This window comes from Enhydra lutris, unplaced genomic scaffold, assembly GCF_002288905.1.
Source record: "Enhydra lutris kenyoni isolate GAN:26980312 unplaced genomic scaffold, ASM228890v2 scaffoldscaffold17, whole genome shotgun sequence".
NCBI classification, from domain to species: domain Eukaryota; kingdom Metazoa; phylum Chordata; class Mammalia; order Carnivora; family Mustelidae; genus Enhydra; species Enhydra lutris.
The window spans coordinates 30,195,126-30,483,483 of NW_019154101.1; the positions used below are offsets into that span (position 1 = coordinate 30,195,126).

The following is a 288,358-nucleotide window of genomic DNA, read 5'->3' on the forward strand; positions in this document are numbered from 1 at the left end:
GTACTGTGGCATACATAACCACAGGGTGCTAATAGCAGAATAATTCACAATTACTTTTTTTAATTTCAACATGCCTTGGGCTAAAAACATGATATTAAATTGGAATGTCAGGCTCCAGTTGTTAAATAGAGTAATTCTTTGGGATCATTTATGGGGCCGCTCCCAGGATCTCTGAATCCACAAAGTAAAGCTATTCCTCCATGTTCACAGAAAGCTTTCAAAAAGGATTCCAGTCCTCTGCTGATGGGGGAATGGCAAGAAAGAATTCTTAAAAGTCCACCATAAGGTCCCATACACATAGTATCATGTGAAAAATGAGTTATCCTGTGTTCTCTCCAACACTGACAAGCCAGTCCGTGACGAATGACTCCTGGAGAAAAATCAGGACAAAGGAAACCTGGGCTGCCAGTAGCTTGCCAGGTGTCTTATTTAGGAAGATTAGGCAATTAATTTTTCCTTGTTGGACTGTGTCAGCCCCGTGCTCAGTTACATAGCTTGATGAGCAGGAAACAGAGTGCAGGCTGGCTCTCAGTCCCGTTTGAACCTGAGGCTGCACATTCCAATGCAGACAATAATCCATACGACCATCAGTCACAAGCAGAGGCCCTGCTGGAAGTTTCTTCACAGAACAGCACCTCTCTCCCTACTACCCTCCCCTTCTGAACACCTGTCACTTTCTTCTTCCCCCTCAGCAACCTGGGGTTCCTAGCACCATATCTATTCTCCCTAGTTAGCCAACAGGATTATGTAGGAATTATATTCAGCTGCATAACATTGAATATTCATTCTTTAGTCAACAGATATTTATTGATAGTTGTTCCTTGGCTGAAATAATGAAGTATACACTTACAATAAATATATGATAGGAAATGAATGGTCTCATTGAACACAAGTAACCTCACATCCAGAAACTTCTAGAAGCTATATTTAATTAAAACATCACTCTTCATTATTGTATCAGAAAAAATAAGGGAGTGAGTGGTTATCGCAGTTCTATTTAAAGAAACATTTAATTTTTAAGAGCTCTTCCTCAAAAGGATCTGACTGACGCTTAGGAAGATTTTGCTTCTGTGATGGGTAATCCATACCCTCAGTTTAAAGCCGTGGTTCTCAAGCCTGATGCCCACACACTGGTGAGGCACATTTAGTTCTTGAATGCAACTTTTTTAAAGTTTCCAAGGTCATCATAGGAACTGAGATACTCCCTCCACCTCCTCTACCAAAGAAGGGGGTCATCATTCATCCCGGGTGATTCTAATAGAGCAAATGGTCCTGGGACCACAAGCAGCAGCCTCACTGTATCTTAGAAATGCAAATTCTCAAGTTTCCACCCCAGAATTACTGAATCAGAAACTCTGGGATGAGGCCCAGCAAGCCACGGCTCAACAAGCCCTCCAGGGGATTGTAATGTATGCTTGACTTTGAGAACCACTGTGGTAGACCAAGGCCCACTTAATCAAATGGCCCTTGTCTTGTGAATAAGCTTGGAAAAGAATCAAATGCTCCTGAACACACTAGGTTGCACTATTCTTTCACAGGATAGAATAAAATTCATGTTAATAGGAGGAATAGAATGAGTCCAGACAATGGCGGAAGCAGAGGCTCTTGTATGCACCCCTAAGTAACTTGAGGCGGGGAGGGAGGATTGCCTGCAGCCCTCACTGGTGTAAAGATTGAACTGAAATCTGAGCACATGCCAGCAACATCTGCCTCCTGCAACAGCTGCATGGGACCACAGCTCTCCCCTCTTTCCTTCAGAGCCAGAGAAACATTGAAAGACGGAAGCCACTCTCAGCGTCCATGAAGGGTATGGTCGATGGCATAAGAAGAAATCTATTCTAGAAAGTTCTCCAGTAAGGACAGGGGGTGGGTGTGAGCACACCAGAGAGCAGAGCTTGAGAAGGAGTTAGAGCAAGGGCGGGGCAAGAATGGGAACAGGGGTTGGCAGTGAAAGTTTTCTGAAGCAAATCAGGAATCCCTTGAACAGCTGAGGGATTTTTATCTGTAGAGTTTAAGTCACAGATTCCAGTTCTTCTAATTCAATCGCTTTAGGAATGATTTTACAGTAGAAACAAACTGCTTAGAGCACCACTATAGTTCATTGTGAGAAGACAGGCGAGATGGGACTCCATCCGGGAAGACAGCTCTGCTCTCTGATCATAGGAAGGGCTTTCTCACTCTCACACCCCAAGCTGAAAATTCAGCAGCTCATAACCCAGAGGGCCAGTAGACTGTTGCCCCTGACTGACCATTGTGACCAGCAATGTCTCGTCGTTTTCTGTGAAGGAAATGGAATAAATGGCACTACCCCAAATGACCTTGTCCTGCTGAATACTCACGAGTCCTGCTGTCTCAGGGCTCAGCCTCTCCCTCCACAGAGAGCAGCGTATTCTAGAAGCCAGTGACAGTCCAGCATGGGCCTGGGTACCCTGGAAAGGGGGTATGTTATTCTTGTCAGATCAAGCTTACTTAGGACTAGAATAAAGTGAAAGATAACGGCAATTCCGGAAAAGAGAATATTCACAGAGAAGGCTAATTCTAGGCTAGATGTTGTCTTAAACCAGGGGCGGACAAGCTGAAGCTCATGGGCGAAATCAAGCCCTCATCCTACAACAGCAGAGTTGAGTAGTTGCAATAAAGAACGTATGGCCCACATTAGGTCTAAACTATTTACTCTCTAGCCCTTTCCAGAAAGAACTTGCTGGTTCTGCCTTAGACTCAACTCTGACTCTTGAGTCTTGGAAGGCACCAAATCTCTCCACTCTCAGGGCTACTTTGTCAATGCAAGAAACCTTTTTGTTTTTACTGCTGTTATCCGCTAGTTGATCCCTACATTTTTACCAAAATAAATAGCTTCTCTCCTTGCCTATTTTGCTCTTTTCTTCGCTTCTCTTCAAACTTCCATCTGATGTTCCTTGCCAAAAGAATGGTTTGTTCTCCTTCTTTGCCTCTTTCCAACAGTGGCTTTGCCCTCTGTTTGGCAGCTTTTTCCCCATCAATTGATGGTCTCTTACTAGTCATACTAAGGGCTCATCTTGGGGATCATCGCTGGGAAACTTACTCATTTTCCTCATCCCCAGCCACTGACAATCAAAATATTTTTAAAAGCAGCAGCCTATGGCACTAGCTAGCCACAAGTCAGATCTGGACGTCCTCTAGTTCTTGATTCTGAAATCAAGGCTGTGGATCAGCCTACCTGACATGCCCACAAGCATGACTGCAAACGTGTGTGCCAAAGACACATTTACATGTGGTCTGCTTTATTTCTCTTCGAGACCAAGCTTTTTCGGTCAATAGAAAGTCTGCCTTATCACTCCACATATTTTAGGACTTAAGTTCCTCCTAGCTGGAAAATGCTAGAAGCTCTAAAAACTTGTTCTGAAAATACAGTATCATAACCATTTATTTCCTCTATTATGGACATGCAAACTGGTAGGGTAAGTAAATAACTTGCTTCATACCTCCTATGTGTTTTTCATGTACCTTTTTGATGTTCAAACTGTATATCAGATATTCAAAATATTTGATTATTTTTAAATACAGAATACAGATAATTGAAATATAAAATACAGATAATTGAAATACAAAATACAAATAATTTTTAAGAGTGCACGTCTTTTTAGAATGACCCTTCGCAACATAGTATGATGATGTTGTAGAAAATTCCAGATCATTGCTTTCCTAGAGGATTTCAGATCCAGGAGAACTATTTCTATACTATCTTTAGCTTATGCAATAGGCTTCTAGCTCTCCACCAAATATGTGAAAATATTTTATACTTTGCTAAAATGTAGTGTTATAGAGATTCTTCAGAAGCCATTTTTGCCTCTAGTCAAATTCTTGCTAAGTCAAGTCATTATGAAATGGCAGATTCATTCATCCTTTTTCAATCAAGATCTGTAGTACAAAAGAAAACCTGTATCATATTGGTGATATATGAAAATGTCCTTCTGCTTAGGAAATGCATTCTAAAAGATTCAGGGATAAGAAAGTAGGACATCTGTTATGCACTCTTATACGGATAGAATAGCAGCACTGTCCAAAGAAATATAATTTCATCATGTAACTAATATTTTAAAATTATCAATGAAAGAGTTTATATTCTTTTTTTCACACTAGGTCTTTGAAATCCATTATATATTTTACACTTACAGCACATCTCAATTTGGGAGCTAAATTTTTGCTGGAAATACTCAGTCTGTATTTAGATGTCATAAAATTAACATCTCAAAAAAGTAGATTCTCATAACCAAGTTGTTCCTAACATACTTAAAATTTTCTCCAATAACTGAATCAATTAGCACTCTTAACATTTACATTTAAATTAAATCAAATTAAAAATTCAGTTCCTCTGTGACACTAGCCATATTTTAAGTGCTCAGTAGTCTGAAGCAACTAGTACAAAACAAGAAAGAGAGAAAATGATCAACTCAATGTAACAGTTGTAAAATGTTAAGAGTTCTTGAATCTGGAAGATCCAAAAGTCCTTTCTACAATCCTTTTAACTTTAGTGTTACTTAGGACTTATTAGAAAACTTAAAAAAAAATAAAATACAAAACTATATCCACTATACAAAGGATGGATTTTGCCCCCAAAACAAAACAAATACATTAAATCAAGATGTTTGAAAGTAAATTGTATGGGCTATTTTACAAATAGAGTTTTAGAAGCACTCCTTTTCTTTCTGGTCCAAATTATAAAGTAATTCTTAAGCACCTCAAGTCCTAGGCACCCTGCAAAAGGTTTTATGCAGACTTTATTTATTTATCAGGACACCTTTAACTGCAGGTAACAGAAAAACAAAACTAGCCTCAAGAGAAAGGTAATTTGTTGGATCAGATATCTGAGGATCCTTGTTTATGTCCTAGGACTGAAGAGAAATCTCCAAGAACACATACTCAGTATCACAGGATTGATTTTTATCTGTCTGTGCATTTCCCATTTCTCTATGTTGTCACTCTGCAGATAGGTGTTTCCTCTGAGATGTGGGGAAAATGACTATTGACAACCCCAGATTCATAAGTTGGCAGCTTAGCAAAGCAGCTGCTGATTCTTCCCAAGTTTATATATAAATCCCAGGGAAAGATTCTGAATGGCCCAAATGAAGTCACATGCTTACTCCATGCACAAATTAATGTGGCATCTCTGACTGACCAGGCTGAAGTCACATGCCCACCTCTATGGTCAGGGTGTCTAGTTAAGGGAGATAGTATATTTAGCTAAACTGAAACTGAGATTGCTCACAGAGTTATCTTCAGTAGCTCCTGGGATCTCTTTCAGGAGCATGCCTCCATATTCTCCCCATTACTGTGTCCTTAGCTTAATGGTGTTTGTCTCAGCAAAGAAAGAAAATATAGCATAATAGTATGTGGTGTTAATTCTACAGCCAGGGTACTGAGGTTCCAAGTCATGCTCTATCCCTTAATAACAGCATGATCTTGAGCAAGTGACTTAAACTTTTGAAGCTTCAGTGTCCTCATCTGTAAAATGGAGAACATAATACTGCTCTAAAGAGCTAGAAGTACATGAACTCATCAGTTAACACAATGAAGAAAAAGAAGAGAGAATTTAAGTAGCCAATTCAAACTAATGTCATTGCTAGGGAAATTCTGACTGTCTAGCTGTGGTGACATGCCTACTCCCTGGGAAGGGGACCCTAGGACATCTTGAATGACACCTCAGCCAGGTCCATGTGGAGTGAGAGAGAAAGTCTACCAAATTAAGAGTGGTGATGGGAAAGGATGCTGGGGAGACAAAAGCCAGACTCCTATTCTCTAAAACACTGCCAACAACTGAGAGAAAAATACTAAGAAGGGGGTTCTACTTTTATCAGTCAATTGTGGGCCAACAAGTTTAGATTAACCATCTCACTAATGACAACTAAAATATTGGACAAATACTTTTTTTCCCTTTTTTGCTTAAAGGCATTGAAGAAGTAAAAAGATAGAGAAGGACTAGTAGGCCAAGATCTGGAGAAGATGATGGGCAAGGAAATTAGCCAGGCATTGATACCTGAATAATTTTACCTGTGGGCATTTGTGGATTCTGAAGGAGGTAGCTAAGATGCTGAGAAGTGCTTTTGACAGCCTCTCAGGGAAAGTGATTAGAGTCAAGAGTTCTCCTGGAAGGATGGGCCTTACTTGGGGTTGAGTACCCAGAGGGCTTCACCAAGGACTAAGCATGAATCAGAAGTAGGTTGGCCCTGGGACTGCCCCTCAGCTAAGACATCCTGTTCTTTTACTGAATGAAGGAACAAAGCTAGCTGTCCAAATATCCCAGGATCTGGTCCCCCAAGACTTTTGACAGAAGCAAACATAAATCTTCTGGCAAGGAAGATGGCCTCCTAAGTCTCAAACTGGTTTTGGCAACAATTTTACAAATACAGTGTCTGACATTCAATTTCAAATAGGCACATGAGAAACAAAACAGCATAAGAAAGCCAGCAAAAAGAGAAAGAGAGAGAAAGAGAGTGAGCTCTAAGTGTTCTGGATACTGAAGTTATTGTGCACATATTTTATATTTAACGTATCAAGGTGATAAAAGTCAAAATCGAAAGTTTTGGCAGAGAATTGGAATCAATTGTAAGAAATGGAAATTTGAGAACAGGAAACACAATCTATTGCTCCCACCATATAAACTACAGAATTAGTGTTCTTAAAGCCCACCAGAAAGAGAAGGTCATAAGAAAACCTAATGAATTCAAACCCCAAAAGTAGAATCCCCTCCGAGAAGAGGGACAGGGCAGTGGTGAGCAGGACAGCTCAGGGGAGGAGGAAGCTTCCACAGAGGCAGGTAAGGAGAAAACAGCTGAACTTACAATGAGAATTTGAAGACTGCCTATGGGCTGACTTGGTCATTTACAATCCATGGGATTGTCCCTGGGCTTTCACACAGTGCTCATGGAAAAGACTGAGGCCCAAATAGGAGAGCTGAGAGATACCCGTGCTGGGGCACAGGTCCGTGGATGGGGTCTGCTGAAATCTGATGGCAAGATGAGAGAATAATGTGAGTCACAGGAACTCTGGCCCTTGTATTGCACATCAGGCGTCATTGACAGCTAGGGGGAAGAGTAGGAACTATGAGAGAGAGACCTCCTCCCCCTGAGGTACAAATGTGGGGTCTGTTGAAGAGCAGAGATGAACTCCTCTGGCAAACAGATCCCAAATATACTAAAGAAACTGTTTTGGGGCACCTGGGTGGCTCAGTCAGTTAAACATCTGCCTTTGGCTCAGGTCCTGATCTCAAGGTTCTTGGATCGAGCCCCATGTCAGACTCCAGGCTCAACGGGGAGCCTGCTTCTCCCTCTCCCTCCTCCACTCCCTCTGCTTATGTTCTATCTCTCTCTCTTTCTCTCTCAAATAAATAGATAAAACCTTAAAAAAAAATAAAATGTTTGAATTCAACCCTTGAATAATTTGAAGCTTGTGGTGAATTGACTCTATCTAAAATAACAACAAAGCCCAGGCCCCACTCAACTACAGACCAGATTGACTCATCCTCCTATACTAACATTCTGACAGAGAAGGAGATGTGCCCTCTTCTGAATATAAAGTTTATTTATTTTGGTCTCTTCAATCTTTATATATGCTCCATCCTGCATTTAATCAAAAATTATGAGACACGCAAGAAAGTGGAATGGCCAAGGGATGGCCATACATGAAAGATACGGCCAAGATGTTGGAATTATCAGATAGGGACTATCTGTGGCACACATGTTAATGGATCTAGTGATCCAGGTGGACAATATGACTAAACAGGTGGAACATTTTAGCAACACATGGAAACTATAACAAAGAGTCAAAGGAAAATACTAGAAATGAAAAATATAGGATAGAAATGAAGAATGCTTTGGTGGGCTTATCAGCAGACTGAACACAACTGAGGAAGGAGTCGGTTAAGATTGAAGACAAGTCGATAGAAATTACAATAAAACACACACACACAAATGAAAGAGCCAGAAAAAGAATAGAGCACCAAGTTTAATTTTTTTAAGGAACCCCCATACTGTTTTCTACAGCAGCGGCACCAGTTTGTGTTCCCATCAATGGTGCGCAAGTGTTCCTTTTTCTCTGCATCTTTGTCAACACTTGTTTTTTCTTGGGTTTTTGATTTTCGCCATTCTGACAGGTGTGAGGTGGTATCTCACTGCAGTTTTGATTTGCATTTCCCTGATGATGAGTGATATTGAGCATCTTTTCATATGTCTCTTGGCCATTCCTTTTTGTAGAAATATCTGTTCATGTCCTCTACCAATTTTTAATTGGACTTTTTGTTCTTTTGCCATTAAGCTGTATAAGTCCTGTATAGACTTTGGATTCAAACGCTTTATTGGATATGTCATTTGCAAGTATCTTCTCCTATTTAGTAGGTTGTCTTTTAGTTTTGTTGATTGTTTCCTTTGCTGTGTAGAAGCTGTGTATTGGTTTCGATGTAGTACCAATAGTTTGTTTTTGCTTTTGTGTTTCTTGCCTCAAGAGACATATCTAGAAAGATGTTGCTACAGCCAATGTCAGAGAAATTACTGCCTGTGCTCTTTTCTAGGATTTTTTGTGGTTTCAGGTCTCACATTTAGATTCTTTTTTTTTTTTAAGATTTTATTTATTTATTCGACAGAGAAAGAGATCACAAGTAGGCAGAGAGTCAGGCAGAGGGAGAGGGGGAAGCAGGCTTCCCTGCTGAGCAGAGAGCCCAAGGACCCTGAGATCATGAGCTGAGCCAAAGGCAGAGGCTTAACCCACTGAGCCACCCAGGTGCCCCTTGCATTTAGATTCTTAATCCATTTTGAGTTTATTTTTGTGTGTAGTGTAAGAAAGTAGTCCTGTTTTATTATTTTGCATGTAGCTGTCCAGTGTTCCCAACACAATTTAGTGAAGAGACTTTTTCCCATTGCATATTCTGACCTCCTTTGTCAGAGATCAATTGAGCATAAAAGCATGGGTTTAGGGGCGCCTGGGTGGCTCAGTGGTTAAAGCCTCTGCCTTCGGCTCGGGTCATGGTCCCAGGATCCTGGGATCGAGCCTCACGTCGGGCTCTCTGCTCAGCAGGGAGCCTGCCTCCTCCTCCTCTCTCTCTCTGCCTGCCTCTCTGCCTACTTGTGATCTGTCTGTCAAATAAATAAAAATCTTAAAAAAAAAAAAAGCATGGGTTTATTTCTGGGCTTTCTATTCTGTTCTATTGAGCTATGTGTCTATTTTTGTGCCAGTACCATACTGTTTTGATTATTACAGCTTTGTAGTGTATCTTGGGGATTTTGACATCTCCAGTTTTGTTTTTCAACATTACTTTGGCTATTCAGGGTTTTTTGTGTTCCATGCAAATTTTAGGATTATTTGTCCTAGTTCTCAGAAAAATACTGTTGGTATTTTGATAGGGATTGCATTAAACCTGTAGATTGCTTTTGGATAGTATGGACATTTTAAAAGTATTTGTTCTTCCAATCACTGAGCATGGAATATCTTTCCATTTGTTTGTGTCATTTCAATTCTTTCATCAGTGTTTTCTAGTTTTAAGATTACAGGTCTTTCACCTCCTGGTTAAGTTTATTTCTAGGTGTTTTATTATTTTTGGTGCAATTGTAAATGGGATTGTTTTCTTAATTTCTCTTTCTGCTACTTCATTATTAGGACATAAAAATGCAACAGCTTTCTATATATTGATCTTTGTATCTTGTAACTTCACTGAATTCATTTATCAGTTCTAGTAGTTTTCTGGTGGAGTCTTTAGGGTTTTATATGTATAGTATCACATCATCTACAAATAGTGAAGGTTTTACTTCTTCCTTACCAATCTGGATGCCTTCTATTCCTTTTTCTTATCTGATTGTTGTATCTAGGACTTCCAGTACTATGTTGAATAAAAATGGTAAGGATGGAATCTTTGTTCCTAATCTTAAGGGAAAACTTGCAGTTTTTCCACCATGGAATATGATGTTAGCTGTGGGATTTATTTTTATATATGCTAGTCTGTTCAAATTTTCTATTTATTCCTGATTCATTTTTGGGAGATTATATGTTCCTAAGAATCTTTCCATTTCCTCTAGGTTGTCTAATTTGTTGAAATATAATTTTTTATAATATTCTCTCATAATCCTTTGTATTTATATGGAGTTGGTTTTATTTTTCCTCTTTGATTTCTGATTTTGTTCATTTGGGTCCTCGCTCTTTTTCTTTTCTTTTTTAAAAAAGATTTTATTTTTAAAGATTAGTTATTTATTTGTTTGTTTGAGAGGGAGAGAGAGACAACACCATCTGGGGGAGTGGCAGAGGTAAAAGCAGGCTCCCTGCTGAGCAAGGAGCCTGAGGCAGGTCTCTATCCTAGGACCCTGGGATCATGACCTGAGCTGACAGCAGACACTTAACCAAGCCACCCAGGCATCTCTAAAGATTTTATTTTTTAAGTAATCTCTACACCCAACTTGGGATTCAAACTTGCAACCCTGAGATCAAGAGTCCTATGCTCTACTGACTGAGCTAGCCAGGAAGCACGCCCTCCTTTCTTTTTTTTTTTTTTTTTTTTGATAAGTCTGGCTAAGGTTTATCAATTTTGTTGATCTTTTCAAGGAAACAGCCCCTATTTTTATTGAACTGTTCTATTGTTTTTATAGTTTCTATTTCATTTATTTTTGTTATAATCTTTTTATTTATTTATTTATTTATTTGACAGATAGAGATCACAAGTAGGCAGAGAGAGAGAGACAGGAGGAAGCAGGCTCCCCGCTGAGCAGAGAGCCCCATGCGGGGCTCGATCCCAGGACCCCGGGATCATGACCCGAGCCGAAGGCAGAGGCTTGAACCCACTGAGCCACCCAGGCGCCCCTATTTCTGTTATAATCTTTATTATTGCCTTCCTTCTACTGATTTGGGGTCTTTGTTCTTCTCTTTCTAGCTCCTCTAGTGTAAGATTAAGTTGTTTATTAGAGATTTTTCTTGCTCTTTGGCCTAGTTAAGGATCACTATTTTATCTCTTCGTATGGATTTTTTTATCCTAATATCTTTCATCCAAGTCTTTTCCTCCTCACTTAAAAAATTTTTATATTAAGCATATTGGACCTTTAATTATGATACGTATTGCAAATATTTTGTCCCAGTCACCAGCCTGACTTTGACTTTGATTATGGCATTTTTGTCATGAAAATGGTTTTGATTTTTATATTATCAAATGTGTCAGTTTTTCTTTTGCTGCAATCTGGACTTTCAGTCATAGTTAGAAAGTCTTTCTTCTCACCCAAGACAAAGATAATTTCACTCAAGTTTTCCTCCAGTACTTGTATGCTTTCATTTTTCACATTTAGATCACTGATCCGTTTGGAGTTTATTCCTATATATGGCGTGAAGTAAAAATCTAATTTTATTTTTTTCCAAATGGCCAACCAGTTGTCCTAGCACCATTTATTAAAATTCCATCTTGGTCCCAGTAACTTGAAATCCCACCTGTATTATATACTAAGGTTTCATATGAACTTGGATCTATTTCTAGACTTTTTCTACTTCTACTATTTCTATTCTATTCTATATATAGGTATACCTGCCTATTCATATACTAGTACTACAGTTTTAATTCTAGTGTCTTTATAATATGTTTTTAATATGACAGGCAAGGGGACTACTGCCCTCTCATAAATATTTTTATTTTAGTGTTTCTCTGATGGTTCTTAAATGGTTTTCAATGTGAAGTTAAGTATCAGCTTGCCTAACTTCATGAAAATGCTAGAACTTATTGGTAGGAGGACTGAGTTAAATTTATAAATAAGTTTAGGGAGAACTGGCATCTTTATAATGGTGAGTTTTCCTATCCAAATATGAGAAATGTCCTTTAATCAAAATTAGTTTTGTCTCTTTTAGGGACGCCTGGGTGGCTCAGTTGGTTAAGCGGCTGCCTTCGGCTCAGGTCATGATCCCAGCGTCCTGGGATCGAGTCCCACATCGGACTCCTTGCTTGGCAGGGAGCCTGCTTCTCCCTCCGCCTCTGCTGCCACTCGGCCTGCCTGTGCTCGCTCGTGCTCTCTCTCTCTCTCTGGCAAATAAATAAATAAAATCTTTTTAAAAAATTAGTTTTGTCTCTTTTAGGAGAGTTTTAAAGTTTTTCTCATATAGATTTGTACATCAATGATTCACTGTATGCCTATTATTTTAGCTTTGTTATTGTAATTAGGATTTTTCTCTGTCATTATATCTCCAGTTGGTTACTGTTTGTATATATGAATGCTATTGATTTCCACATGTTAACTTTACATCCTACTCTACTTAATTGTTTGAGTTAATTTTATTATTTATCTCTAGGATTTTCCAGATATATCATTGTATCATCCACAAGTAGCTAACAAACATTCTTGTGGAAATTGTCAGGTTAATTACAAAATTTATGTGAAAACATACTAGACTTAGAAAAGCCAGAACCAAAAGGGAAACAAATGTGGTGGGCTTGTACTACCTGATTGCAGGCGTCACTGCAAACCACAGTAATTATGATATTGCGGCCTCAGTGTAAGGATAGACAAAGAGATGAAACAAAATAGACTGCCTAAAAATGGATCCAAACACATATGGTCAATTGATTTTCAACAAAGTTACCAATATAACTAAATGAAGAAAAGAAATTCTTTTTGAATAAATACTGCTAAACAAGTGGACACACATTTAGGGAAAAACTTACCTTGATCATGATTACTTCCTGACCTTTACTGAACTTTGGTAGTCTTAGTTTTATCATCTGAGGAAAAAAAAAAAAAAAAAAAAACAAGCTGTCAGTCCACAACTCCTTTATCTGTGGTTCCAAAATCCAAAATTGAAAACCACACGTTTCTTTCCAAAACTTTTGGTGTCAAAATCCAACCAAACAAATTTAAGTGGCCACAAAACTAATCTGAAGTGACTTGAGCCTCCCTATGTAGCCTCCATGTAATTTACTATATTCATAGACTAAGCTGCAGGTGTGTAAATTTATTTGATTACAAGTTTACCCCGCCCCTGCTGATTGTGTGCCATACTATACAGGACATACAATACATTACTTTACCCAAATCCAAAATGTTCTGAATTCATACATACCTAGAATGAGATAATACCTATAAAGCTCTTACCATCTGGTTTGGCCCAGAGTAAGTCCTCAATGTCTGTTCCCTCCTCCTCCCCCTCCTCCTGCTGCCTCACCACCACTATTACTGGTATCGCTGTTATGAATGGTAGGAGTAGTTGAAAAGGGGATTCAACACAAAAAGAAGTCATTGAAATAACTAATAACAACAACAGAGTTTCAAAGGAGTGGTTCAATGTCTGCAAGTGAGTCCAGTTTCTCTGGCATCCCCAGGGCAGTGGCACTGGTGTGTGAAATGATGCCAAGTGCCCCTGAGGAAACACCCCTCCACCTCCCAGCTGAAGAGTCTCCCTGCACTGCTCATTTTTATGTTATGTTATGTTATGCTATGTTATGTTACGTTACGTTACGTCACGTAATGTTATTTATTATGTATATGATATATATATATCATATATATATCATATATATATATATATATATGCGCCTGGGTGGCTCAGTGGGTTAAGCTTCTGCCTTCAGCTCAGGTCATGATCTCAGGGTCCTGGGATAGAGCCGCGCATCGAGCATCAAGCATTGGGCATCGGGCTCTCTGCTCAGCAGGGAGCCTGCTTCCCCGCTCTCTCTCTGCCTGCTTCTCTGACTACTTGTGATCTCTATCAAATAAATAAATAAAATCTTTAAAAAAAAAAGCATTTGCTTTTCAGGGAAAGAGGAAAAAGGAGAAAGAAATAAACACAAGGTAAATAAATACAAGAGAAACAATAGGGAAGGGGAAGAGAAAAGAGAGTGCCCAAAAGAACAGCTCTTTTCCAGAAACTGCTTCTTTTACTTGAGCCAAGGCTAAGAGTGAGTCATGACCCATGATTATAATTACGGGAACTTTAAGGTCCAATGAAAAACTTTAAGAGAAAATAAACTGTAACAAAAACTGTTAAAGCTACTGTTGCAGAACAATAACAAAAGTAGGTGGCTTCTATTTTGCAGAGTTTAGTGAACTAAATAAACCCAGTTAACCATAGTGTGATTACAAGTCTATTTTAAAGGGATGTCTGAGAGTAGGTAGGAGGGAGATAAAATCTCTTTGTTCTGGGTAATTAAGGACCCTGATAAAGGAACCCTCCAGGCTCAGGACAGATGGCATAAGACAGAAATAGGCTGAGACACACAGTGGAGATCAGAGAAGAAAAGATCCAGACCACCAGGAATGTGTCGATTGTCTTCTTTAGGGCTCAGAGCTTTCAGCAGCTCCTTCTTCCGAGACCCACTGTTCACCCTTTGCACTTATTCATTAGGGACTAAACGTTTGTGTCTTCCCTCTCCCACCAGATTCACATGCTGAAGCTCAAACCCTCAGTCTGATGGTGTTTGGAGGTGCCTTTGGGAGATAATTCGGGTTAGATGAGGTCATGAGAATGAGGCCTATGATGCAATTAGTTAGGAAGAGAGCACTCCCCAGGAACCAAAACCTTGGACGTCTCAGCCTCCAAAGCAGTGGGAAGATAAATTTGCAGTGGTTTACGCCAGCCACCCTAAGGGCATCTTGTTACCGCAGCCTGAGCAGACTGAGACAGCCTGTAGCAATACACTTACCTCTGTTTATTCATTCCAGGACATGGGCTCAGTCATTGCAAATGAATTTTATTGTCATTAGTCCAAAACTAAAGACCCCTCCTGGATTGAGTGACCCCTGAGTATTCTAGCCCAGTGAGGTCAAACCAGGGAAGCAGCCCTCCTTACGTGATGCTGCTTTAATAAGGATTATTTCTGCCTGGGAGTGCTACAAATTAAATGAGCAAATAAGGATAAAATAGCTACAGATAGGCCAACTTCTCTACAATTCAAATTACTAATAGGTGTTGAAAGGCAGGAAACAGACGAAGCTGAAATCTTCTTAGTGGCTCGCTGCCTCCACCTTCTGGAAATTTGGAGACATAACAGGGCTGTTGGTTAGGCATTTTTTTCTTTAATAATTCCTTATCACCTCTCTTACACTGAAAATTAATATTGGGATAAAAACAACCAAAACCTTACCATGTCAAGATCCTGTTGCTTGAAGACTTAAAAAAAAGTCCACATTCTTTTTAAGTCATTTTTTTTTATATATCTAAGAAAACAGATAATTGGCTATATAGAATCTCTTCTGCTCACACAGCTTGTCCGGTTTAGAATTTTTTTTTTTAATTAAGTGAGATTTATGCCCAACGGGGGTTTGAATTCATGACCCTGAGATCAAGAGTCACATGTTGTACCGACTGAGCTAGCCAGGCACCCGTAGTATAGATATTTTATAATCAATAGTCCATTCCATTTTTAGCTAAAGATCAAGTCAAAAAACACCTTCTATCCCACACTTACACAGGACTTCTGCCATCATAAATATTTATGATATTTTCTCTTCCAGATATTTTAAAATATTTTTATTTGAAAATAATTCTAATATTTTAAATTATTTTAAAATAATTTATTTTAAAATAATTTTTAATTTATTTTAATTATTTAAATTATTAAAAATTATTTTAAATACCTAATTTAAATTACCTAAAATAAGGTATTTTAAAATATCTTCCAGATATTTTTAAGAATAATGTACTATCCAATCATGATAAAACTTTTAGAAGATAATAGGAGAGAACTACCTCTATGTGATAAAGTTTATTTATAAAAACCCTACAGCAAACACCATGCTTAAGTGTGACATGTTGAAAGTTTTTGCTTTGAGTCCAGGACCAAGCAGAGACTGTCTCCTACCACTAATCGTACTCCACCTTGTACTGGAGGTCTTAGCCAATGCATATTGACAAATACAAATGACAAAAAGTCATATGTATTGGGGAGGAATAAATAAAAGGTATTCTTCACAGATTATCTGATTGTACACATAAGAAAAAAATTAAGTTACAGATAAATTATTACACTAGTAAGAGACTTTACCAAGAGTCCTAATAGGAGATAAATTTTTAAAAATCAGTTATATGTCTATTTATCAGCAACTAATGGTTGGAAAGTGAAATCTTAAAAAGAAACCATTTATAGTACTATCAGAAGATGAGATAGTATAAATGGGTCGGTTCTCTCCAAAGATGCAATGCAAACTCAAACAAAAATCCTACAGATGTTTGAAATGAAATTGGTTCTGCAGGGCACCTGGGTGGCTCAGCCATTAAGCAGCTGCCTTCGGCTGAGGTCATGATCTTGGGGTCCCAGGATCCCCCCAAGTCATGCTCCCTGCTCAGCAGAGAGTCTGCTTCTCTCTCTGCCTCTCACACTGCTCCTGTGTTCTCTCTCTGAAATAAATAGAATCTTTTTTTTTAAGATTTTTTTTTTTTTAATTTACCTGAGCGAGAGTGAGAACACAGAGGCAGAGGGGGAAGCAGGCTTCCCACTGAGCAAGAAGCCAGATGCGGCGAGGCTCCATCCCAGGACCCTGGGATCATGACCTGAGCTGAAGGCAGACGCTTAACCGACTGAGTCACCCAGGCATCCCATAAATAAAATCTTAAAAAAATAAAAATAAATAAAAAAGAAATGAAATTCGTTCTAAAGTTTCTATGGAAATGCAAAAGTCAGAGACCCGCTTGATGAAGGTTAAAGGAGGACTAACTTCACCTGCATATTGTTATATCAGGTGGTTTTGGCTTAAGGATAGACACACCAACTATGGGATACAATAGAGAAACAGACATATCAAGAGATAAAATGGACATTTGGTTTATGACAAAAGTGGGTATTGTAGGGGAGCTGCTAGAGGGCAGCTTATCCACAAATAGTGCTGGGGCAGTTGGTTATCTAAAAGAGAAAATGTTAAAATAGATGGCTAGCAAAAACAAATTCCCAGTGTAAGACTGTTATGGACTGAATGTGTGTGTCCCGCTCCAAAATTCTATGTAGAAGCCCTTAATCCCCAATGTGATGGTGTTTGGAGGTGGGGTTTGGGGGAAGTAATTAGGTATAGATGAAGTCATGAGGGTAGGGTCCCCATGATGGAATTAGTGTGTCCAGAGCTCTTACACTCTCTCTGCCATGTGAGGACACGGCAACAAGATGGCCATTTGCAAGCCAGGAAGAGGGCTCCCACCAGGAATCGAGTGCCAGCACCTTGATCTTGGACTTCCCAGCCCTTGGAATTGTGAGAAATCAATATCTGTTGTTTAAGCCACCCCAGTCTAGGTATCTTATTATAACAGCCTGAGCTGACTAAGATGAAGAACTTCTTGAGAAAGATAAAGAAAATAAAGATTTTTAAAGTCAGTGTTGGATATCTTCATCAGTGTTCGACATTAGTCTTGGGGAAGTTTTTAAATAGGACACACAACAGGAAAACCATAAAAAAAAAACAGATTTGTAACTCTTTTTTTAAATAATTTTTTATTTTTTATAAACATGTAATGTATTAGCCCCAGGAGTACAGGTCTGTGAATTGCCAGGTTTATACACTTCACAGCACTCATCATAGCACATACCCTCCCCAATGTCCATAACCCCACCACCCTCTCCCTACCTGCCCCAGCAACCCTCAGTTTGTTTTGTGAGATTAAGAGTCTCTTATGGTTTGTTTCCCTCCTGATCCCATCTTGTTTCATTTATTCTTTTCCTACCTCCCAATCCCCCCACCTTGCATCTCCACTTCCTCATATCAGGGAGATCATATGATAGTTGTCTTTCTCTGATTGACTTATTTCGCTCAGCATGATACCCTCTAGTTCCATCCACGTCATCGCAAAGGGCAAGATTTCACTTCTTTTGATGACTGCATAGTATTCCATTGTATATATATGCAACATCTTCTTTATCCAATCATCTGTTGCTGGACATCTAGGTTCTTTCCATAGTTTGGCTATTGTGGACATTGCTGCTATAAACATTCGGGTGCACATGCCCCTTTGGATCACTACGTTTGTATCTTTAGGTAAATACTCAGTAGTGCAATTGCTGGGTGGTAGGGTAGCTCTATTTTCAACTTTCTGAGGAAACTCCATGCTGTTTTCCAGAGTGGTTGCACCAGCTTGCATTCCCACAGATTGGTAACTCTTAATTGAAATTAAGAACTTAATATTATTCATCAAAAGAGCCCATTAAGAGGGTAAAAATGCAAGTCTAAATTGGGAGAAGGCATTTGCACAAGTGGTAACAAATTGCATGCAGACTGTATTAAGAACTCCTACTAATCAATAAGAAAAAGATGAAACCCAGAAGAAAAATGAGCAAGAGACATGCATCTCTAAATGGCCAATAAAAATTGAAGAAGTGCTCAGTCTCATTAGTCATCCATGAAATGCAATGGGCTACCACTGGAATGGATAACTTTGGAAAGTCTAACAAGACCAGTTTGGAGTGGGAAAGTGGAGTAACCAAAACTCTCATCACCGTTGGTTAGAGTGCCAACTGGTATGTTTATCTCAGAAAACAACTTGGCATCATCCACTAAATTTGAACATTGGCATTCCTGTCACCAAGCCATGCCATTCCAGATATACAAAATGAGCACCCCAAAACGCGTGTTCAGGAGTGTGTGTAATAGCAATGTTTTTAAAAATCCAAACTAGAAGCAACACTAATATTCCTCGAGAGCAGAAACTATATTTATAGATTGTGGCATCTTCGTATGGCAGAAGAAATAAAAGAAATAAAATGTGGAATCTTTAAAAATGTAATGTTGGTCAAAGGAAACCAGACATAAAAGAATACACACTGTATTATTCCATTTATATTTGCTGTGAAAAGACTGCAAAACCACAGTGTGTTTTGGTGTACTTAGGTTCAAAGCAAAAAGAGAGCAAAACAAGTGATATTCAAATAAGAATAGCAGTTACTTTTGAGCAGGAAGGAATTCGTGTTTTGGAAAAGGCATGCAGAGGTTTTGGGGGGTTCTCAAGTTTTTCTCTGACCTGGGAGATATACATGGGCATTAGGTTTCAAATAATTTTTTTGCTGTAATTAATATTTTACCTGTGTTTCTGCATGTGCATTTTATGTCACAATACAAAAATCCTAGGCAAGACCATCAGACATGTACACTTTGCTCATGCTAATGATCTTTGCAAAACACTCCCCCAAATTTAGACACCATATTTTCAGGCCTGGCACAACAGCTTCGGTCTTCCACTTGTTGCCCTGATACAGTAATACTGGGGGCAATAATCACAGCAGCTAATATTTATGCCAGCTGATATTTATTGTTTGCTCTCCAAGTCTTATTTCATTTAGACCTTATTCACCCTTGGAGGCAGGTACCCCTATCGTGCCCATTTCGCGGATGAGAATACAGGAACAGAGAAGTTAGCAGGCAGTTTATGAGGGACACAGTCAGAATCCAAATGCAAAGATCAGACCTCCAGATGCTGCACTGCTAATTACGACGATAGGATTAGCCCTTCTGTCGCCCCAACATCCCACGGGATGCTTATCCTTGCTAGTGTGATGTTAGGTCTGGAGATCTTTTAGATTGACAGCATTAAGGACAGAGATGGCTCTGAGGTCATGCTGCTGAGCGGCTTTGGCCCCATTTGGATCTGAGTTGCTGGTCCAGATGGAGTGATATCCACTAGTGAGAATGAAAAGCAAGAGGTCTTTTGGTCCGGTCCTAATAATGTTCCTTGGCCGGCATCCGAACAAACCATTTAGAGTTTGCAAGCCTCACATTTAAGTCCTTAGTGAACAAAAACTTGGATTTTCTTTTGAGGCGAAATGTATTCTTATCACTCCATAATGAGGCTCACTCTCTTTGTGGATTTTTAAAAATTGCTTATTCTTGAATTCTGCAGGTGTTTACAGTTGGGCTAGATGTCATGCCATTCTCTCTCTCTGAAATAAGATTTAACATTTGCATTAATTAAAAATGCTGTTTTTAGTTAGAAAGACCTAACCAGATAGTCATTTATGTGACTGGTTATCTAGTTATCTGGTTACTATCTGACTTTATGAAAAAATATTTAAGTGGAAGGGTAAATAGTAGGTCAATGGTACAATGCTGCAAACTTAAAATCGATAAATACTAACTACATGGTATAAAGAAGTTTAATAAAATTTGAGGCAGAAGAGGAAGATGAATGAGGAAAAGAAGGAGGAGCAAGGAGCAGGGAGAGGAGGAGAAAAAAAGATGATCTGCTTGTAGGGATAAAGGAAGAATACAGATTTCTCATTTGAAATAAGCCTGAGAAAACAGCATGTATTTCAAGGGACAAGCCCGCTCACAGAATTGCTGAGAAATACTGGCCTGGCCTTTGGTACTGTGGAATCCTATTAATGACTAGAATGAAACTGTGCTTATTTAAAAGTCTTATGAGTCCCCTGAGTGGTACAGACCTGGTCTTTGAAAACACGCATTTACATAGCACATAATTGCAAACCAGGGGTATTTACCTGATGTAATTGTGGAAGCTGTTTCATTCATTCAAACTTCATTCATTAAAGCTTGAATAACACATTCAGCCAATTCCTATTCTTTCTTTCTCATTCTGCCCTTTGTTACACATTTCCTGAGAGGATAAATCCCAGTGTAGAAACTACCAAGATGACAAGGGCATACGGTACTTAATTAAGACTATAGGTCGTGTTCGGAAAATGTCCAGTGTTGAAGGGAAGGTTAGAAAGGATTTCTTTGCCGGCTGCATTTTCTTTAATCCCATTTTCTGTGGCCTTGAATAGGTAATCCCTGGGCTTGGAGGGAGGCATAGAAGGAGGTATTGGCTACAGGAGATGCAGGGCGGTGAACTGGTGAGCACCGTATTTTCCAGAATTGTTCTGTCAGCCTGCCATGAGGAGACTTTCAAGCTTGTGGAGCCACAATGTTAAAATATTGTTAAGTCAGTGGGACTTTCTAGTACAAGTTAGGTTCCTTCCCCTGAGGGAAGGGGAGTGAAGTTTTGCTTCACTCCTATTGTGTGTCAGGCACTTTATGGTATTAGAAGAAAGTCTTTTCACTCTATTCCCTTTAAACATACCTGATTTTAGGGTTTAGAAGAAACATTTTCACTCCTTACTCACCATGTTTCTTACACTCTGGATGCCTAAGGTGAACAGTTGAGTGACATCATGGAGCGGTACAGAAAGAATAATGTTTCAAAGGAGACACACTTAGGTTCCAGCCCTGCCTCTGGGTTTGCCAAATGTGAGACTTCAATAGGTTCCTTAATTTTTTTTCAAGATTTATTTTTATTTATTTGAGAGAGAGAAAAAGAGAGAGAGCGCAAGTCGGGGGAGGGAGAGAGAAAATCCTCAAGCAGACTCCCTGCTGTGCATGGACACCCCCCACCCCCTGCCAAGACCGTGACCCAAACTGAAATCAAGAGCTGGACCCTTAACTGACTGAGCCACCCAGGTGCCCCAATAGGTTCTTCCATTTTGTAGAGTCCAGTTACCGTGCCGGTGAGATGGTAAATGGCTCTGCTGTTGCTCGTCTTGCAGGAGTGGTGCGAGGATCCAGGGAGAACAGCAAATGCACAGCTCAAGAGTCTGGCCTGTGGTCACAGCATTTAACATGTAGAAGCTGTGAGTATTTTTCATTTTCCTGTTTAATATATTTATACAGGACGTGAGGACTAACCTTTGATTCTCACTTCCTTCCCAGTGTTAAGGTAATTTATCTCATTAGCAAGGCAAAGGAGGGTAGGAAGGAACTTCAGCCAAAGGTTCCTTCCAGTCTTCTTTGGCGGCATGTGGGTGGCTCAGTCAGTTGGGCATCCAACTCTTGATTTCGGTTCAGGTCATGATCTCAGGGTTGTGAGTTTGAGTCCTGGCTTGGGTACAGTGCTGAGTGTGGAGCCTGCTTGAGGTTCTGTTTCTCTCTCCTTCCCTCTGCTCCTCGCCCCCCACTGCCCACCCTTGCTCATGTGTGTGCATGTGCACATGCCTGCTCTCTCTCTGTCTCAGAAAAAGTCTTCTTTGCTGACCTGGAAGGACGAGTGGGAAAAAAAAAAAAAAAGAAGAAGAAGAAAAGAGAGGAACCGACAAGCAAAATGAAGACAAACATGAGTTCTCCTTAATTTTTTCTTCTTCTTTTTCTTTTTTTCAAGATAATTCCATATAACTTTTATTTAACACTTTCATTAGGTTTTGCCTTTGAATACTAATGTTCTTAGCTGTTTTCTCACTCAATAATTTTCCATACGTTGAATATTAATCCTTTGAAGGACAACGATTTTTTTTTAAGTGAAGTGAAGGTTTATTAAGTGAGGGTGAGAACACAAAGGAAATAAAAAGCTCTCTAGAGTGAGAGGGGTCCCCAGTGGGTTGCCACTGAGGGCTTTTATGGTCTGTGTTTTATAGGAAACTGGCCAGGGAACTTGGTAAATTTCTACAATTTATTTTTTGACCTAAATTTCTCCCCCCACCCCAACACCTGTCTTAAGAAACAAGGGAAAAACTAGTGCCAGGACGGTCAAATGAGGAGCCCCACATTTGAAAGAAAACATAAGACAGCATTTGGTGGCATATTCAATCACAACATTTTATCTGAGGGTAATTTCTGTTTTCAAGAATCCCTGTTGTTTGCGGGAATGGGATGTATCTCAGTGCTAAAATGGCAGGATAAGTGTTTTAATTAAGCAAGCACCCAGACTGGGCGTGGGATGTCTAATTAGACCCCCTGGGTATCAGTGATGTCTACCATTTGAGGGATGGTTCCCAGCCCTGAGAGATAAGCTTTGCTGGGACCAGTGGTGCCTGCTGCTCGCCCACAAACCATCGGTCGTCATAGATGTTTCTTTTTCTCCCTGGGAATGTTTGCCAACAGAGAAGTATTTTACTGAGTCTGCATCTCCTTACAAAATCCATCTCACCGTGAGTTCCTAGTGAAAAATGAGAAAGGGTGAGAGAATGGGAAGGAAATGGAGTGAGTCTGCAGGCAGGACTGGCTTCTCATCGGTCCCTCCAAGCCTCCTTGGTCATATGCCCTGAACACGTGGGATTCCAGATCAATCGAGGGGTTGTGTCTCCATGGCAACAGCTTGAAGAGAACAAAATGGGGAATAAAGTTCATATTTATAGCTCAGAGCCGTTGATTGTATGTGCTGCCTTTATTCATTAAGTTATCTCAGGGCTGCAGTGAGTACCAGAGTTTGTGTCCCGCAGCTACTTTAGTTCCCAAATCCTTTCTCTCCTTTCCCTTCCCAACCCATCCCTAAGATGTCAACACAAATAGAGTTATTAGCTGTAGAGTTTATTTGTACAACCCTCCCTGGGCTGTGTTTGGTGGATGGAACACAGGCTTCAGAGCCAAGGGGACAAGGATTCAAATCCCGACCCTGGCACCGACCTCAATTTCTTCATCTCTAAAATGGGAATAATGGTACTTCTACCAGCTGTTGGGGTGACTGAAAATGAAGCAGCCCTTCCCGAACCATCACTGTTATTTATATTATGGCTGACCTTCTGCTGACACAAATGGTTCTTGTCACATTTTGATTAACAGAGAAAGTAGGGATAAGGAACAGAAGGAAAAAGAACACTCTGCAGCAGAGATCGATGTTATCAGCAGAGCCTGTATCTGGAATCAGAAGAAAATGTTTTATAATAAAACATCTGGATTCTTCGTGCATAAGAAGCATAATTAAATGGTCCTGTTTTCCAGGGATTACTGCCTCCATATTGCGTTTAAAAACATCTTATGTTGCCTGTGTTTCTCTATTTTACTGTTCTATCCAGCTGTCAGACGGGCGGATTTCATCAGCCACCTCACCCCCCGCCGCAGCCCCCGCACCTCCCCCAAGCCAAAGACACAGAAGAGACACACACTCACATACAAAAGCCTCTGCCAGCAAAGCCTATTTGTTTTGTCATGGCAACACTTGTCTCCTCCAGCTGGAGAGTGAATGATGATGTCATTCTGGAGAGAGGACTGGAGAGCAGGCTGGGACCCCGCCTGAGCTATAGGATTACAGAGAATTAGGTTTCGGAGTCAACAGATCATGACACGGAGAGAAGCCATCAGCACAAGGTGCTCGGGCTTTATGTAAACAAACATACGGCCTCTTTGACAAGGAAAGAATTGAGTTTTGAAAATTTGTCATTAGGAGCAAAATCCCTGCGTCTGTGATTTTTAAGAGAGAGTGCACGAAGCTCCTTCAGTTCGCCAGCCGGCCTGTATGGGTGTTTCATGAGACTCTAAGTGGCTTTAAGTCTTGGGGATCGAACACGACATGGTCTGGTTGGAGATCTGCTGGCTAGAGATGGGGATGAAGTGGGGGCGGCCTCGTGGACAGATGGCCCAGGAGAGGCCCTGACAGCCAGAATCAGGAGGGAGAGCTCTAGCAGCTGATCAAAGAATCCGTGTCCTGAGCTCCTTGGAAGAGCAAAAGGGGGTGATGGCAGGACATACCCCAGTACAGCAGGCATACACGGGGATGATGTTTGGTCCCTGCATGTAAATCAAGGATGCCGGGCACCTGGGAGGCTCAGCCTGTTAAGTGTGTGCCTTTGGCTCAGGTCATGGTCCCAGGGTCTGGGGATTGAGCCCCACATTGGGAATCCCTGCTCTGCAGGAAGCCTGCTTCTCCCTCTCGCACTCTCCCTGCTTGTGATCCCTCTCTTGCTGTGTCTCCGTAAAAAAAAAAAAAAAAAAAAAAAAAAGTGTCCCTGAAGTCAGTGGTTCCAGGGACAGCTTCCTGATTTCTCATGTCTCTGATGTGGGAAAGGCAGCTTCTCTCCCAGTGGGTGATATCTGCTGTGACCTGAGAGTCATTCCTGGAGGTTCAGTCTACAGCATGCTCTTCCAGTCCTCCCATCGATTTAAAAAGTATGTAAATCCCCCTCAGCTGAAAATACTGCGGTGCTTCCTCTTTTCTGAAACTGAACTCTGACTGATACAAAATCCAATGGATAAAGAATATTCCAGATGAAGGGGCAAATCGGAATCACTATATTGTACACCTGAAGCTAATATAACACTACGCTTGCTATACTGGAATTAGAAGTTTTGTTTTTTTTTTTAAAGAATAGAGGGCTAATCAATAATTTAAAAGCTGCCAAAAAGTTATGAAGATTTCATTCATCCATCTAACCATCCATCCATTTCAATTCATTAGTTATCACTGAGTCCACAATGTGTACCAGGTACCATGCTGGACATTTGGGAATACTGTAAAAAGATGAATAAAACAGTCTTTCAAGTGTTTGGTCTAGAAGGGGAGACTTGAATCATGAACATCAATGGAATAAATTGTGGCAAGCACACCGACAGAGAGATTCAGGGAGCCAGCATGAGAAAGAGGAAAGGGTACTGAACTTGGAATGAGACTCTAGAAAGCAAGTATACCTTTTTTTTTTTTAAGGTTGCAAAATGGGCATTTTTATTTAAATTTAATTAGTCAGCATATAGTACACCATTAGTTTTTGATGTAGTGTTAAATGGTGCATTAGTTCCGTATAACACCAGTGCTCACCACTACACATGCCCTCCTTAATAACCATCACCTGGTTACCCCACACCCCTCCCTTCTGTAACCCTCAGTTTGTTTCCCAGAGTCAAGATTCTCTCATGGTTTGTCTCCCTCTCTGATTTCTTCCCATCCAGTTTTCCCTCCCTTCCCCTGCTGTCCTCTACGCTACTTCTTATATTTCACACGTGATTGAAACCATATGATAATTGTCTTTGTTTGACTTACTTATCATAATCCCCTCCAGTTCTATCCACATGGATGCAAATGGTAGGTATTCGTCCAGAAAGTAGGCTTCTTGAAGGAAGTGGAATATTCCACGAGTGGAATATTGAAGGATGAGCCTGTTATTTAGCCAATAAATACCGAATGTTTATTGGGGGTTGAGCGTAATGTTAAGATCTTACATTCTAGATTGTGTGTAATCCTCTAAACATTATTTGAAGTACAGGGTATTATCAGCATTTTACAAACGAGGACACTGAAGTTAAGATCTGACTCCAGGTTATCTGAAGGGTATTCCTTCAGGTCATTCCATGCAGAGGGAACAGGTGAGAAACACACGGTTGGTTCTAGCTAACAGCTGAAAGTAGGGCCCATCCCCCAGCTCCTGTGGCGGGGTATGAATCCAACTTCAGTAAAGGCCAGTTAATAAACTCAGATGGGTTTCACATGGAACAACATCGCCCTTTCAGCTTTTCATTTTTCACTTCCCTAACTCTGAGCCCCTGCTTAGCCCTCCTCGCTATCCCCTCATTCTCCTTCTTTTCTTCCTTTCTTTCCTTCCTCTTTTCTTTCTTTCTTTCTTTCTTTCTTTCTTTCTTTCTTTCTTTCTTTCTTTCTTTCTTTCTTTCTTTCTTTTTCTTTCTTTCTTTCTTTTCTTTCTTTCTTTCTTTTCTTTCTTTCTTTCTTTCTTTCCTCTCTTTCTTTCTTTCCTTCTTTCTTTCCTTTCTTTCTTAGAAAGCCAGACTACTATTCTGCTACATGCAGAATTTTGTTTGCATTTGTCTGGAGACTTGGAAGCTTGACTACCCCATGTTGTCCTACAAATGGACCTTGGAGGTTCCAGCAGGGGAGTGAAGCTCCTTGTATACCCTTGTCCTCCTTTACGGGGAAGGTTTTGTCTTCTTACACTTAGTACACAGCTTTGGGAGGGACACACATGGAGCAGTGAAGGAGGAAAAAGACACTCATCTCTAGCCAGCCAGATTGGTCAAATCAACCCCAGAGATCGATGCGGTGACAGATGTCACAACGAGATTGCCCCCTTATTCTCCTTTTAAAATGCCCAGTCACCTCTGCACAAATTTGGAAGTACTTTACCTGGATTCCCCTCCTCCTCATTACAACAGTATATTATTGAGTAAAATCGGTCCTTACTACTTTAGTGTCTGGCTTTATCTTTGACATAAGTTCTTGCAGACACCTCTGGATGGAGTGGCCTCTTTGTCTCAGGGTGACTTTTGTAGTTTCTGTAAGGGTAGGGATTTTGAGTCCCATTATTGTTGAGAACTTGCACCAAGTATCCAAGCATCCAGTTGTCACATGGCAGACGGTGTCACCACAGAGCAGAAGCCACCAAGTGCAGAGATCCACAGGCAGCAGCAACGTAGACAGGCAGCAGGAACATTCAGGACAGCCCCTTACTGGACAGCTGGCTTCCTTCTATAGTTGGGGCTGAGTCAAGAACAAGTGGCTTGGCTACGAGAAACGGGCTTTCTAGGTTGAGTGAAGCGCAAACGTAGCTGGATGTGCTTCTAGCCTAGAAGAGAGATCTGAAGGAAATGTGAACTTTTTCTGGACTGATTCAAATGGTAAGAAGAGGGTGATATCATTCATGATTTGCAGGAAACTTAGAAGTTACATAGCGACCGTGAGGCCTTTTAGGATAGAATACCATTTCATCTCTAGTATATTTCTAGTTTTTAAAATATGCTAGGTTTCCATTTCATTCTTTCTGTTGAGAACACGGCCAATAGATTATTTTCCTACCAGTAAAGGTTTTGGCCTTGTATTTCCTCTATCTCCATTCCTAATATATCACCTTAATATCCAATAGAAGACTTACATTTGGAGTACTTCATGTACAGACAACAGACAGACAATTGGTAGGTCATTATGTTTATAATAGTGCCCAAATTATTCTAAAAAACTTGTTGGCTAAAAAAGTATGATTTTGAAATGATCTGCCATGCTCTTTTGTAACTAAAATTTCTTTATAAGAGTAAAATAAGCATTTTGATATAAAAATTGCAAATGTAGAGACCAACTGAACGCATTTCATGAGCCTTATGTGCACGTTTATGTAACATCTCGATAGCTTTCACGTTTCTGTAAAAGCACACACTTACTGGATTACCTTTCATATTTCCTTCCCACTTCCACTTGGTTTCCTATAAAAGTCTCTGAAAGAAAATCCCTCCCTGACGAGCAATTTGTATAAGTAGTAGCAGCAATTTAATTTTTAAAAGTACTTGATAATATTGAGTTTAGCACATTGTTAGAAAAGCTATCAGATTTTTTAAAAGATTCTTTCAGTAAATGCTACACATTCAGTACTTCCGACTCCTCCAGAACTTGGTAGTCATAGCACAGATCGTGCTGTGGGGGTGAGGAGAGGGTTCGAGGACTGTGGAGGACAGTGGGAGTTCGAAACATGTTGAGACCTCACTGAAAAGAATATGGGACATAAGTGAGAAGGTGAGGAAACAGAATCCAACAGCTGGGAACCACCTGTCTGAACATAAACAGTTGGGACAATGATGGAGTGTTTGGGTGATCACGGATGACCACAGGCCTGGATCCACCCAGAAACTGAAGCACGTTTACTGCTCATTTACATATGGTTAGAACTGAATTATGCTAACCCTAACCCTAATATGTTTCACTGACTGGTGTGACAAAATTATGTTTATGCACTTATTTATGAATGAAAACTGTTTTTTTTTTAAATTTTCTGGGAAATAAAACTCTGTTTTATAACATCATGCTAATAGACCTCAGCATAATCTTCATTTTGGTTTCCTGGAAAGCACACCCTATGGCACGGATGGAGCAGAAGTAGTTTATCTGGTTGGTAAAGGGAACTCCTCCAAGGGAATGGAGGAAGGAGACAAGGAAGGAAAGACAACCAAAAAATGGAGTGTTATCAAGAGAAGTACCATGGTAACAGCCTAATCCAGTGAGGAAAAGATACATATCTTTTCCCAGAGTTTCCTCAGATGTGTGGCCTGACGACATGGGCCACTGACAGTGGCCTTCAGAGTGGTTTTATTTGTACTCTTCTTACCCTAGCAAAATTGATGACGCTAGTCACCGATGTCAGTTCCCCTCTTACCTTTCCTAATGCTCTCCCAATTAAATCCAAATATCCGAAAGCCTGGGAGACTGACATTCAGCTGGAGAGCCTGTCAGTTGGCAACATCAGTCACAGTGCAGGGCAGGAGAAGCTCTGCGTGAAGAGGCAAATTCCTGCCACCGCCCCCCCCCTCCACTGGAGAAGGAAGGATGATTCCAGAACAATCAATAGAACACACCAAGATTCGTGACCTTCAAATCTGACATGGGCCTCCAAATTCTTACCTTCCTAATCCATCTCTTCTCTGACATTTTTTGGTTAGGCAGCTCTACTTGGGGAGGAAAAGGAGTCGTTAGCTAAGGTCTGAAGATGACTTGCTTTGCTCTCCAGGTCTCCGCACAGCTCTGCAAACTTCCTGCTGCTCCAGTTCCCGCAAGCACCTCCCGAAGGTTGTCCACTGTTGACGGCAGCTTCCAGAGGAACATTTAATCAACCCTGGCTTTGCAGCCAACAAGACCAGTCTAATTGTGTCCGAGGATGTCAAGGAGTGCCTCCATGCGTATAAGACTATGAAGTAATAATATAATTCTTGTTGGAAATAAACCATTGTGGGAGGGGCAGAGAAGGGGGAAATTATGACATTAAATAGTAATTTGTAACAACTCAAAAATGATCAGAAACTCCAAAGTTGTTATCCTGTTCTAGACAAATGAATCCTTATCTGTTTAGCTTGTGTGGTATAATACTTAGAACAGGCAACATATTTAAAAAATATATATATAGTGGCACTCAAGGCTACTGTTGGAAAGAGTGAAGTTTCCCACCTTCCAGGACAGGGTCCTGCCTACCACAGGGATCTCAGACTAAAGACTAAAAAAAATCACTTAACATCTATTGGATAATTACTAAGTGTCAGAAACCTACATCTACTCTCAATCCAATCTTGATAACTACTAAGACAACCCAATGAGATGGGCATTGTCTCCCACATCCGGATGAAGAAATCTAGACCCGGAGCACATGGAGAACTTACCAAGCCTCATGACGCCCATCAGCGCAGACCTGGAAATCAGATGTATTGTAACACTATGCGCTGGCTCTTCCCCATTGTCCCATCTCCTAACCTTCTCCTTTCGGTCTTCTATAAGGTGTTAAAGAGCCAATAATTCAAAGGTGGTTGTCAGTACTACTTTTTTCATGTATATTTTTAAACAGGAATCAAAATGTTTTTCTCTTTTGAATGTCACCAATCTTGGCACTAACTACTAAAAGTAATTTTGACTTCTAGAATTGTACTCAACATAAAAATCCAAGTGATAGTCAACAAGGAAAAAGTTACTAACAAATTGTTTTATTTGTAACAATTGGAAATTGTATCTTCAGTTCACATGCTGATCCTTTCCTCTGTCATCTTGCAAAGTCTTTGGAGCTTCTCCCCCAAACTAAAGAAGTGCTGAAGGATGTGAAAAAGTGACAATCTTGGGTACTTCTGAGCGGGTTTAGGTGTCTGCAGAGTAAAAAAAGGAGTTGGACGGGGACTTGAAATTTCTTCGAAGGGCATCTTTAAAAATGTTTTAGTTGCGGACACCTGGGTGGCTCAGTTGTTAGGCCACTGCCTTCGGCTCAGGTCATGATCCCAGGGTCCTGGTATCGAGTCCCACATCAGGCTCCTTGCTCAGTAGGGAGCCTGCTTCTCTCTCTGCCTTACCTGCCACTCTGCCTGCTTGTGCTGTCTCTCTCTCTCTCTGACAAATAAATAAAATCCTTAAAAAAATGTTTTAGATGCTTTTTGTAACTTGATCCAATAGCCGTTCCATCATGCCTTTTCATGTTCTATGTACCATCGGATGTAGGCCAATAGTGAAATAATTTCCAACCATCTGGAAAATGCAAAAGGCATCTGGGTGGCTCAGGCCACGAAGCGGCGGACTCTGGCTCAGGTCGTGATGTCAGGGGCCTAGGATCCTGCCACGTGTCTGACTCTGTGCTTAGCAGGGAGTCTGCTTGTCCTTCTGCCCCTCCCCCCAGCTTGTATGCACTCTCTTGCTCTCAAATAAATAAAACCTTTCAAAAAATGCAAAAGATGGGAGAATTTATTGGTGCCTGTTATATTTTAATATGCAATAATTTACTCCAAAATGGTTTAGTATCAACTTTGTGATGTCCATGTCACTTTAGTCTTACCCTGGGGGCTAGGTCAGATAGCATTTGAAGGACTCCAATCTGGTGGCTGGGTGCTATTGTCATCTAGATCTATACCAGTGTTAGTCAGCATAAGGGAGGTTAGTAATTTTTCATTAGCAAATGGAACTTGAAAGGTAAGTGGTTGCCTAGAAAGATATTGAGGCAAAATACACAAAACGAGGTGTAAGAATATGGCAGACCATACAAGTTCAAGACTTTTGATTAGTGCTTCAGACCTAGAGCTGTTTGCTCCTGTGCCATCTTTCCCCCGACCCCACACATTTAAGACTGCACTGGCTGTTTCAGTTAGGTTACTTCCGCCTTCAGAATATCACTGTTTTGGGGATGCCTAGGTGGCTCAGCCATTAAGCGTCTGCCTTCGGCTCAGGTCATGATCCCAGGGTCCTGGGATCGAGCCCCACATTGGGCTCCCTGCTCAGCAGGAAGCCTGCTTCTTCCTCTTCCACTCCCCCTGCTTGTGTTCCCTCTCTCGCTGTGTCTCTACCAAACAAATAAATAAAATCTTCAAAAAAAAAAAAAAGAGTATCACTGCTTCAGTGTTACTGTGACTCTTTTGATCGAGGCATTTGTGGGATTACGCAGAGAGAAGAAATTTATCCAAGCTTGGCAAAGGCACTGCTTGATAATATACGTTTGTTCACGTGCGAGAACTCTGTTTTACATTTGCTTTTATGGTAATGTTCCACCAGGGAATGAGGTTAGGCAAGAGGAGACATATGGCCTTACCCCTTCCAGGAGAGGTGGGCCACTCTCTACCAAAGGAACTTGGGATTGGTGACTACTTTGGCCTAGACAGTCCACAATGGTGTGTAAAAGAAACTAAAAGTCATCCACCCTCATTTCATGCTGAGGATCATATCTGATCCCTGAGTACTGCCCTTGATATAGTACCTACTAAAGATTTCTTTATGACTAGCGGGTATCGACTATTTAAGGGCTGGAGAAAAAGCAATCAAGACATTGTAAAGGTCCAGGTCATCCTCTGGTACTATTGTTTTTAAAATATAGTTGATTTGGGGTACCTGGGTGGCTCAGTGGGTTAAGCCTCTGCCTTCAGCTCAGGTCATGATCTCAGGGTCCTGGGATCGAGCCCCGCATGGGGCTCTCTGCTCAGCAGGGAGCCTGCTTCCCCCCTCTCTCTCTGCCTGCCTCTCTGCCTACTTGTGATCTCTCTCTCTCTCTCTGTCAAATAAATAAAATATTTAAAAATAAAATAAAATAAAATATAGTTGATTTTACAGGCACCTGTGTGGCTCAGTTGGTTAAGCATCTGCCTTTGGCTCAGGTCATGATCCCAGGGTCCTGGGGAGCCTGCTTCTCCCTCTCCTTCTGCCCCTCTTCCTGCTCATGTTCTTTCTAGCTCTCTCAAATAAATAAAATCTTAAAAAAATAGTTAATTTTATGTCACTTTTAATTAAAACTTGATTACTTAGAAGGCTTTGTTAATGATGGCTCAAATTTAAAAATATAAACAAAACCAGGAAAACCTAGCCAAAATAGAACTATTGTTCTAAATTTTAAATAAACCTTTCTGTATTCCCATTCAAAGGAAGCTGGGGAAATGTCACTGCGATTGAATGAAGGGCAATTTGAAAACTCAAGACTCAATCCAAGTAAAGTTGTAACATATGAGAAACCTAAAAGTAAAACTATGTCAAACACATTTTATTTGGTGTTTTGTGCTAGGTCAACTTAAACAAATAAAACAACTTTGTTGAACAGATTTTTTTTTTTAATAGGACTACACATACGTACATGGACAACTGAGAATAGGGAAAACCCCCAAATTAATGTTTTCACAAATTACAGCTGTTACTATAGCCTGGATTTTAATAAATGAATAGTTTCTCATTCAATATAGATTACCCAATCCCTCTTTTAATAAAGCCAACATATTACACTGCTAGACATTTACCTTTCCAAACACTCCACACATACACACACACACACACACAAAAGCGTTCCTTCCGAGTCCCCTCTCCTCAACATTTAGTTAGTAGTAGCTTCTAAAATGGTAAAATAAAACTGAATTATGCTAGTAGATGAAAGTGCGAGCTTGCACGGCTAAGCTCAGCAGCAAAAGTGAAGAGTGAAAAGTCAGAGCTGATGGGAGCCACGCAGGAGGAGGACGTTTGTGAAGGTAACCTGCACAGTGCTCTGTGTGCCAAACATAGTCAACATCCCATCAGGTTTTCTTTGCTCTTAAACGAGCAAAACCAAATTCTTTTTTTATTTAAAGAAATAGTAAATCTTTACTCCCCTTCCAGCCCCCCGCCCCATAATTTGTGATCAGGTAAGGCAAAGGTAAGTCCCACCATCACTGGGGACAGCAGCAATGTACAGACATCAGAAATAGCCCTGAATCATCACGAACATTCTCTCATGGTAACATAAGGAATGCATCTAATAAATCAAAGTTTGCAATGTTGTCACGTTGTTCTAATTTATTTGATTAGTTTATCTGGAAAAACTTTATAAATACATTAAGAGGACAGTCTATATTCTTGCTCTGAAAAAATAATTTCTTTTTCACATTTTAAAACTGTTTAGTATGCTTTTGCAAAAAGAGATGCAAGAACGTGACAGCTGGGTTTGCAGAATGTCCATGTACAAATTGCATTTACAAGAACCTGGTAACCTGCCTATAGTTTGCTTCTACAAATAGAACTCTCTGCAGTAATATTTAAACAGGCTTAAACACCTCTCCTGTTCACTCTACTTGTAGAGCAAAGAGGTACTTACTTTTCAAGTATTATATTGTAAAAGGTAAATTTTTTGTGCCAATTTCATGTTAGCTTTTAAAGACCAAAATATTTATGTGAAAAATCATGCCTGTTCAGCCCGATTTTTTTTTTAATAGCCAAATGCTCTCATCTTTTAGAGAATGCAGAAAAATATGATTTGCTAAGAAGGAGCACACTGGAAAAGCCGTTTTAAAGTACTGAAGAATAAGGAACATTTTTTCCCTCTATTGGCGAAAATTATTAGAAAAGCTATCCAGTCTGTTGTCTTTAGCTGGTTTAATAAAGTCTTTTCAAAATGATGGTCAAGAAATCTTTAGAAAACTGGAGGAGGGGTTGCTCCTTTATAGCATGGAAGGAATTCCTTTAATTGTAGAAATTCTTTTTAAATTTCTGCTTTGGTTCTTCCGAAGAGATGCTCATATAACTTCTATATTAGGAGACACAAAAAAGAACAGATTACTATTTACCTAAAATTTTATGACAAGAATACTATGGTAATATTTTACATTTCTAAAACTGTACCATGCTTTTTTATACATTGTCTTATATAAGAACTCATGAGAATCTTATATAAGATCTCATCAGAATCTTGTATTTTAGTGAATTCTACCACTGGCAGGAAAACATGTGTTCTTTTCTTTACCTTCAGCTTAGGCTGTATCATTCACTTTTCTAAAGGACATACATCACTTGCACTCTCCTTTGATGTTGGAGACTGATGTTCATTGGTCTTTTACCCTCAGCACCTGATGCTTTAGGCTCCAAACATATGGCTGAATCAACGTTTATCGAAAAACAATCACGACCCCAAAAGAACCCTTACAGCACTTAAGATCACAGACACTTGATTCTGTTCCTACAGAAGTTACAGAAGGGCAGAAACAGTGAGAATGGGATGACAGATAAATCAAAAGGTGAGGTAAGGCCTAGTACGTGACGCCAAAGGTCATCTGGGTGTTGCTCTCCTCTCTGTGAATCTGCGACACGACAAGGAGGGAGTGTTTCCACTAACATACATGCCAGCAGATTATTCCTGGAGTCTTAAGAATGAGGATGGCAGACCTGGGCCAGGATGTATAACTTCCTTTTACAGTCTAGAGAAGGGCACTGTAAAGTGACGTTAGACTCCCAAGGTCAGTCTATTAGAGAAGGAAAAAAGGCTAGCTTCATTTGGACAGGTGCTCCAACACTGGCTTTTTCAGCCAGTTAAAGTGGGGAAGAGGACTAACAAGTTCACAGACAGAAATCTGAAACACAAAACAACTTGACCACCGATAATTCTGCACTGACTCCATTAAACATGCTGAATTTGGCCAGCTCTGTCCATAATACTATAAAGGGATGCTGCTTGATACATGAAAGTGATCTGCTGAGAAGAGAAACTTGATAGAACTCAAAGAGGTTTGAGAAGAGCCAGAGCTGACATTTTTCCACTCATGTCGGAGACTGATGAGATTGTGCTGTTGAGCTGCTAGTGACCCTTGAGTTGGTAACTTTCGATGTTGCTCCTTATTTCTCTGGGTCACACAAAGCTATTGTTCTTTTTGCACAAAGACTTCAGGTCAAGGATGAGTCCCAGAGAGTCGCTGGTCGTTTCAACAACAGCAACAGTCACTCCACGGAGGACAGACCACCACTGGGTTCATATGCTCGTAGTTCTGAATATGGGTCCCATGATCTAATTCCAACTTATTACGTTTAAAAAGAACAATGGCGTATCATCTAAGCTGCTAAAAAACCAGGACAAGAGAAAAATGGGAGAATGTGATGGCAGTCTTCATACATCTGAAGAGCTGGAAAGATGGAACAAACACCAGGGGGCAGAACTGGGCCTGAGGTCCCTGCATTATGGTGAGGCATTAAGTGCTTGTGTTTATAGGAAGCCTGTTCTGACAGTGAGTGTTTCTGAGCAGTGAGGACTGCTCTGTGAGGAGAAGGTGATGGACACCCAGCGGGTGATGCCGACTGGATTTGTACACCCAGTTGGGGGAACAGGACGGGCCTCAGAATTTGCCCAATGCAATTCAAAATTCAAATTCTATGATCCTTACACAATCTTTTCCATGTGGTCCCTAGAAGAACAAAGCTGCCCTAGTCACACTGCTCAAGGTTTGTTCCCTCAGGTGGTGTCACATATTTGTGAAGGCTACTGAAGGGAGCTCGAGGCACGCTTACCTGCTGTCTGTTGTGTTTGAACACCGTCTACCTGAGGCAGGGGCCCAAGTGTCCCTTCATCATCAAAGGCCAGAATTGGATTCAAAGGAATTTCTGGGCTCTCACTGTTGGTGACATCTAATCTGGATGGTTTAGATCCAATGGGTAAGTTTATAATTTCCTCAAAATTTTCATTCTGAACAGATACTCCATTTTCACTTGGCTGTTTTTCCAAATTGGGAGTACTAGGGAAATTGAAAAGTCAAAATTGAAAGGAGTTAGAATTAAAGCTGGAAAAAAACATTTTTAAAACAACTGGAAACTGTTTTGTAATAAATCATTTTAGAATTTTAGAATCAAATGTTAACACTGATGGATCACATCATTCACAAAAATGGTGAATTTTGACATATTTGCAATTTTACTCTATTTTTAAAAATCCGTTTTTGTTGTAAAAAATTTACCAGATGGAACCATTTATCAGAATAGATCATCGTTGTCAACACACACATAACAATCTGTACCACAGACATTTTCACACACCTTTTGTTTGATAACCAGTAGCCCATATCAGGTCCTTTACTTCAAAGATGAGGGGATTGAAATTCGGGGGAATGGGGGATAATCTGTAGAGTCATAGAGTGACTGACACATATAGTTCAAACTGAATGTATGATCTTCCGAGCTCTGGTCCTGTGTTCCGCTCATTATGCCATTTTGTACATACCTGGCTATTCGGATGCTAGCCCTTCCTGGGTACCTCTGGATTCTTAAATTACGTGCAAATTTTTTACAGGTATAAGACCAACCTTATCTTTACCCCTTAAATCTGCCTCTGACCCCACCTTACTTCTTCATTAATTCATGCTCAATATCTTGGATTTATTTTTGAGGTACATTTAATTGGCCACCAAATCCTTAATTTTCTATCTACAGTTCCTCTTAGGTTTTTTCCTCTCTTTAGAAGCTCCATAACCAAATTGAAAGCCTTATATATGTTCATTATTCTGCTTTACAAGGCAGCAGAAACAATGCCTGTACAAATGGATGCTAGATTGTTCACTTTATCGGAATGCTGCAATAAGCATATATTTACAAGCTTCATATTTTGTTCAGTGCTCAGCTCATGTATCAAAAAAAAAAAACCACCCTATTTGACAAAATTTCTAGAGTTAAATTTTCCAAATGGAAAAGACTAACCATATGAAACAAAAATTGTGAAGGTCTTAACTTCTAATACATACTCATGTTTTTTTTTTTTTTTTTAAAGATTTTATTTATTTATTTGACAGACAGAGATCACAAGTAGGCAGAGAGGCAGGCTGAGAGAGAGGAGGAAGCAGGCTCCCTGCTGAGCAAAGAGCCTGATGTGGGGCTCGATCCCAGTATCCTGAGATCATGACCTGAGCTGAAGGCAGAGGCTTAACCCACTGAGCCACCCAGGTGCCCCCCCGCATTTTTTTTTTTTAAAGATTTTATTTCATACTCATGTTTAACTATAGGAATGTTTAACTATAGGAAGGTCTATGGAAAGAGGCTAGAGATAGAAAATCAGGTCTGTAGTACAATGCCAACTGCTTGAACTTTAGCAACTCAATTCATCTTTTTCTGTCTCCTTCCCACATGGTAACATAAAGCTAATATGCATCCAGGTTTTCCATTGCTTTTTGTTTATTTTGAGGAATCTGCTTTTTTACCCTGTTGAGGAAATAGTTTACCTAATTAGCAAGAAATAATGATTTTCGGAACACATTCTAAAGCACTTCTGATTTAGATATTTTGGTATATTTTTGTTAATTAAAACTTTTCGGGGTGCCTGGGTGGCTCAGTGGATTAAGCCTCTGCCTTTGGCTCAGGTCATGGTCTCAGAGTCCTGGGATTGAGCCCCCTGCGTCAGGCTCTCTGCTCAGTGGGAAGCCTGGTTCCCTCTTTCTGCCTGCCTCTCTGCCTACTTGTGATCTCTCTGTCAAATAAATAAATAAAATCTTAAAAACAACAATAAACAACAACAACAACAACAACAAAGCCAAAAACTTTTCTTGGGTGCCTGGGTGGCTCGGTTGGTTAAGCGTCTGCCTTCAGCTTAGGTCATGATCCCAGGGTCCTGGGATCAAACCCCACTTCGGGCTTTCTGCTCAGTGGGGAGCCTGCTTCTCCTCTCCCTCCTCCTGCTGCTCTGCCTGCTTGTGCTCTCTCTCTCCCTCTCATTCTCTGTCAAATAAATACATAAAATTATAGACCTTTTCTTCTAGGGACAAAAAATATCTGTCCTAAATGCTTCACAAGGTACTGCAGGGTACATTGAAAGTATTATTTGTAAAAGTCTGTGAAAAATAACATAAAAACAGTATACAAACTCAGAGCATGATGGCGGTTTTCTGCTATTTCACCAAGAAGGCTTGGCATCACAGTAGTGATTCAGAAGGCGTGCGTGTGCACGCCCGACACCCACGGCTTGCCCAACACCCACCCGCTGCTCTAGGTGCTTGGACCAGTCACCAAACCCATCCTCTTGGGTCTTTTTTTTTTTTCCTTTAAAGATTTATTTATTTGAGAAAGAGAGAGAGCATGAGAGAGAGAGATCACGAGCAGGGGGCAGGGGTAGAGGCAGCAGCAGACTTCCCGCTGAGCAGGGAGCCCAATGAGGGGCTGGATCCCCAAAATCCTGGGATCATGACCTGAGCCAAAGACAGATGCTTAACCGACTGAGCCACCCAGGTGCCCCCCACCCTCCTCCTGGTTCTTTCCAAACATTGATGGGCTTTCTGTAACCAGGGAAATGGTTTTGATTCTCATCCTAAAGTGATTTTCAGGAGAAGTTTCGGCAAAAGGTAAAGAAGAGGAATGCATTTCCAAGTCCCGTTTTTTGGCCACCTCAACTGCCCTCACCTTCCAGGCTTGCATGTGCTAACAAGTTTTAATGGCTATGCCAACCCAGACTTGAGTCAACAGCTGACTTCATTTTCCCCTCCCACTCCTACCTGACCTCTCCACCCATTCTTTCTTGCTAGCAATTAGAGGAGTAATTGTGCTATACCTTTGGATGGCCAATTATTAGATGTTCAGAAGACACTGTGACCGGCAGAAACTATAAAACTGAAACTGAAGTCACTGGGATTAGGGAATATCATCTGTGTGTCCTCTTAGGGTAAGAACACCAGCTTTTGAAGTCCTTTTCTTTGGCTATACTCTGGCAGCTGAAGCTGGATGCAAGCATCTTCAAAACTGTGCCTTTTGCTTGCTAAAATCTACCTAGGGTTGCACTGGCTGACTCAGTGGGAGGAGCATGCAATTCTTGAACTCAGGATCATCAGTTCAAGCCCCACATTGGGTGTAGAGATTACTTAAAAAACAAAATGAAAAATAAAATCTACCTGGGGAAGGAGCTGGGATCATGGTGGGAATCTGACAGTCCATATGTCTTGCTATAGCCAGGACCTAATTCCTTCTTGATATTTATTATCATGGTATAGCAAGTACCTTTATTGTTATTTAAAATTTTTTAAAATTATTTATTTTACAAGTAACTTTAAAATTAAAAGTGATACCTCTCTGTTTGAATGGTAGGGGCTTGGGAATGTTATTTTCCTTCAGGACAAACTAAAAACAATAATAAATTCCTATAGTTTGAAGGAAAACCACAAGGTCAAAAACCAAAATTACGGGGTGCCTGGGTGGCTCAGTGGGTTTGGCCTCTGCCTTCAGCTCAGGTCATGATCTCAGGGTCCTGGGATCAAGCCCCGCATCGGGATCTCTGCTCAGCAGGGAGCCTGCTTCCCCCGCACCCCGCCCCCCCCGCCTGTCTCTCTGCATACTTATGATCTCTCTCTCTCTGTGTCAAATAAATAAATAAAATATTAAAAAAAAATACCCCCAAATTACTACATATCCCTTAAGAGTGAAGGATTATTCTCTTAAGAGTGAAGGATCTGGGCGCCTGGGTGGCTCAGTGGGTTAAGGCCTCTGCCTTCAGCTCAGGTCATGATCCCTGGTCCTGGGATCGAGCCCCACATCGAGCTCTCTGCTCAGCAGGGAGCCTGCTTCCTCCCCTCTCTCTCTCTGCCTGCCTCTCTGCCTACTTGTGATCTCTGTCAAATAAATGGAATCTTTAAAAAAAAAAAAAAAAAGAGTGAAGGATCTTAGCCTGGGGCAAAGAACAGGCATGAAATGTCTTCTGGGTATTAGCAGGGTAGGACAATAGCCCATGAGAAGTTTTCAGTTTCTAGAACAGATTTTCTGCTGGGGGTGGGAGACTGTATCAGAATGACCTGAGAAACTTAAAATAATGTCTTCCTTCCTCCACACCCCCCACACACTTGTACTCACACATTCATCTGTGTTCTCTGTTTCTTGTTTCAAAGCAAGTTTCTTATCCACAAATAAACACTCTCCTCCATTCTATGGGCTCCTCCCTCTACAAATACTCATTCTCAAGAACCCAAAATGGTTCCGGAGTAAGAAATCATCTTGGCGAAGCTCATATATTTCTTTGCACCTATAAAAGCTGGCCAGACTTTTGGTAACTCCAACCCTCTTCAGTCTATCTACTGTCAGCGGGGCAAGACGACTTGCTTTCAGGCTTTAAAAGGCATTGCACACAGAAGACTGAGAACACTAGAAACCACAGGGGCCAGCCACGTCATTCAGGCCCCTGGGGCCTGAAGTCAGGTTCAGGGTGGTACTGGTGTAGGGTTTCTCTACACCAGGAACTGCTGCTCCTCCTGCTGCTAGAAAATACTAGGAGGACGCTCTGACATCGCCCCAGGGGTGGGTGGGGGGAGAGTATCTCCGAGTTCACGAGTTCACGGCACTCATTTATTTTTCCTGAAGGCAAGGCAAACCAGTATAGTACATAGCTGAGGCATTAGGGAAAGTTCACTTCTCCAATTCTGAACTAAAAGTATTCATTCTTTGGAATGGTGTTTTCCAGTGAAAACACCCTGCCGCGTGCAGACAGCATTTGCCATGGTGGATTTCCACAGGGGACCACCCATCTCACGGTCTTCAGAAGGGACCCTGGGGACCTCCAATCCGTGACTCAACTCCCAGTAAGCAGGCTGGAGGGATCTATGCCTCTACTTTGGGGGCGTGGTAGGGTATTTAATAAACATGTGAACTGATGACGAGGATTATGGAATGTTTCACTAGCCATAACACACTGAGGTAAAAAACGACTTGGTAAGTGGTACCAAGATCGGCTTGAAACGGGGGGTAAAGGGAACATCCGTGGATGCCATTTATTTGTCACTTGAAAAATCTTTCACAGGCTTCCAGAAGTAAAACTGTGAGTCCCCGTTGAAGCAAAGGGAATGTGAACAGGAAACCATCTTAGGGAAGGGTATGAAAGGTTAGTAGTGGTCCTTCTCCCGGTGGAAAGAGTATGAGTGGCAGATAGCCTCAGGGGTCTGGGCTAACAGCAGGTTATAATAATCTGGAAGACAAGCAGGAGGAAAAATTTAAGTATCCAGATAATGATTATTCTGGGAAACACAAGTCCTTGAGGATAATGGGCAAAAGTCATCAAAATGTCAGGGATGGAAAGGCAGTGGGTTTAGAGAACCACTGTAAGTGGAACCATCCTCAGAAGATGAAGAGCTCTCAGGGACAACAGACGTGAGAGATCTGCCAGTCACCGGAAAACGGATCCAGGTAACAGTGATTCCTCATGTTTTTATGGTTAAAGAAGAAGGCAATAAAATGCAGGGCAGGAGAAGATGGGACATCAGATACAATGTAAAAGCACTTTCCTATAATACCACACTGCAGCTACACCAGCATGCTACGTCTTCTGGACACTGCACCTTAGAAGGACAAAGAGGAATAACATCTAACATTTGCAGAGTACAACACAGTTTTCAGAGCTCCTTCACGGACAATATCTCACTGGACCGTTTGGTACCCTGGGGAAAGACCTCTTCAGGTCCAGACAACAAAACTAAATCTTACTTAAGTAGGTTAATCCCAGAGTCACTGAATTTCTCGAAGTAATACTAGGAATCCAGCCTGGGACTTTTGGTTCTAAAGCTCTTCTTCCTCAACCTCATGCTCGTGCTAAAGAATCTTCAGAAAATACAACTAAAATGACAAAGAGCTGGAGAAGGAGCCTTTTTAAAGGTAAGGTGAGCCTGTCAGGTTTGGGTTTTTCTTTACTTTTCTTTCCTTTTTCTTTTTTTTTTTTTTGGCCTCTCAGCTCCAAATTCAACCTTCAGTCTTGCTCTGAAACTGGAATAAATTAAATAATCGTCCTTTGCCAGCTGGCACAATCTTTGAGGTTTGTCCTTTAAGGCTGCTGGAGAGACATGGTGTGAGGAAAATTCTGCTTCCTGTTGTGGTGGCTGTGCTTGCTCAGCGGGCCCCTGCAGCACACCCTTGTGGCATTCCCAGTGTCCGGCTCTTGGTGCACGTGAGGCTGGCACAGCGCCAGCCCCTGCAGCAGAAGCAGCTGCCCCAGCACCTTGCCAGGGCCAACCTGTGGCAGAACTGAGACACCTCCTCGTGAACAGTTCTCCTAAGCATTCTAGAGGGTAGATATCTGGCAAGTTCCACCACCAAGTTTCTTTCATAAAAGAACTTGTCCACCATCCAGTGGGTCACAGCCATACCCTCGCCAACAGGGTCTGGATGGAAGCCTGGGGAAGGGCACTCTTGCTTGGGTATGGCTCAGGGATGTGGCCATGCCTTAGACCGTATTCTGGAGTTCTCTTCACTTCTTACTAGCAATCTGTTGTTACTTTCATCCCAAGTAATAGTTAATTATTCTTGAAGTTAAACTTCCCTGTTCAAATTAATTTGCCTGGTTTCTCTCTCCTGATTGGACCCTGACTGACAGACTAAGCATAGGAGGACTACTCGCTTTATCAGATGAAAGCACAAAGAGAACAGAAATAAAATCTATAAAGTTACAAAAGGTATGGAAATTGTGAGAAAGGACTTATCCCCTAAAACCTAGTTTCTTACAACCACGGGTTTTAATTTTGAAATTGCAAATAAGTAGGCATAAGAAAAATAAAAAAACACTTCTTTTTGTTACTAAAGAGATGATGCTAAATGGAGGTATACGCTGTTTTAAGATTGGTGTGGATAAATTCAAGGAAGATAAATTTAGAAATAATTGAGGGAAGCAGGGGTTCTTGGGCTACATAATCACAAACCATGTATCGTGCCATGGGGAACAAACAGAACACCGCATTAAACAATCCCTAGAGGCCAGGATCATTCAGAAATGCATTGTGTTTCTCAAAATGGGATCCAATTCCCTAGATGAACTTCACAAATTTATGTTTTCATTCTGATAAAAATTGAAAAAAAAAAACAAAACAAAACCAAAAAACCAAACTCCAATAGAACAGTCTCATCACCTACACGGCAGTTTACCATAAAGCTGAGTTTCACGACATGATTTAGTGCTTCATTTTACATTCATATTTCAGAGCTTACGTGGCAAGGGCTGATGACAAATGAACTAGGTTGAACTGGGTACACAAATACTGTGTCAGTGCCAAGTAAAAGCCAAGTGATCTCATGGTACACTTTATGAAAAGGGATTTGAGGTCTGAAGGCGGGTTAAACAGAGAAAAGCAATGGGTGAAATCAATGATCAGAAATAGAACTTTACCATCTCATTTCACAGAGTAAAATTATGTTTCAGACAATGATTAACTACTTGATGATTTTACCACTGAAAAAAGTCAGCTAATGTAAACTAATGTTATTGATCAGATAAAATTATCAGCGGTTTAATAAACCTGGTCCTTATAGTAATGGGGTTCTCTCTGTGATACTTTTTATTCTTTCATAAAAGTCTCTTTTTTTTTGAAGTCAGTGAATTTAAGATCATAAATTATAGCAGTTGGGGATGAATATTTTATTTGAAAATCAAACTAACTAAAAGCGTAAAATATCACTTAATATATATCTCAGTTAATGAAGATAATAAATTTATTCAACATGGTTGAAAGCTTATTAATAAGCTCTCTCTCAGGAAAATGCTTTTCTTTGGTATTACAGTGGGAAAAATAAAAGATTTTACTGTCCTAGAAAGATATCAATGGATGTCTTATGACTTATGGACGTCTTAGAAGGACTTATCTTTGCATCGCGGCCAATATTGTAAAACACTGTGCAGTGTGTGTTTTTAGACTAAGAAAAAAGTTAATTTGAGGACCTTTAATTCTCTGATGTTAGCAAACACCTGGCATTAGAAACAGGAAAACATAAAAGAATTAAGTAAATTGGAAAAAAAGTCATAGCTGAATTTTTTTTTAACAGTATTACAAATATTTCTTAAAGATCTTTATGCCTGGATTTTTAGGCACAGGCTAGGATTAATCTGATTTTTTTATTTTTGAGAGTGTTCTTAGGATGTTGTCAATATAAACCCCAAAGAAGAGAAAGGCAATGCAATCTTTTTTCAGCCCACACTTCTTTCTTGACTGTCGTTAGCAACTGTTTGTTTCTTCAATAAGAAGCCTTACTACCAATATAAGAAATACTGGCATCCAAATTATTTTACTGTAGTGCAAACTTGTGACAGACGAGAATATTATGTATGGTGAAAATATGCTATTAAAGGGTGTGAATATGGTCTAGATCATGTTAAATATATACAAATAAAATGCTTCCCTGTAATTTTCTTTAATAGGCATACAAAAACCTAACTATCATATTTAAAGACTCAAGAAAAAAAAACATTTTCCCTTTCTTTGACTACAGAATTACTAGTTCTACCAAACATTAATGGACACAAAGGAAAATAAATCTTGATGTTAAAACTCTGAAATTCTGTCAGGCTTAAGAAGTTCTGATGGGGTTAGCACTTTGCTCTCATGTATATCAGGAAAAAGGGCCCAGTTGTTTAACTCACCTCTCCATAGTCACTGTCATCGATTGGTGTGAGGTAACCACATGTGGGCTGGCCACTGGTTCTCCATTTCCTGGAGAGTTTGTCATACACGGAAGTGCAGATACCACTGGACACAGCAAAGAAGATGGGACAAGGGGTTACTACGGCTCTAGTATCAACCCTAAACCTCAGGACCCAGAATGCCTAGATTTATGACCTGGCTCTGCTGCTTACCGGCTGTGTGACCTTGGGCAGGCCACAAACTCTCTGTGCCTCAGTTTCCTCATGAATAAGAATACCTACCTCATAAGCCACGGGGAGAATTAAATGTATTAACATATGCAAAGTATTTAGAACCGTGTAAGGCTGGAAATCAGTGTTGTTACTATTTTTGTTTGTGCTAAATTGACTGTGGACAAAAAGTATGTAATGTTGAAACCAAAGCAACTGATGAAGACAGCAGTAAGCTGACCTGATTAGGCTGATGGTGAGTATCTTCTGAAGAATTTAGAGCAAATCACCATGACCTACCTTAAGTGATAAAAAATAATTTTTAAACTCAGTTTACTTCTAGTCGCACTTAGAATGAAAGGGATTTCATGAATGGAAGGCCAGTGAATTGTACTTTACCAAGCCACTTTGTCGTTCAATGCTCAGTGATGTAGTCCAGCTTACGCCAACAATATTGACGACAGACTCCAAAATCTAAGCCAGGGTTACTTAAAGTCCTGTAAACCTTCATACTGATTAGAGTTTCAGGGAAATCTGTGGCAGTTTATGGTTTCAGCTCGACATGAAGAAATAGCTGAAACATAATTCCAAGGAAGTGTTATTTCACAGCCTGGCACAAATGCACTAAAGCTGCCAGAGGTCCAGAGAGTCTGATAACTGAAGTGATTAATAACTTTATTAAAGGAGCCAAAATTCACAATTTTGTGATTACACAAATTTGGTAATAGGCAGCTTTGGAGATTTCTGATAGGTCTGTGAGCTCGGCTGTCTGTCTGCCCCAGAATTCTCTTTGGAGCACTAGTAAAACCATTTAGCCCTCAACCACACATGCGACAGGGAAAAGAGGAATATTTGTTAGATAATCCCTCAGGCCTCCTTTTAGCAGTATTAACTCAAACTAGATTTATTATGAGTGTTGATAAACACAGATATGATGACTGAAAAGTTGCACCTTCCCTTTTGGTTTTGTTGGTTCTCAGGCTGAGGTAGAAAGAATATTGGAAGAATTGATGGGGGAAAGATGGAAAAACAAACAAATAAACAAGGAACCCGGCCCTGTGCTAACTACACTCAAAAAACCCCCGTACTGGTGCAATTTACACCCTAAAATGCTCATTCTGACTCATGGAGGGTCGTGCCTGCGTAAAGTCTCCATGAATTATGACATTTGTGGAGACAACCTATTAAAAATGCAATGGGGTTAACAGGCAACCATTAGGGTTATTCTCTGAGCAAATATAATTAGGGCATCTTGAAAAAAGCATGGAAAGCTCACTAAGAAGGGATCACGACATTGAGAAACTCGGATAGCCTCTGCTGAAATAAAACCAAATCCCAAGACACCAACATATTAACTTTTGAAAGCCTCTAGAGTTTACAGAAAATTTTTTTTTCACATAGATCATTTCATTTGATCCTTAGTCTTACAGGAAAAAAACAGTCAAGGGAAGTGAGGTATCTTTGGTTCTTCCTTGTCACATTAATACTGTAAGTGAGGAAAGAAGAAGTGTGTGATGAGCTGCGTACCAACCACCTGTACGTACGATCGTGAAGACCATGGGGGATCGTAGAACAATCATAAGGTTGGATTCCAGCTGTATGAGCTGGGCCTGCCACTTGAATGAATTATTCCTCGGGGGGAAGGGACCTAGCCTGGCCTGTTCACACTGAATCCCAGCGCCTGCAACAAGGCCTGGCACTGGCAGGTCTCCGAAAATGCTTGCTGACTTCAAGATAAACCACTTCTACCCCACAGGCTGCAGCGGAAATTAAAGAAGAAAATGTATGCAGGCGGTACCTGACACAGAGAGACCATTTAATGAACATTAATTGAATTTGGGTACTAATGCACTAAGGTAAATTTTATTTCAAGCAAATTTGGTTTAAAATCACCAAGATATTAATTATCTCTGTCCAAAGCCTAGAGGTATCAACAACTTTCCACCGAAATTTCAACTAATTTCTAATTTAAACTCTACTCTGAAGTCAAAAGTTAAAAAGGTATAAATTCTTTTGTGAGAAATGCCATACATACGAGTTGTCAAATGTTCAAGTTTAGAGTCCTTAAGAGCAAATATAAATACATGCTACTTTAGCAGACAATAAATGATAAATGAAATTTAATTTTATAACACAAAGAAAATTCTTCTAATCATGTGTGTATAAATATTTATATGTGTCTATTATCTCTCTATATAGGCATGTATCTATATACACACCGATATATACAAACATATATCCACACATGTGGATATTTGTAATATAACATGATTTAAAATATTAAGCACACTATTAGAGTATAAACAAATGTCAAAAAACATCTTCGAGAAGTGTGAGAGTTTTACATAAGGGGAAAATCTACGGACATATACCTAAGCTTCTGTAAGTCAATGAGTACTTTTTTCCCCCCAATCAATGAACATCTTCATCTCCAGACAGTTAATCCAAAAATTCTACAATTGAATTTGTTTGAATTCACTGAAGTAAATACCTGTTCCTCCAGTGAGAACTCCCTTGGTTATATCTCCATTTCTCTGATCAACAGTTTTCTACCAAAAAAAAAAAAAAAAGAAGAGGAAAAAAAGATTCTTAATGTTAAAGTTGCAAGTGAAAGTAAAGAAAAAAAAAATAACAGAACATTAAGAATAGTTTAAAAATGGCCTCCTCAGTACCTTATCTGTAGCTTCTGTTCGCCTTGTTCTTTTCATAATCTCCTCAAGTCGCTACGAGAAAGGGAGAATTTTTTTTAAAGATTTTATTTATTTATTTGACAGAGAGATACAGCGAGAGAGGGGACACAAGCAGGGAGAGTGGGAGAGGGAGAAGCAGGCTTCCTGCTGAGCAGGGAGCTCAATGCGGGGCTGGATCCCAGAACCCTGGGATCATGACCTGAGCAGAAGGCAGATACCCAAAGGCTGAGCCACCCAGACACCCCAGAAAGAGAATTGAGCAAAGGGGTCAAATAGGCAAAGAAGGCAAGCCTGGCACATTTCACTAAGCAGATGGGTCATCCGAACACCTCTGTTACTTTGGACAATTATAATGCCCACTGCTCCCTTTTAATGGGCATTATTCACATCAAGGCTGGAATTGACTTAAGCCACATGAACCGGAAGGAACGGTTTTTGGTGCGGTCCGCACTATGCGGACAGATTTCTTTGGAGATGATGATTAAACCCGGAGCGACTTCAGTTTCTCTGGAATGCGCAGAGCGCGTTTGCTTTCTGAGAGCGGTGAGCTAGTCTCCTGGTTTTGGGGCTTCAAGGCTGGGGAAGAATGGGGACAATGAGCACCCCAGGTTTCTGTTCTAGACACAATCACCTTTTTTCTTTCCAGGCGCTCCTGCTCTTCTCTCTGGAAATGCTTCTCTCGCTCCTGCCGAACCCTCTCTGCTTCCTCACGAAGGCGAGCTTCATCTTCCTTCTGGAAACAGGAAGTGGGCCTGTGCTTCAGGCGGGAAGGGCTGCCGGGAGGCGGAGGCACCGGGGCCCCAGAGCAGGTGCGGGACACACACACACACACCCTCTGCTGCGGGACACACACACACACACACACCCACCCTCTGCTGCGGGACACACACACACACACACACCCACCCTCTGCTGCGGGACACACACACACACACACACACACACACACACACACACACACACCCCACACCCACACCCCCCCGCCTCTGCTTGCAGGGACTCGTCCCGTCCCGCAGGCCCGGCGCTCTCCTCTGCTCCTCTGCGCGGACCCAGGCCCACGCCGGGCGGGGGGAGGGGGTTCCCCTACCTGCTTCTGGGCGCGCTCCTGGTCCTCGCGCTCGCGCCTCTCGCGCTCCTCCGCCTGCCGCCGCAGCTGCTCTTCCCGCTGCTCTTCCCTCTCCCGGGCCTGCTCGGCCTCCAGCCGGCGGGACTCCTCCTCGCGCCGCGCCCGCTCCTCCGCCACCTTCTGCACCAGCTCCTCTCTCTTTTGTCTGGAAAAAGACACACACAAAAGCAGAGATATACGGGGGGGGGGGGGGGGGCGCTCCCTGAAGAAAGGCTGGAGTTGGTGGTTGGGGCCTGAGGGCTGGAGGGAAAACCTCCCCGATGCGCTCACAGCATGGCTCGGGGTCCAAGAGGAGGAGCGACCCTCTATTCTTCCTCCCCCATTTCCCCAGCCTCGCGCTGCCTCGTGGTAAACAGAAGGAACGTGCAACCACTAATGCTTTGAGGAGAGCCTGTCTTGGGAAAGGATGTGCAACCGAACTACCCTTAAAGGCTCAGACTAGTTTTATCCAATAATGGGGCAGTTTAGTAACGAGTTTAAACATTCGTCCCCCCCACCCCCACCCCCCCAACCCCCGGGAGTCTTTGTAAATTAATAAAGGTTACAATGTTCCGTTAACAGGGCAGGACAAGACAGACCACGTAAGCTCCCTGCTGTGATCAAGTGTGTCCAGAGTTGCTGCCTGGCACTGGGGCTGCGGTCCTCCCCCAAGATGTAGCTCTGCTTGTCTGGAGAACAATGTCTTTGGCATTGGTCGTATTAGCTGGAGAAGGAGGCCGACTAAGCCAAGGGTCCCTCCCATCCGGCCCAGCAGGCAGTCATGGGGCACTGAACTATCTCACCCAGCTATTCCCTGAGAGTTCTCTTAGGAGGAAAACACAAGCTTCTAGTTTGTGGCTTTAAAAGGATTATTAGAAAGATAATGAGGATATATGGAGATTAGAAATATTTACAGTAAAAAAAAAAATCAGACTGTACAATTGTACGTCTACTGTCGTGATACTGTGGCTATAATTATGTAAATAGGTGTGTGTGTGTGTGTGTGTGTGTGTGTACATATTTATGTATGTCTATAAACCCCTACTGTGTTCAGAGACTAGAAAGGATGACCCAAAATCCACTCTGCCAATGACTGAAAACTGGTAAGACTATGGATAGATTTTTTTCTTTCTATAAACCTTTCTCCATCAATGTTGTTATACTGTCATCAGAGCAAGAAAACGCAATTTAAAAAAAAAATCACTTAGTGATCAGAGGCATGACTCTGAAGCAACTAGTCTGTTCACCTTCATCACTACTACCAGCTCCTGTCTCTCAGACTAAAGACTTAATCCAAGGTATCCCTAGGATGTCCCTGCTCATTGAACAATGTCACTGCTTTACCTTTCCAGCTCTTCCCTCTCCCTCTTCTCCCTTTCCTCCTTCTCTCTCTGCTCTCGGGCCAGCCGTCTCTTCTCAGCTAGCAGCCTCGTGGCCTCTTCTGGGTCAGTGGTGCCTGCGGAGGTCTTGGGGGAAGTGGCGGCAGTCACAGTGGATGGCGAGGCTGGGGCTGGGCCTGGGGTCGGCGCTGGAGTGGGGGCCAATGCTGGAGCCGAGGCTGGGGCTGAAGCAGCTGTACAAACAGGTACAAGGAGAAAACCAGTTGGAAACAAAACCCAAAGAACCAAACAAAAACTAGCATTCCCCACACCCCAGGCCTAGAATTCATCATTATAAGAGAAAAGAGAATGTTTATTACTGGGTGTTCTCACGGTTTCACTGTATTCTGCTTGTAACCAGGCAACAGATACAAAAAGGTGCATGTGTAAGGGAGACATCCAACAAAGCTGACACTCTGTCACCAGCTCCTATTTTTATACAAGTTAATCAGTTAACAACATATATCAAATGTATACTCAGTACGGAGCCTCACTTTAGGTTCTGTGGGAAGTTATACTCTGAACAAAAAGAAGATGAAATCTTCCATTTGCCTTTCATTACAATTAAAAAATTCCTTCTCTTTAGTGACTATTTGTTATTAGCGGACCAAAGCCTTTCTACGACCATTCTCAGGGGTCCCGGCCACGAGCCCAGATTCAGGCTGGGAAGGTGACACCCGATGAAGATGAAGAAGTCCCTTTTGTCTACCCAGAGCTGTCTCGAGGTCTGAGACGGGATGACCCTAGGTCCTCTTCAGGAGCCAGCGCTCGTATTCCTTACCCTTTTGGGCCTCCCCTGTCCGTCTTGAGCCAAGATGCAAGATGGCAGTACAAGTTCTCTGACCTGATCCACACTGAGGAAATGGCCCAGAGAGCCACGCTAGAAGGCCAGGAGTCCCACAGAGATGCTCCACTGGGAGGTGTGATCTCTGGTATTCTAGACCCTCCCTTCAAGATTAACGCATTCTACTCTGCCCCCGGGACACTTTTCAGCCTTTCTCTTCTCTCTCTTTCCATGCAAACAAATATTGGACCCTTCCACTGTCAAACAACATTGCCACTTGTCTGAGTTATCTATTACCTCTTTGTCCCTACCCCCATCTTCAAATTAGGCCGTAAGGAGAAAACTTTTGAATGAAGACAACTTTCAATAAAAAATATTGAATTCCTGGTTTCAGGTGATTCTAAGCTTCTGGCTAAACATCTGGTTTAGTCTGGCAGAGATGAGATCCACTGGGTCTTTTGAAATGAGTTCTGACCTCCGTCAAGCACCAGAGGCTAGTCAGTGGTCCTTGGGCTCCACTACACACAGGGTATAACTGGCCATTCTGTATTTTATCTGACATTCCTGCACAGGACTTGACTGATGAGCTTGTCGTCTTTCAGGGTCCCCGGGTCTACCACATACTTGGATTCAGTAGATCTAAGACAGAGCCAGGGCTCTGTCCTTTGAAACATTACAGAAATGATGAATTAAAACTATTTCCATAAACCCTTTGAAGATCTTCACTGTAAAAGGGCAAGACTAATCCCCTTCATTTGAGTATGAGTTGAATGTAGTCACTTGCTTCTGATGAATTGACTATGAAGAAATTGTAACTTCTGAGTGTATGACTTCTGAGACCAGGCATAAAAGGTGTGGAATGCTCGTGAGGCTCTCTCGCAGATCACGCTTTCTGGGGAAATCCAGTAAGCGAGTCCAGCAGAGAGACTGTGAGGACATAAAGCAGCCCCACAGAGAGGTTCGTGTGCTAGGAAATGGAGCTCCGCCATATGTGTGCGCCATCGTCCAACCACCCAGCTAACCTGCTTCCAAACTCCTGACCCAAGAATCTGTGTGATATAATAACTGTTTTTATGAGCTTCAAAGTTTTAGGCTGATTTGTTACACAGCAGTAGAGATAACTAATACAAGCAATCCTGATGTGGGGGCTCTGAACACCACGTTTTGTGAAAATCTGGACTCAGTCAATAGAAGGTCTCATAAATCATACCCGTGCCTCCAATGACAGGCTTTTGATCAGATGTTCCTTTCTTTATACATAAGAAAATCGCACATGGGAAAAGCTCCTGAAGTTAACCTTTGAGGAAATGTCTAAGTCCCCCAGGAAGAGCAGGCAACACACGCTGCATCATAAGGCAGATGAACCTTACCAGGAGCAGCTTCCAGCTCAGCAGGTGTCCCCTCTTCAACTGTGGCTTCTTCCACCTTCACTAAAGGTGTTCTGCCCTTAAGTGATGGCTCTTTGGCAGCATTCTGGGATTCCTTCTCAGGGTCTTTCCTCTCGGGTTCCACTCTGACTTCTCTCTTGACAGGGCGGATGTTGCCAGGGGATGGGGGCCGGGCCTGAGCAGAGGCCGCTTTGACTGATCCGGGAGGCAAGGATGAGGTTGGTCTGGGTGTGCCAGGCAGATGAGGGAAGGATTTGGATGGCAACCTGGGCAACACATTGGGGAAAGAGAATGGGAGCCATCAGAACCAGCCTGCCAGACCCTTCCTTTCCCCACTCCTCTACAATGTGATAGTCCTAGCATGCCAGCACCAGGAAGGAAAAGAAATGAAGATACCAAGCTGATGTGTTTGTTTTTTTATGTAGCAAACAGAGAAATATTCACTTTAGAGACTCACTCCTATTTCCTTTTTCCTTTCCTACAAGGAAAAATGTTATTCCCTAAGTCAATGCCAAACAGTGGGGAGAGAATAAATAGTTTGCTTTCAGAGAACAGAAGCTACAGATGCTTCAACATGCGGCAACCCAGCCAACCTCTTAAATTTCACTTACCAAAGTCGGGAGGGAGCTGGTGATCTTGCTTTGGAATGAGATGGAGACAGTGCCCTCCGAACGCCAGATGTGGAGTGGAATGGTAGGTTTTCTCTCTCCTTCTCTCTTTTATAGCCCTAAGTTTGGAGAAACACAATAATCAGATTTTGCTATGAGTGGAACAGTCCCATTCACAGTATCAATAGTGGAGCTGCAACCCACTAAGTGACTTTTTGGAAAATTTCCAGCCTTTGTCATTTATATCCATTACACTGCCACAAAAAGCCTTTGTTACCTCAAACCTGAACCATATAACTGAATTAACACCATCTGACACTGATAATAAAATTGTGGATGTCTGAGGTGGAGTTACATTTGTTAAAAAAAATACACTAATACTCTTAGAAAGCACCTATACTTACTTTGTGCCTACAATAACCTGGGGGAAATTCTCTCATTATCTTTTTTAACCCAGACAAGTATCAAAATAAAAGTGGCTTCCATTTCTCCCTGCCCACCCCCCATTTTAATTCTTCAGCATTTTTTTCCCTATGTTGGAACATAACATATTCAAGACTTACTTTTTAAAAAAATTTATGTGTCTGCTACATCAGAGGTTAATTCCTTTTTTCCCTTTATACTGATACTATATAAGTAATTCCTTTCTCATCTAATGGCCTTTGAAGGAAAAGTCAGGTTCAAGGTGAAGAATTTTAGTTATTTTTTATCTTCTTTGAGGATAAAATGGAAAAGGGAGAGTGGGTCAAAACATCATTCCTCTTCTAATGGTGCACTAGAAATTCAGCCAAGGAGGTGATACCTTTTCTAAGTCAAAATGAACAAAAGGAAACCCAGAACTGTTTGGTAATCTATAGCCAACTGTGACAAAAAAAGACAACAACAACAACAACAACAAACCGCACAGAGCAAGAAAGACTCATTCTAAGTATCTAAAACACTCCAACAAGGTCCTGGGATGGGACCGGATGCTCGCCAGAGGCATGTGTGTGAGCACCTATCAGTACCCCACTCCATGCGACCCTTGCAGGAAAGCAGACTGTGGGAGTCGAAGGCAAGGGACAGAACTTCATTTATTTTATCTAGCTGTAGGGCCAAGAAGCTGGTAGTGTCCCCTTTTTCTCTCCTTCCTGCATGGGACAAGCATTAATTCCCTTCTTCCTTTCTTTGTTTCCTCCTTCTTACTCCCCTTCAGCGTCCCTTCTAATTGCTTCTCTCCACTTTCCTTAGTAGCATCCTAGTTGATGGATTGGGCTAGAGGTGGGGGGAAAACATGAGTATCAAATAATACTCAGTGTATTCCCAGAATTTCTAAATAAAACTAATGAACGAACACCGGGGCAGGGAAGAACTTTACAAGATGCGTGTTAGTTCTGTATCACTTGTGGCTGCCTGACCAGCCTTTGCCCTGATTTCTGGTCCCAGAAGGTGGGAGGTGAGGCCTCAGAAGTCAGTTGTTGTCCTTGGGTGGCAGATGTGGCAGTCAGCACCAGGGAACCTTCCGGCCGCTATACTGGGTGGCAATCATGTCTGTAGCATATCAGTGCCAGAGTGGAAGGCCTGGGGCTCTTCCCAAGGGAAGCTGGCATTAAGCACCTCAAGTAACTTTTCTTTTCCTTTTTTTCAAAACATTTTACTTTGGCTGAAGTCAAATTAAGGAGCGATCTGAATGGGAAAATAATTCAGGGTAATTTGTGATGCAGAGGAAACAGGGATGAATTTCATCATCTGTGTCTTGATAAGATAGGCATCAAGGGAAGGAACCTACCAAGAACTGTATAATCCTTCTTTTTGGATAAAAAAAAAAAAATGTTAGAGTGCCACTGAACCAATTCTTTCTAAAACTGCCCTCCCTTTATTCACCTTAAAGAGGTAGGGAAAAAGGCAAAGAGAGGTTGAGAAAAATGTTGAATACTTGAGATGACATCCTCAGGCAGGTAGATGGTTTTACCCTCTTAGAGCTTTTAGATGTCTTTTCACTGGTCTTGTCACCCAATCACCTGTCTGGGTACCACACATGTAAAGGCATTCCTCATCCTCCCCCGATCTGAGCTAATAGCCAGTGGTCTGTACAATAATCTTTCCTATTAACATTCTCCACAAGGTCAATGTAGAACACACACAGCAAGGTGCTCATGTCAGTGGACACCAGACCAGCAGGACAAAGACTTTGACTTTACCATTAGAGTTAGGGTTAGAATACAAATAATGCTCAAAAGAGACAATATAGACCCATACTCCAAGACCCTGCTTGTCCAATAGAACATTCTGTGATAACAGAAATGTCCTACATCTGTGCTGTCCAATAAGCTAACCACTACCCATATTTGGTCATTTGAGTTTAGATCTAAATGAATTAAAATCAGATAAAATTGAAAAAAGTTATGGAAACATTTCTATGTATAATAGCATCAGAAAGAATTAAATCCTTAGGAATAAACTTTACCAAGAAGGCAGAAGATGTGTACACTGAAAACTAAAAGACATTGCTAAAAGAAATGAAAAGAACACAAATGGGAAGACATTCTGTGTTCACAGACTAGAAGACTTATTGTTAAAATGTCAATACTACCCACAAGGACCTACAGATTCTAAGCAAGCCCTATCAGAATCCAATGTCATGTTTTGCATAAATAGAAGTATCTATTCTAAATTCATATGGAACTTCAAGGGACCCTGAATAGACAAAACAATCTTGAAAAGGAAGAACAAAGTCAGAACAAAGTCGCTTCCTGATTTCAAAACATACTACAAAGCTACAGTAATCAAAACAGTGTGGTACTGACATGAAGAGAGACATGGAGACCAATGGAGTCAAGAGCCCAGAAATAAATCCTTACGTTCAGTCAAAGGATCCTCAATAAGGGTGCCAAGACCACTCGATGGGGAAAAAGACAGTCTCTTCAACAAATGGTGCTGGGAAAACTGGATATCCACATGCCAAAGAACATAGCTGGACCCTTACCTTACACTGTAGACAGAAATTAACTCTAAATGGATTAGAGACCTAAATGTAGTGCTTAAAACTATAAAATTCCTGCCAAAAAACAGGAAGCTTGATGACACTGGATTTGATAATGAAGGATTTCTTGGATATGACACCAAAAGCACAGGCAACAAAAGCAGAAATAGACAAATGGAACTGCATCAAACTTAAACACTCCTGTGCATCAAAGGATACAATCAAAAGAATAAGGAAATAAACTACAGAATAAGAGAAATACTTGCAAATCATATATCTGATAAGAGATTAGTATCCAGAATACATAATATCCAGAATATGTACATATGCTACAACTCAAAAATTAAAATTAAGATGAAACAAATTAAAAAACAAGATTAAAAAATGAGCAAAGGACTTGAATAGATTTTCCTCTAAAAGAGATATGGGAATGGTCAACAAACATATAAAAAGATGTTCAACATCACTGATCATTAGAGAAACGCAAATCAAAATCACAATCAGACAGAGCCTCACGCTATTAGGATGGCCACTATAGAACAAACAAAACCCCAGAAAATAACAAGTGTCGGTGAGGATGTGGAAGAAGTGGAACCCCTCTATACTGTTGGTGGGAATATGAGTAATATGGTTCATTTGCTATGGAAAACAGTATGGCATGGCAGTTCGCCAAAATACTAGAAATAGAATTACCACAAAACCCAGCAATCCCACTTCTGGGTATATATCCCAAAAGACTGAAGGCAAGACCTTGAAGAGATAATTTGCTACCCACATATATAGCAGGGCTAATCATAGTGTTATTCAGATTCAAGAGGCAGAAGCAGTTCAAATGTCCACTAGCAGATGAATGGATTAACAAAATCTGGTATATGTGTACACGTGTGTTCATGTGTATGTGCATGCATGCATACACAAAATGGGATATTATTGGCCTTAAAAAGGACAGAAATCCTGTGACATGCTACAACATGGGCGGACAGACCTTAAGGACATTATACAAAGTGACACGAGCCAGTCACGAAAGGACAAATGATTCTATTTATATGGCATGTCTAAATGTAGTCAAATTCAAAGAAACAGAAAGTAAAATGGTGGGTTGCCAGGGGTTGGGAGAGGAGGACATGGGGAGTTGTTGTTCAGTGGGGATAGTTTCAGTTTTGTAAGATTTAATTAGTTCTGGGGATAGGCTGCACAACAATGTGAATAGACATAACATTACTGAAATGGATGCTTAAAAATAGTTAAGATGGTAAATTTTGTTACCATTTTTTTTTTTACTATAGTTAAACATTTTTTTAAAAAAGGAAATGGAATTTAAAGTTCTTTTTGGTGTTCTCACTAGTGACTTTTTCTTTTTTTTCCCCCACTAGCCACTTCTCAAGTATTCCATAACCACTGGTGGCTGGTGGTTCAGCTGAACTCCAAGGGGCAGCTCTGGGGTATAAGGGAATTGTGAGTCACTTCCGGAAACAGGTATTTGCCTTAATATTTGGTAAGGAGGTGAAAAGATGACCAATAAATCAAATACAGAAGAGGAAGGCATAAAAAAAAAATTAAAATGGGTGAGAAAGCGGAGCTTCTGAATCGTGTGATGACAAATCCCTCTCCTTTAATCTGTTGGCCAAGGGTCTGCTCTGATCCTTCCCTCCTGGCATGTTAGGTTGCGTTTTTATCCATAACAAGATGCTTTTCCTTTGCTAAGGGCTTCTCCCCCTCCAGGAAGTCCCCAACCTCTGGGGACAAAGCTGTTCTAACTATGGCTTTTTATCCACAGCTAGGCTTTCTGAGGCTAACATGCTAATGATGAACAACTACCCAGACATCCAAGGTAGTTTCACCTCAAGCTTCATTCGCAAGACCTCCTTGCAGCGCTGGAGGTCTGGAGGTCTGACTCAATCAGGAATTAAACGCGGATTCCTGAAAACCTGGGGCTTGGAAGAAAACTGCCTATAGGAAAAGCCGTCAAGCTCTCACAACCCTCAATCTGAACTGCTCTGCGAAGTTAAGATTAAAAAAAAAAATTGTTCGGCCTTTTATTAAACAGGTCACGGTATTCCCATGGGAATGAGATCTTCTGGTCCTTTAGGAGTAAGTACAATGACTGAAGACCACACAACAGTATCTACTTCTTTCAGCAAATACCAAATAACACACAGTGTGAAGAAGAAAGGTGCTTAGAGACACAAAAGTTACCTCACTGCATTTATGGCATGAAATTCATTATCAGTGAAAACCTGCGTTGGCTCAGCCACCTTGCCGGTAATCACAAGTACAAGTTAAATTCTTCACTTGCAAAATCCGAGTCTCTGACACAGCCCAACTGCCTTTCAAGAATTTGTTACCTAGCAAATCACTAGTGTTTTCAAAATACTTGCTTACTATATTGTAAGATTTGGGCCTTGACAGAGAGAAGCTAGACAGACAAAAATGCTTTGTTTTGCTTTTTTTGGTGAACCATATTCAGAGTTCAGCAAGCTTCTGGATATGGTGTAAGAAAAGGCAGAGGCAGCCGTCCAGGCCCACATGCCCTTCCAGGGCTTTCTGACTGGCAAACATGAAAAAGTTTGCTGGTGTGACCTTTATTCGTACACAGGCCCCCGGGCACACACACACTTGAACAGAGAATAGTTTTCATTCTCAAATTCACATTTCTAGGGGGAGCCCAACTCACATTTTTAGAGGGAGCGTGGGGACGCCACCGCCCAGGTGCGGGCACCTCCCGCTATGACACCCACAGGGCACCTGGGGCTGGTGTCCATTCTGCACAGAAACAGCACAGACTCGCCAGGCTGCTCCCACCGGCTACTCACCGCGGTGCCGGGAACCGTCCTCCTTCTCGCGGAGCCCTCCGGTGGCGTTACCGAGAATTTGGGTCGCTCTGTCAGATTTCTAGAGTGTGCAGCTCTGTAGGGCATGATGTTGATGGGGCTGCAAGATGCTGAACGAGGACAAATGGGGATAACTAGGGTGTAGGTGATTGTTTTACACACAAGAGCGCCAGAGGAGCAGTTGAAGGAAAGCCAAAAGCGGGTTCAGGAAAAGGAGCAAAGCAGAGACAGAGAGAAAAGTAGGGAGAAGAAGTTATTACCTAACAGTGTCCAGAACCATCACAGCCAACTCTCCTCTCACAGTCCTATCGGTTTACAGTGTGTCCAAAAAGAAGCCATGTCCAAGTGAAAAATCTAGACTACGTAAGTTGTTGGGCTATTGAAATAGTGATTAAAGATTCAGATGTAGTCTAATAATTAAGGAAAGCAATGGGCTTATATGCCTATGAACTGATGGTTCTGGTAAAACACGGCAGTAGTGACAGATCATTTTATATAAGGGCTGTTTATAGACAGATTTTTCCTAATTAGCTTTAAGATGGAACGAAAGGTGGAGACAGGAAGTAAGCAAGCAGGCAAGCAAGGTGGACTCCAGCCATTTCAGGAGTAAAGCGCAACAGCCAGTGGAAAACGCAACAGAAGTTTTACAATGTTAAACAACCAAGTCGTACTAGGTGTTCAGGCTTGTTACAAGGATAACTGATAATTTCCAGAAACAAATTCTGTAAATGTTTTGTCTCTTTAAAGCCAGATCAGATGCGTGACTTCTGGGTTTTCCCAAAAGCCAAAGCATTTGACAGTTTATAACAAGCAGTAGAAGGTATGGGGATACGGAATGTAATCATTTCAAATGGTGAACAAAACATATACATGTTAGAACGGCCAAAAATAAAGTTGATTTGTGGATAGCTTTTACTGTTTTACTCAGGTTTGGGTTTTTATTTTTTATTTATTTTTTTTTAAATCACAGTTTCTGAATATTTACCTTCACAGAAACACAATCGTTAATCAAGTCATTCTGGGCAAAAAAAAAAGGTTTAAGGAAGTTCATATAACATGACATAAGTATCAAAAGTGTGGATTCTAAGGTTCCAAGGTTCATTTTTCAGATCTCACCCAGAAATCTTTTTCTCCAGCAAAAGATAAGACAATTAAACATGACTCCTTGCAGAGAATACTATGTGCTTGGATAATGTTATAAAATGACTTTACCCAGCTATAGCGATTGTAGCAAACTTTTAAAAAGACCATTATTTCAGCTAAGTATAATGGCATTTATTAGTAAATTAAAAACTCGAAAGTTCACGAGGCAAATTAGAAATTTTGGAATTATAGAGTTAAAAATGTTATTTTGGTTTCATTTACAGACAGAAAGTTGATCCGATTGCTTATTTATTCACGTGCTCTCTTATTAAACAATTTGTATTATTTTCTGGTTATCGCTAAATAGTCAAGGCAGGGAATGGACTAGAAATTGCATTCTCTTTTCCAATCCTCTCAAAACAGAACTCTGTTGCTTCAAGATAAACTAAAACACTTGGCATTCCCTCTCAGCCCTCCTTAAAAGAATATGTGTATCTTAACTTGGGAGTTGACCTAAAACTTTGCTTTAGACCTTAATGGTGAAGGAAGTTTCCTTTCACTGTGAAAAAGGAGAAAGAACCTCGTCTCAATTGGCTTCTTGTGATCACAGGGGAAACTACTTGAAAATAACCCTTTTCAAGCACCACAACAAAGCATTTGCATTTCCCAGACTCGGAAGAGTTCAATGATGCAAAATTCTTGCAAGCCAGTCAAATGCATTTGAAGAATAATATCCTGGCACAAGGCACTTCCAGGAGATTAATGACCAGGAGAGGCACAGACTGCCCAGGGCACAACTAGAGGCCATTCACCTTGCTCCAGAATTAAGAGACCTTAGACCACAGCCCTGCTCTGAGGCCAGGATCTAACAGAAAAAAGGAAACACAGAAATAGGAGTTCATTTTCCTCCAGCAGAAGATAATTTCGGGGGTATCTAGGGAGCACTTCCTGAGATGATCATCTATGGCTGTAAGCCAATCTCATCACGCCTTTGGTTCATTCTTTATTGTAGCACTGAGGTCATATTAAGCAAAGGAAGAAAAATATCCTTCAATCCATCTAGTGAAGTTTGTACAAGAATCCTCAAATTTAATTGTTTAAGGAATATCGTCTGGCCAAAACAAACACTGTAAATTCTTTCTAAAGACATTATGTTTCATGGAATTGGTTGTTCAGAACTGCAACTAGTAAAAAACCTGAAACCTTTCAATCATTTATTGGAATTATCTTGTCCTTCCGAAGAAGAGAGTAAGAGCAATAATATACAGTATTTTGATTTTCCCTGAGTGCTCTTGGTATCCCAAAGTAGTTTTATTAAACATGAACATTCTTCTAGGGAGTGTCCAGTAGACAATCTTCTGTAATATCTCTATTTCCTTCTACTCTCGGTAGCAAGGGTGCATTAATTTAACTTACCCAAAATCTTCTAAATGAACTATATGAAAAGGTGCAGAGAAAAGAAAATGCAGTTCAAGTAGGCAGAGTATAGCACAGAGAATAGAAAACTTATAAAATAAAATAATAATAAAAATAAAATTAAAAATAATTTATTGAGTGTCTACTATGTGCGGGTACTACTCTAAATATCTTACATGTATCAACTCATTTAGCCCTGAGCTCTAACAATCACATGTATTTTAAATGTATTTTAAAAAATGGGCATGGAGAAGTCAACCCAAAGCAGTGGCCACAAATGAGAGGTAGGGGACCTGCAAATTTCAAATGCTCTTACTGCTTCTTCCAGGAGTTCGCCATCACCAAACACCCTATGGGTAAGGATGGCTGTTGTGATCTGCTCTTGTAACCCTGGATTTGGACATAGGCCATCCTTTTGCCAGTGGCAACCAGATTTAAGATGAACTCAGGAGACAACAGTAAAATGGAAAGACAAGGAAGAATAATTGTGGAGAGCAGATGGAAAAAGGAAAAGTGATGAATACAGTGTTTTTGACAAGATAAACGTAATTACATACATAATTTCAAATGGAAAATAAAGAAAAACAACAGTTCTGGTTGGTTAAATATAAGGTGTATCAAGGCAATAATAAAGTAACAATCACCTAAGGATTGTATTAATAAGAGCGGCAACTCAATAAAGGCTTATGCATTGCTTCACAGTAACATAAATTACAGAAATGTATCCATTTGTGAGAAGGAGAATGGAAAAGTTGCAAAGCAAAGAACAGGCAGCCAGCAGGCAAAAAGCACCCTGATAGAGTAGAACAGTGAAGAGGGAATGTGGGAAGATGGGCTGGCAGAGTGGGTGGAGAATGAGCCAATGATGTCGTAAAGGACTGGAGGAGGACGAAAAGAATTGACACAAGTTAGTGGTGACAGAAACAGCAAAGACAGACACTTTCTCAGCTGTGAGGCAGTCATTCAGCATGAAACCACATATGGGGTGGAGATTCCAAAGCATCAGAGCCCTCAACTATTAAAGCCTATGAAACAGGACTGAAAGCAATGTTACAGTTTCTTCAATTAGCTGGACATATGGAAAAACTTCATGGCTTGTGTAAGAGTATGACATTCTCAGAAAATAAACTATCTTAAAATTAGCTGTATTTTCTCCTCCAGAAAAATCTCAGATGTGATGTGACAGCTGACAGGAGAGTTCCTTCAAAGAAAACATAGAACACTGTGGTCCAGCTAATTGAATGCACAACCGTACGCAGAGCATCACTCCAGGCGCTGAGGATGGAGTGGGGGGAGCACGTATAAGATCCAATGCACCAATTCAAATTCTAAGGGGCTCTTCTATAAGTCACTTATTGTCACTGCACTTGGTTTCCACAAGCAGGTGGTGGGAATGTCTGCACTTGCTTCTTTGACTGCCTCCTGGGGGTATTGTGAGAATTAGGGTTGTTATTAGCTCACTGGGCACCAGAGATGGAAAGAAAAAATCATAAAACCGCCAAGAATTCTTCGCAAAGAGGGCTAATGAACATGAAGAGACTTGCAGAGGCAAAGCATTTTGAAAGGGAACTTTATGAAGAGGCTGTGTAATTTCCCAAGTGCCGAAGACAAGGGCTGCTTGGCTGCTTACAGAGATACACCAATTGTGCCCAGAGATATTAGGGAAAAACCAAATCACCATGAAAGAGCCGTTGCGAAAAGCTGCGTATGTATCTTTCTTTCCAGCTAGATATAGGCTCTACACTAACTTCTCATTAAACTAATTGGCTCATTCAGGCATGCTTTGCATTTCAAAAACGCAGAGGAGTTATAACTAATTATAATAACCAGTACTTGGCACATTCTCCATATTTTCAAAGTATGTAACAAAGAAGAAGACTGTAATTAGCCTTCTCCACAGCTCTCAGAGATTTGAAAGGGTACTAATTCCTAGATTACCTACAAAAGCCTGGCCCAGGCAGAAGTAGCTAGCCCACAGCCACATCATGAAACTCTTGCTTAAATCAACCTGGGCTTTGATTTTAGTCTCCAGCTCATCTACTAGTATTAAATATTAAATTGTGTCTACCTCCGATGGTTTGCTTAGATGCAGGGGCAGAGAGAAAGGCAGGGACAGGGTAGGTTTTTCTGGTGACATTACAAACACGCAGAAGCATCCAAAGCCATTGGATCCCAAGGAGGGGCATCCTTTGTCTGCCTGGCATCTGGTGTCCAGATAAGATGCGAAGGGGAAACGGTACCAGGAGCATGAAACCAACACCAACAGACATTTCCAAAGCTGCTGCACCCAGGCAGAGAGAAGGCGAACACACTGAGGAAGACCAAGACGTGATCGGATGGACTGGGGTGGCTCAGGTGTGCTTTAAAAGGAAGACTTTACCTCACCAAGAAAGTGGTACCTTGACAGTTTTACCTGTATCTCCAGACAAGGCTGCTGTGCTTTTGCTTCTGGCCAGGAACGAATGTGTGGGCGTCAGCAGTCTGTTAACAACGCTGCTCTCCCAGGGGCTGAGCTGCAGGCGGCGAGCTAGACGTCACCACATAAGCAAGATGTTAGACGAATTCTTTCCGGGGGGCAGGAGGGGACAAGAGCATCATACTTATTGCTTCTATATGCCAGGCTTTCAAGAGATAAGGCTCTCCAGGGAGGACAGCTGGCGTAGGGTCTGGGAGACGTGAACTCTGCCCAAAGGGGGAGCTATTCCAAAATGTTGCCTTTCTTCAAGATGTTAAGTTTGTGACGGGCTCTATGTTAGTTTCATGGATGCAGACTTTGCTAACCACCCCCTTTAGGAGCGAACAGGTAACAAAACCGAAATATCATGTCACCGTCGGGTTTGGCATGCAGTCATACCTATCTATGACCTCACCGGGATGGGCAGAGGACTAAGTGGCACACACCTCAGCCAAAGGGCTTCCTAAGTATTCTGAATCATCAACTCCAACACAGGCTTTGGCAGCTTAATGCAAGACTGCACTTCTATACAAATATAGATGGAAAGGGTCTCCGTCACATTTTGCTAGATGTCCATGAACTGCTACTTTGTCAACTGGGGGGAAATTAGATCTAATAAAAGGATAGAGGGCTCAGGCAAAATTCTGTCTGGGATTTCCTTTCCATTCAGCAAGCCAGGTCCCTGTTTGACAACAACGTAAACATTCAGGTCCCTGTTTGACAACAACGTAAACATTTTGGTGGAGGACAAGGGTAAAACTGAAGCAAGATGAAATTAAATAGAAAAACCAAAATCCAATATAAACCTAATGTGAGAAATTACTAGTGGGTGTGCGAACATTCCAGAAAATAAATTTAGAACAATGCAGTGAATATAGTCTCAAACTATACTGGGGCTTGGTGGCAAGACCACTGTTGGGAGATGCATGCTAATTATAAATTAATGACTTTGCTGATATTGTTAGCTTCCAGTGATGGCCCATGAAAATATAGAAGCTACTTTCTGAAAATATCAGGGAAGAAGCTTGCAAAATCCTACAAGTACCACTAAAGTAAGGTAACCATACATCTTTATTTAGGGCATACTCCCTAGTCACTGATAAAAGTCTTTAAAACTGTCTAAACCTGACAAGGCCAGTTCTGATCTATACCATAAACAGTAGGTGCAAATCCTCTTGTCTCTGGAGCAATTGTTCTTTTAATAATCTTTTGTATGTTGTATTTTAAAGGAATGACATTTAAATTCTAAAAAAACTAGTTTTAGTTAACAGAAGTTACCTGATGTGAAATGTTGGTATAAGAAATATCTGTTCCCATGTGAAAGGAACTACCAACCTTCAGTAAGTACCTTAATTACCTGACTTTATTTTTTAAAAAGTGGTTATTTTGATCAAGGCTGCGGTGAATTTAAGAATTAGTGAATTATTTATTAGATTTTCTGTTATTAGGAGAGTCTTCACAGTTAAATTAAATCTTACCTGACAGACATAAATAAAAGGATTATATCAATACATACATGTCATATATATACAATTATATATGTAACGGAGTAACAGTTACATGGTAGAACGACAATGGAACAAGGGCTGCTGTAATATGGCTGTGTGTGTATGTGAGCACCAACAATGGCACTGACTGTTAACTAAAAGTACTATACAGTCACACAAGAAAGCCAACAGGGAAGAGTGAGGAGGATGAAATGAAAATATTCAACAGAACTATATTTTTTCAAGTAGACGAGAAGGGGAAGAAGAGAGGAATGCTTCCTTTCCTTATAAACTCTGCAGGATGACTGGTTCACAACTGCAGAGATGGTTTACTATTGGGAAGACATGTCTTTTCTTGCCCCCTGCATTAACACGTTCATTAACTTTATTTCTGTGAGTCTTTAAAGCATCAACCAAAGAATCTGCCTCAAATGAAGATTCAAAACCCTTTTTGACTTGTGTTTAAAGCAAATCCAAAGAGATTTGTTTCATAGATCTGACAGCCTGAATGGAAGATTTTGCCAGAAGGAACATGTTTCCGCTTCTGCGTTCATTACTATGCCCTGAACGAGAGAGAGAGAGAGAGAGAGAGAGATCGAGATCTCTTTCGTAAGATAACTTTTTAGTAAAGGTTAGGACAGGAGAGTTAGTTTATGCCCTCCCACCCACCACCTGAGAGGTGCCTGATTTTAAGATGACAAGCTTCTGAAGAAAGGGATATTAATTTTCATGAAATAATTTTGAGTACCGATCCTACTTAAGCACAATGAGATATTGACAACTCCTATAACAGACCATCTGGGCCAGGGGAGGCACACAAACACAGATATTTGTATTATGGGGTTCTTCCAAATGCAGGAAGTCACTGTTCAGTTTCAGATGGGTGCCGTGCAAAAATCAGGCGAGTGTCGCCAGATCCTGAGAGTTCGTGAAAAGCAGGAGACCCAAATGTTACAGGAGATGCTCCATTTTTAGTATGATGGCAGTGAATTCAAATCAAAACAAGAACAAAAAAACCCTGCTCAGGTCCAACAGAACCTGCCTCTGGACAGAATGCAGCTCTACCACCAGGTCCTGTGATCCAGATTCCAGGGGAAAATGTATGGAGTAATTTTAGGAATTTCATTTCTTGCTTTTTTGGAAACTCCTTATCTTTCCTTGAGAAAAATCTGGTTAAATAGGTAGCTTAAGAATATTAAGAAACAGGGCGCCTGGGTGGCTCAGTGGGTTAAAGCCTCTGCTTTCGGCTCGGGTCGTGATCCCAGGGTCCTGGGATCGAGCCCCGCATCGGGCTCTCTGATTAGCAGGGAGCCTGCTTCCCTTCCTCTCTCTGCCTGCCTCTCTCTTTCTACTTGTATTCTCTGTCAAATAAATTTAAAAAAAAAAATTAAAAACAAAACAAAACAAAAAAGAATATTAAGAAACACATATTTTTAACGCAAAAATTTCCAGTGGCAAAATTCTCTCTATTGCAGCACTTACAAAAATCTTTGCTAATCAGAGGTTTCCTTTAATTCAGGTCATTTTCTCAGTCTATGTAACACTATATTCAAGTGTGACAACCCAAATATTTAAAAACAAGTAGGGCACAGGCATAGATAGAGCTAATGGATGCCATGCATTAGGTCTGGAGGACTTAGGGAAGCAGAGCTTGGGGAAGTGGATATTTACCAAATAGTATGGGAATATTTCAGTATTTTTATAACCAGGAGAGCATTCCGGCTGAATGTCAACCTTGATAGCATCAGAGCCTCAATTTAGCATCAGCTTGAAGGCCTGTGCTGTAGGGCTGAGAAAGCTCAGACAATCTAGTAAATGGTGTACACCCTTTTAGATGAGTCTGTAAAAGCCTCTAATTTAATAATTTGATAAGAATGCTTCCTAATTTAATAAAGCATAACCAACTTTTAAAAATAGCAGAAAAAAATAAAGAGAGCAGAAAATAAAATCAACTAAATTACTTAAATTTATCAATTAGAGAAGTTCAAATTCAGAAGAATTTCTGTTTTCATTAAAAGGCCTAGACCCCTCACTGTCCCACTGAAGGTTTTGGTTAACTTAAAAAGAAAAAAAAAAAAAAAAAAAAAAGCTTCCTGGGCCATGTGGGAACTCCTGGATGAACTAAATCTTCCTTCCTGGCCAAACTTGACCTTGCCTATTGGACCCAGAGCTGGTGGTTCACGGTTCTTTCGACGAGGGGGCAGAGAAGCAGAACTCCCAAATTTAGTGCTCTCCCTCCGATCCTATTAGTCCAGCTTAGGATTCTACTGATAGACCCCGTGATTCAAGGGGCAGTTTCCTGGACCTGGCTATTGAACGTCCCGTGATCCTTAACCTCAAAGGAAGAATGCATACAGTCGGGGTTGATGTACGGAAGGACCACCATGAAGGCAAGAACTGAAGATTCAGTGTAGCAATAACATGGGTTAGGAGCTGGTGATCTCTGTGCTAGACCCTTTTCTCCAACAGTTAGTCTGTAGGATATTAAATCAGGTCTTTCCCCTCTGCCCATCATCTCTGGAACTCTGTTACCCCAACTGGAGCAGATGAGCCATCCAATAAAACTCTCCCTGTTCTAACATCCTATTAAGAATATCCAATCAGACACGATCAGTCAGAATCTATTAAACAATCCTGTTGCTAGTTGACAAATCACTGTCGTCCCATAGAAGGGTGGTAGGATATTGTTCGGTTTATTGCCCATCTACCCCAATTGCAGCTGTGGAACTGCAGAAGGCAGTAGGTAAGGTTTGACTTCAAAGTGCTATAAAATCCCAATTGTAGTTTGTCTTAGATAGAGGTTCACAAAAGTATGAAATTGAAGTGCTGAGTAAGTGATCAAATCCAAAGAAAAGATGAGTGGACAACTGTAAGAACAGCACTCGTACGTTATATTTTATACTAAGGGGATGGGTTTGAAAATAAAGGCTATTTATGAAAAGATGTTAATTCATAATACTTTTCTCTAACATATAGAAGGCCCCTAAGTCTAGTATCCATGATTTAGGCAAATTAGTTAAAAAAAAAAAAAAAGAAAAGGAATGGTTTAGGTTAAAAGGCAAGAATAGGAAATTGTTCAACATGTAGTGCTTTAAGAGATTAGTTATTAGTTATAAAAAAACATCAACACATATAATATTATACATTACAATGACACAACTTTTATACAATACAAAATACATCAATACACATACACACATACAGAACATGCACACATTGAATTCTTTTTAAAGACTATAAACACTGAATGTTTCCCAGTTTCTTATAAAGCATTGAAAATATCACAATTTGTTACTTTTAGAGAGTATGTGTTTTTATATTGCACAATAATTCTTTGGCTTTCTAATTTAAAATGAATTTAAGTTCTGCAAAGCCACAGCTTATCTTAAAAACTTGATTTTTGCTTCTATGAGATATAAATATGTAAAATAAAACTTAAATTTTACCAATAACTCAACATTCATGTACTGTAAATCCATGGGATGAATAAAACTCAAAATTCAAATAAAACATTAACTGGAGGACTATGATTATTAAAAGTTGTAGGAAGTTTCAATGATGATATTCTTGAAGTTAGGCCAAATCCCTTAAGAGCAAAATGAATGGACACCAAAAATCAATCACACGCACACACAAGAAATGCAGTAAGCAAGGTTTGGTTAAATGAGAAATCAAATAGCAAAATGAAATCTACCAACATGAATCATTTAAGATTTTTTAGAAAATCAAAGCTTGGAATTCCCAAAGTACAGATGAAAAGTCAAAGACAACATGATTGAAGTGAAATAAATGTTCGTAACAAAGGTTATTGGCATGTTGGTGGATAAGTGGGTGATTTCTGGAGCTGTAAACTCATTTACTAAAAAGTTGAGAAGCACCGCTTTCATCACTGCTAAATGCAACCATTCAGCCAAGTTCTAAAATGAGCAAGTTCTTGTCGCAAGGGAAATGCTGTTCAGCCGTTTATTGCTTTTTTACTCTGAAGTTTTGTTCTTCCTATTTAAGAAACGTAGGGAAAGCAACTTCAGATGCTTATTGTTAGCTGTAAACATCCAGAAAAAAAAAAAGCATTAAGTAAATAACAGAACCTTTTTTTTTTTTCCTTTTGACTGTACCTCTATCTGGAGAATTTAGTAACGTTGCAGATGAAGAGGAGAGCCGCTTGCTAATGACAGGATCAACATGTTTCGAAAGATTCATGGTGGAAACTGACCGCCTGTCTGGATCTAAAACAAATGGAGATAATGCTAATTGACAGCCGGCATGCAGGATTGCAATTTCCTACTTTACTGACGGGAGGAGAAACTAGGGTTGGATGCTTTCAGCTCTATTACTAGATCTTACATAATAGCACAGTTTTCTAAGTGGACATCTTAAAGGTAACTTAAAGGTTAGAAATACAATTCATTTTTCTCATAGGATAAAATAAATATGTAGCACACCAGTTTGTCAGCCAGGGAAATGCAAGCATACGGTTATAATACAACAGACAGACGAGGACCACAGGCAGGCCAGTGGAGGGTAGCTAAGATAATGGGGCAGACCATACAGCAAGGAAGGGATTGTGAAAGTGGATGCCCTTAGAATTTCCCCAGCCAGGAACAAGGGGGCAGTAATGGGGCTGGTGAAATAGAATGCAAACACTAGGGAAAAAAAAAAAAAAAAAAGAACTCCAGGTTCTATGCTTTGCTGCTGCTTTTTCTTGCACAGTTACTTTACCCAGGGCACTAAAGTTCATTACAGAAAAACAAATTAAAAAGAAAGAAGAAGAAAGACTCTAGGTGTGGAACTGAAGGCCACTGCAGAATTTCTTTTTAAAAAGTCTGCAAGTAACCACACCTCTGGGCCTATCGCACGCAGTTTCGGGTGTTTACAAATGTAGAACCGGCCCACAAACCTGCCCAACGAAACGGACGGTAATATTAAGAAAATCAGAATTCTTTAAGTTTATTAACAATACTGTTGATCTTATAGGTGAGTAATTCTTAAAAGTTCAGAGAGAAGATACAAGGCAAAAATCAGGTCCGTTAGTCTGCTGTCTGTACGGTGGAACCCAGCTGTCTGTCACCAGGCTCATTAGGAGAGATCACGTTCTGTGAATAAAACTGCATCGAATAAAGTCAAAAAGTCTCATTGTATTTATTTATGAGGGCAAGTAGATGTTCTGATCTATGACCAAAGTTAAAAGGGTTTTGCCATATTTTGTTTTCTATTGCTAGCTTCTTCTAAAACTAAAAACAAAAAATAATCCTCGTGGTAGATGCCTTTAAAACCCAGTTCCCATTGGTCTAAGAAACAGTGGTAGTCAAAAATTTTTCAGTAAACGTCCCTCCACAGAATAACCATTTGTGACCACTATTGACAGCGTATGGGGGATAAACTAGTCTTCTAGCAACATCAGACATTCCAATCTCTACTGGGATGCATTTGTACGGTTGAAGCCACTCAAATTATAAAACAAACAAACCCAGACAAAGCCTGTGACGTCAATTAACCCTTAACTGATAGGCTCTTGGGGCAATCCTGAAGATTTAGGATAAAATATCAAAAGGAACATTTTAATGATGAAGTGTAAAGTCCAGGGACACAAGGAAGGATAACAAAAGCCATTTCTGGGTGACTGACAGCGACACATTTCCTGATACTATGTTTACATGTTCAGCTGTAGTTGGGGGACATTGTGTTTCCATGCAGGCCTGCTCTGCCTGGTGAAAATGATGGAGGTATACCATGTATTTCTTTGATAACTTAATATAATAAGACGGTTTTTAATCATTTCTTTTGCTCGCTGAACAAAATACAAATTCACAAAAAGGAAGAATGAGTTTAAAAAAATTTACAAAGCAGTGCTAGTGGATGTGTGGAGAGTAAGGCAACACACTGATTTAACCTGGATTAAATTTAATTTCTAAGATCTATTTTTTGGTCAGCAAACACTGACTGAGTGCCCAACCTGAGTGAGGCATTGTCATAAAGGAGTAAGACCAGGTCACTGCTCTTCAGATCACAGCAGATCATTGCGACCTTGGAGAAGGCAAATTCCAGTTACTTCCAACCTTCTCTGTTCTGGTATAGCAGCAATTTTCCCTAATTCACAGCCCATATAAAAATGGATATTACCCAAGAGCTAACAAATACAGCACTAGCTTCTCTTGTTCTGAGTGGCAGAATTAAAGGCCATATATTAAACTCTGAGTGTGGAAGCAAGAAAAAGTAAGGTTATAAAGATATACACCATGGTAGCTTTTCCTGCATGGAATATATATGCAAAACTGCCCCTAGAATAAAACAGCACACATAAATGAGCCTTATGATTACAGATTTGACACCTGCTCCACCAACTACCACTGGGTCCCCAAGAGCCAAGGGAAAAACAAAAAAGTGCTTTTGAATATGGTTCAACATCAGAGAAAAGTAAGCGGTGATAAATTGGTTTTAGAATTTTTAAAATAAAGGGATTCTATTGGATGCACTGAATGTCAGGAATGCAAGAATAGAGCAAACAAAAATCCACGGTATTTAGATTAAAACTAAGAGCAGAGAACAGCAGTACTGACAGGGGTGGGGCTGGGATGGGGTTGGGGAGTACAAACTGGATGTACTTTGATCCCGGGTAATGTATTAACTATAAAAACACTTTTTAAAGGTTTTCTCCAAAATGATCACTTAGAGAGAAAGTAAACACATCACATGTCATTACATTATTTCAACACCTTCAAGTCACCGGAGTTCTATCATCGCACTTCAGAAACACTGTGCCATATCCCAGATCTAGGTCTATGCGACAGGATATTAAGCATGCATTATGACTAAGTGATGATTCAGCTACTGACAGACCGGCCCTACGTGGGAGGTGCTAGCTACGGGTCAGGCAATCAGCAACCACGGGGATGTCTGTACCAGCTTTTCTAGTACCACCAAGAGTTGGCAAGTGGTGGTCCAGGCCTGCTAAATCGAGAAAGGTGAATGATGATTCAACAAAACCACCTGGGGACAGAATGTAAGACAATGATTTTTCAAAGTAAATAATAATAATAAAAAAAAAGTTATTAGACTCACACAGATGAAAAAGAACTCACACGCTATGTAAAATTCAAGGTGTATTGAATTTACAGTACAAAAATAAAGCCTCTCACTGGTCCAAATTTCAGTGTGACTTTACGTCTGTTCGAGAACAAGGGAATGGCTGAGACCTTCCTGGCTCTGGTTTCAGAACCTGTGCTTTCTCCCGCAGAACATTAACGCTGCACACGCTTTATGGTCCGAACACGCAGGCTCAGAGTATCAATTCTGATCAGTCAATACTGCTATGATTCTTCCAGAGAAGATGATAAAATCGGCTAACTTATTCCATCATCCTGGAATCCTAATGCAAATGATTATTTAAAATAATAAAGTGTGCAAACTGCATGTTTTCTTAGAAATACTGCATAGATTTCTATCTCTTCAAGGAATTGTGTAACAGAAGAGAAAAGCAGCCTGTGTTAAAGGAGATGAACCTTATCTTTTTACCTCCATCACCCTCTTATCCTCAAACAAGTAGGAGCAGAATTTATAGTTTAATTATTTCAGCACGATTTTTGTTTTGGAAACACAGGCTTAGAGAAAAGAAACTGCCCTTTTGATGTCCAGGAAGAAAGGAGTGATTTTCCAAAGCAATCAAGATTTGTGTACCTGCACTGTGGATGTTGGGGCTCCCATGGAGCGGGCCTCCCCATGACCACCGGTTAGGTTTCTGTTTTGGCTTCTGGCTCCTTTCCATCGTCCGTCGTACAACAGCTTCATGGCGTTCCTTAAATGGAACAGAGGAGCAGTGATCAGATCCAGCCTGGTTATTGGAGGCTTCTTCAACTGAAGGCAGAATGGAGTAAAGGCACTACTGAGATTTTAACTGGAGGACTCCTACCTCCTAACCTTTACACCTTATCTCAGGACAGGAATAACATCAGCCTGGGAGGGTTACAAAAAGCATCAGGTTCCAGCTGCCAGAGCCCCTGGGGAAGGATGGGTACTTAAATCAGCAACCCTTGTTATTACTACCCGGAGCACGGTGCATTCACATAGGCACGGTGGCGCAGGTCTTAGCTTGAGCAGATGCTGAACAAATGTGGTACCGTATCTTAAAAAACAACGGCATTGAGAATATGAGCGGGTGGGTAAGCCCGACTCCTTGACGTACTAAGCTGTGACTTACTCATTCTGAGTCTACACGTTCATTTTTGCAGAAACTGACATATAAACACTCAAGGGTTGAGTAAAGACTAAATGAGCCAATCTATGTGAAAACTTTTGCACGTGGGAAAGCCTGATAGTTTTACACAAATGAACAGAACACAAGTAAGTTACCGCTCTAGTCCACAGACCTGGGCTTTTGAAGTTTTTAGGGAAGTAACTGTAGCAATCATACCATTCGCTACCTGCCCTCCGTACCCCAACCTCTCCAGAAGCTGTGGTTATCTATAAAACTGATGACTTAATGCTGCTAGGCATCCCAGCGCCGCAATGGAAGGTTTCACGGTAAACGTGCCGCATTTCTGGAGCAGACAGACCTCCCCTTCACTGCCCGGGGCGGCCTCTTACTTTGTCCTCCTCCAGCCTCTGCCTCCTCTTCTCCTCCACAGCAGCCCTCCTCCGCTCCTCCTTCAGCCTCTGTTCTTCTAGCTTCTTCTTCCGCTCTTCCAGGTGCTTTTCATAGTGCAGCCGGGCTCGCTCTTCCCTTTCTAACCAGATGATTTCTCTTGCAGCTTCAGGAGGGAAAACAAGGGTAATCATGCACAGGCTGGCTCAGAACTAGGACTGGTACTAAGGTGCCTCAGTCGGTTAAATGGTGGACTCCTGATTTAGGCTCAGGGATGATCTCGGGGTGGTGAGATTGAGCCTGTCCCTGGGGTTCTACGCTGGGCGTGGAGCCTGCTTAAGTCTCTCCCTGTCCCTCTGCCCGCACCCCCCCACCCCTCCCCCTGCTTGCCTGCACTCCCAACAGAAAAACAAGAAAGTGTACATAGGTAGTACTGTATAAATGGGCCACATTGAACAAATATGGGTTCTTTGGTTTTGTATTTGCGAAGCCTGGCCTTTGCTTTCCTTCAATTTTGAGGAAAAAAAGGCCACTGTTAATTTATAGCATAATTTGATATGCTAGCAATGAGGTCTAAGAAGATGCACTGAATTCTACTCTTCAGGAATCACTATAGTCCTCTCGTTGGTGTGTTACCCTGATACAATGCCCTCAAAACCAATAGTACCATTCATCTCTCTTTTAAAAAATGTGATATCCGTCATATCATAAGCTATGACTACAGTTGTTTAAACAGAGCACTGGTTCTCTGAAAGTATTAACAGAATTTGGGAGAAAATCCCCAGAATGGATAACTGATAAAAGATATATTAAACGCCTTACAGATTTATCACACTGAGTCAGCTAAGTGCTGTGAGAGAGTAAAGAAGCAGCTCTACTCTGGTTAGATAAATAGACTATTAATATCATAGGCTGAATGAAAATACACAATTCAGAAAGTATTGTTCAGGGATGGAGTGACTCTTTTCTCCTTTACATGTACATGGTTCTTCCTCATCTTAGGGGAATACATACCCAACAAAACTTTTTTCTTCTTCTTTTCTTCTTTTTTTTTTTTAGTACAATGCTTCCTTGACCCGTGATAACTAGACAGATCTTTAATATGAGCTATTAACACTGTTTGAAAAAGTGTCCAAACAAATTTAGAGCACAAGCCTTGAGGATAATACATGGCATTAAGTTAAAATGTTATTTTTTAAGAGAAAAAAAATAAAAATTCAGAACATTTCAATTTCCTCTAAATGTTTATTACTAAAGATCCTGCATTTCTGCTACCAATAAATGTTTCCAAAGATGTTCATTCGAGGAGACAAATCTACTGAAAACCATCTGAACTGACTTCACTTGTGTGAAAAGTCAAGAAAAATCCAAGATGAGTTTATCTTGTGACAGCACTCATGGTGGTGGCAGAGAGAACGGGGTTCTCCCAGCAGCTTTTGTCACTAATGGGTGGTGAGATCTTAAGACACACTCATTTGAATTTTAGTTTTCTCTTGCTTAAAAGATGTGGGAATTGATTTTCAAGGTTTCTTCCAAGTTTAAAAGTCCATGGTGCTAAAGAAATTCTCAAGCCCAAGCTGAAAATTTACTTTAAGTAGAAGCACATAGCATGTGCTCAATAAATGTTTGCCGAGTGAGTGAATAAATAAAAACACTATGAGAACACACATTGATAGTAACAGGTGGGAAACATAATTCTAACGTGTTTTAAGGGTGATTTTACTGTGATCAAACACACTTGTGCACGTAATATCTTTTGGTTTCATATGTAGGCATACCTTACCAATAGGCTTTCAATGATATTACACATTTTAGTTCATTTAAAAAGATGGATTTACAGTGATTGACTTCTGTCAAAGCTTAAACAGTACAAAATATTTAAAGGCAAAATGAAGGTCTTCCTTTAACCCCACACCCTCTTCTATTCCACCTTTACCTTTTGTATAAATGTAAAAAAAAAAAATCCATATATACTGTAGCACAGTACACCATCTGCTCTGTGTCTTACTTTATTCACTGAAAATATATCTTAGAGATCTTTGCATAGCAACACATAAAACATGAATCCAACAACCTTTTTAATGGCTATATAATATTCCACCATCTACATATCTTATTTTATATAACCAGATATTTATTGATAGATTATCTAAGTTTCCAGTATTTTACCAGTTCAGACCTGGGATGACATTGTACTATCACCACCTCTGTAGACACATGAACATATCCATGTAGAAGTAGAATTGCTGAATCAAAGGGAATATACACTTCAAATTTTGATAGCTAGTGTCATACTATCCTCTGCGGAGGTCACACCAATTTACACTCCCACTGAGAGTGGATGAGGATCCCAGGCAGAAAAAAGAAATGGATTTGCACCCTGCAACCTGAGACAGGCAGTATGATATAAGTATGATAGATCTATTCCTTAACTCTTAGCTTTCTAACTACATAGTCTTTGACTTTTATACCCACGTTGAGGAAAACTTCAGATTCTTTGGGGACATTTCTGAATGTAATATTGTCTTTTCCTGTAAGATATCCCAGAAGCCAAAAGACAAAATTAAAAAAAAGTTTATGGAATTTTAAGTATTTTTTCAAAGGTAAATTTGTAAAATTAGAGCTCATCAGTTCACAGATTAATATTCCTTAAATAATGTTTTCCATCAGGCTACTTTCTTGCTCATGAATATTTGTGATTATTTTCTCATTAAACTGAAGCTCCGCAATTTCTGAAGTCCTCCCTAAGCTTGGCCTTAATATGCTTCTGCACTGCTCTCCAAAATGGCCTCTTAATTCTAATTAGACCTATTTCCTTGCTGCCCCTCCCAAACAACCCATCGTTCTTCCATCTCTTCGTTCCAGTTGTTGCCCTGTTGAGAAAGTTGCCATTATTGTTTATCCAAACTGATCCATCCTTTAAGGCAGTGGTCTTATATTTCAGAATCATATTGGGGTGTGTGTGGAGGGGGGAGAGTATTAGTTAAAATGCAAACTCCTGGGCTCTAACCCTCCTATTCAGATTTACCAATTCTAGGACAGGGCCTGGGAATCTGAATTTTGAACAAACCTCCCAGGTGATTCTGGGTGGTCCCAAGTGGTCTACTGATGGGATTTGGAGGCACACTGCCTTCAAGGTCTTCAGGAGCTTTGACTCCTCTGGGGGTGAGGGGGCAGGTAATGCTGCTCTTATGACATCTACCACAAACTTCAGCATTTCTTCTATTTTAATTTCTAGGTAGCCAAGGTTTTCATGGTTCTCCCTCCTTCCCCCCACTCACCACAGTGATTCTCATAACTAGAACCTATGAAGGGTCTTCATAGTTACTTCCTGATTCACTGGGAACTACTTCCTGATTCATTCACCTATAAATGTGTGGTCTTGGGCAAGTTACTTAACCTCCCAATGCCCCACTTTGTCAGGGTAAATCATGGATAAATATAGGACCTTCCTCACAGAATCTCTGTAAGGACTAAAAGAATAATTACGGTTAACATAGTTTTAGAATAGTTCTCTGCGCTTATTAAACACTCAGTAAATATTAGCTGTTACTGCCAAATTGTCATCACCATCATCACTGTGGTTTCAATTCAGAAAACTAAATGTAGTTCTTAAGGTTGTGCTATAAATCACAACAGGGTTAGATGTTTTAATAATAATAATAATAATAATAATAATAATTTTACCTCAAATAATCTTTTTAAAGAAATAATATTTCTTTAGCCATCAAACTCTAATTGAGTTCTCCTTCAATTTTCTTCCAGGAAGTGGAGATCCTATTGCAGTGCCCTTAAACACTTCTACAGAGAACAGGCAAACAATGGTGAAATAGCAAACAAGGTTTCTCATAAGACTGCAGAGTGTGCTGGTGATTGCCAAGTTTATTACCAAGTGCAGATCCTGGATCATATGCTCTTTTCAATTGCAGGATAATATACAAAATATTTCAATTATTTAATAACTGCAAGTTAGTTTATTCTAAGAGGTTTAGTTATTTAAAATATTCCCTATGGATAATAGGTAATGTCAAAGTCTTAAATTTTCTCATTCAGAAATAAGAGTTCTGAACATAAGAAAATAATCAACGAACTGCTATGGACTGAACTGTGTCCCTCCCCCCTCAGCCCCTAAATTCAAATGTTGAAGGCTTAATGTTCAATGTGAATGTATTGGGAGACAGGGCCTTTTGGAGGTAATCATGTTTAAATGGGTTATAAGGGGCCCTAATGAGGTCTAAATGAGGTCATAAGTGGGGCCCTAATCCAATAGGTTTGGTGTTCTTATAAAAAGAGAACCACAGAGCTCACTTTCCCTTTCTTTGTTCTTATAGGAAAGACCAGGTGAGAATAAGGTATGTCTGCAAGCCAGAAAAGAGGTCTCACCAGAAAGGGAGCTCTGCCAGAACCTTGATCTTGGACTTTACAGCATCCAGAATGATGGGAAAATAAATCTCTGTTATTTAAAACCCCCAATCTATGGTATTTGTTATGGCAACCCAAGCAGAATAACACAACACTTGGTTCCTACTTAAATCATTAATGATCACTCATTTCATAGATGCAGCTCTATAAAAGGATAGCATATCCAGAAAAGGAATCATAATGAATATTATTAACCTTGACTCTTGTGAAGTTTTAATGTTTCCCTGGACTCTGGGATCATGATATAAAATGAAACGAAAGCCCACGGCAGTCCCTGAAATACTGGGTGTTAATAAATGAGTCCCGTCCCTGAGCTGCTGTTGCCAGGAGTATACTTCAATGACACTAACAGTATGTCAGTGCCATGCAAAGGGGACACTGCGACAGTACGAGTGCCACAAAAAGCAGAAATCCACTATCAGTCTGGATTCCACTTAGAAACACACAGCGACTCTTGTACTAAAAGAAATTTAAAATGAAAGGCAAGTACTGTCACGGATAAAGCACGTCTTGGGCTTCACAGCAATGTGGGTCCACCCTTAGGCCTGCCACTCACCATTTACGTGCCACTGAGCAAGGGATTTCTGTGGTCTCGCATCCTCACATGGCAATGGCACCATCTTTCTGACAGGGTCTTGGTGGGCTCACGGTAACAAGTGGAGCGCTTAGCACAGTGCCATGTACACAGCAGGAGCTCAGTAAATGTAGATAATTATCAGGAGCAAATCTTTATGACAATCAAACCAATTCCTGCCCTACACCACAGAGAGGATACAGCCAATGGGAAGAACAAAGATAGGAAGCGTACCCGTGGGTGGGTGACTCCCCATGCCAGTCACGATCAGCAATCTAGTGCCCAGCCTGGTCCTTCTGAACAGGCTTCCATCTGTGTGAGCACATGTGTCACTACTACGTGACGGAAAGAAAAAAAAGTGGCATTCAGAGAGTAGAGCAATGTTATCACCTCACCTCTGAAACATGCAGATGGGCTGTCTCCGTTTCACATGAAGACACAGAAGGATATGAATTGGTTACTGGTAATGCTGGGCACTAGCATTGTGAGTAATACCTTGAAGAATCGGAAAATGACCAGTGCTAAATTTCTGAGTTCAGGATTTGGTTCTGCTAGTAATTTTGTGTGACCTTGGGATAATAAGCCAACCTAATTGACCTCTAAATTAGAGTGTGTGTACAAAATGATCTCCCAGATCTTTTCCGATCAACGTCCAAAACTCAATTTTTGTTTTTACTTTGGAGGAGGTGTGTGGAATTACTATTAGGTCTCCTTTTGTTTTGATTTTGACTGTTAACATTTTCATCGTTATGCTTTATCTCAACAATTATTGAGATTACCTGCATTTCCAGTTTAAAAGTAGATCTGATGGATGAGCTAAAGAGTTAAAGGATTGTATGACTTCCAAGCCAAGAGACTTGTATTAGGCCTTAGTGTTAATTCCAAGCTTTCTAAACTCTTCTTCCACTCCCGTCTCGTTGGACTGATATACCAGAGGTCTGCCTGGTAGCAACTATGACCTTGCAGGATGCTCACACTGTCTCCTGCTCCCGAAGGGTCTTCCCTCTCTGCCTGTTTCTCAGCACACAGCAGCGGGCCTGATGGGATCGAGGGGCTGGGGTAGCAGTTTATACCTTGGAAGACCAAGAGCCTTCCCCATACACAGGCTGAAGGACTTTTGATATAAGAAAGCAATACTATCCAGGACTCATGTCTCCAGAGCCAGGCTTAAAGGAGGGTTCAGCCTCTGCTAAAGTATACGGAGTTTTGCTAAAGCATAGAAATCAATGATGGTCCTTGGAATTTTTTAGTTATTACCTCAACCCCAATCCACTTTCACTTCTTAAGCGTTGCTATCCTCCTCACCTGGCTGCTTTACTGAGCCCTGCCTTGCCCTGCCCTGCTGGACCAGGAAACACAAATATCCCTCTCCCTTTGTCTTCCCCCAGCTCGGAAACATTAGGCTTCTTCAATCCCAGGCATCGGAGTCTATATCTGTGGCATCACATGGCCGGCCATCCTCATCTTCTACCATCACCGCCATGGTGAGATGTCTTCAGTTCTCCCTTTGTGCTCATGCCAAGTGATCTGCAGGCATTATCTTCACAGCCACTCAATGAGGCAGACGCTGCTATTAAACTCACTTTATCATGAGCAGTCTGGGACCCAGAGAAGTGGTATAACCTGCCTGATGCCTCACAGTAAATCAGTGGTGGATCTGGAATTCAAACTCTGGACTGTCTGCTTCTGGAAGCAAACACTGAGCCATTATGTTGAAGGACATGCTTTGCAATGCCTCCCAGGGACTAACCTGCTGTTCTAGATTGGGACAAGCTGGTCATCCAACGTGAAGACCCTGATCTCCTAATGTCACTCTTAGCCTTTATCCTCTTCTGTTTACAAGACCCCTTACTTTTCAGATTTTAAGATCTTTTCATCTTCAGCCTCAAAGGCAAAGTCTGTTTCAGAGGAAGAAATAATGGCTGCTTAGTCAGAATGATTCATTCATTTATGGTAAAGCTTCAGCCTCTAAGTTACCAAATCCAACCTGCAACAAGCATTTATTCTTGCCAGTCCCGAGCTTGACTCATGATACAGTCGCTGAGGTATGTGTGCGCTCATGTCCGTAACCCTCCCACTGCTGTGCAGTCAGAGCCCATTGCTGTTCACGGCCTGCCTGATGGCCTGGAGGGCTTTTGTACTTTATGTTCATTAAGTGACAACTTCAGGAGACCCGATGCCAAGACTAACCACAGATCGGTCAAACTTCTACCCAGTAGCAATTTGGTTTAGAAAGACTGCTTTCCCAAAGCTCACCCTGTTTTGTGGATAGTCTGGTCAAAACCAAAAACTGGGCTAATCGAATAATGTGAAATGTGAAATAAGAGGCAGCTTTACTTATGACTTTAATTGGTACAGCATTATTGGTGGTTTACTAATTAGTCCTAATCCCCCATCAATATTTTTGAGATGAATGCTCAAGCCAGGCTGAAATGATCATTTATCTCTTGGCCACACTTGGATTAACAGTGCTGTCCCTGTGTTGAAAACACACTGTTATTAAGGAGATTTTAAAAAGAAAAAAAAAAAGACAAAGTAAAAAAGCTATGACCGGAAGGGCAAAGAAGTCTGGTAAAAATTATCCACAGAAAGAAACCCAAATAAAAGTTGACTGATGTTTGTTCGAAGTTCCAAAATCTTTTTTATATTATCTTTGTGATTTCTAACACAGTATGAGAGATCTCTTGTACAAGTTTGAACTTAGCTATAAAACCCCTATGTTGAATACATTGAAGGATAGATTTTATAAACAAATTTTTCTTTGTGAGATATGCGAATCAATCACACAATTCTGATAATCTTTCATGATGTCACAGAACCCCAGAAAGCCCCAGTTGGCAATGTGACTCCATTCATGCCAAAACTTCAAGCTTAATCTGTATCATTTTAAGAAAAGGGGTTGAACCATGTATCTCCTTGGGTGCAGAAAATTTTTCACCTGTGAAAGAGTTCTTAAATATTCTCTTGAATTTGTCAGTAGGGCTGTCAGTTTTATAGCATACATGAAAATCCAACAGTTTTAAGGCACAACTAGTGTATAGATGACCTTGTCCCTCTGAGACAATGTTTAAGAATAAGAATCCAAGACCTGTTCGACTGACCTATTACAACGGCAGGTATTATCTGATAATTTGGTAATGTCTTAGCAAATCTGCAGTACACCTGTCGCATTTGTCTGTGCTTATGTTAACATGCATAGACTTACTACTCATTTGCCATTCGACGACAATGGTTAGACATCGACTATGGGCAGGCACTATTAATAGGTACTGGGCTCCAGAAATGACAAAATGAAACAAGTACTTTCTCTCGTGGAGCTTATACCCCAGTGGGGGCAGACAGATAATAAACAAGTGAGTAAAAATACACACATGCTTGGATGTTGAGAGTAATATCAAAGACATATTAAAGACATGCTTAAATATGCTCTGGCAGAAAGAAAATCCATCTACTTATCACGATGTACAAATAAAACACATGCCCTTCTATAAAATAAATTACATTGACAATTATGGCAGGCCCACACAATAAAAAGGACAACCATGGTGTTAATTTGCTGCTAAATGTGATAATGCAATGTATAATGTTGTTTGGCCTATTATTATTATTAATATTTCATGAAAGACTGCAGAGTAAGGAAAGTCTGCAAATATTTACTATATGTCTGTTGAATAATTAGTACCATGCCATGTACTGGGATACAAAGAACTAGCAAATTATAGTCAATCACACCCTTTAAAAGTTTAAAAGTTTAACATACATGCAACCAGGAGGTTATATAAATCCAACTAGGAAAAGGTCATAAGGGCAAACAACAGCATTAGAATGCGAGCTAAAATATGAGGTTATGCAAAACCGACCGCAGAGTGAGAAAATGATCAATTTCTGAAAGGGGGGAAAGGCCATGAAGAGTAGAAAGGGCTTCAAAAAGAGGGAGTGGCCCTAACTGCAACACAGCTGGAGAGATGCAGTACCTCTGCGAGATGGTTCTGGTGAGCAGGACCTGAATTTATGAAGGCCTAGATGAGTCTGATAGCACAGGCAGCAGATCTGAAGGCAGGGACCTGACATTTATCTTGAAGATAGCGTCAGCTATTCTTATGACTAAGTGGACTTAGGGACAGAGAGAATGTGGCAACTTCCACCCACCTACTAGGCTCCAGACGCTGAAGCTCCAGCTCCAGGACTAGGCTGAGTCCAACTCACCACTGGTAACTTCAAGTGGCCCAACAGGCCAGAGTGGAGACTAGTGAGGGCCCAGCACTGGGACCCCAAGGAAGAGAAAAAAATGTTTTATAATGCAAAAGATCCAACAGCTAAGACTAGTGGTCAGGAAGATGCCAGTGCCTCCAGCAATAGGACCATTACCAAGCACAGCTGAAAGACATTACTGCTTGGGGCCAGAAAAATACTGGTACAATTGACCGGGCCACAAATATCACCCAGAGGAATTGGTTTTGGAATGAGAGTTGATAAGCCAGTTGTACAGAAGCTGACTTTTAGATAATGGGGAAGCATCGACCGCCTTAGGAGCAAATGAATGTGTAGAACCCATGTCATCAAAAAAGGAGAGTCTGAACCCATGTGCACAAATGAAATTTTTTTCCCTTACGGAAAAAAACAAAATTAAAGCTTGGAAGAGAGTTGGCGAAAAAAAGATACAGAGGTCAAGAGAAGGGAGTTTGAAGGAATGGCCTGAAGAGACTCAGATAGAAGGGAGTGGTTAGGGGGATTTCTTCACAGACAAAGCTTTTAAGACTGAAAAATACAGCTTTCAGAGTATTTGTGCTCAACCAAATGGACAGAACAGCCCCAAACATGAAGAATTATGCCTGGTTTTATGTGATAAATTGAAGGATAATGTAGAAAGACTAAGCCACATGACCCAATCCTACCATAAAAGCATTAAAGCAGAGATTTAACCCACAGAAAGTTATGAGGAGGTCCTCTCTATTTACAGAATAGTACAAACATGACATGCCACCCAAAACAAAGGGAACTTTATTCTCCCTCTCCACTTTGCTTTTTTGAAACTGTGGATTAAAACAAAAAATGTTAATGATTTCAATGTCAGTTGCAACCTACATCCAACACTGAGTAATCAATCTCAATGGCTAATCATTTAAAACTTTGCTGGAATTTATGGAGTGTACTCCAATTTTTTTTCCCCCTTAAACTTGAAAAGCGTTACAGTTTGAAAGCCTGGTAACAGTAGGTATTACCAACTGTTTTTGCTTTTAAAAAGCACAGTCCAGAGATCTGATACTGACATTCCCTTACCCTTTCTTTTTAAAAATATTCCACTGTCATTACAGTTTTTGCAAAGCACAGTTTAAGGGTAGTTGCTCAGGCATGCCCTTCGATTTTTAGTACTAAAGATTTTTTTTTAGAAATCAACTTTAGAGACTGCAAGGCACAATTTAAGTTAGGTGCTAGGTTTTAGATAACACTTTTACAAAAATATATGTATGTGTGCTTACATGTATGTTTATTCATGTATTTATGAAGATTGAAGAGAGCCTCTCAAGATTTAATTGCTGCTATGACCGATTACATGGAAAAAATCAGGCAAAAAGACATTGCTTTAAAATTTAAAAAGAAAATGCAGTTAATGCAAATAAAAAATAAAAATTAAGACTGATATATTTCATGAAAACTATGATTTTTTTTTTTTTAAGATTTTATTTATTTATCAGAGAGAGAGAGGGAGAGCGAGCACAGGCAGACAGAATGGCAGGCAGAGGCAGAGGGAGAAGCAGGCTCCCTGCAGAGCAAGGAGCCCGATGTGGGACTTGATCCCAGGATGCTGGGATCATGACCTGAGCCGAAGGCAGCTGCTTAACCAACTGAGCCACCCAGGCGTCCCAAAAACTATGATTTTTAACAACAAAAAGAGATCAGAATTAAGGAAGCCATGACATTTAACATGGCAGGGAAAAGAAGAAAAACTATGTCTATAATATGTTGGCTCACTAAAACAGTCCAGGTGTAATAACAGGATAATATAATCACCTGAAAACTACTTCGACCCATGTAATAAAATCCGTGAAGCATGATGGCTTCCTTTAGCAAATGCCTTTTCCCACATATCCCTGTGTCACTGTTCTATGATCTCTGTCTCTTCCACACTCCTGGACAGCACTTCCACATCCTCTCGTGGGAAACTGGTGGCACGTGACACCCACAGGTTGGTTGGGTGCTTCTGTGGGTTCTCACCAACCCATGTGCATACTCCTTCAATAACACCTCCTAGTATAATTGCTGTGGGTTTATCTCCCTCCCCATGTATCCTGCAGCTGGCCTTTGAAGGGTGGGTCTCAATCTCTATCTTTTGAACATAATACCCAGCAAACAAGGTTTTTGAGTTTATAAATTAGTAAGTAGTGTGCTGCCCTGTGGATATGAATTAAAATGTGGGGTTTCCTTTTAAGACAAATATCGAGCCACTCAACATACAGAACTAGGCAACTTGCAGGAGACTGTGTAGGCTCAAAGCTATAGGTCTTGTAACTTCATAGCATAAGAAGTGAAATCATTTTTGTTTGACTAGCATGTTAATACATTCCACAAAACTAAAAAAAAAGGAAAAGAAAAAAACCAAACAGTGCTTGGCCTTGAAAGACAAACCCAAACAGAAAGGTCTGAGTTACTGTGTAAAAGCTGACTCACAATGGGATTTAAATCATAAAGTGGTGGTCTCCTGATCCTCTGGAGCTACTTCTACTCTAGCAGGTGGGAATTCATGCTGCAACTCTAAGGAGAGACAGGACGGTTAAGACCTGACCCGGCTGGATGGGACAGAGAGGGGAGAGAACTCAACAGCTAATCCTTGGACCCATCCAAAGACAGTGCAAATACCAGCCATCTCAGAGCAGATGGGCAGTTGCTTCTTTGTGCTTATCTGGAGTCTCTTTCTGCTTGGGTTGCTCTGCCTTTCCTCTGTTCTGATCTACTTGTCAAACCAACCTGAATCAGGGAGCAGTGGGCATACCTCCCAGGAGCAAGAGACCCAGGCTGCAGAGTATGTGGGGGAAAGCATCAGCCTGAGGTTCCACCAGGAACCCACCTGCCTGCAGCAAGCCTATCAGTGACAGGGAACTTCAAGCCTGGGCAGAAAGCTAGGCACACAAAAGCAGCAGAGCTCAATCCCTTCCACCAAGTTGTTGAAATTTGTGTCAAAAAGACTTGGTAGCAAAAGAACTGACCTGGCATGCCCATTATGGCAAAGGAGAGAACAACGCCCTTGATGGAAGAATTAAGTAATGTCAGTAGACTTCTGAAAACCAGCGTCCCATCAATTTCACAGATTTGGGTTTGTGGATTAGAACAATAGAAAAGATGGGGTACACATGCTGGGTTCTCCCACCGAAACATGAATTCTTACAAAATGCAGTGGAACTCTAGAAAAGTTAGGGGTCATCCACTGGGAACATGCTGATAACCTCAGTCAGTCCTACTTTTAAATGACAGAGACATTCTGCAACACTGAGACAAGCTAACCGGACATTTCGTCTTTCCAAGGTACTTAAGGAGAGCATCCTGTTTTAGCAGTTTGGCATAAATGGACATCAAAGTAAAGGAGGAGTTAGCATGAGCATCCTTGCTCAGTGTTCTAGAGGACACTGATGCTTTGATCTTGGCCTCCTGGTAAGGTCATCCCTGGGACACAGCTCTCCAGGTGACGGTATGGCCAATACCACAGTTGCTAACCTTTCACAAAGACCTTAGGTAGCAAAAGAAAAATCAGACGGCTCAGCACTAGGTTCTGCACTCTTCTGGCAGCAAGGCTGGTCGCATCCGTCTATAAATTCAGCAGCAGGGTTATTTTATTATGGGAAGCAGGAAGTGCCCCAGTAGTGTACACTCTCATGACTCTTCTTCACATAAAAGAGAACCATAAGCTTACTGTCCTTGTGTGTTGTTTTTTTTTTTAAAGCTGTAAAATGTAAGCTGAGCCATCGAGCCTGTCGAACATACATTCTCTCCTGCACCACATTAAACTGTGATTACAATAAAAGAACGGAAAAGGACCTTGACCCTGGGCTGGGCCTTCCTGTTACTTAGAATTTGGTCCCCTGTTTCTATCACATACTAAATTCTGTTTCACATCCATCTGTATGACTCGCAAAGGCACGTCAGCGAGCATAGTCATTAGAGTGATGTCCGTGTGCGCAATGGTTAAGTGGCCATTAGTCTTGAGGTGAAAGGTAACATCTCAATGACAGTGTCCCTGAAGGAGGGGATGAGGGCTGGGGATGGATACCTAGCTGCTTCTCGCGCTCCTCGCGGCGCTCCCTGGCCAGCCGCTGCCGGTCATCGACCCGTAGCACGAGAGGAGGGTCTGCAAAGGAAATAAAACACATAAGCAGAAGAGTGGATTTTCTCTTAACAATATACTTTGATAAAAACCTTTTTAGCTAGTAAATTCGATGAATGAGATATTACTATGTCTTACAACAACTGGTACATAGTACTATAGTTTTGGTGATATGCCTTATTATTATGATTTTTTCTGAGAATTTTCAAGCATTTTTCTCCTGTTTAAAAACATTATGTGAGAGTAGATCCTAAGAGTTCTCATCACAAGGAAAAAACCACCCCCCCCTTTTTTTCTTTCCTGTATCCTCAGGAGATGAGGGATGTTAACCTGACTGTGGTGATCATTTCACAGCACAGCTAAGTCAAGTCACTGTGCTACATGCCTTAAACTTATAGCCTGCTCTATGTCAGTTCTAGCTCAACAAAAATGGGAAACAAGTTCTAGAAAAAAAATAAAAAGACACACAGCCTGCCCACCCCCCTCCAAAACCCATGATGTAAAAACATAACTGTAGCCTTTTGACTGTTTCTGTCCAGCAACAGATACGATGCTTGGGTTCCTAAGCTAGTGAACTTCTATCATTTTTATGCTTTAAAAAGTCTGTTCCTCAACAGCAAACAGAATCCTAAGTAAAGTTCTACTGAATATGGGTTCACCAGCTGAATGCAAAAAGCCCAGCTTTGGAGTCACACAGGCAAGAGTCCACTTTCTGTCCTGTCTCTCACTTGCTAGGTAAATTTGGCTGAGTTACTCACCAACTCTCTTAGTCTCAAGTTAATTAGGGCATGGGTTTCATGGATTCTTTTTTCTCAAGATTTTATGTATTTATTTTAGACAGAGAGAGATGGAGTGAGAGAGAACGAGCATAAGCAGGGGGACTGGCAAGCAGAGGGAGAGGGAGAATCAGGCTTCCCGCTGAGCAGGGAGCCCAACGTGAGACTCGATCCCAGGACCCCGGGATCACGACTTGAGTCCAAGGCAGATGCTTAACTGATGGAGGCACCCAAGCGCCCCCTGCGTTTTGATGTATTACCTACAAAACGAGAATAAATAGAACCAATCTCACATCACTGTAAGAACTAAATGAAATGCTTGAAACGGTGTTAGTTACGTGCCTCACACATAAGCCTCAGTTCACTCATTCATTCACTGACCACATGGTGAACATCAACTCTGCACCAGGCATTGTTCTAGGTGCTGAAAAGAAAGCAATCGAGGAAAAAAAAAAAATCTCTGCCCTTGTGGGGACTGCATTCTATTCAGGGAGAATTTTACGAACAGGATAAATAAGAGATACGGAATGAAAAAAAGGGGCTGGGGCGTCTGGGTGTCTCAGCTGGTTAAGTGTCTGACTTTGGCTCAGATCATGATCTCGGGGTCCTGGCATGGAGCCCCGTGTGGCTGCTCTGCACTCAGCAGGGAGCCTGCTTCTGCCCCTCCTCCACCTTGCATGCGTTCTCTAATAAATAGAAAAAATCTTTAAAAAAATGAAAAAGGGGAAAATATACTGAACGTTAGTTTGAGATAAATGCTAAGGGGACAACAAAGCAATAAAGGGGATTGTGACATGGCAGGAAGGGACGGTTTAACATTTTAGACAAGGGCCAAGGGAGGCCTAACTGGTGTAACTTTTACGTGTAAAACCCTGATGGAAAGGACACATGGATGTGCAGATATTCCAGGAGATGGGAAGCAAGCACAAAGGCCCTGAGATTAAGAGCACATAATGTGCTCAAGAAACGGGTAGATCTACGAGCCTGGAGTGGAGTGAGATCGCAAGCAATGGGGCCAGACCTGCAAGGGCCACGGCACGGGGCTCGCTGGTCACAGGGAGGACTCTGGATGGTACACCAAGCAAGACACTGCTGCGGGTTTCCCAGCAGAGAGCTATACTAATGCGCTCACTCTGCTACTATATAAACAAGCAAAATGATGATGATGATGATGATAATTACCTCAAAATCAGGTTTATTTTCTCTGCTCTTAAATTGACATATTTTTAAGATCTCATGTTAAAAATAGAAAGCTAGTGGGACAGTATTTTAGATAGCATGGTGGTGGTTCATCAACAAATTGAAAGGCCCTCCATCCCAAAGGCCTATTGAATGCCACAGGATTTGTACATGGAGGGGGCAGAAACCGTAGAGAAGGCCCATCAGGAGCCTGCGAAAACCTGGCAGTGAGAATCACGTGCAAGACTAAGTGATAGTATTTTATGCTTTTCCTTTCTTTTTTTTTTATTTTTTAAGATTTTATTTATTTGACAGAGATCACAAGTAGGCAGAGAGGCAGGCAGAGAGGGGGGTAGGGAAGCAGGCTCTCCACAGAGCAGAGAGCCCGACACGGGGCTCGATCCCAGGACCCTGAGATCACGACCTGACTCGAAGGCTGAGGCTTAACCCACTGAGCCACCCAGGCACCCCTCTTTTATTTTCTTTTAAGGTATGAGTTTTAGAAACTGGTCAAAGGACCCCTACCAGTAGCTCACATTTATTAGGATACTTACTTTTCAGACTTACTGATTATTTATGAGATTTCAAATATTGTTTGTGTAAGAAAATATGGCTCCTGGCCCCAAAAGCTTTACTTCTGGAATCTGAAAATTGGCACGTGGCCTCCCATTCAGGCACCTGGTTATGGGTCATACACGGGGTTGTTTTATTGTCATTTGTTTCTGGTGAAAAGAAATGATAGCATGGCAAATGGCATTTGCAAGGAAGAACTATCTGAGAACAAGTCAAAATGCAGTTAGAAGAGACCTTCAATGATTACTTACGACTTAAGTAATATGCCTTAAACAATGAGGTTTACCCATTCATAAACACTTATTTAACTATATATAACCCCCAAATCAACTTTATTAAAAGAGACTTTATATAAAAAAGACATAAGCTCTTTACAGAAAGTCCACAAAATAGTTTAGGGGTGCCTAGGTGGCTCAGTCAGTTAAACGTCTGCTCTTGATTTCAGTTCAGGTCATAATCTCCAGGTGGTAAGATTGAGCCCCGCATCTGGCTCTATGCACGGCATGGAGCCTGCTTGACATTCTCTCTCTCCCTCTGCCTCTGCCCCTCTCCCCACTCCCATACTTTCTTTCTCACTCAATTAATAAATATCTTAAAAAATAGTTTAATTCCTTTGGATTACATTTACAATTTCTGTCACAGACTATCAATAAGAAGGGTGTGACATTTCTAGCTTACTTTCAAGTACTTGCCAAATTTCAGGAAAAATTTTGAAAAACAATTTTCGAAGGGAAGATTTTAATAACAACGTATGGGACACACACCCCCTCACCTATCCTCTTCTACCCAAACCAACCCTGAGAGCTCCAAATCAAGAACAATATCAATAACCCAATTACACACTATAATGGTTGCTGTTTGGATACACAGTAGGAAAACAGCACTACACGAGGTAATTTCCATAATATCATTTCATATGAAGATTATGCTCATCATATGTAACAAACTCCACCCTGACTGATCGTGTAATATATAAGAAACAAGGACGTATAGACTGCTGCACAAACATATCAATCAATCGCTAAAAATAAGGCCAATGCTTACAAGTATAATGATTCCTGCTGACCTTGTTTTGAGCACTGGAATGATAATCACTATTCATTTGGAATCAGATTTTGAGGAAGTAAAGAATTAGGGCACAGTGATTGTGATATCCTAGAGATGATTTTGGTTGGTTTAGGAACCTGGTTTTAGAAAAACGCTGAATTGTAGAGGGAAAAAGGCATTCAGGTCATTTTTTGTTTTTTTGTTTTTTTAAAGATTTTATTTATTTATTTTAGAGAGAGTGGAGGGGAGAGGGAGAGAGAATCTCAAGCAGACGCTGTACTGAGGACCCTGAGCCCGACGGTGGGGCTCCATCTCAGGAGCCTGAGATCGTGACCCTGAGATGGTGACCTGAGCTGAAACCAAGAGTCAGACACTCAAAACTGACTGAACCACCCAGGCACCCCAAGGCATTCCGTTTAAATTCTGTTTCCATCCTTCTGATTACATCCAGTCACTTGGGTGCCAGAATGTCAATAATACTGCTGGTGGATTAGAGATGGGGTGGGGAGGAACAGAGCCTTGTTGGTTTTGTTCACTGCGTATTCCCAGTGTTTAGGACCACATCTGGCAGAAAGGAGAGTATTTAGAAGCATCTGTTGAACAAATGAGCAAACAACCTTCGCTAACTTTCAGAGCCTTTAAATTCCCCCAACATACACCAGTGGGGCAAACAAACAGCAATCTCGTATTTGATAACAGACTTAAAAAAAATAAATGCTGAACAGTCACAGTTTTAGTAACCAAAAACTGATAAAAATAATCTTTAAAGCGAGGTTTCCAAAAAGAAAAAAATTGAATAGTTCCAAGTAAAGAGTGAATTTTCTAGGATTCTTTGTCTCCCTCTCATCTCCAACCCTCACGTCCCTTTTCCCTGCAACAAAATCAAGGTGCAGGAAGTAAATGAACGTCCTGTACATTTCACATTGTTTCCTGACAGATCTAACACTGTCAGAAGGAAAAGTCTTCAGAGCAACAGAACGTTGCTGTGAGTTCACCTGCAGCTGCCCTCCACATTCAACTTCTGGCGACGACTTGAAGTAGGGGGCTGGCCACCCAAACTGGGGCACTTTTAAGAGTGACAGGAAGTGCTCCTGATATCCTGTCTTCAGTGACATGCATGAGCCTAGACCACAAAGGGGGAACTCAGGGGCTCTTGAAGAAAGAAAATCAACTGACAGGGACAAGGTTTTCTCAAGAGCTCACCAGGCTTTGACTTCGATCCAAACAACTAGAATTGACACAATAAATAACTTCACCAGGGCTTTTGCATCTTACAAAGCACTTTCACAAACGTTATCATTTTGTTCTTCACAATAGCTCTACAAGCTGGCCAAGCACTTACTCCTTCAAGGACGAGTTCTCATTCCTGTTTTCCAAAGGAGGAAGCTGAGGGAAATGTCTGTGACCAAGGAAGGTGGCATGGTGAAGTGTCACAGCTAGTTCCTAAAACCAGATCTCTTGCTCAACCCCGGGCCCTTCTGCACACCAGGGCACCCACGGAGGCAAGACAGTGGCAAGATGGAGCAGTCAGAGAAGTCCTGGAAGATTCCAAGGCCTGCATTCCTCTGTGATGGAAATGACTTATAAATGCTAGTGAAGTGTTTCGTGGCTCTTTTAAAGACTTGTTGGTGGAGCGTGATAAAGGGATAGAAATTAAGAGGGATTTTTTTTTTTAATGAATTTAAGTTTCTGCTTTTTTTTTTTGAGGTATGTACTGATCATGAAGAGAATGCCAATGTTCTCATCTAATTAGGTTACACTCTGAATCATCTGGAGGCAGCTGATGGCATCCTCAAGAGCCCTCACCCACTCTGTAGACATGGACAGATCCGTGACTTTACGAATGGTCTCTTTCTTTGTGGGTCCAAGTATTCACAGCTGAGAGCACTTGTCTTTCCCAGATAACATGAGACATACTATGCCCATACTTATAAATCACAAGGGCCTCCTATGCCTGTTTCCAAGATAAAATATTAACAACTTGAATGTTATTAATATCAAAGAGATGTTCTAGAGTCTTTTAATAATTTTAAGTATCAGAAGGTAAAAGATGGGAAAACATTTAATTAAAATTTACTGGGTTAAAAGAGACCCCAAGAAATCATTTGGTCAGACTGCCCATTTTGGGTTGAGGACAATATTCAAAATATTCCAAAATTTAGTATATACTTTACTTTTCACCCCCCCCCCCAAGTTCCAGAGAATGAAAATTAATAGACTGCTCTAGTCAGACATTCCCATGACTTGTATCTCATTAAGTAACAGGTTTTACTCAAGCCTAGCCATCCAACATGAAATCTCTTCTATCATCCTTTGGAGATACTAAGGAAAACAACATGGTGGTTTTAAAAGCAAGACCTTCATATGTACATCAGCTTATCTATACATATTTATATAAGAAAGGAGACACATCATGCTCAAAAGACACAATATGAGTGACTGCCAGAGAGGTGAGGGGTGGAGGGGAACGGGCAGAATGGGTGAGGGGAGTGCAAGGTATAGACGAACAATTATGGAATGAATGAGTCACAAGGATAAAAGGTACAGCACAGGGAATACAGTCAAAACAAGGGGAAAACAGTGTATAGCATTTAGCAAATGTTCAGTTCTCATGGTAAGACAAATGAAGTTTCCATGCTAAAGGATCCTCACTTAAGTGTAAGGAACCTAAGTGCCCTAGAATAAGGCCTGGGAGCACAGGGGCCCTGCTTTGCTCCTCCAGTCCCTGTCATGGTCCCAGGCACAGGATAATTACTCATTAAGTAGTAGATGGTGGCTGAAAGGTAGGTGGGTACATGAACAGATGGAAAGGCAAACTGACTAAGTGGAGAGTCTCAGCCTGCTAATTAAAATTGCACTGAAACTACACATCATCTTCCACTAATGTCTGGTCATACAGTCTGGCAATAGTACTTGTTAGTTGTCCTTCGTTTAAGCAAGAAGCCAGATTTATCTGCTCTGTTAAGATCTTTCCCACATGGAAACCCTACCAATCCACCCCCGCTAAACTACGAATAATGGGGGAATGTTTTGTTTGAGGCTAGAAAGAGTGATTTCCATCTTTATTCTCACTGATTCATTGTTCTTGAGTGACTTTGGTCTGGATGCTGCATGAAGGAGGCTTCCAAGGCCCTCATGAGGGGGTCAATTTGCCTTTGCCTCTCTTTGCTTGTTTACTATCATACTGGACAGTGGGCTCTGTCAAGGGCCACACAATGGCTGTTGGACACCTGGAAGCAACTTCATTGTCTTCAACTGCTTATGTTTACAGGCTGTTTGCTTCTTTGTATCACTGAGTGGAACAGACCATGAATCACAGGCTATTAAATGAAACTACCATGTAGGTGTACAATCATTGCAGACAAAAGAGAACAAAAACATAATTTGTACCAGCTTTGCTATGTATGAAGATTTCCTTAAATGGCTTCTGAAAATGTCACAAGAAAAGATATGCAATAATGCTGGGCACACAGGTACAAAAAGTTGTGGCGCACGCACCATTACAAAAAAGAATACAAAAATGATTACCTCTTATACATTGCTGGACAGTAAACAATGCACCCACATGCATTATCTCGCTGATTGTCAAAATGATTCTGAGAAGTAAGCAGGGCATGTGTTTGAATCTCCATTTTAGAAAGAGAAAATCAAGGCTGTAAGAGGTTCTCAGACTTAAATTCATATAAGCCAGTAGGAGTTGTGTTTTGGTAGCAGGATAGAAACTAAGCGCTCCTAAATTCCAGCATGCCTTATGGCTTTAGGGATAACTTTTTTTCTACAGCAAATGACATGAATCGTACCTGGTTTACTTCCTGAATAGTTGCTATTCTGTCCCGAAATAGCAGAGGGACGGCTGGAGGTGGCAGTTTTCTTTTCTTGCTCTTTGTAGCTTTCAGGCACTATACAAGTGAGACAAAGAGAAAAGACCATATTTAGTTTCTTAAAATTGATTCAGAAACATTCACCTATTCAATGTTTACTGTGAACCTTTGTATCAGGTACGAGGCTAGATTTAGGAAATAAAAAGATGAGGCTGTTACAACTCTTGCTGGCTCAATGGGAAGGACACACCCCGAACTCAAGGGCTGTGGCTCAACCGATCCTCCAGCAGTAGCGTGTTCAAGGTTGGTCCCAGTTTATACATAAAGCAAGCACGTGGAAGCATGACTGGCATCCAAAGTCTCTGATCTCAGTTCTTAGAAAGCTCACGCTTTAGGGACACAACATTCCAAGAACATACCCAAGTGGGTCACTAGAAGGGAGCCAGGACATAAAATTTACTAGGATTTTGAAACAGCTACTGGCAAAAGTTCCGTAACACAGATTATTAAAGAGACTATGGGAAATGTATTCTAGGAAAGAAATGAAGGGCAGACATACCCGATAATTCTCTGGTTATGTCAAGTGCAGGATCCCATACTTTAAACATATTACTTTCTTTACCCTTATGTATTTTTCAAAGATTTTATTTATTTTTCAGAGAGGGAGAGCACAAGCAGGGGGAGCTGGAGGCAGAGGGAGAAGCAGGCTCCCCACGGGCCAAGGAGCCTGATGCAGAACTCGATCATAGGACCGAGGGGTCATGATCTGAGCTGAAGGCGGACACTTAATACACCGAGCCCCCCAGGCACCCCTTTACCCATATTACTTCAGTGTATTTCAAAGGATATTTAAAAGATGTCTGCTACTGTCTCAGATACAAATTATGTCAAAAACCAAGCCCATAAGTTTCTGCCCCCTACTCTCTGCCTTATAACCTGCTCTGCTGTCTTCCTCACCAGCTGAGAATTCTGCCCTTCCAGCTGATCATGCCCCAAACCCTGGACTCACCCTTGATCCTCATGTTTAATCTGTTAGTAAGGTCTTTCCCCTCTACCTTATAAAACATTTTACCACCTCTCCGGCTGTCTCTCTAATCATCTCCTCCCTGTGTGACTACAATATACTCTTACCCAGTCTACCTGATCTTCCCACTGACCACCTTTAGTCTGTTTTCTTCGTAGTAGCCAGGGTGATCCCCTTAAAATACAAGTGGGGTCACTCCTCTGCTCAGAACTCTCCAATAGCTTCCAGCCTGCTTGGAGTAAAACCTAAGGTCTCCATCATGGCCCACAAGGTGCCCCTTTCCTTCTGAATTACTCTGTTCTAGTCATCCTGACTTAGTCCATCCCAGAACCTTGCAAGGACTCGAAACATTCTGGTCTCTGATACCCACATGGATTTCACGTCCTCTGGGACTCTGCTCAAATAAGACAGATAAGAAAATCCTCTTGAATTGTTTAAAATAGCAACCCCACCACTCAGCACTTCACACTCCTTCCCTGCTTTGTTTGGAGCCCTTGCCCCTGACATATGACACATTATCTCTTCATTAGGCTAAGGAAATTGGACATTATCTAGACAATAGGAATTACTTGATCAATGTTTTTGAACCAGAAAAGATGGGATGATAATTATGCTTTAAGAAGAGTAAATAATTTAAAAACTGTTCCTAAGACATACTGAGAAAAATTACTAAAAAAAATTCCCTAAATTTATCTTCGACCTCTAGAGAGCAATACACCAAATTTTTGTGGTATTAGCATGGAAAATTGTAGATAATGGGGTGCCTGGGTGGCTCAGGCAGTTAAGTGTTTGATTCTTGATTTCTCAGGTCATGATCTCAGGGTCTTGAGCTCAAGCCCTTCAATGGGCTCCGTGCTCAGCAGGGAGTCTATTTGAGATTCTCTCTCTCCCTCCCCCCAACCCTGCGTACATGCACACACTCTCTCAAATAAATAAATCAGTAGATATTAACCATTATATTATTTTATTATACTTATTATTATTAACTATATATTATAATTAATATATATTAACTAATATAGATAAAATCATAGACTAAACAGTAAAAGTATCTTATACAAATCTTTTAATATTGCTTACTTTGGATTTGTTTGCTTTAAATAATAGTTTCAAACACAGACATTGACTGGTTTAAGTTTTATCTATTGGGCTTTTTTGGCTTTATTTTCAAGGAAAGTTCTGTAAACATACAGTAAAAAATGAGCAGATAGCAAATAAAAGGCCTCATTTGGTGTCTTCTGATAGGACCTTGTCACTTGAAATTTTACCAGGCAAGTTACCACTGGAAAAGGGCTACATGGTGTGTATGTGCTTACACTGGAGGATGGTGGCTGGGAGGGAAACTGAAAGGAGTATGAGTGGAACCAGGATAGGCTCTGATTCTGATACTGATCTAGAAGGGAAATCAGCAAGTATGCTCGGTTCTTTAATGCTGTCACGTAACCTCTCATCCCACCTACTAAAAAGGAGTTGCCAGTTGTCACCATGTGGCAGGTGAAACCCAGGCTAACTGCTCTTGGCTCTAGGCTCACAACTTTAGAGAGATCCCTAAAGATACAAAAAAGGTGATGAAGCTCAAAACTAGGAAAGTTTCTAACTCACTGTGTATAGAACAGCTTTTCACAGGGCTCCTGGGTGGAGCAGATGGTTAAGTGCAGTTAAGCACCTGACTCTTGGTTTCTGCTCAGGTCGTGATCTCATGGTCGTGAGATCAAGCCCTGTGTTGGGTTCTGCACGGAGTCTGCTTGAGATTCTCTTTTCCTTTCCATCTGGCCCTCTTGCTCATGCTTGTGCTCATGCTCTCTCTAAAATAAATACATCGTGGGGTGCCTGGGTGGCTCAGTGGGTTAAGCCTCTGCCTTCGGCTCAGGTTATGATCTCAGGGTCCTGGGATCGAGCCCTGCATCTGGCTGTCTGCTCAGCGGGGAGCCTGCTTCCACCCCACCCCCACCTGCCTCTCTGCCTACTTGTGATCTCTGTCAAAGAAATACATAAAATCTTTAAAAATAAATAAATAAAATAAGTACATCTTTTAAAAGAAGAAACTTTCTCCTTATTCTGCAAGTCAATCTTATTAAAATTACTCATAAAGAAGTTAACTATTAAGAAACATAACAGAAAGAAGCAGAATGTATCACATATTTGGAGTACTAGGATTATAATTTTCTTTTTGCTATATAGCTACCTCCGGCACACAGTAAGTAAAGCCTTAATTAGGAAGCTATTTATGGATCTGCTATATATTATTTTTACTTAACTGAAAAAGAATTAGAACCATTTGTCTAGAACATATTTCAAATGAATTCCTTTCTTGCCTATATTTGACATAATTTAATCTTTCTCTGGTGACTGCATATCCGCAGGGCCCCCCAGGTCCTGACAACAAACATCAATCCTAACTGGATATTATGTAACCGTCCACCATGAAGGAGATTAAAAAGACTGTAACACATGTTCAGTCCCAGTGACTTTTCCAAATAATCCCTGATAAAAGCTTTTTCTGGGGGGTGGGGAGCTATAATTGTTTCATAATCTTGAAATTCAAATGTAAAAAATATACTTGAATTTAATTGGAGGTCTGGTTACTTGAATGCCAGTTTATCTACTCCTGATTTCTACTGGAGCTGCTCTAGTGGAACATATACTCGCCTGCCCTCCTACCATCCGGATCCCAGGAATTCATTGCTATCCCAGAAGACCTTCTGCGTCCTACTCACAACAAGATGCATTGAAAAATCTTAGAATTTTTAGGGGCGCCTGGGTGGCTCAGTTGGTTAAGCGACTGCCTTTGGCTCAGGTCATGATCCCAGAGTCCAGGGATCGCGTCCCGCATCGGGCTCCCAGCTCCATGGGGAGTCTGCTTCTCCCTCTGACCTTCTCCCCTCTTACGTTCTCTCACTCTCCCTCTCTAATAAATAAATAAAATCTTTAAAAAAAAAATCTTATAATTTTTAATGCTCATATAAAAATGACAGTTTAACTTAGTAAAGCAAAAGCAATTTTACAAACGGTCAGTCTGTTCATTATATATTGTTACAACTCTAACAATTATAAATTACAAATAATTGCTAATGTCTACCCTTTAGGTTGGACATTCATCTAAAGTTTTCAGGTTATCTTTCTACTTTTCTATCAGTCCACTTTTCCTTCCGCCTCTGTAAGAATCTTTACTTCTCCAACAACCTCTCTGGTTAATACTCTATTGTGATAAGGCAGAAGATATAAACTCAAACAGATCTGGGCTCAGGTGACCTTCAGAAAGTTTCTCGACCTCTCTGAGTAGGTGTGTGTCGGGGGATATGGCCTCCCTCATAGGGCTGATGGGAAGATGGGAGGATTAATGGAGAAGATGCGTGGGAAGAATCTGCCATAGAGCTTAGTGCACAACAGGTATTTAACACACTCCTTTTCTCTCTTTCTCTCTTCCGATGAGGTCCTGGGCCTTCCTCAACCACGGTACTTGCCGCACTTGGCATGGTGTAGCAGTGTGTTTGGAATTTCCAGGAGGTGTTGTGTGCTCTGGAGTCAGTTGAGCTGGTTGTGCCCTTAACCGGGTTTCAAATCTTGGCACATCACTTAACCTCTCAGCCTTAATTTCCCCATCTGTAAAGAGGGACAACACTAAGTTTCAGGGTTGTGAAAATTAATGAGAGCACTGGGCCCACCACAAGGCTCAATAACTGGTAGAAAGCATTTTTTTTTTTTTTTTTGCTCTCTCCTTATTCCCTACACAAATGTGGGAAACTGGGTTTCCATTTCCCCAGAGCTTTGCTCATGCAGCACTAATGGGGAAATAAACCTATGTCAACTTGGTGACAGGGTCCTGGGGAGCAAAGTCTGGCTCAGCTGCTGGTTTCAGAGGTTTCCAACTCAGCAACAATCACACCTCCTGGGGACCCTAAAGGTAGTAGGTAGAGCTTATTGGTATGGTTTTTAGGGTACAACCTGCCTTTGGAAGAGGTAATCCTCAGTGTTTCTGAGACTTAGATGACAGCTTCAAGAGACAGAATGCCCTTCAAGTTACCACTGCATTAAGTAAATATGAGCTTTAAAAAAACAAACAAACAAACAAAAAAAAACCCAAAACCCAAACACTCCATTGTAATAATGAGAAAGAAAATCTTTTTCTTATTTTTTTAAACAAAGTACAGGGAATTTCACTACTTGAGAACATGACGAAAGTAATTTACTTAAGATTTCCAACATTTAAAAAACTGGAAATCCTAGGTAACTTGCAGACAGGATTGAATATACCTTTCCCCTCCCTCCATTAAAAAGTACCATTTTTTAAATGACTCAGGTGACTTTCCAGTATTAATTTGAATCTCTTTCATTTTTTATAAGGAAACCTGAGTCATATAGCACAAAGCTCAATAAGTCTTTGCTAGCCTTATAAAGTCTCTATTGATCTTCCTGCTAGCTTGAAAGCTTTATTCCATTAGTGTCACATGTGTGAGTGTGAAAGGCAAGAGGAAGGATGCAGAGAAGCATCCTTGTGGTCTGGGGCTCTGTCTCTCTCCAAACCGCTCCGAAACAAAATACAGAGATGGCTGACATTTGGAGCTTTCACCTAGTAAAAGTCCTGCAGCCGCTAAGTGCCATAAATGAGCTTGTGAAATCCATATCCTCTACGAGTCACTGCATTCCTTGCCATGTCTTCCCATAAAGGGCACGGGTTCTTGCTGCTTTGTTTCTATTTTGGGCTGTATGGTCTGGCTGAAGAGTCTCTCTCAACTGATCAGAATAACTGGTTCAACAAATGCTTAATTTAGTAAAAAAGCTTACTCTAATAAGACATTTAGGATTACAATCTTAGGAATCAGCCTGAGTTTAAATCTCACTGAATGGTATGTGGCCTTGACGTCCACAAGGATAATATATCTCTTTACCATTTTTTTAAAAAGATTTATTTATTTTAGAGAGAGAGAATGTGTGTGCACATGAGCAGGGGGAGGGGCAAAGGAAGAGGGGGAGAGAGAATCTCAAGCAGACTCAGTGCTGAGTGCAAGATGGGGCTCGGTCTCCCAACCCTGAGGTCATGACTTGAGCCAAAATTAAGAGTTGGGCACTAAATCGACTGATGTACCCAGGTGCCCCTTTTTGTCACTATTTTTAACAGAGTATAGCCATTAGGCCCAGCTCTGTATGAGCTCTTTGCTATATTGTTCAGTTGGACTTGGTGGACATGCAGTTCAGGGTATACAAATAGCTTTGGGGGGAGAGTAAACTAGAAGACAGAACTAGAGGTTGAACCACAGGCAAATGCCATTTTTTTTTTTTTTTTTTTGAGGATTTTATTTATTTCACAGAGAGAGAGAGAGAGAAAGAGCGCGAACATGGGGAGGGGCAGAGGGAGAAGCAGGCTCCCCCGGCAGAGCGAGAAGCCCAATATAGGACTCGATCCTAGGTCCCTGGGATCACAGCCTAAGGCGCAGGCAGATGCTTACCTGACTGAGCCACCCAGGGGTCCCAGCAATTGCCGTTTTTGTAGTGAAAAATGGTTGAATATTGCAACTTCATAGGTCTCAACCTAATAGTTTCAATTTATCTGTGCAGAAAAGACTTCACACAGCAGACGTTAGAGAGCTCTCCTTAGGAAGGCCTGGTTTTGCTCCAATAAATCTTAGCAGGAGTCTGACTCCATGCTGAGTCCTGAGTCTTCCTCGTAAATCACAGAGCCTGGGGTGGTCTTGCCAGGTCCACAGCACACTAAACAAATCACTTAGTTGAAAAATTTGGCTGCAGAACACTGTTATGGCAATTGAAGAATGTTTTTGGTTTAAAAACTTAACAGAGAGTGATTACAGAATAGTTTCCAGGCAATTCAGTGTTTCACCTAAAGTTTTCTACTTTATCATCCTTTTGCTTATTTACTTGACAATTACATTTGATTCTAATAGAGCTGCCTGGAGTATTGTAACACAGATCTTTAAGGTTTTACCCAACATTATTTATGAAATTTGCCTTAGAATAAGGCCATAATGCAAACTTCTCTAATGACCTTTCTGATTAGCTCACAGGATGGAGAGCTTCTCAGTTTAAATGCCTCATAACTGTACCTGAAATTAAAGAAATGATAGAGCTCATGGGAGTTGACCCTAGACAAACCTGGGTTCAATTTCCTACTTTCCCTCGGTTTTCTTCCTACTGGCATTGCCCAGACAGTATCTGACTCGGGGACATCTTGTGCTCAGTACTGAGAAGAAATATTAATGTGTCTCCCTCTACCACCTTTCCTTTCTGGAACCCTTACTTCTGGGTTACTTCTTCAAACTGTGTTTTGGAACTTCTGATTCCCCCAGTAATTTCTTTTCTCCTTAGAAAAGTTGCTTCCTCTCATGGCCCAAAGCATGCGCTCTACGTCAACCATTTTCAAGTGCATTTATAAATATGTTCTCTCAAATACAGTTTGTCTCCCACCTCTTGGGAATCTATGCTCCTCTTTCTCTGTAATCACTGGAAACTATGTCAAAAGGTGAACAAACTGTCCTCAAAAAGTCAGCCAAACCTGATGTTAGTCTCTTTGTTACAGTATCAACAGAACCACTACATTCCCAAGCTCAGAAACGCCAAATAATACTTTCTTTAAAAAAAATTTTTTTAAAGATTTATTTGAGAGAGAGAGGGAGGAGCAGAAGGAGAAGGAGAAAAAAAATCTCAAGCAGACTGTGCACTGAGCACACAGCCCGACGTGGGGCTCGAGCTCATGACCCTCGGATCATGACCTGAGTCAAAACCAAGAATTGGACGCCTAACTGCACCACCCAGGTGCCCCTAAATAATTTTATCAATAAACATTTACAGATACTCTCATGGGCCAGCCACTGCACCATACACTAAAAGCACCAAGATCAAAGGACACAACGTCAACTTGCAAGATGCTTATGAACGTAGGAGGAGACAATAGGAAAACGTGTGAAATCGTAGCAATGGATCAGTTTTTTAAAAATCAATATACCATAGAAGATGGATAACCAAATAAATGATGCAGGTAGTATTACAGAGATTCAGAGGTGGGAGAAGGTGCTAAGAGGGTAGTAGTGATACAAGACTTTATTGCATAAAGATTTTGAAGAATGGAGAGAATCAGTAAAAGCAAAGAGTGAAGCAGAGAGGGCTGGAGGAGGCCATAAGCAAAACTACCTGGGCAATTAAAAAAAAAGAAAAGATAAACAAGGCACTATGCAGTTGGAACAGTGGGTTTAGGAAGGTAGGCGGTTGAAAATAAGGCTGAGGTCAAGGCCCCCTTGAATTCCAAGAGTTTGGACTTTACCCTGAAGGCAATGCAAGTCACTGTGATACATCACGTGGGACTTCAGGCGGGGACTCTGGGTAAACAAAGAGTGAAGCTTGTAACAAGCCTGCTGGAAGTATATATATAAATGTGCTTATCTTCTTAATGAAAACAATACAAGGAAACCAGGCTAACAGCAGACATCTTAAGAATTCTGCTTTCTATTTAATTTAATAATTTTTCAGATCTTTGCATTTACCCATAACAGGTACCAAGAGATAAGTATCTGACCTCGAGGGAAAACAGTGACTCCAGTGACCTGCGGGAAAACTGTGCCTGCTACTGTAGCATCACAGAACCAGAAGAGTCGTCACTGTGGCCATCCAGGACCGAGCCTGGGGCAGTGAGGTTGCACCATGCAGGGAAACTGAGCCCTCAGTCTCTCCTCTGCTTCAGATCCTGCAGGAAATGGGACCCCAGCCACCCACTCCATGGAGCAAGGGCCGTGGGTAGGATGAGGAAACACAGAATGGAGGGAATGTGCCTGGCTGGGGAACAAGTGGCGTGCTCTGAAGGTCATTCTGCAGGAGGGTCAAGGAAATAAAATGTGGACAGAGGCTCACTGGTGTCTTTAATCTTTCACAGACTGCCGCAGGATGGGGAAGCAGCCACGTCACCATGCAGATTTACAGGCATTGTGCCCTGGAGACGTGTGTAACTACAGATGCTGAGAAAGAGTGCAGACTGTAATTTGCTCTTCTACACCAGAATAAATCCACCGTGTGCTATGGTCTAAAATCCAGCCATGAGGGTGCCTGGGTGGCTCAGTTGTTAAGCAGCTGCCTTCCGCTCAGGTCATGATCCTTGGGTCCTGGGATCGAGCCCCCCATCGGGCTCCCTGCTGAGCGGGGCATCTGCTTCTCCCTCTCCCTCTGCCTGCTGCTCCCCTCTGCTTGTGCTCTCGCTCTCTCTCTCTGTCAAATAAATAAAATCTGAAAAAAAAAACAAACCCAAAAAACCCAGCCATGTTTAACGTGACACAGCAATAAGAACAAGGAACTACTTTACTCAAGAATCTATTGCTCATTTCTTGTTGCAAAGACAAATGCAATTAAGAACATTTGATAATGTCTATCAGTCTCCCATTTCGTCCTTATTCATTCTGATAAGAAACAATTCAATTCTTACTTTTTCTTTGTATTTCGTGCTCTCCAGATACAACAAAAAGTTATGACTTGGTGGCTACAACAGACTGCACCAGAGGCTTATAAGACCACGTGGAGATTTTTAAGTTTAGGGGGAGCTCATTTGGCCACAATGAACAGGGACTGAAAGTCACTTTCTAATTACTTCATTTCTGCATAATGAAAAAAATGAAAAATTTATGACCGTGATAGAAAGGGACAGTCAACCGAAAGACAAAGAAATTTGTCCAATACTGAGATAATACTAACCCAACACAAAGACACTGATTTTATAAATACAAGCCAGCATTGTGTGCAGTTACATGATCCATGGGAACAGAACGCACCAGAAACATCACTCCTCATCCTGAACTATAACGTGAAGGCACGAAGAAGGGGACAGGCACACAGAGCCATTTATTAATGATTTATAATAGTCTTTCAACTTCCTAAGCAAAGTTGAGGCAGTTGTGCCGAAATGTCCATGGCAAAAATATGGACATGACCGTAACTTTTTACCAAAAATTCCATTTTTTGTTTGTCAAATTACACATGACAGGGATAACATAAATAGGACTTAAATAACAGCAAAAGAGAACTCTGTCAAAACAAGTTATCAGGATACATTTAAGGGATAAGGAGTGGGCTACGTGTTTGCCTCAAAAGAGCTGTAATCACAGTCATCATTGTTTTGAGCTTCAAGAACCAGAGATGCTCTCCAATGGAATGGAGCTTGAGGCATTCGTCTCTGGTGCTAGGACAGGTGCAGTTCTGAGGTAATGCTCTATGAGACTAGAGCAACCTGAAGACAGGGCCTGTGGTTTCATCCTCAGGATCTCCACCGTTAGTGTTTAGTTCACTATCTGGCACTTATGTGATGCTGAATAAATGGCTGAAGAAGAGGCTGAGGGACGGCTGGAGGGTGGGTGGTGTACTCTGAGCAAATGGTAGCCAAGGCCCCGAAAGATAAAGTTTTCATGACAAGTAGAAAGAAAAAGGGTGCATTTGCTCATTTTTGGAAGGCTGCTAAGACTGCAGAGAAAACACGACCAAAAGAATTGTCAGATTACTGTCGTGTCCATTCCAGGTGGGGAAAAAACCAGAAAATATTGTGATTTTAGGATGGTTTTGATGTGATATCAGGCAAGCCCCAAAATCAAATCATTGCATTTGCAGCCACGTAACAGGAAGGTATGCTCAGTATCATTTATAGTGAATATCACAGAACTAGAGACAGACTCCAAATACGACAGAATATTGTCTATACGGCATGGGGAGAAGCATGAAGACATGATAGCCTTGGCTGCAAATACCAGAAAGGCTACAAAAGAAGCACTTCAGCTTTGAGGGATTTGTAAACCCCAATATTTCCCCCAAAGCAATTTAATAGATTTCTTATGGTAATCTGTTAAAAAGACAAACATCCGTTTTAGCTGAAATGAAGAAAACTGCATTTCAAAAAACCATGTGCCCCATATATTTTTTGTGTATAAGTGATTGGGAATCATTTCTCAAGCTGTTTTGTTTACCAATAAATGCAGCTAGCTGATTCATGGTACAAAGTCCTTCTGATGTAGTTAGCAGACAGGAGCAAAAATTACATACTTTAAATCCAACCCAAAACATTTTTATCTAAAAACAAATAAATAGAACAAGCAAAAACCATCCTTCAGCCAGATGGCAACATTATAAATAGAACAGGAAAGGCTGTCTCTTCCACCTGCATTAACATAAACCAGATTAAAAGGCGCCTCTTCATCCCTATGGGTGACGGACCTTCTCCCTTCTCCATGATTTATCACCAGTCATAAGGCTAGCTATTATACAAATGAGCTCTGCTTCATAATATGAGTAATGTTTATGACTAAGCAAAGATTAGAGCAAAGGACAGAAAGGAGGCGGAAAGCCTAACCATATTAAAAGTTTTCCATTTATACTAAGAAATGGTAAATGATGGAGACTGTAGCTAATTTTCTAAGTTTCAACAGCTGGATAGGGAGTTTATCAAATTAGACCGAATTCAATTAAATTCAGTGTGTAATTAAAAGCAACTATTTAAATAACTTGGGGAAAAATAATTAGAACTCAACTTCATTACTCTGTTTAATTAAAGTAACCAATTGAAAGAAGGTGCTTTTACTTTTACCAGGATAATGATTTACTTTAAAAAGAAAACTAAAATTGCTAATACCAATATTTTACAAAATGATTACTATAGGCCACAAAACAGAAAAGTTTTCATACTTTAAATGCCAAAAAAATGATCAAGGTAGAAGATGTATAGTTCTTAAAATCCTAAATAAACAACAGAGTCAGTTTTAAATACCAGTTTTGCAAAGAAATTAGTATAATTTTAATCCTATGAATATTAATCAACAGAGTTTAATCTGTGAAAACAACCCAGACATACAAGGCTGCAGAATATCAATATTTCACTCCTCCTCCTCTGTAGAGCATAGTAGTAAAATGCTCAGCTTTAAGTTTTCTTATGCAAACTCAGAAAAATGCGATAGGAATGAGTGGTAAATAAGGGAAGGTTAAGATGATTCCAGTTCCTTCTGAGTAACAAGTGAATGTTTAACCTCAAGGTTGTTTAAAATCAGGGGCAACCCCATGTCATCATGCTGTCCTATGCTGCCGTCACTTGTACATCTGTGTCCTTGCTCATTTTCCCCGTTCATTGGAACACCAGCCTTACCATTTCTTCAAATATTTAAATCCAAACTATCTGCCTATCTTTTCTCCCTTCCTTCCTTCTTTTAATAGCTTTTATTGTTTTATGGAAGTTTTAGGTTCACACCAAGCTGAGTGGAGAGTTCAGAGGCATTCCCATGGGCCCCCACCTCCACAGAGCACACTCTCTCCCACTATCAGTAGCCTGCACTGGAGCTGTATGTTTATTTCAATCAATGAACCTTCAGAGACATACCATTATCGCCCCAAGTCCACAGTTCACAACGTATCATTATCACCCAAAGTCCACAGTTCACAGAGCTCATTCTGTTGTTCTGGTATTTGACAAACATAGAAGGTCATGCATCCGCCATTACAGCGTGGTAGAAGAGTCCAATCCACTTCTCATGGCCCCACTCAGTTCTCTTTCTCGTGAAATCTTTTCCAGCTATCCCAACACTTTTCCTTCTCTGAATTCTCCTACACTCCCCAGTCTGTCCCACACCGGCTGGCACTTGATTTCATTGCGTCCTATGTCATTTTTAGAATGTATGTTTCCACAAGTTCCAAATACTGCTCATCTCACAGAAGCAAGGCCAAAAAAAAAGGTACTTTTTTGTAAAAAAACAAAAATAAAAACAGAAACGAAAACAATTGGGGAATGCTTGCTGCAGCCTTTCCCTCTTGGAAATTCATACTGCCAATTTGCATTGGCAAATGCTTGCTACCTAATAAAGGCCTATACGAGGCTTCTTCCCTAACAGAACCCTGACTGGCCACAAGGCACACTACTGGCCAAGAAGCTGAACACTGCAGTTGTTAGGCCGGGTTTGCGGGAATGCTCCTTAAAGGGGAGGTGTACTCAGGAGGCATGGCTCCTCACTCTGCCTTTTTCTCTTGTCTTGAAGATGGGTATGATGTTCAAGGTATAGCATCTGCCTTGTAACCAGGAAGCTATCATGAGGGAAAAGCTAAGGCAGTAACAGACACCCAGCCCTGACATCGTTGAACTGCTGTATCGTTTATTTCCGTATTTCCTGTAGGTAAGAAAAAAGAAAACTCCAAATTTGTTTAAATCACTGTTATTGGTTTTTTTTTTCAGTATTCACAATTAAAAGTAATCTGTAATCTGACAGAGTTTCCACTAACTACAGAATGAGGTCCAAGCACGCACCTCAGCCTACCAAATATCTTCCGAAATATGGCCCCTGCCTACCCTTCCAGCTTCCGCTTCCTCTAGCCTGCAACATGCAACACCTCTGTCTCAGGGAGATGGCACCACTGAGGGCTGGCGGTGAGATCCCAGGTGGGGTCTGAAGGTGAGGAGACTCAGAGAAGGCAGAAGATTTGATGTTTAGTGGGGACAGGGACAATAAAAGGCTACCAAGGACAACGTGTGAACTACCGAGGGAAAAAACAATGCGTACAAAACCAAGTGATGATTAGATGGTAAGACTATCTCCTATGTTGTGTCTTACTTAGAGAATGGCTTTCCATTCAAGGCATTCAAAAGCAGGCTGGACACATCGAGGGGCTCTGTGCATACTTTCTATTGACTTCCTATTTGGTGCATCAGGAATCTTACGTATTCTCATTTCTTCCAGACGTCAGAAGGCACAACACATGCTGGCTCATCATATTAAAGCTGGTCAGCATTTAGCTTTGAAAGCAGTAGAAGAGCAAAGTCAGGAGGAAAAAAAAGTAAAGGATGCCAGATCAGGGTTTTAATAACATCATTTGTGATAGAAATCAGCTCCGAACAATTTAGAAGCCAGTGGATTTCTGAAGAGAAAATGCAGGGTTCCCCCCAGCTAAGCTGGTCATCTAGAAGAGCTCTTGCTAGCATTGAAAGGGCCTGAAGCCAACTGCTTCCTCATCGCAATGGACTCACGCATTGGCTACAGTAGGACTGCATTACCTTCTCTGTCAGCTAGTCTATAAATGCGGCATCACAGTAGATATTAATTCCACACTTGCCTATAAAAATTTCAACTGATTTGGCTTAATTTCATTAAAAAAACAAACAAACAAACAAAACCACTTCTATTGGGGTGTCTTGGTGGCTCAGTCGGTTAAGCAGCAGACTCCTGAGTTTAGCTCAGGTCACGATCTCAGGGTCCTGTGACTGGGCCCCGCATCAGCCCCTGTTCTCAGCATGGAGCCTGCTTCTCCCTCTCCCCTCTGCTCCTTCCCCTGCTTGCTCTCGCTCTCTTTCTCTCTCTCTCAAGTAAATAAAAATAAAAAACTTTAAAAACAATCTATTAGCTTTTCTATACTATAGGAAGACTATGAAGACAAAAATGCAAGGCCTATAATCCCATCACCTGGATAACTCGTTTTTTAAAATTAATTAGATATTTTATTTATTTATTTGACTCAGAGAGAGAGAGAGCAAACAGTGGGGAGAAGCAGGCTGGAAAGGGAGAAGCAGGCTCCCACTGAACAAGGAGCCCAATGCAGGACTTGAGTCCAGGACCCTGGGATCATGACCTGAGCTGAAGGCAGATGCTTAACGCCTGAACCACCCAGGTGGTTTTTTTAATCTTAAAAAAGAAATGTCTATTTTTTTTTTAATCTTAAAAAAGAAATGTCTATCAAGTGGTTAGGAAATTCAAATAGTCCATAAAGCTGTAAAATAAATATAAAATGCCTCTTACCTCCCTCTTTTATTTCTGGAAAAAAAAAGTTTCTGTGTTGACATGTATTTGCTTTCTATTTATTCGAAATATCATGCTACTTACTCTCCGGTCCCTTTCTTTTCTCATTTGATAATTTTACTTTGCCTGCTTTTTCCAGTTCTTTTGTTCACTGTGATGGATGCCACCATCTCCAATACACGCCCTCAGTCATCAGCTACCCCTATCTCACCTTCTCTGTAACCTGAAATTCTCTGCATCTCTGTCAATGTGTGAAACCATGGCCCCAAATGCTATGAACCCCCCATATTATCACCAGCACTGCTCCTTCGCCCCTGGGGTTGGTGTATTAATCTCCTCCAGTTTAAGCCTTTTTGCTTCTGCTAGTCTGGCCACCGCTGAGAAGGCAACCACTTCCAAGGAAGAGGACGACCAAAACCAAACCAAACAACAAAGCAAAACCAACCGCACATCCAGGTAGCTTTACTCATCTGGGAAAAGCAGGAATGGGGTCTGCAAGGAGCCACAGCACTAGGGCTAATTAGACGCTTAAAAATTAAGTTTAAAAAAACAAATTAGGTTTTGTTCTATGTGGCTGCATTTATGACTCCTTCCCTGCTCAGTTTTGCAAACCAGACCCATATCAGTTCAAGTGGGGGCTTCTGCCAGCTCTGATGGGAGACACTGTGGGCTGGGCTGGGACCGAGCTGTTTCTCTGCACAGGAAATGGAGCAGTGCAGCAAAAGGGTCGAACATGGCCTGGCCAGCCAGGGCCCCCTTCAAAGCCAGAATCACAGACTCTGAGGCAGGGGGAGAGTGGAGAAGAGCAGAATGCTGGGGCTGCTCCTCCCTCTGAACATCGGAGACGGACTGGGGAGGACAGCCCTGACTCCCGCCCGGCGCTCCACACACATGCTGTGTTGGGACTCACACCACCACCAGCTTTCTGCAATGTGTAGCTGTGGTTTGAACATACGTTCGAATCTATTAAATAATTAAGACAAACCTCTTGGAGTGCAAAGAAATGCAATTAAGCCAGGACTTCAGTTGGCTTCGAGTAAACAGAGACTCAGGCCCAGAAAAGGGACTCAGATGACAAAGCATTTCTTCCATCCTCTGCAGAAATAAGAGGCGAGATTTAAAGCATGTTTTTCTGCTCATCTTTTTATTTTCTATTCACTGGAATGGCAACTTATTTGTTGGATTTCTTTAATTTGCCCCACTCAAAATTCCCCAAACTGAGGATCTCTGATTTTTGTAAACTATCAAATACCTAAATGTAGTAACTAACGAAAACAAAGCCAATGAAAGGGAAGGAGGCCAGTCCGCAAGGCAAGGAGCGGTTTCACGGGGTTGTGCAACTCTCCAAAGCACGACGACAACCGTATGGCAGGCGGCATAGCCCGGTGCACTATTGGGACAGATGGAAAGGCTCTCCAGGGCGGAGCACTCGTGACCAAGCAGTTTATACTTATTTTCCAAACCGTACATTCATTTCAAGTATGCTACACCCATTTCAAATAAGAGAATCCAATTACAAATTCTAAATCTGCCCAAGCTATAGGGCCTTTGGGGTCCTCAAAAGCTAAGCCAAAAGTAAGCTGATAAACTGACTCCTGTCTTCTAAGTGCCTTGGAAATTTTCTGGGACCATGTCTCAGCTGACAATCTCCATGTGAGAGTTGGTATCTAGAGCAGTGGGAGAAGCCAGAAGGAGGGTGAGAGAGACTGAGAGGGTAAATCTGCACAGCTAGCTCCTCCTGGAGGGAGGGAAAAACAATCAACAAACCCTAAGTGGAGGTGGGGAGGAAGGAGCTACTGTCAGCCAAGGTGTCTTCCTTCCATCCCAGGGAGCGCCATATTGGTCGTAGGGCCTGGCCTGTCTCCCGACCCTGCTCTTTATCCAAGAACCTGTTCCTAGACAACTCGTTCTATCTTCAAAATTCCAGCAGAGTCACTGTGAGAAAGGAAAATACTTATAGAGCTGTTGAGCTTTCTTTCTTTCTTTCTTTAAGATGTTATTTTATTTACTTATAGTGCATAAGCAGGAAGAGCAGAGGGAGAGGGAAAGAGAATCTCCAGCAGACTCTGCACTGAGTCTGGAGCGGACATGGGGATCGATCCCAGGACCCTGAGATCAGGACCTGAGTAGGCCCTTTAACTGACTGAGACACCTGGGCGCCCCCAACTGTCTCCGATTTCTAATGAAACGTGAAGGAATCTCAGGGCAGCCTCTGAGCATTCCTTCACACCAGACACTTCCCTGGATGTACCAGGAACAGCCCGTGAACAATACCCGTGAACAATACAGCAATATGGTCTCTTTTTAGTTTACAGACTAAGTATAAGCCCAAGACTTCTTCAAACCTTATTTTACCTACTGTTTTATGGCAACGAAAAACTTTAGGAAATGTCCAAAAGGGTGCATGCTTTTTAGAAAGAGTGAAGGAGAGAGGAGTTGTAATATGGAGTTTCATCTCCGCGTAGACTAAGGAGAAAAACAATGATGGGGGGAGGGGAAGCAAGGATTGAGAGAAAGAGAGAGTGAGAACAACAGCTTTCAAAACAGAATATCAGCAATCTGAGGGAGGATCCTTTTAATCAGTACAGATGTTTAGAAAGCGCTGAATAACTCTGGTCATATTTGTTTCATGGAGATTCTATGACAGTATTACTATGTAATAGGTGAAATAGGCTTTTTGGGTTATCAGTTCTACATGCAGTATTATCATAATGTGAATATGTGTCCCAGTTCTCAACCAGCCAATTTACAAATGAACCCATATGACATCAGGAATTGCTCTTTTTAAAAACATTATAATAGTCTAGCAAATATGTATAAGGGTCACAGGTGATCATGTTTTAGAGCTAGTTGAGAAAGGAAGTTCACTTAATAAACAAGTATAATTAGTCATTTAGATTTTTAAAATATGTTGTCTTAGAAACAGTCATTCACATGTTTCTCAATTTAGCTCCTCTGAATATGTTCCTCAATTTTTGTGAGGCAAGATTTTTCTAGCAGGCAGGCTGAACTTGAATTTGTAAACAAATATTCAGTAGCAAAAAATGTTGTAACTATTGATATCAGACAAAAACTGATTTTTTAAAAAAAGATTTATCCATTCATTTGAGAGAGAGAAAGAGAGACAGAGAGAGAGAGAGGAGGAAGGATGGAGGGAGAGAGAATCCCAAGCAGACTTTACGTGGAGCCCAAAGCCCGATCCCAAGACCCAGAGATCATGATTCGAGCCAAAATTGAGTCAGATGCTCAACCAACTGTCCCACCCAGATGCCCCCAAACCCCATTTTACATTTGTCTGAAAGACAACCTTTTTCATCACTGAAGACAGTGTCGACAAGCATTCACTTCCCTCCAGCAGCAATAGGAAGGATGAAAAAATAGCTCATGTTGTCTCATTACTGAGGGATGTGTTTCACACAAGGAAACATTTGCCTTCTCTTTCTAAAACTCACCGATTGACTTTAGAACATCTTGATCATAAAAAAAAAAATCACATTAAAGTGGTACATGGACCACATTAAAAATGATGACCTATGGGCGCCTGGGTGGCTCAATGGGTTAAGCCGCTGCCTTCGGCTCGGGTCATGATCCCAGGTCCTGGGTTCGAGTCCCACATCGGGCTTTCTGCTCAGCAGGGAGCCTGCTTCCTCCTCTCTCTCTGCCTGCCTCTCTGCCTACTTGTGATTTCTCTCTGTCAAATAAATAAATAAAATCTTTAAAAAAAAATGATGACCTAGGTCTCTGCATTGAATAACTGGTTATATGCAATTTTTGCTGCCTTAATGGCTACCCTCTATAATAAGACATCTACCCCAGCTGTATGAGCATTAGGGACCCAAAGATGTAACTCCACTCTATAGAGACAGAAATAAATATGAATGACATCACTGTGTTCTAGTCTCATCATCAAGGCTGATTTTTTTTTCCAAACTTTTTTATTTTTTTATTTTTATTTTTTAATTTGACAGACAGAGATCACAAGTAGGCGGAGAGGCAGGCAGAAAGAGAGGAGGAAGCAGGCTCCCTACTGAGCAGAGAGCCTGACGTGGGGCTTGATTCCAGAACCCTGAGATCATGACCTGAGCCAAAGGCAGAGGCTTTAGCTCACTGAGCCACCCAGGCGCCCCATAGTTAAGGCTGATTTTTAAATCCTCCACCTTAACCTGCACTGTGCTGGGCAAGACCAGGTGGGTTCAAGAGGTGAATTTCTGAGAGCTCTGGGGGTAACTGACATTTTACTTGTATATCAAGAGAATAATCTCTCTATAGCAATAAGTTTTTGCAATGACATACACTTTGTCAGAAACATTACTGCCTATAGCAAAAATAATGCAGAAGGTACATTCTTTTATCTAATTTTCATCGAAGAACTGCTCCCTCGCCCCATCCCTTTCTCCCTCCATGACCCCCTGCCACACTGTGCAGTTTTTGTGGAGATGTTGCTGCTTCCATCAGAATGAGACTTCCCATGATGAGAATCCAAGAGCCTACCTCAAATTCCTTCCAAATTGATCTGGATACGGTCTGGAGCCCACTCATGAAAGGCCTGTCCCAGCAGTGACAGCTTCTCAGTACCTCACTCAGTATGGACAGAGTGGGCGCTTCCCTACCTCCATCTCCAGGGTCCTTGGCCGACTCCACTGAGATGCCCAAAAGCCAGGTGATTTGGTTCCCAAGAGCTTAGTTAGCTGACACAGCGACATGTTGCATAGTTCTTCCCCTGGAGTAGAGTGAGCACCGTCTCTGTGAGCAGGTCCCTAAAACTCGCGGCCGCCTGCAGCTGTCAGTACAGGTCCTGTCCGTGCTGGGGTTACACAAGTACCAATACTGATCTGCCTCATAATGATCCACAGTCCTTTAGCTAAGTCTGCATGTGAGAAAGCTCATTTCATCTAAATTTTTAGAAATGCAGACAGAATGCAGTCATTTCATAGCCATCTACAATAAAACACCTGCTAGCAACACATTTCAGTTTCCACTGATCTGGAAATTATTCTAACCCAGCTTGAAAAACCTGTTGACTCTCATTTCACTAGGAAAAAAAAAATCTTAGCCCTTTTATAAAACTCAACTTTACACAAAAAATATAGGTTGAAAATAAAAGCTAGAAAAACTATCCTAATACTGTGCAGTGTTCCAAATGTTGATTCTAAATCTTTATATTTTGGCTTCAGATTATTATAAACCTTTTTATATTACTTAAAACCACACTTCAAATTCTAATTCAAAATGTCCAATTTAGTCTATGGTTCTTCTACTCATTCAACTCCTGCCCAGCAGACTCGGGATTTGCTCTCTCAGCTGGTATCAATTAACTCCAGGAGGAAGGAAAAGTGGCCTAAGGCTAACACACCAAATAAGTCGGCAATGCCAAATACCACTGAAAACACTCATAATTGACCCTGTAAAGCAGGAGAAACACAGACTGCTCGTTGTAAAATCCGAGCTTTAAAAAAGCAAGTGAGATAGAACCACCACAGAGGGGAAAAAATTTAGTATTAGCAACAATAGAAAGGACGAGAACTGTGGGAGCCATTCATCCAGCCTCACCCACTTAAGAAGCCCTGGGCCAGAGGCTTTGCATGCAGCAGGTCTCACTCCTCGGGTCACCCTGCAAGGCAGGCAATTAGTGTCCCCGTGTTATACTGAGTACACAGGGGCAGAGGATAACGAATGGTTGGAATGGAGTATGAAGCTGGCTTGGTTTACCTCCAGAATGCTGACGGTTGAGAGCAGGGTTGGAAAGCTCACCTGCTCAACTACCTGGGGAATAACCCGGTCCTGAGGCCTAAGAGGCCAGAGGCTTTTTAATTATTATTATTTTTCTGATGAGGGAAAGAAACAGGTGACTTTGTGCTTCTGATGTTCTGTCCTGGCCCTAAGGAAAATGTTCCTCTCAGCTTCGTGAAAGTTCAACCATGCATTTGTAAAGACACAAAATCACAGGAGTTCTACAATTTCACAAGACTTCACAATACTAATGAATTCTTGATAATGCCTGCTATTTTTAAAGAGAAATTGGGAGGTCTCCAAGACAACAGAAATAGAAGCCAAGACCTTCAGTGAAAAGACAGAAAATAATCCTTCATGGGATGAAATCATGGTTCTCTTTCTTACCCCTCCCTTCCTTAGCTTAACTGACAGGCATAAAATAAATAGTAGCAATCTGATAGTAGATAACCAGCTATAGAGTACAGCAGATATATGTAGCTCGGTCTTAAATCCTACTGATTTGTATTTCATCAAAGCGAGACATAACTAATTTTATGTTCAACTGGACCCTGGATCAGTGTTAATACCTGTGTGCGGGAAGCACCCAGAGGCCCCAGGCCCCCTGCTGTTTTCATGGCCACCCCTTTTTTTCACTTTTCAAAATGCAACGCACTGCTCTCAGACCCTCTGTATTTCGCTTCCCACTAAAGTCACTGGGCTGTCATTAAGAAACTGCTGTTTTCAAGTTCAGAACTAAGCTCGGATTAAATTAAAAACTGAGCAGACATAAGTGACTTAAACAGTCCCCCCCCCCAAAACAGTGTAGGCCTGGGAAAAAAGAAGTGTTGGTAAGACAGTAATAAAATGGCAAGTTTGAGAGTCTGGAGCTGACGTACAGAGGGAGCGGCGAGCTCAGCGCTCGGCTTCATGCCTGGTCTCGCTCGGACTCTGCAGGGTAATCTTGGGCTGATGGCCAGTCTCATGCTGTTTGATCTTCTCTGGACTCAGTTTATGACAGTGAGCTGCCAGTCAGGCCGGGTGGGTTAGCGTGGCTGGTGAGGGCAGAAGCTTGAAAGCCAAAGCATGATCCCCGTGCGGCCAGGTGAGGGCACACTCAAAGCCAAGTACGATGACTAATGGGTGAGGGGTGTGAGCTAGGGGCTACACAGGTAATTACTTGGCAAAATATTTAATGAGCAGGCATAGTGCCAGCCTTGGTAAAGCAAAAATAATGGTACCGAAGCTAAAGGCCCCCAAGTGATACAGACAAAGAAACATAATTAAAATATAATGTGGTTAAGGACCATGACAGAGGGGTTCTATGGAAGCACAGAGAAAAGCAAGGGAGGCTTCCTGGAGTAGGGGGCACCTGAGCTGACTCTAAAGTGTACACATGTGGGTGGGGGGCATTTCTGGCTAAGGGGAAAGCACGATAACCCAAAGCAGGAAGGCATTTATCGATCAGAGAAAACGGCAGAGATGCGTACATCAACCTACAATCACAGCAACTAGAAAAGCTGTCAATGTCTTTTATGAAGATTGTACCTTTATGTCCTTAAAACCGCTTTGTTAAAATATAGAACTTTTTCTCACTTGTTGCAAGGAGGACTCTGTACATTTCCTATATGATATTTGTTGCTTCATAATTTTAGAATGTGAAAAGAAAGCTTTAAGCTTTATAGTAAAATAAGAATTAAGACCCAGGAATTATTAAAATGATGAACAGAGGGCTCATGTCCAAAGATAACAAAACTGTCAAACGTAAGAAAAAAAAAAAAGCCCAGTAGTAAGATAAAATCTTCTTATTCTTACTAAGATAAGAAAAAATCTCCAGTTTTCCCTAAAATTCTTTTCACCTTTCTTTTCACATTTCCCTTCTCCTACTACAGTGAGAAAGGCACACCACTTACGCATCCTGAATGATACGTGGTTCATATTGGGGGTAAAACCTAGAAAGTGTCACTGAAGGAACAAGGAACAAGGGGAAAATGCAGTGCTCCAGAAAAGGAATCCATTGAGCACAAGGCAAGAGAAACTAGGAGAGCAGGGCCCTACTTTATGTAAAGGAAGGAGATCAGGATATACCAACCCCAAAGATGCCACTTTGGCATACGGATTATTTTGAGCTGAAGGCAACTGAGAAATGGATACAGGAGGAACACTCTGCCCACCTCCTTTCTGCCTAAAGGCAAGGCATAAATTTCACCTTGTGAAAGTGACAAATTTCCATTTGCAAAGGTGCTCTCCTTTTCCTGAAGAGGATGACTTCACCAGAGACAACTTGGATCTACCTAACAAATCTTACTAAATAACCTTTATCTACTATTAGTTTCTCCCACATAGTTACTTTCCCACAATGGGCCTCCCCCTACATGCCCAAACCTGCTTTCCTTTGTCTAGTCACTTCTCTACTACTTATCACGCTTATTAAGATGGTATACAAGTCTCTGGGTTTAAAAGTCTCTTTGGGTTTTTACTTCAGTTGTATGAAGCCCCCATGCATGTAAAAATACTAACATCAGTAAAAAATCATATGCTTTTCTCCTGTTAATCTGTCTCTTGGCAGTTTAATTTGCAGGCCTCAGGAAACATACCTAAGAGGGTAGAGAGAATGTTTTTCTACCCCTTACACAAAAGAAAGGTTTTGCTTGTCTATCTATATTGATGCCATTGTCATAAAGTATAAATTAACACTTATTTGCATTAAAAAATGAGGTTAGACTTTTTGGTTAGAAAATCGTAAGTATGACACAGATGACTGTTCAGACTGACATTGAACTGATACTTTATATTTTGTATTGCTTTATGGTGAAATCTTCCAGAAACAATAAAGTCTGAGTCATTTGAGGAGACTCATTTGTCCTCTGACTCTCTGCAAAGGCGATTGTTATAAGCTAAAGTATACAAACTCAACACAGGCTACTAATAGCTACTCAGAATTTGTATGTTAGAGTCAAGGGCAATGGAAGCTATCTCTTTATGCAATCTTCCGTGGTATAGAATAGTGGTGGGTATAGAATAGTGATGTATTCTCTACTGTGTTTCTCAGAAATTTGGTACCATTTTTCAATAAGCTGTAAACTAGCCCACTGCAGAAGAGAAAGTCAAGTATGCTCTTTTATGCAAATATCACCCTACCACATGATCTAATAATAGATTTACACAGTGGTCCTATTGTTTAATTACTGCCAGAAAGATGGGTTAAAGCTTCAGGCATTTGGCATTCCACGCATGCATTCTTAAGATTTTTTAAAAGTTCCCCAGGCTGCAATTACATTAATTGTACTACGTGAAGCTGCGATGTTGGGCTTTGATTAAAATGAAAACAAATTCAGCAAATGACCCAGCTTAAAATTATTCTTGAAGCTTGGCCCCGCCCACTGGTACTCTCTAGAGGCAAGATGTGTTGGCTAACTTTTGATGTCTATATCTCCGTTAGGTCTCTCAGGTTCCATGTGATCAGATCAGCTCTACCCCAAGGTCAACTTCATGTGATTCTACTAATAACTGACAACCCAGAATGCACTCCAGGAACCTGCCAAAGACCACAAGGTCTTATACTCACTGTTAATCAAGAGATAGCACAAGCTCAGTCTCAAGAAGCTATATTTATAGGTGGGCTAATGCTTATATTCTAAAATCTTACAGTAAGTAAGATTAACAGCTCTGCAGTAAACCATACTGTCATCATTGAACCTGCTCTTGAGGTTAGTCCCTGACTTTAGAGTATTCAAAAATTCAGCTTTAGAAAATTAATTAGTATTGTATACATTAGATGCTCAATGTTTTTAATGTTTTAATATTCATTTCTACAATGAACAACAGCCAAAGCTAAAACAAACAAACAAACAAAACAAAACAACAAACAAAAAAATCCCAGCAAAACAAAACCCTTAACTATTTGTACCATAACCAGGGTAATGTAAAGTAAAACGCACTCTCTCTCACAAATACCCTCCCAAAACACAAATTTTTTAAAAAGTTAAAAGTAAAGATTTCTGGCTTTTTTTCCCCCAGAGCTTCTCTTTCCTTTTTTTTTCAATGCAGTAAGAGCAGAAAGTAAAGAGATGTTTTAATATTATTTCAATTAAGAAATAACACTTTGTAATAAGTCTTTAAACTGTTACAAGGCAAAAGAAAGCCTCAAATATTGGTTGAAAAGGCATCATTATTTGAAAAACATACTTAACTACATGGGGCTTTAAGAAAATTGCAAAAACACTGCTTTTTAATTTGTCTTGAAACTTATCACATAAGACTTAAGCAATAATCTTCATATGGTGCTGTGCTAAAATAAAAAGCAAGGGAAGTTCAAGCAATTGGAAACGGGAAGCTGCTTTAAGACTTCTGAAAGAATACGCAGATTCTAGGAAATATATAACAATGCTCTGTGGGGTAGGTGCTAGAAAATCTTTCTATATGAGCTTAGTTTGCAGTAAGGTCTATTTGGTGACACTATTATTTAAACCTTTGTATGGGGGAGTCAAAACTTTTAAAAAGCTGCAATTGTTAAAGGACAATGAATTCTTATAAAGCATTCCCATTCTACAAAATGGTGTTACAGTATCGCCTGACAGATACAAGATGCTGAATGAAAAAGTAACAAAGCAATTCTTTCAATCAGTTGCTGAGTAAGGACAACACAACTAACATGCTATCTTTAAAAAAGCTTCACGGACTTTTAGAATAATATCTGAAAGAATCCTTCCCCTTTCCATCACCCTGTCCTATCATTCCACTGTTCACCAAGTGCCTACATCCAATGTGCCAGGCACTGGGGAGTACAATGGTGGGCAGAAGTAGGAAGGTCCTGCTGACATGAAACTTAACAGGCAACAGAGACATATGCGTTAGCAAAATGATTACACTAACGAAGGTTACAATGTAAACTGGGATAAGGACTCCCAAAGAGAAGAATACAGTTCTATGGAAGGATATAACAAAAGGATCTGAATAGATGTTATCTGAAATTCCATGTGGCTTCTCTTAAGCCTTTTGTCCTTCTCACCAGTGGAATTTAGGACACAACTCTAGGTAGAGAAATACTATAACCAAAACAACTTAGAATCCAAAATTTATTTCCAGAGAGATTTTTTCATTTAATTTGTTTCTAAATAATGAGTTTACCCCTACTCCATTTTAAGTGCATATTTTTAATAGAATATAATTCCCATCAAGGAATATTTTTAACTATCTTACTAAAATATTAAGAATTTAATACTTCAGGATAAAAACAGTAACTTAAGTATTGATTTTTTTTAAAGGGGGTTTTGAGATAATACAACAGCTTTTTTTTTTTCCCCCAAAGTGGCTAAATTTTCTATAGGAAGAGGAGAAGCTAAACAGCATAAATCCGTGTCCTGTTTTTGAAGGTTACTGCAAAAGTAACAAGCAACTGCAAATGCACAGTGATAAAACCTTTTCTACTTTTCTCATGGGTATAATTTCAAAACATTCTGATGACATCTATTGACTGTAAAATCTGTGTACAACAACATTCAGCATATTTCAACCCAGCTTAATAATTAATGAACATCCTATGCCATTAATTTATAATACGTCGGAGCCATTTCAGAGTTTTCAAATGCATTGCTTACGATCCCACCCAGTAGTAACCAGCTGATGGGGACGAGCCTCAAACTCCCTGATTCGCAGGTGTCATAATATGCCCTCTGAAAAATCCAGTCAATGTTCAAGGAGTGAGTTTAAGGAATCTGGAAGCGATCTGGACATCTAATTACTTGCTATAATTGGTGAGAGGCTCTTCCTTACAATTAGAATGGATGCTGGAATAAAGAGACTTCCTTCCATTAGCCATGAACAGGAGAAAAATTTAATGATTACGATTATTTTAGTCATCAGGAGTCTCACCTGCTCTTTCCTGTAAGATAAATTCTGGGGAATTTCTTTGGTTTTCTTATCCTTATGTCCATATGGAGCGCTGGATCAAAAATTTTGACTGAATATAGTAAAATAACATGAACTTTTTAAAAAAAAACGTGGAGAAATAGCTTCAGAGCACTCGCCCCGAACTATTTATAACTATTTATAATTTATAACTGCTGCTTATATGAACAAAGACAGACCACTTAATTTTAAGTGTTCACCAAGAGACATTAACTATTTTTTTCAATTGTTTTGGTTGTTTATCTATATATGTATGCATGTGATCTTTTTTAAGTTTTGTGTTTGTTTTGAAACAGTGAAAAATATGAACAAAATTGTTGCTTTTCAATCCTTAATCTCCAAAATTTGTGTTAGCCTCTTGGTCTCTTTCCTGTCTACCCAGGCACATGGAGCTCCTCGGATCGTCCTAAAGTGCCCGCAACTCCACCAACATTTACCAAGTAGTGCCAACCCAGTTCCAACCCTTGACCACAAATGCTCAGCCACATCTCACCCATCAGAATCTATTTATCATCTGACCCATCAGTCCCATTGGGAATGAAATGTTAATTTGGGTTTAGAGGTGAATAGCTCATGAAGACTGACCCCTACCCAAATTATCGATTTATAATTTAAAAACGTCAACACGGAGACAAACACCTACTTCAAGATATGCGACCCGTTAAAACCACAGCACGTGAATATCACAACCAGCTTTGCCTATGGTTAGAATTATCCCTTTCTGGATCCTTGAACAGACTATTCCTGATTCTTCATCTAGGATGTACCCGGAAGAGAAGTATCAGACACGTGCTTCCAAACGCAGCACTGAAGATGTGAGGAGCAAAAAGGCTGTAAGGAGCAAAGAAGCAGTATTAAAACCAAGTCCTGGTACACTGGCACATCGGCGTGATTCCAGGAAAGGAGTCCAGCCATGTCTACCCACTGCTGTTAAAAAGCCCCAAATTATCAACTCCACAGTCCTACTTCTGAGTCTCTAAAGGAAATAATTTAAAACATGGAAAGCCTTCGACGTAACGATAACCATCAGAGGACCAGGAAGGGGAGCGCATATCCCACTCCCAAAGATGTCACTGGGGCATCAGATATTACTTTGAGCCAAAGGGAGTTGAGCCTCAACAGATGGAGGGAGAATTCTCAGCCTGTTCCCCACCCCCATCCGCCTAAAATCAGGGGCTTAAATTTCCCCTGTGACAGTATCCCCTTCTCCTGCACCAGAAAAAGAAGAGTGACTCTTATCCCCAGAGACAGTCCCTCAGTGCAAAGATGAGTTTGCAAAAACAAACCTTACTATGTTAATTAACCCTTATCTTCTCTGTACATCTTCTACTTCCTTGCCACTGCACAATTTATCAGCCCCTGAAGCCCAAACCCCCTTCCTTTGTTAACATGTCCCAGAGTCCAAACTCACTAGTTTAAGTTTTACTTCCTTTCTGTGAACTCCTGTGTAGGTAAAAATAAAAACTGTGAACCTTTTCTCTGGTTAATCTGCCCTTTGTTAGTTCAATTCACAGGCCCTCAGGGACTAACCCTAAAAGAGTAAAGGAAATGTTTTTCCTCCCCAACAAACTCTTAGAGCTGTCAAAACTCAAAAGCAGCAATAGTCAATGGGAGAATGTTCCTTCTGTGAGTTATTATCTAACCAGTAAAAATAGAAGTACTAAAAGTAAGGCACCACAATGCTCATAATGTAACCCTTAATGAGAATAATGAAATGATACATGTGCACATTGATGCTGAAGGGGAACACATGAAAATTGATATAGCTACATCAGGGTGACAGAATTATGAGTGATCTTTCCTTCTATTTGTGCCAAACTTTCTGTAATGCCTTATCAGACTTTGATAAATTCATATATATATGTATATATCTCACACCTAGGAAGGTTTACAAAAAGATTGAAAAATAAACACTTTTGTCACTAGAAATCAGTTGATCTTCTTAATTCTTCACCAAAAAACATTTTTTTCTGTGTTGTTCTAAAGAGAAGTTCTGAACTTCCACTGAGTTTGTTTTTATTTTATTTTATTTTTTGAGAGAGAGCATGCATACAGAGGTCGGGGCGGGCAGAGGGAGAGAGAGAGAATCTCAAACAGTCTCCATGTCCAGCACAGAGCCTGATGCAGGGCTTGATCTTACGACCCTGAGATCATGACCTGAGCCTGTATCAGGAGTAGGAGACTTAACCACTGAGCCACTCAGGTGCCCCCACCAAAAATCTATTTACATATCATAGAGAGCAAAAGGAAGTGGGTCTATCCTCCTGTTGTTTCATTTGCAAAACCGTCTAGGTAGGAAGGGTCTCAGTCGTGTCCCTAACTCTCAACACAGGCATATGTCAGAAACTCTGCATGTTCCCTTCCACACCACCACAAAAAGCCAGTATCACAACAAAGCAAGTCAAATGAATGTTCTGCTTTTCCAGTCATATAAAGTCATATATAAAGTCATATAAAATCCCAGTTATATAAAGTCACATAAAGTTATGTATACACTATAGTCTGCTAAGAGTGCAATGCATTATGTCTAAAAAAACAATATTTACTATAATTTAAAGAATACTCTCTTACTAAAAAAATGTTAGAGATCATTTGAGTTTTCAGTGAATCCTAATCTTTCTGGGGGTAGAGGAGTCTGCCTGGACGCTGATGGTTGTTGACTCATCACAGTGGTGGTTGCTGAAGGCTGGGGGAGTTGCGGTAATTTCTTAAAATGAGCCAGCAATAACGTTTGCTACATCGACTGACTCTTCTTTTCATGTACAGTTTCTTGGTAGCATGCAACGCTGCTTGACAGCATTTTACCCACAGTAGAACTTCTTTCAAAATTGGAGCCAATCCTCTCAAACTCTGCCGCCACTTTATCAACCAAGTTTATATGACATTCTAAATCCTGAGTTGTCACTTCGACAACCCTCATGGCATCTTCACCAGTAGATTCCATTTCAAGAAACCACTTTCTTTGCTCCTCCCTAAGCAGCAACTCCTCATCTGTTCAAGTTTTATCATGACATTGCAGCAGTCCAGGCTCCATTTCTAATTCTAGTTCTCCTGCTGTTCCCAGCACGTCTGCAGTTACTTCCTCCACTAAAGTCCTGAACCCTCAGTGTCATCCATGAGGTTGGAATCAGCCTCTTCCAAACTCCTGTTTATGTGGGTATTTCAGCCTTTTCCCATGAATCACAAATGTTCTCAATAGCATCTAGAATGGTGAATCCTTTCCAGGTGGTTTTCAACTGACTTTGCCCAGAGCCATCAGAGCAATCACTATCTATGGCAGCCATAGTCTTATGAAATTTTTTTTTTTTAAGGTTTTATTTATTTATTTGTTAGAGAGAGAGCTCAAGCAGGGAAGCAGCAGGCAGAAGGAAAAGCAGGCTCCCCGCTGAGCAAGGAGCACAGTATGGGACTTGATTCCAGGACCCTAGGATCTTGACCTGAGCCGAAGGCGGATGCTTAACTGACTGAGCCACTGAGACGCCCCTGAAATGTGTATCTTAAATAATAAGATGTGAAAGTTGAAATGACTCCTGGATCCATGGGCTGCAGAATGGCTGTTGTATTAGCCGGCATGAAAACAATTATTTCCATCCCCCCCAGAGCTCTTGGGTGACCAGGTGCATTGTCAATTAGCAGGAATATTTCGAAAGAAGTTTTTTTCTAAGCAGATTTCAACAGTGGGCTTAAAATATTCAGTAAACCTTGTTGTAAACAGATGGGCTGTCATCCAGGCTTTGTCGTTCTATTTATGAAACACAGGCAGAGTAGATTTAGTGTAATTCTTCAGGGCCTTAGGATAATCAGAATGATAAGTGAGCACTGGCTTCAACTGAAAGTCACTAACTAGAGTCGGCCTATCTTTTGAAGCTTTAGAGGCCAGGCAGTGACTTCTCTCTAGCTGTGAAAGTTCTAGACGACAATTTCTTCCATTAGAAAGCTGTTTGATCGACACTGAAAATCTAGTGTGGCCAGCTTCATGAATGACTGAGTTAGATCTTCTAGAGAACTTGCTGATTCACCTTGCACTTTTCTGTTATAGAGATGGCTTCTTTCCTTAAACTTCATGAGCTGACCTCTGTGAGCTTGGAACTTTCTTCTGCAGCTTTCTCACCTCTCCAGCCTTCACAGAATTGAAGAGAGTTGCTCGGGATTAGGCTTTGGCTGAAGGGAATGTTGTGGCTGCTTTGATCTTCTATCCAGACCACTCGGACTTTCTCCCTATAGGCATAAAGCAGTTTCACTTTCTTACCATTTGTGTGTTCACTGGAGTAACACTTCTAATTTCCTTTGAGAAACTTCTCCTTTTCACAACTTTGTTCACTGTTTGGCTTAAGAGGCCCAGCTGTTGGCCCATCTCAGCGTTCAACGTGCCTTCCTCACTAAGCTTAATGGCTTCTAGCTTTTGATTTGAGGTAAGAGACATGTGATTCTTCCTTCCACTTGAACACTTAGAGGTCATTGTGGGGTTGTTAACTGGCCTAATTTCAATATGTTGTATCTCAGGTAATAGGGAGGCCAAAAGGGAGGGAGACAGGGGAATGACTGGTCAAGGAGCAGTCAGAATACCCCCATGTACTAAGTTCACTGTCTTGTGCAGATGCAGTTTGTGGTGCCCCCAAATAATGATAGTAACATCAAAGATCACAGATCACCATAACAAATAAAAAAATGAAAAAGTTTTAAATATTAAAAGAATTTCTGAACTGTAATGCAGAGACATGAACTGAGCAAATGCTGTTGGGAAAAATGGCATCGATAGACTTGACGGATTTGCCAGAAACCTTCAATTTGTTAAAAAAGAAGGGAAAAAAAAAAGCATTGTCTGCAAAGCACTGGAAAATGAGGCATGTCCGCACCAGTACATTCAGTACCCTGGGCTGTGACTTGAAGAACCCAGCCTCACCCACTGTGGTGGGCCATTTAACTCAACTGTTGCTATGAGGTAGCTGTGGGATTGCTGTTTCATTAGGTATTGTGACATACAGCTCAATAAAGCAAAATCCAAGATCCATCTCAAAACTGAGGGGAAAAAAAGACAAATTGCTTTAAGTCTTCAGCACAATTGTTTTAACAGTTCCTGAAAAACCCAGGCTTTCCCTAGACTGGATGAATCCACATCATTTCCATTTCATGTATTCTCAGGTGTGTGTATTTCTTAGGTTCCCACAGCAGGATTTTAGTTACTCTATTGCAATTGGTTACAGACCTTATAATTTATATGAGAAATCTAAAACACCATCCAAAATGGAAACAATTGAGAGCTATTTAGTACAAGGGCCCCATCTTATTCCTAATACCTACCATATACCTGCAAAAATACTTTTTAAAAAATACATAAATATTTAAGAATGTACTTAAGAATGCTTAAGAAATATGTATTTGAGAACTAAGAGAACTCTAACATATGCACAGATAGAATTCATGTAGGTTAAACAGCTCTCACTTAGTTCTTGATAATTTTTTAATCTAACTAAAATTCTTGATTGACACACTTGTTTTATTTTTTACCTTGACCGTTAACTGTTTGCTAGTATTGATAGTATTTAATTATAAAGACATTAAACTTAAATATTTATATATCTAAATTATGTATTTTGATTACCAGAAAATATTCCAAGAATTTTTATTCAAATTCAAATATTCAAATATTCAAAGAATTTTTAATAAAGTGTTTTATAAAAATGTCAAATCTTTGATAGTACTTTATAACTCTTGTGTTACAGAAAAACAGAACAACTTTGCATTACTAGTACCAGATTAAGTAAATGGAAAGCTTAAATATTAACTTTACCTTTTTGGTCTTTCATCACATGTTACTTGCTGCTCAAGCAACATTATTTTATTCTGTGATAAGACACTAAAAATTTATTTACATAACCTAACAGATTATAACCCAGAAACAGATTAGGGCATGATCTTTTTAAATAGAATAGATCTCATAGAAAAAAGTTTTTCTAATGGAGAAGGAGTCCCCTATGTTAAAAATTTGACCCAAGTTTTGAAATTAGTTTATAGTTTAATTGAAATTTATCTGTTTCATGTTACCTTGAGGTTCTGATAAGAAAAGTAAATTATATTGTCAAGACAGTATACAAATGCTTGCAGTTCAGTACTAAAACTTCAGTTCAAAGAATATTCACCAGACAATGACTCAGTGAAATGCTCCAAGAAAGGACTGGTGACTTTTAATATGACGTGCATTTTATTTATTTTTTGAAAGATTTATTTATTTATTAGAGAGAGAATGAGAGAGAGAGTAGGGGAAGAGGCGGAGGCGGGGGGAGGAAGACTGGATCTCACGCAGATTCCCCTGAGTGTGGAGCCTGACGCCGAGCTCATGACCTAAGTCGAAATCAAGAGTTGGATGCTCAAATGACAGAGACACCTACGTGCCCCTGTGATGTGCATTTTAGACTATTTGAGGTCCATCCTGGAACTCTAACATCTTTAGGTTGTGTGACAATATGCATTACTACCTTGATGCCCTTCTTGTTGATTACATTCTTCCCCGGCCTTCCATGCTATTTCACTTCTAGAACATATCCAGCAGATTCTTATGTTTAAACTTGAGAAACTCTGGCTGTACAGCATACAAGATTCACTGGCAACATGCATTTCTCAAGAAAGAGAATTCTTAACTTCTGCTCCTGAAACACCCCTGCCCAAGCTCTTCCCTTAGAACACCTGCATGTTTTGCTATGGAGGGATAAGTTAAACCCCATTTAACATACTTCGCGATCTTGGGAGGTTCAGGTGAGTGAATGATAGTATTTGGAAACTTTAATTGTATTGATGTTTGTTTCAAAGACCACTTAATCGAAATATCCTTAGACCCAGAAAAGTAAAAGTTATGTAAAATCAGAGACTCTACCAGATTTTTATACAGAGTAATAGTGGCTAACTAATATATTTTAAAACTCTAGTACTATATGATTTAAAAGGCAAGTCATATATTCATGTTTATAGAGAATTAAAAAATAATAACTATACAAACACAATCACCATTTACTGAATCTATATTATGTTCTAGACTGTACTAGATGCTTTAAGAACTTTGTCTCCTATTCGATTTATTCCTCACAGTAAGCCTACATTAGGTAATATGCTCCCCACTATACAGAGGCAAAAGTCAAAGCTCAAAAAAGTTAAGAAGTTTGTCCAACATATATGGCTAAACCATGGGTAAAATCATCATCAGTTTGACTTTAAAATCTAGTATCTTAACCACTATGCTACAGTGTTTTCTAAATTTAAAAAAATGTATATATATGGCATTAAAAACTGTACTTTGGTCTTCTGACTCTTGATGGGGTTTTCCTCCCCTAATTAATGATACTTTGACAAGTACAGATTATATACACAGTCATAAATAAATTTTTCATTTAAGGAAATAACCTGCTTTGTTTTTTTAGTATATCTTTAAGTACCACTGTATAACTTGTTTTATGGATTATAAATCACTTCTTCGGTATAAAGTTACTTGCCCATGTTGACTAGGGCAGGCATGACTGTTGCTAGGGTAGGGGATAGGGAGGCTTGGGAGGGTAAATGGGATTTGCTTGTGGTCGCACAGGGAGTTTTAGAGGTTAGTGTGGAAATCTGTTTTTTTGACTCTCAAGTGCAACATTTTATCTTCTTGAGAGAAGGAGAGATTCAACGTAATTTCAAGAATGCCTAGCGTTTTTCCAAAGCCCCACTTAACATAATTTTTAGCTTTTAAAAAATAGGACAACATAAAACTCCTGGTGAAGGAGGCTGAGTTTACCAGGCGGTGTGGATCGTCACTGAGTGTGTGGAAGAGGCTGCCCTGCAGAACACAGCAGGGACCTCCCCCAGGGTTTGGAGGAAGAAGGAGCTTATCTGGCCTGTGGCATGGCATTTTATTATTGAAGTTATTTCATGAGAGTCCTTCCTTTAACAATTCTTCACAAAAGAAGCAAACTTTTTTGGCTTTCTGTTCTGCTTGGCACACAGTTAATCATCTGTAACAGAAGACAGTAACATTTCCTGCTGACTTTTTCTTTTCTTCCAAAAGTTGGAACCAACCTCTAGTGCTTTATCAACTGCAGAAATAATCATTAGGTTCTCATGCAGTGAGACGCTTTATTTTATATATAAAACTATATCCTCGTTTGTTATTTTGTGTGTTTTATAAAGAGTAGGTGTGGCCCTACTGAAGACTAGGCACCGATGCATTAATTTGTAAACTGGGTGCCTACCGGTTGGCAGGCACTGTCCGTAGGTGCTTGGATACAGCAGTGAACAATACAGACAAAATTCCCTGCTGTCATCAAGCATACATTGTAGCGTGGAAAAACAGAGTAAACATTATTACAGCGGTGGTTCTGCACCCACAGTTGTATGGGCTTCTATGAATTAGCAGAGGGGAAGACACCTAAAGTGTACAGAGACATGGATCCAATTTTCTTACTGAGTAACCTGTACTTCATTTGACTAAAGCAATCTTATTCTATCACATTTAAATAATTCATTATGAAAACCACTGCTTATTAGGCATGCAACTGTGTCTAATCATAAGACTTGAGTACTATATGTAAATATGCTTTTCACACAGAAAGGTAGGGCACCGTAAAATAGAGTCATTAAGCACAAAATAAGTTTGAAAGCGAGTTAACGGAACTGAAAATGAGTTAATACAGGTATTAATAACGCTGATTTTTTTTTCTGGAAAACTGGGCATTAAGTAAAGCACTTTTCTACTTCTTTCAAGTACATGCAATCCTGCAAATTAGCGATTACTCCCATTGTGTAATAATGACACCAATACACTTAAAGACTATAAATAACTTGTCTGACGTCACAGAGCTATAAGGAAAAGTCAGATCCAGTTTCAAAGACCTGTCTAATATGCTACTCTGATTCCTTATTTTATAATCCTAAAATAACAAAAGCAAACCATTTAGTCATACTGCAATCCATCTCCTAATGGTTACTGGGTCCTGACATTATATGTAACATTTCTTTCCTAGATCAGATATGTTTTTATTATAAAATTTGCAAATATTACCTATGAAAATGAAGAGCCATAGTATTTTATGAGAACAAATAACTTACTGAATAAGGCATCTTTATTACTCTTAAGAATTAAACTGGATAAAAGAACTACATAAAGACATTTCTAGAGAAGAAAATAAGGAGATAAAAATAACTCCAAAATGCAGTATGTAAGATTCCATTGTCTGTGCTTTTCTCTGTAAGGCCCATGTGATTCACTGTTTATATGCCACGAAAACGAAAGCATTCTGGTGAGGAGAAATCTAAGAAAATACAGGCACTGCTTGATTAAAAAACTAAGAAACCAAGAGGCGGGCAAGAGAAGTAGGACTTTTTAAGCAGGGAAAAAAACACTTCCCGAATATACCCCTCTAAATAGGAAAGCAATCTTTTCCCCAAATTCTCCTGATCCGGTCCAGATACAAATATTAAGAGCACTTAGAAATCACCAGGGACACCTGGCTGGCTCAGCTGGTAGAGCGTATGACTTGATCTTGGGGTTGTGAGTTCGAGCCCCATACTGGGCGTAGAGATTATTTAAAAAACAAACAACCAAAGTGTCAAATATATATATATTTTTTTAAGATTTTATTTATTTATTGGAGAGAGAGCTCACACACACAGGGGGAGAGGCAGAGGGAGAAGGAGAAGCAGACTTCCCACTGAGCTGGGAACCTGACATGGGGCTTGATCCCAGGACCTGGAGATCATGACCCGAGCCAAAGGCAGATACTCAACCATCTGAGCCAGGCAGGCACCCCCAAAGTGTCAAATATTTTAAAAGAATCAACAATAAATTATGTACCAAAATTTTCTTTGGACAGCAGCACAAATGAATGTATAGCTTGCTACAGCCTACATCCAGACTTGAAGAAGACCCTAGGTATTGTTAGCTCCTTCATTTTGGTTCTTCCTCAAAGAGAAAAAAGTAGGAACACGGAAAACGGAGAATAATGATAGTCTGCCTATAATTTTCACAGCAGCTGTCACATGGCTCCAGGATAAACAAAGACAGTACTCAAATCCATCATCTATAGAACATAACAGAGCTCATTCCATTTAATTACACTTCTACTCCTTTTATTAAGAACATTAAAACCAGTAAGGTGTTTTTCCCCCAAGACAAAACAATTAAAAGATTTTCTGGTGTGTACTTTGGACTGTTTTAAGCATTAAAAACTGGTTTAGAGATTAGATTGCCTGATTCCCGAATTTCCTTATTCAGAGTTTAAAAACACATGTTGAGTCCAAGAACTTACAGTCCGGCTCAGTGTCTTCCATCCTAAAATCCTTCTTTCTTGAATAGGCTGCAACATATCTGCATGACTCCCCCTTCTTGCTTTGAGTTTCTGCACCAGGCAAACACCAAATAATCAGTGAAGGGCCCTTTTAATCATCCTAAGTATTTGGCCTCACACAGCTTGAGGTACACTCGGGGTTGAGGGACGGGGGCATGAAGGCAGTGAGAACCGCAACTCCCCAGCCACTGTTTTTAAACAGTAACCTTGTTCACTGAACCAAGTAAAAATTGAGAATGGCTTCAGTTCAAAAGAGCCAGTGAAGCTCAAATGGGTATGGGCTGGGAGTAGGGGAGGCCTTCCCCGGATAAGAAATGCTTGCTAAACATCAGTTCAAGCTCAGGGATTCAAACTCAGCTGGGGCCCCAACCAGGGTGTACATTAAACACGTCATTACAAACTTAATTGTTTTCCAAAACCATCTAAATGTTATTTCTTTTTTCTTCACAGACTCTTCCGCCTTTTGGTTTCCTGATGTATTCAAAATGACATTGAAAACCCTGAAGATTATGGCTGATTTTGTTCCCATACCAAAAGCATCTGCAAAAGGCGATCATTTAGGATCAGTCAAGCAGAGAGACCTCTGTTCTTTTTCTCCTGTCACTGAGAACATACATGGAGCTGCTGAAAAACTGCATGAAATGAAGTTTTGCAGCTCTTTAGGATGTTCCAAAAGACTGGCTTGGTTCAGCCAGGTTTGGAAATTCTGAAGGTCTTCCCAGAGGAGAGGAACAATCAATGAATATAAATACTGAAGTCTGAGAAATGATTTCTGGATAAATTCTGGGGACCTATACTGATCTTTTTTTTTTTTTTTAAGCTGGTGATAAATTACACTGTAGACTTTGAACTCAACATTTCAATCGTAATTTTACCTTAGTTTTATCTTTAGAATGGCTTTTGTCTAAGGGCACAGAGGGGAAACTGAGGGAAAAGGATCCTGTCACGTCCTTGCTGGGCCGCTATACAAGTTAAATGCATGGGGGCCAGAATACTTCCATTAAAACCAATTAAGTTAATGAGTTTGGGTGAGCAATCGGCCTAATCTGAAGAAAGAAATATGATTTTTAGAATAAAATAAAACCTTTAAAGCCTTTCTGAGTAGGATTTGACCTACAAGAAAGCCAGACACATAGGATTTCTAAGATGTCTGTGGGTCAAGCATCCACCGGACTTGGCAATCAACCTTTTTAATGCCCTCAGGATGAAAGACTACTTAATAGGAGCCGGCGGAATGCCAGCTACAGTCTGCCCCACCCGGCAGCCCCAGAGCTGCCTGAGTGCTATCTTCTTCCCCAACCAGCTGCTTACATTTTCAAAAGTCGCCTGCAGAGACAACATATCTAGTGTTAAATCTTCTCAACCCTGGCACTACTGACATTTTAGACTGGATAGTCTTTGCTGTGGATGGCAGGGGACAGGGAGGGAGCTCTGTAGGACATTACAGGGTAGTTAGCAGGATTCTAGAACATTCTCTATGCTGATGGCACCACCACCACCACAAGCACCCCCATCCAGAGTTAAGATGATCAAAAAATGGCTTCAGACATGGTCAAATGTCCCTGGGAGGATAGAGGGGGGGTAAAAATTACCCTTGGTTAAAAAAAAAAAAAAAATCACAGCTCTAATGGCTTCAAATCGGAAAGCAAGGGCTAGTGCAAGTAGGGATGCTACATAGGGCATCTTCTCCTGCTGCGTGTCTGTTTGTTTCCCCCATGTCTTTCAACTGTTGCACTGGTGTTTTGTTTTGTTTTCCAGCAGACCTTAATGCTGCTAGAGGGATATGGGATGGATGCCACAGGAAAGGCAGGTCCATGTTCGCTATGCTGGGACTGGAAGTCACAAACCAAGCCTTACAAACTTCTCTAGGCTCATGTTTGGAACAATGGCTGGGGTACGATTAATATTCAAATACTGCCTGAATGTCTAAAGAAGTGGAGGAATTGTCCAATTCGGCCCAATCAAAGCAACCAAGTTCATGAAACAGTAGTAAGTGCTAACCAAAGAGGATGTAGACTTTTAGGAATTTTTGAGGCAGGTTACTAAAATACCAACTTATTTCCCTAATCCCACAGTCATATTTTTGTAGGGCTCCATTAATATTAAGACTGAGATCCTAAATTACCTGACAGCTCATTTAAATAGAACAAAGACAGAAACCAGGAATGTATCAAACAAAACACAATTCCTATCAGCAAACTTAAAAAACCTTTTGTTCCCTCTCTCAATCTAGAAATTCATATTTCAGAATCAAAGCTCGGTTATCTGTTTCCCAGTTGATAGAAGATAAGTGATTTTGAGGGGGCAGGAAGTTGTCACGAGGGTGTCCTCACTGGTTACGGATGGCCTTCCAAGTCTTGACCCACAAAACCAGTCACTGACATAGCTCTGACACCCATACTTTGACCATTCTTCGAGTGCCTCTGTTTTCCTGGGATAAACTCCAGCCCCCTTGGTATGGACGTCCTGCTCTGTGTGACCCACAGCATCACCCGCTGCGGGCCCACCTGGCAGTCTCCTCTCCAGCCCCGCAGACGGCTGTGGTGAGTGGCGCTTTCCTGAACTTGGCTCTCCTGGCACCATCAGTGTCGCGCACGCTGCCCCCACTCCTTGGAAGAACCTGTCTCCTCCCCTTAGCCTCTTCTGGCTCTACTTCCCATCACATCCTCAACAATGATCCAGAGAGCCTGTCCCCGCCCTCCCGCCCTGTGATCAGCTGCGTACGAATCTGAGATGGCCAGGTGGGAAGGAGAAGGGGTAACAGAAGAAAAATTTGCCTTCTGAAGCACAGATTCCTTCCGCCATGCCACAGCAAATAAAAATAACTCCTTAAACTCCTCATCATTTATTATGTGCCCAAGATTATTCTAAGGGCCTTTACACTAAGAAACTGGTCTCATCTCACAATGTCCCTGTTGTCACGCCCATTTTCCTAACCCCGTGTTATCCGGAGGGGCGAACAGGTGGAACCAGATTCCTAACCTTTGCAGCACAATCTAATCCCTGCACCCCATGGGGGTGGCTTCTCACTTCCGAGCACCCAGGAAGCACGAGGCCAAGGTTGTCTGCTGATGGGAAAAGGCCGGTACCACGAGGAGAGGAGGCAGGCGGCGAAGACAGGAGATGACATTGTGTGGAGACACTGCGCCACTCTTCCCCTGGGAACAACAGTTTGTAACTAAATGGTGATGCATTCATCCAGAAAAAACAACTGAATGCTAACAAGGGGGGAAGAGAATAAAGGGTTTTATATGACAAGTGGCTCGAGGAGCCGTGGATGCCCCAGCGTGTGGAGCAGTGGCCGCCATCGGCGACACAGCCTCTCATGCTGTAGCTGCCCGGTGGCTGTCTGAGAAAGAGGGATCCTCACCCCACAACCCAAAACTGCCTCAATGCAGGAGACCGGCCAATGTAGGAAGGCACAAATGCCAGTTCATAATTCAAATTTAAGGGAATGGAAATCCCTTCTAAAATATAGGAAGTTCCAAAAAGTAATAAATACATCCTGAAACATTAAAGGGAAATTAATATTTGTTATTTATATTATAGTATGTATAGTTTATATTACATACTATATATACTTAGTATATAGCATACTTAGTATAAAACATGGCACAGTTGTATTTTATAACGGCACAGTTGGTGAATTATCAACTTCACAGAAGAGTTTAGGACAAATCTGAGGAATCCAGCCTTTTCCTTTTTGTTTACTTCCTCATTTTCTGTTCACTGACCCCCCCACTGCTTCCCTCAGAGGCCCCCGAAAACTCCTCTGGAGCAGAGACGATGATTCACCAGTTCTTGGTCCAACCTGAGTCCCTACCATAACCCTTAACACCGCAGAGCACCTTGTCTTGATGTGGTAAAGTGTGGAAGAAGCTCACGCCCTTTAGCATTTTCTCCTCACCAAATGTGCTAAGTTGGCACCCTGCTTCCCTTTTGTTCATTCCTAGTTTTCCTTCTTAACTTTTGGCTACTCACAGAAAAAAACAGTTCTTATAACATGGGAATTTTAAGCTGCATCAAGGATTGCATGAGATATCTGGTAGCTTTTCTGCCTTTATTCTTTTTTTTTTTTTTTAAACAAAGCTTTTTTCCATAGACAATTGTGTGATCCAGCACTGTTTTGCCCTCCTTAAAAAACATCAGAAGGGGGGCACCTGGGTGGCTCAGTGGGTTAAAGCCTCTGCCTTCGGCTCAGGTCATGATCCCAGGGTCCTGGGATCGAGCCCCACATTGGGCTCTCTGCTCAGCGGGGAGCCTGCTTCCCTTCCTCTCTCTCTCTGCCTGCCTCTCTACCTACTTGTGATCTCTGTCTGTCAAATAAATAAATAAAAATCTTTAAAAAATAAAATTAAAAAAAAACACAAAAAAAACATCAGAAGGGTGGGTGTGTGTCCATCATAACACATATATAAATGAATATAGTAAGATATGAGATGAAGATTGAGTTGTTCTACCAATAGTTTACAGAACATGGACAGGCTAAACCCTCAGATTAGAAAAACAACAGTACTTACAGAGTATTCTCACTGTTTATAAGAATTTAAAATGTTTTCCTGCAGACTTTCAAATATTTTACATAAAAAATCACATATACTAGATTTGTAATCATAGCTATCAAAATGGTACAGTTTAAAATCTCTTGGTGTTTGGCAGAATTTAGTGTTTAGTATAAAATGCTGGGATGATGGCTATTATTATCTTAAGAGGCAAATACTAAGAAAGAGATTTTGTTTATGCTTTATAGTTTTGGAAAAGTAAAAGCAGAGATTTGTCTTATAAAGGAATTTACGTTTTATTGCTAAAATTCTTAAAAGCTAAAACCATACAGATTTGGTATGCATAATTATTATTCAGTATGCATAATTATTATTCAGTATGCATAATGAAAAGACCCAGTTCATTCAGACCGCCTGCCACACACTGATTCTGATCATGGTGGATCTTACTCGAAGACTTGTGAACTGCTTCAAATCCCATAGCAACTTGCTTCTAATCCCAATGTCAATCCAGCAATATTGCATGTTGTCACCTTTCCTCCAGATCCCCATCTTACTCTTAATTCTTGATTCTTCCATTTCCTCTGTGTTGTGTTCAAAAAGTATCGAGTGTAGCTTTGGGAGGCGATTTGTTTATGTTCAACCTTTACAATGCACTCAGCATTCTGTTTTACTATCCTTCCCCAAAGTTATCTTACTCCATTCTCTTTTCCCTTTAGACAGTCCCCAGAGGCAGCAATCTTTGAGATGCTGGAAAATCCAGGAAGATGCTGCTTTTTTAGCCTCCTTTTTAAAGTACCTTGGACAGTGACAAAAGATACACAGGCTGTTCATTCAAGAAATTCACTCAGTTCTGTAAATAATGTATTCCATACAACGATGTTTGCTTTAAAGAAGCACAACACGCTTGTTTGTTTCTCAAAATCCATATCCATGTAACCCCGGAATCCTCTGCGCTGACCTCGAACTGCCCCAACAAGTTTCCTTTCTGCCTGCACTTCACAGTAATGTCCAAAACTCTACATCTTACCAAACTCATGAGATACTTTTGTTTTGCACGGATACCTTTCCATTTTGCTGGTTATTAAACTGTCTCAATTTTCTTCCTTCCCCACTACAGTCATGTCAGCAGCTATCACCGGCTTTTCTGGGGGTACCTGCTGTGAAGCACAGTAGTTCTGGGATAACTACATGGAAGTTATTTAAATTTTTTTTCTTTTTTAAACTTGAAGCTACAGTCCTTACTAAACATTTCAGCAGAGGCAGGTTGCCCAGTCTGGATCACTGTGGCTGAAGCTGCTAGGAAGGGTCAATTGCATCATTCAAGGAGAAGAATTTCTGCGTACCTACTATCTCTCCAAGTGGGGTCTGCTTGTTTGTTTTTGGTGGTGGTTGTTTTATTTTCATGACTTCTCAAAGGTTTACATGTCCACTTCCACATGAGGGATTTGCAACGAAATAATATCTGAGCTCTACATCTTTTGTTGTGAATTTCTGTGATTACAGTGTTTCAAATGGGATTTCATGGACATGGAGGATTAATGGGAGAGCCTGACAGCTGGAGTTCTGAGTTAGAGGGGAAGATAAAGTTAAGGAAACTGACCTGGTTTCAAAAGGGACACTTACTAATTTCTTTGACCCAAAACCAATGTAATATTTCAGGTATTTACCTTCTGAATTTGGGGCTGAAATGTCTCTGTTATTTCAGGGAACTGAAATATATTGTCCTTATATGTACGAAACTCTTGTACAAAATACCTTACATCTTGCACTTTAAAAACTCCAAAACGTGAGGCTTCCTTTTTTGGATATCCCAGCCTATGACTATTTTTCTTACTTTTCTTTCCCGCCCACTCACCCCAGACATTATGCTGTCCTCGGTGTGGAGCAATGCCATAAGGAAGTGGGGGAACGGAGAGAAGTAAAGATGTCAAGAGCACGTCCAAAGTGCAAATTTTTATCTTACAACCTAATTTACACACACGGCCAGACTGGGAGATTTAGGACTCCGCAGGAAGTCACTAGGAAATAAGAGCAGTCAAGCAGTGTGTGCTTTTCCCCTTTTATTTTTTATTTTTTTTTAATTTGTCAGAGAGAGAGGGAGAGAGAGCAAGCACAGGCAGACAGAATGGCAGGCAGAGGCAGAGGGAGAAGCAGGCTCCCCGCCAAGCAAGGAGCCTGATGCGGGACTCGATCCCAGGACGCTGGGATCATGACCTGAGCCAAAGGCAGCTGCTCAACCAACTGAGCCACCCAGGCGACCCTCCCCTTTTAAACAGAGTCAGGCTAAGCAGCCTGTGGGACACATTGGGCAAGAAGCCTGGGCTCAAGCAGCCTCAGGGCTTTGTTCCCACCTTCAGCCTGGATCCAGACAGGTCTCGTCAAGGCCAGTCTTTCCCTTTCAATTCCTGGGAACTGTCAGATCGGGGGCTGGAAAAACCAGCTCTCCTTGCCCATCATTTCCCTGTTCAAACATCTACCGTGTCTCCCAGTTACTTGCCAAAGGAAGGCCACTGCAAGATGTTTCCCCTACTTTTCAGGAACTGCTTCCCGACACTCCCCCAGATAGCTCCCTGCTTTTAGAGAATGGCTGCATTTGCTATTCCTTTAACAGGCCTCATGACTGCCTTCCCTCTCCTTGTTTCTAGCCTTCCCTTCTTCTGCTTCCGCTCTTCTCTCCATGGGGTTTGTCTCTTCAACCATCTGTCAAATCTTCTACATACTTCAAGGGCCAAAGCAAATGCCTTCATCCCCCCATAAACTACCCTGGTTCTCCCACATGGAAGGGCCTGTCCTTCTTCCAAGCCACAAACACGCTGCTAACACTCCTCTGACAGTGCTACCGTAAGAGCGGGGAAGTCAGTAGACCCCCCGTCTACCCCGTGCAAGGCTCCATGCATAACTGGTTCTCCAGCAGCATACTACATGGCAATAACCTGGCTTCCGGTATTGGGGTCATTTTTAGCAGTACTGGGGTGTGTGTGTATATTTCAAAAAATAATAAAATAGACAAATAGTAAGTGCAGAGAATGGAAAAATAAGCAAAAACTTTTAAAAAGCTGCATTCTCAAAATCCAGGCATAATCCCTGTACATATTTCAGTATCTGTTCCTGTAGATTTTTTTCAAAATATGTATCTTAATGACTAGAATACAAAAAATGGGATCTTCATATGAAATTCTGGAACACGTTTTATGTTTTGGACATCTTTCCGCATCAACAGCTATGTTTCTAAAGCACCCTTAATGATCACACAATACTGAATTGTAGGAAAACACCACAGTTTATGCGGCAGATTCCCAAACTTTAGGTTGTTTCCAATTTTTCAGTGTTGTAAACAAGGCTGCCCATAGAGTTCCATAGATCTCATCAATGTGTGGAGGATATGTTCCTAGAGGGGAACTTCTACATCTTTGGTTGGAAACAAAGAGAGTCCCTTTCACTGCAGCCTCGGACATGGTAGGTCTTCAGTCACTAGATCATTCCTTTACCAAGTGCCTGCTGTGTGCCAGGTGTCCTTCAAGACTCTTCCATCCAGTGGATGTAGATAGACAGCATATGAAAGACTAGGTCTTATAGATCAGCAATATTAAAACAATCTTTGGGGTACAGTAGGAGATGTTAGGTAGTGGGGAGTCCTGAAAGGCTTTCCTGAGGAAGTAGCAAAGCAGGCTGAATGAGTCCAAAAGCCAAGAAGGGAGTGTTTCAGACAAAAAGGGAGTGAATGGTACAGAGGTGCAAAGGCCCTGAGGCCAGAGTGAGCAATGAGTATTAAGAGAATGAAAAGAAAGTCAATTGGGTGACAATGTGGTGAGAAAGAAGAAAAGCAGGGGACTGTCCACCTGTAATACAGATTTTCTGCCAAGGTCAATGAAAAGCCATCGGCCACACAAAAGTTTTAAGCAGAGGAGTGTCAGGTGGTCCATAATTTTAAAAGGTGGCTCTGGCTGCTGTGTAGAACCTGGCTGGGGGGGGTCGTGGTACACAGTGCAAACATAGTCACTGATGCAGCGAGAGCACCTATGATTTGGACCAGGAATGCTAGTGGAGCCGGACATCAGGAGGCAGAGGTGACACACTTTGGAGGTGGCGTCGACAGGGCTTGTCCTAGCTTAGATGTGGGGGAGACAGAAAGGCAGAATCAAACAGGACATTCAGCATGGGTTGAACATTTATTAACACAAAGCTGACAGACGACCAAACAGGTGTGAGGAAAAGAATCAAGACTTCCTACTTGGAAGAGGTAACAGAAAGTAAAATTTGTGTCACTGTGGTAAGGAGAGCTGTGATCCCACTGTTTTTCTGTACTTTACATAAATTATTCTGTGTATATTGCTTTCTATAGAGCATTTTAATATAAAATTCTAGTAATTATTTCTATGTCAAAAAAAGCTCCTCACTGATGTTTCAAGTATGCTTATTTTCATCTCCTTGCACATCCAATTTATTCCAATTCTTCACCCTATTTTTATACTTAAAGCTTTAGCTGTAGATTAGATTTTAAGAGGAATTATTATGTCAAAGGTAAGAACAGTTTTAAGGCTTTGATACTGAGCACCAAAAATAATTTCCTAAAGGGGCTACCAATTTCCAGACTCAGCAGAGTGAGAATTACTAGCTAACTGCACTGCATATTGTCATTACCAACAAACAAAAGTCTTGGTATAGCATTAGGAAAGGTTGTAAACATGAGTAGTATAACTGAATTTATAAGGGGATTAGCATTTTTGAAGAAAGTATTACCATTTAAATATGTTACCGGTAGCATTTTACACTCTTCAATAAAAGCATTTGTATTGATAGTAGTTCCATAGACTAAGAAGTCAAATTATAGCTATTACTCTCAGTCACAATAACTTCTAAAAACAGATCAACCTTCTCGATGTGTTATTGGCCTTTAAATTTTCTCTTAAATATAGTAACATATTGCTATAGACCATCATGTTGAAGTTTTGGAGATTTAAATAATCTACTACAAAATTAATATGCTAGAGGGTTTTTTAAAAATATTTTTATTTATTTATTTTAGAGACAGAGGGAATGAGAGCACACACACAAGCGGGGGTTGGAACAGAAGGAGAGGGACAAGCAGACTCCCTGCTGAGCACAGAGCCCGACGAGGGGCTTGATCCTACAACCCTGAGATCGTGACCTGAGCCAAATCCAAGAGTCTGACGCTTAACCAACTAAGCCACCCAGGAGCCCCGGTGCTAGAAGTTTTAGTGTCAAAAAAATTATAATTAGCTACTATGCAAGGTTTAGGATAAATCTGGGTTAACCTGGTATGCGCTATCAAAAGGGACCATCTTAGCTTCTGCCACTAGTACCTGTATGATATGGAGCGAGCCGTTTGCTCTCTGCAGTTTACTGTCCAATGCAGAAGCCAGCAGCCACACCTGGCTATTTAAACTTAAGAAAATTAAAAATGCAGTCCTCAGTCACATTAGTGACTCAGTAAGTGCTCGACAGCTTCGGGTGGCTGGCAGCTGCTGTATTCGATATATCAGATAGCACAGAATATAATCACTCTGTCATTGCAGATGTTCTAGGTATCTCACTGTAAAATGGGGACACCGAAGTATGTACTTTTTAAAGTAGCTTCCTAGATCTAAATTCTAATAAATTTGGCAACTTTGAAATTTTTAGGTACTCTTCTGGTTTCCTGAAAACTTAATCACAATATCTGTAAAAAATCTGAATTTCATAAAATCATAGAATTTCAGAAATAGAATTTTCGTTAAAAAATCACCCTTTATTTATTTCCTAATTTTTAACAAGGAAGAAGCTAAAGAGGAGGAGGTCGAGGCCTTAGGACTAGTGAGCAAATGAGCAAACCAGAATCTATGATTACTGTTCTACAAACTCCTACCCCAGTGTTATTTTCATGGTCTGGAGAGAAAAAGGAATCCGTCACATTAAAAACAAAGGCCACTGAGTATGTATATACAGGATTTAGAACGGTGTGTGTGCACACCTGTCTCACATACCTAGTCCTCAGCTCTGCCTGTGGCAGTGATAGTGATGAACACAACTATACATAAATCCAGATTCAAAACATCATTTCTCCACTGAAAGGAACTGGAGCTCCTTGAAGAAATGGCTGTCTCCAAGGCTGGGTCAAAGAAAGTGCAAGATGAGTTTGGAACAACTTGTTCCAGAAAGTGAGGATGTGCTCTAGCAATGAAAGACACATCAAAAGGACACAAGCTTTGGGGCATCTGGGTGGCTCAGTCAGTTAAGTGTCCAACTCTTGAGTTGGCTCAGGTCATGACCTCAGGGTCATGGGATTGAGCCCCATGTAGAGCTCCACCCACAGCAGGGAGTCTGCTTGAGATTCTCTCTCTCTGCCCCTCCCCCTATTCTCTCTAAAATGAATGAATAAAGGGAAAAAAAAGGATACAAGTGTCAACTTGAACAGGATCCCACTGAGTAAATCTGGGACAATTTGACCATCAAAATAAGTAATTAGTGAAAACCATTATAATCCATAGAATAAATTAAATATTCCAGAGTCCACAGTGATATAAACAAATGAGAGAAAGGAAAGCTCCCCCTTACCACAGAAAGTCAACTAAGAAATGTAGAGGGTACAATGAATTAGAAATCATCATTTGGCAACTAACATATTAAATGATGAGAATTATTGATACTGAAACTAATATAAGAGGAAGAACAGAATATTTACACAGTCCCATAAGATACTTAATTACATAACAAAAATCAGTAACGCAACAGTGGAGAAACCTGGCAGGTACCACCTTCACAGAGTGACAGAGGAAAATATCCCCAGGACTGGGACAAACCAACATGTACCTCCTGACATGATACACTGAGAACAAAATATCACTTTCACGGCATTCCTGTCAGACGTATAGAACCTCAATCTAATCATGAGGAAACCTGTCAGGCAAACCCAGATTGAAGGGGATCCTTCAACGTAACTAAATGCTTCAGCCACGTCAACACTATGAACTACAAAGAAAGGCTCCAAGGAAGTATTACAGAGTAAAGGGAAACGACAACTAAATACAGTGCATGACCTTGGGAGGTCTTTTGCTATAAAGGACATCTCCGGGCTGAATGGCGAAAGCTGAGTAAGGTCTATAGATTAGAAAACAGTAGGTATAAGTGATCATTTCTTAATTTTGACAAATGTGCTACAGTTATATAAAAGACTGTGCTTGTTTCTTGGGAGGGAAAGAATTAAAATTAAATCTCCCCAAATGTTAAGATTCAGGGAATCTGGGTGAAGGGCCCATGGGAGTTCTTTGTAATCTCTTGTAACTTTTCAGCTTTTCTGTAGGTGAGACACTTACATGGAAAAATAATTAAACCAAGGCCACTGAATCCCTATTCAGGATTGAAATTTAATAAAACTTTTGACTTTTTAACTTTTACCTGATGATTACTGATACTGAGCAGCTTTTCATGTGTCTGTTGGACATTTACAGGTCTTTGAAAAAAAGGTCTATTCAGGTCTTCTACTATTTCTTAATTAGATTATTTGTTTTTTTGGTGTTGAGTTGTAGAAGTTTTTTATTTTTTATATTAATCCCTTATTGGACATATTATTCACAAATACCTTCTTCCATTCAGTAGGTTGCTTTTTGTTTTGTTGATGGTTTCCTGAACAGTAATACTGTATGGTCCCCACATTCCACTACTATTTACTTGAAAAAAAATAAAAACACTAATTTGAAAAGATCCAGGCACCCCTGTTTATTGCAACATTACTTATAATAGCCAAGATATAGAAGCAACCTAAGTGTCCACTGACAGATGAATGGATAGAAAAGATGTGGTATATACATACAATAGAATATTATTCAGTCATAGAAAGAATGAGAGCTTGCCATTTGTGACAACACAGAGGGACCTCAAAGGTATTATGCTAAGTGAGATAAGTCATAGACAAATAGCACATGATTTCACTTATATGTGGAATTTAAAAAACAAAACAAACCAAAACCCCAAAATAGACCCATAAATAGAGAACAAACTGGTGGTTGCTGGGGTGAGGGGAGGGCTGGGGGCTGGGTAAGATGGGTGAAGGGGAGTGAGAGGTACAGTGTTCCAGTGAGAGAATGAATAAGTCACAGGGCTGAAAGGTACCATAGAGAGAAGATAGTCAAAGGTACTGCTATAGTGTTGTATGGTGACAGACGATGGCCACACTTGAGAACATATCGTAATATAGAGAGTTATCAAAACTAATGTGATGTTGCATGTCACATTATATTATATTATATTATGTATTCAGTAAAACAATACAAATGGCCACAAGTCAATATGAAAATCGAGCAAGAACAATTTGAGAGTGAAAGTAGTTGGCCCTGTGTGGCAAGTGGAAAAGGAATCTGTCTTCTCCAGGAATTTCAGGGAGCAATCTCCCTACAAAAGGGATCAGTTGACTTCAGATTCTCATTCTCAGGTCAAGCTACACCTTGAAAGATCCATCCCTAACAGCTCAGCATTTCTCTCCCTGGACCAGGGCAGACCTCGTTATTTGGTAGCTCAAACCATGTTAAGAAACTGGCACTGCTGTTAAACACAAAAACAAATAGGTTCACACTTTTCCCCCACAAGTAAAATAAAAACTTTCTAAATATTACCTGATTAAAGAGTGAAATACCATGATTTTGAATAGAGTAAAAGCTTCTTTAGTTGGACCCTAGCATGGCTTACCTGATGTTACCGTGGTCTGAGCCATTTGTACCCGAAGACAAGAACCTCATTTCTCTCTCCCCATTTCCTTCTCTTCCCCAAAAGGGTCATTCCAGTATCCTCTAAGTTTATTTATTTAATGCTTTCTTACCTAAATTATCAAATCTTTGATTAAATTCCTCTGCTTTCTTTATCAATATCTTGCACAAAGAAACATGTTTTGTGCACTTGAAGAAGAAACTTAACCACATTAAATGCTTCTTAAACTATGAGTCATAATGATAATTTTTTAAAAAAGATTTTATTTATTTATCTGACAGACAGAGATCACAAGTAGGCAGAGAGGCAGACAGAGAGAGAGGGGGAAGCAGGCTCCCTGCTGAGCAGAGAGCCGATGTGGGGCTCAATCCCAGGACCCTGAGATCATGACCTGAGCTGAAGGCAGAGGCTTTAACGCATTGAGCCACCCAGGTGCCCCTCATAATGATAATCTTAACTGCTTATTTAAAAGCTTACTCCACGGCCCAGGGTTTAGCAAGAGGAGGCTCTGAGTGATGCTTCCCAAAAAGTGGGATTCAGACTGTACATACATTTAGAAAATGGTAGGAATTGTGTCTCCTGAGGAATTATAACATATGGAATTACACCAAATATTTTGAGGAACTCTGTAGTAAAGTAAGCAAGTAAAGTTTGGGAGTAATGGTCTCCCAAACCTACCTGACAAAGGACTTTTTTTGGGGGGGGGGGCAGTATTTATTAATCTGGGACACACTTTACAAATGTCATTATGGTATGTTTATAAGTTATAAGACTGCAGAATTCTCTTTAAAAGACAAATGACATTGTTTCAACATAACATTTCTCATAAAATGAAAACAATGTAGCAGTAAATTTTCTGTGTTGGTCAAATGTACTGGGATAAGCGCACTGATCGGAAATGTAGGGGAAATCAAATTCAGAGGTCACCTGACTGCCTTAATAGAAGGTAACTAAATTTGATGACTTAATGATCAATACCACTACAGTTTTTTTTTAATTCTTAAAATGTGAATCCATAATGCATTTTTACAGATGGCAAAAATAGATATTAAACTCCATTAGTAGGCTCCACAAGTCCGTTGCGGGTGAACGTTTTTTCCTCTCCCTAGAACCTTGTGAAACATCAAGTACATCTAATGGACCAATTAGAGTGATAAACCGTCACAGCCCGCTTACTGCTCTGTGGAAGCCATTCTAAGAACAAGGACAGCTGATCGCAAATGGAAAACTGTCTGCTTTCTGGATGTAGGAGAAACTGGGGCATCTATCTGATCAGTTCACTGGTCAATGGGAAATGCCCCAAAGTATGCAAAAGGCTACATGTTTCTTTGGGAAAGAAAAAATAAATCTGTTGGGTGGCGGGGAGAAAAGGGTAAAAATTACATTCAAATCCTTCATAAAGTACTGTGTTGGGAGACAGACAAAATCATGAACGCCAGAAAAGAGACTCCCTCCTTGGCAGTGACAAGAACAGGACAGAGGGCACCACAACAACGAAGCTGTCTTCCTGGAACTGAAGCCCCGTGGGTTTGATAGCTGGAAGTCTCCCTGACAGCCCTTTAGGTCTCTGAAGAATTTGAGTGTACTTAAGACTTTGCTTTTTTCAAATTAAATCCTCTGTACATAATTTCACTAATAGCAACCATATGGCAATCATCATCTGTAGCTTTTCTCAATTCTAATTTCTCGTAGGCAGAACAAACACTGGTAAAAATAGCCCCGCAGACTGTCAGGGCTGTTGCAGACTGACCTAGTTAGATGCAGCGGGCTGAACGCATCTGAGCTGGCTTAATCCTGCTGTTCCCCCGTGGCCCCCCACCCCCACCCTGGGGCTCAGGCCTGGGGACTCACCAGGTCTTCACAGTCGAGGAGTGCATGGTGGATGCCTTACACGTGTGTTTCTGAACTGCCTACTGACACTCCCAAATCAGATCTCTGAACAGACCTCTGAAATCAGCCTTCTCAAAACGACGAAGATTTAAATGAACAATAAAAATCCCTAACAATATTAAACTGAAAATGCTAAAAGGAGAAAATATCTATAATAAGTAACCAGAATAACATAGGTATCCTTTGTTTATAAAAAGAAGATAAACACCCCAATAGAAAATGCCACAATAAAGACGTAATTCACAGGAAAAAAAAATGCTAACAAGCAGGTAAGAAATGTGTAATATCACCAGTAATCAAACAAATGCAAATCAGAACAATAAGCCATCATTTCTTTGCCCATAAAGTTGACAGAAATTCCAAACAAGAGGATATCATAACTGCTCTAGAAGAATGTTTCTAACACTCAGTGGAAAGAAAACAGGTTGTAAAACCACATACGCAATGATACAAGTTTACGTGCATGTGTGTGTGCACATACACACACAGTTTATAAAGGCCAGAGTAATATTTATCAGAATGTGAATGTAGCTATGTGCAAATGGTAGATTACAGATGACTTAAAAACAATTTCGACCCTTCTCTCGAAATTGTTTTTAAGTCATCTGTAAATGGTAGATTACAGGTGACTTAAAAACAATTTCGACCCTTCTCTGCAAAAGGGTCTCCCAATATTTATTTCTTTCTTATCAGAAAAATGTAGATTTATAATATTTAGGCAGTAATGAGTAAGAGATGCCCGGAGACTATTTTCATTGATAATTTTCTGTGTGTTCCAGCTGTCAGTGATAGCAGAAAAGATGTTTTAAGTTGGACCACCAACATGGGCCCTCACTTCACAGGCTAACGTGGACTGCTGAGAAGGCCAGTTAAGAGGCATACTTATCCTGGGAACAGGCCTCCCCCAAAAAAACCTCTCAAAAAAGACAAGCCTTATGGGAAAAGGGCAGCTTATACTTTATTTACTTTCACATTATGTTCATATTGAGATAATTATAACATATTTCACAAAAGGCAAGTTTCTATAACTGAATTTCATTTTCAAATCCCTTTTTAAAGTTTTCAGTAGCTGCTAGATAATATTCCTGTACAAGCTTTTCCATTTTTGACGAAAACCATATGCTGAGTATTAACTTCTCACATTTTTAGTTGCTTTTTCAAGTTTGAAGATGGTGGTGACACCATTTTGGCAGTATTTTAGATTTTTTTCTCTTTTTTTTGTCTCATCAAATGTAGCAGAAGCAAATAATGATTCTACATTTATTTCATGGATAAGATGTGTTCGAAGAAAAGGTTATCAATAACTTGAAATGTTACTTGTTACTAAAACAGAAAATAATAGTGTCCCTTCTAGGTAAACCACAAACATTTGTTGATTCTTGCTGTGGGTCATGCTAGGCCTGTCTTAATTAAGGATTCATACGCTATGAGAAATACATTACAGAAAACACATGCATTATAGAGTTAGGGATTTTTAAATTTTAGGCATGACCTGTAGCCGCCCCCCCCCCCCGCCGAGAATGTGCTTATCCTCATCAATCCTCTCTTACTGTAATTTTTTTCAGAATTTTTATTTTAATAAGAACAGATGCTCCAGTAGGTGCTAATCTCCCTGATCAACATCAGAAGAAGTTCCAAATGATGGCCATTTCTCTACCTTTCAAGGGTAGACTATTTTTTCATGACATTTCAGAATTCATCCTCCCACATGGGGGAATGGGGGTCATCAATCCCTGGTGTACTGAGAGGTAGGAAATTGTGTAAATTCATTTATGTCCTGAAAAAATTTCTAAATCTTCAAGTAGAGAAAGGTGCATTTTTTTTTAAGGTTGCTGTTAACCAGAAAATACCTAATTAACATCTGCTCTTTTATCCCCAACACTAATGATTCCATCCCTTTCCTTTCCATTCTGGCTTAAGCCTATAACCTCACTTTACCTTTTCATGCTCTTCATTTTATTTGGCAACAGTATGTGCTGGAGAACTCCTGTGTCATCCCAGTGCTCTGTAAAGTCAGATTCCTTACCCTTCCAGAGGACCCTGATGCTTGCAGGCAGATCCCTACACCATTTTGTCTTTCTACCAGGGATGAACGTTAAATGCTTTAGGGTTGTCAACTTAGAAACTATCAGCAGCCTGGGAATACAAAGGCAGGCCAGGAGTGGTGAAGGCAACCTGGAGGAACTTTTTGAGCATCCTACGGTTTGAAGATCATGAGGAAAAGAATAAGCAAATGATATGGAGGGCACAGGAAAGGAAGAATCATCTGCAGAGGCATGAAAAATTTAAAACATCGAAACCGAATATATTGATGAATTTAAAGCATTTTTTTTTAAAAAGAGCTATGAGGGGCTCAGTGGGTTAAAGCCTCTGCCTTCAGCTCAAGTCATGATCTCAGGGTCCTGGGATCAAGTCCCGCATCAGGCTCTCTGCTCAGCGGGGAGCCTGCTTCCTCCTCTCTCTCTGCCTGCTTCTCTGCCTACTTATGATCTCTCTCTGTCAAATGAATAAATAAAATATTTTTAAAAATATAAAAATAAAAGAGCTACGTGTACTAAGATACAGAAGCTGTCTGTGATTATAACACACGGTAATACTGACTCATACATGAAATCTCAGGAATTTCACATTGATTTCAGATTAACAGCATTTAAAGTTACAGAAATGCTACCCTCAACTAAAATGGTGTGCTCTTAACTCAAAGCTAGGGAAAGTGTAGTTCCCTCTGCCAGGAGTTTTCTCATCTGAAGACGTAAATCTATTTTCTATATTATAGTTGTGAAAATCTAGTCAGAGTTGCCAAGGCAACAACACAGCCCATTGGAAGTAGGAGAAAAGCAAGCGCACCAGACTTGAGGAAGCATCAGTTCTTCTGCAGAGACCCACAAGACACTTGAGAACTGGAGACAGGCAACAAGGGCATACCGTTCCACTTCCATACAGGATTGTTCTCATAAGCTGGCCCAAGAAAGGCTTTGTGAGCTAGTGAGGAATTAAAAAAAAAAAAAAAATCCTCCTCTACCTAAATGTAAAGTCACAAACAGTAAAGGACACTAGCCATTAAGTCTTCAACCATCACACACCGTAATATTAATCTCATAGTTATTAGGTTCTGCTTCCAAAGACAGAAGTGGCACAAACAACCTGAATAGCTAAGAATAGGAAATAACTACCAAGATTCAAGAACATTCCACGTAAACGCCCTCAAGCAGATTTTCTGACATAGCAAGATAAACTTCTAGTAACACACTGTATGGGAAATGAAAGACCTAGGGAAAAGCTACTCTGATTATGCTCATAGCTTTTTTTTTTTTTTTTTAAGATTTTATTTATTTATTTGACAGACAGAGATCATGAGTAGGCAGAGAGGCAGGCAGAGAGAGGGTGGAAGCAGGCTCCCGGCTAAGCAGAGAGCCCGATGCGGGGCTCGATACCAGGACCCTGAGATCATGACCTCAGCCGAAGGTAGAGGCTTAACCCACTGAGCCACCTAGGTGCCCCTATGCTAATAGCTTTTAATGATACAAATATGTTAAATGATATCATTAAGATACGGTAGGACCTCAATTAATTAAACACTACCTCTGAATATTCTAAAAGGTAAACACAGGCAATTCCAAGAAAAATGCAAGACCCATTATAGGATTCTCACACTCTTATACCTCATCATCCTACTTTCAGGCTTTTGGCACTCTCCTTTCTATGTCCCCCACATCCGACCACCAAAGGATTGGATGAGGGCTTCTCCTTCCACTCTGGATAATTGAGTTGATAACAAGTCAATGTTATCAAGCCTGGTGTGGATTGTTCCTTTGGGATATTTGTGTTTTACTTTTCTAATTAACTAAGAAAAAAGTACCTCCCTCACATAGATGGTTGCAGGCATCAGCAGACAACATGCTCTTTATGAGTCTGAATGTAGTCCTTTAGGGTAAGTGGGAAACAGAAACCATGTATGTGCCTCACTCTCCCCAGATCCCTGCTGCTTGGAAGGTGAGCTGATGGTGGTGTTACGGGCATGTTCCTATCATCACTGCTTTTAAGGGCCTGGGGTCCCATTTTCTCCCACTGTAGTTCTGCCTGACGGGCCTGTGCTTGCAGACTCTCATTCTCTAGCCCTCTGGAGTGTTCACCTTATCTCTAAGGATCCCTCCCCCCTTCTCCCCATAACCACTCCTCTTTCTGATGCACATTTTATACTACAAAGACTTCTGGCACTACTGTAGTTAGGACCTTGTCATGTGTTTTATCTTCATTCTCTCCTAAGTCCTAGAATCCACCTCTATCCTCCTAGGTCATCTTTGCCACTGATAATGACGTTGCTTAAGGGAGAGGTATCATCTGTATAAATTCTCATAGACTATGGAACACGTTTTTAACAGGTAGTATTTTTTTAATGAAAAGGCTTAGAAATTATAGTGCAAGTCTAAAACTTAAAAAGATTTTATTCATCGTACTTTGTGTTAAACTGAACGACAAAAAAAATGATCATTTTAGAGTTCAACTTAAAATGGCAGAGTTCACATTAATCCCTGACCCGAATTATGCCAGTGATTTCAAATGCAAAGATGAGCCGTGTGGGCAAGACATAGGACAACCAGCAAGCCTCTTGTTCCTAGGATAAGGCTGCTTATGGGTACTGACCTAGATTTCACACCCTGTGGTGCCTGAGCCCAGTCTATTAAATGACATGGCCAAGTTTATCATGACAACTACTTCAGACCGCGGCCAGCCATTACACAATAGCACGGATGACGGAAAACAAGCTGGTAAGGACACTGTATCCTTGTGTAAGGTCAGCATCATCAATAAAGCAAGAATAAAGCTGAAGAATAAAAGTAGAGCTTCAGTATCATTCTATTTACTTTCCAAAGTCATGTTTATAATATGAAACTGAATCCTTTTAGTGGGTTATATTGAATGGAAATCCTAGATTTAAATATGGGAATAAAAAAAAAAAAACCCAAAAAGCAAATACATTAAAATAACAGTCCTGATTGGCTGGCTCTGTTTGGTTTCACATTTTGATCTAAAAGAACGGCTTTAATGGGAAAGAGCTGAATAATCATGCTACAAATGTATTCACTCTACACAATAATCACTACTGGGAGCTTCTACATTGTTAATGATCTATATTCTCAATAGCCAACAACGTTGCTAGGGAAATTGGGGGTGGCGGGGGGGGGGGGCGCGTAAGGTAGCTTTCCTATCCTGCTCCTCTACCTATAAGCTTACATTTCAATAGGAGATGGCTAGCACATATAAACAAGTAGCTCCGATGCAAGACATTGTGAAATTATAAACTAGAGATTATAAATACAACACATGTGCAATCATTTCATTCAGTTTTTGGATCCAGTAATATGAAACACAGTTGTTCTAGGTCAGGAGTTGTACCTAGTGTCTTTAACCTAGACTACACTAAGCATTCCTGAATTTAAAGCTTATCTTCATCTCACTTAACTCCTGGAAACATACACATCCAAATCTTCTGATGAATGAAGAAAAAAGGAAAACTTTCTGTCAAATAAGCATGGTTTGTTGCAAATTCATACATAGGATTTTAAAGGACATATAAATATCATCCTTGCTCTACTAGATCTGGGGAATTTGGAGAAAGGTATTTACAGTTCTCTGAGTTTTTTCATTAGGAAAATGGAGGATTCTTTCAGATTACTCATCTGTATTCAGTAGGGTTGAAAAGATAGAAGAAGATGAAAAACAGATTTAGCTCATTTCAAAATTATAGGATAAAGAGCGTGATCTCCATACAATAAGTATAACATACTTTTCTCCATACATTAAGTATAAAATACAGGAAAAGTAATTTAAAAAAGTATGCTTCTTAATCTTGCTAGAAGAACCTAAAAAGTTTTCCTGAAAACCAAAGAGATGAATAAGAAATGTCAAATGATGTTTTCATTCAAATATTCTCGCATAGGAGTAAAGGGAGTGGCTTACACCAAAACCAGTTAGAGCTCTATCAGAAAAACTACTTCCTGTCTGCCTACTTAGAAGGAAGAAGTGCCACTGGACAGAAAGTAGTGTACATACATTTACATAATTTTGTTATGTAAAATTCATGCACCTTATGTTCTAGAACCAAAAATTCTGTGAGAGATTGGAAAAAGATCTTTTGAATAAAATCATGCAAAGCTGAAGACTATTATCCTTCACAGTGCTAAGAAGCATTCTGAATGCAAGCTCTATCTTTAACTTTTAAAAATAAACATTTGAATAAGGGGACTAAGATTTTTTGCTCAGTAAAACCTTCATCCTTAAAAGCCACAATTCTGCAATAATTATCTCACAGTTTTGCAGTTATTTCTCTGAAACATATTCAAAACCAATACTGAGAGTATCATGTCTTTCTCATTGTGATTCGATTATTTTTCAAAACTCTAAGACATGAGGTCAGTGCTTTGCTACAGAAGTGTGCATAAAACCTTGGTTTTATGTCCCCATAAGTGTTAAGAATGGCACTGGACTCCATCTAGCATTCTACAGCATTCTATAGAAAGGCAACATAAGTTGAATCCCAGCCCTACCATCATAAGGTTATTATTTAATTTCTGAGCTTCAGATTCCTTGTTTATCAAATGGGGATGGTATAACATACCTATCTCTCAGGTTATAACTAATTAAAGTCTTTTAAAAAACCAGAGGGCATTAAAAACTCTAAAGATTTTATTTATTTATTTGAGAGGGACAGCAGAGCAAGAGAGAGAGAGAACACACACAAGTTGGGGCGGGGACGGGGGAAGGGGCAGAGAGAGAAAGAGAAGTATGCTCCCTGCCAAGCAGCGAACCTGGCTGCCCTCTATTTTATCTGTCAGATACAAAACTTCTCTTTTTTAGAGACTGAGGTCCACCAGGTTGAAGGTAAGCGAAGGCAGCGTATCTTAGCACAGGAGGTAATCAACATCCACTGGGCCGAACTGGCAAAACCAAGCACACTGAAGTGGGTGCCTTCGGTCTTGCAGCCTACCTCGAAATAGATTGTTACTTAGGAGACAGAAAAGGGAAACATGAGGATTTAACACAAGAAAGGCTGCCTTTACAGGGTGTGATATGCAGAAGCTAAATTAGAATCCCGACAGATTTAGTAACAGATTTGGTGGCAGTTGTAAAACTGAGTCTTTTTTAATTATAAAAAGTGAACTGATATGCTCAGTTATTTTCACAGACACAGTTTACTTATATTGTCTTCAGGGTAAGAGATGAGGTTTTCTGGGGAGAAATTTCTGACTAAGCACAGTGGAGATATCTGCACAGAAAAACCCCTTGTTAAAAAAGGCTACGGTTGAGCAACAATGTGACTGTACTTCATGCCCATGAACTATACACTCAAAACAGTAAAGATGGAAAACATTAGGCTTTGTGTATTTTACCGCAATTAAAAAAAAAAAAAAGACCCAAAACCACCAAAACTTAAAGAGTTATTACTCTCTTCTCTCTGGTAGTTTTCATGGACATGAAGGCTACAGCTAATCCATAGGGTCCCCTCATTACTGAGTCATGTTTACATGAGATACAAGTTATACTGACAGGAGACAAACTAGAGAAAAAGTGGTTGAGAAACAGGATGGCTCCATCCTTAACAGGGGGCCCATGAAACAAAACTTGGGATGACTGACCACTTCATGCTGCCAAAGCTGTGGACAGAACATTCCCTTAACAGCTGCTGGATTCAGGAATATGGAGCTCAACCTCCAGATCAGGATTGCTCTAGTGCGCATAGAAACCATGATACAAGGTCAACACAGACACACACACACACACACACACACACACACACACACACCCTCAGCAAAGAGAAATGAGATAAACCATGACAGCTCACTTTATAAAGCTAAGACCATCAGAACCCTCATGTACAATAGCACCAACCTGATCAAAAATCAAAGCCACCAGCCTAGCAAAAGCTCTATTTGGCCCTCAAAATTCCATGGACTCGTTATCATTGTTACTCATCCTCTGCACATAACCAGATCCTGCCACCCTTTCTTAATCTCTAAGACCCTATAAATTTGAACTTTTAGAGAATTCAAGATTCTTCCAAGGAGAGGAAGAAAGATATTATTTAGGTCCACTCCTTAACCTACTCCAGAAAAGTGGCTTCTAAACTGTGTCCCAGCTTTCTCCACGAAGAATGCATGAGCTCTGAATCCTCCTGGAAAACGCATACCTTAACAATTGTATGGGGACTGTTCCAATGTGGTCATAGCCCACCTGAGACCATTTTGGAGCTCCCATCCTCCAGATCCTAGGTTTAAATACATGAGCTTATTTTCATGACCCACCAGTGAGAAGTATATGTGAGATACAAACACATACACTTATCACATATATATAAATTATACACACAAATACAAACACAGATGTGTGTTTACTTTTAAAAAATATATTCCTGATACGTATGGTATATCAACCTTTCTTAGAAAGGATTTTTCTACTAGGATTATAAGAGGTCCACATGTTCACAGTGTGAAGAATGATAGGCATTTGGATATAATCTACAGATATCTACAAAATCTATAAGAAAATGACTTTCTCAAGTTTACACTATGATAGTCCTTAAGGATCACAAGTCTTGAATTTTTCCCTTGAATTTTATTTATTCAGATCAAAACAAAGTGGAATTAAATACTAGATAAAGAAAAGATTGCTAAGAAAGCTGAAATAATTTTCTAGAAGTCCTCTCAAAATAAAAGCAGTTTGAAAAGTGTTGGCTCATGGAAGGCTGAATTTGTAAGGAATGTTGCATTCAGAAGAATAACTAAAATACTCCAGTTATAACTGTTTTAATGTTTCTTTTTTTTTTTTAATATTTTATTTTTCTCTTTGACAGAGAGAGACAGCAAGAGAGGGAACACAAACAGGGGGAGTGAGAGAGTGAGAAGCAGGCTTCCCACTGAGCAGGGAGCCCGATGCGGGACTTGATCCCAGGACCCTGGAATCATGGCCTGAGCCGAAGGCAGATGCTTAATGACTGAGCCACCCAGGTGCCCTGTTTAAATATTTCTTATGCTGCAAACTATCAGGCATAACTCACATCCCCAAATCATGTATTGCTGATGGATACACTTCTTTTGTCACATAAACCTACTGGATCCATCTCTCTCTACTCCAGAAGTGGGGCCGAAAGGAAATTAATGGCTCAAGAAAAAGCTGTCTTTTTTCCCCTCAAAGGAAGAAAAGATGTCTGTGATGGATTTCATGACTCAGGCCTTGGCAGGTGCAACACTGTTAAGCCCACTCATGGCAATAGTTTTGATTACTCTGCTCAAAAGAGAGGCTGGGGGGCACCTGGGTGGCTCAGTGGGTTAAGCCTCTGCCTTCGGCTCAGGTCATGATCTCAGGGTTCTGGGATCGAGCCCCACATCGGGTTCTCTGCTCAGCAGGGAGCCTGCTTCCTCCTCTCTCTCTGCCTGCCTCTCTACCTACTTGTGATCTCTATCTGTCAAATAAATAAATAAAATAAAAAAAAAAAAGAGAGAGAGGCTGGGTTGTCTCATAAGGAAAAACAGTAAGTATCCTGTCATGCATATCTCATCCCATCATGTCAAGCAATTAATAAATGGGTGGGACAGGTGTGATGTCCAAATTACATGAAGTTAACACTCAATAAACAATGGGAAAAAGTATAAATATTTGTCAATGTCTTGTTTCTTGTTTCTCGAAGTGTCTCTCTCTCTCTCTCTCTCTGGCCTGAGAATGATTCCCTAAGACCTTCCTTACCAATTTTCTAGTCTAGTCTCCAACATATGAATAGGGCATCTCACCAGAATGTAGAAAATAGCTTCCCGACAGAAACAATATTATATATGTTAACGCAGCTCCCAGGCTGACCCACAAAAGCCCACTGACCCACAACCTAGCCTATAACCTAAAGCTGAGTACTACACTCAGAGCAGGCACGAAGCAAAATTTTCATGGGTCAGAGTTTCAACCTGTGCCGCCAGGAACACAGCCTCTCCCCTTCTGTAGGACAGACCTTGCCCTAATTCCACATTAATAGCGATGGCTGTCAGAACCTACGGGTAAGAAGGGAGGGCCTGTTTTCTGGAAGGAAGGGGTTGTAGAACCACTGGCAAACTTCTTCTAAGTAGCCCTGGAAACCTATCCTGGGGCCAGGCCCTTTCTGGTCTTGCAGCCAACCCCCAATGTCAACCTTGGCCTCTCCAAAATACAGTAATAGCTACCATTTACTAAGTACCTTAAATTTCCAGGAATAATCCCCACCTTCATGTAAATTTAGTAAGTACTTTTAACCTCATGCTAGATCAAGAAAACTGGGTTTCAGAAGTTATAGCGCACGCCACACGTCACACAGATAAGTGACGAGCCAACATTCAAATCTCAACCTCTTTCTCTCCCGGAGGAGGGCCCCATCAAATGCTAAATGCTGGAGATGATTAAATGAAAAATTAGAGCCTGTGGCCTAAATTCTGGCACACGGAATGTGCAAATGTTACCTTTTCTTGGGCATTGGTTGGCTTGATTCACTCTTTACTGGTACCACTGGTTTTTTTTCTTCCTTACAAAACTTCTTCCCTTCTTAGCCTCCATACTACCCTTGCGCCCTGTACTAGCAGTGGGGGGAACCCAGTAGATAATATAGTGAAAATAGGTTATCATTTTTTCCTCCTAAATCTTTTCATCCTTTGCTTTATTCACCAAGATCCCACAGGGTGAGGGATTTTATCCTTTTCTTAGGTCATGTGTCCTTTTCAGAATCTGCACAAGCTGTAGATTTTCTCAAAGAAAAAAAAAATGGACATAAGGACGTATGGTTTCACAGATTTATGAGTCTTGCGGACCCAGCAGTTTTAGGGAATCCCTCTTAAGAACTCTATTACAAAGAAAAAAAATTACACATTAAAATTCTGATACCCTAAAACTAAATCCACCTGCCTTTTAGAGGAATACCCTAAAACTGGGGAGTTCATCCTAAGCATGGTGGCAGGATAGAGAGAATATAGAGGGTCTGTACATGAGGAACAGATGCACCTGGGAACAGCGGGGCCTGTCTGCTCTGGGGATGGGGAGATGGGAACAAGAAATAGTTACAGGATTTATGTACTTTTTTCCCCTACTGATTTTGATCAAAGTAGTACATACATTGGTTCCAGAATGAAATGAAACCCAGAAAGCTGTGTGCATCACAGGGTGCTCACAAGTACTTGTATCTGCATCAGCGTGCTTGTTTGTGCAAAAGAAATGGGAGGAGAATGGCTGGAGGTTGGAAGGAGAACGAAGGTAGAGTCCAGGCATCAGTTAAGAAAGAATGGACTGATGACGGAGAGGCAAAATCCTGTGAGCAGAGGGATCCCATTAGGCTTCTGGTCACTTGGCTTGGGTGGTTGTACTTAAAAGGCAATTATATACATATAAGCACATATATATAAATAAACTATATATATACATATATGTATATATATATACCTATATAAATATACTTTATAAATAAAGTACATATATACCTTTTGAAATCCCGAGCTGTTTATATACAATACATGTGTGCATACTGTATATGAATATATGACTGCACTAGAATTTGACTCCTACTTTGATCAAAGAACCTTATTTATTATATGAGTTAATGAAAATGCATCCAAAGAAAGAAAAGAGATGCTTGAAATCATCTAAAATGTTACCTTTGATGTTCTTTGATGTTCTAATCAGTTTAAGATTTTGCAATTTCTGGCAAACAACCTATTAATCTTTCCCTTTATTTGCACAGTCCAGTTGAAAAACCTCACTAAGCTGGCCAAAGTGACATAGGATGGAAATTTCTAAATTACATCCTCCTGGGTACAGAATAGGAAATACAAACTTGCCACTCAGTACATGTTTTAAAACGTTATGTATACATAAGCCATAAGCACACTCAAATAGATTCAGAGAAAAAACAGAATATACATTTGCATACAAGCAAGCCTGAACTACTTTCCCACCAGTGTTCGATACAAATCACGGACAGATGCCTGCGGCGGGGGGGGGGGGGGGGGGGGGGGGAAGAAAAAAATTTGGGGGGGGCGACGAACATTATTAGCAGCTGTGGCAGCTGGTTATAACAACAGCCCCTGGTGAGCCACGCCTGTATCCAGGCTCCTTTGCTGCTCCTCACACCAAGAGGTAGGGGCTCGTTCCCTACTTCCTGAATCTGAGCTGGCCTCGTGACATGCTTTGACCATGTTCTGTATATGGCAGAAGTGACCTTGTGTGACTTCCGAGGTGAGGCCACAAGAGGCCCAGCAACGTCAGCTTCTGCTTGCCTGGGATGCTTCCCTGAGATCACTGCACAGGCCAAGCCTACTAGAGGATGAGAGGCCACATGGAGGGGAACTCAGGTGCCCCGGTGGACAGCAATCATGAACTGGTAGGCAAGTGAGAGACCATCAAGGACCTCCCCCTGCAAATGGCCCTCCAGTTCAGTGTAGCCCACCAGTGAGCCCAGGCAAAATCAGTAGCAGGCCTTCCAAGCCGACCCACAGAATCATTAGAAAGAGTAAACTGTTGTTCTAAGCTGTAAGTTTTGGAGTGGTCTGTTGCCCGGCAGTAGTTAACTGACGTAGTAATATTTAGCAGAATTTGAGTGCCAGTGTTCTGTTGAGAAGCTGTATTTCCTTGAGGCCTGGCCTGAAGTCTTTAGCCCTCAGCCTCTTCCCTTGGACATGAAATGCCAGCTTGACTGCATGGTGATGATGCTACACTAGAAGGTACCAGAGACTTCTGGGTGTGGTAAGCTACCCTTGCGGCTGGGGTAAACATCTTATCTACTGGAGGCTCAGAAATACAGAGGACCTTCTGAGAGTGTTCCTGGACTTGCAATTCTAAGCAAAATTCACTAAAAAAATGACAAAGCAGATTGTGGATTAAAAAAAAAAAAACCACTTCAAAATATATTGCTAATTACTCAGGAATCTTACAATGAAGATACAGTCCAAAGTTATCTTCTGAAAACAGCTTATACTTCTAGAGAATAGCAGCAGCTAAAGAGCTGGCAGACAAGAACGCCTCCTCAGCTGAAGGTTGCAGTAGCCATCTAGCCCCACCCCATCCACTTCAACCCTCCCTGGATGTATGGGACCAGCTCTGCCCTTTTGGGCTCTGACTGCCTCATGAGCCAAACAAGTTACTCCCATTCTCCTTACCATCATATTTTCAAGAGTAGTTAATACACAGAGAATACTATAAAAACTGGAACATGCTATGGGCTGAAGTGTGCCCCTCCCCCCTGCAAATTTGTATTTGAGGTTCCTATCCCCAGCACCTTAGGACATTACCATATTTGGAGACAGAGCCTCTAAAGAAGTCAGTAAGGTAAAGTGAGGTTATGAGGGTGGGCCCTAATCTGACTGGTAGGTGTTCCTATAAAGAGATTAAGATGAAGGCCCAGAGGGAAGGCCCTGTGAGGTCAGAGCAGGTTTGCCTACAAGTCAAGGAGAGAGAGGCCTTGGAAGACATCAACCCTGTTGACCCCTGCATCTTGGACGCGTAGCCTCCAGAACTGAGAGGAAACAAATTTGTTGTTTAAGCCACCCAGTCTGTGGTGTTTTGTAATGTAATGTAAAGCCTCAGCACGCAGTAACACGCAGCACTGTGAGCTTGAGCAAACTCAGCCAAGGTGGATTTATGTGAGAGGCAGGCCTGGGAATGGGATGGAAGGGCATCAGTCTGATCTCAGGATATAGGATGGTAGTTCCATTTCTCACTATCTTTTTTTTTTTTTTTTTTTTAAAGTTCTGGTCTCCTCTTTGAGCTAGCTTAGCCCTCACGCTGACCCTCCTCCCGCTGGCAGCAAGACGGCCAGCAGCTCATAGGCTGGGAGAGTCCTTCACCTCCGGGGAGGAAGAGCCCATGAGCCTCCTCTGGGCGTGTCAGGGACAGGATTCCTCATTTACTGTTTGAGTATTCTAACTGACCACGTGCCTCTCAGGTATTCCATTTAATTAGGAGAGTGGCCTAGAAGGTCGCAACTGTTATCATCATCGCTTTGCAGGGCTTGAGAAAAGCGAGGCCCGGAGTCATGTGACCTGCCTCATTGCCCCCCCCTCCCCCACAATCCTGGCAGAGCCGGAAGTGAAGTCGGGGCTCTCCAACCGCACTGCGGACTCCCTTGATCTTGATCTTCCTTACATTCACTTTCCCTACAGAGAAAGACTGAAGCAGCAGGGGTCAAACATTCTCTATAAAACATTCTCCATAAAACATTCTCTATAAAAGGCCAAGCAGGAAATATGTAGGCTTTCAGGCCACAGAAGTGAGTCACATATTCTTTGTGTTTTGTTTGTATAACTATTTAAGATATATTAAAAAAAAAACAAACCTGTGAATGTGCTCAGTGCCACTGAACTGTACAGCTGATGGTTAACATTGCAAATTTTATGTCATGTATATTTTACCGCAAAAATCAATCAATCAATCACTGTTCTTAACTCTTGGTACAGAAACAGCCCAGAGTCAGACCCGCCTGCAGGCTGTCCTCTGTAGTCCGCCAACCTCTGATGCATCCCTGAGATACACTTCTTAGAAGAACTCAGTACCAGCTGCGGGTTTCCTTGATTTAGCAAATACACTCTAACCTTTATCAAAAAATTCCGAGACACGATCAGTAGGCTGCTATTCAAATTTACCAACAAAAAAAGTGGAGGGAGAGCAAGGTCAAGGCAGCAGAGGCCACCCCAAACTGACAGGTTCCTCCAGTTTGGGGGAAAAAAAAGAACTTGGCTTTTCTACTCAGGGGGAAAAAAACCAACTGTATGACAGACTTGACCTACTTTGTTATGAGTAGGAAAAGGGAAGATAACCTTGAGGTCATTCTGTGCACTGAACACAAGATATCTACCTTTGCGGTTATTGATTTTGTTTTGCTCTATAGAGAAAGGGTAGAAAATTACAGATTCACTCCTATAGAACTGTTTTCAGGGCCTACAGTCTAGCGAGTGGTTAAAACTGGGTTGAAGCTTAAAAGGTAAAACATTCAAAGATTAAAGAATCTTCTAAAGACAGGCTCAGTTGTTGTTGTTGTTGTTGTTTTTTAATTGTAGCCTACAGCCAAACTGCAAGTCCAGAAGCATACAGTGACCACTATAAGCCAGTGTTTTACCCAAAGAACTCTGACAGGGATCTTGCCAAGAGCTTACAAGAAGGAAGCGCATGAGATACAGCTGAAAGAACGTCATGAATATGACCCAAAGGGAAGGGGAAAAAAAAAAAAAAACCCTAAACCCCTAACACCTATATAATATGGCTAATGTTGCAAAATACCATGAGTAATTTTTAAGAATGTGGATTCTAGGGCACCTGGGTGGCTCAGTCATTAAGCAGCTGCCTTTGGCTCAGGTCATTATCCCTGGGTCCTGGAATAGAGTCCTGCATGGGACTCCTTGCTCAACGGGGAGCCTGCTTCTCCCTCTCTGACTCCCTCTGCGTGTACTCCCTCTTTCGCTGTGTCTTTCTCTGTCAAATAAATAAATAAAATCTTAAAAAAAAAAAAAAAAAGAATGTGGACTTTATTGGCAGTTATTATTAAAAAATTATTCTGATAAAAGTTCCAAATTCCACAGGTTTCATTGGCATACCAGGCCAAGAAATCTATTGCTCACAATCTCTACATTGTTTCCTTCAATGGAATTTTCCTTCTCCATTCCTTCTTTATGGAACATACTGTTAATCCTAGCATTTAAGTGCATTTGCACATGTAAGGAGGATCTGTCTCCCTGTTGCCTAGAGTTGCCCCCCAAGTTTAGTAAAAGTCCTTTCACTGATCTCCAGTCACTTTGGAACTAACTAAATTAAAATTCTTTCTGGGTTTTTCAGTAATGTTAAGGATGTTGCCTTTCCTTAAGAATAGGAATGCTAAAGTAGCAAAGTGTTGTGCTCCTGGTTATACACCAAAGTAGCACTTCTAGCTGGCCTCAGAGGGATCTGAATTGGCAAAAAGTAAACTTCCGATTTTAACAGATTCTTAAAAAGCAGGTGTTCCAAAATCTGCTGTGATTTATAAGCAACCACATACTCCAATCTTCAACATTTCCCTAAATTGTTTTAAGAAGAACATAAGCTCATTTTTTATATACTAGAAGAGAAGCATTTTCCAGCACTATCTAGTGACTTAAGCTTAAGAATATTTGGGGGAAAAAAGATCTTATGTAGTGTGACCACTGATAGATTTTTAAGTGGAACATCTACTTTCCAAACCATTGAGAAGAAGAACAGGAAAAAAAAAAAAAAAAAAAAAGACATGGGGAAAAAATACATCCAAATGTCAATGATTTTTCTCAGAATGATCATTGTGATTTTTAGCCTTTTTGAAACTTTTTTTTTTTTTTTTTGGTAATCTGTACACCCAACATGGGGCTCAAACTCATGACCCCTCACAACCCTGAGATCAAGAGTCACCTGCTCTTCCACCTGAGAGACTGCCAGGCACCCTGATTTTTCATCTCTTTTTAATAGATATTTTGTATTTCGCAAACGTGTTAAAAAATCATCACATGCTACTTTTATACTGAGTAAGGAAAACCAAGGCAGACCTGATAAAATAAAATTTTTCTTTATTGTTTTGCATGTTGAAATAGTTTACTGCACCTAACACTTCTTTGAAGTCACAGGAATTCAGTGCCCGAAGGAAAACAGTGACTTTTAACCCGTCCCTCCAAGTCTCAGTTTCCTGGCTGTGAACTCTGAAGGATGGGGGTGGTCAGAAGGACTCCCTTCCCTTGCACTTCTGTTTGATCACAGCAAGTAGAGTAAGCAGGTGACTTGGAGCCTGACAGAGGGGTCTGAATGCTGGGCCACCACTTACTAGCTGTGTTATTTTGGGCCAGTCACTTCACCCAGGAACTTCAGCATTCTATTTGTGTAACATGGAATTGAGAGTTAAATGGGAACACATTGAAAAGGCCCCTGCAGGGCCTCTCACGTGATAAATGCTCCATTCACAGCACTGGTTCTCGTTTCTACTACTAACCCAATACTACACAAAGCTGGAAATGGCAGTATTTTCAGATCTTTCTTTCCATTCCTTTCTCTTTAATCTTACATATCATTTATTTTATCCCAGTTATTTATCCAAATTCTCTGCCCAAACGTGTTAGATACATGTCAAGCAAGTTATAGAGCCATCAAACCACAGTTAAGTCAGAGCATGACTTAACTTTCATGCTTCCAGAGTCCAGAAAATAAACAGATCCATCATGACTGGCTCACATGCAGCTCTCAGATAAGGATCTTGAGGAAACAGTTAAGTTTCTATCACGAGTTTTCTCTTCCTTACTCACTGGAACATCAGAAGGAAGGGAGGATCGCAGCCTCTGCCTGAGGCAGCAGAATAAAGAAAGACCCTTCCCATGAACTCAGAGGCAGCCATGGCTTCATGGACCAGAGTTGGGCACTCACTGAGGTAGCATCTGCCTCCCACTTCCACAGCAAGAACCAGAAGAGGTTGAGGTGCCTTTTTGTGCATTTTGTCACCAGCAGCCAAGCTAGGTTTATAGACTTCTGTTATGTAGCAAGCGTCCAAGTTTGACTTTAAGAGAAATTCATACACACCGGGGCTTGTCAAAGAATTGACCAGAAGCCATTCTTTGAAAATCTAAATCATCCATTTACAACAGATCGGCTCGCAGCTCTGGCACCATATGGTGCCAAATGAAGACTTTCCTATGTGATGCTTTGCATGCATGCAAACACACAAACACCACAGAGTTTCCTCGACTGGGCTCTCTGTGAAGTAGACACACATACACCCCATACAAAATTATCCCAGGTCAAATAAGTCTAATTCATAATAGTATATTAAATGTCCTTACAAGTCCTATAGTATAGAAATAGATTTCCTAAGCTGATCTGAGTTAGAATCACCCTGCAGGAGGAATGATGTGCGGAACACCAGTTTGGGAAACATAACTCCACTGCTTCGGTGGTGCAGCACTGCCTGGCAGAGCACCAGCAGGGAAGGTGGCGCCAGTGCAGGTGGCCAGACATTCCTTGGGAAAATGCCCCAAATTTTGGGAGGAACGCTTTGTGGGGACTACGGGTCCTGAATCCATGAGTTGTGGCAAAGACCAATGTAATTTTGAACAAGGTATGATTATACTATGCACAGCTCTCCTCCCAGAAATTCAGATTGTACCCTTATAATTGAGATCGATATAGAGCATAGAATACAGATTTCCATCCCCTGCCCCCTGCAAAGTAATTTTCTTTATCCAGGAAAATAAGGCAACCGTACAATATATCATGCCATGTGGCTGAGCGAGAGCATAACTGAAGTCTTCAGACTAGCAGTCTACAAGTCTAAGCTTCCTCTTGTTACTAAAATAGCCTCCACTATAATAAAAGAAAACACACAGTCACTATAGCTAACTCTCTACCTTTCAATTATTCATGTTAATGCCTTACATTTGCAGAGTTCATACTTTACAAATGCTAATCAGGCCCAAGGATCATGTGAATAATGGAAAACCACAAATAAGTACCAAGTCTGATTTTAAGCAATGTCTTCAACACATGCTCTCCCCACAAAACACTACATCCTCCCCTCCTCTCCGCTTACGTTCTTCACCCTAAAAGAAACCTTACTACAGTTAGTTTGGTCAGGAAGATCAACCTAACTTTTATGCTTTGCTTTTTCTCTGGTCCCCTAATAGGAATGATGGTGAATGACCAGAAGTACTAACAAGAGAAAAACAAAAGACTCAGGCCCAGAAACTAGATGCACTATTTGAAAAGGGGAATCTGAAACCTGGCTCTAATGCCCGGCCACTGTGTCAGTGGAGAAGATAACTGCCTTCCCCTCAGTTCTGCATGGTGGTGGCACCATCTGTTTCTTCCTTCAGTGATTCCATACACCTGCCAAGAACCATGAGCTTTAAACCTGATTATCGATGCAGCAGTTTTCGTCCCCTCCTCTAGGGGGAGAAAAAAACACCAAACAATGCTAGTGTTCCCATTATTAACACAAAACAAAACACTACATTAGCTAATGTCCAATGTCCCTAATTAAAACCAAATGCCAATTCATAACAATCCGACTGGCAAAAGTCAAAGTGTCTTACTAAATCCAGTCTAAGGATATGGGAAATGGGGACCTTCATACAGTGTAGGTGGGACTATGCTGATAAAATGATTTTGGAAAAGCAAATGAGAATGCACATGAGAATGCACACACTACTTCTAGGACTATACCAGAGAAACCTGCATACACGTCCAAGAAGAGATGTATAAATGGTTACTGGAGCATGATCTGTAGTCACAACAGGACTAAACAAACTAATCAATATCTCTGTCCCTCCGCTGGAAAATAGTAACAAGTAAACTGGGAAAGTTGCACTTAAGAATTAAACTGTGGTAAATTATAACATTCTACATAATACATAAATACATAAACAAACTATGGTGATCACTTTGCATTGGTATTTCCAAACTTGAGGGGAAAAGTGCAAACTGGCAGATTGATATATTAATAATTTATATGAATTTAAACACACAGATTTTTTAAAGATATCTCCATGTAGTCAAAGTAAAGAAACAGACAGGAAGAGTACATGTTATCTCCCTGGGAAGAGGAAAGGTGGGGCAATAGGAAGGGATGGAAGGAGAAAGACCGTGGAAGGATACATAAAAACTATAACGTTAGCCATAATATTTTTTATTTATATTCCCCATAAATATTATGTATTTTAATATAAAATTTTTGGTCTAGGTCTCAGGCATATGGGTATTTTTTTAAGTTAAATTTTATTTTTTAAAAGATTTTATTTATTTGTCAGAGAGACACAGAGGGAGCAAAAGCAAGAAAAGGAGAAGTAGACTCCCTGCTGAGCAAGGAGCCCGATGCCGGGACTCAGTCCCAGGGTCCTAGGATCCTGACCTGAACGGAAGAGAGCTGCTCAACCGACTGAGCCACCCAGGCATCCGACATACAGGGATTTATTATGTTAGCTGTTTTCTAAACTTTTTTTCTTAAAATCACAACTTGGAAAATATGATAAATTATAGTCTTCTGTTAAAAGCCAAAAGGAATGAAAAAAATAGTGGTCTGAGAAAATTATACAACCTTATAACATTGTGCAAGGTGAAAAGGAACTGGGTTATTAAGCCACGAAGTAGTAGCTTCCTAAAGATTACTTAGGAACACAATGACACATTTCAAACACACTTTACAGTCTTTATTTTTGTGTGGCCAATATAAAAGTGGCTTGCAATACTGTTATGAAAGTAATTGTCTAGGAAAAGGAGTTCATTAGAAATATTTTCTATAGTTATACAATCACTAGGCATCTGAGATTATTTTCAGGTTAAAAAAGTTAGAAGTAAGGGGTGCCTGGGTGGCTCAGTCAGTTAAGCATCTGCCTTTGGCTCAGGTCATGATATTGGGGTCCTGGGATTCAGCCTGATCCGGCTCCCTACTGAGCAGGGAGCCTGCCTCTGCCTCTAACCCCTCCCCTTCTCCCTCCCCCTGCTTCTCCCTCCATTCCTCCTCCCTGCTTCTCCCTCTGCCACCTTCTCCCTCTGCCCCTCCCCCTGCTCATGCTCTCTCTCTCAAATAAATAAAATCTTAAAAGGAAAAAAAAAAAAGAAATAGAAGAAAAATAGTCTTTAATTATTGAATTCTCATAAAGCAAGTGCATCTTTCAACTGGTTTTAAGTCTCCTAAAATTTCAAAGTCTTAGCAGCAATGCTGGGCTCTTAGAACTATTACAATTAAGCTATCAAATTGCAAAACCTTTCCAAATAACATTCGGGATCACTTACACACTAGCTCATTAGTGCCCGGCGCAGTTAGAAGCACGCTTTATGTACCACCCCACCTAATCCTTAGCCCTCTGAGACAGGTGATGCTATCATCCCTGGTTAGAGATGAACCGAGTGGGCACAGAACGAAGTATCAAGCCTGAAGCATAAAGCGGGAGTCGGTTTCGCCACCTCCTAGTTCCAAGTTATTAATCCCTCTACATATTGTTTCCAAGAGACCACAGCCCTGTGCAGATGGGAACAACCTCGATTCAACATCTACTTTCACATACAGCCCCCAATTTTAAATTTCAGAGATACTGTGCTCACTTCGGCAGCACATATACTAAATTTCAGAGATACTGTGCTCGCTTCGGCAGCACATATACTAAATTTCAGAGATACTTCTATGACATTCAAACCTGCCTTGCTTGTTTCCCCAGCCAGAAAATCTGGTCCCCCCCAGGGACCACACCGTCAAAGACTGGTCACGTCATTAGAGGTCCTGAAGCATCCCTGTGATACTGAGAAGGAGGTCTTCATCAGCATCCAGAAAAGGAAACTTATTTTTCTCAGTCTGTTAATTGAGAGATCCAGTAGATTCTGAATTTTGGTACCGACACATTCTGCCACCCTAGGGTCCACTGTGCCCACTGACACCTCATTCAGCGATGCCTGCTGTCTCCATCGTCATCTTAGAAGCATGAACCTGACATCTCAGGGCTACGGGGAGGAAGCAGGTCATGCTGAGCTCATCCGGGATGAACCACCCGTCGCACCCAGGATGGTTTTCTTTTTTCTGTTTTCCTCTGTTTGACTTTCACACTAAAATGTTACAGCCAAGTTTTAAGATAAAATAGGCTAGAGGACAACATAAATAGCTACATATTTAGTCAAAAAATTTGCTGTTACCGAGAGTCATTAAAAAGTCATTAATCCTAAAATAAATAAAAAAATAAAAATAAAAAGTCATTAATCTTGGGGCGGGGTGGGGGAGTCAAATGTAGGACACTGGGAATGATGAAGTAGGCCTCCACTCGAATGACTGACAGTACTGTCAGAAGAAAGGAATTCAACAAACACCAAAACTCCTGAATGGAATTGTGCTTTTTTAACACGTCACCTGAAGTAGTGTGGACTCCCTCTTTAACCCTGTTCTCCTGAATAACATAGATCAGTAATTGTATAGACCCCCCTCAAGAAGCATCAGTAGGGTAATGATCCACAGCAAATTCTCAGATGGGGCTTGGAGCATTCCATTTGCTTTGCTTTCATCTATGCTGTTTCACCAAAAAGCATGTCACTGGCCACATAACCACAGTCAACCCCCGACACTCGGGCTTTAGTTAAAATCCGGTGTCGGTGGCCAATAGTCCTTTTAAATGTTACTTTCTTCCTTCTTCACATCAAATGAAAACAGAAGTTCCTCATTCCTCTCTTGCATTGTAGTGTTTTAGTGAGAATAGTGCTAATTTAATACATCCTCATGTTCACAGGAGAGTGGCAGAAAAGTCAGCCGTCAAGAGTGAGGTGGAGGGGATGAAACTCATGGTGAATGTCGCCTGCCGTGTGTTTGACTCACACAACCGGCCATCAGCAGAAGGGCTCATCAGCTGGGGAGAGAGCAAGAGAGTGAAACGGACGGGGCGCCTGAGAGGCTCAGTCGGCGAAGCGTCTGCCTTCAGCTCAGGTCATGATCCTGGGGTCCTGGGATCAAGTTCCGCATCATGTAAGGCTCCCTGCTCAGTGGGGAGCCCGCTTCTCCCTCTCTCTCTGCTGCTCCCCCTGCTTGTGCACTTTGTCTCGTTCTCTCTCAAATAAATAAATAAAATCTGAAAGAAAGAAAGAAAGAAAGAAAGAAAGAAAGAAAGAAAGAAAGGAAGGAGGGAAGGAGGGAAGGAAGGAAGGAACAGACCCAAGCACGCTGGCAGCAACACTCGGCAGCCGTAAGGAAGAAAGAAGAGGCTATGTGGGGATACTCCGAGCCTGCAAAGGACCAGGCATTGATCCAAGTGCACTGTTGAGAAGGTTTACCCATGAGTTCCAGGCTTGAAAAAAGAGGACAAGTGAGCTGGAAGGATACTAATAACTGTGAGAACAGAGGGTTCAGGAGCATAATGGTCACGCAGAGGATGAAGGGTTTGGAGGAGGTGAGTCCACGGTGCAGACAGGAGGTTGAGCTCACACAGGTGGTGAGATTTAGCATGTCGTCTCATGGTATAGACACAAAAAAATCAGTGTTTGCTGAATCCGAAGTCTGTGGGTGCCCAGGGGAATTTCCAAGTTCATGGGATCGCAGATGGAGTGCTAGTGAGGCCCAACACAGATCTACACTACCTAAATGGAGTCAAAGTGAAGGTCACGTAGCATCAGAGTAAATGTCAAGGTCACTGCAACTTGTGGCAGTGGAGAGGATTTCAAAGTCACTTAGACTGTGATAAAATGTCAAGCTGATTGATGATTGAAGTGTTGACCCAAGTGGTCAGTTTGGAGTTCCATTCAGGACTCAGGCTAACGTGAATATAATAAAACTCTGAACCACTAGATGGGTAAGGGGGAGCTAGAGCAAACTGAGCCCTGTGTAAAGACTAGGGAAAGGATTTACTACTGCAGTGGTGCAGAAGAATCAGAGGTAGGAGACTCGCAAAAAGAAAATATGATCATCCCAAAAGTCAGCCCAGGGTAAAAACCCAGAGTGCTAAGGTCTGGAATCCTAACACTGAGGTTGCCACTTTGCATCTTTACATAGTGCTGACGGAAAGGTCGGTGCCGGGAACTGTCTTCCTAGGAAGAACCTGTTTTTCTGGGCCTTGGGGAAAAAAAGAAAAAGACTGACGCAGAGATGGTAGTATAAAAGAGAGACAGGAAAGGAAAATTCTGAGCGTGGCTGGGCTGGGTGGGGGTCCAGAGGGAACAAGGCCAGGAAAGCACTGGACAGCTGCTCGCAGCAGGTCTTTCCTGACCCACAGAGGAGGAGGCGGCAGTGGGAGACGCTACCTGTCACTCTGAGGGAGTAAGTCATCAAGGATTCGTTTCTTATGTAATCTGCCCCAACTTAGAACTTCTACCTTATTGTCATAATAGTGAATTTCAGTTGTTCAAAGGGAGGTAAATACTTGTAATACTTCAATCATGGCTGTAATGAGTAACATACCACAAACTTAAATGGACACTTAATAATGAGCTCCAGTAGTTCAAGGAAAGATGACGGTAGAAGCTGCTTCTGGAATGCTCTGGCACTGGAATGTGGTCCAAGTCGGTCACTGTGGAGTCTGCATACTCTGAACAGAAAACTCACTACAAGTCCTGTCTGAATGAGGGCTGGAGGGCAAAGGTCTGTAACACAAAAGTCACTGTCCTATCGCCTGGCAGGGCAATGGCTGACCTGGTATCTCAAGGCCTTTGACAGATTCAGAATGTAGTCCTGGACCCTGGAATGTTCCAAGGCTTGGACAGATAGCCTCGCTGGCTGTGCTTCCTCATTTTCCCTGGCTGACGGTGTCGGGGTGTCATCTCTCGTTAGTCATTGTGTAATAAGTGTTTAGGAAGCCTCAACTACACATGAGGCCCTGTGTAGTGACACAGGGTGAATCTAAAGGTCACACTCACTGCCCTGTCAGAGTTCAGTCGAGTTGGAGAGATTTTTTAACAGTACTCAGCAAACACAATCTAAAATTTGGCTGGAATAACAAAGGACAAGTACATGATCCCTGGAAAGCCTAGAACATGGGGTCCAGCCTGATCTAGGGACACTCTTGAGGAAAGGACATTTAAACTGAAGAAGTAGATGGTGACCAGATATAGCACAGCAGAGGGAGGAGAACCAGCCACAGCACACACCAGATAGAGGGAAGAGCTCCACCTCAGTATACAACGACCTGCTAACACATACATTTAGTAACAGAAGTATGGTACATCCAATATGCTGCCTGCATCAAATGTTCACAGCACTTACTGCTGACTGACTGGTGAGAGAAACAAGACCACTAGAGAGAACTAAAAGTATTGAGAGACAAGACAGAAACTGACCAAATTTAGAACAAGAAATCTTGGTGCTGAAAACAGCATGAGAAGAAAAACGGCCCATAGAAAGCCAGTAGCCCCAAATGTAAGTGCCTATAACCTAAGTCCCTGGCACAAACCTGCCCACAAGCCTAGGACATTTCCGTTCGTGTCCGCGAGAAGAGGTAAAAACAAAACAAAAAACTCCAGAAGTAGAAATTTTGAGAAAAAAATTCTTTTTGATTGGTTTCCAAGAAGGCAGAGGATCATGGCTATTTTTCCCTGATTAAGGCAGGCCAGAAGTTTTCCATTAACCCCAAGGAATAAAAGGTACACTCCCTTAATCATATTTTAAATAACAAGTGAGGTGATCTGACATAATGGTAATTTATTTCCTTCCCTGAACACGGCATAATTACAGGGTACCGCAATGAGTAATCTACCTGACATCTAACATCTGATCCACACAAACACAGGACAGGGAGCTAGTCACATATACCTATTGTGGACAAGAGACTAAAAAGGCCTCAGAAAAGTGTCAGCCCTTCTGGAAATGTTCACTCACAAGCTAGTTAAGGGAATAGGCAGGAGATTAGACTAGGGAAACTTTCTGTAACAGACATGTACTGGAACAGACAAAGAGTATGTTTGTCGGAGTTATCAGAAAATTTGCCATTTGTAGTCAAATGTCCCACCTTTTATAAATATCATTTAATGAGCCCCAAATATTTTCCAGAGAGTATACTAAATGCTTATCACATCTCTAATCCTCACCTCCACCTATGAGCATGGTATGATTAATTTCATTTTACAGCTCAGAGCCTAAAGCTTGGAAAGGTTAAGAACTGTAACTTGCTTACTTTCACATGTGGCAACTTTTCTATCACATCACAGTCTTCTCTCACCCCACAGTTACACTGAATTTCTAATAATCTTGGCAAACTTGGATGTAGCCACTAATAGTCCATCTGGTTAAACTTTTCCTGCCATATAGACCAAGAGCGCTGACAGGAGCAGGTTCTGAATGTCTATAGTTCTCTACAGGGGCTCAGAGGCAATAACCACAATCTTGACTTTGCATTTGTACTTAGATTTTTGTGCTACATTGTTTCAGAGGGGTTTTAAAAGGGGTCCACAGAGATTCCAACCTTCCACTTGGACTCCCAAATCACTCCTCAACAAATACACTTGATGCTTGACCTTGTAAGTAACCCTATGAGGAGGCACCACACCACACCAACCTTTATAATGTTATTCTCAATGATGGTTTTAGGATGACTGGTTCTGCTGAATCCACAGATGATCTTGCTACTACTTTATTAGGCCTGAAACTGTGAACATAATTTTCTTTGGTCAGTATGCCTAAGCTCTATTCTCATTTCACACTCCACACTGGACCCAGAATGGTAAATTCTCTGGAATCTGGACAGAATCTATTAAAATTCTCAAATAATCATCATTGGGAAGAAAGCCTAAGAAAATGGAACTTGCGGGTGGCTCAGTGGGTTAAGCCTCTGCCTTTGGCTCAAGGTGTGATCCTAGGGTCCTGGGATCCAGCCCCGCATCGGGCTCTCTGCTCAGTAGGGAGCCTGCTTCCCTTCCTCTCTCTCTGCCTGCCTCTCTATCTACCTGTAATCTCTGTCAAATAAATAAATAAAATCTTAAAAAAAAAAAAGAAGAAAATGGAACTTGCATTTTATAGTCAGCAAAAATATTCATCAGTACCCTTTGAAGTAAACACTTCAAACACACTGTCTTATGTCCACCTGTGGTACCCTTTGGGTCTTTGTATCCAGATCTGAGGTATAATGAGGTATGAGTTGCCTTTGGAAGTTAACAAATCTAGAACATAAACTTAATGCATAGAGGGCCCAACATAAATGGGTTCTTCCAAATGCTAAGAACTGAGAATTAAGAAGAATTCTCTCAATGAAATTTCCTTTGTTGATGTGAAGGTATTAGTTCCTGCTCAAAACACGGTTAATGTGCCTCCAAATGATCTGCTAATTTTTTAGTAAAAACGAACTGAATTTAAAGTTGCCCCTTGAGATATGTTGATGTTAGTGGAAAAGGATACTCATCCCACCTTCTAATAAATAATATGTAAGATTTATCAGCTGAGAGATTTTCACAAAATACATGTGTTTGGTTCCTAAGGTTAGAGCAGTCAGCTATTTTAGCTCTACTGATTATGTCTCTTGAAACACACACATAATTTTTAAGCCTTTTAGTTTTATAGAGCAAGCAAATTCCCATGCATATAGTACCTCACCATAAAAAAAATTTTGGTTATGTAGAGATTAAATCACGTTCCCCTTGTATAGCGATACCTACGGTAATTTCTACTGTAACACGGGATGCCTGGGAAGTAGTTTCACTCACTCAACAGGTGTTCACAGAGAATCCAATGAGTGTAAGCCATACATCAGATGTTGTGGTCCTTGTTCTCGACATCCCCTGTTGTTATTTTTATATAAAGGCTTTGAATAAAACATTACATTTTGGGTTTCTTGAGCAAATAAAATTTATGGCAATCAATTTGACTTTAAGATTCCTCCTTACAATAGGGATCTTTGATACTATTGCTATTCTGAACTATACCTTTGCCTCACTAGCTGTAGAATTTTTGCTAAAAGTTTTTGCCTAGTCCTGAAATGGCACAAATAAAGACACTGGGAACAGACAAAAGTCCAAGTCTTACAGAACAAAAGAGGAAAAGAAACAAGAAAAAGAGAGAGAATGATTCTAGAATGGCATTCACACTTCTTGATGTTAACACTCCTTTTTGGGGAAAAAAAAAAGACTTAGGACTTATAAAGAGGACATTATAATTGCTAGATCATCACTAATCCAATAGGAATACAAATGGTAAATGGTAGATCATACTTCATTTGGAAACCTTCACTGGCAGAAATTCTACCTTTAGAGTGCATAAGCCAAAAAAAAAAAAAAAAGAAGAAGAAGAAGAAGAAATTACTGCAGGCTCCAGAAAAACCCATTCTAACAAAAAGGCAGGGGGAGGGGAACAGGGAAAAGGAGAAGATAGCTTCCCAGAACTACTGTGTCCTGATTTCAAGGAGAAAAATTCTTTACAATCTAATCTGCAATTTGCTAACAAAATGAGCAGGAGGCATTAACCTTGATACTAACAAACTGGTCAGTTAATACTACCTTGTAGACATATGCCTTCATTTTTCCACCAAAGAAAATGATAAATAGTATAATGGAACACAACAAAACAGGGCAGAATCCCTGATACACTCTTAGGTAAAGGCAATGTGGTAGACAGTCATAGGATTAACCTATCAGATACACCCAAACATTAAAATGGTTGCCTTGGAAGGACAATCCTAATATGATCAACATTTCTTAGTATTCTTATGTTAGTAAGACTTTCAGAGCCTATGCAAATTATTTTTAAATGTTGAGTTTATCTCCAATCAATAATGTTCCATCCACTTTACAATTTCATATATAGAAGAGTAGTCTTGGCCCTTGAGAAGCTTACTGTCTAGAGAAGGGCATATAGGTATAGATACTTTCCTAATACCCTCAGCCCTTCCCCCGATGTCAGTTTATATTCTTGCATTATTGGTACATAGTGGTCTCCTTCACTAGACAGGTAGACACTCTGAGAGCAGAAACCATGTCAATTACCTTTGTACCACCTCCACAATGTCCCAGCAAAGGAATCTGTACAGACTGAGCATTTAACAAATGTTGGTTTAGGGAGAAAAGGTGTTTTTACTTATTAATTACACTGTGCTCAGTAAAACTCACCGTAAGGCAGGTATGCCTTGAAACCTAAGCAAGGACACTGAGTCACTGCAGTACCTAAATAAGCTTTCCTGCATCAGTCCACAAATCAGCATTACACCGAGACCTGGGTTCTAGAGGTATAAGAGCAGAAGCCCAGCTCACCCCCAATTACTGTCTAAATGTTATTCGTCGATAAGAGCAAGGCATGTAAAACATTTGCATCTCTATTGACTACAAGGGAGAGAAATTTCACCTTCAAGAACTGATCGAGTCTACCAGCTAACCGAACTACTGTCTCACCCCATCAAGGCAATTTTGAAGCCACCACAGGGAGTCCAGACAGTAATCATTATGTTCATTCCTACAGAGTTCATTATGATGGCTACCCAAGAGTAGAGTATCTGGAAAGATGCAACCTGTCATTAACCCAGGGTAATCCTGAATAGGAGCATTTACCTCCTGAATTCAGATAGCAAACTTCTTTATGCCTGGTAGTGACAGAATAAAGATACTAAGCATGAAAACCAGGTTGCACACAGTTGGCTGATTAGACCACAGAGCAGGCAAAAAAGAAAACAAAAGTTTCTGATTGCTTATCTTAATAATAACACATAAAAGATAACCTGTATGTCATCTTGCCATGATGCTTTGGAAATAATTTAAAAAATAAAAGTCCATTAAATGTTGCAAAGGATGATGTCGGCAACCAGGGAGTAGCAAGTATAATATTTGGAGCAGGCAATAACATTTATGTGGAAAAGGACAACTGAAATTGTCTATAAAGCCAGTTTACTATGCTCCACATTCATTTCAGGACCTGACCATATCTGGCGCCAGGAAGCACGTAAGGTTGAACAACCAGAGAGAACAAAAATTCAGATCACAGCTCTATAGAGATAGAGCTATAGAGATAGTCTAAGAGATATCTCTATAGAGATAGTCTACAGAGATAAGACTAGAACTATGTTGTCTAAGAAGGTAATAACCACTTGCCATGTGTGGCTCTTTAACTAAAAAAATCAATGAAAATTTAAAAATCAGTTTCTTAGTTATAATAGCTATATTTCAAGTGCTCCCAGCTACATGTGGCTAGTGGTTATCATATCGGACAGGGGATACATAGAATATTTCCATCACTGTTCTACTGACAAAGTTAGATTTGCAAGTGGACATTCCTATTGCTCAGACAGACCTGATGAGAAATTCAGAACCAAGCCAATAGTCTTATTCGTCAAGAACCACTGATACTTCCAGGGCTGTTTATTTTATTAGATGTGTCCATAAATTAGAGACATTTGGGGATATACAGAAAGTCTGGACATCCTTATCAACAAAAGATTTTCCTCCTTTTCTACTCCTTCTCTTTCCCCTTAATATAGGGAAAAGCAGAAAAAGAAAAATGGGAGGGGATCAGAACCTTCTTAAGTCTCTCTTATCCAAAAAGTTGCATGAATTGCCAAAAACAGATTTTTAGAAGCACCTACTTCCCCTTCCCTTCCTCCTTTAAATAAAATACTAAAGGCAAATGAAAACAAACATACGAAACACAGGAGAAAGAGAGGAATTCAAGAAAACTACTCAGAACAAAACAGATAGCTATCCTAAATTACTGCTCTAAGATGCCTAAGGGAAAAGTGCTGCAAATGAAGAACATTTCCAAAAATACACAGTGGGCACAATTCAACAGATCCATATTAATTTAGAACGTTACCACTTCCTAAGAGGCCAAATGGTCTGCTACTAACAATTTAAAGTATTGGGTTTTCATCAAGAGCACACCCTGGTTCAATTGTCTAACTCCTGGGCAAAAAACAAAAACAAAAACAGAAACAAACCAGTCATCTACATCAGCTTCCATCTGTGGCTTCTGTAAATTCCTGAAGTCATCTGGTTCTAAGACAGAAGCTATGTCTGATAGTGAAATTAAAGTCAACTATGCTACTTAGATCCCAGTTATTAGAAATTCTCTGTATATGGTATTTTAAAAGTGAAGTAAAATATACTTCTGGATTTAGAGTAGACAGTTGCAATTATATTTGAGAAAAGCAAATGAAGATTCACTCAAGAACCAGGAAAAAGAAAACCAGTCATTTTCAGACACTGGATTCTATTCAAACACTTATTCTATCAGTGTTTAAATATTTGCCTGCTACTTTGCCATGCTACTGCTCTGTACCACACAGAGGAAAATTTGGTATCTCCGTGACAAAACAGTTGGAATGCAAGCTAAAATTTAATCCCCACATGGAAACAACAAAACTGGTACTCTATCAGCTTAAGCAATGAATAGCTTATATATTTTGGGGAAGGGAGTTGCAAGAAAAAACTTAAAATGCAAGCCTTAAAGCCCTTCTTCTAAAGGCATGATGTTGCCATCCCAAAAATTACAGCCCTGGGGAGGAGGGGTGGCTATGAGACAATGCTAAAAGATGGAGTACCCAGGGATTTGAGAAGCCAGTCAAAGCTGCTGCTCCATGTCATCATTATGAAAGAAATGCACAAGAACCAGACCTCTCCTTTCCACACCCAGCACAAGCCAGCCTCCAGGAGATGTTCAGTAGCAGTTACCATCACAAGTTAGAAAGCTTCATGGTCCCCCCTCCCTGTTCCCTAGCTTTGTCCTCTATGGTGCGCTCAGTGTTTATTTATCTCCTCCTTCAAGCTCTCAGTATTTCGGAATAGAAAAGGAAGGAAGGAACGTCTTGACCCTCTGCCCTTGGAAAGGCTGCACTCTTCGGTCACTTTAACTCATACCCTTCGGAGGAGAAACTGTCCTTATTAAACAGAAATCACCAATGCACCTAAGCAAGGGGGGGAGGTGTTCATTTAAACCTGGACGACTCCTATTCCTATTGCTAGGACAGTGTCATCGGTAACTGTTCAAGTGAGCATGAGAAAATTAAAGATCTCTAAGCCAAGAAAGCAGTGCGGGTCAGAAAGGCAGCTGATCTGAAAGCTACCAAATCTGCAAAATCTGTTCCCCATTTCACGCATCCACAGTTCTACAGAATGTGTAAATACCACCGGCAAACTGCTAGGGGGTCACAAGCACTCCACACCGCGTGCACACAGTTTGTCAATGTGCCACAGAGGATGTGGGAAATAGGGGCTGGTTCCAACCAAAGGGTAGAGCTAATGCATACCTTTTGGTCTTCTGGAATTTCCATTCTTTTGCTGTTCCTCTTCCTCGTTAATGGTGAATAAACCAAGGGGAATTGGCCTTGCACTGGTCTTCTTCAGTCTCTCTTGTCGGATAGCTGTAGCAGATCCAGGCATACCGCGGCTACTAGTTCTTTTAATTATTATTATATTAAAAATATATGCTTATGTAATTGCAGCTCCCAGGAAGCTGCTAGTTTCTAAGCGGCCGGTTCATTTGAGCACTTGTAATAGATCCCCTATGGGTACACAGTGTGCAAACAGCTGACAGATACTACCAGCCACTTGGCAACTGAGGCCCTACAGTTCCCCTCACCTAGCAGCAGCCCCCCCACCTCCCCTCCGCGCCCCCTCCCACTTACTCCCCCCGGGCATGTGGCTGGCTGGAGCACGCTGCTTGCACACGCGCTCCCCACACACGCACGCGCACTCTCCTTCCGGAAAAGCCCCAGGAAAGGCACGCAGGGTCAGCTGCCTCCGTCCGCTGCCTAACCTGTGCAGTCAGATCCCGGCTCTCCCGCCCCCTCGCGGCACCTGTCCCCAGGCTTGTCCCCCCGCCGCGGCACGGTAAGCTGTTCCGCACACGGCACAGAGGGGAAGCGGCGAGATGCCGCTGTGCACAGTTGCCCTGACAACCCTGCCCTGTCCGGATCCAGGAGGAGTGGGAGCGGCTCTGGGAGCGCCCGGCACCGCCGGCGGCCGCGGGCTCCGGTCGGGAACTCACCGCAGCGGGCGGGAGCCCAGGGAGGGAGGCGGCCAGGACGCTGCGAGGCTCCTTCTTCCTCTCCTCTCTACTCCCGCCCCGTTCTGCCCGCACCGGCGGCAGGGCAGTGCACCCGCCGGGACGGGGCCAGGGACTCAAGGCAAGAAGACTTCTTCTTTGTTGGGGGGCCGGGTTTTCAACTGGGACAATGTTTGCGAGTCCCTGGATGAAGGAAGGAAGGCCTCGCTGGACCCGCACGGCTCACTCCGCACTCAGTCACACAGCTCAGCCCTGCAGGCGTCCCTGCGACCCCAGAGTCGCAGGGAACCACCGGGCAGGAGGACGGCACGGCCCTGCACCTGAGACGTTCCAGGGAGGGCAGGCAGGGGGAGAACCCGGCCTCTTCTCCCAGAGCCGGCAGTCTGGAATACCCCGAGTGCGAGTCCAGTCGAAAGGAGAGAAACTACAGTCCATCAAGGAAAAAACAATCCGCCCCACCACATCCAGGCTACTCCCCCTGCAATTCCACCGGCCCTGGGCCAGTCACTCCGAGCCCAGCGGAGCAATCCTCAACACTTGACCCACTTTTAGTTCTTTTTCGGATTGTTTTCTCCAAAGCATACAATCATGTGATATTGTTTTCTCCTGAAATGAGCTTTCTCACTTAAGACTCTCCAGACTCTCCACTTCTAGGCTGCCTGAAATGTATGCTGTATGTGGGGGGGAAAATTTCAATTTATAGTGACACTGACAAATGTCAACTGCCAAATTAAGAAACTAATTTTTGTTGTTTTTGCTTCTTAATCAAAATCAAGTCTGCTTAAAAAGTCCAAAGCCATCTTCCCACTCCAGACCACTCTCCTACTTCTCCTCTCAATACGTAATCTACTCACCCATGAGAGGACCCTGAGGATTCTATGAACAGTACCCTGTCTAAATCCTTTGAATGGAAGAGTAACTGTTGACAATTCACTTAACTTTTCTTGGTGCCTTAGTTTTTGCTGTAAAATTGAGGTGATCATTTACCTTCCAGGATTGGGGAAAGGATTAAATGAGCATAGTGGTAGCAAGAAGAAGTCCTTATAAAAAAGCAAAGGCAGGTGATATGTATAAGAATCATTTTTTTTTTCTATTTTCACTCATCTTTTTTTTTAAATTTAAATTTATTTATTTATTTTTTTAAATAAACATGTAACTTATTTTTATCCCCAGGGGTACAGGTCTGTGAATCGCCAGGTTTACACATTTCATAGCACTCATCATAGCACATACCCTCCCCAATGTCCATATCCCCAAGGAATCATTTTTTTAAAAAAATAATCTCTATTCCCAGCATGGGGCTCGAACTCACAATCCCAGGATCAAGAGTCACATACTCTTCCAACTGAGCCAGCCAGATAACTGCCTGTTTTTACTTTTTATAATCTGTTCTAAGTAGTCCATTTTTGCTTCATATTTAAGGTGTTTCCAGTTCAACTATCAACTTTATCAAAGAACAGTTCTATTTTTTTAATCTACTAATATTGCCCAGGCCACTGCAGGAGACATACTAGCAAATGTACTGAGCAAATGTACTCTGGGGAAATAAAAACATCAAAACTATAGAAATCTTTCCCTCAAAACTGAGGAGATTTAATTAAGGTTAACAGGCATTAGATGTGTAGATTGGGGAAATGCTGGAAATTTCAGATATTAAGTTTACTTAAAATCATAGTCATCTATGTGATCGGTATTTGAAATAAAAGTGAATGGGGCTGAAGAACTGAGCGGGTCTGAGAAAGCATCTACATCAGCATTTTTCATGCAAGGAAAACCGAGGCCCGAGAGGTAAAATTCCTTGCCCAGGTCAAATGTTAGCTGGCAGCAAGAGTGAACATTTAGATCTCCTTCTCCATAGTTCAGTGCTTCTGCTTATGATGAACATTTGGCCTACACAGTTTAGAATCCTAGATCCCTCTCTCCAGCCTCTACAGAGGGGGCAAGATGTGAAAGAAGGAAAGGAGGAACCATGCTTAGAACATGCAAGATCCTATTGTTCAAGAAATAAATGGTGGATACCATATAGTTCCATAATTCTACTCAGTAATTTTATTTGGTAATTCTATTTCTGAATTGAAGATGATTTATTATTTCTTATTTCTTTAATCAGGTGATCAAGAAACATAGTCCAATATTACCATACACATATTTATGGAAATCTTTTCAAATCTAGTTGTTTCTTTTACCTTCCAGAGAATCAGGTTAGTACTTACAATGGCAACATACACACACACATGGCTGAAACTACCTTTTGGCAGAAAAAGTAAAAAGCTACGTTTCAAATGACAAGTTTCATTCAAAAATGTTCCTTACCCAAATAAAGCTAATAGCTTCTGACCATCTCCATGAAATTTAACAAAAGTAAAGAAAGAGATAAAGCTAAGGAAAAGGGGATCTCTTCCTTCATCGTCCACATAAAACATTGAGAGGATTAACATTTTATGAAGTATCTTAGGAGGACAACGAAACACCTTTCTAAGAGTGGCTTTGAAAAAGCAAAGGGAAAGCTGAAATTCAAATGACTTCTGCAGAAGATGTACATTCCTTTACTTTCAAGGATGGCCTGGATGGCTTTAAAGCTTTTACAGGAGAAATGCAGCAGCAAAGCAAAGGCTTCATAGCCTTTACCTTGTCTGGGTAAGATATCAAAAAGGAGTCCCTCCCTTGAGGTCTGTGGAACCGGAGATCACAGGACAGCCCCTCTGGGACACAGAGGACCGAAAGTGAGCCCACCTCACTAGGCAATCACTAGTTCTCCTGTTAACTGCAGTGGACTATCCCCTCAAATGACAAAGATGGCATTCTTCACGCTCTAGCATAAGAAGTCTCACGGAGAATTTTGATTCGTATCAAAATGTGGAAGTCACCAAAATGGCTGTTTTGAAAATTATGCTTAAACCATCTACAGGGAAATGAAAGCCTAATCAAAGGAGGCCAAAAGTCACACCGTCCTACAGCCCATGGGCAGGCATGGGGTCAAGAATTCCATTATCTAGGAACATCTCCAACTTTGTCAGATGCTGTGTGAGGTGCGTTAGATAGGTTACCTGTGTTAGTCATAACAGCATGGGGGAGAGGAGTCATCACCTGACAGGTCAGGAAACAGAGGCTCACAGAGGTTAAAGTCCCCCAGCTAGTTAAGTCACTGAGTCAGGATTAAACCATGGCCCATCTGCTCTGAGGCTAAGATGCTTTTGTCCAGCTGCCTTGTAAATCCTGACTGCAACAGTGACTAGCTGTGTCCCAGTCACAGCTGTGACCAGTCACAAAGAAGCAAACAGCCCCAAGATCAAATAATCATAATAAAGGAGGCTTTTTTTTTCCTATCCATGAAGTACACATTTAAGACATAAATACATTTGAGATTAGTTTCTTAAATGCTCAAACCCCGTCTTTAAATGGATATAGGTGTTTAACTCTTATTTAATTTCAGGAACACTGGGGCTGAACCCCTGCAGAAGCATGGGCTTCCAGTCTTCTCCCTTTCATACTCAGACCCCAAACTAAAGCAGACATGGAAAGGGGATGGCAAAGCCTTAAAGTAAAAGGAATCCTATTCCGAATTCCTGAGCTCTTCCTCAGAACTAATAAGTGCTTTCAATTGGATGTGGCCTTGAACATCACTTGCGGGTACAATCCCCATGGGAACTGGCATATGTAGACTTCCAAGAGTCAGTGAGGTTTTGCAATGGTTTCAATTGTTATAATTATTATTTTTAATAATAAAATAATAATTATTATTTTAATGATTTTTAATGGAGACTTGGTACAAAGTTGGAAGAAATGAGATATTACCTAGTGAGAAAAGGTAGATTTTTAAACTAAACTCACTTTATAGAGAGAAAAATGTTCCCAATGTAATCATTAAATATAGTGACAGTTGTAAGCGGAAATGATACCACTCGTCCATTATTAATGAAACAGGCCACTAGGCTGTTGAGCAACTGCTGTCCCCACCAATTCCCACCCCCAGCCCCACTCCCTTAGTACACAATGAATTTGTATCTGTCCTTCTTACCCTGGCTGCCGGGCCCCTCTGGCCTGCCTCCAGCTATGAGGCAGGTGAATAGGAAACAGTCAAACTAACTGCTTGGTAGGGGAAGTCATCTTGTGATTGGACCTTCCTGTCACAATGTTCTAGGAGACTAAACACAGGCAGGCACATGTATACACACATACGCTTCAGGCTGGCTTCTGCTCACACGTCCCTCCTTTATTGTATGTCTGTCTTTATGACCGTAAGACTAGAAAATAGCATACAGTCCATGAATGAATCTAAGACTATCCTCCTGCAAAGAACAATCTGTTTAAGCAGTGAGAAGCATACCTAGACTCTCCCTTCTAAAAGCCTAGGGAGCTTTACAAAAACATCCCTGAAATGGAAAAGAGCCTGACTGGTACTCATCAAGGACTGTAGCTGAAAACAGAAATCACTGCTGCTGGATTTGAATGGACAGTCGCTGGTAAATTACAGTTCTATACACATATAAGTTAGTTACTTTTCAGCAGGGCCCAGAAGTGCTAAAAGGTCTTATTTCTACATTATGATTAACACACAGGAGCTGATTAATTCCTCAAAACTACTGGACTTCAGTAATCTTTTAAATATTTAATGCATTAACCCCCGCTCCCCCCACCAAGGTAAGCTGCAATTTACTTCTAGTAGCAGTTTTGGAAATCCGCATTTTAATGCAATATTTAAAAGAAAAGAAAACCTTCATAGGGTTTGAAAATACAAAGCCAGCACAGGTTGACTGTGGAATCAAACAGCCCCTGAGAACAAAGGGTCCCCGCTGGTTCTCTGCCATGGTCTTCTCGAAGTTAGAGGGCTCCCTTAGAGTTTCCTAGAATGAGGACGCTTCCTCATGGCAGTTTTGGCAATAAAGGCATAATGTCCCGCCATCTTGCAGCATTATACAGAGCTTCCAATGAGCTGCTGGACAAAGAAGTACAGCACAAAGAAGGACTAACCCTTTGAAAGGAAAATAAAAAGGCAGGTTTGCTTTGATCTTTATTTTACCACCTTTTGTTAACAGGCACTAAGAAAAACAGTAAATACTACTCTAGCAGTGGCATGCCAGCAACCAAGAAGTCCAAGGTCCCTGCCGTGCCTTTTATAACATTTCCATAAATCTCTGCTGTGTGGTGAGCACTTTGTGGTGCCAGCAGAGCCCATTTTCCCATGTCTGTCCCACTGTAAAAAAATTTTAAACCCTGAGGATTCACTGAACATAAGGTATGGATACCAAGCTTTAAAACTCCTTCCTAAACATTAGGGATCACTAGCTAAGTCGCTAATATTATAAAATGCCACATTAAACTTGGAACCCAGGAACCTAGGTTAGAATGTCCTCGGGCTGTTCTAACGTTCATTATTCCCACTGCTGATACCTAATGTACAGTGCATGAACTGCTGAATTCCTGGACACGAGTTAGGATGGGCACACATCCTCTCCTCTAATAGTGACACCCTTGGGAGGTTATAAATCCAATTTTACAGATTCAAAAGGGGGCAAAGAAATCAATTGCTGGGTTCAACAGAAGAATCAGACGGACAGCCAGGCCTGTGTGTCTCCGTTACCTGACCTATCATCGGTCTGTGAGCAGTTACAGATTTAGTTTTATTTTTTGAGCCACACCACTAGAAAGGTAAGGAAACTGAGGAACTGTGGCCCCCTGTCTTGCTTTAAGAGGCAGAAATCATGTCAAAGGTGCAAGGGAGGGGTGGTTTGGGCAATGACATCAGAGGGGAGGCAGTAGGCAAATCATACAAGGCTCTCCCACGTAACAGAGGCAGGGGAGGGGGCCTTCAGGAGTGTTGATAATGAAATGTTTGATCCAGACCGGCCAGTCTGGTGGAGGATGGGTTGAAAAGGAGGAGTGAGACTTACGAAAAATCAGTTCCCTAAGTTCTCTGCCCAGGTGGAGAAAAGTGTCTCACGCGGTGACTGTGGGGATAGAAGGCCAAAAAAGGAAAACGAGCACTCACTTGTGTTTGTTTTTCAAACAGGCAGGCCCTAGCAGCGTGGAAGACTTATTTCAGGGGGATGAGCATGGACACCGAGTTGCTGCCAAAGCCCAGATGAGTGTGGACAAGTGGGCAACGGGAAGGAAAGGTGGTGTTTTATTAAAGATTTAGAGGAGAACGAGGGTTTTATATCTGTAGATAAAACAGAGAGATGGCTAGACTCAGGGCCAAAATCATCAACAGATCAAAATAATGGGCTATCGCTAAAAAAGACTTAGTAACGATAAATACGAACCCCTCTTTTTAAGTCCAGCAGCACAGGCACAGAAGACAACCCAACCAAGCTTCAGGAGCTGCACAGAAGGAGGGTGTGTGGACAGCGAGCTCTCGACATACGATCGGTGTGATGAGGCAGTGAAAGTCTTAACAGTATCACAGGTAGTATCAGCAGATGTCCAGCTCGCTGAGTAAGCGGAAGAGCCTTCTCTGCTTGGGGGTCCTCAGATCACATTGCCTGAACTAGGTATTTCAATAGGGTGATAAATTAGAACACACTCGAAAGAGAGCAGCCTAGGACCTGCCAAAATTCTAGGTTATAATACAGGAGATCATTGGAAAGAAGGTACATTTTCCTCTGGAGAAAACAGGGCAAGATCTGGAGAAGCAAGGTACCTGTATTAAAGGTTAACATGTGGAGGCATTTCTACTTTTAGTGTAGTGCTGGAAGGCAGAATGAGGCCAGGTGACTGGAAGCTACCAGAAGGTAACAAGCTGTGCCTTCTGTCACTGAAGATGGCCATGCACAAACACGGACCTGGGATGACGGTGCTGAATGAACACTTTGTGTCCAGGTTGGATTCTTATGTCTTTACAGAGTCTCTTCTGATCCCACAATTGAATCCACAACAGGATGAGAACCTAAGGGCAGTCAGATGCCCAGGGAAAAACACTCTGGCAGAAAGAAAAAGCCTGAGAGAGCTTCAGAAGCCACCCCCCCCCACCCCGCCCTTATTTACACTTCACAGAGCTCTGTTTTTTGCAGGCAGCTCTACAGTTGTATTGTTTTACTTGTTCAGCTGATGCCCCCCAGAGGTTTTAGACGTAAAGCTAAAACACACCAACAATGGAAGCTTCCCTCAGTGTTCCCTTACCACAGGCAGGTGCTCAGAATTGCTACACCTGCAGCTCCCAGACTTCCCGCACTCTCCCCCGCGGGCAACTTCATGGAAATCTACAAGATGAGAAATTCTAGGGAAGATGGGGACTAAAAATGAAGAAGATAAACGAGTTTTCCCTCAATGACACCATTTACTTTGAATGGAACACTACGGCTCTGTAACTTCAGAGAGATCTAAACGTTCGTGAGAGAAGAGCAGTATTGAAGAAGAGTAAAGCAATTCAGCTTATTACTTTATGAGCATTTTAAGGAGAGGATTTTCTTAAGTCTTCAGGTCAGTGAAGAACTGACCCAGCCCAGAGCAAGGGGTTCAACATTCATTACAGAACTTCTTGAGACTTGCCCCCAATCCCATCTTTTGTGGCTTTGCTACTCTTTCCAATTCTTTATCCTAAAATGCCCTACCGAAATTAAAACTGACATCAATTAAGATATTTTAAGAGGTTTAATATCCTGTTTTTACCTTAAAAGTTAATTTAAAAGTTTCTCTTAAAAAGTAATTGAAATGTGTTACATAATCCTGGGGGAAAACTCCCGATTTTCTTTCTGAGGGTCAATATGTCCGGTCAGGCTTCTTCTTCAAAGATACAGAACCCAAAATACTACTGGACTACTATTGATACTACATACTACTAGTTCTCTGGAGAAACTATGTATGTATGTATGACATAAGTCATACAAAGAGACACATTTTTTTAAAAAAGACTTATTTTAAGGAATAATGGCAGCTGTAATCGTAGAAGCTGGCAAGTCCAAAATTTGTAAGGCAGGCAGGCCAGCAGCCTGGAAACTTAGGCAGAATTTCCTCTTCTCTGGGAAACCTCAGTTTTTGCTCTGAAGGCCTTCAATGGATTGGATCAGGCCCCCTATATTATTGAGGGTAATCTTCTTAAAGTCAAGTGACTGTAAATGTTAATCACATCTATAAAATATCATCACAGCAATGTTTAGACTAGTGTTTGACCAAATAACCGGGTGCTGTAGACTTGCTAAATTGATAGCTAAAATCAGCCATCATGGTCAGAGACCTCACAGAGATTAAGACACTCCATTCCCACACTGAAATCAACATGCTGTAGATAAAAGCATACCACTCAAAAGTCAAAGGTCTATGTGTCAGGGATCATAATTTTCACTGTAGAGGCTGGACACTATTTACTCAAGTCATTTCCAATATTGCAATGCTCTATTAATTGTATTGTATTCATACAATTGGGCTCAGGCAATCTCAGAGTAGAACTATTAAATCCTCTTACCTTTCACTAATGATCTCTCCTTGAGAATCCAGTGCAGGTCAGCATCAAAGCATTATCAAATAAATCCTTTTAATCATTATAACAACTGGTTACCTCAACATTAAATGAAATGGAAAGTGCAGATATGCAAGTTAAAAAAATTACTCCTTATTGTCATCAAGTAACCCCACTGTCTCAATCAGAAGAAACATATATAAATATGTGGACAGGGAGGGCACTGAATAATACATGTTTCTCATGAGAACGTAAAGTGTGCATGAAGGTTTGAGGTACTAAACTTTACAGTTATTCATTAAATAGAACCAACTCTGACAAAGGAAAAAAATGATATACAATTCTGAGGCATAGTTCTGAAATCAACAAGGGGAAGGAAGCGCCTAACAGAAGGGCAAATTATATAATCATGGTGGGTAAGTTTGAGGTTTGGTCGTTTTCACTCAGCTGAGGTCCACACTGAAAAAGATAAGCATATCCAGTGTAATTGTCAGCAACCAACCACAACACTGAAAGCCTTTAGCTAAATTATACAGATAAGAGACAAGTATATTTAGAATTAAAAGCAAGCCAGATGCTTTTCAAATTTGGAACTGCTAAACAAAAAAGATTCCTAATGCATCAGTAATTGCTTTAAAAAAGATAGGAAGCATTAATTTCCAAGAAATAGATACTACTAGCGACCCGGTACATTTTTTGAGAAATATCATCCCCTTTTAGTCTTGTCTGATCTAGAGCCACTGAGATTTTAGTGGGCACAACACAGAAAGACACAGAAAGAAACAATAGCTCAGAAGGACGAACAGGTTGAGAAACACACTTGGAGTGCCCCAAACCTCATTTCCAAATCCCCTTTACCTTTCATATCCCTTTCCAAGCTCCTGCCTTAAAACTTCTGTGAATTTTAAGATTTATTTATTTTATTTGAGAGAGAGAGTGTGTGTATTTGAATAAGTTTGGGAGAGGGGCAAGAAGGAGAGACTCTTCAACCAGCCTCCCTGATGATCGTGGAGCCCAACACAACGTAGGGCTCCATCATGACCTGAGCTGAAACTGAGTCAGACGCTCAACCTGAAACTCTTCTTAATTTTAGACAGGCAACTGAGGAAGGATTATAATGACAAAAGGAACCTTTTGGCAAACTTCCTAAAACACCACAAATGGACCATTTTGCCTTTTTATTATTGGGCAAAGTGGCCACACTCCCACTGTTAAAGGCACTAAAACCACTGATACGTTTAAAAAAACAAAAATAAAGACTTGTTCCAAAGACAAACAATGTTGCAGAGAAGCAATCACAGTTATAATAACATTCTTTCTACCCTCCTAATTTTTTTGGTCGAGACGGTCCTACTTGGTTCCTGTTTCCATCTTGGCATGGTGGGGGAGATACCCGCCCTGAAACCCTTAATATAAGAAACACCCAAGTCCCTTTACAGCCCAGAGCCAGGCTTTCACGGACTCACTGAAAAAACACCTGGTTCTTGTGGTTTACAAACAAAAGAAGGGAAGTTTATGGAACCAAAAGCTGTTGTTTTAAAAAGAATTACAATACTGCAAACTGTTCCATAAATGGGTTTCGAGACAGGGACACTGACAACAGATAGCATGTGTACTGTAAAGCAAAAAGTCATCTTTGTGCACTTCACCACTGGGTCTGAGCTCCCAGACACTGGATTCAGTAAAGCCTTCTCCTTCCATGTGCCATTCTGTACTCCTCTCTTCCAAAACCTCCTTGAAGGCCTTAAACTCTATTGTGGATGCACTCTGGGTATGGCTGGACTACCCAAGACTGAATCTAAAATGCCAAAGTAGTGTTTCCTTGTGAGGTTCACTGGATTAAAAGATTATGGGGGGTTTTCTATTCAAAGACATTTGCCCTCTCATAGGTCTTATAGACTAAAAATAGCTCCATCCCCCATTTCTCTATTATAATGCTTTCTACTGTGAAGCCATTTCTTCTACTTGTATTTTAGTTCCTGATAATCTACCTGGGACTTATATGATGTCACTTTATTTTTTTAAATGTTCATATATGTTTTTATGTATTTTTTTTTAAGATTTTATTTACTTATTTGACAGACAGAGATCACAAGTAGGCAGAGAGGCAGGCAGAGAGAGAGGAGGGGAAGCAGGCTCCCTGCTAAGCAGGGAGCCCAATGTGGGGCTTGAGCCCAGGGCCCTGGGATCATGACCTGAGCCGAAGGCAGAGGCTTTAACCCACTGTGCCACCCAGGTGCCCCACGATGTCACTTTAATGAAGCATATGGTTATACCCTTTTATATACACAACAAGGACATCCTCCCAGGGATGGTAAGAGGTAGGAAGCCATTGTTGCAAAAGAAATTTCTGGGTTTATTCTAATGTTGAATATTTCTTATTTTTAACAATTTTTCTTACTGAAGAATAATATAATCCTTAATATTTTAAGTGTGGTTTAAGTTATGTTGGTTTAATCACCATAGTGTCACTATATTATATACACAATCTGAAGGCATTATGCAGAGCATCTAAACCTAGGACCCATCTGAGGAAGTGATATTTAAACATTTAGGAGTTAAATTTTTAAAAAGATAAAAATTGAAATTACAAGTTGAATGAGTTATTTTCTTAGGGACAAAGGTCTGACTCATACATCTCCGCCCCAATATCCTACGGGTCTTATAAATAAGCCTCTGTAGGGTGCCTGGGTGGCTCAGTCATTAAGGGTCTGCCTTTGGCTCAGGTCATGATCCCGGGGTTCTGGGACCGAGCCCTGCACTGGGCTCCTTGCTTGGTAGGAAGCCTGCTTCTCCCTCTCCCTCTGCTTGTGTTCCCTCTCTTGCTGTGTCTCTCTCTGTCAAATAATAAAGTCTTTATTTTTTTTTCCTCTTCAAAGATTTTATTTATTTATTTGACATAGATCACAAGTAGGCAGAGAGGCAGGCAGAGAGAGAGGGGGAAGCAGGCTCCCTGCCGAGCAGACAACACAGGGCTTGATCCCAGGACCCTGGGACCATGACCTGAGCTGAAGGCAGAGGCTTTACCCTCTGAGCCACCCAAGTGCCCCTAAATAAAGTCTTAAAAAAAAAAAAAAATAAGCCTCTGCAAAATTTAAGAAAGTCTCTTCTAAAATTTAACACATAAAAATTTTAATAAGAGAAACAATTTACTGATTTTTTTCTATTTCAATGTATGTAGAATTAAAAATATTTTAATTATAGTTGACATACAATTTTACATTAGTTTCAGGTATATGACTTAGTAATAGGACATTTATATATATCATGAAATACCATGACAAGTGTAGTTGCCATACCAAGTTATTATTAACATTATTAACTACATTCCCTATGCTGTACTTTTCACCTCCACAATCTGTAACTGGAAGTTTGGGCCTCTTAATTTTCTTCACCTACTTCGTCCATCCCCTACGAAAGTACTTGTTTCAAGAAACACAAACTACAGACTTCTCATGAAAGCCTTGTGGGAGGCAGGTTGTACACGCTTCCCAGATTTTCCTTTTAGAGAAACATATTCAATGAAGTGGATTGTTTCAAGTCAAAGTAGTCTGGGAAGTCCATCTTTGTGGTTTAAAGGGAACAAATCCATCTTTATGATTTAAAGTGCAATAATCCTGTGGCAAGTATTTTAGGAAAGAACTTAAAATGTAGAACTATGACACAGTCAAAAAAATACTTCTGAATACCATAGAAATGGAAAATAAGTCAAGAAAGGCTGGCATGGCCTTTAACTCAGTCACAACACAATCTGAGCATCTCCCAGGTTTGTGTGCAGCAACCTCTACTGGAACATTCCATGCAACATTTTGACAGGTGAGAAGCACCATCCAGTGTGCCAAGCCCATGGCGACATGATCACACAGCTGCAATCAGGTTTAAATCAGCATGACACTCTGATTCTCTGAGACTTCACAAGTAAAAATAAAAACTTGTTTGAGGGAACACTCTAGCATGCCAGGGGAAGCCCATATTTTCACAATGATGCAGTACCAGTCCTTAACTACCGTGAGCACATTAATTATAACCACACTCTGTGCTGGGTCAGGCACAGTTTTATGTACTTGACATGCATCAACTCACTTCATCCTCACCGTAGCCTAATGAAGGTATGGCTCGTATCCTGGTTTTAAAAAGCAAACAAATCAATGAAGAGGGATGCCTGGGTGGCTCAGTGGGTTAAGGCCTCTGCCTTCGGCTCATGTCGTGATCCCAGGGTCCTGGGATCAAGCCCCGAGTTGGGCTCTCTGCTTGGTGGGGAGCCTGCTTCCTCCTCTCTCTCTGCCTGCTTCTCTGCCTACTTGTGATCTCTATCAAATAAATAAATAAAATCTTTATTAAAAAAAAGAAAGAAAGAAAGAAAGAAAGAAAGAAATCAAGGAAAAGCCTGGTCAAATGACTTGCCCCGAATCCCTCAAGTAGCAAGTGACAGAGGTGAGAACGGGACTCAGAGTCCTGCACAAAGTAATAGTTTTTGAGTGCAAAACCATATGGCTTCAGTATAACCTTGAAGGGGCAGAGGGGAAATCAAAGACCATCTTTTCCTTAGGGATCAGTCCCATCCAGTATTCCCTATTCCACTTTTCACTGTGGTCCCAGTTTGTATAGCTATGGACACATCAACAGCAAGGAAGAGGGGAAAAAAAAAAAAAAAAAAAAAAAAAAAGAAAATCTGAAAAAAAAAAAGAAAGAAAGAAAGAAAGAAAATCTTAAAAAGCTTCATGTCACAACTGAGAGCACCATAAAACCTTGAGCGCACACGCAAACAGACCTCAGACATGCCTCTAGAGGTTCTGACATGTAGAGCTAGAGATATTAATTTGACATGATGTTCAAAGTCATGAGTGTGAATAATACTTTTAAGAAAAAGTGAAAAGAGCAGAGGTCACCAGACTGAGCCTTATGTCAAGTAACATCTAATGAGGAGAATGAAAAGAGGTAAATAAAGCAAAGAACGATTAGCCCACAGGCTATTAGCATAGGTTGTGCAGTAGGGTGGAAGGTGAGAATGGCGAGGTCATTCTTATGTCAAATATTTACTGGCAGACAGAAAAAACAAGAGTGGTCTCCAGGGCCAGGGGTGTGATGATGAGAGGTCATGGGTCACTATGAAAGTCTCTGAGAAGAGTATAAATTTGCTATGAAAAACTTTATTTACCTGAAATTGAAGTTTCTGCTTTTGAGGGCAGGGAGGAAGAAGGTGGCAGAACCAGACAGAAAGCTCATTATCTAACCTTTCGTCTAACTGAACATATTTATACATAAAAGGGCATAAATACACATACCAGTGTGCACATATTTTGCTACTCAAGTGTACTCATATTCACATCTATATTTCCTTCACAAAATGGCTGGAGCCAAATAAGAGAGAAACACAATAAATTCACTAGGTTGAGGGCAATGGCTGTTAGGATTTTCCAGGTGGTTTCCTTGATCAGGGTACACCTGACACATCCAAATTAAACCTACCAAGGTCACACTGAAGAGCCGTAGGTAGGAAATCAATCCAAACTAGACTTGAATACACATTGGAATCACTGGGGGAGTCTTAGAACATACAGCCACCTGGTTTCCACCCGTAGAGATTCTCCGATAATTGCTTAAGCTGGGACCTGGGCACAGTGAGATTTAAGAGGTCCCCATGTGATTTTAACTCACTGTCAAGATTGAGAACTGATGATGCTACAGCACAAGGGCTCAATAATCATTTCAACAACATAACCTTATGCCCAAGGAATGAGCTGTATTTAAATGAAACGACCAGTGCTGTGGTTAAGGGGGTCAACATACAGAGCATCAGCCCTGAATTGAAACCAATCCAGCTGATTGTGGGTAGCAAGGAACCAGGTCCTGTTGCGTGTGTTAGGTCAAGACTTCTGAGAACCAAAAGCCTGGGTTAAGACCTTGATAAGCAGCCCCACATTTTTGCTGCAGCCTATTATTATGCACGTTACCCAAGCAGGCCTTGTGTTGGTGAGTGCGGACATTGAAAGAAGGGGTCTCTTCTGGAATTTCAGCCTGGAGTTTAAAAGTTATTCTAGAATATGGCTATTTTCTACTTTCAACATAGTGTCAGGGATATGTGAGAGGTTATGCCATAGTAAACGATGGTTCCTTTTACAGGAAAGCCAACTCCAAAGGGGAAGCTTTAAGTCACCTAAGTTTAAAACTCCAGATCTCAATTCTCCACTTGATCTTAGCCAAAAGGCCAAGAAGCGATCAGATCTCAATTCTCTAAAATTTAAATATACATCATTTTACTAACGATGCTTGCAAAGTCCAGTTCACATATCCCAAATGCATGGCTTAACTTCCTTTCTGCTCAGTTTTGCATTCCTATGTTCATCTGCAATGTTTGGTCAGGTGTATCCATTCTCCCAGGCATTTCTCACAATTCTTTCACAACTGTTTCTGTAGGAGCTTCAAAGATGAGGAATTGTTGAGTGCAGTGAATTCTTGCTGCCGAAATATATTAATCCTCAAATCAAAATTTAAAGTGGCACCTAAGAAAATTTTATAGATTCTTTAACTGGCTCTTTCTCCAAGATACCAGGGAGACTAGTATTTAATGAATAGAAAAACCACCTGATGCCATTAAAATTTGTAAACTATAATTCAGAGCATTGCAAAAACAGATGTTAAAGAGGCAAAAGGCCAACAACATGGATGGATATAGAGAGAATAATACTAAGCAAAATAAGTTGGTCAGAGAAAGACAAATGTCATATGATTTCACTTATATGTGGAATTTAAGAACCAAATGGACCAAAAAAAAACAAACCAAAAAACAGACTCTTAACTACAGAAAACTGATGGTTACCAGAAGGAAGATGGGTGGGTGGGTGGGTGATAGGTTTTAAAGAGTACACTTATTGTGATGAGCACTGAGTAATGTATAGAAATGCTGAATCACTATATTGTATAATTGAAACTAGTAACACTATGTTAACTATACTGGACTTAAAATTAAAAAGGAAAAAGGCAGTGACCCGTTGAATAGCTACAACCTTTAAAGCTGGATTTTATATAAAAGAAATAAGCCAAAATACCATACATATTTAGCATATAGAACATTAGATCATGCTCAGTGATTAAAAGTCCAGTGACTATCGAGACCTTTACAAAATACTGTAAGTACACTTCAGTAACTGAGAGCTGACCCGTTAGTTGATTTGGCAATATAAATTCTGCAAACAAGCAATAACCAGGACCATAAAACAAGTTATATGACCAATATGTCCAGCTTTGTAACTGAAACAACATTCTTTCCAAATTCTGGAAAGCCATCTTTCAAGGAATTGGAAGACAGACATTAAGGTGAGAAGAGAACTTGGACTGGTATGGGAAGTGCTGCCTAATGACACTTCTGTTCATAATCAACTCCAGAATGAAGACTCTGCAGGAAATCAACACTATGGAAGAATAAAGAGGATGGTAATGTTAAAGCCAAAAAAAAAATCTCCTCATTACACCTCCGCTCTGGGCAACACTATCTCCACAGCTGTTCGAAGTTCAGTGAGCATCATTTAGCATCCAGAAGGGCACTATTTTACTTGAAGGCAATTAGACTCTTATACTCAAAGAACTTGGTGCAGTGGCTAAAAAAATTGAAAACAAGGGACGCCTGGGTGGCTCAGTTGGTTAAGCGGCTGCCTTTGGCTCAGGTCATGATCCCAGTGTCCTGGGATCGAGTCCCACATCGGGCTCCTTGCTCGGCAGGGAACCTGCTTCTCCCTCTGCCTCTGCCTGCCTCTCTGTCTGCCTGTGCTCGCTCGCTCTCTCTCCCTTTGTCCCTGACAAATAAATAAATAAAATCTTTAAAAAAAAAAATTTTGAAAACAAAACCTAACAATATCAAGTGCTGGCAAGGATGCCAAGCAACTTGAACTCAGACATTGCTGGAAGGGATGCAAAATTATAGGGTCTCTGGAAAATGGTTTAGCAGGTTCCTATAAACATATGCTTTCATAGGAGTTAACAACCCCACTCCTAGGTATCTAGCTCCCTTAGATAAATGAGAAAAGCCTATGTGTCAGTGTTTACAGCAGCAATATTCATAATCGCCAAGACCTGGAAATAACCCAATGCTCCTCAATGGGTGGATGGATTACTAATCTATGGTACTTCCTTATAACAGCAAACTACTCATCGATAAGTGACTAGTGAGACATACAACATGTTAGAATCTCAAATGCATTATGCTAGGTGAAAAAATTCAGACTCAAAAGGTTACATGGTATATGCTTCCCCTTTTGACATTCTAGAAAAGGCAAAACTAGACACATGGTGAACAGATCAGTGGCTGGCAGGGGTTAAGGGAACAAGGAGAGCCTGACTAGAGGGGCAACACGACGGAATTCTCTGGAGCGAGAGAACTCTTTTAGTCCATGATTACAGTGGTTGGTTACATGACTGCATATTTGGCAAAACTCAACGAATTGTACATCCAAAATATCAGTCAATTTTTCGTAGGCAAAAGTAAATTTTAAAGAGAGAGGAAAAGTCCCCTGCCTACTTAAGGATCTGTAAGTTTTCCCTTTCACCAGCCAATTTTACAGTCTTCAAAGTTGGCTGTCTTTCCAACCGCCCATCCATTAATCACTTACAATCTGGTTCATCCCCTACTCTTGCGCCAAGTGAAATTCCTCTTCTAGGGGCAGTCAGTGACTAACCGGGAACCACAGTGATGGCTTTTCTTTCACTCTTTGAATCCCTGACCTCTTTGTCCCTCTCCCTTGGCAGGTGTGCACTGCTAGATTATGTGTTTCCTATCTTTTTGGCTTCTCTGCCCATCTTCTTTGCTGGCTCTTCCCCATCCTATGCTTGGAATGTTGTCCAGCCCCTTTTTCAGTTTTTCCTTCTAGGCTCTCCTTACTCTCCTGGCTTCAATTATTATTCTCTTATGGAATGAATCCCAGAATTCCAGCTTCCACTTTTCTCCCTATCCCCATACTTCTTGCTGCCCATTAGACATTTCTACCTGCACATCTCTCTTACATCATGTTTAAAACAGAAAATTTTCTACTTCTCTCACCAAAACCAGGTCCTCTTCTTGATTACTTTCATGCCATCCTTAAACCAGTAAACCAAACTCCAACCAGGAGTATAATCTTAAATGCGACTTTTTACCCATATCCTTTCACACATGTCTCTGTAGAATCTTGAATTTATCATTCTGTCCCCATTTCCAACAGCCTGCCTGGATTTCTGCAGGAACCTCAGAGTTGGTCTACACATTCCTGAACTCTTCCTTCTTTAATCCATTCTCTAGTCTACACACCTACTTCAAAATGAGAACCAGCCAGGTAATTTCCAGATTTCACTGATCTTCAGAGGTTTGGCTGATCTGTCTGGCTCCACGATGTTCCCCATATGTTATTGTTACCATTCTTAAAGTTGCAAAAGTCAACTGAAGAGAATGATTTTCCTAGATGAAGGAACTATGCATTCATTAGAAGGCACAGCTGAGCTTTTCTACTAAACTTTGCAATCAAGCTTGCAAATTCGTGGGTGCAGAATTACTAAATAAGCATGTTTTGATCAAGATACATTATTCTCAAGAATCATCAACAGTTTGCCACTGTTTACAGAATAACATACCAGCCTCTCAGCTTGACCAGCAACCACTCCACAATTTGGCCTCCATGTATTATGACTGCTAATTGATCTTCTTTGACTCTTTCATTCTGAGGCTCACACATGAGTCAATAGCACCAAAATTTTGCTCTTTTCCATGTTTGCACCTTTTCCCCTCTTTCCTCCACTTAACTTTATGTATCATTTACCCATACTTTTTAAAGTGTATAACCTCCCTGATGACCATGGCCAGAAGCAGCTCTTTCTTCACTGAAGTCTTCATGACCCACAATTATTTATGAGTTTTGTTTCGCTTGCTAAATCCAAGAAGCATGTCTTTGTCAACCTTCTAGCCACCATACTGCTTACTATATGCAAGGTACATATTTCTTGGTCAAATTATCCTAAGCCTCAATATTTTCAGTTTTTACATCAATATAATGAGACCTGAGTTAAAAAAAAAAAAACCCTTTCAACAAAGGATTATTTTTCCTGCACCAGGAAGCAAAGATGTTAGAAATTTTTTTTAGAGAATATGCCAATGTAAATTAGTGTTTCATACTTGTGCCTAAATAATAATATTAAAAAGTCCATGTTCCTGTGCACAGCTCTGGTCTAATAATACTCTCTTTAGCAAGATATAAAGCAAGAGCTAGTCATAATATAATGGGGAAGAAAGTTATGTAGCGGCCTGAATGAAGCATTATGAACTTTAGGACTTGAATTTCAGAAAGGATAGTTTTAATATCAAATTGTGGCCTGAGCCCCTATCTTACAGGGTTGATTTGCAGGTATCTGCAGAACCTTCAAGCCAAGTGAAACCATGAAGATCACTTTAATGCCGTGAAGGTTATGACCAAGATCACAAATAAAGCCCATATTCTTCTGCCAGAGAGCCTGCTGAGGAGAGAAAAGCCCAATTCCAGGTTCTGAGTCATTTCCCCCAAAAGAGTATCAACAGAATTCAGATTATAGGTATTAATTTATTTCCTGTGCATGAAAAGCGTTGTCTCATGAATTAGTCAGATGCAGCTTTAAATGTGGTCTTAATTCAGTCGACTTTTTAAAAAAGAAGGCATCAAGTTGGGAAATAAGCTGTGCGTGCTCACTTTCCACAGCTCTTAAGCATGAGCACTAAAAAATTAAACACCGAAAGCTTGGACAGAGGCAGTTTGTGAATATTCATCTATGTGACGACTCAAAATAACAGCCTGAAAAAGGACTTGATGTCCTCTAGTGGTGACATCAAAAACTTGCTTCCAAGTCAATTTGGTTTTTGAAAAATAATGTTGAAAGAACGGTTCATCCTCAAGAAAAATAAAAAGTATTACCAGGAGGAATGTAGCTTGACTACCTTTGAGCAGAAGATAAATATGTGCTGACAGAAATATGGTTTTTAAATGTCGGATTAATATAGTACCTTTCCATATCCTTAAGTGTTTCATTTTATAGATGGTATACCCCCAATTTTCAACCCATCTTTGATATGTACACATATATAACTGTATAATTATAAATAATTACAGGTCTTATTTTTACAATCACCTGAAATTCTAACCTAAATTGTCCTAGGACCTAGAGGATATTATGTTAAGTCAAATAAGTCAGATCAAGAAAGACAAATACCATATAATTTTGCTCATATGTGGAATCTAAAAAGCAAATGAATAAACAAACAAAAAGCAGAATCAAACCTATAAATATGGAGAAGGAACTGATGGTTGCCAGAGGGGAAAGGGAGTGGGAGATAAAAGCCTCCAGTTATGGGATGAATAAATCACAGGAATAAAAGACACAGCACAGGGAGTATAAGCAATGATACTGTACTAGCACTGCACGGTGACAGATGGTAGCTACACTTGCAGTGAGCACAGCATAATGTATAGAGATGCTGAATCACTGTTCTACACCTGAAACTAATGAAACACTGTGTAGCGATTACAAATTAAAAAAAAAAATTGCCTTAAAATTACACCAGTCTTTGCACAGGTAAACAAAAAACTAAGAGACACCTAAGAATGGCCATTACCTCAAAATAACCTAATTAAAAGAAAGAGAGAAAGAAAATTAATCCCTCAACAAATCACCTCTTGATGGTAAAAGACGTAAGTCCCTACTTCCTCCCTGAACACCCACCTGTATACAAACCTGTGATTGTTAAAAAATAATGAACTGCAGCATTTGGATGTGTATGAGGTGAAATATGTCCATAAGAATAAAGCACTAACATTGGAGTCCTACATTCAGATATAGATAACATGTTCTAAATATATGGAAAACTTTCTAAGTTATTAAAATTCAAGGAGTCCTTAGTTGTTCACTCAAAATATTTCGATCTAGATTTTAAAAATCTATTTTTGGTACCTGCTCACATATGCACTTCTGAACACCAAAAACATTAATTTAGAGCTACAAAAAATAGGAAAAAGATGTGGGCCAGAAATAAGTTTTACTTAAATCATAAGCACAAGCATTCAAAAGACCATACATAATACGTGTCCCTCGGAAATCAGAGTTTCTAAGCAAAGGTGTGAAAGAATTTTTTGTATGAAGGAGATGGAAGCCAATTAAGTTCCCCCTTCATAACAAAATATTTCACTGATAGTCACATGATTTGTGTATTAATTGTTAGAAACATGACCAGTTCATTAGTTAACATGCTCAGACACTGAAATGCTAGTTTGTAGTTCATTTATATCTGAACAAGCTGTCCATGTGCAGGTTCTAGAAGACGGTTTATTTTTTTGTTTTTTGAGCATAAACTGGTGTGAGTTAACTTTCTGGAACAATGTTTTTCAGAACCAGTCACTTAGTGGGAGATTAGGTACCAAACCATTTATATTCACAATAAGGATGCTGCTCTTCAGCTGCCCCGCTTGGAGAGGGGCCTCCCCGCCCCCCACCCCTCCCGGCACCCAGCCCGTCAAGTTCTATAAAGCCACCCCTTCCCCACCCCAAATCAAAATAACGACGGCCTAATCTTCCAAACACATTAAGACAAAATAAACCACTCTACAGGAAGTAGCATGACTTCAAAGTAAACAAGTTCAAGGCATCTTGTCAGACTTAACCTCAGGTATTTGGCTGAAGAGATTAAGTCATTAGACCTTAAGTGTCCAGACTCTCCCTAGCAGAGCAGATATATTTCCAAAAACGGTTACAGGTTTTCTGGAACTTCCGCATTAAAATAAGCATACCGTCTAAATCAAAAGGTCTTTGGGTGGGGGGAGGGTGGGTAGCAGAATCAGGAGGTTCTTACATTTAGGGAAACAATGGTTTCCGATTTTATGTGTGTGTAAGCAGAAAACGCAGCGCAACTGGGGAGCCTGCAATTTGAATTATTTTTAAAATAAGAAACTACCTCCCCGTCCTCATTCCTGGTGTAGAAAGGTACCAGAAACAGTATACCGGTAAGAACTGAAGAAACTAAGAGAGAGGAAGGGATTTGCAAGACAGTTTCTTAAGAAAAAAATTATCACGAGGGGGAAAATCGTCCTCATACAAGACGAGGCTGGGAAGAGAAACTTGGTGCTCGCTTGGAGATGTGAGCCCCGGTCCCCGAATGTTAATGCGGAGGTCGGGGGGGGGGGGCGGCGGTCGGTGTTACCACCTGAGCCGACACTCCCTCCTATCTCGGGTAGGTGCATGGACTAAAAACATGAACTCAGAGGACCCTTTCAAGTCAATGAATCTACGAGTCCGACGAGCCCGCACACTCAGGCCCACTGTCTTGCAACCAGACCTGCAACCACCCCCCACCCCCACCCCACTCAGCGATCTCAGTCCGCCCGGGAGAGGGTCTGAACTCTCGCGCCGGCACTCACTGCGCCACCGGCGCCCGCGACCCCGGCACCAGGTTCGATCGGGGAAGGCGCGAGGGAGCCAGAAACGGATAATCCTGTCGGTCGCACCTGGCCGAGGATTTTCCGGCTGGTTGTTTGGTTTGGGGGATACGATTTCCCCATTTAACTGAATTAGAGCCGAGTCGGCAGGTGAGAGGGGAGCGGCCGGTGTTTTCCAGTTCCTCCTCCCTCCCGCGCTCGCTGGCGAGTTTCCACCTGTTGTGGGAAAGTCGAGGTGGAGCGTAAGAGGGGCGACCGGAACTGGGGCCGGCCGGTCGCCCGCGGGACTGGGACATGGCAGACCGCGGCGGCCGACGCGCAGCGGACGGCGGAGGGCGGAGGGCGGAGGGCAGGCGCGCTCCGAGCCCGGGTGCGCAGCGCGCGGGGCCGGCCGTTCCGGGCCGCGGTCCGGCGGAGGAGGGGACCGCCGGTGCCCTGCGCGAGCCCACCCATCCGGCTCGCCGCCCCCGCCTCCCCGCCCGCGGGACCCCCGCCCGCCCCAGCCGTGCAGTCACCTGTTTCGCTCCGCACAGCGCCGTCGCCGCCCCTGTGGCCGTCGCCGCCAGCTCCTAGCTCCGCCATGGTGCTCCGATGACGCGCCCGGAGAGCCGCTCCGCCCTCTTCCCCGGCCTCGCTCCCGCCGGCCCCCCGCCTCCAGGGCCCGCGGCCCAGACAGGTGAGCGCGGTGTGGGGAGGGACGGCGGAGGGCGGAGGAAAGAGGGAGCGCGAGCCGGCCCGCGGGGAGTCGGTGGAGACCGACGTGCGGGCGCGCCCCCTCGCGGGCAGGTGCGGCGTGGCAGCCGCTCCGACTGACGCCGCGGGGTGTGGGCTGCGAGAGCTGCGGGCGGAGCCAGGCACCTGGCCGGGAGCTCCTGCCCGCCCCCGAGACTCTCCGGGCTCCTCGAGGTCTGGAGGTGGGGCGAAGACACTTAGTGCCGCCTGCGAGAAGGGCGGTCTGAGAATCAGCCTAAAGGACTCGAGGGCATCTGGACGCTCTGTTCGCCTCTGAACTCTGAAGCAGCCGGGTCACTTTTGACTTCGCCAGGGCTGGAGTTCAGGGTGACAGCTCCAAGTGCATGATGCCACGTGGAAAGCTGAAGTACACCGGCCTGGATTCCACGCTGGGTTCCGGTTTCCATCTGCATTTTAGGACGCCATTGTCTTTTCAGCAGCCTTTGTATCTGATGAGCCCCGGGGCACACAAGTCAGTGAAACTTCTGCCCAGTGATGTGGCTTCTTATTCTTGGTTTCCGATTAGTAACTACCTGGCGATTTCTGGCTTGCTCAGGAAGACAAGGGGAAAAAGCAATAGGAACAATACACGTATAACAGATTATTAGCTGAGGAGAAACCAATTTTTGACCTTTTAGGCAAATAAGCAAAAAGCAACAAAACGCTGAGGGGGAAAAAGTAGCTTGCATGCATAAATGGAAACATATGGAACAAAACAGAGCAGCAACCAGTTCCGCCTGGTTACACAGAAATGCGCTCCCACAGACTCGGTTGGCAGAACATAACCAGGAGGTTCCCAACAATTTAAAACCCTTTCAAGGACTTCAGCAGAATCTCTTGCAGGCCCGCGAGTGCCTGGGAACAATGTTGGAGTTCTTGTTAAAGTGACAATTCATTCTCACCATCCTTGCGTATCAACCGGGCCACTCGGCTCAGGCGTGGACTGTTTTTATTTGGTTTACTTGTTCCTTGGCTGACCTGGTAGGAGTTTTGACTAAGGGGCACTGATGCCATGGTTTATATAGTAATGGATTTTTCCCTTAGTGCCATTTCTACAGTGGGTTAGGCAAACTGATCATTTAGCTGTTCGATCTTCCTAAATCACATTCACATCACTCATCTCAGATGCCTAATCAATAAAAATAAAGTACCAGGTGGGTGGAGGTGGTTGTAGACCTCAGCTTGGGTCTCAGCAAAGACTTTTTTTTTTTTTTTTAAGATTTTATTTATTCGACAGAGAGAGATCACAAGTAGGCAGAGAGGCAGGCAGAGAGAGTGGGGGGAAGCAGGCTCCCTGCTGAGCAGAGAGCCAGATGCCTGGCTCCATGGGGGCTCCATGCACGGCTCCGTGCTGGGCTTGATCCCAGGACCCTGAGATCATGACCTGAGCTGAAGGTAGAGGCTTAATCCACTGAGCCACCCAGGCACCCAAAGGCATCTTTTACTACATGAAGTCATCAGTTTGAGACACTCTCTTACTTGAATTTAAAGAGTTGAACTCTGGAAGAACATTGATTTACTACCTACTTCAGTAAGCCAGTGGATTCTTTCTGTGATACATTACCACCACCCCTCCTCCCAAGTCAAGACTTACTGGTGTTTGTGTCTTTTGTGGTTTGGTTTGGTTATGTGCTTATCTCTTCTTGCATTTTTTCGCTAACTTATGTTTTAGTCTGTCACAAGTTACATGAAAATAAGTGCTATAAGAAACACACCAAAATCCTGCACTTAGCCCTGAATTGGCTAAGAAACTTAATGCAGTGTCTGATCAGGGTGAGCTGTTGCATGAAAATGCGGTGAGGGACAACATCTGTTAAATGTCACACACCACCATGTTGCACTTTGTGCTGTACTTAGCACAGAGAAGCCATCTGTCTGGAGTTCCCACACCCATCTCAGAATCTCTCCAAATAATCATGATTCCCTTTTCCAGGGGGCCTCCTGATGCCATCACCCCCTCTGTTCCTGCCTCCTTTGAAAACTCAACCCTCTCTTCTCCTAAAACCATCTCCATTCAGGGCCTCTACCCCAACAAGGACATTCAGGGCTGATTCTGAAAACGTCTTCCCTTGACATCCCACCCTCCCAAATCTATTGTCATACCTTTTGTTCACCAAAGATAATAAATGTGCCATTTTTTTTTTAAATATTTGTTTAACCAGCTTTATTAGTCTTTGTTGCCTGTCTGTAAATAAACTTTCCAGGTCACAAAATCAAATTTACCTGTTATTATTTTTTAATCTGTTGTTCTGCACATCTGATCATTTTCCTCTTGGCTTACACCACTGACCTGGTTTTTCTCATTCTCCTGTGACCAGGTCTTTTGTCTTTGGCTGATTTAAATTCTTCCTTCCTCCCAAACCATCCTCAAACTTTCCTTTTCCCAAAATTTTAGGCCACAACCTTTCCAGCTCTCATAGCCCTGATTTATTGTCATCTCCAACAAAGTGACTCCTAGATCAGGAATATATGCCCTTGACCTCTGCCCTAACTTCCACCAGTACATTCTCAATGGTATCTGCACATTTCTTTCAGAATGCTCTGTATTAGATCATCATGTCAAACAAGCTTCCTTTCAAACTTGCCTGTTCTCAAATTCTTCTCTTACTTGCATAGCTTCAACATCTATTCTTTCCTGTCCCTGTCATCACTGCCAAAATTATAGTTCCTCAGTCTTGTCAACTCATGGTTTTAATTCCACCCTCTCAATTCCTACTGCTCTGCTACCGGACTCTCATTCACATCTGAATCAGTCTCTGAACCACTCTGTCCCAGTTCTGTTCTAATTTCTCCACTTCACTGGATTAATCTTCCCTTACACTGCTTCACACCCATCCCTCCCTTGCTCAAAAACCTTTAACAGATTCCCCATTTCTACATTAAATGCCAATACCACTTCCTTCCCTAACCACCATCCCCATTACACCCTGAGCTCTCTCTTCTATCCCACTTTCCACTTTTTATTTCTAGAACTCCTATTTCCAGCCAAATATGAGTCAAGTTAAAATTTGTGTATGCTCTAATATAAAAGTTGTTCATTTTCTCCAGAACATCTTGCAAATCCCCACTTTCTGCCTTTGTTCTTGGAACTCTGTATGCTGAATTACTTCCCCGGTCCTGAGTTGTTGATTTCCTTCTTTCTGATGCCCCAGTTGAGGTCTGCCTCCTCAGTACAGCCGGTTCCGTGGCCCTGGCTCCCAGCCAGCTTGTCCTCTGAAGCTCTCCAGGGCTTCTGGGTTTGCATTCATCTGGCCTTTAACATAGAGTGGGTGTTATTTGTTTTCGCAAATTTGTCTCTTCAATCTGATATGAATTACTTGTTGGCAGGGACTTCGTTTTCTCCTTCTCTATAGGGTATCTATAAAGTCTGACCATTGATGCAGATGTTCTTGATGACCTAACGTGTGTGCCTTCTGAACACGGTAGGCATCATGCTTATCTCTTCTGCTGCCACATTGCTTCACACATAGGCATTCCAGGGGCTTCACAATAATTCCTCATTGCCAAACTGTTTTATGTGATGCCTTAGGAATGAATGAAACAAAATATGCAATGACAGAATTTGGAGGAAAATAAAAATAGGGTTAAAAAGAAACATGAATTCTCCTTTTCCCAGCAAATTCTGGTTTTGTTTCTCTTATGAGGCTGCCTCCACCACCCATGCGTAACTGTTCTGTTACAAATCATCTTTCCAGGCACAGCTCTGAACCTCACTCCTCCCGAACCTCACTCCTCCGGAAAGCTTTTCTTGACCCTCCCACCCCTCGGCAGTCAGATGGAACTATAGCACTTACTGCTTGTTCTGTTGTTTCTGCTTTGCCTTGATTCCTCCTCTGACAGTGAACTTCAGGGGGCAAGAACTGTGTCTTGTTCCTGCACCACAGTAGGTAGTACCCAGTAAGTATTTCATAAACACTTCTGAATGGAAAGAGGTAACAGTGGCAGACAGCGTCTGATTGCTTCCCATCTGCTGAGCATTGCACTAAGCTTCTTATCTGCATGGTTTTATTTAAATCTGACAACAACCCCATGAGGAAGGTACATGACTTCCCCCATTTCAGATGAGGAACCTGAGACGTGGAGAGGTTAATTAATCTGCCCAAGGTCAAAAGGGAAGTGATGGTTTTGCTCCAGGCCTAGGTGTCTAGATTCATGCTACACCAAATGGAAAATGAACACTAACCATCTTACCACCAGCTCTATGGAAAGGGACTCTTTATTTCTCTGTCCAGGTGTTTCTTGAAATAAGAAGATGGGACTTGATACTGTTAAATCATCTGCAGAGCTTTTTAAAAATAGGACCTATGGGCCTTACCCCAGACCAATAAACACAGTGTCTCTAAGGTGTTGGCATCTGATTATTTTATTTTTATTATTTTTATAAAGATTTTACTTATTTATTTGAGAGACAGTACGAGCAGGGGGAAGGGCAGGGGGACAAACAGACCCCCTGTTAAGCAGGGAGCCCCATGCGAGTCTTGATCCCAGGACACTGGGATCATGACCTGAGCTGAAGTCAGATGCTTAACCAACTGAGCCACCCAGGTGCCCTCATCAGTATATTTTAAAAAGTATCCCAGTAATTTTAATGTGAAGCTGGGTTGAGAGTCATTGGTCTAGACTAACGCCAAACGCCTTCAAAGTGAAACTTTTTTTTTTAAATTTTATTATATTTTTTATATATATTTATATATATATATAATTATATATATATATAATAAAAATATATATTATATATATATTTTTATATATTTTATATTATATTTATATATATAAAAAATAACATATATTTTTATCCCCAGGGGTACAGGTCTGTGAATCGCCAGGTTTACACACTTCACAGCACTCACCATAGCACATAACCTCCCCAATGTCCATAATCCCATCCCCCCTCTCCCAACGCCCCTCCCCCCATCAACCCTCAGTTTATTTTCTGAGATTAAGAGTCACTTATGGTTTGTCTCCCTCCCAATCCCATCTTGTTTCATTTACTCTTCTCCTACTCCCTTAACCCCCATGTTGCATCTCCTCTGCCTCATATCAGGGAGATCATGTGATAGTTGTCTTTCTCCGATTGACTTATTTCGCTAAGCATGATACCCTCTAGTTCCATCCACGTCGTTGCAAATGGCAAGATTTCATTTCTTTTGATGGCTGCATAGTATACCATTGTGTATATATACCACATCTTCTTTAGCCATTCGTCTGTTGATGGACATCTAGGTTCTTTCCATAGTTTGGCTATTGTAGACATTGCTGCTATAAACATTCGGGTGCACGTGCCCCTTCGGATCACTACGTTTGTATCTTTAGGGTAAATACCCAGCAGTGCAATTGCTGGGTCATAGGGTAGTTCTATTTTCAACATTTTGAGGAACCTCCATGCTGTTTTCCAGAGTGGTTGCACCAGCTTGCATTCTCACCAACAGTGTAGGAGGGTTCCCTTTCTCCGCATCCTCGCCAGCATCTGTCATTTCCTGACTTGTTAATTTTAGCCATTCTGACTGGTGTGAGGTGCTATCTCATTGTGGTTTTGATTTGTATTTCCCTGATGCCGAGTGATGTGGAGCACTTTTTCATGTGTCTCTTGGCCATCTGGATGTCTTCTTTGCAGAAATGTCTGTTCATGTCTTCTGCCTATTTCATGATTGGATTATTTGTTCTTTGGGTGTTGAGTTTGCTAAGTTCTTTATAGATTTTGGAAACTAGCCCTTTATCTGATATGTCATTTGCAAATATCTTCTCCCATTCTGTCAGTTGTCTTTTGGTTTTGTTAACTGTTTCCTTTGCTGTGCAAAAGCTTTTGATCTTGATAAAATCCCAATAGTTCATTTTTGCCCTTGCTTCCCTTGCCTTTGGCGACGTTCCTAGGAAGATGTTGCTGCGGCTGAGGTCGAAGAGGTTGCTGCCTGTGTTCTCCTCAAGGATTTTGATGGATTCCTTTCTCACATTGAGATCCTTCATCCATTTTGAGTCTATTTTCGTGTGTGGTGTAAGGAAATGATCCAATTTATTTTTCTGCATGTGGCTGTCCAATTTTCCCAACACCATTTATTGAAGAGGCTGTCTTTTTTCCATTGGACAGTCTTTCCTGCTTTGTCGAAGATTAGTTGACCATAGAGTTGAGGGTCTATTTCTGAGCTCTCTATTCTGTTCCATTGATCTATGTGTCTGTTTTTGTGCCAGTACCATGCTGTCTTGATGATGACAGCTTTGTAATAGAGCTTGAAGTCTGGAATTGTGATGCCACCAACTTTGGCTTTCTTTTTCAATATTGCTTTGGCTATTCGAGGTCTTTTCTGGTTCCATATAAATTTTAGGATTATTTGTTCCATTTCTTTGAAAAAAATGGATGGTACTTTGATAGGAATTGCATTAAATGTGTAGATTGCTTTAGGTAGCATAGACATTTTCACAATATTTATTCTTCCAATCCAGGAGCATGGAACATTTTTCCATTTCTTTGTGTCTTCCTCAATTTCTTTCATGAGTACTTTATAGTTTTCTGTGTATAGATTCTTAGCCTCTTTGGTTAGGTTTATTCCTAGGTATCTTATAGTTTTGGGTGCAATTGTAAATGGGATGGACTCCTTAATTTCTCTTTCTTCTGTCTTGTTGTTGGTGTAGAGAAATGCAACTGATTTCTGTGCATTGATTTTATATCCTGATACTTTACTGAATTCCTGTACAAGTTCTAGCAGTTTTGGAGTGGAGTCTTTTGGGTTTTCCACATATAGTATCATATCATCTGTGAAGAGTGATAGTTTGACTTCTTCTTTGCCAATTTGGATGCCTTTAATTTCCTTTTGTTGTCTGATTGCTGAGGCTAGGACTTCTAGTACTATGTTGAATAGCAGTGCTGATAACGGACATCCCTGCCGTGTTCCTGACCTTAGCAGAAAAGCTTTCAGTTTTTCTCCATTGAGAATGATATTTGCGGTGGGTTTTTCATAGATGGCTTTGATAATATTGAGGTATGTGCCCTCTATCCCTACACTTTGAAGAGTTTTGATCAGGAAGGGATGCTGTACTTTGTCAAATGCTTTTTCAGCATCTATGGAGAGTATCATATGGTTCTTGTTCTTTCTTTTATTAATGTGTTGTATCACATTGATTGATTTGCGGATGTTGAACCAACCTTGCAGCCAGCCCTGGAATAAATCCCACTTGGTCGTGGTGAATAATCCTTTTAATGTACTGTTGAATCCTACTGGCTAGTATTTTGGCGAGAATTTTTGCATCTGTGTTCATCAAGGATATTGGTCTGTAGTTCTCTTTTTTGATGGGATCCTTGTCTGGTTTTGGGATCAAGGTGATGCTGGCCTCATAAAATGAGTTTGGAAGTTTTCCTTCCATTTCTATTTTTTGGAACAGTTTCAGGAGAATAGGAATTAGTTCTTCTTTAAATGTTTGGTAGAATTCCCCCGGGAAGCCATCTGGCCCTGGGCTTTTGTTTGTTTGGAGATTTTTGATGACTGTTTCAATCTCCTTACTGGTTATGGGTCTGTTCAGGCTTTCTATTTCTTCCTGGTTCAGTTGTGGTAGTTTATATGTCTCTAGGAATGCATCCATTTCTTCCAGATTGTCCAATTTGTTGGCGTAGAGTTGCTCATAGTATGTTCTTATAATTGCCTGTATTTCTTTGGTGTTAGTTGTGATCTCTCCTCTTTCATTCATGATTTTATTTATTTGGGTCCTTTCTCTTTTCTTTTTGATAAGTCTGGCCAGGGGTTTATCGATCTTATTAATTCTTTCAAAGAACCAGCTCCTAGTTTCGTTGATTTGTTCTATTGTTTTTTTGGTTTCTATTTCATTGATTTCTGCTCTGATCTTTATGATTTCTCTTCTCCTGCTGGGTTTAGGGTTTCTTTCTTGTTCTTTCTCTAGCTCTTTTAGGTGTAGGGTTAGGTTGTGTACCTGAGACCTTTCTTGTTTCTTGAGAAAGGCTTGTACCGCTATATATTTTCCTCTCAGGACCGCCTTTGTTGTGTCCCACAGATTTTGAACCGTTGTGTTTTCATTATCATTTGTTTCCATGAATTTTTTCAACTCTTCTTTAATTTCCTGGTTGACCCATTCATTCTTTAGAAGGATGCTGTTTAGTCTCCATGTATTTGGGTTCTTTCCAAATTTCCTCTTGTGATTGAGTTCTAGCTTCAGAGCACTGTGGTCTGAAAATATGCAGGGAATGATTCCAATCTTTTGATAATGTAATTATCAAAAGATTGAGACCTGATTTAGGACCAAGAATGTGATCTATTCTGGAGAATGTTCCATGTGCACTAGAGAAGAATGTGTATTCTGTTGCTTTGGGATGAAATGTTCTGAATATATCTGTGATGTCCATCTGGTCCAGTGTGTCATTTAAGGCCTTTATTTCCTTGTTGATCTTTTGCTTAGATGATCTGTCCATTTCAGTGAGGGGAGTGTTAAAGTCCCCTACTATTATTGTATTATTGTCGATGTGTTTCTTTGATTTTGTTATTAATTGGTTTATATAGTTGGCTGCTCCCACGTTAGGGGCATAGATATTTAAAATTGTTAGATCTTCTTGTTGGACAGTTCCTTTGAGTATGATATAGTGTCCTTCCTCATCTCTTATTATAGTCTTTGGCTTAGAATCTAATTGATCTGATGTAAGGATTGCCACTCCTGCTTTCTTCTGATGTCCATTAGCATGGTAAATTCTTTTCCACCCCCTCACTTTAAATCTGGAGGTGTCTTCAGGTTTAAGATGAGTTTCTTGTAGGCAACATATAGATGGGTTTTGTTTTTTTATCCATTCTGATACCCTATGTCTTTTGATTGGGGCATTTAGCCCATTAACATTCAGGGTAACTATTGAGAGATATGAATTTAGTGCCATTGTATTGCGGGTAAGGTGACTATTTTTGTATATTGTCTCTGTTTCTTTCTGATCTACTACTTTTAGGGTCTCTCTTTGCTTAGAGGACCCCTTTCAATATTTCCTGTAGAGCTAGTTTGGTATTTGCAAATTCCTTCAGTTTTTGTTTGTCCTGGAAGCTTTTAATCTCTCCTTCTATTTTCAATGATAGCCTAGATGGATATAGTATTCTTGGCTGCATGTTTTTCTCATTTAGTACTCTGAATATATCCAGACCTATCTCTGTGGATAGGTCTGCTGCCAATCTAATATTTTTACCATTGTACGTTACAGACTTCTTTTCCTGGGCTGCTTTCAGGATCTTCTCTTTGTCACTAAGACTTGTAAATTTTACTATTAGGTGACGGGGTGTGGACCTATTCTTATTGATTTTGAGGGGGGTTCTCTGAATCTCCTGGATTTTGATGCTTGTTCCCTTTGCCATATTGGGGAAATTTCTCCAATAATTCTCTCCAATATACCTTCTGCTCCCCTCTCTGTTTCCTCTTCTTCTGGAATCCCAATTATTCTAATGTTGTTTCGTCTTATGGTGTGACATATCTCTTGAATTCTCCCCTCATGGTCCAGTAGCTGTTTGTCCCTCTTTTGCTCAGCTTCTTTATTCTCTGTCATTTGGTCTTCTCTATCGCTAATTCTTTCTTCTGCCTCATTTATCCTAGCAGTGAGAGCCTCCATTTTTGATTGCACCTCATTAATAGCTTTTTTGATTTCAACTTGGTTAGATTTTAGTTCTTTTATTTCTCCAGAAAGGGCTTTTATATCTCCCGAGAGGGTTTCTCTAATATCTTCCATGCCTTTTTCGAGCCCAGCTAGAACCTTGAGAATCATCATTCTGAACTCTAGATCTGACATATTACCAATGTCTGTATTGATTAGGTCCCTAGCCTTTGGTACTGCCTCTTGTTCTTTTTTTTGTGGTGAATTTTTCCGCCTTGTCATTTTGTCCAGATAAGAGTATATGAAGGAGCAAGTAAAATACTAAAAAGGTGGCAACAACCCCAGGAAAATATGCTTTAGCCAAATCAGAAGAGATCCCAAATCGTGAGGGGGGAGAAAGGGGATAAAAAGAGGTTCAGAAAGAAAAAAAAAAAAAAGAAAAGAAAAGAAAAGAAACAATTAAAAAAAGAAAACCAATAAAAAAATATAAAAAGGAAAAAAATATATATATATATATATATATATTAGATAAACTAGTTAAAAAATGTTAAAAAAAGAAAAGGGTAAAAGTTAAAAAAATTTAGCAGAAGAAGAAAAAAAAAATTGAAAAAGAAAAAAAAATTAAATTAACTGCAAGGCTAAAGAATCATGGGGAGAAAGCCATGAGTTCCGTGCTTTGCTTTCTCCTCCTTTGGAATTCCGCTGCTCTCCTTGGTATTGAAACTGCACTCCTTGGTGGGTGAACTTGGTCCTGGCTGGGCTTCTTGTTGATCTTCTGGGGGAGGGGCCTGTTGTAGTGATTCTCAAGTGTCTTTGCCCCGGGCGGAATTGCACCGCCCTTACCAGGGGCCGGGCTGAGTAATCTGCTCAGGTTTGCTTTCGGGAGCTTTTGTTCCCTGAGCGCCTTCCGTAGAGTTCCGGAGGGCGGGAATGAAGATGGCGGCCTCCCGGTCTCCGGCCCAGAGGAGCCGAGAACCCGGGGCCCCACTCCTCAGTGCGCCCTCAGAGAACAGCGCCCAATTACTCCCGTCACCCTGCCTCCGGCCGCGCTCCAAGCTGACCGAGCCTGCGACCGGTTCAAGGTAACCCAGAGCTGTGAGCTCACTCCTCGGCTCTGTCTCTGTAACCGGCTTCCCTGTTCTAATACCTGTAAGCTCTGCGACACTCAGACACCCCCGATCCTTCTGTGACCCTGCGGGCCCTGAGGCCAGGCTGACCCCGTGTGGGCTTCACCCCGGTTTTAAGCCTCTGGAGCGATGTCCCTCAGCGGAACAGACTTTTAAAAGTCCCAATTTTGTGCTCCGTTGCTCCGCCGCTTGCCGGGAGCCGGCCCCTCCCCCCGCGGTCTATCTTCCTGTCGCTTTGGATTCACTTCTCCGCCAGTCCTACCTTTCGGAAAGTGGTTGATTTTCTGTTTCTAGAGTTGCTATTCTTCTTCTCTTCAATCTCCCATTGGATTTGTAGGTGTTTGCAATCTTTAGATAAGCTATCTAGCTGATCTCCCGCTACCTGAAGTAGTCTCAGCCTGCTACTTCTCCGCCATCTTGACTCCTCCTGTCCAACGGAACTTGGATGATAATGGAACTGCTACTTTTTGTGACTGAGGCCCAATGTTTTGACAAAAACCTAATGATGCTGGCCTGGGAATATATTATGAACCATGCAGGGACAGAGGAACCCACAAAGCCCACAAAGATAAGGTAGGAGGCAGATCCCAAGGAAAACCCTATCATTAAAGAATTGGTTGAAGATGGGTAGCTTGATCCTTATGCACAATCTAAAAGAAGCAGCTACCATTAGAACTGGGGAGATGAACTCTGGCTTAATTAAGAACTATCCTGTGGTGGGGTGCCTGGGTGGCACAGTTAAGCAACTACCTCTTGGTTTTGGCTCCAGTTGTGGTCCCCTGCTGCACATGCTCGCTCTCTCTCTCTCTCTAAAATAAGTAAATAAATCCTTAAAAAAAGAGAATTACGCTGTGTCAGTATGAGTGAAATGACGTACCATTTAATTTATACCTCCCCTTGTTCGAAATATCCCCAAAGGCTACAAGAAGCAATTATCTGTCCTTGAAATCGGGATGTAAAAAAAGATGCAGCCATGTTGTTCCAAGTATCAAACGAGAAAATAAGGTGAGAACTTTCTGTGCAGTCTAATGCAATACAAGAAATATCGGACCTTGATTTTCACATGGAAATAAAGATGACTCTTATTCTTTCAAAGACTGTTACGTATGGGTCAAGTCACGATACGTACGTTATTTCTGTCTTGTATAACAAGCAAATTCCTCTGTGTGTTAGAATTTTGTGTTTATCTTATCCATCTATCTAGGAGCTGCAGACTTCACCCTATTAACACAGGCAGGCTTATAAACTATAATATTCAGCTTCAAATAAAAACGTTTCCCTCAAATATGAGAACTAAACAATTAAGGAGACAGAAAATGCAGGGTTTCTCCACTGGGATGCTATTTGCAGACCCTTTGAGATATACAGTAGCCACTCAAGATAACTTGTGGCCTTGAGAAAAAACACAGGGACTTTCTTTTACGTAAATTCTTCTTTTTTTTTCCTTTATCCTCTCTCTTACCACTCGGGTGCCCTGAGGGACAACCTGCAGATCAATTGTTCTTTGATTACTTGAATAGATTCTATTGAAGAACAAAAGAAACAACTAGAAATTTGACACAGAAGTTCATCTCATTTGCCACAATAAAATAAGAACTCTTCAGAATTTATCGAACAGTATGTTAAGAGTCTTTACTTTTTAGAGTAAATATGACACAATGAATAGCTTTAGAACAAGCTAACATTACTAGGATTCAGACATGTGCAACTGGTACAGTTCAGTAGTGCATACACGACTCAAATGAACGTACTATGGGCCAGAAACTCAAGTTACAAAATAGAGTCAATATTACAATTAATACAGATCAGTAAGTAAAAACCGCTGCTTCTCAGATTCTGCACACTTTAAAAAAAAAAGCCAAACAAACATAAACTTTACACAATAACCGAAATTATGCATTTCTACTCTGAGTATCCTACACACACACAGAAGTCTAAAAAATTATGGTCACATTTTGGTTTTGTTCCAGTGATGCACAATCACATGAAATGTTCTATCCGTTTTGTGTAAAAGAGACATAGCTGAAGTGCAACAGCTGCTAAGTTAAAAATATTTCCATAAAAATGTTTAGACGAAAATAATCCCAAGCATCCTGATGTTTAGGATTATTTTTGAGAGTCCTTACAAAGAGTCCTTATGAATAGTAGAAATAGAAGCAGTTAGGAAATTTCAGTGTATTTTGTCTTTTTTTTTCTTTTAACACAAGTAAACAAATACTGGATTTAAAGTGCAGCTTCTTTCTCCTCTCCCTTAGATTCTCCCTCCCCTGCGAAGACCAGTTCTGTTAGACTCTCCACGGAAGGCTGGACACAAACAGAGCCATAGTCAAGTCTGTGTGTCTCGAAAGTCGGTGATGGCCTTCCACAGCGCGCAGAGCATCCCTCCCCTGTTTAAGACACAAGAACACGGGGAAGAGAACACCTCATTTGAAACACTGCTCTTGACATATACAAGTGACCTTTGCCTGGCGCCGCTCTGATCAGAACACAGAGATCCCAAAGTCTCATCGGTCCTCATGTAATTCTTTCTGTGTTTTGTCATTATCCCTCCCTGCCTTTCCTTTCCATTCCCACAGACTACCAGTTCCCAAAGCATCATTTCAGGTTTTTAGCACATTTGAAATGGGTCTTTACAGAATTCTGTGTGAGTCACTTATGCATGTGGTTGGCCTGATAGAGAAAACTATGATAAGAAACTGTATCATATTATACATGTTACAGGATGGCAAATGGGAACCTATCCTATTATTTCTAATAATTATGGTACAATCATGAACTAAATGAGAGCAGTTGTTTAAGGCAGCTTTAAAATAACTGCATAGCCTCAGTCTACTTTATTATCAAGAAATTCTTTGAGTTGATTTGCATTTACTAATACAGAAATTTTGGTTATAAGAGTACCCAGTAATAGCCTGGGGAAACAAACTCTGTTTACTCAGAGCAAATGTGAACCACAGAATGGGCCCCAGGACTGCTGAGATGGTGAGGGCTGGGGAGGGACCCAGCCAGGGCAGGAGCCCAGACTTCTCAGCCCAGCACTCTTTCCACCAAGAAAAAGGGACATAAAGAAAAGAGTGGTACCTTAGTCTGAGGCATTTTAAATCATCACGTGTAACGTAGTAGAGAACATCCTCTAGTGAATAATCCTCAGCCAAAAACTGTGGAGAAAGTAAAACATGCACAAAAGTAAGACATTTTATATATACCTTTAATAAATAGTAAACTCTATTCACAATATAAATGGCAATAATTTAAAAATCAATCTAAAAGGAAATCTACTAAAAACATAATCTTCTGGAGTGATTAGGAAAAAGTCCCCCCATTACAAAACAAAGAATACATCCATATGACTTCCAAATGCATAAAGATCACAAGCAACACAATTTCTGAATGGCCTTCTAATGAACAGATAAAACTTATTTGTAATTAATTACATCTGCTGTTCGTAAGATAACGTTTGTATGTTTTTTAACTTATTGAAATTCAACTAGTTAACATAGAACGTATCATTAGTTTCAGATGTAGAGCTCAGTAACTCATCAGTCGCATTTAACACCTAGTGCTCATCACAGAACGTGCCCTCCTTAATGTCCATCGCCCAATTACCTCATCCGCTCCCCCATAATGTTTATATTTGAGAGGTTTTTTGCTGTGTAGCTTTATTTTTCTCAGGTGGATAAAAAGTGTTCCTGAAAAGGTATTGTTTACGCTTAATTTCTGAATTTGTTTTTCACAGCTGATAAAAGGTACTTTTAAAATCATTACTATAAAATCAGAGTCCTGAATTTAAACTGAAGCTTTAATTTTAAATAAAAAAAGGCAATGATTTAGTGGATCATCCATACTACTCTTTAATTGGGCCTTGAGTCTTAGTTTGAGAAATAAATATTTCAGAGAACTTGAATGGACACATCATTCTCCATAAGCAAGAGAGCAGTTTAGGTAGCAGTAACTTGTTCAAAGCAGATTTCTAAGGAAACCCTAAATTCTATTTAGTAGCCCAATGAATTATCAAGTAAAGAGGAAAAAAACTTTATTCTTTGTTATTTAAAAAATTTAAACATAAAACTAAAATTAATGTAATATTGTATTGGGGCCCTTTCTATAAAATAATAAAAAAATATAACCTCTTCTTGTGTGTATGTGTGTATATATGTATGTAATCTTCAAACATAAGTACTACTCTTCCTACCAATTTCCCAAAGTCTGTAAGGAGCAGAGGGGAATCAGGTCATTATAGATCTAGAAAGTGTTCCTGACACAAGTTGACTGACTAGGTCTATTTTATTAAATATTAATAAATAGCCACTGCCCAGTAGAGTCTAAAAATGTTGTGAGAGAACTAAAGAGTTAAACAAAAGAGAGAATTAGAAACTTTACAATTTTTGGTTTTGTCTTGATTTTTCCACTCTTCCTTATTTTCAGTTCAAAAATATAAAAACTCCTTAGAGGAGTCCTGGACCACAGAACTTGCCTGCTTCACTCTTTTGCACATACAGCATCCCAGCCCCCGAATGATTTTTCCCTCCTCACCTGCCCCTCCCCCATATACATAACAGATGGCATGGTTTATTCCTACATATGCCTTTAGACTCCAGCTCATTCACCAACCTTTTCCTCTCTCTGTCTCCAAACACCTGATAACCTCTCCTTCATAGAGCTTATCAGGGTATCATTACACTTTATCTGTGGAATTATTTGACGACCACCTGCAGGCCCTAGTCTGCAGGCGGCACGAGGGCTCACCAGTGTATATGCCCCGTGCCTCACACACTGTAGGCACTCAACATTATGGAGTGAAAGAAAAGCTGGTCCCACGGATAGTTTTCTTTACCCGACTTATAGTGTCTTCATCAGCTCCCTTATCTCTCAGCCACTCAGTAAGCTCAGACTCTTCAGTATTTGTGCCAGGAGAATCCCGGGGGCATGCGGGCAATCCAGGAATATCTGGGACAGAATTGGGGAGGGAGGGACATTTTTAGCTTCTCTTCACAGAGGCCATCTGGCACCCTCCCAGGCCACAGACATTTATTTACACTTTAAAAGATTTTGCTCTATCAGAAAATAACAGAAACAATTGAGATTGGCAATATAAATATAAACAAAACGCTTAAAGACTACTAATAAGTGGAGGGGCAGAAGTAATAATGTAATGATATCCCTACCTCATACTTTATACCAAATCTATAGTTGCTCTAAATTCAAAGAAATATAGTTTCTTTGAAACAATTCTATAGTTTCACCAAAATCGTACTGTGGGTTTTTCATGTGACAAACATGAGCATAATTAGCAGAAAGCCATATAATCCTATAATAATCTCTTTTTTCACTATTTGCAATAAAATAGAAAAAGCCCAGAATATAAAAAATACAAATGCAAAAATGACCAAAAATAGTCTTTTATTGTAGTAATCTCATTTGAAAATGAAAATAAAGACCAAAAAAGTGTTAGAGCCATATTCACCTCAAATAATCTCAGGAAAAAATGAAATCAAGTTATATTTTGCTGCTACTAAAAACTGGATATTTCTTTTTTTAAAAGATATTATTTTTACTTATTTATTTGAGAGAGAGCGCATGAGAGGGGAGAGATAAGAGGGAGAAGCAGACTCCCTACTGAGCAGGGAGGCCCATGCAGGACTCAATCCCAGGACTCCAGGATCATGACCTAAGCCAAAGGCAGTCGCCCAACCAACTGAGCCACCCAGGGACCCAAGAATTGGATATTTCTTAAAAGCACTTTCTGCTTGTAGTCATGGTACAAGTGATGGGTGTCAATTAAGCCATGAAATAAAACTTTCCATTAGCTTTCTCCCCTTTCTGTGGCAGCCTAGTTTAATAGTATCACTTAAAAAGTTTCTGCTATTCACCTATTGGTTGGGACTTAAGCTTCAGGTGTTTAATTTCTTGGTCTTTTTCTTCAATAGCTTGATGAAGGAGTGCTTGTAATTCTTTCTCTTTCCGAACCAATTCTTCCAGTAATCTGTAGAAGAAAATTATATTGGTTGACAGGATAATAAAGCTGGAGCAGCCAGAGTGACCTTCTAGATTTGAACTTCTCAAGTTACAGGGAACATAGACATCCCTGGGATTTTAATGAAATGCAGATTCTCATCCAGTAATTTTGTGGATAGGTTTGAGATTCTGCATTCCTTTTTTTTTTTTTTTAAGTTTATTATTTATTTATTTTTTTAGTTATCTCTATACCCAATGTGGTGTTCGGACTCACAACCCAGAGATCAAGAGTCACACACTCTTCCAACTGAGCCAGCCAGGTGCCCCACGATTCTGAATTTCTAATGAGTTCCCCCAGGTGATTCTCATGTTGCTGGTCCACAGACAGCCCCCTTCCGCCCCATGTTGAGTAGCAAAACTCTTGAAGGCTTGTACTTCAAGACAAGAATTCAAAACTACCACCTTAATTGTCTGCCCAAATCTTCAGAGATATTTTGTTTCTTTTTATGACTGTAAATGGCAAATAAATAAAGTAAAATAAAATATATATGATATTAACAGAGCTATATTTTACATGTGTGACTCCTCATCAAAAAAGTTGATGATATGATATAATAATCAATGCAAAGCAGAAAGGCAATCACTTTTTTTTAACTGAAAATTTGATAGGTGAGGTCCCCTATAGTACTCAGCAAATGGTAATGGTTGTTGCTAGGATTGTTGAGGATGTTACTATTATTCTTCTCCCTTCTAAGGGGACTGGTGAAGTGAGTAAAAGGATAGCTGCGTTCCTGGTACATTCAGTTCTTTGTTGGCATCTTCTGTATTCTCCAAAGAAACAAGGAGAAACTAACATATCATTTATATCAGAATTCTCATTCATGAAAGGTTCACTATGCAACTAAGAGCCAACTGGTATCCTACTCACCATTTCTAACACTACTCTCTGAAAAAATATTTCCAGATAGAAAGGGAGATGCTCTGATTTTTATAGAAAATGATCATTGGGTAACTTGGATTCAGAATTTAAAGTTAAGGTACAGAATTATTCATAAGATCATCAGGATAAATTGTTGCATGCCCTGCAGTTCTTAGCCAACTGTATTTGTTTCATTTTTTCAGTATGGATAGATTTAAGTTGGGACCAGATTCCATTCCAAAAGTTTGTTTCTGTTTCAGTTGGCATGTTTGAAGGCAGCACAGGCCCAACTGAAAGATAGCCCTGGGCTTGAATCTTGGTTCAGCCCCACAATTCCTGTGTTAACTTCGACAAATCACTTAACACTTTTAGCCTTCAATTTTCTCATCTGTGCAAAGGAAAAGTAAAACTTCCCAAAAGAATGACTGTGAATGTTCAATGAGACAGCTGTAGCTAACATGCCAAGGACAGTGCCAGACCATCAGGGAAGGCCATCCTGTCCCCAGCCACAGATTCGGGCCCAGGGTTCAGGAGGCTGCTCCTTTCCCACAGGGCAGAGATGGGGAGCCCTTAGGAGAAAGGACTGAGTAGAGTGGGTAGTAGAAGCAGGACAAAAAGGAAGACTCTTGAGAGGCAGCCGGAGAAGGTGGTTTGAGAAAGATAGATTATTTAAAGATAAGCAGAGTTAAGCAGCACACAATCTGGTGGATTGAGCTGCAGGAACTGAGGGCCAGAGGAAACCAGAGGATCAAAGGAGATATTTATCACTCCAGCAAGAATGATATTCCAGGAAATGGACAGCAAGCTCAGCATGAATTTTTAAGTTGGCAATTTCTCGGTCTAGTATGTATTTTTGTCTTCCTTGATGATTTACATGTATGGAATATTTATTATTTTTTTCAAAGAACACAGTGACTTTTTCTAGAACTTATGTGTATCTAGACTACATATTTTCTTTTTATCTTTAAAAGCCAGACTTAACCTTAGAAGCAGAGCTCTGACAGGCCACTTCATTTGTCCCAAATCCAGCTCTCAAAAATTATTTATTTACCCAGTCCAAAATGAAAATTAAGTTCAGCTTTATTTTTACTTTGTCTTGCAGTTAAGAGGGAAGTTCTTCAAAATTAAGGTAATTGCCTCTCTTTTCCAGAAAAATTTGGCAAGCATCTGCCCTGAAGTCAATTTTTTTAACTTAGGTGAGTGGAGGTAGGTAATTCCGGAATCGTTTGATAGATAAGCAGTCAGCTCTGTGAGAGTTAGATTTTTAGCTAACTCTATTACTGTCCTCCAGTACTGTTTCAACCACTGGTGTGAAGTGAATTATTTCCAGAACATGTTATGTAAACATACCCCGAAATATAAGTAAAACATACATTCTAAAGCCACCATGTTGTTTTCTCTATCTGGTATTCTTGTTGGGGATCTAATAATCAAGAGCTGGATAAACGTGATTGACCTTCATCAGTGATTATCTAAACACAAGCTTAAGATTTCTAACAGGAGAGCTACAGCCTTCTGAAAAACATACTAACATTTCCTTTAAGTTTATTTTGCAATGTATGAACTTTTTAAAAAAAGATTTATTTATTTTAGAGAGCGAGAGGGGGGGAGAGAGAGAGAATATGAGTGGGGGGAGGGGCACAGGGAGAGAATCTTCAAGCCGACTCCCCGCTGAGCACAGGGTCTGACAGGGAGCTTGATCTCGGGACCCTGAGATCATGACCTGAGCTGAAACCCAGAATGGGACACTCAACTGACTGAACTACCCAGGCGGTCCCTGCAATGTATGAATTTCTGTATATCAAGTAATAACTGAAAGTGATACGGACATGATTCGCCTCTCATTTCCGTTGCTTAGTACCAGTACTAAGGCAGCTGCCCTTTTCTAACATCACGCCATGAGGTGAATGCTGTGCCTCGCCTCCCTTCTCTGGGGGTGACAGGGAGGAGCTGTGCAAGATATTACTAGAAACAGAAAAAGGAGGCTCATAATCCCGTAGACGTCACAGACACAAGGGTAAATATGTAGAGAAAAAAACACACGAATGTGGGCTGTTGTGAAAAATACAGGAACACAATAAAGAAATGCAGCCAGTCGTAGCCCTTCAAACAGAGATGTGGAAAGCAGGGCCTCTGCCCGCGGCTGCGCAGAAGAGCAGCCCTCCCGGCCTGCAGAGGGCGCAAGCGCGGCAGAGGGCGGGACAGCATGGAAATGGAGCTAACTCCAATGGTCTAAGGGGAAAAGGGAGAGGCTGCAGGCAGCAAAGCAGGTTCTATTGACACAAGCCAGGGTCTATAGACAGAAGGTTTGAAGGCCAGAGAAACAAATATACCAGCTCATTGGTAAATAAAGTAGCTTTATTGCCTTTATAATTCTGACCATGGGTGGAGGAGGAGTTGGCGACAAAACCAGATCGAGTGAACATTCATCCTCCAGAGATCAGAGAGGGGTATAAAAACAACTCCATCTAGAGCTGGGTGACAGAGAGTAAACTAAAAAACAACTAAAGTTAACACCTACTACCAAGGTTGGTGTATTGCTTGAGAAGAGGAGGCAATGAGGATTTCCACGGAAGTCTCAGAGGAGGAAAGACACAAAGTCTTCCACTAAGTAGTAGAGAGCCAACTAAAAGCTGGTTTTACCAGGACAAGATTAGGATCTGGAAGTCCAAAAGCCATTTCCCCCTTACTCAGGAAGATTTCTCTATGAAAAAGGTAGATGATATGAATGGATTTACTCAATCATGCAAACAAAATTCATGTTTCTGAATATAAGATGAACTTTGTACTACTTGTACTAAGCTTGGTATTCAAGCTTAACTTTAAAAACTTAAACTTATGACAAGAAGTAAAATATGTTTTATCTTCCTGGTGAGCAAGATTTTTAAGTAAATATTTGAATAACTGGTATTAATTCACTCCAAAAAAAAAAAAAAAGAAGTGTTTCACTATAAGCCCAGAGTTGTAAAGTTGGTTGATCACGTCAACTGCAGCCAGCACAGGAAGCTATAAATCATAGACTCAGAACTTGAACTGTGCCAACATCTGTAAAGAACAGGAAATATTTACTCTTCACTTAATAACCCGATCATGTGGATGTTATGTCACCAAATTCTCAAAGGGAAATTAAAGTCCAGATACGACAGAACATATTCAAAATAAAACAGGATCACAAATGCAGTCAATTTATCATCCTTTCAAGGTTGTTTTTGTTTGTTTGTTTGTTTTGTTTTTAAGAAAAGTAAAGCTTTAGCATCACTAAATTTACTCTCAAGAACAGAGTCTTCCTCTTCTAAGAGAACTTGATATTCCAGATCACGGGCTTTCAAGAACATGGATTTTGTCTTTCAGCTGTTTTCTGGGATGGTACACACTGCTCTGAGTCTGTGTCCAAGAGAGTCTCTGAAGTTACAGCTACTTCGAAAATCTCACTGTACTTGGAGAAAAAGTAGGGATCAAAGAATGCTGCCAAACAAGGCTTGAATTTGTAGAAACAGAAAATGATTTTGACTAAAGAGACTAAGACAAATCTCTCTTGTTTGATAAAGAAAGATATCAAACCAAGTTTACGTGAATAGGATAAAGTGATGAATCATTTTGTATTCTCTGGATCAAACTTTATTATTATTATTGAAGGTTGGGGGAGAGAGAGAGGCAGAGGAAGAGAGAAAATCTTAAGCAGGCTCCATGCCCAGTGTGGAGTGCAGTGCGGAGCCCAGTGCAGGGCTGGACCTCACAACCCTGAGATCATGACCTGAGCCAAAATCAAGAGTTGGATGCTTAACTGACTGAGTCACCCAGGTGCCCCGTCTGTGGACCAAACTTTAAGATAGACCTCAAACACATGCACTTATATAAAAGTAAGGGAAAGAAAGCCCACCCACGTAAGAAGAGGACTTACCTATTAGTTTCTATTTTCATCCTTCCAAGTTGCACATTGAGGGACCGGTGGGCATTTTGGGAGTCGTGGGATACAGTAGAACTGAGCGTGCTCACCCCTGAGGTAGCTACAGCATCTTCAATGACAGCATGAGGTCTTCGGATAGTTTGGTTCGAAGGCCGTTCCTCATGGTCATCTTCTGCCTCCAAGTCTTCTTGATCAGCGGTATCACTCTCAGATGCGAGGCTGAAGTGTGGCCTCAGTTCTGTGAGGCATAACATCAACAACAGTGTTAATAAAATATGACTGATTGCTTTAATTTCTTCTGACATGAATGTCCTCTTCCCTGCTATCAGTAAGATATGTATTCCAAACTGGTTTTCCAAATGTAGGGATAGATTTCTGAGCATTAATTTATAGTTTTTCTTCCAGTGAATCTAAAAATTCACAGGATCTATTAACTCAGAATGACCTAATTCAAACAAGAGAAAAACGGCCACACCACACAGAAGACATGTGGGAAAGGGTGCCTGGGTGGCTCAGTTGGTTAAACATCTACCTTTGGCTTAAGTTGTGATCCCAGGGTCCTGGGATTGAGCCCCATGTCAGGCTCCCTGCTCACTGGGGAGACTGCTTCTCTCTCTGCCTCTCCCTTTGTGCACGCTCTCTCTTTTTCTCTCAAGTAAACAGAATAAAATAAACAAGATATGTGGGGGGATACCTGGGGGGCTCAGTTGGTTAAGCAATGGCCTTGGGCTTAGGTCATGATCTCAGGGGCCTGGGATCAAGCCCTGCATCAGGCTCCTTGATCGGCAGGGAGCCTGCTTTTCCCTTTGCCTGCTGCTCCCGCTCTTGTGCTCTCTCTCTCTCTCTGACAAATTAGGGGGGAAAAAGATATGTGGGAAAATGCTAAAATCAGAAAGGGAATTATATAAAAACCTCTTAATATAAACATTTGTTTATACAAGTAAAATTAATTTTTTTGTATTATATAATATCTGGCAACTATTAACACACTTAGAATGAGGAAAATGAAATATAGTGAGATTATCTAAATAAAAGTAAATTCATAGAATACTTTTTGCCTGTAATGGTTAAAGTGTAAGGGGATGGAGGAGGTCCTGAAAATGCCACATGTGCTTATATTCACTCTAATAAGACTGTTTTTGACTACTGGATTCTTAGTGTGAGTCCTTCTCTACCCTGTTGACTAACCACTGAAATTAACAATGCAAACGTTATAAGTCTCCAACTTAAATATGTCGCATAAGTTTATCTGCATGTCACTTAACAACCTGGATGATATCTTCCCAGAGAAAACAATACTATAAATTGTGATTATGGTCTCAAAATGAACTAGAAAAAGGAATTACACTCATAATCTAAGTGAAGTCAGGGTAGCAGAAATACTGGATCTTGACTCCATATGCTATGACACATGATGAAAACCATGGAGAGTCTCTGTCAAGGAAAGGCACAGTCATCCAACATTTTGCCTCGATATCCTGAGGGCTCACAGACACCCTGAAGCTTGTTCAGAGAGTCCATGAACCCACAGGTTAAGAGCCCCTGGGTGGGGAGATGGCTCCAGGGGGAGTGACAGAAGACCCCATCCCACCCCCAATCTAGCCACCAGGGCACGGCAACCAAAGGCTGACTAGTTAACAAATTCTCTTTTCTTTCCTCCCTTACTAGATCTGTGTATGGTATTTTCCTCTAAATCTCTGGCTGCTACTTCTTTTCAGATCTTTTTTTTTCTTTTTTTAAAATCTACCGTCTGCCCCTTAAGAGCTGGAACCTGGAATTCTATCCTTCACTTTTTTATATTTCTATTTACTATAGCTAAGCTCATTGAAATCTATCAAGGTTAAGTACTTGTAATGTGTGAACGACCAACTATATTTCAAGACTTGATCTGGTTACATCCAATACCTCCTAGATATTCTTGCTGGGCAGGCATTTTAGATTCAACCATCTAAAAAAAAAAACCCTCATCTCTTGCTCATAATAAAAGTCAGGGTGCCCTTCTTCAGGGGCCAGGTTTATGCAGCTCTGACTTCCTTGATCTCTCTTTATTAGTTTTCTCACTTCTTATTGTAGCAAAAAATGCATGACATAAAATTTACCACTGTCACCGTTTTTAAGTATCCAGTTCAGTAGTGTAACTCACTCTCCAGAGCTAGTTTTAAAGTTGCGAACTTTTTGTTAAGTTTCATCTTGCAAAACTGAAACTCTATACCCATGAAATACCAACTCCCCATTTCCCCCTACCCTCTGTCCTTGGCAACCCCCATTCTACTTTCTGTTTCTGTGAGTCTGACTACTATGATACCTCATAAAAGGAGAATCATTCAGTGTTTGTCTTTTTTGAGACAAGCTTATTACTTCACTCAGCATAATATCCTTAAGATTCATCCATGTTGTAGCATGTATCAGAATTTCCTTCCTTTTTAAGGCTGAATAATATTCCATTGCATGTATAGACCACATTTTGTTTATCCTTTCATTTGTCGGTGGGTACTTGTGTTGGTTCCACCTCTTGGTTTATTGTAACTAATGCTGTTATGAATGTGGGTATGCAAATATCTCTTTGAGATCCTACTTTTAATTCTTTCTTTGGATATATACCCAGTAGAGGAACTGCTGGATCATATAACAATTATTATTTTTTTTTAAGATTTTATTTATTTATTTGAGAAGGAAAGAACACAGAAGGGGAGAGAGAGGGAGAAGCAGACTCCCCATTGAGCAGTGAGCCCAATGCGGGACTTGATCCCAGCACCTCAGATCATGACCCGAGCTGAAGGCAGATGCCTAACCGATTGAGCCACCCAGGCACCCTCGTATGACAATTCTAGTTTTAAATTTTTTGAGGAGCCATTAGGCTATTTTCCACGGTGGCTCTACTGTTTGATAATTTCACCAAGAGTGTACAAGGGTTCTAATCTCTCTACATCCTTGTTCTTTATCTCTTAAGGTTAACAAAGTCCCACCTCTACTCTGCTTTCTACATTATCTCTTTCCAAAATTCCATTTCCTAACTCATCTACAGAAGGGGAGAGGGCTCAAAATCAGGGGTTTTAGTGCTGCAAACCCAGAATCCAGTGCAGAGATTAGGACACATTAGTCTAAGAAATGTAGACAAAATGGAAGAGTTATAATACTAGGATTATTTGTATTTATAAGAGAACCAAATAATTTTTAAAAATTTCACTTTACAAATAACTTAGGGAACCTGGATGGCTTGGTCAGTTAAGCATCCAACTCTTGATTTTGGCTCAGGTCATGATCTCAGGGTCCTGAGATGGCACCACCTGCATCTGGCTCTGTGCTCAGCCAGGAGTCTGCTTGAGATTCTCTTCTGCCCTTCCTCTTCCCACCCCCACTCTCTCTCTCTCTCTAAAATAAATTTTAAAATCTTAAAAAAAAAAAAAAAGAAAAAAGAAGAAAGAGCAATTCTAACTTAAGTTAGAACATAAGATTAGGCCTTTTAAAATTTTCTAAAATTATTCTTAAATTTCTTTTATGGTATCCAAACTGAAATTTTATTTTATTTTATTTTTTTATTTTTTTAAGATTTTATTTATTTATTTGACAGACAGAGATCACAAGTAGGCAGAGAGGCAGACAGAGAGAGAGGGGGAAGCAGGCTCTCCGCCAAGCAGAGAGCCCGACGCGGGGCTCGATCCCAGGACCCCGAGATCATGACCTGAGCCGAAGGCAGAGGCTTCAACCCACTGAGCCACCCAGGCGCCCCCAAACTGAAATTTTAAAAACAATTAAAAAGTTTTGTTGTGCTGTTGACTATTATCTCACGTTTGGGGAGGGAAATGTTCTGATATTTACTATTATATTTAAATACCCCCTCATATAGCCCTAACTCTACATTTTGTTATTTTATGTATGTACAAATGATTGAAAAATTCTCTCAAATAATTTGAAGAAAGTAGAAAATTGTAAGCAAATGCAATACTTTGTTATTTTGGTCTTTTGTGGCAGCTCCCTGATTATACATCACCAAATTCCACACTGTAAAATATGCAAGTGGATGGAGCAACTGGTCTTTGTCCTCAAAGAAGTAACAACCTAAAGGAGAGCCAGAAGGAATATACAGAAGAGCCGTAAGGGCAGGCACAGAGATGACGTGGAATTATAAGCACAAATTAAAGCAGCTAAAAATGTCTTAGATGATCTCAGTTATAGACCTAGCTACACATATAATTCACATGTGCATGTATTAAAAATGCTAAGAGGTAAATAAAGAACATTTGCAATAACCAAATTCAGTGGTGGTTTGCTCAGGGATTGAATCATGGAAGCAGAAGAGCTTAAGCAGGATTCTGGAGGAGGGGAACGCCTTGCTTGGAGGGGAAAGGGGCAGTGGCATTTGAGAGAAGGAAGTTCAAATGGTGGTCCAGAGCCCCCTGAGAAGAATGGAAGGCAGAATGGGCTGTCAAGAGAGAGCGAGAAGTGTGAGGAGAAAAGCAGGGACCCGGGGTTTGGAACGGGGGGCCTTTAATGAGCAGGTGGTATTTAAGCCCATGTGTGGGAATCTAGAGCTGGTGCCTGTTTCCAATACAGCAAGATGGACTCAAACCGCAGTACTCTTCCTACTTCCCTGCCCCCAGACACCACTCCAATCGGTTCTTTCCCCAGAGGAACCAGACCCAGCTTCTTTAACACAGGGTATTTCTGACACCGAAGAAGATTACAGTCCTTGTCAGTGCAGAGTATGACTCCCACCGTAAGTTCAGATGGTACAGAATGCTGGTCATTTTACTTTCATGTGGACACAGGGCACATGAGTAGTTTAGCTGAACTGGTAATAGTATCAAATATTTTAGCATTAAAAATTATTGTTAATGTAGTTAGTATGCCTCCATTATCAATTCTCTCTTGGCATTGCCAACATGGTCTCTATACTCAGCATTTCTCCATCTGGTCACCCACAGCCAGGCTGATTCCTGATGACAAGTGAGAAAAGAGCCTGAGTAAAAAAAAAGAAAAACTCTTAAGGGGTTTGCACTGTACTCTCTGTTCTGTGTGCTCTTCTGGGAGAAGGATTGAATACTTTTAAATTTTTTTTTACTTTTCAATTTTGAAAGAATGGCAGAATAACAAAAAAGTTCAAAAATGATACAGAGAGTTCCTGTATACCCTTCAGCTTGCCCTAAACTTGACATCTTATGCAACTGTGGTACTAGGACCAAACCCAGGAAACTGACATTGCTATCATACACTACATAATCTACAGACCTTGTTGAATTTCACCAGGTTTCCCGATGATGCCCTCATTCTTTTTTTTTTTCTTTAAGATTTTATTTATTTATTTTGACAGACAGAGAGAGCATGTAAGCAGGGGGTGTGGCAGAGGGATGCACAGAGAGAAGCTGGTTCCCTGATGAGCAGGGAGCCAGATGCTGGGCTGGATCTAGGACCCTGGTATCGTGACCTGAGCTGAAGGCAGATGCTTAACTGACTGAGCCACCTAGGCACCCCTAATGCCCTTCTTCTGAAGCAGAATCCCATACTGCATTTGGTCATCATGTCTCCTTAGTCTCTTCCAGTCTGAGACAGTACCCAGGTATTTCTTTGTTTCCTACGACCTCCTCCACACTTCTGAGGAGTACTGGTCAGTTATTTTGGTACTATGACCCTTGTTTGGGGTTCACCAATGTCTTCTCATGATGAAGTTGAGACTATGCATTTTTGGCAAGAATTGCACAAAGGCGATGTTGTGTACTACTAAATGAATCATGTCAGGGCGTACAAGATCCTGATGTCTTATTCCTAGTGATGCTGACCTTGATCATTTAGTACAGGACATGTCTGTCAGTTTCCTTCACTGTAAAATCACTGTTTTCCCTTTGAAATTAGTAAATATCTTGTGGGCAGACACTGTGTGGCCATTCAAATCCCTATTTCTCATTACTCTTTTGCCTACTAATTTTAGCACCCATTGATGCTTCTTGCCTACAATAATTATTAATGTGCTGTTTGCCTAATGGTGATTGTCTATTCTCCTCATACCTTCTACATTTATTAACTGGAATTCTATAACAAAGATCTGGCTCTTCTCCTTCATATACTTATTTATTCAATTATTTCAGTATAGACTTACAGATACTTAGTTTATTCTATATACTATAACCCAAGACTATTATTATTTTATTGTTCAAATTGTTCTGGCTTAGATTTTCGGGAACTCCTTCAAATGGGTGTGGTCTCCAGTGTCCTTTCAAAAAGCCTCCATCCTTTTTGGCATCACAGGATGTTCTAGGCTCATGTATATTTTCCCTGCCCCAGGTCTGGAATCAACTGTCACTCCAGGGAGCACTGATTGCTTTTATTGGAGAATGGTGTTTAGATACTAAGATCTGGGTCCTCTCGGAGGAGAGACCTAGGACATGCATGCACTGATGATGACATACTTTTAAATCTGTGGTTTTCTTTAGCATGTGTTTCAAAATTTTGTAGGCCAATTGTACTGTTTTGTCACCTAGAAGGAATTTTTATCAGGGGAAGACGAAGACAAGCATTTTTAACATTTGTTTGAATGTTTAAGTGTCTTTGAATCTCAATTGTATAACAAAATCTTTAGGAACATTCAGAAATTAGATGGAACTCTCAAGTGCTTGAAATCAATTCCTCTTGGTCACACATTTCATTATTTATATATTGGTATACAAATGTATATGGTCTTCCCCTTTCCTAGGAGGAATATAAAAAATACTCCCTCCAGTAATTCTCCAAAATTTCTACTTAAAAATGCTTGCGAACAGTAATTTGGGTTTTCATCTGAGACTCCTAATGTCCTCAAACAATTTCACAGTGGAAGGACAAATAGCTTTCCTTAGCAAACCCTCTTCTTAAAGAACATGGCTTGTTCCATACACACGTTGAGTAGAAGCAGTGCTCACCAATGTGCCCCACCCTCATACCCCCGAGACACCCATGTGAGCAGAAGATGTGCCTCTCTTCACTCTCCCTAAACTTACCAGTGTTTCAACTACCGTATGATGATCAGTGTGCTTTTTAAACTTCCGATTTTGGGAAGAGTATTACATTTATAGAAACATTGCAAAGGTCATACAGAGAATTCCCATACACCTTCCAGTTCCCCTAATACATCTTATATAACTGGTATACTCATCAAAACCAAGAAATTAACACTGGTACAATACTATTAACTAAACTACAGACTTTATTCAGATTATACAAGTTTTTCACTGATTTTTTTTTTCTATGCCAGGATATAATCCATTGCATTTAGGTAATCCATTTTTAAAGGGAAGTTTTAAAAAATTAGATCAACAGATCATTTATATGCTATTTAAATATTTCAAGGTATAATCCCTCTCTCCTTTGCTCATTTAGATCGCTACTGTGTTTAACTTATGCCTACACCTATCCCTTTCACTAATACACACCTAGTTCCTTTCACCCCTCCTATCTTCTGAATATATAACCCCTCTAGGGTATATTCCTCACATCCAGGTTTATCCCAATGACATATTCCCGAAAATACAAGAATCTGTTAACTTGGTTAGAGCATTACATTAGGTCTACACTAGCATTACCTTCCCTAGGTTCACATCCAGTCGCTAATTACGTGTTTCCATGCCTCTAGAATTTTTTCTAAGTTATGCAAATTTTCTACCCTCATTTGTTATAATCAGGTGAAACTCATTTATGTATTATTTCAACTCGTATTTATCAGGGGTCCACTGATTTACAGGCACCGTGCTGGACAATATGCTCTGCACGGAATAAAGCGGACATGGTTACCCTCGGTGAGGGTGACAGCCACGAGACAGGAAAATAACGGCGGTTTCAAACTGGCATCACAAATGGGGGAAAGCACTTCCGAGGAGACAGAATAGCAGTGGAGCCTACTTTAGACTGCGTGGTGGGTCAGGACTGTCTGAGGAGGCACTTTTAAACGGAGACCTGAAGAATGAGAAGGAACAGGGCAAGAGCAATGAGGGGGTGGAGGTGTGGTCTGAGTAGAGGATCAGCGTGTTCGGGGATATTGGAACTTCCCATATTTCTTTCTTACAGAAGAAGGAAATAAATTAATCTTTACTGAGGTTTCATATAAACTTTGACACATGTGCCCTCACTCTCAAACAAGATATTTTGAGAGAAGAGAGGGAATTCCACAACACAGAAGGCTGGCGATGATTTAAGTTTGTGGTGCCATGTAAATAAATAACCTAAATTTTAAGATACTTCATTATCTAATCCTTTCAAACTTCTATTTTAGACTGCTTTATAATACATGCATAAATTAGTACAACATATTTCTAATTTATGTATCTAAATCTGTTTATCTATCTACTTATCATCTCTATACACACACACACACACACACACACACACACACACACCCTCCCACACACACATATAGGATGGAAGAGCTCTGCTTAAAATGTTTTACTAGTGAATACACTATCAAAAGTACTTGGAAGTTTGCCTTGGAGTATGAATGTGCCTCTCACTCCATAAAACTCTGTTTCATCAACACTACCCCTTTTGTACCTCATTGCAAGCATAGCTGGGATCTGTCTAGACCAGTGATTTCCAAACCTGGCTGTGTATCAAAATGACCTGGGAACTGGATTAAAATCAGATTCCTGGGCTTTTTTCCCAGCAGATTCTTACTCACTCAGTCTGCGATGGGGCTTGGAGAGCTATAATTTTAAAGAGCTCCTGACATCCCTCAGTGCACCAGCTGGTTTGGGAACCACCAGTAAAGGATGACACAAGGGTGTGCTTTGTGGGCACAAGTATCTGCATATTGAAGTGCATATGTGTTTGGGTGTCCCGCATAACCTCCTCTTTCTCGCCATACCCAGACACGTTCTTTAAAGACAAGGAAGCTATCTTCTTCACCCATAGTAGACATTTGGCTTGGTGTTCATTGCTTAGACTGGAGGCACTAGATAAATATTATTCGGTGGCTTTAAAAGGATTAAACAAAAAGGCTAACTTGGCCTGAAAGACACCATAAATGACAGATCAATAGTAATTTAAAATGTCACACACTAAATATTTGCCAAGTAACTAAATATTCCTGACCTGGCACCAGAATGGTGATGGCCGTCTGCACCGCCTTTCGGATGATACTGTCTAAGGCAAACATCCAGTGTGGCTTGATATTATGATTCCGAAGAACTTTATTGACCTGGAGAAAGAGGGTGACATTTAGTCTGCTTTAATTTTTAACTGCAAATAACCTAGATGACACAAGCATCAGGATGACATTCTAGCAACAACAACAACTAAAAGGTTTCTTCACCTTGAATTGTGCATAATTTCTTTATGTCACTGGGAAACAATGAAAAATGGCCACTTGGAATCAAAGTCTGGTGATCCCCATGGGAGCAAATCAAAGGCAGTCTGGTTAAATGAAATGTGGCTTCTTTGGAACTCAGAACAAGCTACTTCGGCTTTTCATGGCCTCTGCAAACTGGATGGTGGAGGTGGTAAAGGAGGAAAAAAGAATCTAATGGGTTTGAAATAAAAACAAACACTGGTCTCTAGTGTTGTGACTCTGAGGTTTCATATAACCACATGCTTCAGCCTAGTCTGGTGACTTGGAAAAGCAGGTAAGGGAGGAAATGAACATGTGTGTTGCTACCTACAGATTTGCCACAGTGCATGCCTTATCTTCCTTCCCACAGTTGTCTATATCTCAGCAAACAGGGGAGGAACCTGCTAGAATATTCCAGAAAGGCTGTTCACATTGAAAGTCTGTGGTAAAGGGTATCTTTTTTTAGTGACTACTACTAGTTCACATATTTAAATAGACACTGAAATAGATACATGCATTACCTTTTTTTAAACTGTCATCAAATACACATGCCATAAAATTTGCCACCTTAACCACTTTTAAGCATATAATTCAGTGGCATTAAGTACATTCACACTGTTGTGCAACCATCACACCATCCATCTCTAGAATTCCTTGCTTGCACCTCGCAAAATTGAAACTCTACACCTGTTAAACAATAACTCCCCACTGCCTTCCCCTCCCAGCCCCTGGTGAACACCATTCTACTTCCCACCTCCATGAATTTGACTCCTCTAGGTCTGTCATATAAGTGGAATCACGTGGTAATTTTGAGATGGGCTTATTTCACGTAGTATAATGTGCTAGAATTTTCTTCTTTTTCAAGGGTGAATAATATCCCATTGCATGTGTAAGCCATATGTGTTATCTTTTTAAAAATAACCATTAAAATAAAGACATAAGAAAAGCTTATTTAAAACTGGGGTTAACTCCACTAACTGCTGGTCGACACGACCCTCTAAAAAAAGGTCTGGTCTCTGACCAGAGAATTGAGAAGACTCGATGGAGAAGATGCCCCAGCTGCAATCCCAGGCCAAAAGCTGGAGTTCCAGTTGCTTACTCCTGCCCTTGGTCTGTCTTCATCAAAATCCCCATAGTAGTTGCTCCCAAAAGGAAGTGAACCATTGGCAGGCTCACACTTGTTCTAAGACATCCTTTCAGAATGAGTTTGTTCTCAGACCTTCATTTCTTAAAGGATCTGCCTGCTTATTTGACTAATGTAAGGTATAGCATTTAGTAAACTAGAAATTTCTCTCCTGTGTCACACGAGATGGAAGGGGATCCTCCATAACTATGAGGATAGTTACATAACTCCCCGTAGCTCTTCATTAAACGGGGTACATTCTTTGGGTTCACTCCCATCCTGGATAGTGAGTGAGCAATAGCAGGTGTGTGTGTGTGTGTGTGAGAGAGAGAGAGAGAGAGAGAGAGAGAGAGCAAGAGACAGACAGAGACAGAGAGAGTGACCTGGGCTTAAGGCCCACAATTAAAACTACACCACTCAATCTGAATTCTACTGGTCAATTTGTTTTCCAGCCTCTAGGCTGGAAGCCAAATGTGCGGGCAAGTGCAAAATCAATAAATTAATTCCTTCTATTTGCAGATGGTTAGGTTTCCCTAGTTGCAGTGAAGTGTGCCTTTAGCATTTAACTATTAGTGATAGGCGCCGCCCATTGCTTTCATCAACCATGACCTCAATCAAGTCAGGAGTGTTGTCCCTGACCACAGCACGGCACAAAGACCAAGGGGCTTACATAGAGTTTCAGAGAACGTGAGTGGCTGTTAAAGGATTTACTTTGGTTTTAAATGAGGGATCATTTGATGTGCCAAATACAACTGCCAAGACATCTACGCAGGAGAAATACATACGTTAGCAGTGAGTTAATTTGGGGAATTTAAATCCCTTCGTGCAAAGTGCTTTTGTATTTACACCAGACACTGCCAGGAACTCTCTTATTTCAGTCTCCTGCACTCTGCGAAGGCCTCGAAGGCCTAGGAGTGGCTTCAGGCTTCTCTGGTACAGAGTTCCACAGATCAGTCTCACTGACAAAGAGCACCTCCGGTGCTGATTCAGGCTTTAGAAAGACTGGCCGTCTAGTTGATGTTGCATAGCAACCCTACTTGAGAGGCTGGAGTCTTCAGCAATCTCTCGTGGATTAATTTTCATTCAGTGAGGAATTAATGTGTACTAAACAAACGTGTTTAAAGTGTTGGGTATGGAAACCAGAGAAAAAGGCGGTGGGGGGGCGGGGGGAAGCACTGGATTTATTCAGGGGCGATCATTCCAATCCGCATGGTTGCATTTTCCCAAGTGACCACTAGGTGGCAGTTCTCGTACAGAATTTAAAAGTGCATGAGGAAAACGAGTTCCGTGGCAAGTCACCAAAACAGTGACCCGCTACAAGATCTCATAAGAACAGAGTTCAGCCACGGGAGATGTTTGTTAGTTTTTGCTCTTTCCCACGGAGTTCGATTTCATGGGTATCCAACTTTGCGGGATACAAACACATAGCAACAAATCCGCTCCTTAGAAGCACACAGAGAGGAACCAGCTCACACTTACTCACCATCGAAAAAGAAGAGGTCATCAGACTTAGTAAAGAAACAAAAGATAACAGAACTTAACGTTTTAACCTGTTTTTCTAATTTTCGTTGGGGGTCTGGGAAGGACATAGGCAAAATATCATACTTACAGCGTCTTGAAAACCGAAGAGCACCACCTGAACCTGGCTAATGCCGTGGCTGTCGAAGTCAAGTTCCAGCTTCAGCTTGGACAGTGTGGTGGCGATGATTTTTCGGTCCGTGGATCTCACAAATTCTCTGAGGCTTGCGATGAGGGTTGTGATATGTTCCCATTTTAGTTTAGGTTCTTCAGCCCCCTGTGAATAAAACCTGTCAGTTGATCTGTGCTAGACACATTCGTCATGAGCCCGCCATTCCCACGGCCTCTGTTGGGACCTGGGCTTCAAAACGCCCCCACTAAAGGGAAGAGGCCATATTGGAACTCTATGCCTCACCAGCCCCACCAACCACCCAAGAAATAATCAGACTTTGGGAGGAAGAGTACCTACTGACACCTCGGCCAACAGCTATGATTTAGTCAGATATACAGAGCTTTCCCCAAACAGGGACAGGCTGAGGTAATACCTCTCAGAAATTTTAATGGGGAACTAAAGAGAGAACAGGCAAGGAGCCATAGGATCTTAAGCTCAAAGTTGGCCCAGAGAGACAAGTCAAAAGATAGCAGCAAGAGTACCTTTAGTTGTAAAGAAGGGAGAGTACAATCAATGGGATTGAGAGTGACTATCTACATGGAGAGGAGAAGGGAATGGACAGAAATAGAAATGGCATGCTAAGGGGGCCAAAAGCAGCCAAAGCTGAGAAGAGATGTACAAACTCTCGGAATACGAAGTAATCAGAAACACACACAAGTTTCAGTCTCTGTGGGGCTCGGCTAGGCACTAGGGTTGGAATTCCTTAAGACCCCACCTCCTTCAGGTACGAGATGCCACCTACAATGTGCCCCCCAGAACTTTAACTGCCCTTAAAATGTGTTGATGCCTTTCACTTAAAACAATTCCTTACCCACCGATGAGGTAATTGGTTGTAAGACTGAACCAATGGACACGTTTATATATTAAACATGTAATACGATATTTAAACGGGTTCCTTTTCTCAAAGGAAACATGGTAGGGTATTATTTATCCTCATTTAACTTTAAGAAACAAGATTTTTATTATGCTCATTTCTATCTCTTATTATACAATTTTGTTACCGTGTCATTAAAATTAAATTCCTCAATCAGGCTGTGATAATTACAATTTCTAGGATTCTATTACAATCAATGTACCATCAAGTTCTCTCCCTCAGTATGGTTTCATTTGGGAGCTCCCTCTCGTGTTTATGTTTTCATGAGACAAGATTATATTGAAAAGCTTGAAAGCTGTCATTAAGGGAATCAGAACGAGACTGGGAACAATTATAAACTTTCTTTTCTTACCACCAACTAAATTACACCCAAAGTAAAGATTCACAGGCAATATCATAATAACATGAAAATATGTTCAAGAAGAAAAATGTGAGTTATTCAGAAATTGGAAGCTTATCTTAGTGAAGAATCAGCTCCATGTTTGCCAGCAGTTGAAATAGCAAACATTTTTTTGACATTAGCTTCGTTTTCACAATAGATGAACATGTTGCTTCTGGTTTTCTGACGTGTGTGCCACTGTCCTACAAAGGAACACTGTCTGCTCTGGGAAATGTTTTCTGTCTGTAGTGGTTCATCCACTTACATGATCGTGGCTTCTGTTCTAAATCCTGTGTTCACGCGCACTCCTGAACGTCCTTACGTTACGAGCATCTCCCGTATCAAGGACGCAGATTCGGCATCCAAAGGTTGCCCTTTACAGTGCACCTTCCCTGAGCACAGCACTGTCCAGGTTCTGCTGCGAAGGCGTGCTCTATTCTTTATCCTTTAAACCTCTTCAGAAATGATGAGTGAATTTCAGAAGGATGTTATGAGTCCAAAGGGCTTTTGTGGGCTGCCTTGGGACAGCAGTACTTTTGGTCTTATTAAAAAAGGTTAGGCTTGGGGGCGCCTGGGTGGCTCAGTGGGTTAAAGCCTCTGCCTTCAGCTCAGGTCATGATCTCAGGGTCCTGGAATCGAGTCCTGCATCGGGCTCTCTGCTCAGCGGGGAGCCTGTTTCTTCCTCTCTCTCTGCCTGCCTCTCTGCCTACTTGTGATCTCTCTCTGTCAAATAAATAAATAAAATCTTAAAAAAAGAATTTCAAAAAAATTTTTAAAAAAAGGGGGGTGGGCTTAAAGGTAAAGGTGTATCCAGAGATATTTAACACTGCGAAAAGAATTATTTACATCTGGTTGTAGAAAAAACGTAAAGAGATTAGACAACTATGATTAGCCTGCTTGATAATGGTCACAACAGCAATAATGATAGTTAACATTTGTGAAACACTCTATTAGTCTCTCAGTTGCTCATGATCTTGGTTATTCCTTACAGAAACTCCACGAGGTAGATACTGGCATTTCCTCTGTTTTGTAGGTTAGAAAATCAGCCTCAGAGAAGTTAAATAACTTGCCCAAATTGCACAGCCTGCTAATAAACAGTAAAGCCAGGCCTCCAGCAGAGGAAAGCTGAGGCCGAGCCCAGACTCCTCATCATTGCCTTCTCTTGCCTCGGTTGGCTGGAAGAGCGGGCAGTGAGCCTGAATCGGAACCTATCGCCACGCCACCAAGGGATTCACAGCAAGCACCCTTAGCGATACAATCAGAAGGACCCTTGCTATCCCTGGATGATTTGAGATGCAGCACGTTACTCTGACCCATAGTTTCTGGTCCTCACTGGTCCCTTTGTGCCGGTGCACCAAGGCATGCCCTCTGAGTTTTTTCTTCTTTCTCCTTTTATAGAGAACACTCAGGCACGCTGAAAAAACCAGGGGGCCACAGACGACTGAATAGGATTAACAAACTGCGAAATGTTCAGAATTTCAGCACACTCATGAAGGGAAGTCTCTTGCCAGGCTCTGTGCTAAGAGCCGGGACCATGACAACGACCGAGGCAGTCCTGCCCGATGGACCTTCAAAAACCCCAAACAAGCAGATGCTTTCTGTGCTGGAAGAGCTCGTCCCTAGGGGTGATTATGAGATTTAGGCAATCCCTGCGTTCTGCGTATTTTGGAGCTGAAACAGGCGTCTGACACGAGCAGCTACAGTTCAGAAAGGGCTTCGCTCCACAGCAGCGAAGGGAGATTTCCTTTCCTTCGCCCACTCCAAGCACCAGTCCCTCCTGTTTCCACTAGCACCTGTCAGCATCTGGGAGCTGTCTTCCAGGGAGGAGAGTGGGGTGGTGCTTAGGAGCACAGACCCTGGAGCCAGACTGTGTGGGTCTAAATCTGGACTCCGCTGCTTAGGGCTGTGTGGTCGTGGCAATTACTCAGCTCCTCTGTGTCTCTGAGTCGTATGCAAGATGAGGACAACAGAACTATTACTATAGTGCTATTGCCACGAGGCTGGAGTTAGTAAATACACCTGAACTACTAAGAATAATACTGGCCCTTATGAAGCATCTGCTGTTATTAGTGTATGTTGAGTATGTTTCCTGTTACTACTATTATTACTGTAGGTTTGCTATTATTACTATGTCACCGGATGTGCCACTACTACTATGAAATATTTACTAATATTTATTGTTTTTCTTCCTCTGCTAGAATGCCAGCCTCAATGGGATATTTCTATTTCCCAGTTTTGTTCACTGTGATGTCCACAACAAGTAGACGGGTGCCTGGCATTCAGCAGAGGTTTAATAAGTATTTGTTGAATGAATATATGACCTCCAACTGCTGCCCAGCTGTTCCTTCCATCTAAATTTGATTCCCCTTATTTCACGCCATCCAATCCCCGATCCTTGAATGACCAGAGTAAGCAGAAGGCAAGAGAAGAGAGAAAGCCGAAGGTTCAAGATGGCTCCTGTCTCGTCCACATCTCCCACATTCCTGTGCAGCCTCCTCAGCCCTCACCCTACTCTAGCTCAGAGCCCCGACACCCCTCAGCCCAGAGCCCCAACTTCCTGGGCCTCCGAGGAACTGCTTGAGGTAGATTTTCTCTAGGACCCACGCAGGGTCTTCCCAGAAAGTGTAGGTGGCGCCCATCTCAGTTCTCCTCATACCAGAGAGACTGCTGGCACACATGTGGCCTTGACTCTTCCTATGCGATCAAAAGAGGTGGGCATTAGAGAACTGCTAAGGAGAAAGAATCAGCAGAGAAACTTTGTGGGGTTCTCAAGATAAAGACAGGAGCCAAGAAAGAGAGTCTTGCTCTGTTTACATCCAGTACAGCTGAGAACAGGGTGATGGTTGGACTGAGAGACAAACTTGATCCATCTCCTCTAGCTCCACACTTTCCGAAGTTGTTTACCCAAGACGGAAGGTAGGAAAGAAGGCATAGCCAGCTGGTGGTCACAGGAGCTCCAATGCCCATGCCACTGAAAGAAAGTACCAAGTATCAAGTCTGAAGCCAAGCATGGCTGTGGAGGCTGACATCCTGAAGAGATTTGAGCTTCTGCTCCCAACTCAGGAGGCAGCACCAGAGGCCTGGGGCTGGGGGAAACCTCATTTCTACTGGGACAAAACTGGGGAGGGGTTTTGTATTCCTTGTATCTATAAGCAGAATCCTAGGGAACATATTTTCCCAGGTATTACGGACTGAATTGTGTCCCCCCCGACCCCAATCAGAAGCCCTAACCTCCAGTGTGATTGTGGTTGGAGAAAGGATCTTAGGAGGTAATTAAGGTCAAGTGAGATCATAACAATGGGGCTCTAATCCAACAGGAAAAGACACCCACCGGGGTGCACAGGGATAAAAGGCTGGGTAAGGATGTGGCAAGAAGGTGCCACAGACAAGCCAAGAAGAGAGGCCACAGGAGAAACCAAACCTGCTGATACCTCGCTCTCAGAGCTTCTGCCTCCAGAACCGTGAGAAATAAATTTCTGTTGTTTCAGCTACTCAGCCGGTGGGATTCTGTTACGGCAGCCCCAGCAAACGAATATACCAGGGAGTGAGAGTTCGACCAGCTTAGTTTTTTTTTCACAGCACACACAGCCTTCAACACACTATATAATTTACTTATTATGGCCATTACCCTCCATCCATCTGGATGTAGCCCCACGAGCACAGGGGTCCTTGCTGAGTCTGCAGTATTTCCTAAATGCTCAAAGGAGACCGGCAGGGAGCCTTGTGCTACCATCGGAATTAGGAAGTCACGAGGCTCAATGCGTACGTGTGGATCGATCGATAAACAAATGAACGGAGTGTAACAGGGGCTTGCAGGCTGGTTGGAACTTCACCGCCATGAGCAAGTTGCTAGTGACTTACAAGTAGCTATGTTCAAAAATGCAGTTTCTACATCAAGGATTTCCCTTTTACCTCTCCTGGGTAGGTCTGATTCATCATCAAGAGCTCTACACCCTTCTCAAGGCTCCACGTTGCCTGGGACAGTTCCAAGCAGTGAGGACACAGCTAAGATACGTTAACTCTGGGAAACGAAGGATCCATGAGAGGTTTTACCTGAGCCAATGATTCCATTAAGTTTCTCACAACTTTGTCTTGGTCTTCTGTCAGGATCCTGTGAAGGGTGGCACGTCTCTCACTGTCCTTCCTCAGCATGAAGAATCCAGAATCTTTTTCTTCAGGGGAAGGGGGAGCGCTGTGATCTTCAAAATTTTCATCCGGAATGCTGGAAGAATTTAGATAGCTTAAATCGCCATGTCCTTTATAAAAGGACACACAACACAGTTCTTTCACCCAAAGTTGGTCATGTCTTTACCCCAAAAAGAGCGTCCGTATTCCTTTTACATCTCTTTCTCCGCAGGATTTGGCTCTCGTTTTGAAAGAGAAGGGGTCCACCTTTAACTCTGTGTCAGGAGAAACTGAGCCGTACTCGCTGCTGCTGCTCGTGTCCTCCACCAGGACAGGCACAGGCAAGGATATGCTTCGAAGATACTCTATTTGTCATGAGAAGGGAGGAAATGGTCACTGACACTTTTAAAAAGATACACATACTAAACACGCACCCAAAGACAACACTACTGGTGGTCAAGTGTCTCGTTCCAATGACTAGTCAAATTATGCTAAGAGGCTGGTCATGGATCCTGTGCTCCACATACAACCCAGGCAGGGGGTCGGCAGGGTAGGGGTCCCCTGGGCCCTGGAAGGAATATCTCAGGGCCATGAAACTGCGGAAGAAGAACCAGGCCCAGTAGTCCTGGGTTCCAATCCCCTCATTGCTATTGGCCACCTGTCAGACATTAGGAAGGTCATTTATGGGTCTCAGTTCTCACGTCTATAAAATAAAGGATCAGGTGGGGATCTGGGTGGCTCAGTCGGTTGAGCATCTGCCTTTAGCTCAGTCATGATCTTAGGGTCCTGGGATGGAGCCCTGCATTGGGATCCATGTTCAGTGGGGAGTCTTTTTCCTTCCTCTCCCCCTGTCCTTGCTGTGCTTGCTCTCTTTCTCTCTCAAATAAATAAATAAATAAATAAATACATATATTTAAAAATAAAATAAAGGATCAGGTTCGTATTTTTTTAAACCATCTTCCTCACAGGCTCAAGTGTCCACCTTAGCATCTTGGGACTGCCGTAGCCAGGGTGATTGAGGATTCTGTGATTCTAGAACATAGGTTTCAACCCTGTTTTGTCTAACAGAAATATGTTCTGTCAGTCTTATATATCAGGGTTCTGCTTAAGGGGTCATATAAAAAAGGGTCCTTTGCTAAATACAAATTTTGGAAATCAAAAGACCACATGATCTCTTAGGTCTTTCCCAGTTCCCAGAGATTGTGATCCTGCCTCAGACATGGGCTTTTATTGTGATGGAGATTCTGTTAGCCCAGCAGGAGTTACCAATGTTTCATCAAATACTAATTTTAAAGGAAGTAACTTTCGACAGAGTCATCCTTACCAAACAAGTGTCCCAATACTACAAAAGATCTTACCAAAGAGGGCAGATGTAAAATTATAAAAAAGGAAATCCAAGGTTACCTAGAATCCCTTTTTAACTTAATTTCTCTTGGGCTGAGCTGTTTCAACGAGGGCCCCAAGCTCAAAGATGTGGGATGGTCATTCAGCTGTGAACTCCTCCCTCTGTCTGGGGTGACTACAAATCAGTAATAATTAACAGCGAGGGGTGGAGGCAGCAGGCCATCCACACTGATCAGACAGATGGACATGTTTGAGAAGCACTCATCTGATTTACCAATATATGAAAGCCAAACAGACCTTCCCTTTCTTTTCTTTGCCCTTTTCCTCCAACTATCTCTGGATTCTATCCCTATGATTCCACATACAGATATGTCTTATGATCTGCTATATATATACTTGGAAGAAAATATACCATATTATGAATGGTAGTTATTTCCAGAAGATGTGATTTGGGGTGACTGTGACTTTATTTTTCCAAAATTTCCAAACCTTCTACAATAAACAAGTATTATTTTTGTAATCAGAAAAATATATGTTATTATAAATATTTTTCACAAGCATATACTCAGTAGGTGGTCACACCACATTACCAAGAACTTGATTTACTTCATAACACACTTAGTGATGATCCAGAAGATAAAAAAAATCCCATTACACAGCAGGAAGTGACATTTCTCTGAAAATGGATTGCCCTGACCACACCCATCAGGGAAGCTTTCTGAAGCTGCTGAGTCTTAGAAAAAGTTTTCTAGCTCTATCTAGGAGCTTCCTTAATCACAGAATCTTGCAGGTAGGACACGTCCTACCAGCCTTGGTTATACCAAAGATGTCATGTACTACCGTTCTATTATTCTATCCCACTTACAGCTCCGATGAAGAAAACAGGTGTTAGAGGGATACTTGGCTTTGGTTTCAACTGTAGGGAGGAAGAAGAGATGTATACAGCTTCCTGGGATAGTTCCTCTCTGAGGAAATCATCCCAGTGATCAGTTAACTAGAAAGTCTCTCAAGGAGGAATTGGTTGACCCACCTTCTATCATTGAATTTGCTGCATTGCTGATTCACTTGAGGTAGGAACTGAGATGAAGCTAAGAAGAGCTGCTCTGGGTTTACCAAGTCAACACCACAATCCCTTAGTTAAAGGTTAAGTGCAAACAGCTACATTGAAGAGATGTTGGGGGTGGGGTTGGGGGAGGAGAGGAAGCACCTGCAGGCAGCATTTCCCAAACTTACTTGACCATGGAATGCCCTCTTTCCTGGGACAGCTCATGGACCCAGCACTTCGTGGACTAAATTTTAGGAAGTGCTGCTGTAACAGAAAGCAAATGAGCAACCTCTTGCTGGCAACAGTAAGGTTTGTCTAAGAGGAGACAGGTCTGTCGGAGGGCCCAAACAGGACTGCTTCTGCAAGGACGTTTCTAGGAGTTTTCAAGACCTATAGTGTGCTTTGTTTCACACTGCATTTCCGGGGACAGATTGCTGAATGGACAAAACAGCTGCTGGCTCGGCCAAATATGGATTCAAGGCACAGGAGCAGGGCTTGCATTGCTATTAGCTATCAAGCCCTTAAAGCTAAATGTGGCTGGTAGAAAAGGATAGCTGAATCAAGCTCTCACCCTTCTCTTGGCTCGATGGGATGGCCAACATCTTTGTGAGGAAGGCACAAGAGCCCTGCAGTGGGGTTCACTGTGGACCCCCTGGACTCAGTGAGGGCATCTTTCCCAGCTCACAGAGTGGAGATCCTCTCTCAACGTGTGTTCCATGCAGAAATGGAGGCAGGCATCATTTACAGGCCAAAGACAAAATTGTTGTTCCTTGGGACTAAATTCTATCTAGAATGCTACCACGTGGAGTTTCTATCCTGCGTTTCTATAAGTAAAGATTCTAAAGAATAGAGGGAGTGAGGATTTGACTTGTCTTGCTCTTTGGTTTTTTGGTCAGATTATGTGATTTAATACCCAGTACTGAGAAGGGCTGTGTTGTACCTGTGAATTAGGGTTGCTATGGATACCAACTGCCTAAAGGAAGTCTCATGAGGTAACACTGTCTATGTTTAAGGATGGAATCCAGTGCCCAGGGTTATTATGGCTCATCTAGGAAAAAAAGGGACTTGTAGATATTTTGTATGTTCTGTGTACACAGCTCTGAATCCCTCTTCTACCAGATTTAAGTTTAATCTTAAATTTGATTACTCTTCTCTGTTGGGCTCATGCAGTCATTCGTCCAGCATTTATCTACTAGATATCTAATATTTGTTGGGTAGCCAACAGGACTCACTGCTGGACTGAAGGGAGGGTATGAAAGGGAGGAATCAAAAATGACCCTGAGGTGTCTGGCTTAAGAAATGAATGAATGAAAGAACTACTTATATACTAAGATGAAAAGGAATCCAGGCTGAACTGGAAGTTATTTTTGGTGGGGAAGAGGTGTGATCTGATCATTCAGTTTAAGAAATTAAGGCCATAGAATGAGTCTGGAGCTCAGAAGACAGAGCTGGGGACATAACTCTAGCAGTCCCCTGCCTAGAGATGGTATTTACAGCAAAGGATGACATAATTTAGGGAGGGATGAGGAGAGAGCAGAGGTCCCGGACCTTAAGAACACCAATATTTAGAGGAAAAGGAGGTAGCAAAGGAGAATGACTGGAGAAGCCATGAAGCTAGAGGAAATCAGGAGAAAGGGGGGGGGGGGGTCACAGAAGCCCCCAGAGGAGAGGGCTAACAGAAGAGAGGAGGCATATCTGGGCCAAAAGCCACTGAGAGGATGAGCAAATTCAGAATTTGGCCAAATGGATCCCATTAGTGACCCTGAACAAGGCAGGGTCAATGGTCACTGACACCAGACACAATGTAGGCCAGACACTAGATTAGTGGGAAAGAGGTGGGGAAGATCAGGGGACACTGCTCTTCAAGACCTGAAGCTGGGATGAGGAGCAGGAAAAGTGGGGTGTTAGCCAATGAAGCAGTAAGTAGTGTCAGGGGAAAGGTTAGTTTAGGACAGAAAACACTAGAGCATGGGTAGATGGGGAGTTATGTGGAGAGCGGAAGCTGAAGAAGTCAGGGGTGTGTGGGGTACAGAAGCCAAATGGGGGTTCACCTTCTGTAGGAAAATGAATACTCCCTCCTCCATGAGGGGGAAAGAGGGAGAAAAGGGGATGCCGAGGCAGGCAAGTATGTACATTCTTGGTGGAAACGTGATGAAATCCATTCCTGAGATTTCTAGCTTCTCCAGTTGTAAAAGATTTCCAGGTAAGTGAGAAACCACAGTGCCTTTCTGGGGAGAAACTCAGGTATAACTGTTACCACAGAAGCATGCTGACAGTTTCTGGAGAGCATGGAGGTCACAAGTCCCCTGATATCAGCTCAAATACACTGAAGTTCTGGAGACTCCAGATGTCAGAGAGAAGCCTGGCAGGAGTTAAGTCACTTGCCTGTATGCTACTCTCTCTTCAATTTTTTTTTTAAAGATTTTCTTTACTTATTTGAGAGAATGGGCGTGAGCAGCGGGAGAAGGGCAGAGAAAGAAGGAGAAGCAGGACGTGGCACTCACCACAGGGCTCGATCCCTGGGCTCCATCCCAGGACTCTGAGATCATGACCTGAGCTGAAGGCAGAGGCTTAACCAACTGAGGCACCCAGGCGCCCCATGTCTTTGTCAACTCTTAAGAAAACCTTTGCTGTAGGGCTGGCCATGGGAAGTCTTAAAGAGGCTGAATGACTTCTCTGAGGATGGGAAATGTCAAAGGTATGCCTCTGGAAGAGTATTTCTTGTTGTTCTTTTGTGGGAGCTGGTGGGTAAGGGTTCGCTAAACCGTTAGGATGTCTATCCTCATCCCAATAAAAATTCCCTAAAAAGATGGCTTTATTATGGGTAGACTGGCATGGGGAGGGAGCACATGGGGCCAATCTATGGGCCCCAGACTGCTGGGAGCTTCTGTCTAGGGGGAGGGAGAGGGCTCTAACTTCAGCAAATTGGCTATGCCCATTTTGGGAAAGGGGGAACGTTCTAACTCCCTCCCATCACTGTGAGAGCTGCCTTAGATCCTAACAGCTATTCAAAAGCACCAGGGACTCTAAGTTCTCTGAGTTCAGGACAATTTAGGGACAGAGCTCAGTCAGAGCCAACTCCTAATTATCACCCTGTCTCCTGTCTCTGACTGCCCAAATCTCAAAGGTTCTCACACTTTAGCGAGCAAAGAAGTCATCAGGTTGTTTACTTAAAAGTGTAGCATTCTAGGTTATAGCTATAGATTCTGGGAAGGGCCAGAAATCTTAATTTTTAACAAATATTCCAAGTGACCCATGCAGGCAGATCTGGGCCTGAGTCATGCCTATATTTTGAGGGCCTACGCCCTAGGCCCTAGATCCCGAGTGCTAAATGCACAGCAGAGGTTTAAAAAGGTTACCTAGTAAATGTTATTAAATAAACGATTCTTCGGGCAGCTCTCAGAATGAGCCATCAAGAGCTTCACAGTTCGATATGGTAGCTGCTAGCCCCCTGTGTTTATTTACAGGAACCTTTCAATGAAATTAAAATTAAAATAAAAATTCAGGGCCTCTGTCAATGTAGCCCCATTTCAACTGTTCAAAGCACATATGCTTAGTGGCTAAGGGACTGGACAGTGTAGATAGAGGACGTTTCTATTATCACAGAATTACAGACCCCATGATTTTAATTCCAGATTAAAGTCTTTCCCTGGCTCTCCCCACCTGATTGATAATTTTCATAGGGAGCTCTTTGGGATATGCTCCTGCTTACCCCCTCCACGTTCAACTCCTCCCCATGTATTTTAAGCCCAGCAATGCTGAGCCACCTCCTGCCCCCTTCACACACAGCGGGGTTTCACGCTTACAGCATTAGCTCATGCTAGGACTGAACTCGCCTGGCTCCCCACTCGCCCTCCGTCACTCCCTCTGCGCTGACTACATTACACCACGGAGCAGCGGATTTTTTCCTTGTGTGTCTCCCCTACAAGAACAACGTCTCCTTAAAGACAGGAACTACGCTTTTCTCATCCTTATGTATTCAGGACCTAGCACATTCCTTGTGCACACAGCAGAGTCACAGTGTTTATTAGGTTAAAACGAATTGCTTCATTCTCTGGGTCTCTGTGTGGCAATGGGAGAGCAGTCTGAGATTGGGCAAGTCATGTCTCTTGAAGGCGGAAGGAGGTCCTCCTCATCACCACCCTCCCACTCTTCCTGTTGAAATGGGCGCCCCTCGAGGTAAGGCAGTGCCCTCTGCTCCGGAAAGAAAGTGTTTATGACCTGTTAAGAACTGGGGAAGGAAGAGTCCTGCAGCTTGCATTCTTTGAGGAGAGGTAAAGCCAGGCTGTAGTTTGTAGTCATAATTAACAGGAGGCATAAAGTACTCTGTAACACCTAAGAACACTCATAAATGGGACTGTAGCCACTAACTGGGTTAGCACATCCGTTTTCATTTTCCTAAGGAGGAAAGGGGTTTCTGAAGGAATGAGCCCAGCCAGGCCTGCAGCTGCACACAGCCTTGGTACCTGGGAGCCTCCCACGGAGGCAAAACGCAGAGGTTTTTTAATGGGAAATCTAGAGCTTATCACATGATCACGTACCAAACTTCAGCTTAATGAGCAATATAAAAATGAACTCACCATTTGATCCAGCTGAAAGGGCTGTGGGAAGAAGAGCAAACAGCAACATAAGCACACGTTGGGTTTGTTGCTAACAAACACATCTATCTATTAACACAGATAACAGAAAAGCGGATGCTTGAAATGGGATCAATGTCAAACATTCAATCTGTCTATCCTCATCCCCGATAAAAACAAAAATGTCAACAACAAAGGGATCATTTACTTGCTTTTCCTTTCTGAACTAAGTTTTGGACATTATTGCAAAAGACAATTTTGCTGTTTTACTTGTAACTGGCAATCTTCTTTTCTTTTCTTTTCTTTTTTTTTCTTTCTTTCACATTGTAGGGGGTTAGTGATTCAGAAAGATATCCTCTAAGAGGCAATAGGTATTTGCCTAAAATTCAAAGAACACAGTACTGGATGGCTTGGAAGTTTTAACAGCTCCATAAGAGCTCTGGAGCCCATCAGTGGTGATCTAGAGTTTCAGTTCTAAAAGGCTATATTTCGGGGTGCCTGGGTGGCTCAGTGGGTTAAAGCCTCTGCCTTTGGCTCAGGTCATGATCCCAGGATCCTGGGATCCAGCCCTGCATCGGGCTCTCTGCTCAGCAGGGAGTCTGCTTCCTCCCTCTCTCTCTCTCTCTGCCTGCCTCTCTGCCTACTTGTGATCTCTGTCTGTCAAAATAAAATAAAATAAAATCTTTAAAAAAAAATAAAAGGCTATATTTCACCCCTTTTAGACTTTAATCCTTTTATCGGTGACACAAGATTGCTATAGATCCTGATACATGACCTACCTACTAACCAGCCAATGAAAGACTACTATGTATGAGGTCCCAGCATTCATGAAATTGATGGTAAGGCGGCTTCCTGAAACCAAAACTGAATGTCTAAGCGCAATGTGCTAATGTTTATACCAACTTCTAGTGATATCTATAAGCAGAGTACTTCTGGAAAAATCTTCTACCTTAAAAGCTCAGGGTTTATAGTGACTCTGACCTGTGTCCTCTTCAATGCAACCACGTACCTGAAAGCTTAGGTTGTGTCTTTTTCTTTTTGCTCGAAACTTTTAAGAACTCATCAATAAGCAAGTCGTTAGCACAGGCTCTCTTGTCAGGGTCAGGTTCAAAACACTTCAGTATGAATGCCTTGGCCTCTGCTGACATGGACTCTGGGATCTCTGGGTGGACTTTAAACATTCCCACCTAAGACACAACACATGTAGCTTCTGAGTGACCATCTCATCACATGAGCTCCAGGACTGAAAACTTGGCCTTCTAGCACAAAAAAATCCTTTACTGTATTCTATAGACTCATGCCTTTCCTCAAAGTGACAGAGGGTATTTTTTTCTCTAGGTTATGGAAAGTATCCAGAGTATTTTTGTAACTTTGTCAGTGACATAGACCAAGCAATTATGTTAAGACAGTAGACAGCACTATGAAGTAAGAATTCAGTCCTTGACATTTTAGAACACGTTAGCACACTGGCATGCAAGAAAGAGATTTTAAATTCAGACTGTGTTGACCATAATAGCTGTGTGCCAGGAACTGTGCTTGGCTTTTTGATTTATGAAATGTATTGAATACTCCCAACAACCCACTGGATTAAATATTATCCCTGTTACAACAATGAAAAAAATGAGTTTCAGAGGGGTGAGTGATACATTCTAGAAAGGCAGGTCTGGGATTCAAACCTTAATTTGTTTGGCTTAAAGCCTGTGTTCTTTCCCCTATGCCATGAAACATGAATATTTCTCCTGTCTCAAATTGCCCATATGCAGTCAAATGCTCTACCACTGTCAAACTGCCCATATGAAGAGATATTTTAAAATACCTTAAAATTAAACAGAATTTTTGTAACAATTAGAATTTTCTTCTCACTGCTAGCCATTCTAAATTCTTTTTAATAATGTTTTCATGTAGTTAGTAGAGAAAATTTTCTAAGGAAATCTTTTTTGTTATTACACAGCTTATAGAAGCGTATTATTATATAAGCAATAACATACAGTTATTTGTAGTAATTATATAGACTTTATTATATGTAAGATACTCTTGTAAGTACTTTATCTCATATATATCTCAAAAAACCTTTATTAGATAAGTACTATTTTTATACCCATTTTATAGATGAGGAAAATGTGGTACCAGAGGGTTAAGCAATTTTCCCAAAGTCATTAAAGAGTTTGACTGTGTTGGAGCCTAGATTCAAACACTGTAAATCAGTACTAGAGTCTTACTGTATAATAATCCCTGCACTAATAGGTAACGGAGCAGCATTTCAGAGTGAAATCCTAGAGATGGGTGAAAAGTCAAAAGTTGAAACATTGACCCAGAAAAGAAAGACATCATTTATGTCGAGAATCGCAGCTCTCTTAGCAGCTCTCATTGCCCTTCTGGTTTGGGTACAGTCCTTGGTTCTGTATCAGCAGTATCCCATCAGATCATCTTCAAGCTGAAAGGAAGCCAAGCCTTCTACACAAGTAGAAGGTGTATGACACATGGCCCCTCACGAGAAGCTATTCACAGTGGAATAAGTGCTAGAAACACAGTCAATGGCAAGGAAAGAAATCACAAATTCTCATCAGAAGTGCTCTGCCTTAGAGAACAGCAGACAGGTGAGCTTTACTTCTTGGGAAACAGGTGCTCAGTTTAAACCTTCATCCGGCTTGGCAGTGTTGCAGGTGAGGACAGATCGGGACAGCAGGGGCTCAGAGTAGGTCACTGCTTTGCTCAGTCCCTGGATTCCCAGGCTGTGGCCTCTGGGCTTTGTCAGCCCTATTTCCATATTCAGCACTCCCTGTTTTGGGAGGTAACTCCCAGGAGAGTTACGAATGAATGGGCAAGGCGACAAGCTAGAAGAGTAGCTATATTAAGAGTATGACTGACGTCCTTAAAATAGCAATTACTGTCCACCCCTTTCTTAGAGGAGCCTCCAAACTCTTAGGATAGAGAAGGAAAATATTGCTTTGATTTAATACTTAAATGAAGTAAATGTCTTCCTACCTCCCTCTATGGAAGATTTCAGACCATTTCCCAAAGAGCTTAAATCGTCTTCCAGGGAGTAGTGTGTTATTTATGCTGCGTTGTGAAAGGTGGTCAGACAAAGTTATACAGAATCTCACTTTGAAGCTGAGAAATCTAACGCAGGGAAAGAGCCGCAGTGTGAGGCACAGGCACTGACTTCGAGGGGACTGAATCTTCTTGACTTTACTGGGCTCAGAGAGCACATTTAATGTGCCTACCTAGGCTCTTTTCCTTTTGCCTAAAAAAATATCATACACATAAATGGACCAGCCAAGAGCTTTATCCAATGGTTTTTAAGACATTTAAGACATATGAAATGTGACCTTGAACATAGCTGCTTGTGGTTCTCCCAGTTCATAAAAAGGTGGTTTCCCTGTGGCCATTTCGATGATGGTGCAGCCCAAAGACCAGATGTCTGCTGCTTTCCCATAGCCTCGTGGTCCTTTGTCTATGATTTCTGGTGCCATATACTGCAGGGTACCTGGGGATAATTCAAACACACTTCTACTTTAAAGGAGAGAAAACAGATGAATATCTACCGACAGCTTTAATTGTTCACATAAATAAGACAACTTTAAAAGTATGATTCAGGTCTTAATATCTCATCTTTCTTGAGTTCCAGTTTTCTGTCATTAAGAAAAGTGGAAATAGCAGTTGTTATAGTGGATTTTATCAGGGATATAAGAATAGCTCGCCAACATGATCTGGTCATGAAGAGATAGATACTTTCTCATCCCCTAGATAGTAGAGTATAAGTGAGGTATCATTTTATTGGGACTGCTTAGAAACTTCAAAGAATGAGTCATTTGAGAACAACAGAGAATATATCAACACACATATTTTGCAATTAGTTTTTCAAATACATGAAGATTCCTATTATGTATATGTCTAATCTTTCCAAGAAAAGTCTAGGTCAATCATCCATTTTTCCTAGATCTCTATTTCTCAATTTCTAAATTGAATGCTTAATTCTTCTGTTTTGATTCTTATTTCTAAATCACAAAAGCATGAAGTTTCTGAAAGCCATTGTTAAAAGTAATGTAAATCATTTTTGGTGTATTTCATTCTGTAAGTCAAATATATATGGCTTCTGCTGTGCTGCGGTCCATGGCATAACAGGTTTAACAGATCAAAGACAGGTCAGGAGCCATCAGTACAGACAAATCACCAGACACAGAGTGTAGAAGAATACAATGAAACATAGGAGATTTAAAAGGCCACGTGGAATCAGAATGTGGAAGAGTTTGGTATGATAGAAAGAACACTAAACGGAGAACCAAGTATGCTTGGTTCTGGCTCTGGTCTGGTATATCAGATAAACACTCAACTGCAGTTGTCTCAGTGGATGGAACAAGAGGGCTGAATTGGCTTCTACTACCCCCTAGAGTGATTCCTTCAAATCCAACAATGAGTCAGAAGTGTGAGCAGGAACAGATTATTGCCATATCCCCTGCTACTGATAGACTCATACAAATGATATAATCAGCAAACAGGAACTCATCCAAGATGCCATATTCAATTATTTCAAATACTGAGGCATTTGCTAAAAGAGCTACTTCAGTATTTTCTGATTCATAACCAAACTGACAGACATTTTGATAAATACAGACACCTTTTATGAATGCCTCATGCACGATTTATAGGTGAAACTGCTATGCACCATTCTTCTAAATTGTTCCTAGGAAACCAAGCAACATATGCTAGAAACTGGCTGTTTGTTGTTCATAAAACCAAATAAAAGTACATTATTTTTGTCAAGTATTGTCATCTTGCCAGGTTATCTTCCAGCTCTTATTATTATGTGGCAATAGCTCATGTTCAAGTTCACATATGACCATACATGTCTGCTGTCTGCTTAAATCAGCAACACTATTGGAGGGAAGCATTTCATCTGGCCAAGGGTAAGGTAACTACATTCTTCAAATCACCTACCCTTAGGAGAAAACTGCTATGATTTCTCTATTTATAGATGATGAACAAGGGTGATTGGTTTTTTTTTTATGGTGTAAATAAAATCAAATGGTCTTTTAGAAAAAGTTTATGTGTTTAAGTCTGCCAGTTGGTTTTTCCTGTATCTAAGTCTAAAATAGAATTGATGAGAGAATTTAAGTTGTACTAATATCTTGAGTAGAAATCACAACTGATTAAAATACAGTGGACTTTAAAAATTGGACAATTCAAGTAATATCAACACAGTACGCAATGTTTTTATTCATCAGATATTTCGAAGAGCTCTATCTGCTAGTCATGCTTAATTATCCCCCATAGAGCAAGTGCCAAAAAAAAAAAAACAGGTTTTTTTTTTGTGTATTCATATCTGCTCTCTTTATTCCATAATCATATGACACATAATATTTTATATAAGGAGATTTACAAAGCAAGATAATGAAGACACAAGCCAATCTGTACATTAGCCTAAGGAAAGTATTGACTCTAGTTAAGAGTATTGACTCTAAAATCCATACCTTATATAGCTTCATTCCAAAGATTTAAAAAATTACTTTAAAATAATCTCTTTTAGTATTTCTTTGCCATTGCAATCACTCATGAAACTACTACGACTTAGTGGCTCAAAGTGTGAACTTTAACATCCCATTTAATCCACTCATTCCTTCAGCAGATTTAGATAAAGGGCCTAAAGTGTGGGCCAGGCACTTAGAATATAGCAGTGGAGTTAACAGAAATCCTTGGCTCATGGAGCTTGTATTTTTTGCAGTGGGAGACAGACATTAAAGTATAGCATAATAAATCAGCAAATTATATAGTATGTTAGAAAGTGATATGTCAATGACCAAAAAAAAGTAGGGAAGGGGGATCAAGAGTGCACAGGGAGGGCTGCCACATCAATAGGGTAGTCATGGTAGGCTCGCTGAGATGATATCTGGGATAAAACTTGAAGGAAAGGGACTTAGCCACACATAGCTGGGAGAAAAGTGTTACTAGCAGAACAAAGAGCAGGAGCAAAGGCCCTGCCACAAGGTATATGAAGGAAATGCAGGAAGGCCAGGGTTTCTGGCACAGAGGGAGCAAGGGGAAGAGTAGAAAATGAAGTCTAAAAGGTAATGGACTCCGAATCAGGTCAGAGCCTTGTCCACCATATTAGGACTTCGGCATTTATTTGCTCTGAAAGAAACAGAAAGCGACCGAAGTCTCTGAGTAACAGGGCTTGATTTATGTTTCAAAGGATCACTCTGGCTGCAGTGTTAAGAGCAGACAGTAGGAGGCAAGAGCCAAAGGAGGGAGAACAGGCTTTGGAGGTAATGTAGTTGAGAGCTGAGGGTGGCAACAGTGTAGGCAGAAAGGAGTGGTCTAATTTTGGACACCTTCTGGAAGGTAGAGCCTGTAGGCTTCCTTGCGGATTGGGCTGGGGTGTGAGAAAATAGAGGCACCATGGATCCCTCTAAGTTTTGGGTGGCCATCAACTGAGATGGAAAAGTGTGTGGGTGGAATGGGTTTGGGGAGAAGATAATTAATTCCACTTGGCATGTTAAGTCTAGTTTGAATCATAGCTCTATTACTAGCACTGTGACCTCAAGCAAGTTATTCAACCTCTTTGAACCTTAATTTTGCATCATAAATTGGCATACTGATTCCAAATAATTAGAGCTGATGTATGAATTTCAGTGAAATACGTAAAGCACTTAACACAGTCAGATAGATAGTAAGCACTCTATAAATGGCGGTTGATGCTGCCTTCCCTCTCACCAAACCACCAAATAGGTCAATATCTTTGCAGTCAGTTCATCAGAAATTGACGGAGCACCTGTGAGGGCGATGGCCATGAGCAGATCAAGGTATGCCTCTCCAAGTCCTCTTGATCAGCCCTGGAGACAGACCAGGCACGTTAGTGACCTGTGTCACTCATGTGAGGCCAGTGTGAGAAGTGCAAACAAAGGATTCTGGAAGGACTGCTTTACTACAACTCCTTTGGGGATTACAAAACTTGTCTTCAAGATTAGCAGAAGACATTACATTAACATCTTACTCAAATAAAAAGTCTGAAACTAGGGATTCTCCCATCAGAAGTTACTGGGTCTTGGCAGCATCTAAAATGTCTCTTGCCAAATTGAGAGGGTATGAGAAAGAAATGGAAAGACACTTCAAGTTACTAGTAGGCTGGAATTAATTTTGTTTAAAAAAATACATTTTAAATATGTTTAATGCTGTGCCCTAACTACCCATTGCTGTGAGGGTAGGAACTGGGTCAAAGGTGCTATTGACAGAATGTTCTGAGGAGAAAATATACAGAAATTCTCTCTCCCCTTTTCCCTTCCCAGGCTACCAGAACAGATACATCAGCACAGTGGAGAGGAAGATGGACTAGAGCCAGAAGGTCAAAGGAAAGAGCAAAGGGTAGATTAAAAACCCAAGTTCTACCATTTACAAGCTGTTGCGTCCTCTATCTGTGATCTCTCTTTGCTCCCTCAGTCTCCTCACCTGCAAAATTGAGGTACCATCATCTACCACACAGAATTCAGAAATGGGGGTACCTGGCCATTTTGCTTTATCTTAGACCACAGATTATTCATTACATTTTTTTGGTTAAATTAGTCTTTCTCTGATGATTATAACAAGGACTTAGCACTTCATGAGATTCAGCAGAGTGGGGCAGTAAGAACTTCAAGTGGAGACCAGGGTCTAAATTCCAGATGGCCTCCTGTACCTGGTGGGGGGGGGTGGCATTCATCTCTCCGAGCCTTGGTTTCCTCTTGGTACCTTTTTGGCAATCACTTTCTCTCCACTCCCCCAGGACTTTGTTCAGAGGTAGCTTGGTGGCTGGATTGCCTAATTTCTCAGGCAAGCTCTCTCCCCACTCCAATTCTGAGTTGGTGAGTCATTTCCTCTTTCTGAATTGAAATGCTAAGGGTTATTTATATTGTGAGTAGGAAATAGGCCACAGGGAGTAAACAGATTAGGAACTTATAGTTCAAATGGGAAGTGATTAAGATATGAGTAAGAATCACAGAGAGGTTGGGCTAAAAAAACGTTAAAAAAAAAAATCTTGTTAGGATTATAGTGGCTTTAGCCAACCAGGAGAGAAGTAATGACATAAAGGGGAAAACAAGTAACAAATGGACTTTAAAAAAACAAACAAACAAACAAACAAACATTTCCGTAGCATTAAACAGAAGACTGAGCAAATCCTAGAAATACAAGATGAGAAAAGAGCCGGATCAAATTCTGCGTAACATTTTTCAGTGAGCACCAAAATATACACACATGAATGTCTGTGAGAACCCAGACTGACTTTATCTCTCACATTAGACTCTAATGCAGCAATTATTTCTTTAATTACATAAGATCTGTATCATCACTGCAAAAACATACCAGTAAAAGTTTCGGTACATGGATTTATGCCAGCTAGCCTCTTTGATGTCCCGAAGTCCGAGATCTTGAGAACACCACTATAAGTATTAATCAACACATTGTCGCCCTGGAGAACAAAAGACTTGAGTCAAAAATGTTCTTTCTTCCATTACTGTTTGTTGTTGGCTTGTAAGTCCAACAAGAAAAGGTATCCTTAGAGCAAATAAGGACTCAGTCTGTGCTCTTCATTAATAGTTAACCTTCAGAGTGAATTCCTGACACCATTTTTGTTTACATATTATCAATTCACAACCTGCTACTCAGGCCACAGGGTCAAACAGGTGCCTCGTTTGGGCCTGCTGTAGTTTGCAAACTGTCGGGGCTATCTGTGTTCAGCAAAGATATTCATGATTCCCTAGTCATTTTACTTTTTCTGTTGTTTTGCTTCTTTTCCTGGAATATTTAGGGATATGGCAAAGAAATAAGATCTGGGTTGATTCTGGGGATGTTAATAGTAACTTCCCTTCCACAGTCCCCCTTTGTCGAAATTTATTAGCTCTGAATTTTCTCTTTTAAAGAGAAGCAAATAATTACTTAATTTTAGTTCTAACAACGAGTATATGATACTTGTGAGAAGAGGGAATCTTTTTTTTTTTTTTTCTTTCCCCTCCTAATCATTCATCCATTGATGTAGTAAATATCTACTGAGTAGCCAGTCCGGGCAAGGATACAAAGACTAAGCAGCCTATAAGCGCCTCAGGCATGGGGACCCTAACCTGCCCAGTTTTGTCCTGCTTTGTTACCCCCTCCCCAGAGCACCGGAAACAGTATCAGGCGTGCAGTGGAAGGTCAATCTTTGTTGGCTGAACATGGCTGAGAGATTTATTCCTTGAGGAGAAGAGATAAGGCGTATCAATAACTGACTTGGAGCAGAGGAGGTAGTGTCTTACATTTCTGCTCTTTCTAAGGTTGATTTATTCATGATTCTCAATTAATACTCGTAACACGCTATGACTTTTGCAAAGCAAACAGTGACCTACCAAGGAGCTTGTAAGCGTGAATCCTAGTGCATCCTACCTTTATATCCCGGTGGACTATCTGATTGTCATGGAGGTATTTTAATCCTTCAAGTATCTGCTTTGTATAAAAGCCGATTGTTTGCTCATTGTCCTTCAATGGCCCCCATTTGGAACGAAGAAGAGCAGAAAGACTTCCTGTAAAGTAGGGAGAAACAGTGGATAGAATCTTAACAAATCAGTTCTTCAAAGCATGTTAATAGTGGAACAGTAACTTAAACTAACATTGATTGGTTATTCCTGGGGGCCCAGGAAGTAGAGTGAGTATTAGATGCTTGGGCTCTCATATGCTCTGAAGATGCTCATTATTACAATCAAAAGAAAAGGCCACTCCGTCCCTAACTTTAATCCAAGTCACAATGATTGATACTAAAATGGGTTCAGCATACTTTCATTGTCTCCTAATAAACAGCAAGCTGATGTCACAGGTCTAATTTAAAAAAAAAAAATATTTTATTGAGGTATAATTGACAAACATTATGTAGTTTCAGGTGTACGACATAACGATGGGATATTTATATACACCGGGTTGTGATCACCACAATAAGTCTAGTTAACACCTGTCACCGCACATTACAAAAACATTCTTTTCTTGTGATGAGAAAGTTTAAGTTCTACACTCTTTAGCAACTTTCAAATACACAATACAGTAGTGGTAACTAGTCACGAGGCTGCACATTACATCCCCAGGACTTATTTTATAACTGGAAGTTTGTACCTTTTGACTCTTTTCCCCCATTTTGCCCACCCCTACCCCCTACCCCCCTGCTCTGGCAACCACCTATTTGTTTCTCTGTTATTTAGGAGCTTGGTTTTTTTGGTTTGTTTGCTTGGTATTTTTTTTTTTTTAATATTCTACATGTAAGATCATAGAGTATTTGTCTTTCCCTGTAAAACTTATTTCACTTAGCATAATGCCTTCATAGTAATCTGTGTTGTCGAAATGGCAAGATGTCACTCTTTTATATGGATGAATAATATTTCACTGTGTATATGAAACACATCATCTTTATCCATTCATCCAATGATGGACACTTAGCTTGTTTCCATATCTTGGCTATTGTAAATAATGCTGCAATGAACATAATCTGATTTATCTTTTAACTTAGACAAATTAAGACCTGTAAACTGGTAAATCCCATTCAGTAGTGCTCCTCTTTTAGCCCATAAAAATTTATACTTTTTAAAGAAAGAAAAACCTCTCTTACCTCCTGGGACCTGCTCCATGAAGATTTTGATAAAGCCATTCTCACTGAAAGAGCCCAGATACTGGACAATATTTTTGTGCTTCAGATGCTTATGCAATGCTATTTCTTCATGCAGGGGCTGGGAGTATCTAAAAGACATGCCAGTGTTGATGAGCTAATCGTGTAGCCAGATTTTAGTGTATAGATGTAAGCAATACAAATTGAAAACATCAGCTAGATGTCCATACATAAAATAAAATATGACTATCTAAAGTGTTTATTTCTCTAACATAAATTCTGTAAAGTTGAAGCAGTGGTAGGTAGGGCCTGAAGAGAAATGTGTCAGGCATTGATCTGAGCCTCTTGTATACACTAACTCATTTCTCATGACAACCCCAGGAGAAGGTACTTTTATGGTGTCCATTTTATAGATGAGGAATTGATTGACTAGGACGATAACTAACCTGTCCAAGATCTTAAAGCTAGTAAATGACAGAGCTAAGATATTAGTCCAGGAAAACTGAATGCACCCACATAGCTCACTGTCTACATTAACATGACTTTTTATTTCACTGGCCTCGTAACATAACTCTACTATTCCAGGAGACTCTTGCCCTGGGAGATAAAAATTACAAATCACGGGGCGCCTGGGTGGCTCAGTGGGCTAAAGCCTCTGCCTTCGGCTCAGGTCATGATCTCAGGGTCCTGGGATCAAGTCCCGCATCGGGCTCTCTGCTCAGCCCAGAGCCTGCTTCCTCCTCTCTCTCTGTCTGCCTCTCTGCCTACTTGTGATCTCTGTCAAATAAATAAATAAATAAATAAATAAATAAATAAATAAAGCCTCTGCCTTTGGCTCAGGTCATGATCTCAAAAAAAAAAAAAAAATTACAAATCACTTTCATTTTCATTCCAGAACTTACCAAAAGGCCCCGCAACTCTTCTGTAGGAAACATAAAACCATTTATATCAAGTCTCTTTGAGCTCGGGGCAAATCCTCATCTTACTGGGTCCATCAGTTCTAATACATCATGATTTTTTTTTTTTACCCCATCCTATCCAGGCCTCCACGCTGAAAGACCAGCATTAAACCATCTGGTTTCTTTCAAAATCACTTACTTGATGTACATTGCTTTATCAGATTATACAGTGAAAGTGTTTTATATTTCTGGAACAGACAGAACAACCCTTTTGATGATTATCTGAAGTACTCTAAAGCTTCTAGATTTTTATCACTCTTGAAGATTAATATTATATACTTATATTAGTATGATTATTATATGGTAGCGTGTTAGAGACCCAAAGCTATTCTCTAATATTTTTTCTGTTGTACAATGGAGGTTACAGGTATGAAAGGCACTAACCACCAGCCCATAAACTACAAACCTGATGCCTCATTATTTCCTTTGCTGCTACACACAAGAAATGCTTAGATCTTATGATGGTAAATACATATAAACAGAATGGCTTTTTTTTTTTTTTTTGAATAACAAATACTAGAATTGGCTAGTATGGAATAACGCTATTGTCATGAAGTTTTTCAGGATAAACTATAAAGCTAAAGCAATTAGGAAGTTACAAAAACCCAAATCCCTTTAAGCAAACTTTTATAATCTGTAAAATATTACTCAGAATGCTTCCAACAACCACAAAAAAATTAACTTGTATTTTAAATCTTTTGCTCATTTTATTTTTCTGTAGAACTGCTCTAGGAACTATAAAGTAGGTATTAACCTGAACCCCTCAACAGGTTATCAGTTAGAGACAACTCCATTTGGTAACTGAGACAACTTGAGAAACACAGATATGTAGTGTTACCAATAAGATACTTAGATTGTGATTCTCAGGACATTTGCAAGTTACTTCTTCCATGGTGTTTAAAACAGTTTACAACACTAGTTAATAAGAAAACACTCAGCAGTAAGATTGCTCTCGATATGCATGAGATAAATTAGTAGCAATATTGGGTCTGTTCTACAGATTTAGGGCATTAAAAATGACTAAAAATCCAAAGCAAGTGATTAATTCAGTTTATGATAAGCCAAAGGGTTCTCACCTCCTGAGCCTCTACTGAAAATCAATTATGAATGTTTAAATATAAGATCCTGGAAAAGGAAATATGTCACTCTCCTGCCCCCCTCCCTCATTATGTAACCAAAGGATAGCTTAAAAGTTACAATAATAGTCTGGATTCAACCTAGCCAAGAATAAGAACCCTTCTCCAATATAAAATTGATTAGTAACACTCAGAAAGTCTCACTAAGTGAAAGGGTAAGAGTCAAGCACCAAATAAGCATGAAATGCTAATCTGTTCATGTCAATCAGCAATGTGTATCTATGGGAGTTACAAGAAATCTTATTTCTTCTCTACTAGCCGTGACAGTGGAGAGAAGAAATGGTACAGATAATCAGAGTTACTTATATATATATAGCTTTGAAAAATTATTAACCCATACGTATTTCCAGAGCACATTCTGAGTCAAATCCCCACTACGTTGATCCACACCAGTGGTTCCCAGCCTTGGCTGGACATCTCACCTCCTGAAAGGGTTTTGTAAAAATAACCAATGCCTACGACCAACTCCAGAATTTCAGGGGATAAGGCCTGAGCATCAGTAATTCTTAAAGTGCCCCAGTTGGCTCTAATATACAGCAGGGTAGAGAATAACTGATCTAAGTAAATAGTTCAGCTGTGTGTAGAGTGTTGGAAGAGGAAGCCAACCTAAATTTAACCACTAGTTGGCACAGATTAGGAACCCACCACCCCTTCTCTCCTACAACTCCTCCAATTCTCTAACAAAGTGCTTTTAAAGTGTGAAGGAAACAAAGAAGCAACTGTTTTTGTTGCTATGATCGTTCATTCCAGATGGCCATGCGTGGTAGATGCTGGATCATACATTATTTACATGCATCCTATTACCTTAGCAATTGTCCTTTCTAACTGCTATTTTTTTGCATGCAATGTGAAAACCCCTCCAGGGCATGTAGATGGAAAGAACTTTGTGTGTTGTTTCTCACAATAACACGAGAGACGTCACTTTTGCTTCTATAGGTAATAAGGAGATGCCAGGCTCCAGCTGTTCAAGAGAAGCACTCGTCATTTGAGGGTTTTCAAACAACCAATGTTCTGCCAAATGCATCGCTACCAAACAGGACCTTTGTTGGTGTCGGTGTGCTTTGTGAATGCTCAATGGCAGCTGAATAAACTTAAGTTACAAAGGGGATTCTAAAAGTGGTTTGCTTCCAACTACCTACTTAAATTCATCTGCTGGTGGGAGGGGGAAGGGCTGTTGCTAAAGGTTGGTCGGTTTGCTGCAGTCATTGGATAGTGAAAAGCCCGTTAAATTTTATATCGTTTCAAAATCTGTATATATGTTACTGAAAGATATGAATGGAACTAGAGGGTATTATGCTGAGTGAAGTAAGTCAATCAGAGAAAGACAATTATCATATGATCTCTATGATATGAAGAATTTGAGAGGCAGGGTAGGGGGGTCGTGGTGGGTAGGGAGGGAAAAAATGAAACAAGATGGGATCAGGAGGAGGACAAACCATAAGAGACTCTTAATCTCAGGAAACAAACTCAGGATTACTGGGGGGTGAGAGGGGTTAGGGATAAGGTGGCTGGGTTAATGACACGGGGGAGGGTGTGTGCTATGGTGAGTGCTGTGAATTGTGTAAGACTGATGATTCACAGACCTGTACACTTGGGGCAAATAATACATTATATATTAATAATAATAATAAAAGAACCTATAGGAATATTTAACATTTTTAAGATGACAAATTTGTATATATTACCCTAGGTATTTCATTAACAATTTCTATCATCATCTCATAAGAGGGAATTCATAAATATGTCTCATGGATTAACCAAGAGGAAACTCTGCAACAGTATCACAGAAAATAAAATGAAAACCATACGTGGGGCACAGAGCAACAGCTGTTTGCCTACCCACATCTGTCCTTCCATTTGTAGGATTTTTTTGTAGGGTCAGCTAAAAATGCTATTGGGAGTCAGGGTGATCACTTTCGGTGAATGGAACAGAGGCGAAAGTATGCTGGACATTTCTGGGAAAGTTGTCTTTTTTCTTCTTCCTACCTCGAATGCTAATATAGAGGCTGGAGGCAAAGCGGCCACAGAGGAAAGTCATGCACTAAGGATGGAAAGGCAAAAAGAGCTGGGACCTGGGACACTGGCCGCTTTGGGAGGATGTGTTTTTCAGCTTGGGGGAGGTAAGGAAGGCCTGTCTGCTGGTTTAAAGTCTGAATTGAGAACTGAAGGAAATGAGGCAATGCTGCTGAGTCCTCTGGAATGAGCCCCTGTGTACCTGGGGTCGGCATGGCTGCCGGGGAGGAAGTGGGGGCCACCAAGGGAAGCCAAGGTCTATGCTAAGGGTTGGGGGTTTCATGCTGGTTACAATAAGGATCCACGGAAGGGTTTCAAGCAGCAGTGACATGATATGATTTTCACTTCAGAGAGATGTCTGTGGCTTCTCTGAGGAAGGCCTGAGTACGGGGAAAGGAAGAGTGAAGGCAGAGATTCCTTAAGAGAAGGCTTCAGTAAGGATCCTGTGTGAGAGACCTGAAGGCTTAGACTGGACTTGTAGCTGTGGCGACGGGTAAGAGTGGGGAGACTGAGGATGTTACAGAAGCCCACAGTACGACTTACTGATGGAGGAGACATCGAGGGAAGGAGAGGGATCTAAAGGAATCCTAGGTTTTGGCCTGAGCAACTGATGGACAGGATAACCTTCACTGAGGCAGGGAATACTTCAGGTGAGTACATCTGGGGGTAAAAATGTATAGTTCTGTTTTGGCCACGTTACCCTGGAAACTTATAAGTGGAGAGGATGGGTAGACCCAGAGAGCTTCTGAAGAAAGTTGGTCATGTAACCCAGTCACCATGGCCAGAAACAATGGACTTGAGTGGACTTGATCTTATAACCCTGAGATCATGACCTGGGCTGAAATTGAGAACCAGATGCTTAAACAACTGAGTCACCCAGATGCCCCAGTTCTGGAAGATCCTATGGATATATCCTCAAAGCCATGATGTAGCCCGGCATTAAAGTCTGGCCCAGAGAGGCCGATAGTAACAATGGACTCAATCCAGTCCTCTCTCTTTCAGAGTTTGAATACACAACCAATAAAGAATGCATGTAGTTGATTGGAGGAGCTCTATCTTATGGAGAGAAGATGGGAGGGAAGCCACAGGGCAACAGGAATCATGAGACTGAGACAATAGAGAATTACTGGTTAGAGAAATAAACCACAGAACAGAGGACCAGAGCAGGGATCAACAGAAAATTCTGTGAGCAGAGCTGTTCCATGCCCTCAACAACTTTCTTGTTCCTAAAAACCCTGCCATTTTCTACACAGCCAAACTATGTGTGGTTCACACCATTTCTTCAAATAGTTCTGTTCTTTTCTCTTTCTTTTTCTTCTGCTATTGCCCTAGGCATTGGATATACTGTTTTGTTCTTTCCAGTCTTCTTATTTTTCAGTTTTAGAAGTTCTTTTTTCTTTTTCTTTCTTTCTCTTTCTTTCTCTTTTCCTTCCTTCCTTCCTTCCTTCCTTCCTTCCTTCCTTCCTTCCTTCCTTCCTACCTCCCTCCCTCCCTCCCCTCCCTTCCTTCCTTTTTATTTATTTATTTATTTATTTATTTATTTATTTATTTTTTCAGAGAGAGAGAGGGAGAGAGAGCAAGCACAGGCAGACAGAATGGCAGGCAGAGGGAGAAGCAGGCTCCCTAAGGAGCAAGGAGCCCGATGCGGGACTTGATCCCAGGACGCTGGGATCATGACCTGAGCCGAAGGCAGCTGCTTAACCAACTGAGCCACCCAGGCGTCCCCCTTCCTTCCTTTTTAAAAGATTTATTTATTTGACAGAGAATGGGAGAGGAGCAGAAGGAGAGGAAGAGGGAGAGAATCTTAAGCAGACTCCCTGCTGAGTGTGAAGCCTGACGTAGGACTCTATCTCACAACCCTGATATCATGACCTGAGCCGAAATTGAGATGCTTAACCAACTGAGTCACTGAGGCACCCCAGTTGTGGAACTTCCTGAGGACATATCCTTGAGATCAGAAAAGGAACCGTGTCCAGCCCAGCAAAGGCCTTCTTCATTTGTTAGTGATTTTGATCTCTAGCACTTCTTTGATCCTTACTTAGGATTTCCATCTCAGCTCACACTCCCTCTGTTTCTGTACACCGTCTACTTTACCCTGCAGCATATTAAAGTTGTTTTTAAATTCCTGGTCTGATTGTTCCAACATCCCTGCCATATTTGAGTCTGGTTCTGATGCTTGCTCTGTCTCTTCAAATTGTGGGGGCACCTGGGTGGCTCAGAGGGTTAAGTCTCTGCCTTTGGCTCAGGTCATGATCTCAGCAGGGAGCCTGCTTCCCCCATCCCCTGCCTTTCTGACTACTTGTGATCTTCTACCTCTCTGTCAAATAAAAAATAAATAAATAAAATAAAAAAACCAAACTGTGTTTTTGTCTTTTGGTATGCTTTGTAATTTTTGTTGAAACTCAGGCATGATGTATTAGGCAAAAGGAACCCCTGGAGGGGAAGCATTCTATAGTCTTATGCTTAGGTCTCAGCCTCTTCAGGAGCCTGTGCCACTGGGCTGGGAGCCTCATAAATGCTTTGCAGTCTCCCTTCTCCCCTGTCCCCTGCTGCCCTCAGCTAGTACAGGATGGCTACAGTGGGCAAGAGTTGGGTATTTCATTTCCTCCCAGCTGGTTAGGCTCTGATAACACTCTCATAGGTTAGGGCCTGGTAAAAATAGCTTCTTTGAGGTCAGACCTTGTTAGGAAGAATAGAGCTGTGGCATATTTCAAAATGGTTCCTCTCCCCCTTCTCCCCTGCTGGAAGCATGAGGGAATTTTTCTCCAATATCACTGTGAGGGTCTGGTAAGGGCTTCTGGAGGCAAAACTCACAAAAGTGTCCCCCACCTCCCATGACTGTTTCTCCAAGCTTGGGGGCGGTGGCTTGTCCTGTGACCTCCCTTCTCCAGTGGATTCCAAAATTTTTAGTTTGGTTTTAGTTTGGTCAGTTTTCCACTTGTTAAGATGGAGGCATGACTTCCAAGCTCCTTAGGTGCAAAATTGGACACTGGAACCTGTGGTTCAAACCATTTCTGATCCTGCTTACTCCCCATCTATCCATCTAATACATCAACCATTCTTTGACACATCTGAGCCCAACACGCCCAGGCCATTGTCTTTTCTACTCTTTAGAAGTCCTGTCCTTGTCACCTCTGAGAGGTGACACCAGAGGGCTGTGCTTAAGTCACTGACTGATGCAGAAGCTAAACCTCAGAGGGGGCTGATTAAGACACTGGAGTTTTCAGACAGAGTTTCATTAATTAAAATATCACCAAAACATTGTCTAAAATGCTATAAACAATCCAAAGTATTTTGAAAACCGCATTTATTAGCCACAGTTACTATACCTGCTGTCTCTCTCTGGGATTTCCTTTATAGCGATTCTGACTTGGTTGCTCAGGTCTCGGCCTGCGTAGACGATCCCGTAAGTGCCTTTCCCTAAAACGACTCTGTCACCATTCTCGTCATATTCGTAGTCATACTTCCAAAAAAAAAAAAAAATGGGGGGAACAGAAGTTAAAACGTGAACTGCATTCCACATTTTAAACATCAACCCTTTCCAAGAGCGTTTTCCCTTATTTTATCAAATGGCTTTAACAAGCAAAACAGGATGAAGCTCTGAGCTGCAGCTCCGAGAGCCAAACACTGGACCGTCTCAACACAGAGCAGAGCGTGTATTCACGTTCTCACAGTCGCTACGAACACAATAGGAACTACGTATTCAAATCCAGAAAAGTGCTTCCTCCAAAGCCCACTTGGATTCTTTTATCCACTAACTCCTGTTTTTCATAGATCCAGGCGATGAGTATGATTAGCAATAATGTCTATCAAGATCTGTAACACCTAATTGATCTTTCTTTTATTTCTCAGCTTTTGATACTGTCCAAGTATTTCATACTCTGCCAAGAGAATAAAGCCACTGAAAAAAAAGGTTTTGGGCAAGAAGAAAATTTTTGAGGTCTTCTGCTTTGACAATGATAAAATAAGGATTATTTTCCCTTCACCCTCAATTCCCAAGACCAAAATACATTTTGAAAATACCAGTTTCATTAATCCACTCATATGTTTTTTGTTTCTATATCATTATTTCTTCTCTAATCTTTATTATTTCCCTTTTTCTGGTGGCTTTAGGCTTTATTTGCTATGCCTTTTCTTTTCTTTCTTTTTTTTTTTTTAAGATTTTATTTATTTATTTGACAGACAGAGATCACAAGTAGTCAGAGAGGCAGGCAGAGAGAGAAAGGAGGAAGCAGACTCCCTGCTGAGCAGAGAACCAGATGCGGGGCTTGATCCCAGGACCCTGGGATCACGACCTGAGCTGAAGGCAGAGGTTTTAACCCACTGAGCCACCCAGGCGCCCCTGCTATGCCTTTTCTGGCTCCTTTCAGTATAAGGTTAGGTTAAATATTTGAGATTTTCTTGCTTCTTGAGGTAGACTTGTATTGCAACACACTTCTCTCTTAGAACAATACCGGAGGCATTACAATTCCAGGTTTTAAGCTATATAAGAAAGCTGTAGTCATGAAGACAGTATGGTACTGGCACAAAAACAGACACATAGGTCAGTGGAACAGAACAGAGAACCCAGGAATGGACCCACAACTATATGGTCAACTGATCTGCAACAGAGCAGGAAAGAACATCCAGTGGAAAAAAGTCTCTTCAACAAATGGTGATAAGAAAAATGGACAGCCACATGCAGAAGAATGAAACTGGACCACTTTCTAACATCATACACAAAAATAAATTCAAAATAAATGAAAGACCTAGACGTGAAACAGGAAACCATTAAAATCATAGAGAAGAACATGAGAAACCTCTTTGACAGGCCGGAGTAACTTCTTTCTAGACACATTGCTAGGAGGCAAAGGAAACAAAAGCAAAAATGAACTACTGGGACTTCCTCAAGATAAAAAGCTTCTGTGGGTGCCTGGGTGGCTCAGTGGGTTAAGCCTCTGCCTTTGGCTCAGGTCATGAACTCAGGGTCCTGGGATCGAGCCCCACATTGGGCTCTCTGCTTAGCAGGGAGCCTGCTTCCCCCTCTCTCTCTGCCTACCTCTCTGCCTACTTGTGACCTCTCTCTCTCTGTGTCAAATAATAATAATAATAAAAGATAAAAACCTTCTGTATAGTGAAGAAAACAATCAACAAAACTAAATGGCAGTCTACAGAATAAGAGAAGATATTTGCAAATGAAATATCTGATAAAGGATTAGTATCTAAAATATATAAAGAACTTACACAACTCAACCCAAAAAAAACAAATAATCCAGTTAAAAAATGGGCAGAAGACATGAATAGACACTTTTCCAAAGAAGACATCCAGATGACTAACAGACACGTGAAAAGATGCTCAACATCACTCATCATCAGGGAAATGCAAATCAAAACTACAATGAGATACCACTTCACACTTGTTAGAACGGCTAAAATTAACAACGTAAGAAACAACAGGTATGGCAAGTGCGCAAAGAAAGGGGAATACTCTTGCACTATTGGTGGGAATGTAAACTCATGTAGCCACTCTGGAGAACAGTATGGAGGGTCCTCAGAAGTCAAAAACAGAACTACCCTATGATCCAGCAATTGCACTACACGTATTTACCCAAAGGATACACAAAAAAAGATTCAAAGGTGTATACGCACCCTGATGTTTATAGCAGCATTATCAATAATAGCCAAACTATGGAGAGAGCCCAAATGTCCACTGACTATTTAATGGGTAAAGAAGATGTGGTACGTGTGTGTGCGTATGGAATATTACTCAGCCATCATAAATGAAATCTTGCCATTTTCAATGATGTGGATGAAGCTAGAGTATACTATGCTAAGTAAAATAAGCCAGTCAGTGAAAGACAAATACATATGATCTCATTCAGATGTGTAATTTAAGAAAGAAAACAGATGAACATATGGGAAAGGGGTAGGGGGGAAGAGAGGGAAACAAACCATAAGAGACTCTTAACGATGGAGAACAAATGGAGGGTTGATGGAGGGAGGTGAGTGGGGGATGGGCTATATGGGTGATGGGTATTAAAGACGGCACTTGTGATGGACACTGGGTGTTGTATTTAAGTGATGAACCACTGAATTCTACTCCTGAAACCAATATTGCCCTATATGTTAACTAAAATGTAATTTTAAAAAAATGAAAAATAGGAGGAAAATTTTAATCTTTGATGTAAAAGGAAATATCTACAGACCTAAACCCCAAGCTGTCAAGCGTCTCAGTCTAATATGGAAAACTGATCAAAATAAAAGGGGTTTAGAGAGTATTTGGCAGAGACCTCCTGGGATGTGCAGGAGTAATCCAAAAAGACCGATTTTTGGTGTCAGACTGGAACTACCAGGACAAGCCCATGTCTCTGCAGAAACCCAGTGTAAAACTACACACAACAGGAGATGAGCTCTTTCTACTGCCTACATTTATCTGTAGCACAAAGCAGGCAGTCCATTGCTGGATTTAACTCACAGAAGGGTTTGAGTTGCATTAAAAAATTAAAAAAAAAATTTTTTTTAAAGATTTTATTTATTTATTTGACAGAAAGAGACAGCAAGAGAGGGAACACAAGCAGGGAGAGTGGGAGAGAGAGCAGCAGGCTTCCGGGAGAGCAGGAAGCTTGATGCATGGCTCTATCCCAGGAACCTGGGATCATGACCTGAGCCGAAGGCAGCTGCTTAACCAACTGAGCCACCCAGGTGCTCCTTGCTAATGTTTTATTCAGGATTGTTGCATCTATGTTCATCAGATATTTGCCTGAAGTTCCGTTCCCTCCCTCCCTTCCCTCTCCACCTCTCCTCTCCCCTTCCTTCTTTCCTTCCTTTCTTCCCTCTTTCTTTCAAGTGTCTTTATCTGGTTTTGGTATCAGGGTAATGCTTACCTCATAGAATGAATTGGAAACTTTCCTTCCCCTCCCCAACCCCTCCTTTTTTGGACAATAATTTGAGAAGAATGGGTAATACCTTCTCTTTAATGCTTGGCAGAATTCACCTGTGAAATGATTTGGTGGTGGGCTTTTTAAAATTTTTTGAGACTTTTTGATTACTGACTCAATTTCATTGCTAGTAATTGGTCTGTTTAAATTTCCTATTTCTTCCTGATTCAGTTTTGAAAGGTTTTCTGTTTCTAGGAACTTACTCATTTTTTTCCGAGGTTGTCCAATTTGTTGGCATATAGTTGTTCATAATATTCTCTTATAATCTTTTGTAGTTCTGTGGTATCAGTTATTTCTCCTCCTTCATTTCTGATTTATTCTACTCCTCTTTCTTTGTTCTTTTTTCCCCTTTTCTTTTCTCTTTCTTCCTTTCTTTCTTTAATGAGTCTTGCTAAAAATTGATCAATTTTGTTGATCTTTTCAAAGAATCAGCTCCTGGTTTCACTGATTTTTCCTATCTTTTTTTTAGTCTCCATTTCATTTATTTCTGTTCTAATCTTTATTATTTCCTCTTTCTACTGGTGTTGGGCTTGATTTCTTTTTTCTAGTTCTTTTAAGTATAAGGGTAGGTTGTTTATTTGAGATATTCTTGCTTCTTGAGGTAGGCCTGGATTGCTACAATCTTCCCTCCCAGAACAGCTTTTGCTGCATCCCAAAGATTTTGGACTGTTGTATTTTCATTTTCATTTGTCTCCATGCATTTTTAAATCGTCTCTCCGATTCTTTTTAAAAATTTTCTATTAACATGTCATGTATTATTAGGCCCAGGGGTACAGGTCTGTGAATCGCCAGGTTTACACACTTCACAGCACTCACCATAGCACACACCCTCCCCAATGTCCATAACCCAGCCACCCTATCCTTCCCCCACCACTCCCCAGCAGTCTCTTCAATTTCTTGATTGATCCCTTATTGTTCAGTGGCATGTTATTTAGCTTCCATATACTTGTGTTCTTTCCAGAATTTTTCATGTGATTGATTTCTAGCTTCACCCCATTGTGGTCAGAAAAGATGCATGATATGATTTCAATCTTTTTGAATTGATTGAGACTTGTTTTGTGGCTTAATGTGATCTATTCTGGAGAATGTTCTATATGCACTTCAAAAAATAAGTATTCCACGTTTTTGCGACGGGATGTTCTAAATATATGTTAGGTCCATTTGGTCTGATGTCTCATGCAAAGCCACTGTGTCCTTGTTGATCTTCTGTCTTGATGATCTATCCACTGAAGTGGGGGATTAAAGTTCCCTACTATTATGGTATCAATTTCTTCCTTTACGTCTGTTATTAGCTGCTTTATGTATTTAGGTGCTCCAGTATTGGATTCATATTGGGTTCATAATATATATGCAATTTTACAACCTCTTGTTGGACTGCTGCCTTTACTATTATGTAGTACCCTTTTTTTGTCTCCTTAGTCTTTATTTTAGTCTCTTTTGTTCAATATAAATATTGCTATCCCAGGTTTCTCTTTGGTTCAATTTGCATAGTAAATGTGTTTTTCTACCCCCTCATTTTCAATCTGCAGGTGTCTTTAGGTCTGAAGCGAATCTCTGGTAAGCAGCACGTAGACGGGTCTTGCTTTTTTATACAGTCACCCTATGTCTTTTGCTTGGAGCATTTAGTCCATTTATATTCAAAGTAATTTTTGAGCTATGTAATTACTGCCATTTTGTTACTTATTTTATGGTTGTTTTTGTAGTTCTCTGTCCCTTTCTTCTTTTGTACTCTTCCCCTGTGGTTTAATAGCCTCCTTTAGCGATATGCTTGGGTTCCTTTCTCTATATTGTTTGTGTATCTACGGCAGGTTTTTGATTTGTGGTTGCCATTAAGATCATACATACCATCTTATGCACACAGCAATCTATATTATCCACGAAAACAGAAAGTGGGTTCTGGTACTGGCAATATGGCAGACTTGGTATTTAGAAGTCTTCCTGCTAAAAACCCCTCCGTAAAATAAAACAGACACACTTTTTCTTTTTTTTTAGAGGGATTGAGAGAGACAGCGAGCACTCAAGCGGCAAGGGAAGGGCACGGGGAGTGGGAGAGAGAGAATCTTAAGCAGGCTCCATGCTTAGTGTGAAGCCTGACTCAGGGCTTGATCTCAGGAGCCTGAGATCATGACCTGAGCTAAAATCAAGAGTTGGACACTTGACCAACTGAGGTACCCAGACACCCCCAAATAGACACACTTTTAAATGCCCAGCAGGGCTTACAAAAAAGTAAAGGCTGCCAGGATCTAGAAATAAAGAGAAAGTGGACCACTTGCGAGTAATCATAACTGATGTTCCTGCAGCCCAAGGTGTGGGGATGAAGGCTGGGCTTTCAGTCTCATTAATCTTGGGCGGGGGTTGGCAAATGCTGTCTCCAAAGAGCCAGATATTGAATACTTTAAGATTTGTGAGCCATATGATCTCTGTGGCAACTTCTCAACTCTGCCATGTAGCACGAGCTCAGTCAATATATAAACGGATGGGCATGGTTGCATTCCAGTAAAACTTCATTTACTAAGGGTAGTGGCAGGCTGGATTTGACCTTTGGGCTATAGTCTGTCAAACCCTTTTCTAGTACTTTTGTCTTAATGCCCATGAAGGGATATGAAACAGGGCCTTGTGCCTATACCAGGTGAAGAGCTGGGCCCTTGAAATCAAGGGTTCTTGAAGGACTGTAACTTGATGAAAGGGTAGACTAGAATAAAGTCAGCCCATTTGCCCACTTGCCCACTGCAGTGGGAAACAAAAATACAGCTCATCTGTCTTAAACTAAGCTCTAGGTGGACAAAAACAATACTTTCTGAATACTTTCAACCACAGGCTGATCCTCATGCTGGTTTAGTTCAAATTTACACTTATTAGGATACCATAATTGGTCTTGAGCCTGAGACATCCCTGGAGTGCTAGCAAAAACAAAGCAAAAACATTTTAAAGGGAGACTCCCTTAAGATGGACTATGAAGGATTTGTACTCATAATACATCATTGAAATTGAGCTCACAACCCCCAATTTTAAAACATATAAGGAAATAATTCACTGCCCGTGAGTTAGCAGATTTGACAAATATCAGTCTTCCTAAACTTCATAAAGTAAATGACACAAAAACTTTAAAATAAGTACACTTAACATAAAGATATAAAACAAGAAATTAAAAAAAAACAACAACAGGAGAAAAGGATAAGACATTCTAAAAAAGGCCAGGCAGATCTGAGATAGAACCAAACTTAACTTCCAGAAACTGAGCCCTAAGTAGGAAAAATAAAAAACATATTCACACGCAGACATAGTACAGGGAAATTACAAAATGAAAAGAAAACAGAAGATCAAAAAGGAAGCAGACATTAAAAAGGACAAATTAGGGACGTCTGGGTGGCTCAGTTGGTTAAGCAGCTGCCTTTGGCTCAGGTCATCATCCCAGCATCCTGGGATCGAGTCCCACATCGGGCTCCTTGCTCGGCGGGGAGCCCGCTTCTCCCTCTGCCTCTGCCCGCCATTCTGTCTGCCTGTGCTTGCTCGCTCTCCCTCTCTCTCTGACAAATAAATAAAATCTTTAAAAAAAAAAAAGGACAAATTACCTACAAAGGTAGTAATCAGATCACTCTGCAAACTCTCCAGGGTACACACACTTGACTTGAGGGACCATAGCCAAGGAAGATGAGGAAAATGTGGTTTTGTCATTACCAGCTTCAGTTTATTTGTTTCCAACAGGTTTCCAAGCACTGACAGAAGGCAATTAGTTGTATTCCCCTGGGGAAAACTATGCCCAATAGCAAGCGGGGACTGGGTGAGCAATGGCCTCCCTATCATGGACCCTTCTCTAGCTAAGGACAGATGCCATGCTCTGGAAGGGACACATCTTACCTTTCCACTGGCAACACTGTAGCCAATGTCCACAAAAGAATACTCCTGTTCTGGATGTCTCATGTAAGGCTGAAGACTGTCCTAGTCCAGAGCAGAACATCAGGCATGTTTTCAGGGTGAGGGAATAGGGAGCAGGAATCATTTAGCCATTTCCTCAGACTAGAAGATAACATGGGGCTCCAGCAAAGAGGCAGCAAAAATAGTCAAAAAATTCCACCAGAAAGAGCCCAAGACTCCACACCCAATTCCTGTGGCCCAGACTTCCATCGTGCTGTGCCACACATGCTGGAAATCTACCAGCCAGGACCCAGGTCAGCAGAAGGCAGGGCAGGGACCATCACCAAAGGTGCTTATCTTTGCTAGTGTGCCCTATCAAGGGTAGAGAAACCTGCACACTGAAACCTAGTACACCTTACATTATTATAATGCTTTATAATTTAAAAGAAAAAAAAAAACTGTCCATAACCTATCTCATTTGATGGTCACAATAAACATGTGTCATAGTAGGGAAGGTCTATGATTAGCTTCAATTTACAAATGATCAGAAATATCTTTTCCAGTGAATCAATCAGAGCTGTCGTTTATACACAGCTCATGATTCCTGATTCAGTGTTCTTACCACTACCATTGTTGTAGGGATATTCTTACTTCGTTTCCAAACACCATTACGATAAAGGCATTCTAGTGTGTCATGAATATTCACGGAAACATTCATTCTCTTATTTAAACAGATATCTGGGAGACAGCTGGTGCCCGTCTGAGACTCCATTCTTGCCTTTCCCTTTCTCCCCATATCCAATTGATTGCCAAATGCTATCAGGTGTCTCTGCATTTGCCTTCAGTCAGGCCTTCCATGCTTTTCTGATGTACTAATTCTACAGACTCTTAACTGGCTTTCCCTTTTTCCCTCCTCTCCTGTTGGCTGTTCCCCGATCTTTAAGATGGCAGTGAATTTTCCAAAGTCCAAACTTCCAAAGTGAGCTGTCCATGTCTGTACCACTGCCTCTGCTTTACTAAAAGGTTTCTCATTACTTTCATAATCAAAGCCAAATTCCTCAGCACGGGATAAATGCCTTTTGGCTTCTTTGTGCTGCCTCTGTGCCCAACTTTCTCTCTCAACAACCTCCTTCAAAATCTCTCAGTGACGTTCCTGAGATCTTTGTGCCTTTCCACAGGTTGTGTTTTCTACCTAGGTAATTCTGCCTCGTCTTTCAAATCCAAGCTGGAAGAGGCTTTCCTGAACTGCCCCGACCCTCAAGAGCTGGGTTACTTTCTGGTCTGATGTGCTTCCAAGGCTTTCTGCCCTTACTCATGCTTTGGTAACCCTTCCTTCTCTTGCTCAGTCTGCATCCCCGTCTGGACTCTGAGCTTTGTGAGAGCTACGATTTATCTTTAATTGCTCTACCTCTAGTCTTGGCAGTATCTGGTTTGCAGATGCTCAGTAATTATTTACTTAATGATTAATCAGGATATAGAAAACTTGAAGAGAACCACTTTTTTTTTTTTTTTTAAATAAACCGGGTGCCAAAACAAAACATTGAAAATCAGAATCAGTTTATTCTTGGTTGAAAGGAGTTTTGCCACACGGATATTTATACAGTGTGGTGAAGAATATATAAACCTCCATGAGGCTGCCCCAGTTTTAACTCCCCTCTGGATTCCAAAGCATCAAAAGACTTTTCTCTTTTTAAAAGATTATTTGTTAGGTATGGCAGATGATTCCTGTTGAACAAAGTAGTCACAGTAAAAATCGAAAGGGCTTTTCATAAAACCAAAGTGACTGACAACCATTCCAGGGAGTGATTCCTACTTCATTTTAAAAATTTCTTCTTTCTATTCTGACCATATAGACACATAAATTGGAAAGGCAGGTTTGAGGAGACTAGCCTGGTCTAGAAGTCAAAAAAGGTAGAACAGAGCTGGCCCTGGAAAGAAAAGGTGTGTTAAATTGGAAACATGGAAAACATTAGGGGTGGAGGAAAGAGTGTTTTAAAAAAAAAATAAAAGGTAAGAATACACTGCTTATATACTCTGCATTCTATTTCTATAGCAATAAGTTAGTGAATTAGATTGTTGCTAAGGGAAACAACTGCATTTCGAAGCAATGATGGGAATACTTCTAGAATCATCCCTCTATTGTTGCCTGCCCAGAACAATCTAAGTCTTGTACTGGAAAGGGAATCAGCGTAGGAAGACAATATTGACAAGGCCAAACAACAAAGTGGTGATTCATTTAGTTCCCGCGCTGTCAAGGGACCTACAGTAACACAGCCAACTTCCAAAAGCCATGCACTTCCCTCTGGGGCTTAATTATATTAGGTGAGTGGTCACCTCAAAGACCCAAAGGATAACTTCATCAATTTTCAGTCTGTATTGCCTTCTTAATATGTAAATGTCAAAAACATTAATAACGATTAGTAACATTAATAAAATGCTAAAAATGCTTAGGTTCAAATAACCAGTTTGATAGATCTCTTCTTCCAGACTTTACTCAAATATAACCTTCTCAATGAGCCTTCCCCTGCTTATTGGTCTAAACTTGCATGCTCTGTTACACTGTAACTTTCTGACCCCTTTCCTACTTAATTTTTCTCCTTAACACTGATCATTATCAAACATGTTATGCATTTTACTTATTTATGTTGTTTATTGCTGGTCTTTCACTAGGATGTAAGCTCAGTGAAGGCAGGGATTTTTCTCAAATTTTTCTCTGTTGTATCCACAGCAGCTAGGATAATGACTACCACATAATAGGTGTGAATAAATATTCATTGAGTGAAGTGAATTTATAACTATCAGTGTGGTATAAAGATGAGCTTAAGCTGAAAACGTGAATCAATAGCGGCTGCATTAAAAACCTTTATCTAAAACCTTTTTGGCTGGCTTAAACAAAGCCTCCTGAAAATACAGCTGCCAAAATCCCCTCTCTGGGAGGTTTAGGACCATTCGTACCTAGATGAGATATTACATAAACAAAACCTTGCCAAAATGTTCTGTGCCTTCCACTTTTTCCTCATTAGTTTCCCACCACATGCTTTTCCTTAAAGTCCTATGAAGGACTTTTCTCAGGAGGATAAGCAAAGGTAACTCAAGCTGATCAGAAGCCACTTAAAGTGCTCACATATACCTGAATAAACCTTGCCTTTTCTCTTGTTAATCTGTCTTTTGTTAGTTAATTTGCAGGCCCCCAATCACTGGACAGTTGATAGAGGAAAAAGTTTTGTTGTTTTTTTTTTTCCTTCCCAACAGAAGGAAAGAATGAGTGACAAATTGGTACTCATATCATACAGCACCGTAAGGGATATATTTTCTCAGTGCAGTAAATGTGGGCGTTGAGCTTCAGATATGTGCAAAAATAGAAATGGGATGTTAAAGACAAACAAACCAATGTGCTGATGATTCCAAATTGATTTCAATGAATTCTAAACCATAATTCACTGTTAATGTTTGTGAAGCAAATCATCAGAAAAGGAAATGGTAAGGTATTTCATCATTCTGCAGATGTTTATGTCAAAGGAAAATGTTCCTTTTATCTTGCTTGTCTCCACTTCACCCCTCAAGGGGTCAACTTTCTCTTTCTGCGCACTAGAAAGTACACGGTGCACACAGGTGCACAGGGCCAGGCACTATGATTGCTTCAGGTTCAGGTCAGCCATGTGCCCATTTTGATGAAACAGTGAGGTACACATGAATATATGAGAATGAGAGATAAAGAGGAAAAGGGATGGCAGGAGGGAGGGAAAGAGAGAGAGGCAGAGGTCTGGAGAGGTGGAGTATATGTATGTGTTTGGGAGAGGAGCGAGGAGGGAGACACACCATATTTTGTATTGAGGGCCAGAAGGACCTTGGTAATTTGTGTCTAGCATTTTTTCCTCCAAGGAGATAAAAACAGAAAGAGATGAAAAGAGAATGAGTCAATAATGCCTTAGTTATGATATGCAGCTGGATTATGGTGTTCATTCTTTCACTGACTTAATACTGAACAACTTCCAGGACAGTGTCACAGCACCTACTCTGTCCCTTCCAGTCCATAGCCCTCTCCCCCAGTTTGAGCTTTATCACACACCACCTTCAAGCCCTTCCAAGCCTTCTGATCTAATTGAACTACTTCTGCTTGGATGCCTCATACCATGTGAGACTACGTGATTAGAAAGGAAACAGAGCCACAGCCCTGTCCTGGGATGTCCATAGTCTGGCATGGGCTACAAAATTACAATGCAGTGAGAAGAACTGAGGCAGAGGAGGGGGCCCAAAATGCTAGGAGAGCAGAGGAAAGTGAAACGTGGTGTTGAGAAATGACACTTGACTTGCATCTCAAAAAATGAGGATGCAGTCACCAGGTGGGACAAAGAAGAAAAGGCATGTGGAGTTGGGCATCTGTGGATCAAGCCCAGGGGCAGAAAAGCTTAGTCCTCTGCAAAATGGAAGAGTCTGGCAATCCCAGACCACGAGGTGGAAAGGCAAGGCTATGTTCCAGCCAGAGGGCCGAGAACACTGTATCTGAGGAAACCTTCTACAGAGAGTAGCATCAAAGGTTTTTAATGAGGGGAGTCGCAGGATAAAATCATGTGAGAGATCTCTCTGATGATTACAGAGATGCATACTGATGGCAGGAGAGAGATGAGGCCACAGGAGAGGTGGTAAAGACCTGAGATGGGGGGGATGACAGAGAGGATTAGGTAACTGGGCTGGAGACACGTTGTGGTGTGAGGAAGATGAGAGGCAGAACAGGGGTTTCTCCCAGGAGGCTGCTGGGTAGATGCCCAAGGTATTAGCGAAACTATGGAAGGCTGAGAACAAAATAGGGACCACAGCTGATACGTATTCAAACTCTTAGATTTAACGGCAATCCAGTGTTCAATGATTTCAATATAACTTTACCGAACCATTAAATTATTTAAGATACGGATTCCTTGCCTTTCCATGTCAGAGGAAAGTCCTCTGAAAGTGGGACTGATCTATATTTGAAATAACCCAATAATACGAATTTGAGCTAGGAAAGCATATTTAAGGTGTTCTTGGTCCACTCACACTTGAGGAATCCAATCATTTTAGCCGAGCCAAGACTATGAATTTTGTCCAAAGTTATAAAACTGGCCATTAGCAAAGTTAGAACGAGAGCCCACGGCTCCTGACCCCAACGCAGCAATTTCAGTAGAGTCAGGCTTGATCAGTTGAAGAAGGCGGCAGACCATGACCTGAAGGAGGCTGAATCCCTCCCACAACTCTACTGCTTCAAAGAAACCTTATGAGTCAAATAAAAAAGAAAAGTAGATCTTTTTTTTTTTTTTTTAAAGATTTTATTTATTTATTTGTCAGAGAGAGGGAGAGGGAGAGAGAGCAAGCACAGGCAGACAGAATGGCAGGCAGAGGGAGAAGCAGGATCCCTGATGAGCAAGGAGCCCGATGTGGGACTTGATCCCAGGACGCTGGGATCATGACCTGAGCCGAAGGCAGCCGCTTAACCAACTGAGCCACCCAGGCGTCCCAGAAAAGTAGATCTTAATATGGGCTTCAGATTAGAAGTCTGTCAAACATCCAGAAGTCTAGGGATTAGTTTCAAATTTGTAGTTTATAGAACTATGTTGATAGTTGAAGTTTGCCAATGTTGACAACACCCTAAGTGAAGTCAACATTAAAGAATGTTTCACCTTTCCAACATTTTAATTTTGCTGTGGGCCTGGCTTCCCAAAGGCTTCAGAATAATTGACACATGCACTGAAACAACTTTAGTTCTATCCCCAGCTGAGGTGATGATAGGAAAGCAACTATTCCGCATATAAATCTTAATCGCCATGTAAAGATGGTCTCTAAGTTTACACTATCACGAATAGGAAGTAGAGGAATTATGTTTTGTGTGTGTCATTCATGGGCTGATGGTTGAGTCTAGTTTGTGGTAATGAAATTAAAGAATTTTCTTTTTTTTTTTTTAAGATTTTATTTATTGATTTGACAGAGAGACAGAGATCACAAGTAGGCATAGCGGCAGGCAGAGAGAGTGGGGGAAGCAGGCTCCCTGCTGAGCAGAGAGCCCGAGGCGGGGCTCGATCCCAGGACCCTGAGATCGTGAACTGAGCTGAAGGCAGAGGCTTAACCCACTGAGCCACCCAGGCACCCCTAAAGAAATCATTTTCATCAAATATTTAGAACACCAATAAAATCATTTTAAATTAAGAATGTTGACGATATATAAGAAATGTAATCATGAAGTTATCAAAAGTTAGGCGAAAATGTAAGTTCAGGCTATTTAGTGACTCATCGCCCCAAGGTGCTCTGGCTACAAAGAGACACTCAGTGAGAGGGAAAGTGAAGACAGACGTCCCCATGTTCACAGCCCAGAACATCACCACAATCTCTGTTCATGACCATTGTGCCCACAGAACACTGCCACCCCACACTCCACCCAACACATGAATGCCAGCAAGGTCACTTCTTGGGGTTTAATGGAAAACTACCCACAACTTATTTAAACATACTTATTTTAAATATGCTTGAATTCACTATATATGCTATACAGTACACTGGGAATACTGTAGAAGCCATTCTGTGTCCAAGATTTTAAATTATTCTGAGAGCATGCAAAGGACAGAGTGGAAGAGTGTTTTTCTAACATTAAAAGAATAGAATCCCTGTACTTCCTTGAGAGGGGTGAGTTAGGAGCACTTTGATGCATCAGCAATACTGTGTAAGCTGGTTTCTGTGAGGTCCGCCCAGCAACTATAAAACCCTCTGGCTCTTCCGATGGAGAATCCGGAACATTCCCTTCCTTATTTGGTTAGTGACTGTTCTCAGTGCCTGCAGGTGGGCTAGATGGGCTGCCTGACCAGAAAGAGCCCCACACAGCCACCCCATTTATTACTGTATCCAGATCAAAGGATCTTGGTTCTGTATCTTTGTGGAAGCTCTTTAGAAAGTGATCTACCTACCTTTTTTTTTTTTTTACATTATAGGAAACTGAGTTTTAGAAAAATCAGCTGGCAAAATTTATCACAAATTCTAAGGCTGTTAGACCTGTGTTACACTATGAATATGGTTAAAATGGTTTCTGGAGTAGAGTCCAAACTGTGAATTTAATCAATTAAGAAGACCACGTTGTCTTATATGGTGACCACAACCTGGCTATGCTCTGTGTATTTTTGGTAAGATGGATTTAGTTCCTTAGAAAAGGGCAGAAAACACAAGATGGCTCTCACTGGTTTAAAAAAGCGAGCATTTTATGACATTGCAGCGGAACTTTATGGATTTTCCAGTCCACCCACTTCAACATTTTATATTTACTAATAAAAGTATTTCATTTTCATTGTCTTTGCTACCTTTTACCTTGGTCATTGCTGTGTATCAAGTGACTAAATTTAAACCAAATAAACACAAAGATAATGAGGTCTAATCAAGGACTACTGGTGTAGGAACCAAGAGATCTAATTCCTAACAAAATCCCTTGAATAAGAAAATAAAAGTTGTAAAATATAAAACATATACAAGTAAATATTATCTATTCCTCCTATAGGCAACAAGCTAATGCATGGGGAAAAAAAATTTTCCCCCCAAATTAGGTCCTATCATTTTTTTATAACTTTAATGAAAGAGCCTTAGGCTTACCTAGGAACATCAAAGCTAGAGAACTGCTAGATAATTGTAGAACTTAACTCTGGACAGAGTTAACACTTGGTTATTATATTTAAATTCTCCTTCAACTGCTACCCTACAACTTCAGTGTTTTTATAAAGATTCTAGTATGTGGGATGACATTATCAAAGTGACCTAATAAATAAGAAGGCCAGACAGGCTGGTGCTCTAGCTTCTTCAGTTTCATTTTAACTAATGTTAAATGACATTTTCAGGATTGTTTGGATTCTGAATTTTTTCTCAAGTCCAGCACTGGGCAGGGCTTAGAGAAAAAGCTGGCCTACTGTCACTCCTGGAGGAGGGTCAAGCACGGGGGTCAGCCCTCTTGGGACACTCTACACGATCCTTACAGAGATGAAAGGCTCTTTATCACCGAGGAATCACGACAAGAAAAGCAGGAATAGGTGTGTCTGCAGTGTCCTGTGTCCCTGAGGCTGAAGTCAGAGGACTGGGTTTGAGAGGAACAGCATTTCAGGTGACTGTTATTACCTTCTTTCTGTATTCCATTAATCTTCGGTTGGTCCAGGTCCTCTGTGTAGCACACATAGGAAGGCCATGGCCAGTCATGCCATTCAGAATTTTCACTGAATTTTGCTTGTCTGAATTGCAAATATCTTAGAGGAGCATAAAAAAATGCGAGGGCACTGTGGCCTGTGTGTGGAGGGTAAATCAGCATCCTCAGAGATAAAGCACAGTTACTATCAGGTAAGCAAAACATAAAAACTCAGTATTCCTAAGTAAGAGTTCTCCAATGTTTGCTTTTTAGCTTTTTTTTTTTTTTTAAGATTTATTTATTTGAGAGAGAGAGAGAGAGAGAGAGAGGGCATGGACAAGCCTGCCTCTACGAGCAGGGGGAGGGGCAGAGAGAGAGGGAGACAAGCAGATTCCCTGCTGAGTGGGGAGCTAGACATGGGGCTCTACCCTAGGACCCTGAGACCATGACCAGAGCCAAAATCAAGAGTTGGGCGCTCAACCTACTGAGCCTCCCAGGTGCCCTTTTCAGCTCTTTTTTAAAACAAGGAATTCCATAAGCTGCCTTCAGCATTAAGGGAAAGCTCACAGGCTCTAGCTCCTCACCCCTCACCCCTCACCACCACTTACATGTCCTCCCCCAACGCATCCCCCAGTAAGACTTTTAATGTTCTTTTTTTTTTTTTTAAGCCATAGAGAAGGGATGCTTGGGTGGCTCAGTCAGTTAAGTGTCTGCTTTTGGCTTACATCATGATCCAGGGGTGCTGGGATTGAGCCCTGTGTCAGGCTCCCTGCTCAGCAGGAAACCTACTTCTCTCTCTGTCTGTCCCCCTGCTTGTGGTCTGTCTTTCACACTCTCTCAAATACGTAAATAAAATCTTTTAAAAAAAATAAGACTCCTTGCCGAGCAGGGAGCCCAATGTGGGACTCTATCCCAGGACCCTGGGATCATGACCTGAGCTGAAGGCAGATGCTCAACCAACCAAGCCACCCAGGTGCTCAATAAATAAAATCTTAAAACAAACAAACAAAAACCAAAAAAACACAGAGAAACTTTGTAAAATGAACATGCAACCAGAGTCATTACCTCCAAGGAGTCACCTTCACAATCACCTTCCTCCGTGCTTCTCCCCTTCTCCTCAGTGATGGTGTTCACCATTTCAAAAAACCTACAAGGAGAGCTGGTATGTGGTCACTCAGAATACATCTGATATTAAATACAAGCAAGTATGTTCCAACGTGACTTTAGAGCCAAAAAGGGGAATGAAGAGACTTTCTAAAAAACCAGACAATAAACTATCAGTATCAACACGAAAAATAGGATTTTTCAAAAAGAAAAAGACAGGCTGGTAGAATTGTCTACCTAATGCCTCACCTCAAATAACAGTAGTGTAATATAGATTTAGAACAATGAAGCTAGACAAATTCATAGAGATGTGAAGATTGTGGGACTTGGATGTCAGGCCAAGATTGTTAGTATTTGTGTTACTTGGGGCAAGCTCCTCCACCTCTCTGGGCCTCACCCCTTCATCACGACAGGGTCTATAGCAATATCTAACTTAAAGGTTGTTAGGAAGACTACTTGACATAATACTTGTAAAGTGCTTTACAGAATGCATTTATTAAAATAAGCTACTATCATTTTGCTGATGGTCATATTATTATTTAAAATGGGAATTAACAAAAATACCCATAATCTGGAATAGTGTCTCTAAATTCTGAGGTGATTATTTGATATAGTGTGGGCCACTACAACATCTGATGTCAGTCATTAAATATTTTGCCTTTACTATCATAAATATGGTGTTCTGTAAACACAGTCTGCAAAACACCAATATGAATTAGGAACACCTGGCTCGTATGTTTGTGAAAGAAGCCACCTCTTTTTTGGTGACATTTTCTTCAGGAAGTCTTCTTGTGAAGTTTTTTATTTTCTTCTTCTTCTTCTCCTTTTTTTTTTTTTTTTTTTCCTGTAGACCATTTAAGAGCCAAGAAAAATAGTCACAACAAGAAACAGATTTGCTCCCTGTAACACTAGCTGTGTCTAGTCTATGCAGAGGGGTTGCTAACAGTTCACAAACTTAAAGCATGGGAGGCACGATGACTAGAGGCTGATGATCTCACACGCAGGTCACACACTGCACTGCCAGCCTAAGGGAAGAGCAGGTTATGTGGGATAAGAAAAATCTACTTTCTATAACTCAGAACGTTTTTTTCTATCTCTGTACCTCTTTTTTTTTTCTGTACCTCTTTTTAATCCATCCATCCATCCATCCAGCCAGCCAGCCGTCCCCCCGTCCATCCATCCATCCAAAAAATACTCATCGAGTGTCTACTAGGATAAAAAAACTATTCGGCCTTTGGAACTGTGACAAGGAACAAAATAGACAAAGCCCATTTGGAAATTTGGAACCTATCTATGGAGTTTGCATGTGGTGCCTACTTCCCTACTTTTCCTTTCTCTGTATACATTTCTTGGAGGTCACTGACAAGAAAAAGAAGTTCCCAAGTCTGATCAGAGTAATAGTATGCCCTAGGGAAGGTTAAATATCCTGATGAGTTAGAGACAAAGGCAAATTCAACCAAGAGGAAGAAGAAAGTGAAAAACCTTTAAAAAAAAAATCTGACTTTAAAGACAGACTTAAAGATCTGGGGTAAAGACTTCCATCAGCTATTCACACAAAGTTTTTATGAACATCTCTAAGCAGAATATAATACAGTGGGATGGGAACACTAATTTTTTGGAGCCTGGATTCTAGAGTCCCATGTACTTGGTCCAAATCCCAGATGTTCATTTTTTACTATATATGATTTTAAGTTCATTGAACTGTTTAAGACTCTTTTCAATGAAGATGTTAATATTAGCTACCTAACAGTTTTTATTTGAAGATTAAAGCAGATATTAGATCTGGGATATGTACGCCATAAATCCTGGCTATCATTATCATAAAAACAAATCAGTAGCCTTGAGAATTTAAGTAGAAAATCAGACCATAGGGGTGCTTGAGTGGCTCAGGGGGTTAAGCCTCTGCCTTTGGCTCAGGTCATGATCTCAGGGTCCTGGGATCGAGTCCCACATTGGGCTCTCTGCTCAGTGGGGAGCCTGCTTCACCCTCTCTCTCTGTCTGCCTCTCTGCCTACCTGTGATCTCCGTCTGTCAAATAAATAAATAAAATCTTTAAAAAAAAAAAAAAAAGAAAAGCAGACCACATGTGTGCTAAGAATTACTTCTTATTTCCAAATCTTTTTCTATATATTTTATAATAATAAAGATAAAACTATAACCATATAGTTCTATAACTGACTATAGAATTACAGATTTATAAATTTTTTTTGGTACCAAGATAAAAATAACTGTATACTGTAACTAGTATATTAGTCATTTACCATGGGCTCAGATGGTGATTATTTGAATAAGAACAATCCTCAGGAAAATTTTAAGTCTAAGCTGGCTTTTACCTGCACTTTGGTTTCTAAATTGTTACTCACTTGCCTAGGTCCCCACAGTCAGTCACTATGTCTTAAGGGAGCACGAAGTACTTAATTATTAGCTCAAGAGAAATACACCCAGGGAGGTTAACACAAGCATACAGTGCAATGCATGGATTTTTGGACTGTCTTTTATGGGTATAGATCAGATCACTGGCTCTTAACTCAAGCTGTACCCCCACCAGGAAATCCAACATAATTCGTCAAGGGTAGGGCCCAGGCACTTGTTAAAATGCACCAGCTGATTCTAATCTGAACCAGAGTTAAGAGCCCCTGTTCAAAGAATTCAAGAATGAAAAATTTGGTAATCATCTATTGCAATAAGTGGGCACTTTAAAAATGAGACATTAACAGTTGGTCATTAACTGGCAGGTCTTGGTTAATGTTTTATCTGTGGAAAAATAAATTATGACTAAGAAAAAGCATGGTTTATTAAAGAGAGCTCTCCCCCCATTCTCTGATTGTTAAACATACCCCATAATTATAAACTATTAGACCAAATGAAATATTTATACAACCACACAGCCACAAATTCCTTATAGGAGCTACATGTTCACTCATTAATTAAAAATAATGATCAGGTAAGAACAGTATTTTTTATACCTAAACAATGATGAATACGTACTTTTTACAATGCAGTTCTGTACAGAAATAGATTTGGAAATCGTCAGAATTATGAAGCACGTAAAGAAAACAGCATCGCTCTTCAAATTTAGAAATACTGAAAGAAACAAAAAGAATTATTCAGGGAAACAGCAATACTTCTATGAATGTGCAGTGCAAAATAAATACCTTTTATATCCAATCCCCATTATGATATCAGTGTTGTTTATAACAAAAAGATATAAATAGCACTTGAAAAAGTGATGTTTCCCCCCATACCACAATACTAATTACTTAGGAGTCTGAGAATTGTGCTCCTACTCATATCTGCGGGTGGGGTCGCTCTGGGGGGCTGTAAGTACACCTCCGCTATGTATCCCTCCAACCGAGCACGGGAAATTGTCCTGCCTGCTACAGCACCACACTGTAATACGGGAGAAAAGGCAGAAGTATGGAGTGGCTGACTGAGCTCCGCGATTCTAGTTCTTTCGCATCTACAGAACAGCGAAATGTTTCCAAAGCCAGGAAGGCAATGCGGGGAGGCAGTCAAAGCACCTCATGGATTGTAGAGATTTTAGAGGTGTGAGGAAATGTGAAATGGCACTTGGTTCTGACTCAGCAAGCGATTTTATAGCAACTGAAATAATTTTGAGTCTACCATTCAGGCCATGCTGGTTTATGCCAAAGGTTAGCAAATATTTCCTGTAATGGGCCAGAGAGTAAATATTTCAAATTTGGGTGTTGGAGCAGTCTTAGGCAATACACAAATGAATGAACATGGCTGAGTTCCAATAAAACTTTATTTACAACAACAGGCAGTGGGCCAGATTTGGCCTGTGGACCCTCCTTTGTCAATTCCTATTTTATGCCTTTGCATCTGCTGTTCCTTCAATTTGGAATGCACATCATTTTTGACTTTTTAAAGAAATTCTACTCCTCATTCAAGGCCCAGCTTAGATCCTACCCTCTCCCTTCCCTACTTCTACCTTAAACAGAAAGACTTTCCCTTGCGCCTCTGTTCCTTAAACATAGATCTGTCATTGCTTGGCTCACTGTCAGCTCAATAATGACTGTATGGTCCTTCCTTGTTAAATGTTCCACTGATGGGTTGTGAGCTCTTTGAGAGTGCGAGTTCATGTCTTAGTCATTGTTGTATTAGCAGAATAGGACTCAACATTTGACATACAGCTGGTGCTCAATACATGCCTGTTGACTGAGCTGAGCAAGCAAGTTCTGAGATGATGCAAGACAAACTGCTGACTCAGGTTTTTGGTGTGGTTTTTCTTTTGTGGTTATCTCTTTATAAAGGAGGAAGCCAAGAAAAGTTAGCTCCCTCTGAAGACACACACTGCAGCTTAAGTTTCTCACCATATAAACCAGCAGGAAGCCATCTGGGAGGATTCTACATATATGCTGCAAGTCACAGCGAAAGTTTATGGAGTGATGCCATTTTAATTTAAAAAATTTCATTGGAAAATAGATATGATAAGGTGAAATTTCTATTACTGTACTTTCCTAAACTGTTTAGAAATGCAGTAATAAATAACAATTGCCTTGCTAATGACTGGTTTTAAAAATTAAATATTAAGAGAGTAAAACTTTATTTGAGAAGGCATTGGTTGGAAAGATAGCAAATGAGTCAGTCCATTATCTTGCTTGTTTCTCTGCAGATCCCTCAAGAGGTAACAGGTGGTTTAACCAGGCAAACTCCAATTATCAGTGACTCAGACGGCCCTACCAGTTCATGCTCCAACAAAACCAATTATTATTATGCCAAAAACAGCAGGGTATTGTGTAACCAGCCTCCAGAAATCTGTTTTTTCTCATTTCTCTTTATTATGTGGAGATAAATAGTAGTAAACACAAGTAATTTGGTTTGAAATTTCCAAGAGTTGGTTTAGCCTGAGCTTCTATAAAGTAAGTATTTAAATGTTTAACCAGTGGCTCTTGGTTCTGGAAAAAATCTCATTTCTAAATCCCAGGAAATAGCATTTCCTGACCTACTGGCTTTATGATGGCAACGTCAGAACGGAACTAAACTGAAGCGAGCCACTATAATCTCAAGAACACGTCATTAGCAGCAAGCCGAGGAAAGGTTTTTAAAAAATGAATTTCTCATAGTCTCACTAATAGGTTATGTTAACTCTAGGACACAGTGTGATCGATGGCATGTGGATTTTTTGGTTACACTTAAGAAGAGATTAGTTCCTGGCATCTCAAACGACTAGAAACCCATCCTAGCACATAAACCCACAGCTCAACCAGCTAGAAAGGACCCGAATAGCTCACTTTTATCAACACCTTGATTCTGGTCCACAGTCCACTTTTAGCCCTCGTTCTCCACATCTGAAGCAGGTGACAGGCACAGAGTCAGTTCAACTAACAAAGCTTTGTTACAGATGTTTTCATAACAAAGACAGAAAAGGAGGCTGAGCATTTTCATCAAGAGGATTCTTCAAGTTCTCTGCATTTTTAAATCCTGACTAAAAGTTCTATTGTCTTCTAAGTAAAAAAAAAAAAAAAAAAAAAAGTACCAAGTAAACTTACCTCACTCCCCTGATAGAAGCAGCACTAAAATTCCACTCATGTATACCTTTCTAGAACACAGGGGAAGAACGACAAGAACAACAAACATTGAGTCATCCGAATGAAAATAACATAATTTTGTTTTATTATTTTAAAATAATATACACAGAATAATTTTTCCCAGTGCATAATTCTTTAATAATCTGGATGGAAATTGTAATTCATTTCCAAGCCACAAGGGTGATGTTTACACTGCTTAATAATTTCTGTACTTCAATAAAACAGCTTCCAAGAGAATCTAGGGGAATTATTCTCATTAAATCCTAAAAAACTTGATCTTTAGCAAATTAACCTAATAACTGTCGTGTCTTAATTTTTTAAATAAAAACCCAGTGATCAAGGTAATTCAATTATTATAGCTGAGTAATATTTCTTTTCTGAGAAAGAAAAACATTAATTTGAATAAAGCCTCTGCAAGGCTTTACAGATGATTATATGTGAATTACCTTTAGTTAAATTTTCAACTGAAATGGTAGTTCTATTTCTCCATAAAATAATACACCAAGTATGTCTGTAGTACATGCATGCAGATAGTGTCTGTCATAGCTACAATGCCTTATGACCTAATTTATGCAAAATTCAATATAGTAATAAAGTCTGAACATAAAAATTTGATTGTCATATGATAAACATGGGTGATTGCAGGGCCAAGATGAAAAAAATGTGGAAATTTATTTTTTTGAGTTTATTACTCAAGCTAAGTTTAAATTATTACATTCATGTCTTTAAATTAAATAAATTACAAATTGGATCCCATTCCCTATAAAAATATGTCTGGTAACAACACAGAATTGACAACATAAATATTTTAGTAGAAATAAAGTAGTCGATACACATGTCCAAGTTTAGCAAGTGCTCTACAATAGTCCATTCAGATGGCCAATTCAACTTTGTAAATGGGAAACAACCAGGAAAACAAGCTCTTACCCACCCACTTAAAATACTGCCAGGAGCTTGAGGTCTTGGCTGGACTTGTGAAATGGGTAAGGAAGCCTGTGGCTCTGAGGTGGACCAGAACTCTCCTTTTGGCTGAAGCAAATCAAAAAGCCACAATTTACATCCACAGCACCTAGTTCTTTG

At 41.0% G+C, this 288,358-nt stretch overlaps 2 protein-coding genes across 3 annotated transcripts in view; both read right to left on the bottom strand.

Annotated features, from left to right (window-relative positions):
* Positions 1 to 33,765: 33,765 nt before the first annotated feature.
* On the bottom strand, positions 33,766 to 178,361 carry LOC111147640 (microtubule associated protein 7). Its single transcript, XM_022503831.1, has 18 exons — positions 177,808 to 178,361; positions 94,336 to 94,434; positions 86,907 to 86,984; positions 73,650 to 73,813; positions 72,744 to 72,861; positions 69,185 to 69,295; positions 63,541 to 63,654; positions 58,611 to 58,738; positions 52,839 to 52,954; positions 52,180 to 52,493; positions 50,021 to 50,249; positions 48,659 to 48,842; positions 48,203 to 48,304; positions 47,554 to 47,604; positions 47,373 to 47,430; positions 44,672 to 44,777; positions 35,830 to 36,053; positions 33,766 to 34,081 (listed from the first exon to the last, which is right to left on the bottom strand). The coding sequence occupies exons 1-18, from the start codon at positions 177,938 to 177,940 to the stop codon at positions 34,071 to 34,073; spliced, it is 2,340 nt and encodes a 779-aa protein (XP_022359539.1). The 5' UTR covers positions 177,941 to 178,361; the 3' UTR covers positions 33,766 to 34,070.
* A 34,906-nt stretch (positions 178,362 to 213,267) lies between these two features.
* Positions 213,268 to 288,358, bottom strand: part of LOC111147502 (mitogen-activated protein kinase kinase kinase 5) — a 228,819-nt gene continuing 153,728 nt past the window's right edge. For both annotated transcript variants that reach the window (XM_022503521.1, XM_022503520.1), the window contains exons 12-30: positions 287,240 to 287,289; positions 284,715 to 284,810; positions 281,688 to 281,769; positions 265,058 to 265,191; positions 257,624 to 257,751; positions 256,417 to 256,553; positions 255,361 to 255,466; positions 250,356 to 250,513; positions 248,036 to 248,213; positions 247,030 to 247,050; positions 240,248 to 240,425; positions 239,989 to 240,157; positions 234,602 to 234,787; positions 231,635 to 231,740; positions 222,575 to 222,818; positions 217,670 to 217,782; positions 216,634 to 216,746; positions 214,881 to 214,957; positions 213,268 to 214,186 (exon numbers count right to left, since the gene is read on the bottom strand). In XM_022503521.1, the coding sequence (XP_022359229.1) occupies positions 214,126 to 214,186; positions 214,881 to 214,957; positions 216,634 to 216,746; positions 217,670 to 217,782; positions 222,575 to 222,818; positions 231,635 to 231,740; positions 234,602 to 234,787; positions 239,989 to 240,157; positions 240,248 to 240,425; positions 247,030 to 247,050; positions 248,036 to 248,213; positions 250,356 to 250,513; positions 255,361 to 255,466; positions 256,417 to 256,553; positions 257,624 to 257,751; positions 265,058 to 265,191; positions 281,688 to 281,769; positions 284,715 to 284,810; positions 287,240 to 287,289 (2,337 nt within the window). In that variant the 3' untranslated portion in view covers positions 213,268 to 214,125. The remainder of the gene's footprint in view (positions 214,187 to 214,880; positions 214,958 to 216,633; positions 216,747 to 217,669; positions 217,783 to 222,574; positions 222,819 to 231,634; positions 231,741 to 234,601; positions 234,788 to 239,988; positions 240,158 to 240,247; positions 240,426 to 247,029; positions 247,051 to 248,035; positions 248,214 to 250,355; positions 250,514 to 255,360; positions 255,467 to 256,416; positions 256,554 to 257,623; positions 257,752 to 265,057; positions 265,192 to 281,687; positions 281,770 to 284,714; positions 284,811 to 287,239; positions 287,290 to 288,358) is intronic.

Coding starts and splice junctions, on each gene's coding strand:
- LOC111147640 (XM_022503831.1), bottom strand. CDS start 177,940: ATGCCTGGATCTGCTACAGCTATCCGACAAGAGAGACTGAAGAAGACC. Junction 52,494..52,838: donor CCAGCTCCCTCCCGACTTTG/GTAAGTGAAATT, acceptor TGTGTTGCCCAG/GTTGCCATCCAAATCCTTCC. Junction 47,431..47,553: donor GAACAGAAGCTACAGATAAG/GTACTGAGGAGG, acceptor TTTTTTTGGTAG/AAAACTGTTGATCAGAGAAA.